The sequence below is a fragment of the Symphalangus syndactylus genome, chromosome 7, assembly GCF_028878055.3.
Source record: "Symphalangus syndactylus isolate Jambi chromosome 7, NHGRI_mSymSyn1-v2.1_pri, whole genome shotgun sequence".
In the NCBI taxonomy this organism is placed as follows: Eukaryota; Metazoa; Chordata; class Mammalia; order Primates; family Hylobatidae; genus Symphalangus; species Symphalangus syndactylus.
The window spans coordinates 12,570,156-12,842,954 of record NC_072429.2 but is presented as its reverse complement, the minus strand read 5'-3'; the positions used below and the strand labels follow the sequence as shown (position 1 = coordinate 12,842,954).

Below are 272,799 nucleotides of genomic sequence, written 5' to 3'. Positions count from 1 at the left end.
TATCATGCACACCGATAGACAAGTTAGGAAATTTTTGAAGGTGATTTTTACAATATCAATGCAGTCCATGTTGTCTTTGGAATGTACTGGCCCCAGTAAGGTGCAGTTATGCCCAGGGCAGCCTCCAGGTTAGGAATGGCCAGCTAGTCTGTGGTTTAAAGACCCTTGCCTTGGCAGCCATCTTTGTGCCCTTTTGTGCTTGGAGTGCCAAGTGTGTTCTGATTTTCAGCGGCCAAAACAACCAGATATTATCTGAAACCCAATAGTGGTTTTCTCAGCTATGGGAACATGATGAAGACCAAATAGACCACACTCTGGTGTTGTGGATGCCATCTATTGGCTTTCCACCACCCTGGTCTTTCTGTAATTAATTTTTGGCTCCCAGAAATGAAGGCTCCATAACGGAGCTGGAAAGCTCTTTCCAGGGCACAAAGGAGCTGCCGAGCTGAGACCTTTCTCTTGACATCTGAACATCAGAACCTAATCGAGGATGAGGACCATTACTTGGACCTGTTTTTCTAAGGTGACTCAGCCTGACAAGGCGCTAAATAACATCCAAATATTATCCCACACAGAGAGAAAGAAAGAAAAATAAAATCAGGCTACTTCATCATTTGTCTCTCGTGAATGCATCTTATGAATATTTTCCTTTAAAAGACTAATCTGCTGAGGACTTGGAAGAACGTATTTGTGTGCATTCATTAAGTCTCCAACTTAGAGGCACATTCTGGGACTAATTATTTTTTAACTAATTAATCAGCATGTTTCATTCATAAATTGGGATTTATCAGTATAGCACATGAAAGGAGAGAACATATTATTATTTTAATTTGGTTAATATGCAAAAACGTGCTGTGTTTGTAATGACCTGCTTTCACTGAATAGACACAGCCTGGAAATAGTAGCAGCTTCCTCTAATGAGGGTTCTGGCTCCTGGCCCCAGCTGCTCGGCACTAGAAACTCAGTTTGCTCCCTGACCCATCAGCATTTGTGCTTCTCCGGTGAGGAGGCAGGAGTGATTTCCTCACAAGGAGAAAAACCAAAGGCCTTGTGTTTGTTCTGCTGATAGAACCAGTTACACCCGCTTTGTTAGTGGGAAGAAAAAGCATGGGGGTAGGGGCGGAAAGTGGTGGTTGGAAGGGGTTATCACACACACACACACACACACACACACACACACACACACACACACACGCGCGCGCGCTCCCAGAGGCCCAACTCCATCAATAAGAGATTCCACCATAATCTAGTGATTCTTGTATCTTACTCTATTGCGCCCATCATCCATGTGCAGCTTGTCTACCATGCAAATAAGTCCTCTGTTCTGAAGTCCCTTGATAAAGGGATTTATTTACCAGCCTAAACTGGTTATCCCATTTGCTCCTGCAAATGTGTGGTTCCTCCTTGCCTCTGAGCTGTCACACACGCTGGTTTAGAGCCACTGAGCCAGGGCCTCAGGTTCACCCAGCCTGTCAGGAGCCTGGGTTATCTCCCAGACCCCTGCAAACATTCGGCCCATCTTTGAACCTGAATCATCTTGCCCCTCTGGCTGACAGCATTGCTCTGGCCTCACCTAGAAGGGCAACGTGGGGCAGGAGTCGCCACTGGCCTGTCTGTGACACACTGGAGCAGGGTCCAGCTGTATTTTTTCTGTCCAGCCCTGGTGCCAGCCTGCTGAGGTCTCCACCCAGACACATCCTGATGTGGCACATTCTAGAGCCAGGCGCTGCTTTTGTGTTTTAAAGGAGGACATTTCCTCTTCTGTTTTTTTTGTTTTGTTTTGTTTTGCTTTTTTCACTGTAGAAGCTCTTTTTACATTCTGAAAGAAATACACAGGCTCATTGTAGAATATTTTGAAAAAGCAGAAAACTATCCATTAAAATTAAATCTATAATCCCACTAGCAAGAGATTACCCGCATGCACACTGACATTTGGGGTGTTTGCTTCTGGCCCCTTGTGCCTGCGGCAGAACAGGTCTTCTCCAAGAGGGAGAGTGACCTGGGCTTCCTCTATTTGTGAAGCTCTGAGTGTGAAGCAATACTAAAACAGAATGAAAACCATTGTGCTGTATTTTAAATGTGTATACTCTTGAGATGTTGTGCACAGATATACTCTTGCCATTTATCATGTGACTCTTAAAACAGTATATCTGTGACTGTGTGTAACAGTGTTTAGAGTATTCCTGTGATTATTGTATAACTGCATTTACAGGTCACATCCAAAGTCTCAATTAGTGAACATAAGTCCTGGTCAAATGGCTCTCCTGGATCCCTTCCCATAACCCCATGGGCATTTGTACTTATATCACATTGGAGATCATACTGTGTTCATATTTTTATATTTTGACTTAATACTATTTTGTTAACCTTTTTACAAGTTAATGAAAATTCTTCCACAGCAAGCTTTTAGTGGGTAACCAGCATTCTACTATGTAAATGTACTACCTAAGCTTTCACCCATTATTGAACATTTCAAATGGCTCAATTTTTTCACCATTATAAATAATACTGCATTGAACATCTTTCTGTGACAATCTTTGCAACTATCTGGGGTTATTTCATTGGGATGGAGTCCTAAAAGGAAAACTAATAGGCCACAGGGTAGGAACATCTGAGAGTATCTTGTTTCATGCTGCTTGATTTGTTTCCAAATAGGTGGTACTGATTTATCCTGAAAGTTAGAACATTTTCACTATTTTATTTAGTCTTTAATTGCACAAGTAATTCACAGGAATACACTCTCCTTGTACAAAATTTAAGAAAGTAAGGCCTAAGTCTCTTTTAACCACCCCCTCCAATCCCTGAGGTAGCCACAGTTTTCAGCTTAACAAAAGTCCTCTAACAATGCATTTATTTAGTTATCTGTGTTCTTATATAAAATTTCATTATCTATAAAGTATTAAAAACTTGCATACTTCCATAACCGTAGGAAACAGTATATTTGTGCTTGAATTTTTTACATAAATGGTGTCATAATGCATAGGTATTATGTGACTTGTTTATTGCCTTCAGCTGTCTGCCTTGGAGCTCTTCCTTTGTATATATAAATCTACCTCATGCTGTCTAACTTTCCATATGTTTCCATGGGCTACATATAGCCTACATATTTGGATCCTCCCAATTTTTTCATGTTTACAAATAGTGATGCAATATATACACTTTTACACAAGGGATTTGAACAAGATTTTTCTCTACTTGAAAGCAAATGGTAGAATTTCTGGGTCATGGGATATGCACACTTTTAATTTTAATAGATGCCAAATTAGGCTGGGCATGGTGGCTCCCACTTGTAATCCCAGCACTTTGGGAGGCCGAGGCGGGCAGATCACTTCAGGTCAGGAGTTCGAGACCAGCCTGGCCAACGTGGTAAAACCCCGTCTCTACTAAAAATACAAAAATTAGCCAGGCATGGTGGTGTGTGCCTGTAATCCCAGATGCTCAGGAGGCTGAGGCAGGAAGATCGCTTGAACCCAGGAGGAGGAGATTGCAGTGAGCCGAGATCACGCCACTGCACTCCAGCCTGGGCAACAGAGCGAAATTCTATCTCAAAAAAAAAAAAAAAAAAAAAAAAAAAATGAGTCCAAATTATAGATGACATTTTAAATTACTTTTATTAGGAATATTCTAGAATGCTATGGATTTGAGCTTAATTATCAAGGATGTAGTTCTAAAGTGTTCTGTTATGTAGGATGTCACCCAAAGGTCTTTTCATGTCTTCATTCATTCCCTCCATCTCCATCTGCTCTGGGCTCAGGGTGGCCACTTACCTGCAGTACACAGTCAATGAATGTGGGTTAGGCACTTTCCCCTTCACCCAGCCCCACCCTTTCCGAGCCCCAACCTGACACCTGGTTCCCTTCAGCACCTGCCAAGACCCTGCTCATCTTTCCAGATAGAGCTCACATGTCCCCTCTTCTTGGAAGCCCTCCCTAGAGTGCAGGCTGTATAAAGCAACCTCTCTTCAGTGTCCCCATGGCACCCTTATTTATTGGCTTGTCATGCTTATTGCAATTTGGAATTTAGTCATCTCTACCCTGTTAAAATGGACAGTCTTGGGCTTTCAATGGTGCAGCATTTGGGTGTCAACTGATAAATATGGACCACTGACTGAATGACAAACGTGCTCGAATGGCAGTCTGTCAGTTTCCAAAGAGAAGGGACCAAGCACATGCAGCTTTTTTCATAGACAGCTTCACAGAAAAAAGGCTGCAAAAACATTAGATGGCTAATAATTGACCCTTCATGGTGACCATGATCTTAATAAAAATGATAAACAGTTGGTGAGTAAAGTAAATCACGAACTCTTACACGTACAAAAATTCAGAACCACATTCTCCTCTCTGGAAAGTGTTTATACCACTTCTTGCTTCAATATTTCTTCATGAAATCTAGAAGCTTTTTATGCAATTTATTTTTTAAAATGCATCCCAGGGAATGATAAACGGCAGCAAGAAAGCCACTCAAATACTTGGAATATGGTGATTGTATTGTCATAAATCTCTGGGTAGAATCTCAGCTATGAAAAGAAATGCATGAAAACAAGACTGGAAATAAATATATCAAAATGTTAATAATGGTTGCTCCAATGGGGTTGGGATGCTGTGTAAATTTCTTTTCTTCTTCTTCTTTTTTTAAAACTTTTCTGATTATTTTACCATGAATGTAAATTCAGTTTTTATTAATTTTCTATTTTTTTGGAGACAGAGTCTCACTGTGACACTCAGGCTGGGGTGCAGGGGTACGATCACGGCTCACTGCAGCCTCGACCTCCAGGGTGCAAATGATCCTCCCACTTCAGCAACCTGAGTAGCTAGAACTACAGGCACACCACCATGCCCAGCTAATTTTTGTATTTTTTGTAGAGACTGGGTTTTGCTGTGTTGCCCAATCTGGTCTTGAACTCCTGGGCTCAAGCAGTTCACCTGCCTTGGCCTCCCAAAGTGCTAGGATTTATAGGCTCGAGCCACCGTGTCCAGCCATAAATAGAAATAATCAAAAAATTTTTCAGCAATTTATCAAGCTTCTAAGGAGAAAATTTTAAATACTCTGTGATTTGCATACATATGACAGGATAAAATAACTGCAAGAGAACTAGTCAAAAATATCACCTCTCAGATTAGATAGTCACTCATTCAGGACTGTATTGAGGGAAGGGGATATACTGCTAAACAAGTCAAGTACTCTTCTCACCCTCAGGAAGCTCATAATTTAGTAAAAGCCACAAACTCAAGTATCAACAGGGGCCAGGCAGCAAGGGGAAAGCAGTGAAATCCACCAACAGGCTCATGCCCAATATTTCCTAATATTTGCAGGTCCAGGGAAAGAATATAAATGGAAGCCCACTCAACATAATCTAAATACTTACAAGCTCTAAATCAAGTTATCAAATTTATTTATTTATTTTTTTTAATATGGAGTTTCCCTCTTCTTGCCCAGGCTGGAGTGCAATGGTGCAATCTCGGCTCACTGCAACCTCTGTCTCCCGGGTTCAAGCAATTCTTCCCCCTCAGCCTCCCAAGTAGCTGGGATTACAGGCATGCACCACCATGCCCAGCTAATTTTGTATTTTTAGTAGAGACAGGGTTTCTCTATGTTGGTCAGGCTGGTCTCAAACTCCCGACCTCAGGTGATCTGCCCACCTCGGCCTCTCAAAGTACTGAGATTACAGGCGTGAGCCACTGTGCCCAGCCAAATCTCTTATCTTGACAAATATACCTTTATAACCACCTGGAAGGCCAGGTTCAAATTTAAAATTCTCTCTTGCCTGAAGATGATGACTTAGGAAAAACTGGTCCCCAGTCCAGAGTCCTCCCTCTTCAACATCTGCTCTTCTTCTCTTCTCATATCTGACTCCATTTCATACAGCAAGGGGCTTTGGGCAGGTGGGTGGACACTCTGGCCTGCACATACAAGCATCATCCTCTTCCTCACCAAATAATAATATTAAATAAAACAGCTTTTCATTGCCACCCCTTGGGTCCCAGGGTGTGCACCCTGGCAGTGCTGGGTGAATTAACCAAGAAAAGAGGTCTCTGCTGGCTCCAGAAGCAGGCTCGGGTAATTTGGGCTGGGCATTCAGGGTCTCTTGGTACCTGCAGTATGATCTAGAAGAGGCAATGCAGGCATCTATTGGCTCCTCAGACTTCTTACAGCATGGAGAAGGGCCAGGGTGGACGCTCTAAAGCAGGCCAAGGCAGGGGCCCCACTTCTCACCAAAGACTGAGTACAGACCATGGTGAATTGGACAGCAAATGCCCCATCTTACAATGGCAGCAGCTGCTCAACGCCAGCCCCAAATTATCATACGTAGGAACATGCATCCAGATGGCCACATCTTATACTTTTTGAAGAAAAGACACAAATCTGGGTTTTCTTATGAAATTTCATAATTTTTACATGTTAGCAGATAATAAGAATAAAAACGGAAATTACTCTGCAGGCCAAACTAAAAATATCTGTGAACCAGCTGCCTGTGACTTCTATGGAAGGAAAGCAAACCAAACTTCTGTTTACATGTTGCTTGACCACCATTTAGTTTTGAAAATTCTATTCTCCAACTCATTAATGTCACTTGAGCCCATAAGGGAATGATGATGTCTCCATGGCTGTGTATATGTTTGAATTTCATGCATATCTTGTTCCCCAGCAGAAATCCAATTTACCTGGCACCTTCCAGTACTGATATATGTCCCCATAAGCCATCAGAAAAGACCTGATGTATGGATCTACACATTTTTCTTCCCTGATGCCGACTTTGATCATGCTCTCCCCTCTGACCTTCCATCTTAACCTGGGCACAAAGCTCTCACTGCACTGCTCGTATCTCTTTACATGGCTGCTTAAATGCCATTATCTCCTTACATGGCTGTTACTTTGAAAATTATCTCCATGTCCCCAGGGCCTACCACAGAGCCTGTCATGTGGTAGACACCTAGTACATTTTGTTTGTTCTGGAACTGAATTCATTGGTGTTTTGTTCTCCACGATGACCCACATCTCCCCAGTCACAAATGAATAATAATTATAGCTGATAGTTCTTGGACATTTGCTATAGGCTAGGTGCTATGCTAAGAGCTTTATACATATTACCTCGTATAATCCTTTCAACTAACTGCTCAAAAAATGTTATCCTCATTTTCCAGATGCTGAATCTGAGGTTCAGAAAGACAAAAAGACCTGCTCACAAGTCTCTCGGCTGGCAAATGGGCGAGGTGGGACTTGAGCCAATCCTGCCTGCTCTGAAAGGTCTGTGTTCTTAACCAGGAAGTCGGTGCTTCCCTAAATGTCCTTGAGCTCTTTTGGATAGTACACAGAGGAACTGTCTCTTATTTTGATTTCTAGACATTTGTTCCACTCAATATGCATTTATTTCAGTATGTATTAGGAAAAATAAATAACAGTAACTTCTTATGGCATATCATATTGATTTTTCATTTACATTGGTAATACAGAATTTTCCTTTTAACTTATTTACTTAAGTTCTAAAATATTGAGTCCATTTATAAGCAATGTTGAATGAATAATAAATATGATATGTAGTACAATAATACAATAAAAATTATGTATCAAGTATATACAAAGGACTAGGATTTGAAAAATACTGCCTCAGAAACCACCATATACGGGTTTAAAAGAAACACACACACAATGAAACTAATATTTAAACTCTCACCACTCTCACTTGCAACTTGCATTTCCAAGTTTGTAGAACGTTGCTTCAAAAAAAATATTCCAGACCCTGCCTAATGAAGACTCCAAGCAGTCTCTAAATTTCTAACTTTGAAGCGTGTTTATTTCTTTTTCCTGTTTCTATTTTTGGAACTTAAATGGCTGAATGGATTTTTAAAAATTGCCTCTAAATAAAAAATGAGCCAGGGGCCTGGATCTCTCTTCTGTCTCATTTGAACTCTGTGCAAATGGTGAATTACAACACCCCTGGACATAGTGGTCTCTAACTACCAAGCTGCCAGGCTTTTAAATAACAGCAGCACAGAATTGTGGCCATAATGCTACCTATTTCCTTTGATAAATTATTTATGCATTTATTATATTTTACATGGGCTGCTGAACCTGAAGGTACTTCTTTGGGGGCCAGGTCATTTCAAGAATCCCATTATTGAGAATCAACTCAACAACATTAGAAACTAGCACATCCAATTGTATGTGATATTACTCATTAATATTACATCATTACTGCCTCAGCAGTTGTTTTGGGTGGTGATAACTTTATGTGTGTGTGTGTTTGTGTGCATGCACTATCCAAAGGCTTCAAGGCAATCCACTTCATTAAGAAGCTGTTTAACATTGAGGATACATCAATAAAAACTAGCTTAATGCAGTCGTGGAACTGTACCTAGGATGACTCGGCCAAATGAAGCTATTACCCGTATAATGTGTTTTACACAAGATGGAAATGGTTTACTAAGTTTATAAAATCACTCTCCAGGATTTACAGTGACTGATTTGCTGTAAGATCAGCAGTGTGGTAGAAGTTTTATGCTAACAGTAACTTCACATATGCTCTTAGGAAATTGCTATATTTTCCTCCAAAACAACACAAAACAGCAATGAAATAGAGAGTACTGTTTGTAAAATGTTCCAAAGCATGCTTGTAGTTCAACCTAACATTTAGTATTTGGACTTTGTTTGTGACTTGCATAGAAGAAACAAATTAATTAATTCAGCCTTAATTCAACAAACACTCATTAAAGGCCTACTATGTGCTGGACACAATGCTGGGCCCAGGGAACACCAAAGAGAAAAGAAGAGTCCCTGATCCGGAGGAGCAACTCCAGTAGGTAGGATCTAAATGGTCAATTCCATAATTGTCAATTATGCAGCTAAGTGCCCATTCCAACTAGGAGAAGACACTCACTTCTGTTCCAAGGGCAGAGAAGGCCATGCATGCTTAAGTAGGAGATCCCTGGGCAAACAAGGCAGGCGAGACCTACGGTAATTTTATGGTGGGCATGTGAGACACTTGTTGATTCCTCCAGAGCCTTTCCCTGCTCCTTTGCTAGCTGAGTCCTGATTTTGTTTATGTTTCAGGTTGAGCTCCTTTGGTCTCAGGGAAGGGGGGTCCATGTCTGATCTAGATCAAGGACTGTGACCCAGCTCTGACCGAAAAGATGTAATAGGGAGTGAGCAAGTGGAAAAGGCCTTTCCTATCTATCTGATCAGAGGAATGTTCATGATGAGAAACTCTAGGCTCTTTGCAGCCCTTTCCCTCTAGCTTCTGAATGCCTGCGTGATGACAGGGACTGTGGCAGATTTCTTAAGACCTTGGAGGGAAGACCAAAAACGTCTAGAGATTCCAACCCAGATCCCTGACATCACTAGCCTTCCAGCACCAGCAACCACCCACCTCCAGCCTTCTTGATGTGTGAGAGAAGTAACCTCCAATTGTTTAATGCACTGTGTTACTTGCTGCAAATAACATTCATGACTTATTGCAAGTTTGTGGAAACACAAGTTTTTCAGGGTGCTTGAAGCAATGCTCTTAAAGGGTTGCAAGGGATGATGCTGAGATGTCAAGCAGGTGCCAGGCTGTTGAGGGCCCTGATGCCACATTAAAGGAGTTTAGCAGTGCTTTCCAGGCAATGGGTCCTTTCCCAGTGGGATACATGAGATGATGGAGGCAGCACACATATAAGGCAATGCATAATCTTGAATCACACAACCAGACATTTAGCTCTGTTCGCATTCTCTTTCAGTCCTTCTAATTACGTAAAGAAGATCTTTCAAAATTGGCCTAGGTGGCTCACGTCTGTAATCCCAACACTTTGGGACGCCAAGGTGGAAGGATCACTTGAGCCCAGGAGTTCGAGACCAGCCTGGGCAATATGGTGAGACCCTGCCTCTACAAAAAATTAAAAAAATTATTAGCCGGGCATGATGATGCACACCTGTGGTCCCAGCTACTCAGGAGGTTGAGGTGAGAGGATGGCTTGAGCCCAGGAAGGGGAGGCTGCAGTGAGACAAGGTGAGAGAGCCATTGTACTCTAGGTGACAGAGAGAGACCCTGTCTGTTAAAAAAAAAGGAAAAAAAAATTGGCTTAGGAAGTCTTTACTCTCTCTAACCTTATTCATCTTCCTTTTCAACAATGATAAAGAATTTTGATAATTACCTTTTGGTTATAGCAAGTGGTACTTGTTTTTCATTTTGGCTGGTGAATCAAGTTTCCTTGAATGTATACTTATTTAAATTTTTTTTAAAGTAAGTCAACTTACTGAAAAATATTAATAGGTGATAGTGCAGGAGCTACACATACATGGCAAAAACTGCAACGCTGTAATGAAAAACACTGAAGTTTGAAAAATACAGTTGAGTACATCAGGGAGCCACTCAAAGTGTTTAAGCAATGGAGTAATGTAATTAGACTCCCCATTTACAAAGATTTAGTGGACAAGGCCAGGCATTAAGCCTGAAAATGACTTTTGAAAAAAAAACAAACAAATTTCAGATGAGAAATGATCAGACTGGAAGCAAGGCAGGAGATAGGGAGACAAGGAGATGCTAAGGAGAGAAAAGGAGGAAAACTTAGGGACCAAGAATAAAAGGATGGAGAGGGAGAGGGAGGAGTTCAGGATGATTCCAAAGTGTGGCTTAGGTAACCGAAAGAATGAATCACGGCACCATTAAACGAGCTAGAGAAAATGGGAGGAGGACTAGGGCTGGAGGCAGGGTGATGGGCGCAGTTGGCCACATTGAATTGACAGCCTCTCATTAAACCCAGATGGTGCTGTAGACCACTGGTTCTCAAAGTGTGCTCACCAAACCATCAGCATAGCCTGGCAAATTGCTAGAAATGTAAATTCTTGGCACCACCCATACTTATTGAATGAGAAATTCTAGTCTGGTTTAACTAGTTCTCTAGGTGATTCTGATGCATGATAAAATTCAAGGACCACTGGGCAGGAGACAGAATTCTGAGTCAAGATACCTGGACAAGAAAATTTGGATTATTTTAGACAAGGCCTTTCCTTGGGCCTCAGTTTCCTCAGTTGCAAAATGAAGGATTGACTAGGCTATAAGATCTCCAGTAAGTCACCAAACCTCACTGGGTCTCAGTACTTCACCCCTAAATTACCATCTCCCCCTTCTTCTTTAGTAATAGAACCCCAATTTTTAACCAAGTACTTGGGAGTCCAGAATAAAGACCATATTTTCCAATCTCTTTAGCCACCAGGTATGTGACTAAGTTATGAACAATGTGCAGAGAATGGAAGTAATGTGTGTGTCATCTGAAAAGTTTCCTCAAAGAGAAGAGTTCTGTCCTTTTTCATCTTTTCTCTCTCCTTTGGTCTGGAATGCAGACATGATGGCTGGAGCTTGATCAGCCATCTTGTATCATGAGGGAGAAATCACACTTGGAGGAGAGAAGAGCAATGAGTTAGAAGGAAGCTGGATTTCTGATGACTCATTGAAACCACGCACTAGCTCTATGTTAACTCTTCTAAACTTCTTTTATGTGAGAAAGGAAGTATTTTATTCTAGCCATTTTTATTTTTGACTTTCTCTGCTCCTACATTATTACTAGAAAATCCCTTGTACCTTATACTTTTATTAAAAAATACTATGAGAAAGCCAAATCAGAATATTTGGGGGCAGGGCCTAGGAATCTGCACTTGATGACCTCCCTTGGGAACTGATGAACTCTAAAGTTTGAGGTTGGGTGCCTAGGAATTAACTCATATTATTGTTTTATAGTAATATATATATACTCCAAGAACAAGGGAGTAAGAAATTTGGATATTAAAAAGATTATTTTGTTTTTTGTTTTTACACATATTGATGACTTTCTTTGCATTTTTTTTGCTTAAGGGTTCGGAATTGAAACTCTTTGTAGTTCAAATTCTGCCCATAAGGAAATCATCAGACAAATTGGACCAGTGCCTGTGAGCTTATGGCCATGTTGGGGCTAGAATTTTGATCCCTGACTCCCAGCCCTCCGACCTCTGGACCCTGCAGCTTCCCTGCAACCTCTAAAAAGTTACTTTTTTCCCAGCATTGCAGGTGAAAATCCTCCAGCCTAGCCACAAAGTGTTACAGGGCAGCTGTTCAGCAGCATGGCCAGTTTTGATAGATGAAGCGAAGTGTGTCCAATCAAAACAGCAAAGGGTAATCTAGGTCAGCCGCCTGGCCACACAGGTGACTGGAGCCACAGAAGAATCCAACTCATCCCAAAGTGATGCATGGCACAATTTGGAAGGTCAATCCCCTGTTATAGCTCACCTAAATCTTTGCCAGGATATGACAATTTCAAGTGAAGCATATCTGTGTCCTGGACCTTTCCAAACTATTTATTCAATAACAATGCACTGGAGGGATTGGCTTCATCACTCACTATCAAAATGGCTTGTTAACTATCCACTCTACGTTAATGATAATACCGCAAATGGGAAGGCAGGAAGAAAATCATGTTTAAAACGCAGAGGGCTTGAACAGGTTGCAAAACAACCAATAAAAGAAGAAAACATGACCCAGCATTAGTTAAAAAAAAAAAAAATTGGTTCTTTCTAAATAAACATGCATACTTTCCAATACTGAAAGAGAGTGAAGATCAGAAGTGGGGTTTAATGAAACCTGCTTTCACGACTTGGTTTTGTTTCTATCAAGCTTGCCTTATGGTAGTGAGCTTCCAGGCACTCTTGGAGAAGAGGATATTCCAAAGGTAATTTCACTTTTCTTTCTTCCCCTACCTTCACAGTCCCTGCCTTTGAATATTATTATTATTATTTTTTAGTTTCATTAAAACATATATTCCACCACTACATCAGAATGCTTATTAACGTTGCCAGGCAAAGTAACTGCTGGGTATTAATCTCTTGGAGGCCTGGACCATATACTTGTCCAGACTTGTCTTCTCGCTACAGCTCACTAACCAAAACCAATACCAAGGACACAGTGTCCTTCAATTCAATTACAGAAAGTTCCTAGGCTGCTAACTCTAAAAGAATCAAGTGCTTTAAATATTTCTGCAGGCAATAAGCATGGCTCATGTAATGAGCTTTTTTTGTATGTGTGTCATATTTGTATAATGTGCCCCTGTGTCTTAGAAAAAAGAACTGAAACAGGGCCGCTGCCTTGTACAACTCCATTGGATGCATTCACATACTAGTCTGTGGTGCCTTATGAAGTTGCACAGTGCACAACCAGGGCAGCCTTGGGTAGTGGTCCTGATTGTTGGTCATTAGACAGGCCTCTGGGGAGCTCAGGTGTGGCCTATTGGGAGAAGGCTGACAATGTATGCTTCAAGGAAAGTGGTGGGAGACATTAGAGCTGGATTGGGGCAGAGTTCACCTTGTGTGATTATGGAGTGAGATTTATACTGCTTGCCGAGCTTTAAAAGAGGCTGGTGAAGGAGATATTAATGCCCTGCTTCCTGGAAGGCTTTAGGTTCTGGGTGTGGTTGACCTCAAACCCCAGAGGGGGCTGGGCAGTAGCTAGCAGGTTACAGGCATTCCCCAGCCTACAACTTCTCTGAAGGTGTGTTAGCCCTCATCATACTAGACAGGGATGGAGCTTTTTAATATATATATATTTTTAACTAGTAGCACCTTAATGTTTGGGCAGAACTTGCTTTCCCTATAACCCAAAAACTTTCTGGTGAGCACACTTCATGAAAAAGGCTCTCTTCTGCCAGCAGAGCGCTCAAGCCACCACTCACCTACATCTGTAGATCCTTTTGGAGATCCTAAATGGAGGTGCTGAATTGTTGTCATGGTTACCATGGGACGTTTCTGAGGCCAGAATGTTTTCAAGGAGCGCAGCCCTGGGCTCTGGGTATCCTGGGTTCCTGAGTAGGCAACTGATGCAAAAAAAAAAAAAAAAAAAAAGAAAATAATAGATTTTCCCCTTCCTTCTTCCATACTTCTAGTCCCTAAGCAAGAGTCTGATGTCTTAGTGATCATCCTGGCTCCAAAACATCCCAATTTACTGCCCACACCTGACTTAGCCTTAAAAGATTAGCCTGACTTGGCAGCACCTGACTGTGGCCCTGGGCGTCTCCACCTTTTATCAACCAAGACAAGTTCCTGGATTCCCTTGTGCACGCAGCTGCTTCTAGGCAGAAGACACTTGTGAAGGAATTCCCTGCATTTAATGTGTTACAAAGGAAGTGACATTTTTTATCACCTCTGATATGGTTTGACTCTGTGTCCCCACCCAAATCTTATCTCAAATTGTAATCCCTATGTGTAGACGGAGGTGATTGGATCAAGGGGGCAGTTTCCCCATGCTGTTCTCCTGATAGTGAGTTCTCATGAGATCTGATGGTTTTTTAAGTGTTTGACAGTTCTTCTTTCACTCTGGTCTCTCCTGCCGCCTTGTGAAGAAAGTGCTTGCTTCCCCTTCGCCTTCCGGCATGACTGTAAGTTTCCTGAGGCTTCCCCAGTCATGTGGAACTGTGAGTCAATTAAACCTCTTTCCTTTATAAATTACCCAGTCTTGGGCATTTGTTTATAGCAGTGTGAAAATGGACTAATAAAACTTTTTAGGAGTCCAGCACTTCACATGTATCCCATGTAATTTACAAACTTAGCAAGAGAGGAAATATCATTCACATTTTATCTAGGAGGAACCAAGGGCTTATAGAGGTGATGCCCAGGTCTGCACAGCTAGGAAGCAGCAGAGCTGGGATTCAAATTCAGGGCTGTTTGGTTCCAAAGGTGCTCTTTTTTCCAAGTCACGGCTGCCATTTTAGCCACTGATAATTAGTAGCTCTGAGGGACCCTAAACCATCTTCTGGGCATGGAACATTCATTTGTTCATTCAATAAATGTATTTTGAGTCTGCTCTGTGCCAGACCCTCTTCTGGCCACTGGGGACATAAAGATAAATCAGACACAACCTCTGCCCCTAAGAAACTAACCCACTGACAACCAGCAGTAATTAAGAGAGGAATCTACAAGACATTAGAGAGAGGACCAGTCAAGGAAACCATTCTGCTGGAAAAGACACCTGACGGAACCAGCTAAGTTTCCAGGCATGTCCAGTTGTAGGGAATAAACAGCAGGTAAGACCCAATCTCTACGCTCAAAGAATTCATAGTAGAGTTACAGAGGCAAGACTCATGCTCATGGCACAATGAAAGAGAATAAAATCACCGATTGAAGGCCCTCAGGTGTTATACACGGAAGTGATGGAGGATTGACAGACTGAGGCAGAAGTTGAGACCATTAGAGGAAGGCTATGGAAATGAAATGGAAGCCACCTTTGTTCACACTATTCTTCATTAATCTTGGTATCTTTTTTTTCCCTCTAGTTTTGCCAGTTACTTCTGGCTCTACCCTGATTTCTTTGTTCATTTTTCTTCCTGCTAAAGGAAAATACTCACTTATTTAACATCTTTAAAGCTGTGCTGAGAGCAAAGCATTATCCTAAGCCCTGACGGTGGTCATAGCGTTGGGAATGTACAAAGATAAACAAGACATTAAAGCCCTTGAGTAGCAAACTAATAACGAAAAGTCTGATGTGTGAGCTCCAAACCAAATGGCAAAAGGAAGGAAATAATTAATTCAGACTTGGAAACAGAAGTGAGGGGTGGGGGGTGGGTGATGGGTGGAAGAGGTGGCGGTGGGTTGGGGGGCTGTCACTCAGGGAAGACTTCATTGTTGCTTGTTTGTTCATTCACGTTTTCAGGATTCATTCACTGATGTCTCCTATCTACAATGTCTGCTCCTGAAAGAGCCCACTGTCCAGCACAGGTCTAGAAGACATAAACCATCACAATATAGTATGAGAAACAAGCACGAGATGTACACAGGGCCGTGGACGCTTATAAGAAAGAATTCAGAAGATACTGTTGGTGGCTTTTGAACTGATTCCTAAAAATCAATAGGAATTTACCAAAGGAGAAGAGTGGAAAGGACATGTAAAAAGGCATTGAGAGTGTGTTTGGAGGGGGATGAGGCACTAAGATATACCACCCATTAGGTAGAAAGGCTTGAATACCAGACCAACAAGTTTGGCCTTTATCTTCGAAATAATGGGCAACCATAGAAGAAATCGGAGCATGTGAGGGTGAAGATAAAATTTTAGTTTTGGAATTTTCCCTCTGGTATTGCGTGTAAGGTGTACTAGATCGGGATGATACGGGGGCTTAGCCACAGACGCCTCAGCTGCATCTCTGTGCCTGGGAGACTGCACCAGATGCGAGTCTAGCAAAATGGGAGAGTGGGAGGTGCGGGTGAGTGAATGGAAGATTAGGGGAGAGTCCCTCCTGAGCTCTACATTCTGGGCAAGGGCAAACGCAGTTCTAGGCACCGCACAGCTGCTGGGAAGACCCTCCTCCCCTTCCAGATCCCTCTGGGGCGGAGCTCGGGCCAGAGCACGTGATGCTTGGAGCACCACCTTTACTGTGGGCACTCTTCTCATTCATCCGCGGTTTCACGGGCCGCCACTTCGATCTCCAACACCTTGACCGTATGCTTTCGTGAGCGAGGAATCCGTTCTCCTTGACACGTCCCTATTGCTCCTCCTGCAAAGCCCAGTTAGGGAAGAGAAATATCAAAGGAGTCCTTTGCCCACACAAAAGATGGCGACCTGCTGCGCTCACTCTGGGTGGGGGAAGCCGGTTCCAGGCGCCCGGCCTCACTAGGCGGGGCGCAGACGGAAGAGGCGTCTCTGGAGGTAACTTTTCGACCTTCCTGGGAGTAGCGCTGAAGCGAGGGGGCGTGGTCTCGTCTGAGTTCTAACAGATGATTGGTCTTCCGGCAGATAGGTGGGGCATGAGTGCTACCCCACCCCTCCCTCTTCGAACCGGAAGTGTCTCTGGGTCTTTCCAGCTGGTTGTCATTTCACTCGGCTCGGTCCTGAGGAGAAGGACTCAGCCGCGGCTGCGGGACCCGGGCACCGGGAGGCGGTGGCGGCGGCGGCGGCGGCGGCAGCAGCGGCGACAGCAGAGGAGGAAGAGGAGGAAGAAGGAAAGCAAAAGAAGAACCAGGAGGAGTCCTCAACAACGACAGCGGGGACTGCGGGACCAGGGTAAAGCGGCGACGGCGGCGACGGCCCAGCAACCGTGAGGAGAAACAAAAGCCTTCTAAATTATAGTTTAAAAAAAAATTCTGGGGGAAAAGAGAGAGAAAGCCGAGGGGGGAGGCCCTTCTCCTTTAAAATAACTACGGTAGTGGGTTTTTCCTTCTTTTCGTCTTTTTTCCCTCTCTGCGGAGAATCGAACTGAGGGAACTGAACAAACCGCCCCTGGGTCCCATGAGGGAAAAAAACCCCGGAGCCGCAGAGAGGGGAAGAGGCAGAAACCGCAGGACCTTCCAGGTCGCCCCCTCGGTCCCTGCACCCCCGGGCCGCCCGCTCACCCTCGTCGAGTCTCGCTAATCCCTCCTGATCGCGACCCCCCCAAGAGGGAGAAACGGGTGTTTCCAACCCCTTTCATGGGGGAGAGGAAGCCGCGGGGAGCCCAGGAACAGCGACCGCAGCAAGATCTGCACCCGGAGCCTCAGGAACAGCCCCAGAGGCCAAAACTGCACCCTGCGAAAGAGCAGAAAACAGGACCAGGAACAGCAGAAACCTCCCTGCAATCATCTTTCCATTAGTCAATGCTGATTTCCTCTCCCGAAACCAGGAATTCACTTCCCACCCCAGATAACCTAATATAATCTATATATATAAATATATAATATATAATGTTCTTAAATTATTCCTGATTTTTTTTAACCAAGCTGCCAAGAAAAGAACGTATTCCCCTCTTAGCCCTATTCTAATTTTTATGTGAGTGAATCTAAACTGCTGAGGAAAACCATATGTGATTGTTAAATTATATATATCTATATTTTTATTCCGCGCAAGGCTTATTCTTCTACATCCATAGATGCTTGAGAAGCTCTGTTTTTGTCATTCATGTACATTTTCCTTTGGAAAAAGAAAGCGCCTATTTTACTAACCAAAGACTTGATTTTTACCCTCTTCATTTTTATTCCCTCCTAAAAATAAGCCCAATTGGATCCATGTCAATGTTTTAAGAGATTTTTTTAAGAGTTGTTTTTTTCTTTCAGAGACCAGAATTCCAAATCAGAACAATTTAAGGTGATAAGCTGCGATCTTTGAGCTAGCTATAAATAAGACATTTCAAGCAAGCAAGCAAACAACTTAAATTTGGGGTAGAGGAAAAAAAGGCGTGAGACATCAGGTTGTCATTTTTTATTGTGAGATTCTGCTCCTAAAAATAATAAATGGGGGATTACGGGTTTGGAGTGCTAGTGCAAAGCAATACTGGGAATAAATCTGCTTTTCCAGTCAGATTCCATCCACATCTGCAGCCTCCACACCATCACCAAAATGCCACCCCCAGCCCTGCTGCTTTTATAAATAATAACACAGCTGCCAATGGCAGCAGTGCTGGGTCAGCTTGGCTTTTTCCTGCTCCAGCTACCCATAACATTCAGGATGAGATCTTGGGGTCAGAAAAAGCAAAAAGTCAGCAACAGGAACAGCAAGACCCCTTAGAAAAGCAGCAGCTTTCCCCAAGTCCAGGTCAGGAAGCTGGAATACTGCCTGAAACAGAGAAGGCAAAATCAGAAGAAAATCAAGGGGACAACTCTTCGGAAAATGGCAATGGGAAGGAGAAAATAAGAATCGAATCTCCAGTGTTGACAGGGTTTGATTATCAAGAAGCCACTGGGCTAGGTACTTCAACCCAACCCTTGACATCTAGTGCATCGTCTCTTACTGGTTTCAGTAACTGGTCAGCAGCGATAGCGCCTTCCTCCTCTACAATAATCAATGAAGATGCAAGTTTCTTTCACCAGGGAGGGGTCCCTGCTGCTTCGGCTAATAACGGTGCTCTGTTGTTTCAAAATTTTCCCCATCATGTCAGCCCTGGCTTTGGAGGCAGCTTCTCTCCTCAGATCGGGCCTCTCTCACAGCACCACCCACATCACCCTCATTTCCAGCATCATCACAGCCAGCATCAGCAGCAAAGGAGGTCTCCTGCCAGTCCCCATCCCCCACCCTTCACACATAGAAATGCTGCTTTTAACCAGCTGCCTCATTTGGCGAATAATCTTAACAAACCGCCCTCTCCGTGGAGCAGCTACCAGAGTCCGTCACCAACACCCTCCTCTTCCTGGAGCCCGGGCGGTGGTGGATATGGTGGCTGGGGAGGTTCCCAAGGCCGAGATCACCGCAGAGGGCTGAATGGTGGAATAACGCCCCTGAACTCCATCTCGCCTTTGAAGAAAAATTTTGCAAGCAATCATATTCAGCTCCAGAAGTATGCTCGCCCCAGCTCTGCCTTTGCACCTAAATCCTGGATGGAAGATAGCTTGAACAGGGCTGACAACATTTTTCCTTTTCCGGTAAGATTATGTTCCACTAATAGATTAGGATGAATAAGGAAATAGCATGGTGTAATATCTATGTAACTAGAGTTTGAAGAGCCCGTATTCACATCAGAGCTTTTCTTAGATAGAAAATGAATCAATAACCAGACTTTATTTTAGCAGGAGTGTAATTGGAACAAAATATTCAGCTGTTTCTTTGGCAGTTTTCTAAATTGTAGCCTTAATCTTGTCATAGATAATTATGAATACCTGGTAGCTGGTGATGTAGTAATTATTAACTATAATACCTTTCTTGCCTGACGTGAGAATCAGGGTCAGTTTTTTCCCTACTTATTTAGATGAGAATAAATAATATATAGATATAAATATATTTCATTGCAGAAACTAATGAATGTTTTCTGAAGTAACTATATAACTAAACAAATTTCTTTTGACACTATAAGGTAGTGATTCACTGAAAACCAGCTATTGAATTACAGTTTTCTCAGTGGTTGGTTACATTTTAAACCTGGAAACTCTCTGAACCTTGTAGGCCTGAACAGCCTGAATTGATGGATTTGGCAATTCCTCTTAAACCTCTGCAAATTTTGGCCTACCTTTCATCAGTAAGGAGTATCTAGTGAGAGAAATGATCTAAATGTTTTCTTCATCCCCATTTATTTTTGAACACTGTGAAACTGTTCATCTCAGAGTGACTCTTTATGCCTTTCACCCATTTGTTTATTTTCCAATGTTAACATTGGAGGTGTAGATAATTAAACCATTCCTAAAAATAGATCCAGGCAAAGATCATTTGTCTTTCTTGCTACCAGAATATCTTTATTCTGGCAAGAGTCATTGATGTGTTTGAATTAATGAGCAGCAGGTTAGGTTGATATGAACTAGATAAAGGGAATTTCATAGGTGGTTGAACGTCAGATGCTCCACTAAATGTGTATACTTTGAGGGTATGATTATATGTGTTTAGGAAATTTATAAGGGGTAAGAATCTAGCATTCAATCTAGTTTTCCCAACAACCTCACAAGGTGAGTTCTGTTATTATCCCCATTTTACAGATGCAGAAATTGAATGTGAGAAATATATAATAACTTAGCCAAGGGTACACAGCTGGTCAAGAGTACAAATTCTAAGTTAAACAAAAAAACCCAAGGATTGAAAATATGTATACATACATGTGTGCACATACACATGTGCTACAGCTAGAGGGTTACTTTAGAAATATTTCTGCAAAGGCTAAAACAGATTTTAGAATCATTGCACTGTTCCCAAATACGATATTAGCCCCAGCAGAATTATTTGTTTTAATTAGTAATTGACTGAAAGGGAGGGGAAGTTTGCTAAGAGAACCCTATGTCATTCTTTCCCTAAGGATTCAGGTGCAGTGCATCTTAAAATATGTGGGTATATTTAGTTTTCAACTTCTAAAAATGATTTTTTTTTTTTTTTTTTTTGGCCTATCAAAAAGCTGTTGGCATTTGCTTTAAAGGGTTTCGGTTGTTAAAACCAAAGACCAATTACTGTGCTTTAGTGGTCAAGTAAAACGGCTGTTTAAGACATTGACAATCCCATGAAGTCTATTTTTAAAAAGTTGCCTTTGATATTCCTTTGAACATAAATTTAAAGAAAATTTAATGCAAAGATAAGTTTTATGAATTATTCTTATATTGCTAATTTAAAAAAATGTAAGTTAACATTCAGTACATTTTAACTGGATTAAGATTTGGCTCAGAACTAAATACACCTTTTTTTCTTATTTTGCTGCTATATGCTGACACAGTGAATTTATGTGGCCTCACGGTTTGGTTCCCGTTCTCAGCTTACTGACTTTTGTTAAGATTGCTTTAGGAAAAATGAAAAGTTCAGACAATGAATAAAATATACATATATGCACATTAATATTTTTTTCCTATTGGGCTAATAGAGTGTGTGTTATGTGTGAAATCTTTTTGAACAGTTTCTTTGGAGATTAAGTTGATTTATGAAATAATAGTTAGACTAAGATTGATACTAAAATATATTGTTAGAAACCAACTCTTCCCTTAGAACTGCTGTCTTTTATATTGATGATGGGAAAAGGATGGGTCAGTGTACCTGACTTTCAAATATGGTAAGATTCAAAAGTAAACTGTTAATTCTGCTCCCCATCCCCACCATTTGTAGCTCTGTGTGTGTGTATGTGTGTGTGAGAGAGAGAGAGCGCACGCACACATATATGAGGAGAGAGAGCTAGCAGTGGGGTGATTTGAAAGTCACAAGAGAATAAATTATTTGAAAAAAATCTCTATGACAAGAAACTCCTAATTGGGTTTTGAAAAAGTCTAAAGAAGTAAACTGACCACTGTGATTCTTACTTAAATGGATACAGTTCTTTTTGCTTTTTAAAAAACAATAATTCTTGTGAATTAGTTATTTTTGAGAAAAAGTATCATTTTAAGTTGGTATAAGTAACTTGGTTAAATTTATAACCTGCAGGCACGTGTCTGTAATCCCAGCTACTTGGGAGGCTGAGGCAGGAGGATTGCATGAGCCCAGGAGTTTGGGACCAACCTGGGCAACACAGTGAGACCCCAGTCTCAAAAAAAATAATTTATAACTTAAACACTATTAATTTTAGGAAAGAAATTTTATAGATATTAGCACTTCAATTTAATTACTATTAAAAAGAATTCCTTTCTTCTGCAATATTTCTCATAGGGGAAAAAAAAGAATAAAAAGAATTCCTTAGGTGTGATAGAGAGATCTTGAAACTTACCACAGACATTAAGGATAGTGCTTACATGGGTACATTATAATAATGGTATTCAATCAAAGGCCAGCACGTTATTGTTGTATTGAAAGGAAATAATTTACCTGAAGTGTAACTGATACTAGGCAATGTTTATTTTAATTTGAAACGAACCAGAATGATTTTTACATTTGTTTACTGCAGGTTTGGGTACATATAATGAATTAAAATTAATAACCTTTTAAATTCATAATCCTCCCCCCCAATAACTGATAGGGGAAGACATTTTATTTGGAGGATTTTTGTATATTAAAAGGTGTTTCTAAGTTATTTTTGCTTAGCTTAAAGCTTCATTACATGAATTCAGAGGGCATCACTCAAATCCTGATTTTGTTTGTTTGTTTTGAGACAGGATCTCGCTTTGTCACTCAGGCTGGAGTGCAGTGGTATAATCACAGCTCACTGCATCCTTAACCTCCCTGGGCTCAAGAGATCCTCCCGCCTCAGCTTCCCCAGTAGCTGGGACTACAGGCACACGCTACTATGCCCAGCTAATTTTTGTATTTTTTTGTAGAGACAGTGTTTCACCATGTTGTCCAGGCTGGTTTCAAACTCCTGGGCTCAAGCAATCCACTCGCAGTGCTGAGATTGCAGGTGTGAGCCACCGTGCCTGACTGAAATCCTGTTTTTAGACACAGATAAAGTAATATGCATATAATAATAGCTAACATGCGGCCGGGTGTGGTAGCTCACGCCTGTAATCCCAGCACTTTGGGAGGCTGAGGTGGGCGGATCACTTGAGGTCAAGAGTTCAAGACCAGCTTGGCCAACATGGTGAAACCCTGTCTCTACGAAAAATACAAAAATTAGCTGGGCGTGGTGGTGGGTGCCTGTAATCCCAGCTACTCCGGAGGCTGAGGCAGGAGAATTGTTTGATCCCAGGAGGCGGAGGTTGCAGTGAGCTGAGATCATGCCACTGCACCCTAACCTGGGGGACAGAGTGAGACTCCGACTCAAAAAAAAAAAAAAAACTAACATGCCTCCTGTGTTCTAAATGTTTTACATGTATTGATTCATTTAATTCACTCAACAATCCTATGAAGCAGAAATTATTATTACATTTAGTCACAGACAAGATTTGGCTCTTAATCATTATACTACAGTGCCTCTTCACATAATGATAATATGGCAGGGGGATAGTGGGTGCAGGTGGGGCCGGAAGGGAGAGTGCCTCCCAGACGCATGTAAGATGAGAGGAAAAATTTTAGTGATACATGATGATCAAAGGCTGATTGTAGATAGAGTATTGAAAGGGGAAAATAATTGAGTATACTCGTTTATCAACTTTAAATGTTAAACTTAGATAATATTTTGGTCAATGATTTGTTTTAAATTTTGAGCACGTTATATACCAGGCACTGGGCTAGGTGCTTTCAAATATGTTATTTCACTTCCTATGTAGGATTCCTCAGCCCTGTGACATTTGGTTTTATTGTCCCAATTTCAAAATGAAGGTCCATATTCATGTGACTACAGGCATGATTTGACCCTTACAGTAAGGAAAAAATAAATCCTGTCTTACCAAACATATCTTAGAATGCTGACATCCAAAGCAGATAATATATTGGGGTACCTGCCAATAATTATATTTGAGTATAGCATTTCTTTGGAGGGGTGCCTGGATCTTCTGTCTTTACAGGAAAGTAAAGGAGAATTACTTAGTGTATGTGCTGACACCCTCTTAACTACAGCTCAATTATGTTGCTGCTTTCATTAGCTAAGAGTCAGGTAGGAAGGAAAAAGACAACATCTGTATGTCACAAAGACTATCCTAAAACTTGTTTGATAGGGAAACAAGTGTCTGGATCCTCAAAATTATATACTGCATGTTATATTTGCAAACAGAACACTGCTGCGGTGCTTCAGTTCTGAAAGTCATGGTGGATTATTAAAATTGTCTAATAGGCAACCTCATTACATTTTCTTGTTTCTTAATACAGTATCGTTCCAAGAGGGATCTTTGCATAGGAAACATTTTCTTTGACTTAGAAGGGGAGAAACCAGTTTTTTAACTGTAAATTATGAGTCGGATGGTTCTAGATCTAGCAGAACTGACATATTGGAAAAGTCTTCCTCTTTGTAGAAGGCTTTTTAACTAGGTTAGATAGCTTTTCTGATGAAATTAAAACTAATTCCAGGGTAGAGTTTTTTTCTTTTTCTTTTTCTATCTTCAGAGAAGCCATGGAATATGATCAGCACATTGTTCCAACACCTTTCAGGAAAAACCTGTTTATCGCAAGCCTAATAAATGTGGTTGTTGCTGGTTACAACTAGAAAGATGCTACTTAGCTCATGAGTTTAAGTTTTTGAAAGTCATCCTGTTGGTGTTCATAAGAAAGAAATGGGGAACCTAGTTTTTAAATTAACATGTGCCTAGGTTTGAATTTGACAGTCTCAGTTTATTTTCCTTATGACTTTTTCTCTATTTTGCTAGGAGGAAAATAAGCTTGATAATTCACTGTCATATTTTTTTCAGCGCTGTATTGTACCTCAGTTTTTGGTCTCATTATTCACACAAGATAATGTGAATAATGTGTTTCTCTTTAAGGCAGAGAGCCTATAATGTGAGCATTTTAACTTTTTGTGACAAGATTCATTTTATTTTATGTTTAATTGTTCAAAGTTGCCTTACAGAAATTAAAAGTATGTTTTACCATGATAAATTTAGAGCAATATATTTTTTAAAATTCAAATTTATTGGAGATTCCCATCCATTTTTTTCTCATCTCATTTTATCTTATTGAAACGGAATGAGTTCCACCTTTAAGTTTGCAAAAAATACTTAGTAGATGCAAGATAAAGGTGTTGATACTATTTTCAATCAATTTCTGAAGGTGAAAAGTGAATAATTATTGAGAAAGGCTATTTTGTGAGCCCGAAAATGTAGAGTGAAGCATAGGCTATGGACTCAGACTTAAGTTTGACTCTGAATTTGAATATAATTATTTACTATATGAAGCTGTTGGAAAAATAAATAAAATGCATATATAAAGCTTTAAAAATTTTGTCTCTAAACTCTAATGAGCAGTGTGACCTTGAGCAAATCTTTTAAATTCCAGGAGAAAATACTGTATCAAGAAAATAATACCTGGCCGGGCATGGTGGCTCACACCTGTGATTCTAGCACTTTGGGAGGCCGAGGTGGGCGGATCACTTGAGCCCAGGAATTTGAGACCAGGCCTGGGCAACATGGTCAGACCCCGTCTCTAGAAAAAATACAAAACACTTTTTCAAAAATATGATAATACCTAACAGTGAAGGGTAATGTGAGGCACCTTATGTATGTGGCCATATTAGGTTGATTAACTTTTTAAATTTAAAATATGGCTTTCTAATATTGAATAAAGTTATGAAATTAGTTACAAATATAGCTCGTGTTACTGTGAAATATTTTAGTCATGCTTATCTTGCTGTATATGCTTTATTGAATAAGCTATAGATGCAACCCCAGACAGATAAAATATTTAGCAGAATTATCAATTTTCTTGAAGAGAAGTTTTCTAATTAAATATAAGCTTAAACTTTCATTAGCATTGACAGCCTGTTTCTTTCAGTATTTTGAAAGATTTTGGCCACAGTTGTTTTATTAAGAACTTTAGAACATGTGATTGCTTTTGCATACATTAAAGGAGACTACATTTTAATGGAGAATTTATGATTTTTCAGTAAGAGATATGAAAGGGTGCCATAGATTTAAATTGAGAATAGTTTGGCTTGTATCCTGGAATCAAGAGTTTTTAAAAAATATTTTAATGTATTTAGCACACATTTATTGGAGCACCTACTATGTTATGAACTAAGCACAGGACTGTCATAAAAAATGAATCAGTAACATGGTTTGTAATATATTTTTGACCTGTGCTAATCTTTGAGTAAGACTGAACATGTATTTTTTTCTCTTAAATATTATAAACAAATTATCAACTAGCCCAATAGTTTCATTTCATTTTAATCTATAAGTTGTTTAATCATTAAGGCAAACTAACAGATTCAATTTTAGCTATAACAAAAAATTGTACAAATGGCATTTCCAAACATTTTTATTAACGTAGTCATTAATGTGTTTATAAATATATGCTTATATTTGGAAATTTTAAATTTTTAGAAAATTATTTTTAATTTTTTTGGAAAAATATTTGGAAAAAGTAATTATCAATTATAAATACACACTAATATAAGTTACCTGTATGTTTATATATAACATGTGCTTATTTACATTCTATGACAAAATGGTACCACAAAAGGCAAACTTTAACTTGGATAGCAGAATTCTGGTCCCGTTACATGCCAAAGAAAAACTCCATCAGCTACCTATAGGTGCTCATTCATGTTTACAAATGGAATTATTCAAGTTCAAAGCTTTAAGCTGTACAAGCACATTTTATATTGTAGGGTATTTTGGTTGGGCAATTTCTATTTGCTGAAGATTTATCAGATATATTCCAATCAGTTTTTGGTAGACCAAAACTAAGTTATAATTAGTTCCTCAGTATTATATATTTTAAATCTATATTTATTTTAAAATACCATGTAACAATTTAAATAATAATTCTTCCAGGTATTCTTGAGGAATGCATCTAGTCAATAGGATCATGGTAATTAGTCAGTAAAATAGTTGCTGCCATTTTATTGTCTATGAGACCTTAAAAAAATAAAACTCAATGTAAGAACGTGACTCAGAATGTTCATATACTCTGAAAAAATGTTATTAGAAAACTATCTTGGTTAATGGAAGTCAGATCTGGGTTCCAGATATGGCTCGGCCATTCATTGGCTATGTGACCTAGGCAAGCTACAGCACCTTCTGGGTCCTTTATTTTCTCATTTCTTTTGTCTGGTATTTTTGAGGATAAAATGAGATATGTCTAATATTTGACTCCTAGAATATTCTGTTGTTTTAAGAAAGCAAGTCATCAAACAGAAATATTAAGTCAAAGTTTTATTCAAAGTATAGCACAATTTCTTAAAATCTGAAAACCCATGTATAACTGGTGTGTGATAATTTGAACTTAATTTTATTTTTCGAGACAAGGTCTCATTCTGTCGCCCAGACTAGAGCGCATTAGCGTGATCTTGGTTCACAGCAACCACCACCTCCCGGGTTTAAGCAATTCTCGTGCCTCAGCCTCTCCAGCAGCTGGGACTACAGGCATGTGCCACCAGGTCCATCTAATTTTTGTACTTTTTAGTTCACCATGTTGGCCAGGCTGGTCTCGAATTCTTGACCTCAGGTGATCCGCTCGCTTTGGCCTCTGGAAGTGCTGGGATTATAGGCGTGAGCCACCGCACCTGGCCTGAACTTAATTTTAAATAAATAAAATACAATTCCTAAAGTCACTATACTTAAATAATGGTGGGACTGAGGTAGATGACACACTGATTTTCTTGAACACTGCTGAAAGTGACCAACTGGTGATATTTTTTTTCTCTGTTTGTAAAGCACCCCCTGACCCATGTCTTCTTAAATTTTTATTATGGAAAAATTTAAATATATTCCATGGTAGACAGAATAGTGTAGTGAACTCCCATGTACATGTCACCTGGCTTCAACAATTATCAGCTCCTGGACAATCCTGTTTCATCTATACCCTTAACCCTCTCTCTCCCCATTTGTATTATTTTGAAGCAATTGCTTCATATGATATTATTTCATCTGTAAATGGTTCAGTATGTGTCTCTAGAAGGAGTCTTTAAGAGAAAACATTAAAATTTTTTTCTAGTTGTTTTTTTAAAGAAGGGTAGTGAGAAACTGAAGCAAGGCCCACATTTCTGTTGTACCTGCTCAGCCTGTTTCACTGCTCAACCTGCTGCCAATAGTGGTGGACCACTATTGGCTTCATCTTCTCTTTCTGTAACATAGAAAAATAAGAGATCCAGTTAAAGCACCCAAACACCAGCTATGATTTGAAATTTGGGAGGAGAGTATACTGTTTTCCTCCCTTCATCCTATCCTTTCTGTAGGTTCACACTTCTGTGGACTTGTGGGCAAGACCTCTGAAAGGAAAGATGAGCGAGAGAACAGGACAGGACTGAGCTTTTATGGTTGTTGTCTTTTTTTTTTTTCCTGTTTTTTAAGAGGAATGTAGAGGTTTGGGGTCCCTTGCAGACTTTTAGACTGCATCAACTTTTTAAATTTCTTGCTTGCTTTCAGTGCACAAATGTTTGATGCTTTTGAAGGGCCACGGGCTGAGGATGCTTAACTATGGCAAACGTGATCCTTCTGCTCCTGAAGTGCACTGGCCGGTGACATCCTCTTTGTGCTTGAGTGTTGAGGAGTGCCTTCTGCCCAGGAGATTCTGGAGAACTATGGATGGGGGTTGGGGGGTGTTGTGAGAGTCTGGAAATGTGGAGGCTGGGCACAGGCTGCTTTTTGAGATCACTGTCAAGGCTCACAAAAGAGAAGAGATGCCGAGGGTTACAAGACATAAGCTTCAGTTTAGGAATAAAGGTTGTGCATTGGCCAGGCGTGGTGGCCCATGCGTGTAATCCCAGCACTTCGAGAGGCCGAGGTGGGCGGATCACCTGAGGTCGGGAGTTCGAGACCAGCCTGACCAACATGGAGAAACCCCATCTCTACTAAAAATACAAAATTAGCCTGGTGCGGTGGCAGGCGCCTGTAGTCCCAGCTACTCGGGAGGCTGAGGCAGAAGAATCACTTGAACCCAGGAGGCAGAGGTTGCAGTGAGCCAAGATCGCGCCATTGCACTCCAGCCTGGACAACAACAGCGGAACTCTGTCTCAAAAAGAAAAAAAAAGTTGTGTATTAGGGTGGACCCCTCTCCCTGCTGACTCTGGACCCTGCTCAGACCTAGCAGACAAGGAGAACAGGAACTCTAACAGCCAGTCGAGGTCTAAATGACTTCATTCCTCAAGGCTGAGTGTTAGTATTGTTTACCTGCTTTCCTTGAACTAATGACTTCTTGCCCTGAATAGCTTATTAGGGAGAAGTCTTATACTGATAGTTTCGGGGTCTTAGGTTTGAACTTATTTTGATTATCTCTATGAAAACAGGTTATAGAAAATGGCACAGAATCACTGACTTATTCAGATACAACTGATATCTAATTTAAAATGTGAGTTTCATGCTTTTTTTCATTGCACCATAGAAGGGGCAGAGAAATGTTTATTGAATGAGTTCACTAACTGCCATGCTTTGTGCTCCTGCTGCCCATATACCTTATCTCATTGGCTTTTCACCACAGATTTATAAGGGAGGTGCTATTATCCTCGTTTTGCTGATGAAATTAAGGTTCAGTGATATTGCAGCCTCAAGATCACTTGCTTAGTATGTTTGATACTTAGTATCACAAGTATCAAAGCTTGTGATAGATTTTAATTATTTCTCTCTGCTAGGCAAGATTGGTATGAACAAATTGTCAAGAAGAAGAAAAGGTCTATCGATTCAGGAACTGACTGACTAATCAAGCCTAGAATAGTCATTTGGTTTTTTAATACAAATAAGTGATGACAAGAAATGTTTATCATTTTAAGGATTTATAATTCTCAAAATGAATGTGATTTATTTAGTAAAGGTGCAATAAAAATTGTTCTCAGAGGCTTTCTGGAGAGATCTTATTTGTCAATTCACATGGCAACCAAATGGAGCTGTTGATCCAAGATAATACACCGAAGACATTCATTCATTTAGTTGTAGATCATAATTCTATTAGGGAACATGTGGTAACCTAAGATCTGTTAGACTCTACCTTCATTACAGGAGCCATAATGAAAAAGTACTGATTGAAGAGGGAACTTGCTAAGAAATATGAGATGCTGTTAAATGTGGTCCCTCCTGCTTCAGGTAATTACCGCTTTAACTTTAATCTCTGATGCTCGTTGTCTTCATTCAGGCCACGTATATATAGGGAAGGATTTCATACCTTGCAGGTAACAATAGAGCAAAAATTCTAGGCCCAAACAAAACTTCACTTAAAACACTTTTCCTGAGCATCTGCTCTGAAGTCAGACTCGACCACTTACTGTGTGACTTTGTAGGGCAATTAGTTAACTTCTCCTAGCTTCATTTGCCTACGATGGGGAAAATAAATGACAGTACTGACTTCATATGATGGTTGTGAGGAACTAATATATGTAATTGTTATGTAATTCATGTAAGATGCACAACACAGAGCCAGGAGGAACATGTTAGCCACTATCTATATCGGTGGCGATGGCTTTACGGCATGCTACAAGCTGTGGATATGGAAATGAGTGAAGCTCATGGCGCATGGTGATAGTGATAAGCTCTGTCATACAGAGCTTATCACTATCTTGTGGGATGTCAGAGTGCTAGGGAGACATAAGGGAAAAGGGATTTGCTGCCTGTGTAGGGATGTGAGGGTCATTTGGAAGTGGAATCTTGAAAGTTGACTGGATAGTCCACTCTTGATGATCTGTGAATTTACATATTATTTAATTCAAGAGGAATATTTACATTTTGGCAAATCTTGAATTAAAACTCCTATAGTTACCTTTGATTAATCATGGGCTCTACTGGCATCTTAAAATTTCTATTTATTTTGGCAGCTGACACACTGGCGTACACTTTCCTTTCAAACCAAAATATTTTCCCTTCCCTTCTTTACCAGGGAAAGTTTAAGCCAGAAAGAGAAACTTCTGTAGCCTGGTACAGATATGTAGCAGTCTGAGAAGTGATGATCACAGTAATATATGTTTTTATAGAAATAGAATGAGTTAAGGGATAGCTGAATTTTGGCTTTGGTTCTTAATAATGTGGTTACATTCAATTAATTACATTTTGTGTTTTAGACTTAGTCTAGTAATGCCAAAACACACTAGCTCAAGTATAAAAAGAAGCAATAATAGAGTGGTGGTGGTGGTGGTGGTGGGTAGCATGGGTTATATTTAGATGAGAACATTTAAGCTCAGTACAGTTATTGCCTGTGAGCACATAACCTAAATGTGAACATCCCAGCATCCAAGACAAAAATGTAACATGATGGGTGATGTAGATCTCATTCTCTAATGAAAATAAGCATACTTTTAAACAAGAGTGAAATATTTTTGAGAGAAATTTGCCTTGCAGGTTTCTAATCATGGGGCATTGACAGACAATTTTTCCGTTGCTGACAAATTTTACAAGAAAATTCGTAGATGTTTAACAAACAGCAGTTACTAATATTTTCTGCTTATTAAAGTCTGAGATCATGCTGTTAAGCCATAATTCTATAAAAGCAAGTCCAAAGGGACCAGTATATACTATGTATTTTCTGATGATGTGACTTGATAAATAGGTTGAATCTGAAGGAATGAGTAATTAGCATATCCTTTGTTTAGACTGTTTATCTTGGCTTATAGGGCATTTGACCAGTTGTGAGAGAGAGAAGACATGTCAGTAGTAAATACCTGAAGGGCAAATATTCCATGTCGCTGAATGAAAAAAAAAAAAAAGCTATCTGCTTAAGATATGGGGTATATGGATGCCAGAGATAATATTTTATTGTGAAAATTCAAGCACCAAATTTGTACTTTGTTTGTTCTTAATGGTGAGCCACTCACCTCTTGATGCTTTTTCTCAAGGAATTTTGTTTTGGTGAAATTGAACTTTATTTTAATCTTTCCAAAGGTATGGACCTTAGAACTTGAAAGACAGAGCTGTTTCAGGTGTTGAGAGCAAAGCCCTTCTCTTCATAAGGAAATCTTACAGTAGTTCCTGTAGAATATTTAAGCTGGACTGCATCATAGCTGGCCAACTAGGATAAAAGCTATAAAGCACACTCCTAAGGATCTAATGAAGTTAACCTGTTGAATGGATTTGCTTAACTCAGTGGTTCTCAAAGAGTAATCCCTGGTGTCATTTGGAAACTTGTCAGAGATGGGAATTCTTGGACCTGACCAATGCTGAATGAGACTGTGGAGATGGACCCAGTAATCCGTATTTTAACAAGAACCCCAGGTGATTCTGATGTACTCTCAAGTATGAGAAACGCTGGCTTAGATCAGCCATCTGGATGTTAAAAAAAAAATGGCCACAAATGATTATTTTGGTCTGTGGCATAATTACAATTTAGTTGTTTTTCCTGATAGGAACAGACCAGCAGGTTCACGTGCTGCTTGTGGCAGCTTCTGGAATGTTATGAAAAGCCTTGTCATTAGCTATATACTGATGTAGGTCTTCCCATTTTGCCCTGGCAGGCAGTATTATTCAGGTGTATACTAAAAACAAGGGTCCTCTCTGAAACATTCCTTTTGTTTTGTCAGAAGCTTATTTTTATCAAATTTGATTTTCATAGTGATATCATAAGGTCTTTTAGAAATTGTCCTGTGAAGTAGAGATGACAGAAACTGAAACTAACCAGTTACTGACATGCAACTTAGTATATTACATATGATAATTAAGACTACAAAATATGATGAGGTTTAAGCATTGTGATAAAGTTTGCTTTACTTAGCCTTGAAAATCATTGGTGATCTTTTATTTTCCTTCATGATTACTAAGCTCACATGTTCTAGAGTCAGAAGGTCTGGGTTCACATTCTGCCTCCACTTACCTAACATTGATGGAATTATTTAAATACTCGAAGCTTCAGTTTCTTCATCTGTGAAATGGGATAATAACTGAACATATCTAATTGTATCAGGGTTTTGTGAAGAATAAATGAGCTTATGAATGTAACCCATAATGTTAGCTGCTGATAGTAATCCTATTAGTACTGTTACTACCACCAGTATTCCTGTGGTTAGTAGATAACCCAGAGATGCATTTATGATGGGTCTCTAATTTGTGTGCCACTCTGTCATCTCAGTGGGGAGAAGGAAGATAAGATTTCTCTTTCTCTTCTTATGGTTTTAGTACCTCTGATATATATCATTTGTATAGATAAAATATAAAAGGTAATATTTGTATAAGTAAAATATAAGTAATATTTGAGTGCCTACTGTTTGCCAGGCACTAGCCAGCATATTCATACCCTCAGAACCCTTAGAGTGCCTCCTTTATTCAAATGTATGTCTTAATTAGTATGGTTCTTTGCCATGATCATTACCCTACCCAAGGAAGGATCACTTGGTTTATAGTAAGACTTGGGTTTGAATCCTGACTATGCCACTAAACTATGCAGTAACCAATCTGTGTAGTAAATTGTGTAAGTTTTCTTTAGTCTCAGTTTTTATTATTAAAATAGGAATAATAGGCTGGGTGTAGTAGCTCATGCCTATAGTCCCAGCTACTTGGGAGGCTGAGGCCAGAGGATCACTGGAGCCCAGGAGTTTGATGCTGTGGTGAGCTGTGATTGTGCCACTGCACTCCAACTTGGGCAACAGAGTGAGACCCTGTCTCAAAAAAGAAAAAAAAAAAAAAAAGGAATAATAAAATGTAACTTAGAAGATTTGAGGATTAATTAAGACAGTGTTAATCAAGTACCTAGAATAATATCAGGTGCTTAGTAGATGCTCAATAAAGGGTGGCTCTGCTTTTCTAATTTCTCCCTTTAGGGTGCCAAGAGAAACTGGCAGTGGGGTTGAAAGCAAATTGAGTTGTCAGTATCTTTTGTTTTATGAGAGATTGTTTAATCATCTATCTGAAACCAGCACACTTCACTCTTCTTTCCCCCAGCAAATTTTTTAAGTAGATTTTTTTTGAAAGAAGCTTATTTTATGTTTTGTGTAGCATAATTAAAATGCCATGATTGTCTTTTTTTTTTTGAGACGGAGTCTTGCTCTGTTGCCAGGCTGGAGTGCAATGGTACGATCTCAGCTCACTGCAACCTCCGCCTCCCAGGTTCAAACGATTCTCCTGCCTCAGCCTCCCAAGTAGCTGGGGTTACAGGCACCTGCCACCACACCCAGCTAATTTTTGTATTTTTTCACCATGTTGTGGGCAGGCTGGTCTTGAACTCCTGACCTCGTGATCTGCCCGCCTCGGCCTCCCAAAGTGCTGGGATTACAGGTGTGAGCCACTGCGCCCAGCTGTGATTGTCCTTTTAAGATTCTAAATGATCATTTTCTTACTAACTGATCACTGACCCTTGCCTTTTTATGGGCAAAAGTGATGGACTTTGATTAATAAATTCTCATCCTTATTTTTGGTTCCTGCCATAATTGTCATAATTTAAACTGTAAATCTTGAAAGAGCAAGGTATGTTAGAATATCAAAAAGCTAGAATACAAATGTATTTTGGAGTTAGGACAGGGACATCAGAGATCCAATCAAACCATTCCTTTTATGGACCAGGAAAGAGGTATAAAGGACGAAAGTGCCCAAGCTCATATAATACAACAGGCAGAGTTGAAGCTTCCTAGTGTCCAATGCCCATTCCACTCATTTATGCTAATGTTCATGTTTTGGTCATTAGCTCAAGTTCAATCAAGAAGAGCATCACCTAACAAAGTTTCTATTTTACAGTTAGTTTAATCTTTGGGAAATGGATCCTAGAAAATAGGTCAGTGGTTATATTTGATCCAATTAACCATTTAAAAAGGCAAAATTGAAGAATGAAATATGGAAATCAAAGCACTCTTATTCTTTTGATTTGACTCTTTCGTTGTTGCATAGGAAAACCAGCATTGTTTGTACTGTTCTTATACTTTGGGTTTGTTTGTCTATCTGTGTCCCGTTTATCTATTTCCTAATGGTACAGACACATTTTAGGATTTTTTAAAATTAGATGTTAAAAATGGACAGAAAAGATCAGTGAGGGGGTAAATCAAGAATGTCAATCTTAAAACCTGCTCTGAGAACAGAATGCTTACTTGACAAAATATGTGGCTTTTGATCTCTTTGAATTACCAAAGCATCATAAACAAAATGTTTGTAGTAAGTATACTTGCTAATAAGTTTGGGTTGTGGGGAAGAATACATATTAGACTAGGTTTGGCAAGAATGTAGTACTCGTGCCATTGGACCTTATACGTTGCAGCAGTCTGTGGAGGCAGTTTCCTTCTGAGTCCCTGTAGAGCCTGAGAATCCTTCTCAAAACACCTTGCATCTAATAGTACCAATTGAACAAACTTTGTGTATTTGTATTTACTTGTCATCCTTGTATTAAATTGTAACAAATTATAGGAAAAAATTAGTATCATTACTAAAAATTAGTGTAAAAAGGGTGGAGAATTTCTTTTCATTTCATAAAACATTACTGAAAATTTAAAATTTAATTTAGGATTTTAGCTTTAATGTATTTTACCAGTTAGAAGTCAGCAAAAATCTTTATGTTTCCCACAATATGCTTGGGCTGCCCATGGGGCAGGGTAGTGGGAGGAAGGTATGGAATAGTTTACTAAATTCCATTCATAATACCACATTTAAAAACCTATAGGCTGCCAGGTGCGGTGGCTTACACCTGTAATCCCAGCACTTTAGGAGGCCAAGGCAGGCGGATCACAAGGTCAAGAGATCGAGACCATCCTGGCCAACATAGTGAAACCCCATCTATACTAAAAATAGAAAAATTAATGGGGTGTGATGGCACGCACCTTTAGTCCCAGCTACTCAGGAGGCTGAGGCAGGAGAATCACTTAAACCCGGGAGGCAGAGGTTGCATTGAGCCTAGATCACGCCACTGCACTCTAGCCTGGCAACAGAGCGAGACTCCGTCTCAAAACAACAACAAAACCTATAGGTAAAAAAACAAAAACAAAAGCTAATAGGTAAAAAGGAGGCTTCTTGACTTACTGGAAATAGTTCTTATAAAACAAACCAAACAAAAACAGTCTATGTTATATTTTTTATCAATTGCTTCTTTTCAGTGCCCTTGTCATTCAGTGACTGCAAAATGCATGTTCCAAAAATTGGTAAGGTTGCTTACTCTGTTAGTTGCATGAAAAACAACACTAAACTTAATTCCTCCCCTCCCCCAAAAGCAAACATACAGCTCTTTAGAGGGAAAGGGGGAAATATAAAGACAAATCTTAAGGAAGTAGCAGAGAATAAATATTTTAAATGTTTAAAAATTACATGAAGGAATACATCCATTCATTGATTTAGCAAACATTTGCATGCTTTCTACCTGCCAAGACCTATGTGAGGCAGAGTAATACAGAAATACAGGACAGTGCTTCTTAACCTGTTTTACATCATGATACACATAGAAAATGATAATTTTTAAACAGAGCTCATCTGCCAGGAAGCTCCTGCCACCTCAGGCCCTTCTGGACAGTCTTGTGGGCTTAGGACATGACTGACTTGGTACACCATCACCCTGTTGTGGTAGGCATACTGGAAATATTTGATGTGAGACATAGTTCCTGCTCTTGGGAAGCTTACAGTCAGAGGACACAGCCAAGTGAACAGGCACCAGGAATTATTGCGTCCAAGACTGGTTTCTATTAGAGATGGAAATGGATGGCCCTTTTAAAGGTGTGGTTCATTGCTGAAATAGAACATATCCAGCAACTATAGAATGAGATAGTGTAATTTTATATTAACTTCTAAACCTCAAATTATGCCTCAAGTCTACTTGGCTTCTGAAAGAATATGCAGGTTTTGACTTAATTTAGTGCTTGAGATGAGGAAGTGTAGACACAGAACAGCTTCTCTCTTGGGAATACTAACCCTTAGTCTGGTCCTGGCCATGTGTACTCCTGCCTCTCTGTAGATAGATCTTGTTCAGGAGATGAGGATAATGACGAAAGAATCGGTGGAAGAGGTGGGGCAAAGATGTTCTGGAGGGAGTCATACCAGTTTAGAGCAGGATAGAATGGTAAGGCACCTGCTCACTCTTCCCCATCCTCATCCTCACCCTAACCTTCCCACCCCTGGGGGAAAACTTGAAATACTGTCTCTCACTTGTAATGTTGGATTCTACCTAAATATACTGTCCCTGGACTCCTCAAGTTGCAGTGGCGTTATAAAACCACTCAGCGCACATTACTGAATATCTGTATGATGAGATGGGGTCAGGAGGAGTGGTCCCTATTTCAGGGAAGCAGAATAATCGTGTGGCGTAAGATGTGTTATAAAAGCACAGAAGAGAAGTGTTAGGTCCATCCAAAAAAATAAAAATAAAAATGCTCTCAAGTGGAGGACATCCTCCGTCAGCTTAGAGGTTCTAGAAGTTAGCTAGGAAAGTAGAAAAATAAAGGGGATACAATTAGGAGGTGATTTTTAAAAAAATAAAGTCAAAGCTTTGAATTTAAATAGTAATGTAAAAGGAAATATAATTGAATAGAAGTTTTAGAATTCTGCTTGCAGATTCCTTTGGGATCCCCTTTTTCTTTAATATTCTTGCAGTGGCCTTTGTGTGTTTATGTACAGTATCCTTAAGGTGGGTCAGAGCACGTGTTATTGCTTTGTCTCAGTTTAATTTTAAAATGTTTTCGTCTCCTACTTTTAATGTATCAAGCTAAACCTTCATTTTAGTTGTCTCTAGTACTCTTCATCCTGAGGAATGTCAGAGCACTTGGGATGTTGTATATTTTAGGATTCCATACCCACTCTTGAAATGCACTTGGTTAAGCCAGGGGTTTAGGTCAGCAATGTATCCCACACTCTTCCTTCTCTTTAATTTTAATGGCAACAAAATCAAGCCTAATTTTGCAAGTTGAGAGTAAATAAGAATTGAGATTTTATTTTGTTTTGTTTTGCTTTCTCATCTAGATTCTAACTCTTATTCTAACTCTGATCCTTTTATCCTTTATTTACCAGAAGTAATGACTGGGTTGTTTGGAGACCTAATAACATGTTGCATTGGGGGCAGGGAGGGACAGAACATGCTTCAGCAGTTCTCTATTGCTATTCTCATCCTTCTCCTTAGAGAAAACCTCGTGACAGTAATGAGAGCAGCTTCTGTGCTTCATTATTCCAGATTTATTTTTATGTTGGGGGAAGGGAGAGTCTACCAAATTTTTTTTTTTTTTACATGTTTTTTGGAAGGAAGGAGATTTTTTTTCAACTTTCTATATAGATTATTAGTTTTAAAAACAAATCTTTAGAGAAGGCAAATCATTAACAGTCAAGAACAACTTTGATAATATATAGAGATGAATAAATCAATATTTTTATTTTCTTAAAATAAGTATATAATTTATCTTGGCTGGATCTGGTGGCTCATGCCTGTAATCCCAGCACTTTGGGAGGCTAGGCAGGTGGATCCTTTGAGGTCGGGAGTTCAAGACCAGCCTGGCCAACATAGTGAAACCCCATCTCTACTAAAAATACAAAAAATTAGCCGGGCGTGGTGGCGGGTGCCTATAATCCCAGCTACTCTGGAGGCTGAGGCACAACAATCACTTGAACCTGGGAGGCAGAGGTTGTAGTGAGCTGAGATGACACCACTGTACTCCAGCCTGGAACAGTGTAAGACTGTCTCAAAAAAAAAAAAAAAAAAGATTTCTCTTATTTTTTTTTTTTTTGTATACTTTACCATTTAATAGTCTTACAATCATTCGATGACTATTTTTAAACTTTGCCTTATAAGAAAATATAGCTATTTTGAATAGCACATACAGGTACCAGTCTACCAGATAACTAATGGGACAAGTTTGGAAAGCTTTGCCACGTTTTTGCAATCTTAAGTGATGGGAAAGAATATTTTTTTTTACACTTATGTAATGTTCTTAACTAATACAGAAATTAGTTTTAATGGTTTTGGCTTTCTGAATAAATGTGATGCTTCTGTTGAAATTATTGTTAGAAATCAAATCACTCTTTGCTGAGCGCTGTGTACTTACTTTTGTGGTTTTTGATGTTTGGTGTTAATAATAATATTTAGTAATAATGTGCCTTATATAGAGAGTAAAATTGCTACTTTGTGATCTGTGTCCCTTCTAATGAAACTTACTGTCTTCTTTTGTATTTAAATGCTATTTTAAAAAGTGGTTTGTGGCTGTTTGTGTCTACAGGATCGCCCCAGGACATTCGACATGCACTCACTGGAGAGTTCACTCATTGACATAATGAGAGCTGAAAATGATACTATTAAAGGTAAGTTTAGAAATACACCCAATTGATTTTAGACAATAGTTTTAAATGTGTATTAACTATTTAATCTGATACACAGTATGGCAAATATTATGGAGTCACTTTGTATGCAGTAAGTTCTATCAATTTTACACATACACCTCTTTGTTAAAAAATCCAACATATTTGATGAACCTCTACAGTGGAGCCATCGTGATACCAGTTAAGAGTACGACAAGAGTACTAATTGCCAAGAGTGGGCAATTAGCTCAAAGACACCAACCACATACCTTATTATTATTTTTTTTATATCTCAGGCAATAACTTCTCAGTGCCTCAATTGTTTATGTCTACCTACTTATGACAGTGATTATGTCCCAGGAAGAGTTCACATGTTGGTAGAATTTTTGCCTAGTTTCATGTTTTAAAAAATAACCAATAGTTTCAAAGTTAAAATGAAGTTTCATAGTTCTCAGAATTTTTTTTCTATGTATTATGTTAAAAAAAAAAGTACTGTTTCTACATGGATTCTGGTCTCATGTTACTGAAAAGTTGTGTTATCTTGAATAAGACATTCTGTTTGACTAGGCCTCAGTTTCTTCACCTTTATAAAGACGTAGAATTACCTGGGGTGCTTTAAAAATAAAATGTAGATGTCTGGACCCCATTCCATACAGGGGGTGTGGGCTTGCATGTTTTTTTTGTTTTTGTTTTTTTTTTTGAGACGGAGTCTGGCTCTGCCGCCCAGGCTGGAGTGCAGTGACGCGATCTCGGCTCACTGCAAGCTCCGCCTCCCGGGTTCACGCCATTCTCCTGCCTCAGCCTCCTGAGTAGCTGGGACTACAGGTGCCCATCACCACGCCCGGCTCATTTTTTGTATTTTTAGTAGAGACGGGGTTCACCGTGTTAGCCAGGATGGTCTCAATCTCCTGACCTCATGATCTGCCCGCCTCGGCCTCCCAAAGTTATTTTTTAATATCTCAGGTGATGCTACCATGTAGCCAAGAATGAAAATTGCAAGACTAGATATTTCCTAAGGGCCTTTCCTCTGATTTTGGGAAAAGTATCTCACAAAATAAAACATTTTTCTGGATAAAAATATCAGTTTATTAGAAAGCAGGTTTTTTGTTTTTTGTTCTTTTTTTAAGAAACTTAGAATGTTTGGTATATTTGGTCATCCCACTTAAGTTGTTGGCTCCTTCGTTCATTCATTCATTCAGTGATTCAATGTTTATGACACTGCTTTGTGCCAGACATAGAGCTTTGCACTGAGGTCAAAGGTAACAAGGCAGCCTGTTGTTTCAACTGGTGACCTGCTTAGCCTAGTTTCCCTTTGAGTCTGGCTTATCATGTTACTGATGCAGAAAAACATTTTATGTATTTTTCAGTAGACCAATAGTGATAATTTTTTTTAATGAGGAAAGCTTTTAGGTTTCTGGAGAGAGGGGAAAAAAAATAATGTGTAAAAAATAGGCATCCATCTGATGTGACATTTGAAATAAGAATATTTGGAAGGTCTTTACTGAATTTCTCATGGAATTCTGGTGGATGACTCTAGTGTAGATGCATGCTATATAGCTGTGGAAAGATGATCTCCCACTCAGAATTGGCTTTATTTTTGCTACTTTTTAGCACTCTGACTTTGGGTAGTCTTCAGCCTCTTGGACCCTTTGTTTTCTCTTCAGAAAAATGAAGAGTCTAAGGTGCCATTTCTAGCAACAGAAAAATTGTACACTCTTAAAAAATAGCTAAAGGAAAAATATGAATAAGGTCTGTGGGTTGTACCAATGTCAATTTCCTGGTTTTGTATTATAGTTATGTAAAATGTTGCCATTTGAGAACACTGGATAAAGGGTACATGAGGCTTTCTCTGTACTACTTTTGCAACTTGCTGTGAATCTATAATTAGCACTTTGGGAGGTAAAGGAGGGAGAATCACTTGAGCCCAGGAGTTCGAGACCAGCCTGGGCAACATGGCAAGACCCTGTCTCTATATAATAAAGTAATTTGAAAAAGAAAAAAAACACAGTGAGACCCTGTCTTTATATAATAAAATAATTTTTTTTTTTTTTTTCTTTTTAAAGTTAAGGTCTGGTGCGGTGGCTCACACTTATAATCCCAGCACTTTGGGAGGCCAGGGTAGAGGATGGCTGGAGCCCAGGAGTTCAAGACCAGTCTGGGCAAGATGGTGAGACCTGGTCTCTACAAACATTAAAAAAAAAAAAATTAGCCAGGCATAGCAACCCACACCTATGTTCCCAGTTACACGGGATGCTGAGGCAGGAGGATCACTTGGGCCCGGAAAGTTGAGGCTGCAGTGAGCTGTGTTCCTGCTCTTTAAGACTGTCTCAAAAAAAAAAAAAAAAAAGTATGGAAAAAGTAGTTAAAGAACATTTGTATGTTCTTAATGTGTTTAATTCTTTCAGCACATTTTAAAAGAGCTTCCCATACACTAGGTACTACAGATAATAAGTAATTAGAAATCATTTTCTAAGTGCCTATGGTCTTTATCACAGAAAGCATAGGTTACAAACAGCAGTGGATAGAAACAACTTGTTATGTGACATTTTAAGAAGCAAGCCTCTAACTAATACTTAGGTTAGATAAAAGAGTTGGCACACATTATTCTCTTTTTTTTTTTTTTTTTTTTTTTGAGACAGTCTTGCTCTGTTGCACAGGCTGGAGTGCAGTGGCGCGATCTCAGCTCACTGCAACCTTTGCCTCCTGGGTTCAAGCAATTCTCCTGTCTCAGCCTCCCAAGTAGCTGGGACTACAGGCGCCTGCCACCACGCCTGGCTAATTTTTGTATTTTTAGTAGAGATGGGGTTTCACCTTGTTGGTTGGGCTGGTCTTGAACTCCTAACTTCAGGTGATCCACCCACCTTGGCCTCCCAAAGTGCTGGGATTACAGGCGTGAGCCACTGCACCTGGCCAGCTCACAGTATTCTGATACGATTAACAATAGAATTTCCTTGGCCATCAGTTTTAGCCAGGATATCTCTATCAGATTTTTTTCTTCTAGTTTGCTCAACGGGTAATTGTTTAAAGTTCTGCCTTTATTCTGTATTATCTTTTTAAGTTCTCCTTACCAATTTTTACTAAATTAAGTTTCTTTAAGCTGATATTATAGGGATAATCAAAAGTTAGGTCTGATGACAGAATAAATTCAGTCTGATTGATCTAATCTGGGAACATACAGATTTTGTAAAATAGTGATTTATAGACTGCAATGTGACGGAATAGAAAGACAGTGGGTTTTGGAATCAGATCTGGTTAAACTGCCACTCTGTCACTACAGTCTGTGGTGGCTGTGAGGATGACATAATATGATGCAGCTATAGATTTCAGCATATTGCCTAGTTCATAGAAGACACTAAAAAAATTACATGTATTATTACTAAACATGTAAGTCTGCTTTCATGCTCATCAAAAAAGCCAGTTTCAGTTTAAGTTTAGGTGCCAATCTGGCTTGAGTATATTACAGGAAGCTTGTGTGTTTTTTCCTACAAAGAGCAGTAAAGAATTCACAGCTGAGTGCATGGATCTAAAATGCCAGATTATAGTTACGCTTGTTTTCTTTTTCAAACAAGATCATGACCTTTGTATCATTGTAGCCTATCACTGCCAAGACATTGTTTTTGCTCAGGGTAACATTTTATTTCTTGTCAAACTATCTTCTGATTTAGATAGTTATTTTAGGAATACTATGCTTGATTTTAACAGTGGTTCATTCTATTGTGAAATTTTGTTTAAAGGTAATAAAGATAATAAAATTTGAATAACTTAAAAAAAACACATTGTCATTTTGAAATAGGTATCTAACACCTACCAATTCATTTTGAAAATAAATAAATAAAATACTCTTCCAGTGCTCTGCTTCCTTAGAAACAGAAAATAGAAAATTGACATTAGCCAGGTGTGGTAGCTCACACCTGTAACCCTAGCACTTTGGGAGGCCGAGGTGGGTGGATCACCTGAGGTCAGGAGTTCGAGACCAGCCTGGCCAACATGGTGAAACTCCATCTCTACTAAAAATAGAAAAATTATCTGGGCGTGGTAGTGTGCACCTGTAGTCCCAGCTACTCCAGAGGCTGAGGCAGGAGAATTGCTTGAACCTGGCAGGCCGAGGTTGCAATGAGCCGAGATCCGGCCACTGCACTCCAGCCTGGGCGACAGAAGGGAGAGACTTCGTCACAAAAAGAAAAGAAAAAAAAAGAAAATTCGTGTTAATTCTGAGATTAGCAGAGAACAGTATACCTCTCAGAAAAAAAAAAATTAAAAGATTTGATTGTTTTAAAGACTTTACAATTCAAAAACAACTTTAATAATCTTAAAAATAATTTCATAAAAAATTATGAATGACCTCATTTATTTTTCTCTTTCATTTCTGGTTCCTCATAGATATGCAGTTTGTATGTGTTTAATAAGGCCCAAAATTGCTACAGGAACTACAAGTTGAATCTATTGGTGTGGCTATTATTAACTTAAATTTTCAAAAGAGCTAGAAAACCTAATTTGTATTTTTCATTTTGGAACAAAAAAATCTCCCTTACTGTAATGCGGTTAAAAAACTTTATTTTTGCTATCAACAAAATGCTTAATAGTCCTAGGAACCTTCAAGTACAGTTTTTGAATTTCTTTATGAATGTGTTATTGATTCCAACTGGTTTGTTAGAAAACTTATGTTTTTTTAACAAAAATGTTCAAAGGAATACATAGCTTTCATAATTTGTATTAGGTTTTTTTATAACTTATTTTTAATTGCTTTTCTAAGAATTTTGAGGCTACTATGATTTTTTCTATGTACAGGGATTTAGCTCTTTGTGCGGTGGGGAAAGGGTTCTCCTCATTCCTTATCTCCCTCTCCTTTCTCTGGTCAGCTGGCAAGTCTGGATGTTATTTTTATCCGCGAAATTGTGTATTGCCTTCTCCATAACCAACACCGGTGACAATCCTCAGAAGCTCTTCCCCAGAGACCAAATTCATTTTCTTTGCTGCACACTCAGTCTCATAAGCTTAGAGCCTAAGCTACAGGCTGATTTTGAATTTTGATCTCCCAGGTGGCAGCTTGTGCATTGCTACAATATTATTAGGCTTATCAAGTTTTTCTTCACCTGGACAGAAAAATATTTTATTGCTGTAGATGCCTAGATGATTATTTGGGGAATATTGTATCTTATTGTTATTCGTGTTTTTTCTCACTTATGAAATTGGTACTTGTTACTTAGAAATGGAGCAGCATGAAATAGATTAAAACCACATGCGAGTACATCTGTTTTCAGCCTTCTGAAGCATAGGTTGGACACAGTGAAAGAAAGATTCATGAGGCAGTGTTATATTCAGTGTATAGAGAGACCTCTGAAAATTAGGAAGCTTTTTTTTCTTTTCTGTATGTGAAGGGAATAAAGAGACAAAAATAGTGCTTAAAAATTAGACGTCAGACAGAATATAACAATCCACAGTTTCACGATGTGGTTGAGTATTTTAAATCCAATATATGAAAACAATATAATATTCAATTTGCTTCATTTCACTAGAAAGCCAAAACGAGACAGCAAAATTATTGAGAGAACAAAGGCAATCTACAGACTGTCAAAACATTATAGTTGTTCTTCAGATATTCAATTATGACTTAGATATCATATTATTCCTTTGAATAGTGTGAAAATGGAGTCTTTTTCTCTTCATATTGTTGTAGAATGTATCTTGCTTTCAGCTTTTGAAAGGAAGGCTCAACATATCCACCACAATTCCTCTGAGTTTCAGGCATTTCAAGTACTTAATTTGAATGTAAGCAATAATGATTGCATTCAAAAATGCAAGTTGTTTAAAGTGCCAGTCTTTTACATATCCCCATGGTGCCCAGGAAACCTATTGCATATGTAGAGTAAGTAGTGGAAGCACGTTATACATCACTGCCTCACGTGTTTCATGCATTGCTTTATTTTAAGAGCTATGGATCTACTCCAAAAATGCTATTTATTTAATTCCTGACTGCCAAAGGTGTTGTGACCTTGCATTTTAAAACACTTTCATATTTTTTCTTACTTTATCTACATATTAAATTTAGAGACCCTTCCCTGACTATTTTTCATTGCTGTAAATTTGTTTGAAACAAATGCTTAAATGAGTGGGTAAGTGATGATTCCATCTGTGCTTCTTTTCTTTGTTGCTAAGCAAAAGAATTTATAATAGCCTTTCTAGAAGAAAATCATGAAACTCAAGTTGAAAGTTTAGTACATAAAGCTTGTTTCATCAGTTTTATAAAAGTTTTTTTATATCATTGTAAGAGAGTGGCTGTGGGGATTATTTAAATTCTGTATCTTTACAGTTGGGATAGAATTAATTTAGTGCTACTTAAAAATATGTGATAAATAATAGGAAACCTTAACTCTTCTTTTGATACACCATTTTACTAATATTCCTGTATTCCAAATTGCAGTCACTTAGTTGACTTAGAGAACACATGTTGCATACTGGTAGAGAGGCATTAGAACAAGTATTTTATACAGATACTGACTCTATGCAGGCTGAAATAGCTCTAGAAACCTGCTATGAGAGTTGCTAAATTTTGTCACTTATTTATTTCATATGTTATAAATTGCAAGTAATTTGGGAATAAGTAAATTTTTTTCAAAATGAAAAGAAGTCCTACTAAAATAGGTTCTGTTGCTTTAATATTAGAATGATTTATTTCAGGTAGGAATGGTGGGGAGGGTATATAATTTCTTACAGTATTTAATCTTTTTCTATTTAAATTGGTTTGCCTGTGGCAAAATAATAGCAGATTACTGGTACCCTAACCTCCAACCTTTTTAAAGGATTAGATGGACATTTTCCTTTAAGGGACATTTAATGGGGCATGATTCAAAGTACCATAAAGAAGAAATGGATAGGCTGGGCGTGGCGGCTCACGCCTGTAATCCCAGGGCTTTGGGAGGCCAAGGTGGGTAGATCACCAGGAGTTCAAGACCAGTCTGGCCAACATGGTGAAACCCGTCTCTACTAAAAATGTAAAATTAGCTGGGCCTGGTAGCGGGCGCCTGTAATCCCAGCTACTTGGGAGGCCGAGGCAGGAGAACCGCTTGAACCTGGCAGGCGGAGGTTGCAGTGAGCCAAGATCAAGCCATTGCACTCCAACCTGGGCGATAAGACTGAAACTCCATCTCAAAGAAATAAAAAAGAAGAAGAAATGGATAACGCAAACCAGTTAATTTTACTCGGATTTATAATCAAATTTCTTCCTCCAAGTAAATTATTAGTATGTGGTATCAAATATGTCTGGCGAATTGAGGGATCTTTAAAATATCATTAAGTCTTTAGGACTCATAGTCGGCCGGCAGCTGCCTGCTTGTCTGGCTGAAGCCTTCCTGAACTAGGCTGGCTCTTTCTTGCTCGGTTTGGATGATACCAAGTAATTCAAAGTAGCGTAACAGGGAAGTGACTTAAGTCTCCTAGGAATTAGAAAGTTGCCTTACTTCTCAAAGCCTCATAAGTAATGGAGGACGTTAAATAGCAAAGAGTATAATTTAAACTGGGCTACAATTAAATGTGTGTGTGGCTATGTAGGAATGAAGCGTGTTTCTTCTCCTCCTGTACTCTCCCTCTCTTGGCTGCGGAAATGGAACATCCTGAACAGTCTTTCTCTTGCCTTGGCTTAGCTGTGCTGTAGGATGGGACCTGGGCTTCTGTGTTGAGGTAACTTCTATTGTGAGGAAGAAGAGGGCGAAATTGTGTGGCATGATTTTTTTGTATGAAAAGTGAAAGGTCTATTCTTAATTTTGAACAACTGCCTGCTTTCTGATTTACTTTTGATCCGGATTTGTTGGATTCCTCACTGTACTGTGTAGGTTGAGCTTACAAAGGTGTGGATTTTGAGCAGTGTGATTACCCCCTTTCAGATTTCGGGTTGCTGTTGTTTTTGTCTTTGGGTTTTTATAAGGGGAGGAGGGGAAGGGGAAATGCCTAGGAAAGAAAATCATGTGATGTATGTGAATGCTGACATCGTCATAGGATCGGACTGAAGTCTTCCTCCCTCTAGCCTCTGAATGGAAACCAACTCAGTTCAAACTAAATGCATCTTGTGCATGGGCCAGATCCTCATCTGCCCCGTTTACCTACATAACACATACTAGTCTATCGAAAATAGTGATCCTCTGCCCTCTACCTGCCACACATTCGTGATTGAATATTTAACCCTTGTTTTTATTTGGTCTGAAAATCAAATAAGCAGTTGCCACAAAGGGGGAATTTGTCTTATGTCATCCATGATGTGGGTCCGTAATTACTTAAGCAGCCCCTTTATCTTAATCCTGAACATTGAACACAAGGAATCCTATTTTGAGGCCGTGAAAATTGGTTATCGTTTTATTCTGTTACCTGAGTGAGAGGTGAGGGTAACGGTGGGTGAGTGGATGGGGGAAGTATTATAATAGTAAACTTTTAATGTTATTAGAAGGTTAAACATACATTTAAAAGATTTTTTTAACCCATTAACATTATTTTTTCTTTTCAGTGGTAGTAAAGTTCTCTTATTCTATGGTTGTTATGACTTAATATTGTTCGACATACATTCAGGGCAGGGATTTAACTATGTGTGGTAGATAAAAACTTGGAGATAAATAAGAAAACAAGCAACAATCAGGTAACAAATTAACAAGTACTTTAATGTTTTACTTTGTCATGTTAAGTTTTGTGTACAATTTAAGCTTATGTTTTACCATCTGGACAGGCAAAAATAGTAATCTCCACTCAGAAATGAAATCAGAATGACAATTAAGTAGTAAGATTTTCAGACTTTGTCCACAGTTTGTCAATGATAAATATTAGGGACCTTCCTACTGTAAAAAAGAGAAGGGAGCCCACAATATTTATGGGGATACATGTCATTCATGTGCTACATCTAAATTAATAGAGTGTCTTGTGCACCTTTAATAGTGTCACTTGGTTTTTCTATGTTTTCCTTCTATAATAAAATTCTATAGAGATGACTTTTGCTGTCTCATTTCCTGACAGCTACAAAAACAGCCCAAATATCTGCTTAATAAAAAAGCCCTTTGTTGTCTATGAAGGTCTTAAGGCTTTCCTTGATCCTGTTATATAATCCATGACGATGTTATTTGCTGACTTTGGGGGAGGGGAAGAAATGCCGCCTGATTCATGGTTGTCATAAAAATACAAGATTCTCTGCATTTAGTTTAGCAACAGGAACGAGGGAACAGTTCACAATTGTGCCACAGAATTATTACTTGTCAAAACTCCTGCATGGACTTTCTACCTGAATATTGTATGAAGTCGATGCATTTATCAACTGTATGTGCCTGGATTGTGAATTTCTTGTTTTTCCCCCTCACATTACCATTATCCTTACTACCAAAACTAAAAAGGGGGAGAGAGAAAACTCTCTGAAATTGTTCTTGCTTAGCCCTGTACAATTAGCCATACAATTTGTAAAAGGAATACTTTTTAAGAAGGTTTAAACTAGTTACTACTTTTCAAATCAGACGTTGAGATGGTCAGGCTGCCTCTGGGCTTCATTATTTTATCTAATTGACTGATTCTGAATTCAGTCCTACACCAGTGCACTCAGTTCTAAAAGCAAGGCTTTGTTTTATTCTGGGTATTACCTGGTAACCAGTCAATTAAGAACATTAGTAGAACTCTGAAGGGAAAGCAGTTCCATAATCTCTTTGGAATCCAGTTGGGTTGATGCCAGTTGCTGTATATTGGAAAAGAGAAGGAGGAATCAACCAATTAGAGCCCCCTTTTAGTGCTTGAGAAACCAGCAATAAAAAGCAAGTCTTAATTCTGAAGAGCAGCCGTGATTAATTCAAATATAAATAACTTTAAAAAATCTAACTTCTGCTGGCTATAATATTCCAAATAATAAATGTCTGGCATGGTTGACTAGAGGTATTTAAACCAGCTACCTGATTTCTTTATTGTAATGATCAGAAGTTGTTAGCATATAACAGACTTTTCCAAATGTTATGAAATAAAAGGAGAAGTGTTTAGGGTTGTGTTCAAACCTGGTTTGGCCACTAGTCGTGCCTTAGATTGGTCACTTCTCTCTAGACCTCAATTTCCTCACCTGTAAACGGAGGGGTTGAACTTAATGATCTTTACGTTACCATCAGCAATTCAGTCTTACATTACAAAACTGAAGGTACAGTTTTACATTTTAAAACTGAAGGTTTTTATGGTGTAATGACTGAAAGTAGCCCATGAATATCATGTGAGTCTGGGTGTGGCAGTATTTCATATGGAGTAATTTGCATAAGGGATATAATCAGAAATCAGATTTAGTCAGTTGAGTGAAGCTTTGGGTCTAAACTACAACTTTTCTTTTTGAGATAGGCCTAAAAATATTATGTTTAGAAAACCGTTGTTTAAACTTGGCCTCGTGAAATGTTTTTGTTCTCCATTTGTGAACCATGGGCCTCTTCAGCCATGGGAATTATTTGATAGAGCCTGTGAACCCATTAGTGATCAGGCATTCCAGTTAGATGATAGATGTCACTTGTGTATGCATGATTATCTTCCAAAAGCATGTGGATGCTGATGTAATGCAATTAAAATACATTTAAAGGTGTTGCTGAATTCATAGTAGCCTTCTGATATTAAGATTTTTTTTTTTGTTTTTGTTCTGTTTTACTTGTAGCATTCATTAGGGTAGAGACGGGGTAGGAGTCTTCAGTTATTATTATGGAGGAAAGCCTCTCTGAAATATTTTGATCAAAGTAGGTCTTAATAGTTATTATAATAGATTATGAAATACTGCTCTAGAGAACTTCCCTAACTTTTCTGCTTTATACTCCTGCCATTAGAATGCTCCTTTTTACAAAAAAGAACATAACATAAAAAAGGAATTTAACAGAGGAAATGGTGAGGAGGAGGACAGGGAGGCGTGAGGAGGCTACTGACGCTCTCCTAAATTGTCCTCTCCACCAAGTAGCATTTTGGAGCTTCCTGACATCTGAAGCCATCTTTATTCCTTTGTGGCAGGGTTAAGAATATGGGCTGCTGAGGCTACATCCTGCATGATGCCAGGGAGTAGAGGGAGCCATCTGACGAGATGGGTGTGCTCCGTGTTGTATAACATGGCAGTTCTTGTTAGGAGGGGGAGGCAGGTGCTACTAAAACCTCTTTAAGCCACGTGGTTTGGAAGCGTCTTATATTTTAGCTTCTGCTTATACTCCACCTCCACAAATATTTGAACATATTCGATGTGCCAGGTAGATTGAAGGATAGTTTTGATACTGTGCTGCATTTTTCCTTTTCAAGCTAGTCCTGGACATTCTGTAGGGGAAGCAGCATTAACCAGTTTCAAGTGAAAGGGTGCCTACCTCTGATACCATTTCTCTTTTATTCAGTGCCCCTTCTGAGAATTATTTCTAACCCAGATCCTTACAGTAACCTTTTATGTATATTTTGTGGTCTTCATTTTACAGCTGAAAAAAATTGGAGATCCCAAAGATGCAACAGCTTCTGTAAAGTCACTCAGATTCCTGGTACCTACAAGGGTCAATATAGGAGGCACACACAGCTTCTGGCTCCTGGTTCAATGGCCTGAGTATTTATTGTGTAGCCTCTGAGAAGGAAACAAACATAAGAATATGTGAACATTTTTGTCTAGTATGCTTTGACAGAGGGTAGGCATTCAATTTTTTTTTTCTCTTTTTCTTTCTTTCTTTTTTGAGACAGGGTCTAGCTCTGTTGTCCATCCTGGAGTGCAGTGGCACAATCTTGGCTCACTGCAGCCTCCGCCTCCTGAGCTCAAACGCTCCTCCCACTTCAGCCTCCCAAGTAGCTGGAACTACAGGTGCCTGCCAGTGCACCTGGCTAGTTTTTGTATTTTTTGCAGAAATGGGACTTTGCCCTGTTGCCTAAGCTGGTCTCAAACTCCTGGGCTCAAGCAATTCACCCACCTTGGCCTCCCAAAGTGCTGGGATTACAGACATGAGCCATCATGTCCGGCCAAGATTTCTTAATTTCAATTTGGGAGATGGTACAAAATTTAAAAGTCTGTATTTTATCATAATCTATGAAAGATTCAGGCCTCACAGTTGGCTGGTTTCATACTGAAGTGTGCCTTATTGGGAGTGGAAACTTTCCAAGTTGACTTCTTCTCTTCCCTGATTCTGATTCACCAGATTTGCCATGGGACTTAAGCATGTGCATTCTTCATGTGATTCAGATACACCTCCTTCGCTTCCCACCCCCCACTTTTGCGCTGCTTTGGATGTATACGTAAAGTCCAGAGCTGTCTGAGGCCATTCATACAACAAATACACATCAGGCATCTACTGTGCACCAGGTACTATGGTTGTTGGGATATATCAGGGACTAACTAAAAACAAAGGTTCCTGGCTTCACGCAGCTTATTTTCCAAATAATTACCAGACATCTTTGAATATCCTGTTTATTATTTAATTTAGAAGATTAATAAGAGGAAAAGTAAGAACCCAGAGTATTGATAGGAGAAAATAGGCAGTGGGCCTTCTGAGAAATAACAAAAGGTGAAATTCTTATATCAGATATAAAATGCAAGTCCATTTTTCATTAAGGTTCAGGAAAGTTGTCAGAATTCATGTTAAGTAAGTGACTAGAGTTTATCAATGATAGATAGGTCTGTATGCAGAAAGCCAACTAGTGACTTTGCAGATTGCCTTTTGGGGTTTGGACTTCAGTAAACAGTTTTAATGCAGCTTTTTATCAGTATAGTAGCATTCCATTTTATAAAATAATGGTTATAAATAAGAAACTCAGTCTTAATTCTTTTTAGTTTCTGTAGTCAGAGAAAAGTCTAATTAGATCTCTTGTGGCTTCTCTCTCTTATCTCTAAAGTTCTCAATCATTTGCACTGACTTAGCTTGTGGTCCTTAGAGATTTCATAAGTTTATCTTGGTGTTTTTTTATGTTCATGTCAGTACAGAGAGCCATTTGTCAAAATTATTTTCACCTTGGGGCCATTTCTTTGTGTTTATTCACTAGTTCTTTTAATATATGTCTCTTGTAACGCATGCTTCTTTTAATCAAACTTTTTGCGCAGTAGGAGAATTTTAATTTACTGCCTTGGCTTTTTTTCTGGATTGCTTTAATTTTTTCTGCTACTTGGTCTGTTTTTCCACTTTTCTTCCCGTTATATTTTTTTCACCTTTTTTTTTCCAACTGACTTTGGCTGGCTTAGCTTGGACAAAAACTACACCTAGTTTTGCCGAGTTTTTTAGAGCTTAAAAAATTGCCATTAATCTCTGGTATCATAACATCCTCTTAAGGCAAGTTATCTTGTTGCTCTGTCCTCTAAATGTAGCATCTAGAGTCAGAAGGCTTCTGGCAAGGATAAAAATAGCCTTCCTGCGTGCTGGTTTGTTGTTAGCTTTACTGGCAGTAGGAAATCTTTTGAATTCCTTAATTGGGTCAGCTTCTTACTAGTTTCTCTCTAGACATTCCCTTCCGCCTGAAATTCTTAGATGCTTTTAGATCTTGCAGCTTCGCACCTGCCCCGAGTTGTAGTCAAAGCAGTGCTTCCTTTTTATGAAACCTTCCTCCATCTGTAGAAACATATTCCATTGACCTCACCCATCTTACAGGTAAGTGTTATTTTCTTTTGCCACTACTACAATCTGTTTTTCAATCATCATATCACAATTGAAACATTAAATTTGGGGTTTTGGTTCAAAATGAAGATCTTCTCTGGTTTTATTGAAAAGAAAAATTTTAGGTTGAATTTTTGAAGTTTTCATTTAAATTATTATGTATCTTTGCCAGTTTGGCTTTGATAAAAGGGGTTAGGTTTTGTTCTTTTCTCTCTCTTCCTGAGAAGACTTATATCCCTGTTTTTAACCAAGGACACTAGCAAATTCTCGTTTTTCTGAAGCTGAAATATCCCCCAGATTTGCCACTCCCTTCTCCAAGGTTCCAGTTCAGAACTTTTTGGCCAAAAGAAATCCTACTTGTCCCTTCTCTTACAAGTGGAAAATTGTTGGTTATCTTCGGCTTATTACTGGGGAAGGGAAAAGAATTAATTTGGTTAAGTACCTAGTGCATATTGAGGGACTTTTTTTTGGCATTCTGCAAACATTATCTCAAGACTGTCTCACAACAGCTTTGTGAATTGATGGAATTATCTCTGTTTTCCTGAGGTTCAGCAAAGCTAAATAACTTGACCTAGGTCACAAGATGATACCAGCTTGATTCTACCCATTACACTGCATCTTCCATGGCAGAGAGACCATCAATTGCTAACTTTGCTTCATTCATTTTCCACAGTTGTTTATTGAGCACCTTTCTCTGCTCCAGGCTCTGGGATATCAGACCCAGAATCCATAAAGATCTCATTGCCCTACAGCAAGAGATTAAAACAAGTAATGTAAATATGGTATAATAAGTGTAAAGAATACTGGAAGGAGTACAGAGGGTTATCTGAATCAAGGCAAGGATGATGTGGGGCAGGGAAGGCTTCTCATAAGATGTGAGGCCTAACAGGGCAACTGCCGGGACAAAAGTGTGGAGGCTTGAGTGGTAAGACATTGAGGGGTGGAGAGAGTGAGGAGGGCATTCTAGGTAGAGGGAGTTACCCAGAAGTTGAAGTTATGGGCCAGCAGTTCTGAAAGGCTGGAGTGCCTGATGTGGGAAGGGAAATGGCAATGTGGAGAGTTAGGAAAGCCATTAATTCAGAGATTTTTGTAAGTACTGCCTTTTGAGCTGAAAGCCAAATCTGTAGCAGAGAAGGGTTTTGTTTAGCCTAAACTCCGTGTGTTTAGTGACTTTTAAGTGGCTCTTTGGGAGGGGACAAGACTTCAGCTGATACCTGTCTCAGCCAGTTCCTTCTCTGTGATTTTGCGTGGGAATGTCTTCGTTGGAAGTTGGTTGTAGCACAGATAGATAAGGGGGTAGAATAAGCTTCCTGATTTTGATTTGGGGAGTTATTTTTGTGTCAATAGACTAAATTATTAAAAATTAAATTTATACCATTAAATTATAGAACATATGGAATGCTGTTTTGTTCATATTGCTATGTCTTCTGCATTTGTGTAAGTATAAAGTTGGCATTCAAAACCAGTGGATTTATTACACATTTCTTGAGCTTTGCTGTCCGACGTCCAGGTCCCCACAGCGCCATCTTGCTGCAAGTCTCAAGTGGAGTTTGTAAAAGCAGAAGATGTGCAGGGGTAGGAGGACTACCTCCTTTAAAATATTACTTACGACAGTATAGTTTTGATTTACTTAGATGTGAGCTAAACAAAATTAGCAGGAGCAGAGGTAGGAGCAGCACTTCTAGTTAGGTAATCAACAACAACAAATGTACGTGTATGTATATATTTGTGTGTATTAGAAACTTTTAATGGTGCTCACTGAAGACTCCTCTGCAAACACCCTGCTTTTCTTTGGAGTATCCACGTTTTTATAGGGTGAATCAACCAAAAGTTGATCCTTAAAAATTTTATGCTACTTGTCACTTTAGAGTTATTCCTTATTATCATTCCTTGGCCTGCACCATGTTGTCAACATTGTTGGCATGACTGTGAAAAAGAAAAGCTTATAGATAGTGTGAAATCTAATTGCGCTGCAGATACATTTGATACTTTTTGGTGTTTGTGTGTTTGAAATGGCAGCATTTATTTTTATTATTTCCTGTTGAATTATCGGTAGTAGTAATATCTGGATCATTCTTTAGAAAATAACTTATTTTACCTAATTAATGAAAGTAATACTTACATATACTGCTAATGTAAAGGAGGATTTCCTCTAGTCTTTTCTCCTTTTATTTTTTGACTTGGTTACTTTAGTTAGTGTCTTAAAAGGATATGATAGTACATACTGTTCTTTTTAGCACCTCCTGCCCCCACCTATTCTAAGTCAGTCTGTTGGTAAATATTGGTTCTTCCAACTGGCAAATGCTTAGCATGGAATTGCCTAGTTGACGTATGGATCTTTTCTAGGTTGTAGGATTTGGTAGTGTAGATCCCCAGAGTCACACTGTATCTGTTGCCTATATTTGGCTAGGTTGAGTCATGTCACCAAATATAGCCTATGCCTTTGGCATGATGTATGCCAGGCTTCTGGTTCCAAATTCTGCAGCTGGCCTCCAGAGACTACTACTTTTCCTGTCATAATGTTCCTTAAGATGAGGGCTGCTGACCAGGCAGTATTTTTTATATTTATAACACAATCAATACCAAGAGCCTTCAAAGATTGAATTTTGCCCATCAAATAGGTTCACATGCCGAAATCCTAATGCCTTCCTTCTCCTTTGAGAAATTAAATTCTGAATGTGCCCAAACCTGGATACTGATTAAAGATAGATGAGTTCTTGGCTGGGCGCCGTGGCTCATGCCTGTAATCCCAGCACTTTGGGAGGCCGAGGCGGGCGGATCACGAGGTCAGGAGATCGAGACCACGGTGAAACCCCGTCTCTACTAAAAATACAAAAAAAATTAGCCGGGCGTGGTGGCGGGCGCCTGTAGTCCCAGCTACTCGGAGAGGCTGAGGCAGGAGAATGGCGTGAACCCGGGAGGTGGAGCTTGCAGTGAGCTGAGATTGCGCCACTGCACTCCTGCCTGGGCGACAGAGCCAGACTCCATCTCAAAAAAAAAAAAGAAAACAAATCAATGTCACTTAATGTCACTGCCTGTATGTTAAAATTTAAGTAGAAAGAATAGCTGATTGTTTAACAGAATGTCACAGGTGTGTTTGCTACTAGAGACTGCAATTGATTCTAACCTGACAACAGGAATTATATCACAAGGCTGAATCAAAAAAATTAAAAACAAGTATCACTTTCAGAGTTCAATTGTGAACTTTGCCAGTGATTCTTCAGTGTTGCATTGTGTCTTAGCTGGAGGGTAGAATGACTGTAACTTATAAGGCCAAGGGACAGGGAAAGCGTTAAGGGTCACCTAGTTTGGTTGCAGGAGGTCTCTTCAGGAGATATGGGCTGAGTTAATCTCATAATAGAGTTAAGAGACCGTTTTGTTACCGTCAAGTTGAAATTTTCTCTTTAAAAGGTACCCAAAATATGAGTTTGTGATAAAGTGGAACTTCATTTGTGAAACTTCATTGTGAAACCAGCCTGTTAATAATTGTCTTTTGGATTCTCATTGTTCATTATCCTCCCTTAGGGCTGGGTGAGGTGGCTCATTCCTGTAAACCTGGCACTTGAAGAGGCTGAGGTGGGAGGATTGCTTGAGCCCAAGAGTTCAAGACCAGCCTGGGTAACATAGGGAGACCCCCATCGCTACAAAAAATAAAAAATTAGCTAGGCATGGTGGCATGCATCGGTAGTCCCAGTCACTTGGGAGACTTGAGGTGGTAGGATCACTTAAGCCTGGGAGGTCGAGGCTGGAGCTGAGATAGCACCACACTGCACTCCAGCCTGGGCGACAGAGTGAGACCCTGTCTCAAAAATAATAATAATAATAATAATCCTTCCTTGGCATCAAGTAAGAGGCATTATGGTTCATATAGAACAGCCTTGGTTTCTATTGCAATGTTAGTATTAAATAATTGGAATATCTTCTTGGAGATAATAAGACATTTCCTCTTAATATTTCAACTAATGTTATCAAATATTTTTGTCTCTATATTGATTTAGTCATTCTTCTGAAAATGTTTTATGATAAACGAAAGTGTGTGATAGCTCTTATTCATTTACTAGAGAGTTTTAGAAGTATAAAATCTCTATATATGTTCCATTACAGAAAATCAGCTGCTACTTTTAGTCGTGATTCAGAAACAGTACTCTGTTCCCACCTCCCAGGTTTTTTTTTTTTTTGAGACAGAATTTTGTGCTTGTCTCCCAGGCTGGAGAGCAGTGGCGAGATCTCAGCTCACTGCAACCCCCACCTCCCGGATTCAAGCAATTCTCCTGCCTCAGCCTCCCCAGTAGCTTGGTTGATTACAAGTGTGCACCACCACGCCTGGCTAATTTTTGTATTTTTAGTAGAGATGGGGTTTCACCACATTGACCAGGCTGGTCTTGAACTCCTGACTTCAGGCAATCTGCCCGCCTCGGCCTCTCAAAGTGCTGGGATTACAGGCATGAGCCACCGCACCTGGCCCTCCATCCCCCAAGTTTTTAACAGGGTCATGTTCTTGCTCCTAGCATCTCAAGTCTATCCTTTTAAAAATATATGCTTGTGACAGGCCATAGATCCAGGCTTTAGTTAAAAAGCAGCCTAGATAGAATTCAGTAGATTTGGGTGCTTGGCTATGTACATTAGCATTAAAGAATGAAACCAATTTTTAGGAAGAAATTGAAATATCAAAATTTATTTTTACCTTTTTTTCTTCCATCTCCATTCCTACCTCCACTCCCCCCTACATAGGACTAAGCTGAAATTTAAATGGAATGATTACCAACTTAGTTTCTTTTAAATCCTTTCATTTGGTTTTAAAATTGTAGGAAAATTGGCGTCCAGGCGCAGTGGCTCACTCCTGTAATCCTAGCACTTTGGGAGGCCGAGACGGGTGGATCACAAGGTCAGGAGATGGAGACCATCCTGGCTAACCTGGTGAAACCCCGTCTCTACTAAAAATACAAAAAAATTAGCCAGGCGTGGTAGTGGGCGCCTGTAGTCCCAGCTACACGGGAGACTGAGGCAGGAGAATGGTGTGAACCTGGGAGGCGGAGCTTGCAGTGACCTGAGATCACGCCACTGCACTCCAGCCTGGGAGACAGAGCGAGACTCCGTCTCCAAAAAAAAAAAAAAAAAAATTATAGGAAAATTATAAAGTTCAGAGTTTATCCAGACTTCAAGTTTTGGATATGGATTAATTAAAGCTGTTGGCAATAGAAAATAGTTTCCTCTTTTCATGACATGAGTTCATTACTATGGAGACTGTTTCAAAGAAGCAGCATTTGAAAACATTGAAGACCTTAAGTTCCTTTCTAAAGAGTTGTTGATATGTAGCTGTTGGATTGATGGGACCCCGTGTTAGCTCTGGTTCCCAGAATATTTCGTGGAACTAGGTAGAGTCCTTGCTGGCATCCTGGAAGGCCTGCCCCAGCCGCAAGCCATCGGAGAACCTCTGTTTATCTGTTTTTCCTTAGTCTTTGAGATTCATGGTTCTGTGGGGTCAGAGTTCAGACTGCTGTTTCCTAAAGGAATGTTTGTAGTTCTGAGTCACTTTAAAAGTCCTGTTCTAAATCCTGATTTATAGAAGGTGGAACTATAGTAGAGAACTAACAACTAGGTCCCCTTATCCATTTCTTAGATGAGGAAGACCTGTTGAGGGTTCTTCGGTCATTCTTCTCAAGGTGGGTGCAGATGGCATGTGGGGTTTGGAGACGTAAAAGTGTTGCATGATGATTCTTATTTTATAACTTACAGTATAGAACTAGGTCCATATGTGTACTCAGTAAGGATTTGTAGTGTAGATAACTCAACTTACATGTAAAACTCTTCCAAAACAGAAATGTAATTCCTTCAACATAGAGAAATCCCAGTGCCATTCCCCCCGTGTATTTGTAGCTACCAATTTGGAAGACAGTTCATCCAACAAAAATTTTAGTACCTTCACAAATTCTTTGTTGAGGGGTATCTTGGGTGCCCATTTTAGTTTCAAAAGTAGATTTTAACAACTTCAAAATTCAGAGGAAAGTAACCCAGCATTTAGTGAGTGCCTACTGTGACCTGGGCTTTTGATATTTTTCATCATATGTAAGTTTAGTGAATCGCTTCTCGGCCTTTTGGCTAAGATCAAGTGTAAGTTTAGTGAAATGTTCTTCTTCCCTCTGAGAATATTCCCCAAACCTGAAATTAAACCCATTAGCCTGTCTGTACATGTAGCCATAAGCCTGGCACTTTTCTTATGAGTCACATAGGAAAATATTACTGCCAATTACATAGTTTCAAAAGTAACAAAACACCACACAAATGAAGAAAAATTTTCACATTTATTGGGGCAGAAGTGTGAAGATTGTCATAATGAGTTGCTATTACATAATGGTATAAAGAAAATTGCCTTGGATGGGGATTTGCAAATTAGAAGGACCTAGTTAAATATGAGAGATATTTTCTTTTCCTACTTTCAAACTTTTCCTTTTTGAATATTGATGAACATGCTGATTGATATATCCTCTGATTCAAATACCTTGCCTATTTGAAAGCAAGTCAATTCAGCTCTGTTATTGAATAAGTTTAAACCCTCTATGAAAAAAGTAAATTTAGTAACGGCCTTCTTTTACCTTCAGGTCGTCTAAACTATTCATATCCAGGATCCGATAGCTCTCTGCTTATTAATGGTAAGTGATAATTGATTTACCCTAGTGAAGTGCACAAAACTGATATAGTAGTTGTGCTTCAGCAGTGGAGAAATGACATTAGTTTGTTCTGTAATGATAACTGTAAGTTGCTATTAAACTATCAGCTAGTTTACGAATGATTCTTTTAGCTCACAATTGTGGCAGAAACTTTTCTTTTTAATATGAGGGCCAACTGATTCCCTGTCCTGAACTTGGTGACAATGAGAATGAAAATCCCATAATGATACCTAAAGATTGGCTTTATCTAATATTAGCTTCTGTAAAGTGACCTTTGAAATGTCAACATAAAAGCCATTTCCACGTGGCTGGAAAAATGTTCCAAGAGGAAAGAATAAGCAGAGATCTAAAACCAGAAAAAGGCAGCCTAAAACCACAGTGCTTGACATTGCATAGGACAAGGTCATTTGCTGTTTGCTGTCTAACAAAAACAAGAAACATGAAGTTTTATTGGCTTTCCAGTGTCTTCATTAGATTCTCCTTTCCTGTGCTAATATTCTGTTGAGTTCTCTTTTTATGTGCATAGTGAAGCAAGCTAAGTTTCACCAGGAGGAGGGAATATCCACTCACAAGAATTTTAGTGTCTGTCTTTTTAGTATCATGGTCTAAAACAACTGGGTGAAATACAGAGGTCTTGTTTACTTCTTTTCTACTAATTTGCTATGGAATGTGGATTTCAAATTTCTGTGTGTAGAAAATGTCTTCCATTTGTCAAAGCTCATTTTAAGTCCCATGACCTCTAAGAAGTGTTATGGACTAAATAGCTATATTCTCATAATTCCCAAAACAAATAAAAATAAAAATTCTTCCATTCCTTGATTTTAGTATGTTGTAAATGAGGAGTTAAAAATTATTTTTATAACTGGATCTCCTTTTGAAATCAATATGTCGTAGGATTGTTGAGCCAGGAGAAGTTAGCAGGAGATTTGACTTTTGAGAATTGCTGGGTACATCAGATCTTCTAGAGACTAAATAGTTTATAAAATCTTACTTGGTCATCAGAAGTAGGTCTTTTCATGCTACAGTGCGAGAAATAATACCATAATGTAATATTCTAGCATAAATGTGTTAGGTCAAAAACCAAACCCAGTGGCGACAGTGGCATCAGGATAAGGAGAACATAAGGGATATATATATACATGCAGAAGAGTTTACCTTTTCCTTTGGAACTAGTTCAAGTCAGTTGCAAGTACTGGAAATTGCAGTGAACCAAGATTGGAGATGTTACTGTGTCATCTTAGGCAAAGTGATCAACTCTTCTTTGTCCCAGTTTCCTTAGGAAGGTGTTCCTGTTGGATTAGTTGCCTCTGGGGCCCATCTTGTTGAGGGTTGTCCAGAAAAATAAGCTCTCTCTAGTGGGTTTTCCTTAAAGCTAAATTCACTTAACTAGGAAAAAAAGTCACCTGTAATCCCAGCACTTTGGGAGGCTGAAGCAGGAGGATTCCTTGAGCCCAGGAATTCAAGACCAGCCTGGGCAACACGGCCAAACCTTGTCTCTACAAAAGATTTTTAAAAACTAGCCAGGTGTGTGGCACATGCTTGTAGTTCCAACTACTTGGGAGGCTGAGGTGGAAGGATTGCTTGGGCCGGGGAGGTCAAGGGTGCAGTGAGCCATGATTGCACGACTGCACTCCAGCCACGGTAACAGAGTGACACCCTGTCTCAAAAAAAGAAAAAAAGTATACTATTATGAGATTGCCTTTCCTTTTTTCTTCATTACTATCTTTTCTTTCATAAATAGATTATTTTTAATGATCTTACTTGTCAATAAAAAAATAAAAGTAACTTTTTCCCAAAATATTTGTTTTCAAATTTTACTGGTGCATGAACTCTAAGAGAAGACTAGATAGTTTTTAATGTTGTATACATGGAAATTTTGTTTATTTTAAAGGCATACTGACTTGGGTTAACATTGCTTCAAACTGAAAGACATGAAGATAAAGGACAAAGAGAGATATCTTTCTTTTAAGAAACATCTCTTGCTGCCTCCTCCAGCAAGACCCAGGAGTGTGGGGTTTACAGTTGCCGTGGTCTCAGGTCTAGTACTGAGCTTCATGGGGCCCCAAAACTTGATTTTGTCAGATTTGATGAAGGATTAGTTTTTTAGTAACCAACCAACTAGGACCAGATGCCAATTTATTCATTTATAATGAAGCATAAAACTTCCAGGTAGACCAGATGCCGGAGGTGACTACTCAACTGACCTATTCTCTCTCCAGTAGCAATGTCCAGATTAGAGCAGAAGATTGCTTGAAAGTCATGAAATTAAAACTAGGTAGGGAGGAGAGGTGTTGAGACAATTTTTTAGTGACCTTGATCAAGATATGCACATTGCCCATTCTGTCAGTCATGTTTGTGAAATATCTTCTAGAGTGGATCACATCTGTAGACAAATTAACCTCACTCATGTATTCATTCTCAGTAGCTTTGCTCTCACTTTAGCTCAGGTTTTGGGGGTACCTGTATTGCAAATCTGGCATAATGAATTGTGCTTAGTGAAGATTAATTAAAGAATTACAACCACTACCCATCACATAGGGTTGTGGTGAAGATTCAATGTGTGTAAATTACTTAGCATAGCACCTGGCACGTAGTAAGTCAAAATAAGAGAATTAGAATAAGTAATATTTTTGGTTAGGAATTAATCTCATTCATGTATTGATTCTTAATAGCTGAAAATATATAAGGAAAAAGATACAGAACAAAGGATTAATATGAGTTTGTAAAAATTGTTGAAAGTCGAACATGCTTTCGTTGTCTGTCATTAAGGTAGATAATCTAAAACTATGCACTTTCAAATGCATTCCCTTCATGTCTTGTGTCCATGCAGCCTTTTCTTAAAACTGAAAATAAAAGCCTAATATATTATGTCACTTTATAATCATTGTTTAATTTTAAGACTGAAAGGTGCTGTAAAGAGCTATTCTTCCTTGTCCACCGTAATCTATTCAGGCTTTTAAAAACCTTTAATAAGGTGATTATATAGCCACTCTGCTTTGTTTCAGTGTAACTTTCAGAGCTTTTTCTTCCAAGTTATCTGTTGAAAGCCGTTTCTTGTTTTGTTTCGATAAAAATGTAGAGCAGCTCTTTATTCTTTCTCACATGAACATTTGAATTTTGACTCTCTGATTTTTATTCTATGCTTTATTTTGAAATTTTTAAGCAACCTCAAAGCTTTTAGAAAGAGGTTTAAATCCTCAGTAAATAAAAAGAAAATCCCCTCTCCAGCCTCTTATTGGAAAAATCATAACGATAATTAAAAGAAAAAAAGTCAGAGTCACCAACCAGTTTTCAGTGGTTTATATTGGACTAATGTTGTAATTTGCCTTTACAAAGATACATAGGTTGTATTCATCCATGGATCAAATTATTTTTTTGCCCTGCTCGATCATCAATTTCCTACAGTTTCATACAATGACCTTCATATACTACTCATGTTAAAAGGCAGTGCCAATATAATTCAACAATGATTGGTAATTGTGTTAAGAATGTTACAGTTCACACTCTAGGGAATTTTTCAATTTATTGCTGTGTTAATAGTTGTAGAGATTTTTTTGAGGGGCAATCTTGGGGACAGAGATTCTTGGATTTTCAATGTATTTTTAAAACCAAACTCTCTAAAGCTACTTTTTGGGTGCTGTATTAGTTTGCTAGGGCTGCTATAATAAGTACCACTGACTACTGGCTTAAACAGAAATTTACTTCCTCAAGTTCTGGAGGCTAGAAGTACAAAAGCAAGGTGTCATCAGGGTTCATTTCTTTTGAGGCATCTCTCTATGGCTTATAGATAGCTGTGTCGCCACATGGTTTTCCCTCTGTGCATGTCTGTGTCCTAAACTCTTCTTATAAAGACATCAGTCATACTGGATTAGGGACCACCCAAGTGACCTCATTTAACCTTAATTACCTTTTTAAAGACCCTGTCTCCAAATATAGTCACATTCTGAGGTACTGGAGGTTAGGACTTCAACATATGAATTTGGGCAGGAGGGTGGGGGTAGGGGGTGGCCACATAATTCAGCCCATAATAGATGCCTTTTACTAGTAAATTTCATGTAGTAGGGATATAGTTAGAATGTCCATTTTATGGTTATGAGAAGCAAGCCTAAAACTTAGTTTCCCAGTTAAGTGAGAAGAAGTGCTAAACATAGGCCAGTTACCTCAAATTCCTCTGGAGTATCTTGGCTTAGCTCTGAGATAGACATTGGATTAAAAGATTAATTTTCCTCTTACCCAGCTTGAAACTTTATTTTACCTAAGAAACCACCACCACCTCTGTATAAAAATGCTTGTGCATTATACTTTTTTTTTTTTCTCTAACCTTTCATTCCACTGCTTTAGCCCTCGGGATTAGCTACTTCAAAAATGAACCTTGTGGCAGGAGAAAGTTATAGAGCAAAAAAAACCTGTTAAGTTTTAACAACTCATATATATATTTTCTTTCCTTTGAGGAAGAGATTAGTAAGAGATCTATTAAGGGTAGCACAGAACAACATTTCTTTCCTTTTTTTTTTTTTTTTTTTGAGATGAAGTCTGTTCTGTCATCCAGGCTGGAGTGCAGTGGCTCCATCTCGGCTTACTGTAGCCTCCACCTCCCGGGTTCAAGCAACTGTCCTGCCTCACCCTCCCAAGTAGCTGAGATTACGGGCACCTGCCACCATGCCCAGCTAATTTTTGTATTTTTAGTAGAGATGGGGTTTTACCATGTTGGCCAGGCTGGTCTCGAACTCCTGACCTCAAGTGATTGGCCTGCCTCGGCCTCCCAAAGTGCTGGGATTACAGGCGTGAGTCACCGCACCCGGCCCAACATCTCTTAATTATAGTTTTTTGGAATGAAAAGAGGAAGATTGTTTGCTTGGGAGGGAGAAGAAATCTATCAAAAAGGAAGGTGTAATTTACTCAAGAGAAATGTAGATGATGATCACTTACTGAAAATGTATGTAATATGGTTCTAGTTGCTACAATAATAAGCATGTTGAAAGATCCCTTCGTTGAAAAGATATGAAAACAAATTGTAAACTCTAAAGTGCGCTACAACTGTTAACCTTAAAATGCTAATGAAAAGCTTAGAATAATTGTTGAAGATCATACTAAGAATATATGCATATGAATTTACTTTTGGGAAAGGGAGGAGATTATTTATTGAGTATGTGACTGACCATTACATATACACATTGTGTTTTTCATTATTCTCTCATTTGCTTCCCATTTTTATAAATAAAGAAACTGAGGGTTAGGGACATAAGGAAACTAGAGTTGCATTCTCTGCTCTTTTCTAAGGTAGACCTTACAAATAATAGTGTTTTTATCATATCTTAGGAACATTCTTTGAATGTTGTTGTACCAACAAGCTAATATAAAGATAAGCCAATGTGATAGGAATTTCTAACTATAAAGCAAATGTAAATTAATTTTGTGGCAGTGAGCCTATTAAATTAGGGATTAATTTATGAAATCATTTAAAATGTTTCTTTGCATCTTTGTTGAATTGTATGCTTTGATCTTTGTATTGATTGTGTCTGCTTTTTGGTTCTACCATCTTTATTCTTTTGTTCACAGATTAATTCCTTTTAGCTTCAAGCCTTTGATTTGTATCTTTTCAACTGATTTACTGATTTGGCTAATTTCCACACTCCTCTCCCCATATATTTTCTTTTAGTCCTCCTGGAAAAGTCAGGTTGTTTTGTTTTGCTTTGTATTGTTTTGAGACGGAATCTCGCTCTGTTGCCCAGGCTGGAGTGCAGTGGTGCAATCTCAGCTCATGGCAACCCTTACCTCCTGGGTTGAAGCAATTCTCCTGCCTTAGCCTACCAAGTAGCTGCGATTACAGGCATGTGCCACCACACCCAGCTAATTTTTATATTTTTAGTATAGACGGGGTTTTACCATATTGGCCAGGCTGGTCTCGAACTCCTGACCTCAAATGATCCGCCCACCTCGACCTCCCAAAGTGCTGGGGTTATAGGTGTGAGCCACCATGCCTAGCCAAAAGAAGTCAGTTATTTGATAACATCTTATCATCTGAGCTACACCCCCCCTTTTTTTTCCAAATAGAATTGCTATTTGTCTTCTCACCATGGGGCAGAGAGACGTGCACAGTTGGAGAGCCTAAGGTAGATCAGCGTAACCCGAATAGGATCCGTTTCTTCATTGTCCGCTAAAACATAGTAATATCTTATCCTTCATGGCCTAAAGTCCTATTCGTGACAGAATTGATTAGGTGCTGTCATGTAGGAAAGTATGCTTTTGTATGAAAGTAATAATGTCATTTGTTCATTTTTAATATTAGTACCAAGGGGAAAACCAAAAAGGGTTCATTAACAAATATAGCAATATAGCATATGCAATAATAATAAATTCAAATGGTACAGAAAGGGATAAAACAAGAAGTGAATGCCTTCTTTCCTCTTTCTAGAAGTTTCTCTCTCTAAAGGTTCTTGTGGTTGTTTCTAGAAAAAATATTTCATGGCCGGGTACAATGGCTCATGCCTACAATCCTAGCACTTGGGGAGGCCCAGGTGGATGGATTTCTTGAGCCCAGGAGTTTAGACCAGCCTGGGCAACATGGCAAAACCCCATCTCTATAAAAATAAAAATAAAATAAAAAGTAAAAAGATTTTATGCATAGTCCCACATATCTATTTACATTTTCTTTATTTTTAAATGTACACAATAAGGATTCTACAATACACACTTAGACACTGCATGCAGGCCAGCATCTTAGAGAGCTTTAGGTACATGAACGTGAGCCACATTTAAAAATGCCACATGCTCAGTTAATAGGGTTGCTCCTTTGAAATACGTACATACATATGTACATACATACATACATACATACATACATAAAAATGCCACATACTAGGTGTTTCTTCTTTTGAATGTGTGGGTACTTTGTTTCTTTTTGATTATTAAAAATGTTGCAACAAATAAGAAAAAAGTACTTTTTATGGGATAAATAATATTTTATTTGTATAATAAAATGTGTGGGGAGGGAGAAAGTCAGGGGAGCCCTGACAAGTCTTTCTGTACCTACTTCGTAAGTCTGGCTAACAGATTAATGGAATATTTTGCTAGAGGGAATTTGATTCTGCATATAGGGCTAATAACAAGGAAAGGAAGCATTTGTAAGCAATCCTGTAAAGACGTTTTAGAAATAAAGTATATCAATAGATCTAATAGCAGGTAACCAGAAGTTATAAAAATTTATGGCCATGATATTTTGAGCCTTTTTTTTTTTTAACATTCTTGAATCCTGTTAGTTCTGAACATTAAATTATTGAGGACTTTATAAATTAAAACTAGGCTGGGCATGGTGGCTCACGCCTGTAATCCTAGCACTTTGGGAGGCTGAAGTGGGCAGATTGCCTGAGCTCAGGGGTTTGAGACCAGCCTGTTCAACAGGGTGAAACCATGTCTCTAATAAAATACAAAAAACATAAATAAAAAGCTGGATGTGGTGGCATATGTCTATAGTCCCAGCGAGACTGAGGCAAGAAGAATTACTTGAATCTGGGAGGCAGAGGTTGCAGTGAGCCGAGATCGCGCCACCGCACTCCAGCCTGGGCGAGACTCCATCTCCAAAAATAAAAATAAAATAAATCAAAACTAAGAACTAATAAAAGTGGATAAACATATAAATAGTATTCATTTAAACTTTGGTGGGGACTAGGAGATTTTTATTCAGTGGTAATAGCATGCATCTAAAAAATCTTTTAAGAGTCTACTTTTTGGTAACTGGAGGAAAATTCTGAGCAGGGTTAGTTTTGCTGACTTAGAACTTTTCCAAAATGTAGATTTCTTTGAACATAATTAAAGTCATTTTTTAACTTACACTTCCTTGGATATTTGAGAAACATCAAATAACAACCAACACTTGCTAGTCATGAGATTGGAAATCTGTCTGACATTTTCCTGAGGAAAGCAGAGAGGTTCTATGTTGCAAGAATTTCATCATAAAGTGTGTGCCAATATAATTTGAAATAAGTGAGGAAAAGTGCTTAGTACATCTTTTTTGTGTAAGATAAAGTGGCATTATTTAGCATTCTATTAATGTCTGGGTTCCGGTTACATAGATCTGTTCAATTTGTAGAAAATTCATTGAACTTATGGTTTATTTTTGTGTATATGTCATAGGTCAAAATTTACATGAAAAATAATGTATAAGTATTACAATAAGTGGAAATAAAAATTACACATTCTCGTTTTGCATGTTCCAGAATGTCATTGTTTTTATTTCTTCAATATTAATTTACATTAATTTCCTGATTTGATTGGACAACTTTTATAGTTGTAAACATTGTTCACTTATAACCTATTTTCCCTTAATATGAGAAAATATCTACATAGCTTTCAGAATTTAATCTCAGAATTTAACCATGAATTATTTTATATTGACCAGTTTAATTTTATAGTATACAATCAAAGTTTGAGAGTGTACATTTGAAGATTTCGAGAGTATTTGATTGTAACTTTTGATCCACAGCCCTTACTATTCCGGAAATTATTTATTTTTGATATAATGGAAGCCATGAGAGTTTTCATGTTAATTTTGTAGCTATATTATAAAAGCTTATTCTTTTCAAATATCTGTTTTCTCAGAAATCCAAGCAGCATCAGTCAACTTTTTAAGATTGACAGCACTAAGATTTTCAAATCGTTACTTTGTTTCCCCAGACTCCCTAATCTTTGAAGCAGTTGTATGAATAGAATGTTCTTCAACCAGCGTCTGCTTTTGTGATGCTATTTGTCTTTCTAACCTCTGTCAGATTAAGTCAGAAAATACCTACCCCTCCCCAACCCCCTAAACTTAAGATCTATTAAAGTGAAAGCACAACTGCTTGAGGGAGATTGTATGTTGTGTGAATCCATTTGCTCAAATACTTTGGTGAAATCCAGGGCTATCTAAGTGTGGCAGAAATGTATTTTGGTTTGAGATATAATTTCACTTTGGAAGATACTCACATAATATTTCTGAGTTATAATTATTTAGCATTTATCTAGAAGAATAAGAATAAAAACCTTGACCAGTTTGTGAGTTTGTGTAGTGATTTCTTAAAGGAGCTATACCTTCTAACTCAAAAACCTATCCCAGGCTGTAACCCTGGGACTTTGGGAGGCTGAGGTGGGCAGATCACTTGAGATCAGGAGTTCGAGACCAATCTGGTCAACATAGTGAAACCCCATCTCTGCCAAAAAAAAAAATACAAATTTAGCTGGGCGTGGTGGCACACCCCTGTGGTCCCAGGTACTGGAGAGGCTGAGGCATGAGAATCGCTTGAACCCGGGAGGCGGAGGCCACAGTGAGCTGAGATCGCACCACTCCAGCCTGGGTGACAGAGCTAGATTCTGTCTCCAAAAAGAAAAAACCCGTCCCAGTTTGCTGTTGAAACCTCATCCCCAGCCAAGTCCCCACTTGTTCTACATGCGTCTGTTCTGGCCACCTTTCCCTGAATGCTACACCAGCACCCCTGCCTGTAACGCTGTTGAGCCTGGAATGCCCTTCCTCTGTTTTTCCTTTAAGGGCCACCTCAAATTCCCTACCCCCACCCCCAACTTTTTCGTCAGAGTCAGTTCTTCCTCCTCTATTCCTGTTACACCTATCACGTAACTAGTATAACAATAGGCATGCTACACTGTTGTTTGTTTATGTGGCCTTCTGGCATTAAAAGCTGCTAGTTCCTGGAGGTCAGGCACATGCACTATTTACTATTTATCCACAAGATCGGGCATTCAAGAAATGTTCGTTGGATAGAATTGAGGTGTTTGGACAGGCTGGGCTTATAAGTGCCAATTTGTTTCAGGGAAGACATTTTCTCAAAGGTTTTCTGATTTAAAGTTTATACTGTCATTTCCTGAGTATTCCAGTGGATTATTAATTACCTTTACTTTGCCCCTTGGCTACAACCTACTTGGCAATAAAAATACCAAGTCTTTTACTTTTCAACATTTAGGACTCGGTAGAAGACTTGATTAGGCATAGGGAACTGTTGGCTAAAAGGAAGTTGATGAATTGCTTGAAGATTTCATTTGTTACGATTTTCTCTTATAAGGAATTAACCGAGGAATACTGTAAAGTTGTTATTTATCTTCTGGTGGTGAAAAAGTCATGAATTAAATATTGGTACATCTACTAAATTGCTAGTTAGCAGGGAATTCTGAGAGAAAACGTTATTAATATGGTAATAGTTGGTTTTGATTATGTTGTATACTGCCTTAGTTTCATAATAGTTTGAACCTTGGGCAACAATTACAGCAAAAAGCTTCCCCTAAAACAAATAAGATTCAATAAAGTTTTACAGTGTCCTTGAAGAAATTTTACAAATGCTCAAAATTGACCTCTTACCATCCCATTCCTTGTTTTTTTAGACATTTACCAGGAAATGAAGAATATAGTCACAGTTTTTCATTTTCAAAAGCTGGTAGATGAAATCACAGTTGATTCTTTTGACAATGTTTGAAAGGTTGTTTTGTTTTTTTGTTTTTGTTTTTTTCTCATTTGACATGCAGCAAGGACATATGGGCGAAGGAGAGGTAACATTGTTTTTAACTTTTAAATGTATCACTTGTATTTGGAGACGACCCAAGCTTGTTTAATTTCTAACCTTTGTGGGGAAGGGGAGAGGGGAAATGAAGCATAGCTTTGATCCTTACATAATTTTTGTGTTACAGTTAACATTTTAGACATACTTTGAAGGAGTTAAGGGGCTGTAAAGAAATTTATCAGAATGGTGGGATTTGGATTTGAATCAAAATGATTTCCCTGTGTTAAATGAGAAACTCAACTCATTTATATCTAAAGATGTGCTTTTTTTCCTTTCTGAAAGGAATTTCTTAGAAAAAAAGAATCTTTAAAAAGAAAAATATGGTCACACTAGTCCCAAAATACCTCATTATCTTGGAGGTTTAATTATACTTAAATGCCTTATGTCAACTTTTTTTTTTCTTTTTTACTAAGTAAACAATACATGTGGTTTAAAATGAGATGAGCTAAATAAATGACTAATCCTATAAATTTCAAACATTTGGGGGAAAAGCTCTAGAAATTTTAGGTAATTCTAAAGAATCATTTCCTAGAGGTACCTGAATAACTTATTCTTGGCACCTATATTTTGCCTTTTTACGAGAAAGTAAGACAGTTAAATAGCTTAGATTTAAAGGATAAGTGATTTTTTAAGATCATTCATGAAATAACCTCCGGTTTTATAATCAGTTTGTGTCTTCACTTGACATATGCTATTATAGGATAAATTTATAAAAAATATACTGTTATTATTTGTGTTTAGTAATAGAAACTGAAGACAAGTGTGGCAAAACCTGGAATGTTTCTATGAAAGTTAAGAGCACTTGAGATACGTTTCTAGAGGATCCATTAACCAATTCCTCATGTAGTACCTAGAAGTAAATTGGCAGCCAGAAAAGTGATAAAACAGTGCTTGGGAGATTTTGCAGCTATTTGTAGCTCTGTGTTTTCCTTATGATTTAAAAGTTTATATTTCGCTGTCAGGTAAATATGGAAAGGCTGTTACACATATTGGCATCTCTGGTGTTTCCTGCAGATATATTCTGGATAATAAGATTTTCAAACAGTAAATTTAATGACTAGTTTTTAGAAATAGATAATACCCTTAGCAAGCTGATAATTACCCAGCTAATAATAAATATATCTTTAGCATGCCTAATAATCTTAAATTTCATAAGACTACACAATGAAGTTGGAATATAACATTAAGTGGGTTTTGATTATATCCCATTAGTTAAGGTAAATAAAAATGAATGGTCACTTTAAAAATCTACTTGTTACGTTAGCCAGATGTCATGGCATGTGTCTGTAGCCCCAGCTACTTGGGAGGCTGAGGTGGGAGGATCACTTGAGCACAAGAGTTTGAGGCTGCAGTGAGCTATGATTATGCCACTGTACTCCAGCCTGGGTAAAAGAGCGAGATGCTGTCTCAAAAAAAAAAAAAAAAAAAAATCTACTTGTTCATTTTAAGCACATTCTTAGAGGAAATTGTGCAGGCTATATTGTTTGATTTTTTAAAGAAATGTAAGTGATTCAATGTCTTATAGCCAAATTTAATACTTAGTGTACATGTCTAGGTTGCCAATAGCCATGGCGCCCTGCCAAGGGAGTACAGTCTGCTGCCGACTGCCTGCTAAAGTGTGCTCTCTCCTCCTGTACTTCAGTTCACCTCACTGAAGTTTCTGGATCCCAGTGGGATACTTGAGTCGCTCTCTATTAATATTTAACCATGTGCTTTCTCTCTGACTCAGTTGAGACTTTAAGTTGGTGGGAATTCAAGAGTATAGCTCAGTGTTTCTATTATTCAGTGAGAAAAATAAAAGCAGCAGTTTTATTGAATCTGCTATTTCCTTGTTTCTTTGCATGATAATCAGTGGCAAGGAATATTTTCTGTTACCGTTTTTTCCCTGCTTTCTATTCCAGGTCAGTCTTCACTGTTTCCAATGGAAGATGGATTCTTGGATGATGGCCGTGGGGATCAGCCTCTTCATAGTGGCCTGGGTTCACCTCACTGCTTCAGTCACCAGAATGGGGAAAGAGTGGAACGATATTCTCGCAAGGTGTTTGTAGGTGGATTGCCTCCAGACATTGATGAAGGTATATTTAGAACTGTTTATAGCATGGTGCCCAGATGGTGGTGGCACATAGTAGGAAACTCATAGATAGTGTTACAATAACAGTCTTATCTGGCTCCAATAGTCAGCCCTGCTTGCATTATTCTCTTGTCCTATCCTCCTATCATGGCATATAAGATTAATTCATAGAAGGGAGGGGAGCAGAGCTGTGCAAACCAACTAGAGCAAGGGATTGGACTATATGAAAAGGAGTAAGCATCACTGGGAAAGCTTCCAAGGCACTCGATTGTTGTGGGCATACATGGGTACTAACTGCGTTTTTGTCTGTGTATGCTACTTTAGATAAATTCAATGATGTATTTTCCTTTTTTTCCCCACCTTTTATGAGTGCTCCACAAATGTATAGTTCATCGTTTAAAATCTTAGACTAAGCATGAACTTTTGAAAAATATAGCCTACAGTTGTACTACAAGAAGGATAATCTTATTTAAGGTGGTAAACAAGATGGAAGGTCCCTGCTTACATAGAGTTTACATTTTATTGGGGGAAGGCCCATAAACAGTGTATAAATATGCAAGAAAATACTGGAGAGCAAGTATTGAAAAGCACACAGCAGGATGATGTAAAATAGTGACACAGGGAGTTTCTTTTTAATTAGATGGATAAGAAAAGCCTCTTTGAGGAAGTGATATTTAAGCTGAGATCTGAATAAGGAGCCAGCCATGCAAAGACTTAGAGGGACTTGTTCAGGAATATGCTATTCATCCATGGGTCTGAGTGACCCCAATAAAAATCAAAGTAGCAGACCTTATAGCATATTCTTCGTTGCTTTCCTAATTTCTTTTGTCTTCGTTTCCTGAGTGAAAATGGAAATACACTAAATCACATTATGGAGAATAGAATAGATTTCTTTATACATGTGTAAGATCTAATAAATAATAAGGTTTAATATCTTCACATTTAGATTGGGATCAAATTTATCAAGTCACTTCGTTTTCTTTAAGATGATTTATCTTTTGGAAGGTTGAGACAGAAATGGTTCTAAAAAGTCAAAGATTGAAATAAACATAGAGGTTTTTGCTTTTTCTTTTTGTCTACAATAAAATGTCTTGGTGGAAGCTATGCTGAAATTTCAGGGTTGTCTGAATCAATCTCCATCCTGCCCTCAGCATAGCTTGAAGAATATTGTGTTCTGAAGAATTGTGTACTAAAAATTACAAGGTTTATGTGGGAAAACAAGATTAAAGACAAATCATTTAAAAGCTAATGAACTTTGTACCTGAAGCACTAACAAGAAGAGAATTAGTACCTTGGAGATAACTTGGACAATTCAGGCAAGTAGCTCAGCATGCTTGGGGCTGCTTCAGGGAATATTGAAAATGTACAAAACCAATAAAGCAGAAATGCTGGCTTGCAAGCATGGAGACAATGCAGATGGAAACAGACCTTTGAACACCTGAGGAAGCGCAAACTAAACTGTCAGGAGATAAGAGCCCTGCAAGGTTAGGGGCATAGCTCTCTGACAAGAGAATTCTGGTTGCTGCACTTACTTTTAATTTTCTTATAATAGAGCTGGGAGGGTTTGTACCTGTACATCAGACAAGTGGGGGGCTTTTTCCTTTCCTGATGAAGTTTGTAATTCTTTCCTCCCTATACTAGCTCACCTTACCTAGGAAAAATCATTTATGAACCAGTACAACTTCCATGTTATACTGACATTGTTCCCTGTTTACTAGACTCACACAAACTAAACTTACTCTGCTCACGCTACGTATTCCAAACTGGAATATCACCATAATGGTGCAATACCATCCTGTCCTGCCATGCGCCTGTTAATCTTTTTTCCTGCCAAGATGAGGGCTCACTGTGATACCTACGAGAATAGGTATCATAGCAGAGCAGACTATATTGTTTTCACAGTCTGGGGAAGATGAAAACAGCTCTACCAGACTGGAATTTAGACATACTCCTCATCTTTCTTTTCTGTTCCTTTACCCTGCCCTATTATCAGGTCTTATCTACACATGCTTACCTACTCTTTCTAGAAGTCTCTTTGAAATGTATTTTTCCATAATCTCATTAGTGTCCAAATATATAATGTAGCATAATTTGTATCATTTAAATTAATAGCAAAATATGGTCAGGCCTGCCTTGTCTATCATTTTTTCCCATTCATCCCTTTTTCCTCTCCCTCTAAGGCTGAGATACTGCTGTCAAGGAAGTGGACTGGTGACAGGGAAGAAGTCTCACGTGGAGGGGATGTGTATACATGTATGTAGAGGGGGCTTGCTCAGAGGCCTGAGCCGCATCACATATGGTATCCAAGAAATAAGGGCAAGAAGACCCAAGGCACAAAGGTAGAAGGTAGAGGAGGCTATAGAGGAAAGATTGGTTACATTGAGCAAATTAATAAATGTCTTTACAGGTATTGGGAACTAGATTTCTCCCTGCAAAAAGAGAATATAAAGATAGAAAGGCGGAAGGCTAGAAAAAGCCATGAGATGTTGGAGTCATATTGAAAATATCAATATGAACTCATTAGTTTTTGTAAGTACATACACAGATACAGAAATAGTTATAAATTTGTGTTTGGGCGTGTATTTATTTATTTCCTAGCTTCCTTCACTGTGAAGACTTAGAAATAATGAATACTCACTAGCAGTGAGCATATAGAGCACCTGTATCTTAGTTTCTAAATATCTTTTGCCACTAAAATGATAAATACATCTTGAAAAAAAATGACTGATTCTTGGGCTGGGACAGGGAAAGAATAAGATGAGCCTGGAGTATCTTCTTAGGCCAGAAAGCATGAAAGTGCTTAAGAATGGAGGCAAGAAGTGCAAAGGACATAGGAGCCTCCCACACCTATGGGACAAGCAGGACAAAAATTGTCCCAAATCAGGGACAATTTTTGGGACAAATTGAACATCAAAATAAATGAGTGAATTGGATCACAACCCATTGAATAAAATAGATCCAAACTGATATCAATAAATGAATAAATCAATGGGACAGATGGAAAACTCTTCCCTACTGCACAATACTGACTAATATATGTAGAGGAATGATGGAAACAGATAATCATTATTTGGCAACCATTATTGTGGTAGTTAATACAGGCAGGAGTCTTTAATGGATGCCAAGGCTCATGAAGGAACAGGATATTGGTGAGCAACACAATATACTCTTGTAAAACACTAATTGAATACAAAAGGAGAAAAGGTTTCCTTGTGGTAGGGAAACCAGGCGATCAAGATTACCATGCCCTCCAGGTGTGGTGGTATGCACCTGTAATCCCAGCTACTTGGGAAGCTGAGGCAGCAGGATCACTGAAGTTCAAGACCACCCTGGGCAACATAGTGAGCCCTTATCTTGGGGGGAAAAAAGATTAACATGCGCATGGTAGGAAAGGATGGCATTGCACCATTATGGTGATATTCCAGTTTGGAATACATAGCATGATTCTGATCATAGGAGGCAGAGCACAGACCCAGGTTGAGGGTCACTATCTTAAGTCTGTTCAGGTTGCTATAAAAAATAACGTAGACTTGGTGGCTTATAAACAACTGAAATTTATTTCTCACCATTCTGGAGGCTGGGAATTCCAAGATCAAGGTGCCAGCAAATTCAGTGTCTGCTGAGGGCCTGCTTCCTAATAGATAATAATCTTCTCATTGTACACTCACATGGCAGAAGGAGTGAAGGGTCTCTCCAGAGCCTCTTTTATAAGGGCACTAATCCCATTGAAAGGATTCTACCCCCATGACCTAATCACCTACCAAAGGCCCCAGCTGCAAATACCCTCACATTGGGGAATAGGTTTCAACATACGAATTTTGAAGGAACATAAACATTTAGACCATAGCAGTCATTCTATAGAACGAATATGGAGGACAAGAAAGAACATGGAGCTGTTCCAAGTTGAAAAAAGACTGATGCTCTGAGGATATGATAATTAAGTGCAACCTGTGTTCTGGATAGCACTGTGGATCAGAAAGGATTTTGAGATGTAAATGAAGTCTGTGAATCGCATAGTAGTGTTATATCAAAATTGGTGTATAAGGGAGTGACCTTGCTTTGAGCAGATACCAATAGTTATGTTTGGGATTACAGGGCACAGTTTCAGAAAAAGATGCTGGCTGGCTGGCTTGGTTGGATGGCTAGATTGATCTGTGCATATGTACAGATAGAGGGAGAAAGAGGAAGAGAGAAGAGGGTGAAGGCAGATGTGCAAATTATTAACAGTTGGGGAATCTAGATGAAGGGGATAAAGGAGTTCTTTTTACTGTTCTTGTAAATAGTAGATTTGAAACTTAAAAACTTTCAAAAAATGATCATAAAAATATTTAAATCTACTGTTTTCCTTTGTTGTTTATTAGATGAGATCACAGCTAGTTTTCGTCGCTTTGGCCCTTTGATTGTGGATTGGCCTCATAAAGCTGAGAGCAAATCCTATTTTCCTCCTAAAGGTAATTCTCAAGATTCATTATACTTATGTAATTTATTCTTATATTGTTTAATGTGTAGCCTTTTCATAAATGTTCACCTTCACTGTAAAATGTTGCATTGTTAAACTTGCATTTTCCCAAATGCTCTTTAAAATTTCAACCTAATATTCTTTTAATTCAAATTTAATTTTACTCTAAAAGATGTTTCAAGATGCTACCAAAATGAACTGTATGTTGATGTTATTGGACTTTTGGTATAAATATTGTTTTAATTTTTTTTCCTATTTCTTTTTCCTTTCTGTAGTTTTAGTGCATGATTCCTTTCCCCTGAAGAATTACCAAAAAATAGGAAAACATATAAGCCTTCTTTCCCCCTTTTTTCCAGGCTATGCGTTCCTGCTGTTTCAAGATGAAAGCTCTGTGCAGGCTCTCATTGATGCATGCATTGAAGAAGATGGAAAACTCTACCTTTGTGTATCAAGTCCCACTATCAAGGATAAGCCAGTAAGTGTAGTTTAGCATAAAATAGCTTCTTGTTTTTGCCTCCATTCATCTGTTATGTTTGAAAAACCCATAGACAACTTGATGTGTTTGGGGTACTTAATTGACACGTTTGTAAGCAGACTAAGTAAAGTCTTGTTGTGAAGTTCTTAACATTAACATTCTGTGTATTTGCACATATCAGTTTGACATCGAATTTTTGGTTAGTTGAAATATAATTGGTAAATCTTTATTTTTAAAAGATTTCACAGCTGGGCATGGTGGCTCACACCTGTAATCCCAGCACTTTGGGAGGCCGAAGCAGGTGGATCACATGAGGTCAGGAGTTCGAGACCAGCCTGGCCAACATGGTGAAATGCAGTCTCTACTGAAAATACAAAAATTAGCCAGGTGTGGTGGCGCACACCTGTAGTCCCAGCTACTTGGGAGACTGAAGCACAACAATCACCTGAACCCAGGAGGCGGAGGTTGCAGTGAGCAGAGGTTGCACCACTACACTCCAGCCTGGGTGAAGAGTGAGACTCTGTCTCAAAAAAAATAAATAAAATAAAAAACCAGACTTCATTTGATAATGCATTTAATAAAATAGCTGAATTGACTCTGAATAACAGAACTCAAATCACAAATACTATATGTACGTCTTTCTAGCTTTTTCCTCACTTTAATGAAGATTTTACCCAATATTATCCTTAACTTTATGTATGGTACTCTCCAAAGTAGAGTGAATCGTGTGTATACATGTACAGGTACACTGCATACTGTTTTTTCTTTCTGGAAAAGTTTATCATAAAATGTAGTCTTTAGGAAGAGGAGCAGCTGGCATGTTTTGATGACTCTGGCAAAGCAGCAGTTTATTATCACTCAGCCAGCACCCAGTGAATGATGATAGTGCAGAATGGAGTTGTCAGTGGACCCCGCTTAAGCAAATAACATCTGTGGAGCTTCTCCTGAAGTCTTGTGGTTGTCTAGGTCAGAAACTTTCGAAGAGTTCCTGTGGTCTGGACTCTTTCTGCTTGACTCGTTTATGTTCCCTGCCAATCCCCAACCGTATTTGAATTTGGGACCTCTGACATAGGACTCTGTTGGTGTGGGTATTTGGGAATACACTGCTGTCAATCCATAGCGTTTGGTGTGGGCATTTGTGATAGTTAGAAAATGTGAACAGTTTTAAATGAGGTACATGATTCTTGATTGACCGATCTAATGGATACACTGAAGTATTTGTGATAAAAAAAAACTATTGCAAATATCATCGGTATTTTTACTTTGAAGACCATTTTGAAATAATGCATCAGATTTGATAGTATCAGGAGTAGTTTGCATTTCCTAGACATACACTGATTGGACACACAATTCTTGTTTACTTAGTATTGTATGTTGATTGGCATTGGATACCATGCTAAAAATTTAAATTATGTAGATATTGAAGCATTGGACAGACTAAAGGCCCAAATAAGCTGAAAAACAGTGAATTAACTTACAAATAATTATAGACATGTTAAGTAATTTGGCTTATAATAGAGAATGAAATTGAACTTCCCACCTTGGTTTAGTTTACTTCTAAAAATGAAATGATGGGTTGGGATACACTGTTTTTAAATCTTCTAGTTTCTCAGCGTTATTGACTTGTAATGATAGGATTATTGCTTTTAAAAATACTTCGTAATAATTTGTAACTTTTTTGCCCATGAATTGTCTGTATTGAGAATGAGACATTTTGGTTTGTACATTCCCTAGGTCCAGATTCGGCCTTGGAATCTCAGTGACAGTGACTTTGTGATGGATGGTTCACAGCCACTTGACCCACGAAAAACTATATTTGTTGGTGGTGTTCCTCGACCATTACGAGCTGGTATGATTAAACAAACAACAAACTCTCTATCCTATAGCACAAGAAATATAAAGATCTTCAGGATAAATTTTTCCTAAGAATTGGAGTTAATATCCAAGAGTGAGAGTTCTAAAATCAAAATATCTGGGTTTGAATTCATGTGTTCTAATAGTTCAGTGACCTTGGACAAATTCCATGACGTTTCTAATTCCCAGTTTCCCCATCTGTCAAGTAGGGATGAAAAGTGTTTCATCCCTAGGATGAAATAACCCTAGGAAAAGTATTTCCTAGTGTTATTTTGAGGGTTGAATTAGATGACCAGTGCAAAGTACTTAGTCTAGTGTTGCATAATGCTAGTTATTACTCTCATCATTGTCCGAAAAGAAAATAAGTCCTTCAAGGACAGATTCTGTATTGAAATTGTCAGTATTTGTTTCCCACATCCTCATTTGCTCAACAGCCACTGACTGAGCTCTGGGATATAATAGACTTCTCAGCAATGCATCATATTTTTAGGGAAGTACTTACAGAACAAATTAAATTCCTAACTTCAAGTAATTTGAGGTTTAATAATATAAACGAGATATAAAGACACAACATGAACAGGAATGTAGCTGCACGATTTTAACACTTCATAAAGAAGAAAATGCAGTCATTATTTCAAGGTTTTTTTAATGAAAAATTGGGGAAAGGGTTTTGAGGGAAATAAGCCAGGAGGGCCCACAAAGAGTCTACCAGTTAGTTTTCTAGTGTTCAAGTAATTATTACATTAATCAGTACATTATTAACTGGTAAATCTATGGCAGCAACATGGCACAGAGCAGGCAAACATGGGAGTACTATCACTTAGTGACCTATGACCTTGGACAGATGGATCACCCTTTCAGCACCTCAATTTCCTCGGGAAATTACTACCTACTTCATAGAGTTGTGAGAAGAATAAAGAGAACATACTAGAAAACACCTAGCAACCCCTTGCCCACAATTAAAAGATTAAGGCTTAACACAATGGATGACTGGTAGTAGTAATGTTTCATTTTAATAATTATTATAATTATTATAATGATGTGAGCTCAGAGTACAGATGAATTGCTTTTGATGAAACCGTTGGTGAGCCAGATGAATTTTCCTGATTTTAAATATCCTCTTTGTTCCTTTCTTAATTAGTGGAGCTTGCGATGATAATGGATCGGCTATACGGAGGTGTGTGTTACGCTGGGATTGATACTGACCCTGAGCTAAAATACCCAAAAGGAGCTGGGAGAGTTGCATTCTCTAATCAACAGAGTTACATAGCTGCTATCAGTGCCCGCTTTGTTCAGCTGCAGCATGGAGAGATAGATAAACGGGTAAGCCTTACACTACATTTTGGAAAATTTTAGAAATGGTCCTCTAAATGTGTGATTACCAATATTAGAATGGGAGGATTTTATGACAATAAAGTGACAGCTGACAATTTTGCCTATAGAGTTAATTATGCTGTATAATACATGAAAGAATTTCCTGTGAATTTCTTTTATCTTTCAGTTTTTTGAGTAGCCTAATCAGAACACTACAATTTACTTGAGTTAATTTAATCTTCTCTAAACTGTAACTTCCATTCAATCTCAATCCATCCATCCATTCATTCACTTAGTTTGTAAGTCATTCAATAAATATTTACTGAATCCTTTGTACTGTGTTATATCAAGTATACAAACGGGAATGCCCTTGAGGTTTCCTGCCTTTTTTTTTGTTTGTTTTTTAATCCCGGGACATAGCGAAGACCTCAGCAAGCCCTATTTCTCAATGAACTGCACTCGTAGATTTCTTTTTTTTTCTTTTTCCACAGCCACTGCCTCTCACCAATTTATTCCTTAGCTTGGTGTTTCATGCATTCAACAAACGTTTTAGTGCTTAGGGCAAGAAGTTCCTGTCCTCATGAGTTTATTTCCTAGCAGATAGAACTGTATCACTTGCCAGTACTACTCAAAGTGTGGCCTGTGGACTGACCACCAGTCTGTAAACTTAGTTTGTAGTGAGATAGGAATTTAGACCAGAACGTGTAATCAACTACATTACTGGGCACAATGTTTGGTCCAGCTGGCGATTTTTTTTTTCATAGAAAGCCTTTGTTGATGAGGGAAGCAATATATTGATTTATATTTTGGGGTCACCTTTTTATTTCATGGCACACTGGCACTTTCATGCATGCTGACTTTGTTTTTTTTTTTTTCTTTCTTTTTTTTTATTATTATACTTTAGGTTTTAGGGTACATGTGCACAATGTGCAGGTTTGTTACATATGTATCCATGTGCCATGTTGATTTCCTGCACCCATTAACTCGTCATTTAGCATTAGGTATATCTCCTAATGCTGTCCCTCCCCCCTCCCCCAACCCCACAACAGTCCCCGGAGTGTGATGTTCCCCTTCCTGTGTCCATGAGTTCTCATTGTTCAATTCCCACCTATGAGTGAGAACACATGCATGCTGACTTTGATATCCATCACTCTGAGGCATTGTGCTAAAATAGATTGATTTTATCATGTTGTTCTCAATTCAAGATGTAAAAATGATCAAGTCAGTAGCAGTTTCTGCTTTTTATGTTTCATGTCATGTACAGTCTATTTCATTGGCAGTAAAAAAATTTAAGATAGTGGTGGTCAGCCTACAAACTGTGAATATATTAAAGAGAAAAGTACCTATTCTATTACAAGCGTGGGGGAGGGACAAGATTAGTATGTTAACATGCCTACTTTGTTTGTTTGTTTGAGATGGAGTCTCACTCCGTCACCCAGGCTGGAGTGCAGTGGTACAGTCTCAGCTCACTCCAACCTCTGCCTCCAGGGTTCAGGTGATTCTCCTGCCTTAGCCTCCCGAGTAGGTGGGATTACAGTCATACGCCACCATGCCCAGCAAATGTTTGTATTTTTAGTAGAGACAGGGTTTCACTGTGTTGGTCAGGCCGGTTTCAAACTCCTGACCTCAAGGGATCCACCTGCCTCGGTCGGCCTCCCAAAGTGCTGGGATTACAGGCATGAGCCACCCACCATGCCCGGCCTACTTGGTTTTTTATGCACACTAAAAAATACCTACATCTCACTGCCTCATTCCAACATAAGTTTCAGAGCTGTGGGATTGGTCATTAGAAATTCCGACTGAATTTGTGTTCCTCTGCAATGAAATCCTTTGCCCAGTGTTCTTGTCACTCTGTAGACATTATGGAGCAGCCTAGAGGCCAGAAGCCCAGTGCTCTCCTTATGCCTGCTCTTCCTGGACTTTGTGACACTCTTCTTCTCCTTTTGTACTTTTATTTTTTTAGTTAAAAAAATTTTTTTAGAGGGAGGGTCTCACTCTGTCACCCAGGCTGGAGCACAGAATCACAATCATGACTCACTGCATGTTCTTCTCCTTTTGTTCATGGCTAATCTTGGTCGGGATTCCTTGTCAGAGTTGGATGGCACCAGTGGTGGTGACAGCCTGCTGTAAGGGAGTTTCAGCCATGAATCTCTCCAGACTAAAAATAACCAGCTCTTTTCTAGCTGATGAATTAATAACCAGGTGACTGTTAATGCTTGAAAGGTTCACATGACAGGTTGGCCGATAGAGCGCTGGAACAGGCCCAGTTTTAGAAATTCACCTCTGACTTTTAGACTCAGGCGAACCATTCTTACTGAGAAAGAACAAAGCAGGGTTTTAGACTGTGAATCCTATGGCTGCATATTTTTTTTTTTTAACAGAGTTCCAGGTTTGTGATTATAACCCAACATGTGTACACTATAAATAGAAACCACGAGCCAGGCTTTACGACAGCTCAGAATCTTGTGACGCAGTAGTCAGGCATCTTCCCACCAACTTGAATATTGAAGTGCAGTTGTGTGGAACTTGGATCCTCTTAGTTGATTTTGTTTAAATTATGATTCCACATATGACAAAAATCCAGATCCTCTAATTAAAATGAGGGTTTGTGTCTATGAAAAATCTCCTGTGGGTTTAATCTCATAACATTCTAGTCTAAACAGTTGGCTTCACTTCATGATGTCTGCTGAAATCCTTTTTCCTTTGAAGGATGTTTATTTAATAAGAAAAAAATGTAAAATGATAGATAATAAAAGCCTTACTAGGTTCTTAAAAGATGAACTATCCGTATTTCAGTAAATGAATAATTGGTCCTTCCTCTTTGGGCACCTTGGAACAGATTCATTCAGATAGTGGGTGGAAATGTACATGTATGGTAAGCATTGCTGGCCTAGTCACTGAAAAATGTAAACTCTTATTTTTGATTGCAGGTGGAAGTTAAGCCATATGTCTTGGATGATCAGCTGTGTGATGAATGTCAGGGGGCCCGTTGTGGGGGGAAATTTGCTCCATTTTTCTGTGCTAATGTTACCTGTCTGCAGTATTACTGTGAATATTGCTGGGCTGCTATCCATTCTCGCGCTGGCAGGGAATTCCACAAGCCCCTGGTGAAGGAAGGCGGTGACCGCCCTCGGCATATTTCATTCCGCTGGAACTAAAGGATAACTACAGTGCTCATTTTCAGGCCTCAGAATAAGTGCACTCTTCTGTTAATTCTGACCCCTTCCTCAACCTCTTCACTCTGGCATGTCCTTTTGTAGCAGTCTGTAACTTAACTATAGTATAATGAAAAGAATGACCTATAATATAGGTGTTTTGTAGATTCTTGTGTCACTGCAAACAATATGAACTCCTTTTTCGTATTGCCATCGGGTTGCATGGAAGTTTTATTCTCTTGTTTTGCTGGAAACCAAGAGGATCCAAACTTCCTGCAACATTTTCTTAGAGGAGAGAGAGAAATATTAAAAGAGAAATGAAACAATAGAGTATTTTGGGTTTTTAATTAAATTATTGTTAATAATATAACATATAAGAATACTTTTATTAAAATAACCATGCAACAATAACACTATCGGTCTATCTGACAGTTTTTCCCCCAGGGAAGTGCTTTTGCCTTTTCCTTTCTATTTTTTTTCATCTTTTTTGTCTCTTTTTTCCATCCCTTTTTAATTTTTTTAACAGCAATGGAGGAAGTTAACAATTTTTAATGCAAAGAGCATGTTAGAGCAAAAAATGCATAAGCAAGATTGAGCAGCATTATAATTAATTTTCAGGGTTTTGAGGCTGAACATAATTTCATTATCCCTCAAAAATTTACTACCACATCAGAAAAAAATAAAAAAAAAATAGTAAAGTAGGCAGAGCTAGGTTTATTTTCTCTTAAACAATTTTTAAAATTCAGAATGTAAAAATTGGGTAGATTTACTACTGAGGGGAGTGCACTTACTTATTTAACTGACTTATCTGGTCAAAGCCCCAGGAAACCTACCAAAGCTAGAATTAATGACAACTGGTGGGAAACCTAGCATTTCCTCTCCTGAAGAACAAATGTATAAATTTTATTTTTGATGTTTATATATAAACTCTATATCCTAATTTACTAATACTCATCAGGTGTCAGCCTTTGCTCTCCATTTTGACGTTAAAAAACAACAACAGATCTAGAGATACCTCAAGGATATCATTTTTGATTTTGTGTTACAGTACACTTGTAGCCAAAACTGGAAGACAAAACCAATATAGAATTTGGCTGCTGATTGGCTTACTTTTAGATTTAAAGTTACTTTGGGTATCCTGTAATTTAGTTGTAACATAGAAAATGAAAAAAAAAAAGTTAAAGTTAAGTAGTTGCAAAGTGTTTTGCACTGTTGAACTAAGTAACTGTGTAAATCTGTGCAAAGGTACGTATGTTTATCTTACTCTTCCTATAAACTAAAATAACATTACAGTTTCAGAATTTAGCATGGGACATAGTCAGTGTTTGAAGTGCCAACTTCATGAAGTAATGCATGCTTTATTATAAATAAAATTCTAGCTTTGAAAGGCGTTATGTGTTGAACAGTATGCTTCAGGGGTAAATTTAAAATAGTCTCTTGAAGCCCTAGTCATGGAAGTAACTTTTATTTTAATTGACATTCTCTTATTAAATGCCCTATCCATCATTAAAAGGATTATTATCAGTGGGCAAAACATGAAATAATATGATCGAATGGCAATCTTGCTAGTTGCGCTACCTAACAGTACCATCTTGGATCCTTCAAAACCAAAGACTTGCCCCAGCACTGCTGTGGAACCACCTGGCTTATGACCCCTATGGATGATCTTTAGGAAAAGCAGCCCTTTACTTTTAATACAGGCTTTAATGAACTATACCTGTTAAGTTCCAAAGGTCAAAATGGAGGCATTTGCTGTCTAATGTTCAAACATAGAAAGGGAGCTGCTTTTAAAGAATTCCCTGCAAATACTGAAAGCAGTCATGCGAATGGAGGGTGCTCTTGTGTAGCTGGTCAGGGACTTTTTTTTCTTTTCTCCTGAACTACGTGATTCTAATTGGAATGTTCATTTGCCTCTTTTTACTCTTTTAAATGCTTGTAGGTGGCTTGGGGTGTGCTATCGTGCTGTTCCTACTCAGTAAACTGGTGTGATGAGTTAACAAGAAATAACACTGTTTGAGAACTAGCTTTGAATAATAATTTTTCCCTTTGTACATGACCTGCTGAATTTCGGTACAGTGTTTTTGTAGCTAACTTATTTTGTCATGCACATAATGTATATTTGTTATGCACTACTTTTGTATATCTTGTTTTTCCAACAGTGAACATTTTTAGGCACACTTTTCACTGACGGGATATCTCTTTATGCAATACCTCAATTTTTCATATTGCAAAGAGTAGCTTTTTGTACTTTTATTACTGAGAGATCTTCATATACTTCATTTTTTAATATAAATAATTTTAATAAATTTTATTTTCTTATATTCTGCTTTTTATACATTTCAGTGCTCTGCATACATTTTAAATTATGAATGTCGTGCACTGGCAATGCTATTTTAGAGTCTGCAGAGAAGAGAAAGCATGTTGCTTAAACATCCTTCCCCAGCACCAGCTATTGGTGTACCTATAATTTAAGAAATAGTCTATGGAAAGTCACAAATTAATGAAAAAAAATTCGCATGAAAATGACAGATAACACTGTAGTTCCTAAAAAAAAAAAATTAAATGCATAAGCATAAGGTAGAAATTTAAAGTAACAAAATTGTCTACAGCTTCTTACTAAGTTTTTAAAATTATTCATAAAATGCAGACATTTTTGGTGAATGTTTAGCCATTTTTAATATTAATAAATTGATGTTAAGTGTTTGATTCAGAGATGTCTGCTCTTTTATATATAAGGAAAAGAAAATAGCCTGCCTTGGGACAGGTGTGTAATGTTAGTATGCATGACTAATGTAAGAAATTGTTATTCTACTAATATTTACTTGTGATCGTGTGACAAGTGTGTTTACAGATTATTTGGTTACACTTCAATTTACAGGGCATAAACAATGATTATCTATTACTCTGAACTTTATTGATTACATGTTCTTCAGATTACATGGGATTGTAGTTGGGAGTTACCATGTAACTCAAACATAATTAACATGTAATTAGTTTACAGATTTTAGGGCATCACTTCAATTCACCAAGCATGTAGTTCTAGCGCACTAGCATGGCACCAGCCATGTACTTACAATGTAGTTACAGAGTAATTACATGGTTATTTTTGCAATGTAAAATAAAGTGTTTCTGATTATTTTCTATGTAAAGGAACCCTCTCCTTTCCCCTTCTGGTCCCCGCGCTTTGGTATAATATATATACTTCTCCATACACAGACCTCTGCAGAATGCAAAATAAAACTTGCAGTGAATGAATTTAGCATTTTATGAGAGTGCTGTTGGAAAGACTTGATAATTCACCCCTTTTGTTTTGAAGAGTTGAATCTTCTGTTAAAAGGTGATTTAAAACTTGAATGTGATGAATTGTGGCAAGTTAACTTCAAGTTATGTGCAATACTTATTTCAAACTTTTGAAAGATCTTTGCAGTGTAATTCTTTGTTTTTAATTGCAGACATTTAAAAATGTCATTTTCTACTGTTAAGAGTAATCCTCTTTCTTGCTGGTGTTTCTAAAGAAAAGAATCAGAAATCAATCTTTCTACTAATGTAAATTTAAGATTATTTTTAAAAATGGAATAAAAGAGGTTTTGGTCATTTGCTTTATTTTATTATTTTAAAGCTACTGTGATTGATAGCATTGTAAGAATCGGGACAATATTGTATTCAACTGTTTTATTTTTTATATTTTTAAAATTTAAAGTATAATTAGTTTTTATAATTTTCATCAGATTTTTGTTATATTTTTTGGAAGTGAAACTTTTAGCAAGTGGGTGTCTAGTTTTTACTAATCCCTAATTTTTTTTCCAGTGTATTGCTCATATTATCAGAAGGAAAAGTTATTTAAGTATGTCAGTTAATTGTACTACTTGGCTGAATTTCCATATAGTTTTTACTGTGTATGGGGAGGTTGTAGTATTTATTATAGCATTTTAAATAAGGGTAATTCATTTTTTATTAAAGTCATTTTCACGTTAAGTTCCTATTTTTGTATGTTCTACTCTTAAGTTATATAACACAGTTCCTTTTTTAAAAGAGTTCATTTGTTGAAGTGCTAGTGGAAAATTAATGTTATTAAATAGTTTGCAAATGACTATTTATACCAGTATGCATATAATTTTTAAATATTTGTAATGTGAGATGTTGAATGAATAAAACTTTTAACTCAGATTTCTTTTAATATACTTATTTCTTTTTAACACAAGTAGATGATGCTTTCTTGATTGGGAATATAACAATTTAAAGTATTAGGAATATACTGTTGAGCTAATGCAGCACAAACCAGTATGAAAAAATCTTCAGTCATATAAGTACTGTGGCCAGTGTGCATTCTTATGTAAGCCTATAAGCGTCGGTGGGTGGTTGTGTCTTTGGCCTGTACTGTTAGTTCATCTGCTGCCTGCCCTGCAGAGTTCTTTTTATTTGTAGCCTTCGATATGTATACGGGGAGTAAGCCCAGGATCTAAGCATTCAGTTATCAGTTGAAGGCCAAATGCCCAACAAAAGTGAAACACCTAATGTTTAGTTAATAATGAAAGTCCGTGTCTGGGAGGTTCAGTTTTGAGTCTTTGTCAATGAATAGTCTTGATTTGTGGCCAGACTACCAAAGGGCTTGAAAACAAGTCTCTTTTGACTTCCAATTCCCAGTTCCTCCACAGACCTTAATGTCATAGGATACGGTATGTGGGATTATAATCTCTATGTCATGTCAATTGAAAATATCTTTGATTTGACCCATTAATCATGTGGACTACCAAGTACTGTAATGTGTTAGTATTTATATTTTAAACTGCATTCTCAAACTTTTAACATAAGGATTTATTGTAACAAAATATAACACTGAGAATATCCTGTTTTGTCAAATTTAATATCTGTTCTTTCTTGAGTATAGTATTTTCAAGACTAGAAGAGGTTCTTGTCCTGAGAGAAATGGACTATGAGATCTTTGGCTTCTAAATTGTCTTTCCCAACATGCAGCTCTTCTAACTATAGAGATTACTGAGGGTAAGGGCAGGCTGGACAGCTTCCCCTTTCTCTTATCTGGCAATTCCCAAACCTTATGTTGAGCATTCAATGAAGGGACTTGAGGAAACCCCAGGGATGGGACACTGGAGATGTGGGTGGCATTTGGTTATCAAGTCTATAAATATTCCTAGGCATTCTGGGATGGTTTCACTATTTTAAGAAAAAAAAAGATAGCCCAAGCATATTTAGTTTATTTTAGGAAATGTTTATTTCAGGTAAGTGAGATATCAATGATACGTGATATAACAACTCTATCTTGAAATTATATAGGTGCATTGCTTTGGGTGTTTTAAATCACAGAATGGTGCGTCTGGAAAGGGCGTAAGAGGCTTCCTGGGCTATATTTCTGTATTCACTGATTGCCTAAACCTACCCAACAAGGAAAATTCTTTTTATTTTTATCTTTTGTTTTTACTATCTAACCAGATGAATAAACAGTGGAAATTCTCTACCACATTCTTAACAATCAAGTTATTTCATAACCCCTTTTGGTAACGGGTTTGTGTCCACAGCTAGGTCAGAAAGTAAGTAATTTTTCTAGGGATTTTTTTTTTTTTTTAAAGTTTGGGAAATAGTTTGATCAAAAGTCATGGGGAAAGTAATCTCTGATTTTAAGAATTGAAGAATACTGACGGTGTCAATGAAGTGAGTTAGAAATTTTTAAGGAGTAATTATTTTCTGAAATGTGTATAACCAAATAATAAGACAAAACTCTTAATATTTCAGACTGTGATCTTCAGAGGACTAGGATAGTCCTTTCCACAAGAAAAAGACAAAAAAATACAAAGTTTTACCATTAAATACACTTAGAAAATGGGTCACCTTGTTTCTTGCAAAGTCAAAATAATGCACATTTGCACATTAGCTTATTAAGACTTTGAGAAGTTCTACAATGAAGAAATCGTTTTTTTTTTTTTTTTTTTTTTTTTGAGGTGGAGTTTTGCTCTTGTTGCCCAGGCTGGAGTGAGTGCAATGGTGCGATCTCAGCTCACCGCAACCTCTGCCTCCCGGGTTCAAGCCATTCTCCTGCCTCAGCCTCCAAAGTAGCTGGGATTACAGGCATGCGCCACCATGCCCAACTAATTTTGTATTTTTAGTAGAGACGGGGTTTCTCCATGTTGGTCAGGCTGGTCTCGAACTCCTGACCTCAGGTGATCCACCCGCCTTGGCCTCCCAAAGTGCTGGGATTACAGGCGTGAGCCACTGCGCCCATCCAGAAATCTATTTACTTTGTTGAAAGTGTCCCCCTCACTCCAATTTCTCTGACTACAGATTCTGTTTACAGGTAACACATGGAACATACTTTGGGATATACCACTGTAACATTTTGGTATGTTTCAAGAAGCTTTGAAACCCCACTTTGTTTTTTGGCATCCATACATGTGTGCTGCTGGAAGGGTGCTTGGCCCTGCCACTTGTGAGCCACTTTCAGAGCTGTTTTCATTGCCCACACCTACTTTACTGGAGTTCTAGGTACTTACCTAGCTTCTAACCCCTGTCCTAGTTCCAATGCATCCTCTTAATTCGTCCTCCCTCTACTCCCATCCCAGAAGAAAGAAAAAGAGAAGTTACTTTGCACAATAAAGCTATTTTGATTATGCTTTTCACTGGTTCAGACCAGCCCTTGTTTCTCACGAGTGCCTCAGATGCCACTTCAGACAAGCAGCTTGTGCTTTGAATCTGCCATTCTATGATATGCTGTCTCCCTGTCTCATCATTCCTATATCCTCCTTCAAAATTTTCTTTTGCAAACTTCCCTCAGCACCCGCTGATTCTCTTGAGAATAGGGGCCACTGGCTTTGAATAAATTCTAAGAATTTAGGAAATGAACATTGGCGCCCCACCAGGAGCTCTTATCTTGCAATACCAATTCAGTCGTCCTCATTAGAGAACATTTTACTTTGCCGTGCCTTGAGTCTTCTCAGGATATTTTGAGTTACCATCTTTCTCTAGTCAAGTTGGGTGTCATTGTTGGCTGTCTGGAAAAAGTGTCTTATTGTGATTCAGCGTGGTGACCAGAGTTGGGAAAGTACACATTGTCTCAGGAAGTTAGAAATGAACAGCAGCATCCCAAATCAGAATGTGAGCGAACCTCCAGCCTTTAGTATTGCGTGTAATTTGATTCAGTGTCAGGGAAAAACTGCCTGTGGGTAGCTGGGCTGGAGGTGGTGAATCAGTGCATGCAAATGCCAGCAGCTAAGCTTGAGCTTTCTTTATCCTTTTCATCGGAGTTCTATTTCAGGAAGCCCGGCTTTGATACCATAAAAATGTCAATGTGATCAAGCAAATGTCACCATTTTAAAGAGATTATTTTCAACTCTTCTCCCACCTCCCTGTGAGACCTAGGAGTGACTTCCCAGAACCCACCAAAGGCAATAGGGCATTTTAAACTCGTGAAATAAGTTACCCAGGAAGAGAACCGGGAGGGGTGGTGGTAAAATAATTATGTGAAGCTGTAAAGAATGTTTTAGCTAGGATCCAGGAAAGACCAGGCGCTTCCTTATTTGGAGGAATGAAGGTGATACAGGAGCTAAAAGGAAATTATTTAGGCGGTTAGCGAGGGTAAGAGAGTCCTCAGTAAGGCTTCCTTTTTAACAAAAAGCAGCCCCAAAATCATTTCTTTTCTAACAAAGAGCAGCCTGTAAAATCGAGCTGCAGACATAAATAAGCAAGCTGGAAGCCTGCATAGGTAAATGCCGGCAGCTGTGCCAACAGGAAAAAGCTAGCTGGGGGCCAGGCATGTTCAACATGGAGGCTCCCTCTTCCTTTTCTTTGTCGCTATGTGTGCAGTAGAAAGGCAGGCAACATGGCGTTGGCCAGGTAGAGACCCCATCTGCATAATAAAACATTAGGGTGGGATGGCCAGCTGCTTTGTGCGTGATGCAAGTGTCACACCTGGTCCGACCAATCTCTCTGGCCCTACGTGAATCAGACACGCCTCCTCAAGCTCATCTATAAAACCCCATGCATTTCATTATGGAGCCGGAAGTCCCACTGAGGAGCCCATCTCTCTCGTAAGAGAGAGAGCCATTCTCTTTCTTTTGCCTATTGAACCTCCACTGTTAAACTCACTTCTTGTATGTCCGCGTTGTTGATTTCCCGTGGCGTGAGATGATGAACCTCGGGTACTTACCCCAGATCACGACGCCGCTTCAAAGGCACAATTCCCCTTTCATGTTTGAGGGAAAAGTGCTGTGGGCCCTTGCGTGTTTGGTGACAGAAGGTTTGATTTCAACAGCATGCTGGGTGGGGTGGGGTGGGGTGGGGTGGCGTGGGGGTGGGGTGGGGTGAGGGTGGGGTGGGGTGAGGGTGGGGTGGGGTGGGATGGGGTGAGGGTGGGGTGGGGTGGGGTGGGAATGTGGAATAGTCACATCCATCAGATGACTCGCAGCACTCCTGACTGCAATGACGGAATGATTTGGTTCAGAAGAAACTAGTAAATGCTGATCACCTGTTATATATCAGGCCCTTACATACATTAGCAAGGATAACACTTCCATGAGGTATTGAACAGATCATAGAACAGTCTCATGGAGAAGGTGGGTGATTTGGCCAAGGCTGGGATGTGCCTAGGTCCCAATTCTCATCTACTAATCTCAAATCTTCTCCTTTAAACCTTCTTGCCGCTGGATTAGCAATTAACAGGATCAGGGCTTTTTATTTAAGTTGGGTTTTATTTCTAAAACAAAAGTTTCATTCCTAAACCTACTCTGGGTGTAAGTGTCATATTTGAAACTATAGAGATAGGATGATAAAACAAAAGTTGTAAGATGGCTGGGCATGGTGGCTCACGCCTGTTATCCCAGCACTCCCGGAGGACTAGGCTGAGGATCAGTTGAACCCAGGAGTTCAAGACCAGCCTGGGCAACATGGCAAAACCCCGTCTCTACAAAAAAAAAAAAAAAAAACAAAAACTTAGCTGGGCATGGTGGTGTGTGCCTGTAGTTCCAGCTGCTGTGGGGGAAGGGGGCTGCTGAGATGGAGGATTGCTTGAGCCCAGCAGGTGGAGGCTGCAGTGAGCCACGATCACACCATGGCACTCCAGCCTGAGCAACAGAGTGAGACCGTCTTGGGGGATAAAACAAAAAAACACCACAAAATAAAAACCAAAAAAAAAAAACTCAAAGTTGTACAATGGCTGGGAACAATGGCTCATGCCTGTAATCCCAGCACTTTGGAAGGTGGGAGAATCACTTGAGGCCAGGAGTTCAAGGAGTTTGGGCAGCATGGCAAGACCCTGTCTCTAATTTTAAAAATAAAAAATAAAAATAAACTTTGTAAGAGCAAATGATTGTGAGTCCTAAAATGTGGCCACTTCCTCTCTTAAAAACTGACTCTCAGCTAAGAGAGGTGCTCGATGTCATGTAATTAGTAGGGAGGCAGATAAGGAGGCCAGAGGGAAGTCCATGAGCTCTGTCAAGCTCAGGTGGCTCAGGGCTACCTCTGCAGTTCTTGTCTGCCTTACTGGCCCATGAGTATGGCTCAGAGGCCAGAACTGGGTATACATTTAGGAGTAAATGACATTTCTATTCACTCTGAGGAAGTACAGTATAGACTTCTTAGTACATATTCTTTCTCTTTGATCCAACCACCAAGAGAGACGCATCAGTTTGGGGCAGGAAACAAAGAAAAAGGAGGGCCCTTTTATCTAGTATTGTAAACCCAAGAATTCCAGAAACACAATTTTAGGAGTGAGAATAATAATAATAAGGCCGGGGGCGGTGGCTCACGCCTGTAATCCCAGCACTTTGAGAGGCCAAGGTGGGCAGATCATGAGGTCAGGAGTTCGAGACCAGCCTGATGAACATGGTGCAACCCCGTGTCTACTAAAAATGCAAAAATTAGCCAGGCGTGGTGGTGCACGCCTGTAATCCCAGCTACTCAGGAGGCTGAGGCAGGAGAATCTCTTGAACCCAGGAGGTGGAGTTTACAGTGAGCCGAGATGGCACCACTGCACTCCAGTCTGGGTGACGGAGCAAGGCTCCATCTCAAAACAATAATAATAATAACTACAACATTGGTGGAGTGCTTTCCAAGTGCTATAGGCGTTTGATACAGGGGCCTCCCTTCTACCTCCCACAATCCTATGTCATAGATACTGTCATTATACAGTATCTCACTTTAAGGTGACCAAGCTTCAAAAACGTTAACTAATCTGCAAAGCCAGGATGCGAGTCTAGGCACACAGGTCCTGCCTGTTTCACCGCACCCCTTAGAAACGTCCAACCGAAGGAGAAATTTTATTAAAATTCCATTTATTCCCCTGCATTGGTTAAAAACTCACCAATGAATAGTGTGACAGCTAATCTGTGTTGTAGTTATGCCATCCCCAAATTATCAAGGGACTAAGATGTGGCCCAACTAACCAAAATCACATGGGTTCCGAGGAAGTCTATCCAGCTTGCTAAATAATGAACAGATAGATAGGTAGGTGGATGGAGGGATATATATATATATATATATATATAGTTTTTTTTTTTTTTTGAGACAGGGTTTCACTTTGTCACCCAGACTGGAGTGCAGTGGTACCATCATGGCTCACTGCAGCTTTGACCTCCTGGGCTTAAGTGATCCTCCCACCTTAGCTTCCTGAGTAGCTGGGACCACAGATGAGCATCACCACACCCAGCTAATTTTTTATTTCTTGTAGACACAGGGTCTCTATATGTGTATCTATATATCTATGTGTATATATAGAGATATGTATATCTCTATATATCTCAGGTATCTGTTCTTTAGATGCAAAGAAAAATCCCACCAAGAAGAAAGGGTTTTACTTTTTTCTATAGAACTATAATTGACCAACATGCTCTATATAGAAAATCAAGCCTCCTCTCATGCATCTGATCCTTTGATATCTGCACGGTCTATGTAATCTCACAAAAATAGTCCTGAAATCCAAAGGAATGGGGGAGAGACTTACGGATGTGTCCTCGTGAATTTTAAAACAGCACTTGAACGTTTTGCTTTTGGATTCGGATGTCAGAAGCATCAAAATAGATTTCTACAGAGAATTTATATTCCTGATTTTTTATATATATGTGTGTGTATATATATACACATATGTGTATATATGTAAAGAGAGGCAGTGTCTGCCATTTTTAGAGCAGCAGAGCTTTGAATTACACATGGCTTTGATCCTTGCCGCAGCCTAAACAGCTGTTCTTGAGCAGATGTGATGCTGTAGAGCCTGGAAGAATCAACTTAGAATCTCTGAACCCAGATTTGCAGCAAAACGCCCTTCTGAGGGAGACGTTAAGACCATGGTCAAATACAGTCATCAGCAACTTCCTTTTTCTTTGCCTCTTCCCAAAGTTCAATTCCTACAAAGACCAAACATGAAATTCTAAAGCTGGAGAGGATGCAACCTGGGAAATCAGATTTAGTCTCATAAGTGTTGTACTTAGGATCAGTAGCCCTCCATAACGGGTGTCGGAGGGTGAGGAGGAGGAGTTTAAGGGGGAGAGTAGGGAGAATGAGGAGATCAAGAAGAGAGAGGAGTAGAATTTAACTATTGCATGCAATTTTGTGTCCAGAAGGCAACAGCACCCTCTACACACACGGCCCATAACTAGGGATCTAAGGCCTTTCACACTCCTGATTGCACCCTCATCGTTCTCCCCAGGGTGGGGCAATTTTTCATTAATACAGTTATCACCCATAATGGGGAAAAACTGGAATTTCTTCTTGGCTTTGCTTATACACATTTTGTAATATTCTTTCCTTTGAATTCTACATGGAGAGTGGAGCTCCATAATGGTTGGAAGTCGGGGTCTATCATCTGATTCTGGTAGCACGTAGCACTGTGTTTAGCACAGAGTAAGCACTCAGTAAGTGTTAACTCATTATTAGCATCATCATTGTTGTTTGCTGCTGTTATCTATCCGCTTACGAAGTGCCAGTCCCAGTGCTGAGTTGAGGGCAGAGGTGGGTGGCAGGGTCACTGCCAAGTGCAGGGCTAGGAACCCTGGGATGCCCCTCTCCCACGTTCCTTTCCTCCTGTGGATTCTCTGGCTACCAGCCCATCCAGCCTACAACAGTTGCCATGGTGACCGAGAACGCTCTGCGACTCCAGGCCCTGCTGCTACCGCAGTGCCCAGCTCTCGCTGTCTCCCTCTTTCCATCTTAGGAACTGGAGGATTCCTCCCATGTCTGGGAGTCATGAGCGGCAGCAGAGGGGGTTGAATGTGTGCTACCAAACTGGACATAAACTCCAGAGGGGCTGTGTCCTGGGACTGGTTTTCTGGAAACTTTGGATAAGCCCCAAATCTTTCCCTTTAGGGAAAGAATCAGGAGGTGGGAAGAGTTGGAAATTAGGCCCTGTGTCCTTCAGCGACAGCTCAATGACACTGCCTTTGAGGAAACAGAATTTTTAGTTCTGCAATTATTTCCCCTTTGTCCTTATAAAGTGCAAAAGGTGGGTGAAGCGAGCCCAGACACCATGTGGGATAGTAGACCTGACTTGCACCTGGGAGCCGGGCATAGCTGGGCTCAAACGCCAAAGACAGGAAGCACTGCGGTTAGGGACTTGGCTTTGGGGTGACACCAATGGGGTTTCTATCCTTGGACTACCGCTGACGGACCAAGTGACCTTGACCACATTAGGTAACCTCTAAGAATCGGCTTTCTCATGCACTAGAAGGGCAAATAATATCTTCATCACTGGTTTGAGGTTAGGATTCAACAAGGTATTCATGAAAAATGTGCTTCAGTCATAATCATTAGGGGCCCCCAGTATCGTTAACATTATTGCCCCAGATCTGACCATTGTTGGCCCCAGCTACCTAAGGAAAGTCCCCTCACCTCTCAGAGAGATGGAGACATGGCCTCCAGCCTCCACCCCGCAGCTAGGGTGGAACAGAAACCTGACCGCCTCTGCCCCTGCCTTGCAAAACACCCCAGCTGGGGCTCATTGCCCTGGAAATAAAATCCGCCCCAAGGCCTTGCAAGATCTGGCCCTGGCTCCCAACCTGCCCTTCTATTTCTCCTTCTTGATGGTGGGCTGCTACCACTCTGCCTGGACCACCGTTCTGGTAACGCAGGTCTCCTTCCCTGGTGCACCGCCTTCTCACCTGCCTCCTAGGAAAGTCTCTGCCTGCTCCTGCCCTGCCCCCTTCCTTGCTTCGACCCAGCTCCACGTGGAGCTGGCTCCTCACTTCTCCTTCTACAGTCAGCTGGCACATCACCATCACCTCCTCCCTCTGAGAGGACTTCCTGGGTCTCTCTGAAGCCCTCCTGGCCATCACTTTTTACTTGTTATCAGAAGCACTCCTGACTCAGCACTGAATAGGATGCATAATTGTCACTGCCTATCGTTTGTTTACCTTTCTTGGGGGAGGAGACAAATATTCTCTTGCCTGTGTCCTCAGGGCCCATCATGTGCCTTGCTCCTGGTAAGCACTTACTAAATGTTTGCTGAATGAGTGAGTAACAGGATCCCTATGTGAGCTCTCTTTCTTAGACCTGCTTTCAAAATTGCCATTAAGAGGAGGGCTGTGCTTCAGGAGTAGAGGCCCACAGCTTATGGGGCCCCAAGGCTGGATGTTTCAAAAGGAAAGTGGAGATCAGAATGCCTGATAAAGGTAGCTTGGAGCACTCAGAGAAGTACAGGCAAAGAGTTCACCTGGGGATCTTGTCAAAACACAGGTTCGGAGTCAGTAGCACTGGGGGCCTGAGACTACATCTCTAACAAGCTGTCCAGCGGGCTCCATGCTACTGCTTCTCCATAGAAGTTAGTTCTTGAGAAAGCCGTGAACTTTCAGACCTCGGAGTAACGCGGTCAGAATGAGTACAGAGGCCGGGAGAGCAGAGCCTGGGTGGGTTGTGGGTGGGCCTCCTGCCTGACCCAGGCCCTAGGGGCAGGGAGGACAAAAGCAAAGGAAGGGCTGGCTCCTCTCTATGCCTGAGCAGACCAGCCAGCTGAGGCTGGAATCTGTTTTCTAGAATTTGCCTTAGTCCCAGGGAAAGAATTCCATCCGGGAGTTAGCTCATTCATTCATCTATTTATTTCTTCAGCAAATATTTGTTGTTATTAGGCCCTGAGGATGCTGTGGGGACAAGACAGGCAAAGGCTCTGTCCTCTTGGCATTTATGTTCTGGAGACAAAGGCCTGGATTTGAGCCCTGGGATGTGTGTGTGTGTGTGTGTGTGTGTTGCTGTGTCGGATTTGGGTGAGTCACTTCAGCTTCAGCAATGGAGCCTTAGTGAAATGTGATGGGCGTTATTGGGAAGATCTCGGGAAAGAATGCCTTGAAAAGATAAGGCATTACTGTTATGCATAGAACCACTAATCTGAATTTCTAACTTTATAACTGTTACCCGAAGTTGTTGATCTGCAAAAGAACATTGCATCAGGGAGTTTCTTTATTCATTCAGTCATTCATCCAACAAGTATTTGCACTGTCCCAGGCTCTGGGGACGTTGTGGGGACAAATCCAGCAAAGTCCCTGTTCCCTTGGCATTTATGTCCTGGGAAAGGGAACTCATCAGACGGTCACCAAGTAAACATGTACATAAGTAGGAAAATATTAGTGCTATGCCTTGAGGAAATTAAACCAGCTAATACAGTGCAGACTAGGAAGGAGTGGGGCTATGTTAACTGGGCGATTAGAGAAGGCCTCCTTGACAGGTGAGATTTAAACAGATCTGAATAATGAGAAAACACAAGCCATGCTGAAGTGTGAGGAGAAAGTATTCTGGACAGAGGAAATAGCACGTGCAAGTGTCCTGGGGCAAGACTGAGCTTGATAAATGTGCAAGGAAGAGCAGTGTGGCCAGGCACAGTGAGCCAGGGGGCGTACCAGGTCCTGAGCTCAGAGAGGTGGAGGGGCTGCACAAGACAAGACCTTGTTAGCCAGCCCAGTAGAGACTTTAGATTTTATTTTTAATTACACGGAGGGAGGGTCAGTGAAGAGTAGCTGCAGGGGAGGGATGGGACTGATTTGCGATCACCAGGACAACTGTGGGAAGAATAGATTGTAAAGGAGCCCGAGTGGGGCAGGAGAGGCCCTTAGGAGGGGGTAGCAGTGGCGCTGGTGTCGCTGGTGTCAGTGCAGGATGGCAGCAGAACCGGGCCACGTTAGCTCTTCGTGTCAGAGAGAACGTGGGCAGTGAGGAAGACACGTGCGCGTGACTTGAGAGTTGGCAAAGTCCCACATGCCCTACTATTTTGGGAGGAAACACAATTGACAACGCATTACTAATCTCCTTCCCTTGGAACACTTCAGCAGAGGCAAAACCTTCATGAAGTCAGAAGGAAACAAGGTCAGTTCTAATCCTGCCTAGACACACAGAACCTTCAAAAGGAAGGTATCGATTACAAAGGGAGACTGTTACCCCAATCCCCTCCCTGTTCTCTGAAGTCTCATTGAAATTCTTTGCTTATCTGAAAGGGTATGAGATCCTGCTTCAACAAGTAAGGAGTGGTATTAATACTTAGTTGCATGACACAGACTCTAATTCTGATCAAGCGTTGCTCTAATTTGGCGGCAGCGGGAAGGGCGGTTCTGGAAGGAAAATGAGATAGAAGTGATGATGCAGGCAATTTAATTAATTTAGAGACTGGGCGCAAAACCCAGGTGTGTGTCTGTGTTGGTTTAATGGTGTGGAGGCAGCAGGGGGAGGGACGAAACACTCGGTTTCCCTGCTACCAGGTCTAGAGAATTGTATCTCAGTTCCCTGTAGGGGTGGAGCCCTCCCATTCCTTCAGGGTTGGGCCAGGTCCCCTGGGCCCAGAGTCCTTTCATTCACAAAGGACTGAAAATGGAGACAGCTGACATTATCTGAAGGTTAAACAATAGCCATAGAGCTCCACTGCCTGGTATCATAGCACTGAGCCCTGAACACCTTTCAACTTGGTACCATTATCACACCCTCTGCGGTAACCCACAAAGAATCCAATCTTCCCCTAATTCTCAACAAGAGCACAAGGATGTTACATTGTACTTTGAGGGTTAATAGCATTTGTTTATTTAACATACACATTTAAAATATATCAATTTCTGCTTTTTTTTTTTTTTTTTTTTTTTGAGAAGGAGTCTTGCTCTGCCGCCCAGGCTGGAGTGCAGTGGCACCATCTCGGCTAACTGCAACCTCTGCCTCCCAGGTTCAAGCGATTCTCCCGCCCCAGCCTCCTGAACAAGTGGGATTACAGGCGTGTGCCACCACACCTGGCTAATTTTTATATTTTTAGTTGAGACGGAGTTTCGCCATGTTGGCCAGGCTGGTCTCGAACTCTTGACCTCAGGTGATCCGCGCGCCTCGGCCTCCCAGAGTGCTGGAATTTAGAGGCGTGAGCCACTGCACCCGGCCCACAATTGCTTTATTATAAAAAAGGAAATCTCTCTTCCCCTCAACCCATGGAATTGGCCTGGGGTCTCTTTCCTTCACAGAGCAGTCCTGGGGTTGGCATTTTGAAAGTTGGCGGACTTAGGAGCAAGGTGTGTTTCAGCTCCCCACTCACCCGGAATCACAATGGAAGCTGCCAGAAGCTGTGGCAGAACCAGCGGAGGGTGGAGGAACAGCATTTCAGGCAGATGAGGCGGGGAGGCCCTTTCCTGACAGCCATCCCCGAGGTGTCCCTCAGGGGAACATATGTCCCAGACCTGCCGCTGGCCAAATGGAATTCATGACTAGGAATATGCACCGTTTGGTTAACTCGGCTCCCGCAGCTGTTTGATGAGGGGTGGGGAAGGAGGAGCCAGTCATCTCTTTTGTGGGCTGAAATTCCATCTCACATCATGGATCCTGGGCTCCCGGGCTGCGCATCCCCAAGCCCGCCTGCTTCTCTCTGCTTGCGCCGCGGCTCACAGGGGTTGGAGACGCACCTTCTCCAAGTGCCATTTTCAAAAAGCTCAGGCAGGGAGTCGTGTTTTGAATTGAGGCTACTCACTTCACTTCTTGGTAATAATAAAAATTGAGGGAGGCGGTGTCGGGGGAAAAAAAGGGTTTCCTTCTTAAAGGGGAAGGGGGGAAAGAATGGGACGACTTTATCTGAGAGCTGTGACTGCCACCTGGTGGACAATGTCAGCTGAGCAAGACAAAGCCTCCCTCCTTCCAATCACCCGCTCCTGCATTCTTCACTCTTCTGGTCGACTGGCTCCCTCCAGGAGAAGCTCTGTGGAGGGGAAGAGAGAAACAACTACAACACACACAGTGTGATGAATGCTGCGATAGGCGCGGTCTCGAATAGGGACTCAGGGTGTGGGAGCCACAGCCACACAGCCTGGGTATGAGTCCCTGCCCCGGGACTTCCCTGCCGTAACTTTGGCTGAGCGACTTAATCTCTCCTGTGCCTCCTCCTTCTTATCTGTAAAACGAGGCTCACGGCCCCTACCTCACAGAATGGCAGTTCCTGTCTCCTAGGTCGTTAAGGATGGAATGACGCACTCCGTGTACATACCGAGCGCGGGTCTGGCTCAGAGGCAGGGCTCAGCAATTGGCTGGTAGCATGGAGGGAAGCCTGCAGCCACGGGAACCTCTGGATGGTGTCAGGTGCTCTGCGGCCCCGGGGGCGGGGGAAGGACTAGTGAGCAGAAACTCCTCCCCGCCTCATCAGGTGAGGGAGACAGGCATGAACACTTGAATGAAGAACAGAAAAGGCACGTGCCTGCCCCCATGGTCTCCTTGGGGAGGTTGACTTGTACACAGGTGATTATCATCCGTAATAAGCATATTCTGGGATGGGATTCAGTGCCATAGGAGCTACCCTACCTCGGGAGTGGGCAGACTTTAGGGAAACAGTGGAGGTGGCGCACCCTGGTACTGAGGGTTGGCCCCTTGCTGCAGGTGAAGGAGATGCTGGAGATGATGTCTTAAGTGTCGAGATGAGCCACAGTCCTCTCCCCCTCTTACCAGAACACTTGAGTCCCGAGGCTGCTGGTGGTGGTGGTGGTGGTCGGGGGGGCGGATGCTGATATGAGGCTGAGGTGGGGAAGGGTGACAATAAACACGTAAACAGTAAACAGGAGAATTTCAGAGCATGGTAGAGACAATGTATGAGGGAGGGCGCGAAGACAGATCTGCTTTGGAGAGAGGGGTCCAGGATGGCAGCTCCCAGGAGGGGCCTTTAGGCTGAGATCTGCACTGTGAGAAGGTGTGAGCTGGGTGCACCCTCACCTGTCAGGCTCTCGCGTCATCCTGCTGGGCATCCTGTTAGCAGCCCCGCATGCTGACTCTTGTGGAGAACAGGGAAGGCTCCAGGTGACTGGGATGGTGAGACAGCTCTGATTGTTCCACATGGACAGGCCAAAACAGGGTTTTAAGGTACAGTAGCCTCAGTCTCCTCTGTTCCCTATATCTCCTCCTTCCCTGTTCTTCTGTCTGAGGGGAGGGAGTTAGTATCAGATTTGATGTCTTTCCTACCAAAATAAACACTAGATTAAAATATATATATTTTATATTTATGTAAATATATATTCAAAGGGACTGGAGAGCTACTGAGGTGGTAAGACCTTGAGGCGGGTTGTGCACAAGTCTAGGTAGAAGACAAGCACCAAGGTGATGCAATATTCAGCATGACTTCTCCTCCAGACACTGGCTGACAGTGAGTGACAGCCTAGAGGCTAAGACGCTGAGCTGTAGGTGGCCTCATGGGGTGTAAGGGACAAAAGTAAGACTAGGGCCAGAAAGGGCCCTGATAAACACCCTGGACTTTAAATTGGGGCATTTAAGAGCTAAAGTCTAGAGAGTAAGACCAAACAAGATATACACTAGCCTTCGTAAAGACTGAACCCAGCTATAAATCAGCTTGATCCCAGATAAGGAATTAAGATGAACTTCCTCTACCTCAACTGCCCACCAGAAACGAAAGTAAATTCTCTCTGGAGAATGATAACATCATCTAGAGTTTCAAATAATCTTTACAATTTTTATTACACACCATCTGGTATTTGATTTTAAAAATTTTTCCAGCACACCAGAATTCAAAATCCAATGACTAAAAAATAAGAGAAACAAATGGCTTCAGTTACCATAATGGTATTTTTAAATTTTCAATAGTTTTTTGCGGAACAGGTGGTGTTTGGTTACATGGATAAGTGCTTTCGTGGTGATTTCTGAGATTTTGGTGCATCCATCACCCAAGCAGCGTACACTGTTGCTGTTACACCCGAGCAGCGTAGTAGACTACCCAATGTGTAGTATTTTATCCCTTACCCTCACTCCCACCCTTTCCGGAGTCCCCAAAGTGCACTGTATCATTCTCATGCCTCCATCCTCATAGCTTAGCTCCAATTTATAAGTGAGAACATACAATGTTTGGTTTTCCATTCCTGAGTTACTTCACATAGAATGGTCTCCAACTCCATCCAGGTTGCTGTGAATGCCATTATTTTATTCCTTTTTATGGCTGAGTAGTATTCCATGGTGTGTGTGTGTGTGTGTGTGTGTGTATACACACATTTTCTTTATCCACTCGTTGCTGAATCGACATTTGGACTGGTTCCATATGTTTGCAATTGCAAATTGTACGGCTATAAACATGCATGTGCAAGTGTCTTTTTTTTTTTTTTTTTTTTAATAAAATGACTTCTTTTCCTTTGGGAAAATACACAGTAGTGGGATTGCTGGATCAAATGGTAGATCTACTTTTGGTTCTTTAAGAAATCTCCACACTGTTTTCCATAGTGGTTGTACTAGTTTATATTCCCAACAGCAATGTAAAAGGATTCCCTTTTCACCACATCCACAGCAACATTATTTATTTTTTAATTATGGCCATCCTTGCAGGAGTGAGGTGGCATCGCATTGTGGTTTTGATTTGCAGTTCCCTGATCATTAGTGATGTTGAGCATTTTTTCATGTTTGTTGGCCATTTGTATATGTTCTTTTGAGAAATTTTTCTTCATGTCCTTAGCCCACTTTTTGATCGGATTATTTGTTTTTTCTTGCTGATTTGAGTTTCTTGTAGATTCCAGATATTAGTCCTTTGCTGGAAGTATAGATTGTAAAGATTTTCTCCCACTCTGTGGGTTGTCTGTTTACTCTGCTGATTCTTTCTTTTTAGTTTAATTAAGTACCATCTATTTATCTTTGTTGCATTTGTTTCAGGGTTCTTGGTCATGAAGTCTTTGCTTAAGCCAAAGTCTAGAATGGTTTTTCCAATGTCATCTTGTAGAATATTTATGGTTTCAGGTCTTAGATTTAAGTCCTTGATCCACTTTGAGTTGATTTTTGTATAAGGTGAGAGATGAGGATCTAATTTCATTCTTCTACCTGTGGCTTGCCAATTATCCCAGCACCATTTGTTGAATAGGATGTCCTTTCCCCACTTTATGTTTTTGTTTGCTTTGTCAAAGATCAGCTGGCTGTATTGAACTTTATTTCTGAGTTCTCTATTCTGTTCTTTTGGTCTATGTGCCTATTTTTATACCAGTACCATGCTGTTTTGGTGACTATATGCTTACAGTATAGCTTGAAGTCGGATAATGTGATGCCTCCAGATTTTTTTTTTTTTTTTGCTTAGTCTTGTTTTGGCTATGTGAACTCTTTTTTATTTTGTCCCATAAGAATTTTAGGATTGCTTTTTATAGTTCTGTGAAGAATGATGATGGTAATTTGATGGGAATTGCATTGAATTTGGCAGTATGGTCATTTTCACAATATTGATTCTACTCATCCACAAGCATGTGATGTTTCCATTTGTTTGTGCCATCTATGATTTCTTTCAGCAGCAATTTGTAGTTTTCCTTGTACAGGTCTTTCGCCTCCTTGGTTAGGTGTTAGATGTATTCCTAAGTATTTTTTTATTATTATTATTTGCAGCGATTGTAAAAGGGGTTGAGCTCTTGTTCTGATTCTCAGCTTGATCGCTGTTGAGGTACAGCGGTGCTATTAATTTGTGTACCTTGGTTTTGTATCCTGAAACTTTACTGAATTCATTTATCAGATCTAGGTGCTTGTTGGATGAGTCTTTAGGGTTTTCTAGGTATATGATCATTGGCAAACAGTGACAATTTGATTTCTTCTTTACCAATGTGGATGCCCTTTATTTCTCTTGTCTGATTGCTCTGGCTAGGACTTTCAGTACTATGTTGAATACAAGTGGTGAAAGTGGGCATCCTTGTCTTGTTCCAGGTCTTAGGGGGAATGCTTTCAACTTTCCCCCATTCAGTATAATGTTGGCTGTAAGTTTGTCATAGATGGCTTTTATTACCTTAAGGTATGTCCCTTCTATGTCGATTTTGCTGAGGGTTTTAATCATAAAGTGATGCTGGATTTTGTCAAATGCTTTTTCTGTGTCTATTGAGATGATTGTGTGATTTTTATTTTTATTTCTGTTTATGTGGTGCATCACATTTATTGACTTGGTTTGTTAAACTATCCCTGCATCCCTGGTATGAAACCCACTTGATCATGGTGGATTATCTTGTTGATATGTTGTTGGATTCTGTTAGCTAGTATTTTGTTGAGGATTTTTGCATCTATGTTTATCAGGAATGTTGGTCTGCAGTTTTCTTATTATGTCCTTTCCTGGTTTTGGTGTTAGGGTAATACTGGCCTCATAGAATGACTTAGGGAGCATTCCCTCTTTCTCTATGTTTTGGAATAGTGTCAATAGTATTGGTACCAATTCTTTGAATGTCTGATAGAATTCAGCTGTGAAACTATCTGCTCCTGGACTTGTTGTTGGCCATTTTAGAATTACCATTTCAATTTTTCTGCTTGTTATTGGGGGTCTATTCAGTTTTTTTTTTAATTTTTTTTATTTTAGACAGTGTCGTTCTGTCCCCCGGGCTGGAGTGCAGTGGTGCCATCTTGGCTCACTGCAACCTCCGCCTCCCAGGTTCAAGTGATTCTCCTGCCTCAGCCTCCCAAGTAGCTAGGATTACATGCACCTGCCACCATGCCTGGCTAATTTTTGTATTTTTAGTAGAGACAGGGTTTTGCCATGTTGGCCAGGCTGGTGGTGAACTCCTGACCTCAGGTGATCCGCCCGCCTTGGCCTCTCAAAGTGCAGGGATTACAGGCGTGAGCCAGTGCGCCTGGCCTGTTGAGACTTTTCATTTCCTCCTGGTTTAATCTGGTAGGGTTGTATATTCCAGGAATTTCTCCATCTCCTCTAGGTTTTCTAGTTTGTACACGTAACGGTGTTCATAGTAGCCTTGAATGATCTTTTATATTTCTGTGGTATAGGTTGTAATATCTTCCGTTTCTTTTCTAATTGAACTTATTTGGATCTTCTCTCTTCTTGGTTAATGTCACTAATGGTCTATCAATTTTATCTTTTCAAAGAACCAGCTTTTTGTTTCATTTATCTTTTGTATTTTTTTGTTTTGTTTCAATTTCACGTAGTTGTGCTCTAATTTTTGTTATTTCTTTTCTTCCGCTGGGTTTGGGTTTAGTTTGTTCTTGTTTCTATAGTTCCTTGAGGTGACCTTAGATTGTCTATTTGTGGTCTTTCAGACTTTTTGACGTAGGCATTTAATGCTATGAACTTTCCTCTTAGCACCACTTTTGCTGTAATCCCAGATGATTTCATAGGTTGTGTCACTATTGTCATTCATTGCAAAAAAAGGTTTAATTTCTATCTTCATTTGATTGTTGACTCAATGATCATTCAGGAGCAGATTATTTAATTTCCATGTATTTGCATGGTTTTGAGGGTTCCTTTTGGAGTTTCTAATTTTATTTCACTGTAGTCTGAGAGAGTACTTGATATAATTTTGATTTTCTTAAATTTATTGGGACTTGTTTTGTGGCCAATCATATTGTCTATTTTGAAGAATGTTCCATGTGTTGACGAATATAATGTATATTCTGCAGCTGTTGGGAAGAATATTCTGTATCTGTTAAGTCCATTTGTTCTAGGGTATAGTTTAAGTCTGCAGTTTGTTGACTTTTTGTCTTGATGACGTGTCTAGTGTTGTCAGTCGAGTATTCAAGTCCCCCACTATTGTTGTGTTGCCATCTGTCTCACTTCTTAGGTCTAGTAATAATTGTTTATAAATTTGGGAGCTCCAGTGTTAGGTGCACGTATATCTAGAATTCTGACATTTTCCTTTTGGACTAGTCTTTTTATTATTATATAATGTCCCTCTTTGTCTTTTTTAACTGTTTAAAAGTCTGTTTTGTCTAATATAAGAATAACTACTCCTGCTCACTTTTGGTGTCCATTTGCATGGAATATCTTTTTCCACTCCTTTACCTTAAGTTTATGTGAGTCCTTATGTATTAGGTGAGTCTGTTGAAGACAGTAGATACTTGGTTGGTGAATTCTTACCCATTCTGCCATTCTGTACCTTTTAGTGGAGCATTTAGGCCATTTACATTCAATGTTAATATTGGGGTGTGAGGTACTATTCTATTCATTATGCTAGTTGTTGCCTGAATACCTTGGTTTTTCTTTGTGTTATTGTTTATAGGCCCTGTGAGATTTATGCTTAAGGAGGTTCTATTTTGGCATATTTTGAGGTTTTGTTTCAAGATTTAGAACTCCTTTTTGTATTTCTTGTACTGCTGGCTTGGTAGTGGCAACTTCTCTTTGTATGTTTGTCTGAAAAATACTTTTCCTTCATTTATGAAGCTTAGTTTTGCCGGATACAAAATTCTTGGCTGATATTTGTTTCATTTAAAGAGGCTAAAGGTAGGAAGGACTCCAATCCCTTCTAGCTTGTAGGGTTTCTGCTGAGAAATCTGCTATTAATCTGATAGGTTTCCATTTGTAGGTTACCTGATGCTTTTTGCCTCACAGCACTTAAGATTATTTCCTTCATGGTGACTTTAGATAACCTGATGATTATGTGCCTAGGTGATCTTTTTGCGATGAATTTCTCAGGTGTTCTTTGAGCTCCTTGTATTTGGATGTCTAGATCCCTGGCAAGGCCAGGGAAGTTTTCCTTGATTATTTCCTCAAGGAAGTTTTCCAAACTTTTAGATTTCTCTTCTTCCTCAGGAACACCAATTATTCTTAGACTTGGTCATTTAACATCAGCTCAAACTTCTTGGAGGCTTTGTCCATTTTTAAAAAATTCTTTTTTCATTGTTTTTGTCAGATTGGGTTAATTTGAAAGCTCTATCTTCGAGTTCTGAAGTTCTTTCTCCTACTTATTTGATTCTATTGTTGAGACTTTCTAGTGGATTTTGCATTTCTTTGTCTTTCATTTCCAGAAATTGTGATTGTTTTTTGTTTATGTTGTTTCTCTGGAGATTTTTATCCATATCTTGCATTATTTAAATAATTTTTTAAAGTTAGTTTTCACCTTTCTTTGGTGCCTCCTTGAGTAGCTCAGTAATTGACCTTCTGAATTCTTTTTCTGGCAATTCAGAGATTTCTTCTCGGTTTGGATCCATTGCTGGTGAGTTAGTGTGATCTTTGGGGGGCACTAAAAAATTCTGTTTTGTCATATGACCAGAATTGTTTTTCTGGTTCCTTCTTACTTGGGTAGACTATGTCAGAGGACAGATATGGGGCTCAAGGGCTGCTGTTCAGATTCTTTGGTCCCATGGACCCTTAATGTGGTATTCTCTTCTCTCCCCTAGGGATGGGGCTTTCTGAGAGCCACACTGCAGTAAATGTTTTTGCTCTTCTGGGTCTAGCCACCCAGCTAAGCTACTAGGCTCAGTGTCTGCAAAGAGTCCTGTGATGTGATCCATCTTCAAGTCTCTCAGCTGTGGATACCAGCTCCTGCTCTGGTGAGGGTCCTTGGTGAGGATCCTTAGCTGTAGTTTTGTTTAGTGTGCTAGCTTTCTTGAATGCTGGTTGCATTAGCAGTGAAGTTGTCATATGGACAGACTCAAGACTTCTGGTTATCCAGGATGTTGCAGATAGTGGAATTAGCTGTTGTCTTTTCCCTTCCTGGTTATCCAGGATGTTGCAGACAGTGGAATTAGCCGTTGTCTTCTCCCTTCTTGGAGAAGGGTTTTTATGAGTTGCCATGACAGCATGAGTTGGTTAGCCACCAGCCAGGAGGTGGCACTTTCAAGACAGCATCAGCTGTAGTAGTATGGGGAGAATACAAGCTTGACCTCAAGTCACCTGGATAAGTATTTGGGTTTCTCAGGCGATGGGCAGGGTCGAAGAGATCCCACAAGTTAAGGTCTTTTGTCTTTGGCTACCAGGGTGAGAAGAGAAAAACAATCAGACAAGGGCAGGGCTGGTGTGTCTGAGCTTAAAGCTCTTCTTGGGCAGGGGCTTGCTGTGGCTGCTGTTGGGATTGAGTGTAGGTCTCAGGCCAATGGAGTTATGTTCCCAGGGGGATTATGGCTACCTCTGCTGCATCATACAGGTTGCCAGGGAAGTCAGGGAAAGCTGGCCGTGACAGGCCTCAGCTCCCACGCAGCCAGCAAGGCCAGTCTCACTCCCTCCATGCCCCACCAACAACACACAAAGTTTATATCCAGGCATCCAGTGAGCAAGGCTGAGATCTTGCCCCAGACTACAAGCCTCTCCACTAAGAAAACAAGCAGGGCTTTGAGGCTTCACCCTTCTCTGCTTGCTGCAGCTTCTGTGCTCATATCTGCACTTCCCATTCGCCCTCTTCCTCCCCCCTTGATTCTGCCCTGGAAAATTCATGCTTGGTTGAAATTATTACAAAGTTCAGCTGGAAGTTTCCTTCTCCCTATGGTCCTTCCCCAATTCCACTGGCAGCCCTCCCCATACACCCCGTGAGAGAAAGTCAGAAATGGCTTCCCAGGGAACTAGGAGTACCTTGAGGGTTCTTTCCGCTGCTGCTTCTACTTTTATATTTTGCTCAGCTCCCTAAATTCATTCCAGCTCTAGGTAAAGTTATATCCTTTTCCTGCGATCTGGATTTTCAGGTTTCCCAGTGAGGATGTGTGTTTGGAGGTGGACTTTCCCCCTCTCACACGTTGGGCACTCACAGTTTTTCGGCTGTCCCACAGAGTTTGCAGCAGCAAGCTGCTTCTTTTGAAGGGTCTGTGAATTCTCTGTTTTCCTGGTATGTTCCTGCAGTAGTTCTTGGAGCAAAAATTCATGATGTGAGTCTCCACATGGTGCTCTGTTCATCTGAGTGGGAGCTGCAAGTTAGTCCTGCCTCCTACTTGCCATTTTTTCCCCAGTAGGTCTTATTCTATGTGTTCTATAATAGTATTGACATTAACTCTGATCAACATATTCTAGAAAATATTCTGAAGGAATTCTGAATAACAAAACTTAGCAAAATGGAAATGGAAATTCCCGCAGTGGAAAATATAACTGAAATTAAGAACTTAGGCTAGGCGTGGTGGCTCACATCTGTAATCCCAGCACTTTGGGAGGCAAAAGCAGGAGACTACTTGAGCCTAGGAGTTCAAACCTGGCAACAAAGTGAAACCCTGTTTCTACAAAAAATCAAAAATTAAGCCAGGTATGGTGGCACGTGGCCATGGTCCCACTACACAGGAGGCAGGGGTTGGAGGGTTACTTGAGCCCAGGAGTTCGAGGCTGCAGTGAGCCATGATCATGTCAGCCTAGGCAACAGAGCAAGACCCTGTCTCAAAAACAAAACAAAACAAAACTACTTAATAGAGGGTTTAATAGCAGATTAGATAGTGCTGAAGAGAGGATTAGTGAACTGGTATATAAATCAGTAGAAAATAATCAGACAGAAGCATTAAGAGAAAGAAGTGTGGAAACTATAGAAGTGCAGAAGAGATCTATGGAGCAGAGTAAAAAGATTTAACGTATGTGTAGTGGAGTCTCAGAAAAGAAGACAAAGAATGGAACAGAGGCAATAGCCAAAGAAATAATGGCCTAGAATTTACCAAAGCTGACAAGTGCTATCAAGTTGCACATTCAAGAAGCACCAAAAAGCCCAAACAGAGTAGAGACAAAAACCCCACACTAGTCACTTCATGGTGAAACTGTTGAAAAGCAATGAAAAAAGAAAATCTGAAAAACGTGCAGAGGAAAAAAGACACATTACTTTGTAAAGGGCAGTAATATGACTAATAGCTGACTTCTCAAAAGCAACACCAGAAACAAGAAGACAATAGAATATCTTCAAAGTGCTGAAAGAAAATAGTTGGCAACATGAATTCAATACCCAGCAGAAACATATATATAAATACAGTTTAAAATGAATGAAATGAAAAAAAAAAGAACAGCAATGGAAAGAGTAAATATATTAGTAGACCTAAATGAAGCCTGGCTGTATAAAACAATAGTAATACTGATGTCTCCTGATGCTTAGAATATACTATAAAATTACCAAAAACTCTATATGTGCTTACATAAAACATAGGGAGGAAGAAAAGTTGAGAGTCAAGTCACCAAAATGGCAGAGTAGAAGCAATCTGGCCTCCCTCTCCCCCACAGAAAACTAAAACCAATATCAGTGCAAAGTTTATCACCAGCAATATTCTAGAACTCAAGTATGAAGCAGAAATGATCCCCAAGGCCTCAGAGAAGTGAAAAAACCTCCAACTGGAGGGTAAGAGAAATGGACTTCCTTATCCTTGATGATCGTGCCCCAAGCTGCCAGTCACCACGCAGAAAATTGCCCTTAGAATCATTTTTGCTGTTTTCTTTCAGAATTTCTTCAGAATATTTTGTAGAATATGTTGATCAGAGTTATTGTCAATATTCTTATAGGACACATAGAAAAAGACCTACTGGGGAAAAATGGCAGATAGAAGGCAGGACTAATTTGCAGCTCCCACTCAGATGAACAGAACAGCATGTGGAGACTCACATCATGAACTTTTGCTCCACTGGTGACAGTGAGGTGGATGCCAGCTTTCACATTATCCTGGGTTCCTACATCAACCCATAGGAAGTGTTGTGAGTGCCCGAAGGGACTAAAACCCCTGAGGGCAGCTTGAGACTAAGAGGGGAGGATGGCAGTTCAGTGGCTCTCCAGCAGCACCACGCTATGGGAGGCATGCTCTACAGGTCCCTGGGCATGACCCCCTACCAGCCTTCCCACATGGCTAGGGTGTTTCATTTGGGACCCCACCACCCTCCATCCAAGTCTGGCAGCACTACTAACGTTTGTGAAAGTGAGGCAAACCTGGGCTTAAAGGGCCATCTAGTGTGGAAAAGGAGGCAGTGTCCTAGTGGAAATGGGATTCAACAGGTGGACTGCAAAGAATCTCTAAGCAAACATACCCTAGAAAGACAAAAACAAGCTGGATGTGAAGACTGGAAAATATAACCTTTCATGCAAAGATATGGACACACATCCACGAGAAACAACAGCAAACAGGGAACCATGACCTTCTCAAATAGACAAAGCAAAGTGCTAGTTACCAGCCCTAACGAGACAGTGATGTGTGTTTCTGTGAGGTGTTTCTTTTTTCCTAGTGAGATTAACATTTAAGCTAGTAGACTTGGAGTAAAGCAGATTACCCTCCATAATATGTGTGAGCCTCATCCAATCATCTGAAGGCCTGTGTATTAGTCCATTCTCACACTGCTCATAAAGACATATCCAAAACTGGGTAATTTATAAAAGAAAGAGGTTTAATCGACTCACCATTTGGCACGGCTGGAGAGGCCTCAGGAAACTTACAATCATGGTGGAAGTGGAAGCAAACATGTCCTTCTTCATATGACAGCAGCAAAGAGAAGTGCTGAGCAAAAGGGGGAAAAACTTCTGGTAAAACCATCAGATCTTGTGAGAACTCACTATCATGAGAAAAGCAGCATGGCGATCACTGCCCCCACAATGCAATTACTTCCCATTGGTTCTCTCCCACAACATGTGGGGATCATGGGAACTACAATGCAAGATGAGACTGGGTGCAGACACAGCCAAACCATATCAGCCTGGAAGAAAAAGACTGGGCTCACTTGAAGAGGGGGGAATTCTGCCAGCAGAGGACCTTTAGACTGGAACTGCAGCATCAACAACTCTTCCCTAGATCTCTTAGCTTGCTGGTGTACCTTGTAGTTTTTCTCTCTCTCTCACACCACAGTCTTTTGTTTCTGCTTGTCTGGAAAGCCCTAATACACATATCCATGAGAATAGCTAACATGAAGATGACAATGCCAAGTGCAGGTGAACAAGTGGAGCAAGTGGAACCCTCACACTTGGTTGGAGGAGTGTACATTGGTACAACCATTTTGGATACCTGTTTGTCGGCAGCACCTAAAGCTGAACGTATGAACACCCTAAGCAACTCCACACTAACATATATAGCCTATAACCTGTTTCCACAAAGGGTATGTATGAGATTCTTCTTAGTCACACTAATAATGAACCAAATTGGAAACAACTAAATGTCCATCAATAAGTGGAAAGGATAAAAAAAATGGTGACATATTCAAATGATACGCAAACTTCTACAGTTGTTAACTAACCAGGTTCATTCTACCCTCAGGCAGCAAGCCGATCACTGAGGTGATGGGTTTTGCAAGGGAGAAAAGATTTTATTCACAAGGCTGCTGTGTGAGAAGACGGGAGAACAAACCTGAAATCCACCTCCCCAAATATAGGGCTTGAGGGTATTTAAGGAATAGAAAGCAGGGTAGTTTAAAGTGTGGGGAAAGATGATTGGTAGGGAGGAAAGGTGAGGTAATTGGGGTTTCTGTGCAAGTGTAATCAAGCTACATCGTTCTTCACACGTGTGCAGAAAATGGCTGCATTGGCATGATCTGAGGGTGAGGTTTTTGGGCCTCTGACTTCAAAAGGTCATTCTCTGGGCATCCATGCAGGCCCAATTGAAGGGTTGGTGGTCTTAACCAACTGGAAATGACCAAGAGCTGCCTTCCAGTTCCTGAAAAACCTTTAAGCACCCATTACTATAGTGACCAACATCCAGAGACATAATCTATAAGGAAGCTTGTGGGAGTTTAGTTATGTATTGTTTGGCTACATGACTTGCTAGCGGGATTTTTTTTTTCTTTTTCACCCATGGACTTAGGTCATAGTTAGCATTAGTTTTTTTTTTTGTTGTTGTTTTTTTTTGAGACGGAGTCTTGCTCTGTCACTCAGGCTGGAGTGCAGTGGTGCGATATTGGCTCACTGCAACTTCTGCCTCCTGGGTTTAAGCAATTCCCCCACCTTGGCCTTCCAAGTAGCTCGGATTACAGGTGCCCACCACCACGCCGGCTAATTTTTGTATTTTTAGTAGAGACGGGGTTTCACCATGTTGGCCAGGCTGATCTTCAACTCCTGACCTCAAGTGATCTGCCTGCCTCGTTTTAAGAACAACCAGAAGTAAGCAATGTAAAGCAAGCAAGGCAGGTTAAGCTTGGTGAGTTTACTCAGGTTAGCTCTCGGTTTCACAATAACATGTATGTCACTGATACAACTTGAGTGAAAGAAATAAATTAGGGCCGGGCGCGGTGGCTCACGCCTGTAATCCCAGCACTTTGGGAGGCTAAGGCAGGCAGATCACAAGGTCAGGAGATCGAGACCATCCTTATAATGGTGAAACCCTGCCTCTACTAAAAAATACAAAAAATTAGCTGGGCGAGGTGGCGGGCGCCTATAGTCCCAGCTACTCGGGAGGCTGAAGCAGGAGAATGGTATGAACTTGGGAGGCGGAGCTTGCAGTGAGCCAATATTGTGCCACTGTACTCCAGCCTGGCTGACAGCATGAGATTCCGTCTCAAAAAAAAAAAAAAAAAAAAAAAAAAAGAAGTAAATTAAATGAAAAAACCTAACTGATGACTTTTTTTTTTTTTTTTTTGGAGAAAGGGTCTTGCTCCATTGCCCAGGGGGAGTGCAGTGGTGTGATCAGGGCTCATTGCAGCCTTGACTTCCAGAGCTGAAGCGATCCTCCCTCCTCAGCCTCCCAAAGTGCTGGTATTACAGGCACCTGGCCATTGATGACATCTGAAATCAAAAAAACAGGAAAAGGATGGTGATTGGGTGCTGACATGAGGTGCTTCCTCAGTGCACCATTTCTTAACCTTGGTGGATCTTACACAAGTATATTCACTGTGTAAAAATTCAGCCATCTACATAGTGATGATTTGTGCAGGTTTCTGCATATAATTTAATAACAAGTGTTTAAGAAAGTATGTCTTTGTCAATGCCTATTACTTTGGGGAAGTAACTTCACATTTTGGAGCCCCAGTTCCTCTGCCATAAAATGCTACATGAATTTAAAGAGATGGTCAGGTTGGGCGTGGTGGCTCATGCCTCTAATCTCAGCATTTTGGGAGACCAAGGCTGGCAGATTGCTTGAGCCCAGGAGGTCAAGACCAGCTTGACCAACAAAGCAAAACCTTATTTCTACTAAAAATGCAAAAATTAGCCAGGCCAAAAATTAGCTGGGCATGGTGGTGCACGCCTGCCTTCTCCGGAGGTTGAGGCAGGTTAATCGCTTAAACCTGGGAGGCAGAAATTGCAGTGAGCTGAGATTGCATCACTGGACTCCAGCCCTGGCGAAAGAGCAAGACTCTGACAAAGGAAAAAAAAAAAAGCAAAAGCGTTAGTGGGAAACCTATTTGTAAAGTTTAAATGTAAAGAAATTATAATGTGTACCTCATAGGTTACGCCCTGAATGGACAACTATCTCTCACTGTGTGCCAGATGCTGAATATATGCCTTATTTTGATTTATCCTCACAACTCAGTTCTCCTGAGTTTACATTTGAAGACACTGGGGGCTCAGTGAGGGAAAGGGGCTGGGCGTGGTGGCTCATGCCTGTAATCCCAGCACTTTGGGAGGCTGGCGGATCACCTGAGGTTAGGAGTTCAAGACCAGCCTGGCCAACATAGTGAAACCTGGTCTCTAATAAAAATACAAAAATAAGCGCGGCGTGGTGGCGCGTCCTTGTAATCCCAGCTACTCGGGAGGCTGAGGCAGAAGAATCGCTTGAACCTGGGTCGTGGAGGTTACAGTGAGCCGAGATCACACCATTGCACTCCAGCCTGAGTGACATCAAAAAAAAAAAAAGAAAGAAAGAGAGAGAGAGGGGAAAAAGGTCTTGCCCAAATAACCCAGCTGGCCAGTGCCTAACCAGGTTAGGCCTCAGACCCCTGTCCCCCCAGCCCTGTGTCTCTTGGGGATCACAGCTCCATCACCAACACCTGCCAGGCCAAGGGCATACTGGAACCTTCCGGCAGCCAAGGGCTCTGTGTTCTCCCCCAGGCTCCCAGCGTCACGTGGCTGATGCTCCAGGCTGCTCAAGTCCCGTGTGGGTTCCTCACTCTGAAATCCTCTGGCACCCAAGCATGGGGGCGTCTCCCTAGTAGTGACCTGATCCCTTTCTCCCACCCTCTTCTTGGAGTAGCTCATTTCCTCTGAGGTGTCTGTACTTCGTCACCGTCCCCAACCCAGCACCCGCCCTCTTCCCACTTCCCTCCATCTCCCCTGGGCCTCTCACCTCCCAGCAGCGTGCCCTTCCCCTACTCCTGCAGCCCACACAGCAACCGGCTCCCTCGCTCTTTAAGCCCAGCTTTCTCCCTCCAGTCCCCCAGCAGTGGTCTGGCCCTAACTTCCCGGCCCCACGCTGCATGGTGGTCCCCGCCACCCCCACGTGGTGATCCAGCCTTAACCCCTTCACCCCATCTCTACTGGGTGGTCCTGCCCTAACCCCACCACCCCCATCCCTGCGGGGTGGTCCGGCCGTAACCCCCTCCCCCCATCCCCACGCAGTGGTCTGGCCCTAACCCGGTCACCGCATCACTAGGGGGTGGTCCGGCCCTAAACTCGTCCCCCTCATCGCGGCGCCATGGTCCGGCCCTAACCCTTTGTCCCCCCCAGCCCCAAGGAGTGGTCTGGTCCTAACCCCCTCCCCCACCTTCACGCGGTGGTCCGGCCCTAACTCTCTCCCCCCAGTCCCCGCAGGGTGGTCTGGCCCTAACCGCTCCCCGCACCCCTCGCCTGCACAATGGGTCGTCTGGCGCCTGTAGCATCGTGTTTGCTGAGGGCCCGGCAGCCGTTGACTGAGGCTGCGATGGCGGCGGCAGGCCGGGGTCGGGAGCAGGACTCGGCGCGCTTCGTCTATGTGATGCGCTTCGGCTCGCATCAGTGCGGTGGCGTCCTGCAGTTGGGCGGCCGCGGAGCTCAAGGCCTTTGGGGTCAGAGGCCTGGGGCTGGCTGTCGCCAGGAGAAGCCGAGGGAAGCAACGGCGGTGGCGGGCATCCAGGGTGGCAGCGAGCTGCCCCCCGGTTCCCAGCCCAGGGTGCCCACGATCCCTGGTGTGAAGGCTGCGACCTCTGCCACTTCCCAGCTGCTGGCGTCGAGAGTTCAGAGCGGCACCAGACTGTCGGCGCGTGCAGGTGGTGGTGCGGGGCGGGACCGGGCGCGGTGGGGCGGGACGGGGCCCGAGCGGGCTCAGCTGCTGGGCGCCATCTTGCGGCACGCGGGAGGCTGGGCGCGGCTTTCCTGTCAGGCCGTGTTGCGAGCACGCGCAGGGGCGAAGGAGAAGCCCAGTAATTCCCTTCAGAGGGCCAGCTGTGGCCGGCACGGGCACCTGACATAAGAGGAGAGGTTGTTGAATGGAGCCTTTACGGCCCGCTCACGGAGGCTTTTGGCCGGCGTGTTTCCGTTCCAGTCGAGTGAGATTGTTTGACTTCCCAAACCCCCTCACCTGGAGGACCGACTTCCGGATGCCGTTGAGTCATCCTGGCTAAAAACAGCATGAGCTTTACGTTTAAATCAGGAAATGTCTTAAATTCAAAAATTATCCTCCCATAGGTTTTGCATATGTCTTGATCAATTTATTCCTAAATATTTAATCTTCTTTGATGTTGTAAATGGGGTTTCTTTTTACGAAATGCCCTCTAAATGCTGTGTATAGGAAGCCAATTTATTTTTTTTGAGACAGGGTCTTGCTGTGTCACTCAGGCTGGACTGTGGTGGTCCAATCACAGGCTCACTGCAGCCTTGGCCTTAGCCTCCCAAGTAGCTGGGACCACAGGTGGGCACCTCCACGCCCAGCTACTTTTTTTTTTTTTTTAATCTTTTGTAGACATGGGGGGGGGGTCTCCCTGTGTTACCCAAGCTGGTCTCGAACTCCTGGGCCCAACTGATCCTCTTGCCTCAGCCTCCCAGCCCTGGGATTACATGCATGAGCCACTGGGCCAGGCCTTTCTTGGTTTTTCTTTTTCTTTTCTTTTTTTTTTTTTTTTGAGACAGAGTCTTGCCCTGTTGCCCAGGCTAGAGTGCAATGACGTGATCTTGGCTCACTGCAACCTCCGCTCCCCTGGTTCAAGCAATTGTCCTGCCTCAGCCTCCCAAATAGCTGGGATTACAGGCACCTACCACCATGCCCAGCTAATTTTTTTCTATTTTTAGTAGGGATGGGGTTTCACCATGTTGACCAGGCTGATCTTGAACTCTTGACCTCAGGTGATCCACCCGCCTCAGCCTCCCAAAGTGTTGGGATTACAGGTGTGAGCCACCGCGCCAGGCCCTCTCTTGGTTTTTCTAAGTCAACGTTACTGAGGATTAATTTACATATGTTTTGAAGAGGTTTCACAGATTTATACACACCCTAGTAATTGCCACCATAATTGAGATATAGAACATTTCCATCACCTGTACTTACTGAATAACAGCTTTATTAAACTATAGTTCACAGTGCATACAGTTCACCCATTTTGCATGCATAGTTCACATATGCATGGTTGTGCAACCATCACCACTATTTTAGAATATTTTTAACCCCAAGAGAACCCTTGTATCCATTAAACATTGCCCACTATTCTCCCTGTTTGCCCTCCTTTACACATAAGCCCAGCCCTAACCAAGTACTAATCTGTTTTCTGTCTCCATAGATTTAACCATTTTGGACATTTTGTATATGTTGAATCATAGAGTATGTGGGCTTTTGTGACTGGCTTCTTTCACTTAGCCTATTGGTTTTTGCATGCTAATTTTAGATCCTATTAACTCACTGGATAATTAGTTTTATCCTTGATTCTCATGATTTTCCAGGTATCAATATATATTATTTGTAAAGAGATATAATTTTGTTTCTTTTTCACCCCTTCTTTGCCTGCAATAGATTTATTTTGTCTAATTGCATTTGCTAATACCTCAAGGGCAATGTTGAATAGCATTGGAGATAGCAGGCACCTTACTTGTTCCTGACCATAGGGGAAATGCCTGTAGTGTTTCCCCATTAAATCAGGTACTGGCTATATGACTAAGGATTATATATTTCAAATATTACAAAGTATCCCTCAATACTTATTTTTACAGTGTTTGTTTTTTTTATCATGAATGGGTGTTGATTTTTGTCAGAGGGTTTCTCACGTCTATGGAGATACTCTTTTTCTTTAGATTTGTTTATTAATATGGAATGTAATATAAATGGATTTCCAATTATTGTACCAACCTTGCATTCCTGAAGTAAATTCTACTTGGTTTTGGTGTGTTATTTTCCTAATATAGTGTTGGACTCTGCTAATAATGTGTTTATAATTTTTGTATCAGTATTCAGGAGAGATAGTGATCTTTAGTTTTTCTTTGTACTCCTTTATCTGGTTTAGATATCAGAGCTGTGTTTACTTCATAAAAGGAATTAGGAATTTTTCCTTTTCTATGCTCTTGGATAATTTATCGAATGTTGAGATTATCTTGTCTTTGAAGCTTAGGTAGAATTCTTCTGTAACTATTAGGACCTAGTGTTTTTTGTGGGATAATTCCTTAATAACTTTCTCTATATTTTCTATGGAGATTGATCTTTGTAGGCTTCCTAACTCTAATATGTCAATTTTAGTGATCTGTATTTCCTTAAGGAATTATCTGTTTCATCTGGGTTTCCAAATTCGTTTGCATAGATGTCTGCAAAGTAGTGTCTTATGATGTTTAAACATTTTCTTGCCTTTTAATGGTTATTTCCCTCTTGTCATTTCTTTTCCTATATATATGTGCACTCTCTCTTTTTCTTGATCAAGTTAGCCAACATTTTGTCTATTTTGTTAATTTTTTTTTTTTTTATTAAACTAAGATTTTGGCCCGGTACGGTGCCTCACACCTCTTAAGTTTACCACTTTGGGAGTCTGAGATGGGAGGATTGCTTAAGGCCAGCAGTTCAAGGCTGCAGTGAGCTAGATATGGCCTTCAGCCTGGAGAGACAGAGTGAGAACCTGTCTCTAAAAAAGAAAAATCAAGGTTTTGATTTATTCATTAGATATTTTGCTTCTCTAGTCTCTTCCTCATTAATTTCTGCTTTTAATATTATTATTTCTTGTGCTTTCTTTTGGTTTACTTTGTTCTTCTTATACTTTTTTTGTGAGCAGAGAATTTAATTCATTTATTTTTATTCTTGTTAGTAAGTGTTTAGTGCAGTGAATTTTCTTCTAACCATTACTTTAAATATGTCTCATAGATTCCAATATGTAGTGTTTTCGTTGTCACTATTTTTAAAAGAAATTCTGTAATTTTTAACTCTTTTCCACAGAGTTGCTTAGTAGGTTTAAGTTTTAATTTTTCAGAGCGTCTCTGATTTTTATTTTTAATTTTTGCTAGTAAACTCTAGGTTTATTGTGATCAGAGAGTATTGTTTGTGATGCCTTCATTTTATGGATGTTACTGGTATTTACTTTGTGACCTAATTTATCATCCTTTTTGTTCTTTTCACCTCAGAAACCATGCCATTGGGAGACTGCTCCTTTAAATCATGCTTGCCCCTTTAAACTGAGTCTGTCCATTGTATTGCATGCTTGGCATTCTGTGTTGTGTCTGTCTCTTTAAATTTCTTCCCTATAGTCTGTACTCTGATTTGCCTAGTTATTTTTTTTTTACTATTTTCAGATTTAGAATGCATTTAATCTTAACGTTGGTCACGTCAGCTCTTTTGAGGCATTTTTGTAGTGTTTGTAGTTTCTCTTCCGTGCTGGCCAGAGCCCCTGTAGGTCTAGGGCATATGGGATCATAGAGCAGCAATTTAATGTTTTTTTCTCATTTTACTTGCAGTTGTTTTGCAGCTTCAGCATCCTTTGTCTTAACGTGATGCTGAGGGTGTGGTTTTTTGCTTGCTATTGTCTTAAGCTACCCAGAAGCCCTGCATTAAAAGATTTTGAATAAGAAAAGTGATAGGAGCCAGGCACGGTGGCTCACGCCTATAATCCCAACACTTTGGGAGGCCAAGGTGGGCAGATCACGAGATCAGGAGTTTGAGACCAGCCTGGCCAACATGGTGAAACCCCATCTCTGCCAAAAATACAAAAATTAGCCGGGTGTGGTGGTGCGCACCTGCTGTAATCCCAGCTACTGGGGAGGCTGAGGCAGGAGAATGGCTTGAACCCAGGAGGCGGAGGTTGCAGTGAGCTGAGACCGTGCCACTGCACTCCAGCCTGGGTGACAAGCAAGACTTTGTCTCAAAAAAAAAAAAAAAAAGAGAAAAGAAAAGTGATAGGGTCAGATTTATTGACCGTGCTGTACAGGGGAGATTGACTTCGTGGCAGGTTAGACTGAAAAAAAGATCTCAAGTTGAAAAATATATAAATATTTTGTTTGCTATTCTTTCAAAACCAAATTTACTTTGATAATTTATTAAGTTGTTGCAAAAGTAATTGTGGTTTTGGACCTTGAGTTTTAAGTCATTATAACTAGACTCAGGTACATCTTTATTAATCAAAATAGGAACCATTACAATAAACACATTTTTGCCAACAAGAAATAAGTTTGTTTATTCCTGTAATATAAAAGTCCACGCTTTGGGATTTAATGAACACTTGGGAAGCATTTTCTGTGTTCTGCTGGTTGTGGAAGTGTTTTCCCTGCAAAAAGTTGTCCATATGCCTGAAGAAGTGGTAGTTGGTTGGCAAGAGGTCAAGTGAATAAGGTGGATGAGGCAAAACTTTGTTGCCCAATTTGTGTAACTTTTGAAGCGTTGGTTGTGCAGTGCGTGGTCTGTCGTTGTGGAGAATTCGGCCCTTACTGTTGACCAATGCCGGCTGCAGGTGTTGCAGTTTTCGGTGCATCTCATCGATTTGCTGAGCATACTTCTCAGATGTAATGGTTCGCTGGGATTCAGAAAACTATAGTGGATCTGACTGGCAGCAGACCACCAAAAAGTGACCATGACCTTTTTTTGGTGCAAGTTTGGCTTTGGGAAGTGTTATGGAGCTGCTTCTCGGTCTGAAGAGTTGCTGATTTGCCTGCTCCTTCCTCTGGATCTGATCGTGTTACCCCTGCCACAAAGGAATTGGGGGGTGGGAGAGATTGGAGGCCAGAGAACAGTTACAAGACAGTTACAGTAGTCCAGTGGAAAGAGTGAAGGCCTGAACTAAGGCACTGGCAGTGGAAGCAGAATGGACAGGATCACATAGCTTACTGAAAGAGAGAAGGAAGAATTGCGGCCAAGTCTGAAGTCTCTGTGCTGGGCAACTGGATGGATAATGGAGCCACTAACGTTAGTGACCACCCTGCTGTGCTTGCGAAGCCAAGGTTATAGTCAAGGGAAGGGGGTCCTGGGGTAGACTTATGTTTAAACCAAGCCAGAAAGTGCTTAAGTGCTTAGGTTTTACTCAGTCTTGGGTGTACTTAATGTTTGTTTTTGTTTTTGTTTTGAGACAGTGTCTCGCACTGTCGCCCAGCATGGAGTGCAGTGGTGCGATCTTGGCTCACTGCAACCTCTGCCTCCCAGGTTCAAGTGATTCTCCTGCCTCAGCCTCCCAAGTAGCTGGGACCACAGGTGTGTGCCACCACGCCTGGCTGATTTTGTATTTTTAGTAGAGATGGGATTTCACCATGTTGGCCAGGCTGGTCTTGAACTCCTGACCTCAGGTGATCCACCTACCTTGGCCTCCCAAAGTGCTGGGATTACAGGCATGAACCACCACACCCAGCCCTCAAGGGACTTATTAATTAATGAATAATGGAAATATAAACTAGTAGATATGAGTGTTGTAAGAGTGAGCTGGGAATAGCTTTGATAGTCAAGTTCAAGGAAAGAGGCATAGATGCAGAAAATCAGGGGACATGAATAGAGGAGTCACTAGTGGGACAGTAGAGGTTATCAAGAACATTGGCTTTGAAGTCAGAAAGACATAATCCTTGGTTCTGTCATTCATCAGCAGGATAATATTGGCCAAGTTAGTTAACCACTATTATTCTCAGTGTCCTTATCTGTAAAATGGGGGTAATGGTTCCTACCTTAAAGGGTTGCTGTGAAGGTTAAATGAAGTAATACATGCAGAATGCCTAGCACAGTGTTTGGCACAGAATAAATGCCCAGTAAATGCTGGCACATTGAACAGAGATGGCTTGAAGGGAAGATGGTGATTAGCATGTCTAGCACACAGTGGACATGTAGTATTTATTGAATGAATGAAAAGTAAGTTTTGGACCACATTATGGAATACCTTGGAGACTGTCATTTTTATAGTCACTGAAGATTTTTGAATGGTGGGGTGGAGTAAAGTTATCAGAGACAGGTGCACTTCTAGAAGATAAACTTGTACGCTGTTTGGAAATGTACTGAAGTTTAGAGATTCAGGAGCAGGCAAATCAACAACTCTTCTAACATTCCAAGTAAGACTAATAAATCAGGCCAGTTCCCTGTCCTTACAGAACTTGAAAGCTACATTTATGATTTATATGTAGTGGAAGATGATGAATGCTATTGTGGAAGTACAAATGAATGCTTTGGAAGTGGTGAATAATTTGGGGAATGAGAGAATCAGGGAAGGCTTTATGGTAGTGGAAGCTCCATGAGATTTACACATGGGGCTGAGATAGGAGAATTATATGGGGAAAACATGTGAACAAAGCACCGAATATGAATCAGTGATGGACAGTGATTAGGAAGAATGACTGGGTCAGAGTGGGTGGAAAGAGGACTAGAGAAAGATTTGAAACATAAGTCAGGACGAAATCCATGAAATACACTGGAGCTAGTCTCAGTACAATACACAGAATGAGCAGAAGAAATATGTCTTTTTTCTTTTTCACATCTTCTGTACTTATATTTTAGATCCCCAAGTAATTACGGGTAGACTTGATGACTCCTGTGTTTTCTCAAGGAGTATAGGTCTGTGTTGGTAAGACTTACAAACACGAAACATTGGGGAATGATGCAAATATAGTATTCCAAAGGTTGTAGGCATTTAGAGGGAAGGATAAATATGGGTTTATGAAGAGCAGAGTTTCCCAAACTTAAATTATTTTCCTATGCTATATCTGCATATCATCTGTACTATTATTTACTTAATATATTTATTTAAATAGGCACATTTTCCCTTTTAACTAAATTTCTTTTTAGAACACTTTAAATCATTACTTCAGTGGAAAACCGTACCATTTGCTATAAATAGAAATTAATTAGAAACAAATATAATAAAGGCAAAACAATATTATTAAATTCTAGCTAAGTAGGTTGTCTGCTGAGAGTTGTCTGTGGTCATGAAGGGAGACGACCAAGTCTTAGAGAAGTCTTAATAACATACTGGTACCAAACTTAGACTTTCTCCCAAATATAATCAGAATATTGAAAAAAACTGGAGAGAGAATGAGTTTCTCACCATATGAGTTAATATTCGTTAGTGCTATGTCTGTATGTCTGTGACCTGCTCCAGTCAGTGGCATGTTTCTCACAAATTGCAAAATGCCATTTTAGACCATATTCTAGTTTATTCAACAAATGGAATACTTATTGTATAGCTAATATCTATAGAATTGGATACTGGATCTCTAGTGAAGAATAAAACACACTCCTCACGTAAACAGTGTGATAAATCCTATGATACCTGAGCAGAGGGTGCTTTGCAGATCAGAGAAGGCTCCCTGGAAAGCTAAGTATTGAAAGAGTAGAAGAAAGTGAGATATAGAGCGGTGGTAGGGCAGGAACAAGGTGGGGAAGGGTTGAGGTGAGGGAATATTCTAGACAAAATGAGAGCCAATATAAAGGCTTTCAGGGAACACATGCTCATTATTTTATAATTTTGTCTTTGGAAAAACAAACCCTTGGGTTTTCTTCTAACAGTTAACATTTGGGAAGGCAGCATGGTTTAGTGAGTATTCAGAAAGCCCGTTCACTCTGGATAACCCTTATTAGTACTATTATGTGTGTGGTGGTGTGAGTGGAAAGATGACTAAGACACACATGGCCATTGCCCTCCAGGAGGTCAGAGCCTAGCGGAGGAAACACATGATAAAAAGGTGGGCTGAGTGCTATGAAGAAGGTATTCTCGGAGCCATGCTGTGTGTTGAGCTGCATGTATTTGAGGGAAGGCTGTGGAGAAGAGATATGTGTGAGCTGAGTCTTGAAGAACAGGCAGAAATTTGCCTGGGAGGGTGTGTGTGTGAGGTACCACAAGGTATTGTGTAGTTGGAAGTGTAATGTCTGTCTGGAGTTGCACTGAGAAGAATGGAGACTGTAGAGATACACTGAGGCAAGATGTGTTATCTGGTATTTGTTCATTCTGTTGTTGGTCTTTTGGGGACTAGCCTTACAAACCAGAAAAGGAAGACTGAACTAGCTGGATGATTTTCTGGGTACTTGCCAGATTATGTCTAGTTTTCTTGGTTGTTTTCAACATGTTATTAGTGAACTGGTAAACCAGTATTACCTGGTGATCAGAAATATACCAACAAGTATAAAAATCACCAAGGAGACCTCAAGAAACATTTATATGGTCCCTATTTTCAGATAGTAAATCCTTACATATGTTGACCTTTTCACTTTCTTCTTAAAAATTAGGTTTAATCCAGAAGGATGCAGCTAAAAAGTATGATTTTCCCATACCATTGAATGAAGCTTCCAAAATAATGAAGAAAAAGAAAAAGGTACATTGCTGTAAAGGAGAATGAGCAATATTTGAATTTTAGATCATCCTCTCTAAATAAAAATGTGTAAAGATATTCAAGACAGTGAAGATAGTACCATCTTTTGAATAATTTAATTTTCTGAAATGAGAAATAGAAGTAATTCAGAAGAAATGGAACTGGGTTTGGAAATATTTATTAACCATAAAGAATTGTCCTTCCAGTGTTATACCAGTGAAGGTATAAAACACATTTTAATCAAAATGTAACCCCACTGGAGGATTTTTCAAAGCATGATATATGTTCCACAGAATATAATAAACTGTGATAGATAATGTAGTATAAGAAGAAAATCACAGATTTCATAGAAAAGAATAATGTATCTATACTGGTCTTTTTAAAGACAAGGAATATGTAATAGGTTTCTAGCAGGCAGTCTGAGAAGGATGATCCACTGCTGCTGAACTGTTCTCGCTGCTAGTTGTCCAAATGTCATGGTAACTTGAGTGTTTTGAACATATTCAAGATCGGATGCTCTGTAAGTCTTTGATTGCTACTGTATGTTTATATTTCACAGCATCGTTTATATTCAGTTTAAAGAAATTATTGGTTGATAGTGACACATAACATTGTGTTGTTTCTGAGCTTTTAGTTTGTTTGATATCCGTGTATGGTATAAAATAGCATTAGAGGTTAATAACTCTTGCACCAAATATATTTTGAATGAGCACCTAATTTTCCCACTGTACTGAGATGTTTCTTCTGAGCACCAGTTCCTTTTAGGTGAGGAGAAAAGAGCAATAACTAATACTTGCTTTTAATTACTGTGTGCCAGATAACTAGGGTAAGTGCTTTACATATGTATTAAATATTTTTTTCCTTAATTCTTATAATCCAGTGTATGAAGTTATTCCTAGATGAGATTAAAATACCCCCCCCCAGGCAACTGGAAAATGGCAAAGCCAGAATTTGAGCCTAGATCTATTTGTTTGATTCTATAATCCTTGTTCTTCTATTCCAGTATATTTATGTTCTCTAGTACTGTTGCTTTGGTATGTCCTAGGAGAAATACTTAATTCTTAACTGGAATAAAATACGTTTAAAAAATAAAATCATTGCCCAATGGTTTAATCATTGGAATATAAATTCACAATTTTTTAAAATTAGCTTTCAGAATGGAATGTGTTAGAATCGATTAGGTAGGACTTTATAGTCATTGCCCTTGAAAGGCAACTTCATCCAGGACAGTTAATTTAAATACTACAGGGAGGAAATTCTAGGAATTTTGACAAAGAGAACAGATATTTCAGTGATCGTGGGTAAACAATTACACTTAGGTTTTAGTTCTCTAAATGCTAATATAGCCTTATAATGATGATATCAATTGACATGCAACACAGTTGAGTCATTCCCAGTTGCCTCCATGAAAATATATTCCTACTTTTCTGCTCAGCATTCCTTTACTGTGCTTATCTTTTTAAGGTTTTAGTGTGGAATAGAGTATACAAAGTCATTTCAAGAATGCTTGAAGAAAATGAAAAATATAGACACAGGCTGAAATGCCAAAGGTTATCTAGTGAAAGTAAGTTAACACAATTTTTATTGTATTAAAGAAAGTGGCTTCTGTAACAGTTTAATTATCCTGGGATTGCATGAGATCAGTAATTGTCACATTCAATATACAGAACTATAGAAATGAGGCTACCATATTATCACTATTCATCATAATTAGAAGTACAGAGCACCTGCAAACAGCGCAGAGAGCACAGGTATAGGAGTGAGTGGAGGAATGTAGATGGTGCGTGTTGACTGGAATTTACTGAGCAAAGGGAACATACTTTTCTGTTAAATGTGAATCTTAATGCCAATTAAAAAATACAAATTACGAAACTCATCGGTATTGATGAAGAAAAACATTTTAACTGCAATATAAAATTATACATTGTGTCACTTCATGTAGTCATTTCCTCTCCATGGAAGCTACATTCCTACTTAATGCATTTAACAAAATCTGCCCTTGAGTTATAGCCTTGATGTCATTATTTCATTCCTGGAAAACAACTCATGAATTAAACTGTGCTCTAAAGCTGCATCACTATTGAGTTGATATTGTGGTCAGAGTGAAATTAGATGTAGTCTGGTGTGTTTATTAAAATAATTTGTAGTTCTGGATTTTCAAAAAATGAAGTTGGATAAAATTTATGTAAGTAATAATGCAATATGAATTGATAAATCACAAGTTATTTTCTTTCCTTAGCATGCATTTCTTTCCTTAACATGTCTTTCTTTCCTGCGCATGCTATCATGAATGTTTCTGTGAGTTCTTAGTATGGTCATTCTATGGCAACTTCTATTACATAGTCAGTAAAATTGCAGTATTTAATTTCGTGAAGAATATTTTCATAGATAATCATGAAAACAGAATGCCATTTTTCAAGCAGTGGAAACTTATGATTCATATAATATTGCATCAGTGGTAGCATGAATTGTTTGCAATAATGGCATATTAGTGATAATGTGTTTCACTTTTCTTATCCATTTAAGAAGGAGAATGAGGTGGGAGGTGGATAGGAAAAAGAAGTCAGAGGTATCTTAAATGAAAAGGATGTTTGAATAGGCAGAGCAGTGTACAAAAAGCCTGGACATACTTCTGAGTGCTAATTCAGATCACTGCATAACTTTGAACTTATTGGGTTCTTTTCTGCCTCAGCAAGAGGCCTTCACAAATGTAATCTTGTAAGGATTATTTAACAACTTATAATATGATGTGTTTTCCATAAATAGCCTCTTGTAAACCAGTTCATTATTTTACATTACAGTGTTAAAACTAGATTACAGAACTTCTTTATAAAACTAATAATTATGTTTAAAAATGTATTATAACTTGTATTCCATAATATGTATTTATTAATAGGAAAACCAGTGCTAGAGGCCAACTTAAATTTTCCTTAATTTTTATATTGTTTGCAGGCTCAAATTGCACAAGATGAATCTTCTTATCTTCTGGTAAGAGTCGATTTAGGTAATATAGAGAGTATAGATTTTTTTCCCTTCCCTTCTGTATCCTCTCTTCTCCAAACATTAGTGTATAACCAATCATTGCTAATTCCAGCCTATTTCCTTTCTTAAATACAATGTTTGGCACATAGTAGGCACTCATTATAATACTTATTGACCTTTAAAACTTCATTTGGGCCCCATGTCCATCATGCTATTAGAAATTCTCTCTCTGTGCTCCATGTTTTTCCTCTTTCTTCTTTTTCGTTCTTTTTTTCTATCATACCCTCTGAGGTACAATATACTACATTATTCTGAGGGCAGAATCTTCTTTTCGTTTATACCTCTACTTAGTCCTCTTTTCCTTTGAATATACTGTCATATTTAATGCTATCTTACTACTGCTCCTTTTTATGTCTTAGTGTCCTGCAGGCTGTGTTACGGCCCTTGTCTTGCCTCACTTACCATATTTACCTTTGCTACCACCTAATAACAAATGCTGTCCTAGGAGTGATTGTTGGTCCCATTCTCTCTTTACATATTCACTCTGAGATGACTCACAGATTTTTATAGCTTCAACTACTCTTCCTGGGTATATTACCCTTAAATCTCCATCCTACCCTTGACCTCTGGTCGTGTACCTCTGGTTTTCTTTAGGCTGTTCTACTTATTTTTTTTTTGTCACCTCTACTGAAATCTACATACAGTTATCCTTTTTTTTTTTTTTTTTTTTTGAGATGGAGTTTCACTCTTGTTGCCCAGGCTGGAGTGAAATGGCACGATCTCAGCTCACCGCAACCTCCGCCTCCCAGGTTCAAGCAATTCTCCTGCCTCAGCCTCCCTAGTAGCTGGGATTATAGGCATGTGCCACCACACCCGGCTAATTTTGTATTTTTAGTAGAGACGGGTTTTCTCCATGTTGGTCAGGCTGGTCTCGAACTCCTGACCTCAGGTGATCCGCCCACCTTGGCCTTCCTTAGTGCTAGGATTACAGGAGTGATCCACCGCGCCCAGCCTTTTTTTTTTTTTTTTTTTTTAAAGAGACAGGGTTTTACTCTGTACCCAGCCTGGAGTATAGTGACTCAATCGTAGCCCACTGCTGCCTCTAACTCCTCCCACGTCAGCATTCCCTCCCAAGTAGATAGGACTACAAGTACGCACCACCATGCCTGGCTAGTTAAATTTTTGTTTTGTATAGGTGGGGGTCTAGCTATGTTGGTCTTGAACTACTTGAACTACCCAGGTTGGTCTTGAACTTCTGGCCTCAAGTGATCCTACTGCCTCAGCTTTCCAAAGTGTTGGAATTGCAGGCATGAGTCACTGTGTCCAGCCAAGAGTATATTTTAGACATGAACATGAGCAAATTCATGGAGTCAAGAAAACCTTTAGGGAGTGTACACTTTGATTAAAAATTGTTTAACACAATAACCTAAGAAAGGTATAAAAGTATATTGAGATAGTATTTCAAAGAGTCTAAGCTGAATTTTGGGCTGAGGATTTGTACTTCATTCAGTAGGGAATGAAAAAATTGAACATTTTCTTAATCTTTTATTCTAAATGATTTCAAATGTACAGAAAGATTATTAGGCTAATACAAAGCACTCCAGTATATTGTTTACTAAGATTCGCTGCTTTTTAACGTCTTGCCACATTTGCTTGCTCATTCTTCTTCTCTCTCTGTGTATAAATACTTCAGTGTATATAACCTAAGAGCAACGATATCTTTTGTATAACCACACTACAGTTATCAAATTCAGGAAATCGAACATCAATATCAAACATAATTTATAGCCTACATTTCACTTTTTTCCCTATTGCCCCAATAGTGTTTTTAATAGGAATTTTTTAAAAAATGTGGTACTAGATATACAGTTCAGGATCATGTATTGTATTTAGTTGTCGTGTCTCTTTGGTCTTCCTTAATCTGTAGCAGTTTGTCAGGCTTTCTTTGTCTTTTTTGATACTGATATTTTTGAAGAATACAGGCCCGTCATTTTTCAGGCTATTTCTCAAGACTTGCTGATGCCTACTTATGATTTGATTCATGTTATGCATTTTTTGGCTGGCACATTGTATATGTAATATAACTTCCCAAAGGATTGCATCTTGAGTTATGTGATCTTCACTGATCCCTTATTGATGATGTTAACTTTGAGCTGTTGGTTAAGTTGTTATCCATTTATAGTTACTATTTTTTCTTTTGTAATTAGTAAGTATTTCATAGGAAGATAGTAAGAGTATGCAAATATCTTGTTTCTTTATGAATATATAGAACATTTTAAAGCAGTGGAGCTATCAGATTTGCATTTTAGAAAATATGATGCCATTTGTGGAAAGATTTGGAATGGAGGTGAAATAGGAGGTGAAAAAGAAAATCTGGGGATTGTAATAGCATCCAAGTGAAAAGTAAAATGCACTCAAATGAGGGTTGCAGAGGGTGCAGAGAGGAGATAGATGATGAGGTATGGGGATAAGATGATACTGAGTTTTGAGAGTGAATAAGAAATAAGGAAGTCAGGAGAAAGGACTCATTTTATGAAGGTACTGAGTTTTACTTTTGGCATGTTGAATTTTAGGTAATAGTGAGGTACTCAGGAAAAAATGCTAAGCAAGTTATTGGAAGTGTTGTACGGGAGGTAGTGTGATATCTGTAGTGCATAAAGGTCATATGTAGTTCTAACAGTAGATGTAGATGAAGACTTTAACGTGAAGATGGAGAGAGAGGAGAGGACTGAGTACAGAGTATCAGGCAATGCCGAGGACAAAGGAATTTTCAGTTTTGGAGTCAGGGATTATAGGGACTTAATCAGGAGTAATGAGAGAGATGATTGTGGGGCTGAGGAGGGAGACAAATGAAATTCTCAGGAGATCAAGGGATTGGGAGTTCAAAGGAGGGCAGAGACCTTGCTTAGTGAGAGTATAGGGGTATAAAAAGTAGGAGCATAAAAATATGTCATCTAGGAACATTTGAAAAGTTCCAGCTCCTAGAGGTAAAGCACAAGTTCCAGTGATGACAGTGTCTAGGCAATGGCCTTGGTTGTGAGTAAGTGGCTTGGAGGTGAAAGCCTGTGACACAATGTTTCTGTGACACATTTCTTGCAAATGGGACTGTTGAAGTCACCAAGGTTATTGGCAGGAGTTGGAGTTGAAAAGAAAAATATGAGTTACATATTGAGTCTGTTGGAAACTTTTTATGTTCAACTAGAGAAAGTAAAAGTCATTAAAACAATAAGTACAGGGGGTTTCTAACTGTTGCTTTATAGCCTTAGAAATGCTAAAAATTTTCAGTGACTACTGATGGTGATATTTTATATTAACAAGAATTCAGTTTTGTCATTTTTAAATTTAGGATTAACCTATCTTTGGATGTTTCCCAAAGAAGATTATGAAGAATCTAAAGATGAACATTAAATGAATCATAATTATTTGTTAATTTTGATGTGTTTTATTAGAATTGGGACTTTAGTAGTCGAATAGAAAAACTACCTTCTTTATAAATTAATAGTATTTCTTTGCTACTTAATAATACCTTTAGTTAAATATTGTTACCATATGCATGCAAGTGTTATTTTCAGAATTAATACTTATTCTACATACTTTTAAATTAACCTTATACATAAAATTTAATTAGCATACCAATGCAATTGCATGAATTTTATAATTACCAGCTTTTCCATTTTATTAATGAGTCTACAACTGCTGCTTTGTTCATCTCTTCTTTTAGATGTAACTTTTAAATTAAACTTGGATTCACTTAAATTATTTTTGGCTTCCTCTAAACTTCTCAATTATTTTATGGAAAAAACCTTAGAATTTACATAGCAACGATTATTTTGGGTGTTAAAACTAAGCTAATGATTATTTAAGCCATCTTTTCATCCTAAAGAAAATTAGTAAATGTATGCATTTATAATATGGATATATTATAATGGACTATATTATAATATGGAGTATTTTAGGACAATTTTTGGGCAAAGATCAGAGGAGATGCCCTTTACCTTGCCAGGCCCCTAAGTAATACATTATTTTTAAGTCAATGAATGAGAGGATTAGAATTCTGAAAATCATTTAGAAGTATTGTTTTATGAGTCATTTTTTACTACTCAACGTTAAGTAGTAATCAACTTTTACCTCCTCCAGTTTTTCTGCTTTTTTGCTGGTACGATCTCTCTCTCTAAATTGAATCAAAGACCTAGGTGGAACTGGAAACTTAGGAGGGAAAGACAAAATGAGGCTTGTTCATGATCAAATTCTGTGTACTCTAGTTGCTTCTTTCCCTTGGAGTGGCAGGTACTTTTATATCCAGGATGATTACAGTGATGACATCCATTCTTTTTGGGGGGCACTGAGAGGGTGGGCTTCCTAATTATTTTACAAAGGTATTACCAAGTGTTAATATACAAAATTCTCATGAAATAGCACAAGTTGTAAGGACTGTAAAGTAATTCATAGTTTTGTTTTTTTCTTCTAATAGTTATAACTTAATTACTTCGGGAGACTACGACGGTGTAGAATTTGTGGTAACATGATCTTCTAGTGACTTTATCAAATCCACCTGTTTCCAGATGGAAGGACACAGTGCCTGGGGAAATGGCCTAGGTTTTTTTTGCCATGTGGGCTCTCAAGTTTCCCTGCATGGAGGGTCACACAACTTCTTTATATTATGCTGGGTAAATTTCAGGCTGCTAAATCCTTAGGTGAAGCTTCAAATTTTAGCTTATGCAATTGAAGTCCATTGCAAAATGAGACATATTTACACTATTTATACTGTAATTTATGCTGTATAAAGTTTTGTAGTGAATGTGAATGAAGATTTTAGGTTTGCTTCAATGTATGTTTATATTTATGTGACTTATACAACTTGGCATAGTAGTCTGTTTTAATTTATTAGGTATATCAATATTTGTTAGATTTAAAATAAGAGTCTAATGCTGGATACAAACTCAGTTTATTTCACTGCTCTAGAACCATGGAGGAATGAAGACTCCCACTGAAATGAATGTTCTAAATATTTGTTCTAAATCTTTTAATTTTTGTTTAATAATTTCTGGTGAATATGTGTTCAATCTGTTATGTTAAATAGAATATAATAAACATAAGACTTTACTGATACATCAGTGAACATAAGCTGCAATACTGTAACTTATTTCTGTTCTATAATTTCAGTAGGGGCTAATGACCCACCCCTGCTACATTAAAGACTTCAGACTGCATTGTGGTCCTGCCTCCTCTTCATCTCCAGCCCAAAGTGTCATTTGTCTAGTTTCATGAGTAGAAACATTCACTCACCAAATCTATATCTGACTCTTTCCTCTGTGTAGATGAAAGGCATTTTATTTTAGCCCAATAGTCTAATATTTGCAACTTATGTTTTGGGTTCTGCAGTGGTTGTTTCATGCTTAGTTGTGCAGGGAAGGAAGGGAAGAGATCTAGTGGTTTTAATGAAAAATTTTGGTGAGTACAGAATAGAGAAGAAGCGTCAATACTTCAAAATATCATTAAGCCATTTATTCCAGGTCACCTGAAAGGTTTCAGGTAAACTTTCATGAGAAAACAAACAAACAGTGGAATCTTTAAGCATAGGAACTAATTAAATTCAGGGTATTTTTACATCCAATATAAGCTGAGGAAATGTTAAAATTTGGGAAAAGTCTTGGGTAATCTGAGAATCTTATGGGAGTAAACTTATAAAATAGTGAAATAATGGTCTTGAGTTTAGGAGTGGGTCTGTGGGAGTCGGGTGGCTGGACAGCCTGGGAGTAGAAGGGGAACAGCACTAGTGCAGCATTTTATTTTAGGGAGAATGCCGAGTTAGGTGGTGGTATGCTACTGCAGTAGTATTCCAGTTCCTGAGTCATGGACTGTACCTATGGCAGCCATGAAAATGTGCTGCTTGGATTTCCCACCACAGGAGCATAATTGACTGATAGCCCAGCTGTGCTGTATTGTGAATTCTGCTACATTTGTATGAAGCCATTCTTCCCAAGTTGCTCCCAAGCCAATGATTAAGCATGGTAAGGATTTTAAGGCAGGTATGTTTCTGCAAGACAGGCCTCAAAGGTTCTCCATTGGTCTTCCTGAAAAATTCTTAGAACTGCACCAGAGATAGCCTGAGACTCTCACAATGGGCCCACTGGGTTTAGAAACCTACCCAATAGCCATCTCCCCAGGCCCTGGGTGTATAATTGGAATTGATATACCTGGCAGTTGGAGTAACTCTTACATTGGATGCTTGTCTGGTGGAGTAAGAGTTATCACAGTGAGGAGGGACAAGCCTAAAACTGCCTCCTTTCTCCCAGCCAAGATAATAATAAAACAAGATCACATTCTGCGGAATGGGAGGAGGGTGACAGATTATTGCTACCATTAAAGACCCAAAGGACACAGAGTTAACTGAACACAGCTGCTTTGCTAGGCAGGTACCATTGTTAGAGCAGGAGCATGGTATATAGCAATTGATGTGGCAAATGGATTCTTTTCCATTTGAATCAGAAAAGGTCACACAATTGTATTCACATGGGGCAGACAGTATTAAGGTTTTGCCTCAGGGCTATGTTAACTCTCCTACCCTTTTTTTTTTTTTTTTTTTTGAGACAGAGTCTCGCTCTGATGCTGAGGCTGGAGTGCAGTGATGCGATCTCAGCTCACTGGAACCTCCGCCCCCTAGGTTCAAGTGATTCTCCTGCCTCAGCCTCCCGAGTAGCTGGGACTACAGGTGTGTGCCACCACACTCGGCTAATTTTTTTGTATTTTTAGTAGAGATGGGGTTTCACCATATTAGCCAGGCTGGTCTCGAGCTCAGGTGGTCCTCCCACCTTGGCCTCCCAAAGTGCTGGGGATACAGACGTGAGCCACTGCGCCCAGCCCTCTCCTACCTTTCATAATAATGTAGTCTAAAGAGATCTGTACTGCTTGTTCATCCCACGGAATTTCACACTGATCATTACATTAATAACTTTATGCTGATCAGCAGAACAAGCAACAGGTGGCTCGCATACTGGAGGCCTTGGTAAAAGATGTGTATGCTGCCGAGAGTGGAAGATAAATGCTACAAAGATTCAGGGACCTGCCTGGATTTTCAGTGAAGATTTTAGGAGTCCAATGTGGAAAGCTTGAGTGATATTTTTAGGGGTCCAATGACCATGGGTATGCTAGGATATCCCCTCCAGAGTGAAAATCACTGCTCACATCTTGAATCCCTCACCGCAAAAACTGAAGCACATGCATGGTGGGCCTCTTTGTATTTCTAGAAGTAATATATTGCTCATCTAGGAATATTGATCTGGCCCATATATTAGGTGACACAGAAGGTTGTTAACTTTGAATGAGACACAGTGCAGAAAGGGCTCTGCAGTAGTTTCAGGCTGTGGTGTAAGCAGTCCTGCTGCTGGAGTCATATGATCTGGAAGACCTTATGATGTTAGAGATGTCAGTAGTGAGGAAAGATGTAGTGTGTTGCTTATGGAAAGCCTAACACGGGCCCTGTAATGGGATTATGGATCAGGGTCATGCTGTCCACAGCATAGATTTAAATGCCTTTTGAAAAACAGCTTCTGGGCTGGGTGCAGTGGCTCACGCCTGTAATCCCAGCACTTTGGGAGGCCAAGGCGGGCAGATCATGAGGTCAGGAGATCGAGACCATCTTGGCTAACACGGTGAAACCCTGTCTCTACTAAAAATACAAGAAATTAGCCAGGCTTGGTGGTGGGCGCCTGTAAGTCCCAGCTACTCGGGAGGCTGAGGCAGGAGAATGGCGTGAACCCGGGAGGCGGAGCTTGCAGTGAGCCGAGATCGTGCCACTGCACTCTAGCCTGGGTGACTCCATCTCAAAAAAAAAAAAAACAACTTCTGACGTGATTTGGGGTTCTAGTAGAGACAGATTGCTTGGCCCTGAGGCACCAGATGACTGGATCTGGGACTTCACTTTATAAATAGGATTCTATCAGACTTATCAAGTAAAAAAAATTGAGTACTAGCAGTAGACCATCATAAAAATGGAAATAGTGCATCTGGACTGAAGACTGAGCAGGACCAGAGAGCGCAAGCAAGTTACATGAGCAGGCAGTCTAATCCTCATATCATCCACTTCGGTTGCACTAGCTAGAAATGCCCACTAGAAAGCCTCCAGTGTCCTGGAGATTGCAGTGAGCCGAGATTGCACACTGTACTCCAGCCTGGGTGACAGAGTAAGACTCTATCTTAAAAGAAAAAAAATAATCCTCCAGTGTCCTGGAGAGATACTGGAATTAAGAAAACAGAATGATGGCCAGATGATTTTGCCATCCTTCATCAGTGGCCACCAAGGAACTCTCGTTTTTCTGTTTTCAATTTCTTTCATTTCTATTTACTATTTCCTTTCTTGTGTTTGCTTTGGTTTTATTTTGCTCTTCTTTTTTATATTCTTTAAAAGAATGCTTACACTATTAATTTGAGACTTTACATCTTTTCTACTATATGCGTTTGGTGTTACAAGTTTTTCTGTCAACACTGGTTTAGCTGTATCCCACAGATTTTGATATATTGTGTTTTCTCCTTTTTCCTCCTGATCAAATAGCTCAGATTCAAAGTGTTTTAATTTTTGTTTACTTAAATGTATTTTTTGATTTTCCTTGAGATTTCCTTTGACTTGTAGATTATGTAGAAATATGTTGTTTACTTTCTAATTGTTGAGATTTTCCTGTTATTCTTTATTGATTTCTAGAATGATTCCATTGTGGTCAGAGAACACACACTGTATGATTTCAGTTCCTTTACATTTGTTGAGGCTTGTTTGATGGCCAATGATGTGACTTATCTTGGTATAGGTTTCATGGGCACTTGAAAAGAATATATATTCTACTGTTGATAAGTGCTCAACAAATGTCTATTAGATTCTCTTGGTTGATGCTGAGTTCTTCTGTATCCTTGATGATTTTCTGTCTAGTTATTCTATCAGTTGTTAAAAGAGGTGTGTTGATGTCTCCAGTTGTATGTTTTTCTATTCTTTAGGTTCTCACAGTTTTTACTTCACATATTTTGCAGCTTTATTATTTGGTGCATACATATTTAGGACTGCTAAGTCTTCTTGGTAATTGATCCTTTATCATTATATAATGCCCTTTTTTGTCTGGTAATTTTCTTTGTTCTTAAGTCTATTTTATCTGATAATAATATAAATATTCCTGCTTCCATTTTATTATATCTTTTTCCATTCTTTTACTTTCAACCTGCCTATATATCATTATACTTGAAATGAGTTTTTTATAGATAACATATAGCTGGGTCATGTTTTTTTAATCTACTCTGACGATGTCTGTCTTTTATTGGTATGCATATATTTAGATCATTTACATTTAATGTAGTTAATATTAGTACTTAAGTTTTCCGTTGTATTTTAGTTTTTTTCTGTTATTTTTGGTCTGCGTTTTTCTGTTTTCTTTTTCCTGCCTTCTGGCTAGTGGGGTGAACGTCTGGGCTTTCTAATTTGCCTTTTCTGGCATCACTCCACTGTGGGTGTTGGGACACATCAGCATAGCCTTGTGAGTGTGAAAGCCTGGGTTTCCTACTTAGCCGTTACCGCTGTTAATGTGGTTGGGGCCCCAGTTTTTTCTGTGGTATTTGGCTAGTTGAGTGGTTATCATTGTAAAGTTTTCTGTCTTGCTCAGCTATTCCTTTCCTGGTTTTTCAGGTAGAGAGAGCTGGTTTTTGTTGGGCCTTTTTTGTCTATGCCTTTTGGTATTTCCAGGGTCCTGGCTTTTTAAGCTTCAAGTCTGGAATATATGAAACAAAAAGAAAGCCTAAGAACTCACTCCTGTGTTGTTCCTTGGGCCTTGAGGTTCTTAACTGGTCTGTTCTCTACAGCTTTCAGAGTGTTCTTATGTTTGTTTTATATATAATGTTCCAAGTTTTTAGTTTTTAATACTTGGAGACAGGAATAGGGAAAAGTGTGTCTGCTCCATTTCCCTGGAAGCATAAGTTTAAGCTGATATTTTATAAAGGAAATGTGCAAATGCAGTTCAGTAAAGAAAGGGTAGTCTTTTCAATAAATGGTGTTGGAACAATTGGATATCCATGTGCAAAAAAGTAAATGTTTTCCTAAACCTCACTTTTTTTTTTTTTTTTTGAGACAGGGTCTCACTCTGGCCTAGCCTGGAGTGCAGTGGCATGATCATGGCTCACTGCAACCTCGACCTCCCAGGCTCAAGCAATCCTTCTACTTCAGCCTGCTGAGTAGCTGGGACTATAGGCATGTGCCACCATGCTCAGCCAATTTTTGTATTATTTTTATTTTTGTGTTTTTTTGTAGAGAGAAGGTTTCACCATGCTACCCAGGCTGGTCTTGAACTCCTGGGTTCAAGCAGTTGCCTGGCTTGACCTCCTAAAAGGCTGGGATTACAGGTGTGAGCCACTGTGGCCAGCTCTCATATCTTATATAAAAGAAATATTCAAAATGGATCATAGATCTAAGGAGGAACAAATGCAAATTCCCTAATTTGCATTGTTAGGGAAATGCAAATTAAAACCATGATGAAATAACACTACGGATGAAATAAAAAAATACTGACTATAACAAAAGTTGGTGAGGATACAGAGCAGCTGGAGCTGTCATACATTGCTGGTGGGAATGTAAAATGCTGCAGCCACTTTGAGAAATAGTTTAGCAATTTTTGAAAAAATGAAACATTCAACTACTATACAACCCAGCAATTGGGCATTTATCCCAGAGAAATGAATTTATGTTCACACAAAAATCTGTACACGAATATTTATAGCAGTGTTATTTGTAGTAGACAAAAATGGAAAACAACCCAGATGTCCTTTAATGGATGAATGATGAAACAAACTGTGGTGTCTCCATACCATGGAATACTACTCATCAATAAAAAAAGAAACAAACCATTGATACATGCAACGCACTTTAATCTCCAGAGAATGATGCAGAGTGAGAAAGCCAATCCAAAAAGGTTATATACTATATGATTCAATTTACGTAACGTTCTTGAAATGGCAAAATTATAGAAATGTAGAACAGATCAGTGGTTGCCAGGGGTTAAAGAGAGGGTTGGGAATGGAGAGAAGGGCATGTGGCTATGTAAGTGCAACATGAGAGATCCTTGGTCTGTGTCTTGCACATATCAGTCACAATATCCTGTATGTGATTTTGCACTATAGTATTGCAAGTGACATCTTGCAAAATCACATCTGGGATATTCACTGGGAGAAACTGAGTAAAGGGTGCACAGGATCTCTCTATTATTTCTTATAATTGCTTGTGAATCTACAGTTATCTCAAAAAAATTAAAAACTGTATCCTAATTCTTAGGCTAAGTTATTGCTTATTATAATAATATAAAGATTCCTTTAAAATATCAATTGATCATATTTCTGTGGGTTTATTTCTGGATGCTGTAATACTGTTCCTTTGATCTAGGTATCCTTTCTCCAATACCACACTGTCTTGAGGCAATAGTAATTTTGGGGGTAGTTTGGCCTATGCTTGGCTATAGTAATTTTAGAAACTAAGTATCGTGTCTTACAGCTTAAGGTGTTTCCTCAAAATTGTTTTGGCTATTCCAGTTTTTTTGCCTTTCTATATAAATTTCAGAATTAGCTTGTTGATTTCTGCAAGAAACACTCAGGATTTTTATTTAATTGCACTGAATCTATGGATCAGTTTGGGAAAAATTGTCATTGTAACAATGTTGAATCTTTTGATTCCTGAACATGGGATATGTCTTCATTTATTTAGGTCTTTTTATATTTTGTTAGGTTTTGAATGTGTTTTGTGGTCTCACTCTACAGATCTTGCACATAGTTTGTAAGATGTACACCAAATATTTTGTGATTTTTGGTTCTATTCTGAATGGCACTTTTAACTTGAATTTTCCACTGTTAATTGCTGGTATACAGAATTTTTTGGGATTTCTACAATCATTTCATCTATAAATGAGACTTTTATTTCTTCCTTCCAACCTGTAAATACCTTTTACTTATTTTCTTTGCTTTATTGCACTGGCTAAGATTTCCAGAATGTCAGGTGCCATGTTGGTCTTTCTCTGACTTTAATGTGTTCTTATTGGACCTCATTGTTCTAGGAATCTGATGAAGTTTAGTGAATTTTTTTTAATAACTGGGAATAGCCTAGTTTGATTATAGGTGACTCCATTAGCCTCAGTATTTACTGTATGCCATATTAGGAACATTTCCTCCCTCTCTCTCTCCTTCCCTCCCTCTCTTTCTCTTTCCTCTCCTGTCCTCTTTCTTTCATTTCTTTCTCTTTTTTCTTTTTTCATTTTTTTGTTTTCTCTCTTTTTTTATTTTCTCTATCTTTCTTTTCTTTCTTTCTTTCAAGACAGGGTCTTGCTGTGTTGCCTAGGCTGGACATGAACGAGATATTTCCTTTCTGAACCACTTGTCTCCATCCCCAACCCTCTCCTTAACCCCTGGCAACCACTCATCTGTTCTACATTTCTATAATTTTGCCATTTTAAGAATGCTATATCAATGGAATCAAACACTATATAACCTTTTGGGATTGCCTTTCTCACTCTGCATAATTCTCTGGACATTCAGGTGTGTTGGATGTATCAATGGTTTATTTCTTTTTATTGATGAGTAGTATTCCATGCTATGGAGATACCACAGTTTGTTTCATCATTCATCCATTAAAGGACATCTAGGTTGTTTTCCATTGTTGTCTACTACAAATAACGCTGTTATAAATATTTGTGTACAGATTTTTGTGTGAATATTTTTCTTTTCTTTTAAAAAATTTCTATGAAATTGAATCTTCCAGAGATCAAGAGGCAGAGACCAACTTAAAACTGAAATTACCTCAACTCAACAAAAGGCAATGCCAAGTAGTTACAAACATGTACTACCCACTCCTGCCTGAAGATGGGAGTCTTCAGTTATGTAATGGTCTATGGCACAGCTTGTGGAGGAGGAGTGACATCCATGCACAAGGCTCCTACTTACGTGAGTCAGGTTCAAGTGAGACACTTACCCATTCATTCCTTCATTCGTGTAATATTTATTGAGTCTATATTCTGTACCAAATTCTTTTCTAGGTACTGGGGGAGCAAAAGTGAGCAAAACATACAAAAATCCATCTTTAAGGAAAGACAAGTGATAAAATAACTAAAGTATACAGTATGTTTAAAAAAATAAGTGCTATGGAGAACTAAAGCAATAAATGAGAGAAAGAGATGAGGGTGTCAGGGGAGTCAATGTTAAGTAGAATGGCAAAGGAAGGCCTCACATAGAAAGTGATATTTACATAAAAACCAGAAGTAAGCAAACCAGACATGCAAATAGTTGGGGTCAAGGCCAGGGTCCTGAGGCTGAAGAACAGGAAAAAAGAAAAAGAAGAAGGAAAAGGAGAAGGGGAAAGGGAAGGGGAGGAGGAAGAAGGAAGAGGAAAAAGGAAGAAGAAAAAGGAAGAGGAAGAAGGAAGAAGAAGGAGGAAGGAGGAAGAAGGAAGAAGAAGAGGAAGAAGAGGAAAAGGAAGAAAAGAAGAGGAAGAGGAAGAAGAGGAAGAGGAGGAAGAGGAAGAAGAAAGAGGAAGGAGAAGGAGGAAGAAGAGAAGAGGAGAAAGAAGAAGAGAAGGAGAAGGAGAAGAAAAGAGAGGAAGAGGAGGAAGAGGAAGAGGAGGAAGAGGAAGAAGAAGAGGAGGAAGAAGAGGAAGAGGAAGAAAAGAAAAAGAAGGAAAAAGAAGACAGAAAGAAGAAGAAAGTAGTCCCATGGAGTGAGAAGGAGAGGGAAGATGGGAGCGTGAGTAACAGAAATTGGATTATGTTGGGCTACTTAGAGGACTTTCCCTCTCGAGTTAGATGTAAAAACTATTGGAGAGTTTTGAGCAGTGAATTTACATGAACCAATTAACATGTAACTACTTTGGCGACTGTTTTGAGAATGGACTGAAAGGAGGCAAGGGCCATCTTGTATGAATCAGTGAGGGATGATTGTTTTCCCCTTATTCTTTAATATAAATATAAAAAATCAAGCATACCTTCTCTACAAAGAGAAACTTTTCATGAGGAATTTGCAAATACTACATGTTGTTTTCTTTGGTGGAGATGTATGGTCCATCTTTTGGGAGGGTACGCTCATGTCCCTGTTGCACCTGGTTTAAGAGCGATAACTATTTGCATTCTGCAAATCCTCTCTGGTATATCAGAGACTTTCAGGCTCATAAAAGGAATTTTCCGTGGGCTCTTTCATTACCTCCAAACTTATACTCAGATATTTGGTTTTATCATATTGGCTTACTAGTATGCGATAAACTCACTGTTTTTTAAAAATTTGTATTTTCTAGAACTCAGTGGATTTTTTTCTGGCAGAAAATTATTCATGTTTTTCCCATATTTAAAAATAAACAGCAGTGGCATGGTGGCTCATGCCTATAATCCCAGCACTTTGGGAGGCCGAAGCGGGTGGATCACTTGAGGTCAGGAGCTTGAGACCAGCCTGGGCAACATGGTGAAACCCTGTCTCTACTAAAAATACAAAAATTAGCCGGGTGTGGCGGCACACGCCTGTAGTCCCAGCTACTTGGGAGGCTGAGGTGGAAGAATTGCTTGAACCCTGGAGGCAGAGGTTGCAGTGAGCCAAGGTCACACCACTGCACTCCAGCCTGGGTGACAGAGTGAGACTGTCTCAAAAAAAAAAACATGTATTTGAGGACATGAACAAAAAAGTATTTTAAAAATAATGGAAATCACCCATAACATCATCCAGAAAAAAATCCAATAAACAGTTTTGTATTTTTTTAATCTTTATTTTTTCTCAAGGTTGAGATTATATAATGTCTATACAACTTTGATTCCTCTTTTTACTCGAAATTATGTCATAATCATTTCCCATATTATTCCATATTCTATGCCATCATTTTTAATGACTGCATAATATTTCATCATATGCAGTGAACCAAGATTTACCCATCCACCTCTGCTTGCTGATATTTAGGTTGTAAAAACTCAGTCCTCATTCTCATTAAGTCACAATTACACAACTAATTACGTAGTTTTATGTATCATGGTATTTCAACAATGAACAGGGTGCTGAGGAATTGGACAGAGTCCAGGGCCTCAGGGGGCTTCTCTGAGGAAGTAATATTTAAATGGCTCTCAAGGATCACAAGGAATTAATTAAAGGAGTGGGAAGAGCGCTCCCTGGAGAGGAAACACGAAAGGAAGCATCAGGGGAGAGTCATGGGCTGGGAGGGAGTGGGTGTTTGGGAGGCCAGGCTGTAGGATTGGTGGGGAGGAAAGCACGGCCGTTAGATCAGGAGACAGAGCAGAGTAGGGTGGAGTTGTGGAGACAGAGGGGTGGACTGATTTGAGTGATATCTGGGAGGGAGAATTGCCAGGACTTGGTGATTGGATGTAGGAGGAAGAAGGAGTTGGCAGGAATTCTTCTCAGGTATCTGGCTGGAACAATGAATGGGTGGATGATGGGACAGATTCCTGAAGGAGGCACGGCAGGAAGAGCAGCAGGTTGGAGGGCAGAGGCTGCCTCAGTCTGTTCCGGCCACTTTCGCAAAGCATCATTGATGGGGTGGCTGATAAACAGCATGAATGTATTTTTCACAGCTCTGGAGGTTAGAAGTCAGAGACCAGGGTGCCAGCATGGTCAGGTTCTGGTGCACTCCCTCTTCCAGGTTCCAGATGGCTGATTTCTCCTTGTCACGTGGGGGAAAAAAGAGGTAGACAGCTCTCTGGGTCTCTTTTATAAGGACACTAGTCCCATTCCTGAGGGCTCCACCTCCTAATACCATCACTTTGGGGGTAGATTTCAACATAGGAATTTCAGGGGGACCCAAACATTTAGTTCATAATAGAGACCATGAATTCAGTTTTGGACATGCTGAGATTCAGGTGTCTTGAAACATCAAGTGAAGATATCAAGGAAATAGTTGCATATATGGGTCTGGAGTCCTAAAGAAATCTCTGTGCTGAAGGTATACATTTAGGAGCTATCTGTATAGTGATGGGATTTGCAGTCGGTGGTGTGAGTGCTGAGCAAGAGAGTGTGGCATGAGGACAGCCAGGACAGAGCCTGCAGTGGATGCTGAGCAGCCCGGACAGATCTCCCATTGGGACTGAAAGACTTTTTTCCCTCGGCTGCTAGCTGACAACCCTTAGCTATTAGCCCTCTCTGGGAATCGGCCTTAGCTGAAGACAGCCACATTGCCCAGGGTTATGCCTATTTGGGGAAGAGGGCCCACCTGCAATCTCAACGTGGGGTGGCTATAAGAAGGGCCATCCCAGCTTCATAGCTACTTGTGGGGTCAGCTGAGGAGCTCATTGAGGCTGTATCACAACCTACCATCTTCCTCTGACCAACCCTGTTTCCTTTTCTTCCCTTCTTCATGCTGGAACCACACCCTAATAAACATCCTGTATTCAGAGCTTCCCAGAGCTGGCTTTTTGGGGAACCTGTCCTGTAACTGAAAACTTTCCATTCAAATGTGGTTTGTTTTACAGCACAAACTAGGAAGTGTTTTCTTAGAAGAGACAGATGAATGGATTATTTAACAGGAAAATAGTCTCTAAGAATGCTCTTTAAAGACATAAATTTCTAGGCAAAATTCAGAAACTTTTTCAAAAAGCCCTTGTTTCTTTCTAAATGGATTCCTAGACCTCAGTTGGAAGGGTTCTTTGTAAGTCATCCTGCTTGCATTAAGTTAATGTCAAAGTATCACCCCTAGGGCTTGTCTCCTTTATTTGGAGAATCTCCATCTTCATCTATTTCTAGCCAGCTGGAGGAGAAATTTTGACTGTCCTTTCTGCCACTTCCTTTCTGCCTCTCTATTGTCCTTTTTCCCTTGAAATCAAAAGTAGGCAATGTCTCCTTTTATAAGAAAAAAGAGAATCTCATGCTTTTCATAGCTTTCTGACTGTGGTTATTTGAAATTTAAATATAGAGCTCCTAGTAATAGTCTTAGTATAGCTTTCTTTTGTGCTTGTGTCTGTGAGATTCTTAGATTTCTAAAAACCTTATATTCTTATCAGACCATTACATTTTGAAAAACATTCTTAAACTGACAACAGGATTTATAATGAGACATTTAAAGTGCTTTTATCATCACATCTTTCATTGGCGGTATGCTTATACACAGAAAAAGAACACTAAACGTAGGATGTAATGAAAACCTATCACATAACATCACAAATCCTTTGAAACCTATGTATGTAAAATAATTATTTTCAGATAAAGCATCATTTGAGGCCTTCTGGAAAGAGAAACTTACATTGTATCAATTTTTCTCTTACTTCCAATTCTGATGAAAGTGTCTCAGGAAGTGGAAATAAAACAGGGAAAAGTATGTATCAGTGAAAATAAAGACGAGTTAATCTAAGATTTGACTGATAAAGGTGGGAGAAAGGAGAAGCAGGAAAAGGAGAAGGCGAAGAAACGTGTGCTGATGATCTCATTTTACACGAAGGAAGATCTAAAGTGTGTTCTATTCCCAAGGCTAAGAGATAAGTGTTGTTTCAAATGTTTTTGACTTATTAAGAAATAACTACAGATGTAATTTTAACAAAGCACCTTCCAAATTACTGGGAGAAAAAAAGTGTGTATAGAAAACAATGAAGGAATCTATATAGATTCAATGCCATCCCCATCAAGCTACCAATGACTTTCTTCACAGAATTGGAAAAAACTACTTTAAAGTTCATATGGAACCAAAAAAGAGCCTGCATTGCCAAGTCAATCCTAAGCCAAAAGACCAAAGCTGGAGGCATCACGCTACCTGACTTCAAACTATACTACAAGGCTACAGTAACCAAAACAGCATGGTACTGGTACCACAACAGAGACATAGATCAATGGAACAGAACAGAGCCCTCAGAAATAATGCCACATATCTACAACTATCTGATCTTTGACAAACCTGAGAAAAACAAGAAATGGGGAAAGGATTCCCTATTTAATAAATGGTGCTGGGAAAACTGGCTAGCCATATGTAGAAAGCTGCAACTGGATCCCTTCCTTACACCTTATACAAAAATTAATTCAAGATAGATTAAAGACTTAAATGTTAGACCTAAAACCATTAAAACCCTAGAAGAAAACCTAGGTAGTACCATTCAGGACATAGGCATGGGCAAGGACTTCATGTCTAAAACACCAAAAGCAATGGCAACAAAAGCAAAAATTGACAAATGAGATCTAATTAAACTAAAGAGCTTCTGCACAGCAAAAGAAACTACCATCAGAGTGAACAGGCAACCTACAGAATGGGAGAAAATTTTTGCAACCTACTCATCTGACGAAGGGCTAATATCCAGAATCTACAATGAACTCAAACAAATTTACAAGAAAAAAACAAACAACCCCATTAAAAAGTGGGCAAAGGACATGAACAGACACTTCTCAAAAGAAGATATTTATGCAGCCAAAAAACACATGAAAAAATGCTCATCATCAGTGGCCATCAGAGAAATGCAAATCAAAACCACAATGAGATACCATCTCACACCAGTTAGAATGGCCATCATTAAAAAGTCAGGAAACAACAGGTGCTGGAGAGGATGTGGAGAAATAGGAACACTTTTACACTGTTGGTGGGACTGTAAACTAGTTCAGCCATTGTGGAAGTCAGTGTGGCGATTCCTCAGGGGTCCAGAACTAGAAATACCATTTGACCCAGCCATCCCATTACTGGGTATATACCCAAAGGATTATAAATCATGCTGCTGTAAAGACACATGCACGCATATGTTCATTGCAGCGCTATTCACAATAGCAAAGAGTTGGAACCAAACCAAATGTCCAACAACGATAGACTGGATTAAGAAAATGTGGCACATATACACCATGGAATACTATGCAGCCATAAAAAATGATGAGTTCATGTCCTTTGTAGGGACATGGATGAAACTGGAAAACATCATTCTCAGTAAACTATCACAAGGACAAAAAACCAAACACCACATGTTCTCACTCATAGGTGGGAATTGAACAATGAGAACTCATGGACACAGGAAGGGGAACATCACACTGCAGGGACTGTTGTGGGGTGGGGGGAGGGGGGAGGGACAGCATTAGGAGATACACCTAATGCTAAATGACGAGTTAATGGGTGCAGCAAAACAACATGGCACATGGATACATACGTAACAAACCTGCACATTGTGCACATGTACCCTAAAACCTAAAGTATAATAAAAAAAAAAACCTAAAGCAGAAAAAAAAGAAAACAATGAAGGAAATGAAGAAAATAGCAAAGAATCAGAAAGAATTATGACAAGTACATGACAATACATGTTGTCATAAGAATTACTTTTTTTTACATGTATTTTTTAGAGATGTGGTCTTGCTATTTTGCCCAGGCTGGATTCGAACTCCTGGGTTCAAGCTGTCCTCCTGCCTCAGCCTCCTGAGTAGCTATAGACAGTGCTACCATGCCTGGCTAAGAGTTAATTTTAAGGGGTTAAATCCTTATATTGAAAAGGTTATCTATAATGTACAATGACCTAGTGAAGAAACAAGTCCAACTTGTTTCTTCAAAGCTGAGAAGAACAAATAGAAACCATAAAAAGGGCTTGCAGTTGTATTTTAGATAAAGAAGAATTCAAATCATGTAATGCTAAATAGGACTAATAGCTCATTTTACACTTACAAAAGTAAAATTCACAAGAAGATGTGACATCATGAAACAGTGTGCCAAATATCATAGCTTTAATGCAAGGAGAAATTTCATAACAGTCATGTAAGATAGAAACACCCCTCTCTCATTTCTTGACAGATCAAGCAAGTAAAAAAATAAATGAGGGCAGAGAAGATTTAAATGGCATAACTAACAGACATGATGTAGTAGTTATGTATACAAATCTGTATTTATAAATAATATGGCTTCTTTCTTTATGTCCAGAGAATTTTAACAGAAATAGTTCATATGTTAGGCCATTGTGAAAATGTAATACATTCCCCAAAGCAGAAAAGACCACAGTTTTGGACTACACATAATAAAACCAGAAAGTAGTCTCAAAAGATACACATTATAGCAACAATGAAAACCAAGCATTTGGAAATTAAAACAAACCAAAACCATCTTACTGAACAAGTCGTGAATCAAAAAGAGAAGCAAATCTTCAGTTATATGTGAAAAATTATAATGGAAAAACAACAAACATCAGAGATAAAGTAATGGCATTAACTTCTTTCATGATTAAATAGGAAGAAGGCAATTCAATAAAGTAGATATTTGTCCCAGGAAGTTCAAAAGACAAACTTAAGGAAATTAGACAGTATAAAATAATTTTTTAAAAGTATAAATTAATAGAAAATGAAAACAGTACCACCAATTAATGCAAGACTGATTCTTTAAAAAGGTTACGTAATAATAGAATAATAACACTAAATATTTGTTTTGGACATACATGTATTGTTTTAAGTGCTTTTTAGATGAGTATGAACTCATCTAATCCTTATAATGGTATTAGTAGTATCTTTACTTTTATTGGTATTAGTAGTATCCAATATGGTATTAGTAGTATCTTTACTTTTCAGTGGGGAAATTGAGGCCCAGAGAAGTTAAATAACTGACCCAAGATCATAAATCTAGCCAGTGGCGGAGCTGGAATTTGACGCCGACAGTCTGGTTCCAGAGACTGTGTCCTTAATTCCCATACTGTACTCACAATTATTAAGGAAGATGCTTACAAACTCATGGAAACAATGTCAAATTAAAAATCGTAAGTGAAAACAATGTGTATGATACTATAGTAAAAACATGGATGATTTAAAATATTCTTTATAAGTTACTTATAGTGAAAGCCATCTGGCAACATCAGATAATGTTCAAATGAATAATTATTTCTGTGTTTCATCCACGTCAGTGCCAATGCATAGCCTTAAGGATGTATTATTAGGCCAAGGGTAAGGTTATAAAGTTTGCACTTCTCGGCATGGCGCTGTGATAGGTATCTGTTGATTGTAGTTCTCAACACTCCTTTCTGCTTTTTAGAAATGCTTCCTTCCTTCCAATAAATGCTTTTGCCCAGTTCAACCATGGGGTTTGCATTGGGGTTGTCATCTTATAAGTCTCCTTTCCCTTGTCAGATGTGAGCACTGGACTCTACTTGGGCCAATCAGAGCCTTTCTTCAGAAGTTTTGAACTTAGGACTGGAGAGAGCAAATCTCATGTTCTTCTTTGGTGTGGTGGAGAAGCTTATCTTAGCAGTACTTCTGCTGAAAACAAATAAAATTTTGGTCAAAATAAAAAATAGGTGTTTGAAACAATAAGCTACCACTATACACATATTAGAACAGCTAAAACCTAAAACACTGATACTAATGTGGGGCAACAGAAACTCTCATTCATCGCTGGTGGGAATACAAAATGGTATGAACACTTTGGAAGACAGTTTGGCAGTCTCTTACACAACTAAACATACTCTTAGCATACAATGCGGCAGTTGTCCTCTCTGGTACTTACCCAAATTAGTTGAAAAATTATTTTCAAATAAAAACCTGCACAAATATTTAAAGTAGCTTTATTCATAATTCCCCAAATTTGGAAGCAACCAAGATGTCTTCAAGAGATGAACGGATAAACAAAATATAGTGCATCCAGACAATGGAACAGTATTCAGTGGTAAAAATAAATGAGTTATCAAGTCATGAAAAGACCTGGAGAAGCCGCAAATGCGTACTACTAAACAAAATAACTGATCTTAAAAGGCAATATACTGTATGATTCCAATTAGATGACATTCTTGAAAAAGGCAAAATTATAATCAGTAGTTCTCAAGGGTTCGGAAGGAGAGAGGGAGGAATAGGTGGAACATGCAGGATTTTTAGGGCAGTGAAACTCTTCTGTATGATACTGTAACAGTGGATACGTCCTACATGCATTTGCCAAAATTCATGGAATGCGTGATCCAAAGTGAGCCCTGATGTAAACTATGAACTTCGGTTAATAAAAGTGTATCAAAATTGTGTCATCAATTGTAAAACGTGCCACACTAATACCAGATGTTAGTAATAGGGGAAACTGTGTGTGTTTGTAAGGAAAAGGGGGTGGTGATGGCAGAAGAGAGGGTGTATGGAAACTGTAGTTTCCACTCAATGTTTCTGTAAACTTAAAACTGCTCCCAAAAGTAAAATATGTTAATTACAAACAGAAAGAAGAAACAAAGCAGCTGTTTGAAGGAAAGGGACCGATGCAGCATAGACTCAGGAGCTAAGATTCTGGAGAGATTGGCGGTAAGCCTCAAATTCTCCACTATTTTCTCCCTTCACACTGCTGATAGAAACTGAGCAGAAAGTGGTGATCTGGAGCTTTCAGCAGTTTTCTGGGATAGGGGAGATGAACACTGAGGTTCAGTGCTACCATGTTATCCAGGACAGGAAGGGAGAAGATCCCAGAGAAAAGGGAACTGCTGAGAACAAGCCCAACCTTCTCTAACATGTTCCTCTTCAAGATGTTTTCTGATTCTTAATCTGTACATGACTGATGACCCAAATAGAAAGTGAATGTGAAGAGGCTAAGAAACTTAAGCAGAACCTTTGAAGCCTCATAACACCACAGAGAGGCAACTGGAGGCCAGGGCCTGGCATGGGGGACGTGTCCTGGTAAATGCCCTAGACTTTCATTTGAGACCCTGGAGGGGCTGTTCAAACTAAAAATAGATCAGGCCTTACAAAATCTCAAACCTGGGGCCTCTACTTATTCCCTTATTGGAGCAGGGCGAATATGCCCCTGCCTGCCAGAATAAAAGTAATTTTTCTTTGTAGGAAGCTAACAGTATCTAGAGTCTGTATAATTTTTTTTGTACACAATGTAAAATGTTAAAAAAAATGGGTATGTCAGAGTCAAATTACTAAAATATAAGGGAGAGAAAAAAAGATAGACTCAGATCCACATGTGATCCAGATACAAGAAATATCAAACCTGGACTTTGAAATATTTGTGAATAATATAATCAAGAAGATAGATGACAAGATGCTAAATTTCATCAAAGTCCTGAACGCTACAGAGAGAACTATAAAGAATATCTAGATATTTTAAAAAAATAACAAAAATGTACAACTTAATAGGTGATTTAACAGCAAATTGGACAAAGTACACAGAAAAAACTTACTGTAAAGATTAGACAAGCAGATTAGTACAGTGGAAAATAGGTCAAATAGAAAATATCTAGATTAAAACATGGAGAGGGAAAAAATGGACAATACAGAAAATGCCATAAGACACACTGGGACAAGGCCTGATGTATTTGTAATTAGCATCCCAGAAAAAGAGGAGAAAGGAGATGAGGCCAATAAATTCCTGAAGAAAGAAAGACAGATAATTTGTCAAACCTGACAAAAGACATTAAACCACTGATTCAAGAAGTACTATGAACCCTAATCAAGATGAATTCAGGTAAAACCACACTTTGATACATAACAAAACTGCTGAAAATGAAAGCCAAGAGAAAACAATAAAGGGACCCAGAGTAAAAACAAACAAACATTATCTTCAAAGGAGTAACCATAAGATGGATACTACGTTTTAAGAGAAATAAAAACTGAAATGGCATCTTTAAAATGCTAAAAAAAGAAAACTGTCAACATAGGATTTTGTATCCAACAAAAATATTGTTTAAAAATGAAGGACAATGCCAGACAAAAAGTGAGAGTTTGTTGTGAATGAAGCTGCAATAAAATAAATACTAAAAGCTATTCTTTTTGTTTGTTTTTTGAGACAGTCTTGCTCTGTCACCCAGGTTGGAGTGAAATGGTGCAATCTTGGCTCACTGCAACCTCCACCTCTAGGGTTCAAGAGATTCTCCTGCCTCAGCCTCCCAAGTAGCTGGGATTACAGGTATGCATCAACACACCTGGCTAATTTTTGTATTTTTTTTAGAGACAGGGTTTCGCCATGTTGGCCAGGCTGGTCTTGAACTCCCGGTCTCAAGTGGTCCGCCTAACTCAGCCTCCCAAAGTGCTGGGATTGATTACAGGAGTGAGCCACCGTGCCTGGCCAAGAGCTATTCTTTAGGCAGAATAACATAATCCTAGATGGAAGCCTGGTAATGTACAGAGCAATACAGACTAATGCAAAGGATAAACATTTAGGTAAATCTACATTAATGTTATTAAAACTTTATTATAATAATAGGATGTGGTGGGTTTTATATATATGTATAATTAAAATTTATGACAATAAGAGCACAAAGGTAGGAGAGTGTGAATATAGCTAAATTGTTCTAAGGCCTTGCTTGTCTGATAAGTAAAAATATTAATTTACATTAGAATATAATAAACCAAAGATGTGCATTACAATCTCTAGAGTAATGGCTGAAGTAATAAAAAAGAAAGAAGTAAAAGCAAATGTGGTAAAAATGTAACAAAAATATTTAATCCAAAAGAAGGTAAAAAGGAAGAAAGAAAAATATACAGATGAAAAAGTAGAAAATAAGATGGTAGATTAAACCCAAATGTATTAATTATTATATAATGTAAATGGACCACATAATTCAATCAAAAGATAAAGATTTTCCGACTGGATAAAGTCCAATTTTATGCTGCTTTCAAGGAGAAGATCTCACACATAGGGATGTGGAGAGATAAAAGATGAAGTTAAAGGATGAAAAACTATTTACCATACAAACATTAACCAAAAGAAAGCTGACACAGCTATATTAATACCACATAAAATAGACTTTTAAGACAAAAAGCAGTTGTAGAGATAGAGGGACATTTCATCATGTTAAAAAGGGTTTATCCACCAGAAGTAATTCTAAATTTGTACCTGCTTAATTATGTAGCCTCAAGTATACAAAGCAAAAGCTAACATAAATAAAAGGATAAATTAGTTCACAGTTATAGTGGGAGATTTTAACACGTTTACTGTAGTTACTGACGGAACAAACAGACAAAAAAATCCATTAGTGAGCAGAATATTTGAACGGTATGATAAACAAATCTGACCACATTCACCTTTATTCATCTCTCCATCCCCAAATAAAAGAATGTATATTCTTTTGAAGTCCACATGAAACATTTAGCAAAATTGGTCATATACTGAACTATAAAGTCAGTCTTAAAAAATTTCAAAGGAATTATACCTTAAGTATAAATACATTCTCTGATCACAGTTCAATAAGTTATTGATTAACAACAAAAGGCATATCTAGAAAACTCTGAAATGTTTGGAAATTAAACATTATACTTCAGAGAAAAGAATCTCTGTGGCCACTAGGATTGTCTTGGCTATATGGGTTCTTTTTTGGTTCCACATAAATTTTAAAGTAGTTTTTTCTAATTCTGTGAAGAATATCAATGGTAGTTTGATGGGAATAGCATTGAATCTATAAATTACTTTGGACAGTATGACCATTTTCATGATAATGATTCTTCCTAGCCAAGAGGATGCAATGTTTTTCCATTTGTTTGTGTCTTCTCTTAGTTTCTTTAGCAGTGGTTTGTAGTTCTCCTTGAAGAGGTCTTTCACATTCCTTGTTAGCTGTATTCTGGGTATTTTATTTTCTTTGTAGCAATTGTGAATGGATGTTTATTCATGATTTCGCTCTCTGCTTGTCTATTGCTGGTGTATGGGAATGCTTGTGATTTTTGCACATTGATTTTTGTATCCTGAGATTTTGCTGAAGTTGCTTATCAGCTTAGGGAGCTTTTGGGCTGAGACAATGGGGTTCTCTAGATATAGGATCATGTCTTCTGCAAACAAAGACAATTTGACTTCCTCTCTTCCTATTTGAATACTCTTTTTTTTTCTTTCACTGGCCTAACTACCCTGGCCAGAACTTCCAATACTATGTTGAATAGGAGTGGTGAGGGGGTATGCTTTTCTTGTGCTGGTTTTCAATGGGAATGCTTCCAGCCTTTGCCCATTCAGTATGATATTGGCTATGGGTTTGTCATACATGCATCTTATTATTTTGAGATATGTTCCACCAATACATAGTTTATCAAGAGTTTGTAACATGAAGGAATGTTGAATTTTATTGAAGGCCTTTTCTGTATATATTGAGATAATCATGTGTTTTTTGGTCATTAGTTCTGTTTATGTGATGAATTATGTTTCTTGATTTGTGTGTGTTGAACCAGCCTTGCATCCCAGGGAGGAAGCCAACTTGATCATGGTGGGTAAGCTTTTTGATGTGCTGCTGGATTCAGTTTGCTAGTATTTTATCGAGGATTTCTCACTGATGGTCATCAGAGATATTGGCTTGAAGTTTCCTTTTTTTGTTGTATCTCTGCCAGATTTTGGTATCAGGATGATTCTGGCCTCATAAAATGAGTTAGGGAGAAGTCTCTCCTTTTCGATTTTTTGGAATAGTTTCAGAAGGAATGGTACCAGCTCCTCTTTGTACCTCTGGTAGAATTTGGCTGTGAATCTGTCTGGTCCTGGGCCTTTTTTGGTTGGTAGGCTATTTATTAGTGCCTCAATTTCAGAACTTGTTATTGGTCTATTCAAGGATTCGACTTCTTCCTAGTTTAGTCTTGGGAGGGTGTATGTGTCCAGGAATTTATCCATTCCTTCTAGATGTTCTAGTTTATTTGCAGAGAGGTATGCTATAGTATTCTCTGTGGTTTTTTGTATATCTATGGGGTCAGTGGTGATATCCCCTTTATCATTTTTTATTGTGTCTATTTGATTCTTTCTTTTCTTATTAGTCTAGCTAGCAGTCTATCTATTTTATTATTTTTTTCAAAAAACAAGCTCCTAGATTCACTGATTTTTTGGAAAGATTTTTTGTGTCTGTGTCTCACTTCCGCTCGGATCATAGCTGTTTCTTGTCTTCTGCTAGCTTTTGGATTTGTTTGCTCTTGCTTCTCTAGTTCTTTGAGTTGTGCTGTTAGGGTGTCAATTTGAGATCTTCATAACTTTCTGATGTGGGCATTTAGTGTTATAAATTTCCCCCTTAACACTGCTTTAGCTGCATCCTAGAGATTTTGGTATGTTGTCTCTTTGTTCTCATTGATTTCAAAGAACTTCTTGATTTCTGCTTTAATTTCATTATTTACCCAGGAGTCATTCAGGAGCAGGTTTTTCAATATCCATGTAGTTGTGTGGTTTTGAGTGAGTTTCTTAATCTTGAGTTCTAATTTGATTGCACTGTGGTCTGAGTAACTGCTTGTTATGATTTCAGTTCTTTTACATTTGCTGAGGAGTGTTTTACTTCCAAGTAAGTGCCATGTGGCCCTGAGAAGAATGTATATTCTGTTGTTTTGGGGTGGAGAGTTCTGTAGATATCTATTAGGTTTACTTGATCAAGAGCTGAGTTGAAGTCCTGAATATCCTTGTTAATTTTTTGTCTCAATTATCTAATAGTGACAGTGGGGTGTTAAAGTCCCCCATTATTACTGTGTGGGAGTCTAAGTCTCTAAGTTTCTAAGAACTTGTTTTATGAATCTGGGTTCTCCTGCATTGGGTGTTTATGTATTTAGGATAGTTAGCTCTTCTTGTTGAATTGATCCCTTTACCATTAGGTAATGCCCTTCTTTGTCTTTTTTGATCTTTGTTGGTTTAAAGTCTGTTTTGTCAGAAACTAGGATTGCAACTTCTGCATTTTCCTGCTTTTCATTCACTTGGTAAATTTCTTTCCATCCCTTTATTTTGAGCCTATGTGTGTCTTTGCACATGAGATGGGCCTCCTGAATACAGCACACCGATGGGTCTTGACTCTTTGTTCAGTTTGCCAGGCTGTGTCTTTTAATTAGGGCATTTAACCCATTTACATTTAAGGTTAATATTGTTATGTGTGAATTTGATCCTGTCATCATGATACTAGTAGTTATTTTGCACACTAGTTGATGCAGTTTCTTCACTGTGCCATTGGCCTTTGTATTTCAGTGTGTTTTTGCAGTGGCAGGTACCATTTTTTCCTTTCCGTATGTAGTGCTTCCTTCAGGAGCTCTTGCAAGGCAGGCCTAGTGGTGACAAATTCACTCAGCATTTGCTTATCTAAAAAGTATTTTATTTCTCCTTTGTTTATGAAGCTTAGTTTGGCTAGATATGAAATTTGGGTTGAAAATTTTTTTCTTTAAGAATGTTGAATATCGGCCCTCATTCTTTTCTGTCTTGTAGGGTTTCTTCTGAGAGGTCTGTTGTTGTTAGTCTGATGGCCTTCCCTTTGTAGGTGACCTGGCCTTTCTCTCTTGCTGCCCTTAACATTTTTTCCTGCATTTCAACCTTGGAGAATCTGATATATTATGTATCTTGGGGTTGATCTTCTCATGGAGTATCCTACTGGGGTTCTCTGTATTTCCTGAATTTGAATGTTGGCCTGTCTTGCTAGGTTGGGGAAGTTTTCCTGGATGATATCATGAAGTGTGTTTTCCAACTTGGTTCCATTCTCTGCGTCTCTTTCAGGTACTCCTATCAGTCATAGATTTGGTCTTTTTACATAGTCCCATAGTTGTCGGAGGTTTTGTTCATTCCTTTTCATTCTTTTTTCTCTAATCTTGTCTGCCTGCCTTAATTCAGCAGAATAGTTTTCAATATCTGACATTCTTTCTTCCACTTGATTGATTCAGCTTTTGATACTTGTGTTTGCATCACAAAGTTCTTGTGCTGTGCTTTTCAGCTCCATCAGGTCATTTATGTTCCTCTCTGAACTGGCTATTCTAGTTAGCAGCTCCTGTAACCTTTTATCATGGGTTTTACCTTCTTTGCATTGGGTTAAAACATGTTCCTTTACCTCAGCAAAGTTTGTTATTACCCACCATCTGAAGCCTACTTCTGTCAGTTCATCCATCTCATCCTCCATCTGGTTCTGTGCCCTTGCTGGAGAGATGTCACAATCATTTGGAGGAGAATTATCTGGCCTTTTCATTTTCAGTGTTTTTACGTTGATTCTTTCTCACCTTCATGAGTTTGTCTAGTTTCGATCTTTGAGGCTGCTGCCTTTGGATGAGATTTTTGTGGGGATGGTTTTTGTTGATGCTGTTGTTGTTGCTTTCTGTTTGTTTTTCTTTCAGTAGTCAGGTCCCTTTTCTGTAGGGCTGCTGCAGTTTGCCGGGGGTTCACTTCAGGCCCTATTCATCTGGGTATCTTCCACACCTGGAGATGTCACCCGAGGTGGCTGGAGAACAGCAAAGATGGGTGCTTGCGTTTTCTCTGGGATCTCTGACCTTGAGAGGCACCAACCGGATGCCAGTAGAAATGCTCCTGTATAGGGTGTCTGGCAACCCCTGTTATGGGATATCACCCAGTTAGGGGGATGGGAACCAGGACCCATTTAACGAAGCACTTTGGCTGTCCCTTGGTGGAGGGATAGTGCTGCATTAGGGGAGAAACCCACTCATTTCAGCTGCCTGGATTCCTCAGAACTAGCAGGAGGAAAGATTAAGTCTGCTGGTCCATGGAGACCATGGCCAACTCTCCTTCTAGAGGCTCATGCCCAGGGAAATCAGAGCTCTGTCCCTAAAACCCTGGCTAGAGTTGCTGGAGTTCCTGCAGGGAGGCTCCGCCCAGTGAGGAGGAATGTGTCAGTGTCCAGCCTAAGGAGGCAGTCTGGCCGTGGTCTGCAACAGCCAGTGTGCTGTGCTGTGGGGAATACTTCTTGGGACCAAGCCACCCAGTATCCTCAGCTCCAGTAGGGAAAAATCACTGGAGCTATAGTGATGGCTGCCGCCCTTCTCCCCAGCCCTGGGAGTTCAGTGTCTTAGGCAGCTAGCAGCTGCAGTAATGGCTGCCGACCCTTCCCCCCTGGGACTTGGTAGTCTTAGGTAGATTCCAGCTGAGTGGCTGTTGAGAATCTGTACAGCTCTGTGGTTGGGACCCAAGGCCCTGGTGGCATGGGCTCTCAAGTGGGATCTTCTGATTTGGGGATGTACAGATCTGTGGAAAAAGCAGTTTCCCAGGCTGGGTAGCATGCTCACTCACCACCTCCCTTGGCTGGGGGTGAGGACTCCTCTTGCCCTGTGTGGCTCTCAGGTGGGCCAACACACCACCTTGCTTTTCATTTTTATCTGTGGGTCATGCCAACCACCTAGTCAGTCCTGATGAAAGAATACGGATACCTTGCTTGCCAGTGCAGGATTCTCATGCTGTTTTGGTTCTTCTCAGTGTGATCCTCCGACCACTGCTAGTCAGCCTTCTTGGCCCTGCCCACCTTCCTTTAAAAAAAAAAAAAAATTTGTTTCTTCCATTTAATCATGCTCCATTTCCTTCCCTGTGAAAATGAGCTCTTGGGAAGGAATCTAATAGATTCATTCACAAAAAGGCTGATTGAATTAATTATGTGATCTCCAGGACCGTAATGCTAATGATTTTGAACATCCTTTAATGTGCTTATTTGCTATCTATTCATACTCTTTGATGAAGTATCCAGCCAAGATTTTTGCCCACTTTTTGTTTGTTTTTTTTTTGTCAAATTATGAGAATTCTTTATGTATTCTGAATACAAGTCTGTTGTCAGGTACATTTGCAAATATTTTCTCCAAGTCTATAGCTTGTCTTTTTATTTTTTCTTAACAGTGTCTTTGGCAAAACAAAAATCTTAAAGTTTGATGGACCCCAATTTGTCAATCTTATCTTTTATAGATTTTGCATTTGGTGTCAAGTGTATGAACTATTTGCCTAACCCTAGGACATGAAGTATTTTTTCCTATGATTTATTCTAAACATTTTACAGTTTCATATTTCACTTTTAGATGTGTAGTCTATATTTATATAAGATATGAGGTTTAGGTCAAAGCTCATTATTCAACATCATTTTAAAAAGATCATCTTTTCTCCACTGAATTGCATTTGCACTATTGTCAAAAATCCATTGGCCATATTTGTGTGGGTCTATTTTTGTGCTCTCTCATCTCTCCTATTAATCTATATATCTACCCATTGCCATTACAGTGCTGTATAAAATATTATAGCTTTATAGTAAGTCTTAAAATTGGATAGTGTGATTCTTTCAATTTTATTTACTTTTAAAAAATAATTGTTTTGGTTATTATAGTTATTTTGCCTTTCTATATATATTCTGGAATAACCTTATCCTCGAAAATTTCTGCCAGAGGTTAGAATTGAAAATTAACCCATAGATCAATTTTTATGGATTCAACATCATTACCATGTTGAATGTCCAATTAGTGAACTTGGTATTCTTCAGTTACTTAGGCCTTTAAGATATTTCATAAGCATTTTGTAATTTTCACTATACAGATCCTGTATGTATTTTGCTAGATTTATGCCAAGGTTTTTTATTTTGGGGAACTATTGTAAATGGTATTGTAAAAAACATTTTGATTTCTAATTATTCATTTCTGATAAATAGAAATATGATTGATTAATTTGTGCACATTCATATATTCATGAATGTTAAACCCACATACTAAATTGTTTGAAGGTATTTAAAAAATAGATCTCTTGTTTTTTTTTAATGCAAGCAATTATGTTCTCTACAAATAAAGATAGTTTTATTTCTTCCTCTCCAATCTGTATGCCTCTTATTAATTTTTCTTGCTTCATTGCACTGGCTAGTACACTTCTAAGTAAGAGTGGTGAGAGTGTTGCTTTGTTTCAGATATTAGGAGGAAGGCATTTTGTCTTTTACCATTAAGAATAACATAATGCTAATTTTAAAATTTTTTGCAGAAATGGGGGTCTAACTATATTGCTTAGGCTGGTTTCAAACTCCTGGCCTCAAGCAATCCTCCCACCTCTGCCTCCCAAAGTGCTGTGATTACAGGCATGAGCCATTATACTTGGCCAAGTTTTATTTTATTTTTAAGATGTCCTTTATCAAGCTTAGTTTCATTTTGTTCCAAGTTTGCTGAGAGTTTTTATTGTGAATGGACATAAATTTTATTAAATGTTTTTCTCTTCATCAATTTTACTCCTAGGTTAAAGCCCATGGTGTATTATTCTTTTTGTCTGTTGCTGGATTTGATTTTCTAATATTTTGTTGAAAAGTTTTGCACCTATATTCATGAAGCATATTGGCCTGTATTTTTCTCGTCTTGTACTGTCTTTGGTTTTGGTATGAGAGTAATGCTGTCCTCATAGAATAAATTGGGAACTGCTTATCTCTTTTTCTGTTTTCTAGAAGAGATTGTATAGAATTTTTTTTTTAAATATGTTTTCCCACAGTGAAACTGTCTGGTTTGAAGATTCCTTTTTGGGGGAAAATTACTACAAATTCAATTCCCTTAATAGTTGGGATTATCATTCAGATTATCATTTCATCTTCAGTAAGTTTTGCTAGTCTACAGTTTTTGAGAAATTGGCCTGTTTAATCTACTTTATCAAATTTATGTACATAGCATTGTTTGTAGTAGTCTCTTATTATCCTTTTAATGTTTTCATGCTCTGTAGTGTTAGTGCCTCTTTCATTCACGAGATTAGTAATTTGTGTGTTCTGTCTTTTTGTCAGTCTTTCTAGAGGTGTATCAAAGTTACTAATTTTTAAATTTAAATTTTAATTCTTTTGAAACAGTTTTGCTCTGTCACCTAGGCTGGAGTGCAGTAGCTCTATCATAGCTCACTGCAGCCTCGACTTCTCTGGCTTGAGTGATTCTCCCACTTCAGCCTCCTGAGTAGCTGGGACTACAAGTATGTGCTGCCATGCCTAACTAATTTTTAAATTTTTTGTAGAGATGGGGTCTCACTATGGTGCCCAGGCTCATCTAGAACTCCTGGGCTCAAGTGATCCTCCTGCCTTGGCCTTCCAAGGTTCTGGGATTATAGACATGAGCCACTCTGCCCAGCCAAATTTACTGATCTTTTTAAAGAACCAACTTTTGCCTTTGTTGATTTGCTCCATTGTTTTTCTGTTTTCAATTATATTGATTTCTGTTGTTTATTATCTCTTTCCTTCTATTTGCTTTGGGTTTATTTTGCTCTTCTTATTTTGGGTGAAAGGTTAGATTATTTATTTGAAATCTTTCTTCTTTTATAATACACACATTTAATGCTGCAAATTTATCTCTCATTACTACTAAAGCTGCAATCCCCAAATTTTGATATCTTGTATTCTCATTTTTGTTCCATTCAAAATATTTTCTCATTTTTCTTGAGACTTTCTTTTTGATATATGAATTGTTTCGAACAATGTTGTTTAACTTCTGTTTGGAGACTTTCCTGTTACTATTCTGTCATTGATTTTTGGTCTAATTCCATTATAGTCAGAGAACAGTTTTTTTGTATTATCTCAATTTTAAATTTTTTTTCAGGTTTGTTTTATAACTCAGGATATGATCTATCTTGGTATGTGTTTAATGTGCACTAAAAATAAATGTTTATTCTCCTGTTTTGGGTGAATTATTCTGTAAATGTCAGTTAGATCCAGTTAATTGATGATGTTCTGTTCTCCTATAGCAGTGGTTCTCAACTGAGAATGATTTTCCCCCACAGCCCCCAGGGGACATTTGTCAATATCTGGAGACATTTTTGATAATCACAGCTTAGGAGGGGATGCTGCTGGCATCTGGTAGGTAGAAACCAGAGATGCTGCTAAGCATTCTACAATACACAGAACAGCCTTACCCCACAACTCTCACCATAATTATCCGGTCCAAAATGTTAATATTCCTGAATTTTCTGTTTGCCTTATCAGTCAATTAAAGAGAGAGAAGTACTGAAGTTTCCAACTATAATTGTGGTTTTGTCTATTTCTCTTTTTAGTTCTGTCAGGTTTTGGTCTATGCGTTTTGAAGCTTTGTTATTAGGTTGATACGCATTTAGGATTGTTATATGTTCTTAGTGAATTGACCTTTTATCATGTATAATGTCCCTCTTTATTTCTCTCTTCTTTGCTCTGGATAGTTTGTTTGACATTAATATAGCTACTCCAGCTTTCTTTTGGTTAGTGTTACATTAGTGTATCTTGTTTCATCCTTTTACTGTTTTTTTGTTTGTTGTTGTTGTCAAATGATCCTTCATTTAAATATTTTCCTTTGTAGTTGTTAACTAGCTGGACATTCCACTATGCCATTGTTGATGACATCTATGATGCCACGAGGGGGGTAGCCATCAATAGTGCAGTCTACCAGTTGGTGGGCAGTCTCCAGGAGCTCTTTAAGGGTTCCAGAGAGTTCTCTAGCTAAATATCAGTGCTGCATTGGGAAATGCTGACAATTGCAACAAAAATGATATTTCCACTCTGCTTACTGTTTTTTTGCTGTTTTCTGTCAGAGCGATTCTTGGAGAACTTTGATGATAGTGCAGAGGCAGAATGTACCACCTCAATCTGGGCCTGCATGTTCTGAATGGTTCATTTCACTGTAATCCTTAGGATCTTCCAGTCACTAGCTTTCTTGGCAATGTCATCACCAACATTTATTTGGAGACAGGTCCATGGAGTTGATCTCAGGGGTCAGGGCAGGCATGACATTGACTTCCCCACCAGTGTACCTCAGGTATACAACTTTGATCTTGGTGTGCTTGAACCTGGATGGCATGGAAGAGGCAGCTGGTGTTATGTGAAATCAGGTGCTGCATGACAGAAGAAGGTTGCACTTTGTTTTCCTTTGAGCTGAAAGCCCAGAGTCCATACTTTTACTTTAAATCTACTTATATTTTTATATTTGAAGTGAATTTCTTGTTGGCAGCATATATTTGGTTTGTGTTTTTTCTCCATTTTGACAAACTTTTTAATTAGTTTGTTTAGCCCACTTACATTTAATGTAATTACTGGTATGTTTGAAGTCTACTGTTTCATCATTTGTTTTCTTCTGCCCCTAATTTTTTTTGTTCCTCTCCTTTTCCTTTTCTGCCTTCTTTTGGAACTTTTTTTGTATCCCACTTGATCTATTGCATTTTGACTATATCTCTTTGTATACTTTTGGTTTCCATAGAGATAACAATAGAAAAATTTAACTTTGCCTACTTTTGCCACTTCAAGTAGAATATAGAAACATTCCCACCATATTGGTCCCTTTAGCCTCAATTCTTTGTATTGCAGTTGTCTTATATATTACTCTATATACATTGAATACCTCATCAGAAGATGTTATAATTTTTGTTTTCAACTGCAAACATATTTTAAAGAACTCCAGGCCAAGCATAGGTGGCTCATGCCTATAATCCCAGTGCTTTGGGAGGCCAAGGCAGAAGGATCACTTGAGGCCAGAAGTTTGAAGCTGCAGTGATCTATAATAGGATTGTGCCATTGCACTCCAGTGGGGGTGACAGAACGAGACCCTGTCTCTTAAAAAAAAGATCATTACACAGCAGAAAAATAGTCTATTATACTATAATAGTCTATTGTATTAAGAACCCCTCACAGTAGAGTAACTATAATTTATAAAAATCTATTGTATATTTCAAAATAGCTGGAAGAAGAAAAAATGGGACCTCGCCACCCAGGAGAAAACTTCCCATATCACTTCAGCCCTCTATTTCTTCCTGCAGCTTCTCTCCTGGCCTCACATATCAGGAGACCTGAATTTCCCACTGCCTTGAGACAGGCTTGGACCTTACTAAACTCACTGCTGGCTTGAAATTATTTTTTTAAATTTTGCTTTTGCTTTTAATTAACGCATAATAATTGTACATATGTATGGAGGATGGTGTAGTGTTTTGATACATGTATACATTCTTTTTTTTTTTTTTTTTTTGAGATGGAGCCTCGCTCTGTTACCCAGGCTAGAGTGCAGTAGCATGATCTCTGCTCCCTGCAATCTCCACTTCCCAGGTCCAAGTGAGTCTCCTGACTCAGCCTTCTGAGTAGCTGGGATTATAGGCACCCGCCTCTAAGCCTGGCTAATTTTTGTATTTTTAGTAGAGACAGGGTTTCACCATGTTGACCGGGCTGGTCTTGAATTCCTGACCTCAGGTGATCCGCCCGCCTCAGCCTCCCAAAGTGCTGGGATTACAGGTGTGAACTACCGTGCCTGGCTGGTACATGTATACATTCTATAGTGACAAAATCAGGGTATTTCGCATGTCCATCTCATTTATTAATCATCTCTTTGTATGAGAACATTCAAAATTCTTTTAGCTGTTTTAAAATATACAATACAATATTGTTAACCACAGTTACCCTACTGTGCAGTGTAACAGCAGAATTTTTTTTTATTTAAAAATATTTATTGAACACCTCCTCTTTACCTGGCAATAGGTGACATGCTGGATATACACGGTGAACAACACAGGCACAGTCCTCACTTTATTGGGTTCTCACTAACCAAAGAAGTTTTATAGATGGAAAGGATTTACAGCTATAATGTTATATAAGTTATTTAACCCCTTTGAGTGTCAGTTGTCTCTTCTATAAAATGGGGTTAGTAATATTTTCCTTCCAGTATCATTATGTTCCCATCTTGTTCATAATACATATCCCTGGTTATCTGCCATATAGCAGGTACTCTATGTTTATTACAGAACTAATGAATACATCAAAAATGAATATATAGGTCACTTAAGCAATAGGTCCACATTATATAGTAGGTAGCCGAGATTATGGACAATATTTTCTTCCCCTTTTTAAAAGTCACTGTCACAGATGACAACAATAAATGTGACAACTCATATTTGTTTACTCTCACTTTTTTTCCTTGCTAATTTTTAAAGATAATATGTTCTTCGTAGGGACATGGATGAAGCTGGAAATCATCATTCTCAGCAAATTATCGCAAGGACGAAAAACCAAACACCTCATGTTCTCACTCATAGGTGGGAATTGAACAATGAGAACACTTGGACACAGGAAGGGGAACATCACACACCGTGGCCTGTCGTGGAGTGGGGGAGGGGGGAGGGATAGCATTAGGAGGTATACCTAATGTAAATGACGAGTTAATGGGTGCAGCACACCAACGTGGCACATTATACATATGTAACAAACCTGCACATTGTGCACATGTACCCTAGAATTTAAAGTATAATAATAATAATAATAAAAGAAATGAGCCAGGCACAGAAAGACAAATATCACGTAGTCTCACTTACAGGTGGGAACTAAAAAAGTTGAACTTAGAAGTAGAGAAGAGATGGTGGTTACCAGAGACTGGGAGTAGGCGGAAGACATTGGTCAAAGGATACAAAATTTTGATTATATAGAGGGAATAAGGTAACAGTAGAATTTATTTTTCCTGTCTAACAGTAACTTTGTACCCCTGGACCAATCTCTCCCCCTTCTTCCCCACTCCCTACTATCTCCAGCCACGCTAAGCACTATTCTACTCTCTACTACTGTGAGATTAACTTTTTGGTTTTTTTTTTTTTTAAGTTTTCACATTAGTGAGATCATGCAGTATTTGTCCTTCTGTGCCTGGCTTATTTCATTTTACAGAATGTCCAGGTTCATCCATGTAGCCACAAATGACAGAATTTATTTTTTGTGGCTGAATAGTATTCCATTGTATATATATACGTATATATATACGTATATATATACATATATACGTATATATATACGTATATATATACGTATATATACGTATATATATACGTATATATATACGTATATATACGTATATATATACGTATATATATACGTATATATACGTATATATATACGTATATATATACGTATATATATACGTATATATATACGTATATATATACGTATATATACGTATATATATACGTATATATATCACCTTTTCTTTATCCATTTATTTGTCAAATGCACACTTGGGTTGAGTCCATATCTTGGCTATTGTGAATAGTGCTGTCATAAACATGAGAGTACAAATATCTCTTTGACATACTGATTTCCCTTTCTTTAGATGAACATCCAGTAGTGGAATTGCTGTAGCATATGGTAGTTCTATTTTTAAATTTGGAGGAACCTCCACACTGTTCTTCATACTGGCTGTACTAATTGACATTCGCACTAACAGTGTATAGTAGTTCCCCTTTCTTCACGTTCATGATGGCATTTGTTATTTTTGTCTTTTAATGATAGCCATTGTAACTAGGGCGAGGTGATATCTCATTGTAGTTTTGATTTGCATTTCCCTGATGATTAGGGACATTGAGCCCTTTTTCATATACATGTTAGCAATTTGTATGTCTTCTTTAGAGAAATGTCTATTCAGATCTTTTGCCATTTTTTTTTTTTTTTTTTTTGAGACAGAGTCTCGCTCTGTTGCCCAGGCTGGAGTGCAGTGGCATGATCTCAGCTCACTGCAACCTCTGCCTCACAGGTTCAAGTGATTCTCCTGCCTCAGCCTTCCGAGTAGCTAGGATTACAGGCATGCGCCACCACGCCTGGCTAATTTTTGTATTTTTAGTAGAGACGGGGTTTCACCATGTTGGTCAGGCTGGTCTCGAACTCCTGACCTTGTGATCCACCTGCCTCGGCCTCTGAAAGTGCTGGGATTACAGGTATGAGCCACTGCTCCCAGCTGCCAATTTTTAAATCAGAATTTTTTTTTTTGGCTGTTGTTTGAGTTTCTTATATATTCTGGGTATTAACCCCTGGTCAGATGCATAGTTTGCAGATATTTTCTTCCATTTTGTAGGTTGTCTCTTTAGTCTGTTAATTATTTCCTTTGCTGTGCAGAAGCTTGGCTTGAAATTATTAAAAGTGTGATTTCTATGTGTGAATCAATCACAAGTCATGTCAAAGGGAATTTCTTTTTCCTCAGGAGGAAAAAGATTAAACGCGAGTGTTCACAATTGACTCCACGTGGTTATCCACATTATGTTGTCACAATGATTGCACCTGAAAACTCATCTAGGTCTTTGGAAAGAAGAGAGTGGAGGACTAACATTTACTGGGACACTCCCATATCATATATCTGCCTACTTCTATTAATATAGCCCTGTACAGCTCAGATGTGCTAGCCTTTGTTGTCTCAGAAAATCTCTCTCTCTCTGTCTCTCCACACACGCCCCCCCACACGTTTCATTACTGAACAATATATATAATACTTAAGTTTTCTCCTGACCTTTTAGCTAGTAGAGTGTATGCTCAGCACATGAGCACTAACTAGGGTGACCTAACAATTTATCACATAAACTAGAATACTTTTGAAAGCAAAAGGGGACCCTATTACAAATGACCAGACAGCTGGGCCTCATGAAGTGCATAATAAGCAGCACTGCAGCTGGGAATGAACAACCATCAGTGACTTGAACCACAGCTTAGTGAAAACAGTGGTAACAGCCTTGACCTCAGAGGATTTGAAGAGAATCTATGAGCAATCCCCAGGGATGAAATAATTCAGCCATTCAGAACCTTGTCCATAAGTAATAAGGGGTTTCCCTGAGCACAATCTCTTCTCATATTTACAATCACTCTGCAAGAGAGGTATTATTATTCTTACACCAGAGATAAGGAAATGGAGGTTTAAAGAATGAATGCAAAGTGTCCAAAATCCATACAGTCAGAATTTGGTAGAGCAGACACTAGGACTTTGCCCTCTGTGATTCCAGGCACCAACTTGGAAGCCATGTAATGTCCTGGGATGGATACAAATTTTGGTGGCCACCGATCAGGGTTCAAATTCCAGCTCTGGTTACCTTGGCTGACCTGTATGATCACAGTGCAATGTTGAGTGTAGTAGCTAATGTGAATACAGTGCTTGCCATAGTCCCTGCTCTGTACTACATACATTCCCTATGCTATCCCATTTCATGCTTCGTACTAACCCCATCATGTGTGTACTATTAGAAACCCCATTTTGCAAATGAGGGAGATAGTCTGAAAGAGGCTGGAAAAGTGCCCACTGCATGAAAGATACACAGTAAGTATATTTCCCTTCTGTCCTGACCACAGGGTCAGAGCACAGTAGAGGTCTTGAACCATTCTGTGTTTTATGATATTGTTCTGGAAGGTCTTAGGAGGCGATCCCTTCTCCTAATGAATGTGCCTGCTTTTCCAGTTTTTCCAAAGGCTCAAAGATTACTTGTTATATGGTGCATATTAATTTTTTTTTTGATGTGGCCAAAATCCCTCCCACTTTCTTGAAATCATTTTGTCCCATGCAGTGGTTGTGGCCATGCATAAGAAACAGCAGGTGGTGCCAGATGACAGATGGTGTGGGAGCGCGTTCCCCGGTAGGAGGGGGCGCGAGCGAGCAAGCAGGCAGGCAGCTGCCAGTAGCTCTTCCCTGCTCGCTCACGCCTGCTCTCAGAAGCTCCGATCCAGACACACGCGAGGCGCTGTCCTTTCAGCACCACAAGCTCGGGCTGAGGAGGGAGGACTCCTGGCCCTCCTCCTCCTCTTCAAATTGGCTTGAATCTGCTCTGACCCCCCACGAGTGCAGCACAGTAAGTAGGCATTTGTTTTTGCTATAACCACTCCCCAATATCTTCCAACCCCTTTCACCCCCACAACAACCCTGTTTTGTCTAAACGTTCCATCAGCAGGATTGAAAGAAGAAATTCAGTTGTGTTGAGCTTCTGGGGGTGGGAGGGGAGCACCATTTGACTTCTAAGGGATCTGGAGATGAATAAATGTGATTTGTTTATTTAGTTGGCAATCCTGCAATATGGGGGCTGCTAACTTTCCATGGAACCAAAAAAAAAAATGGCCCTTCGCTATTGAGGAAATGGAGGCATTCCATGGCTGAATAACAGGATCAGGTTCAAGCTAGCCTTTTTTTGTTTGTTTTTATTTTAGGAAATTGCACCTCATGTACAATCCACATATGATGTAACAGGGTACACATTGAGACACTGAATGTATTTATTGTGTTTTAGGGTATTGCTGACGGAAAACCAACATAATAGAATAGCAACCAGAGTGGTGTGGTGAAATTTATCATACTGCGGGCGGGGGGGTGGTATAATAGGACTTCATTTTGCACTAAGTATAATCTTTTTACTGGCATTGTGTGAGCACTTTAGCTCTAGGGTCTTGGGCATTTGTTTTACACTTATATTTTTTGTGTGTAGGTTTAGGATTTTCCTTGAATTCCTTAAATTTGAGTGCTGTTGAACCCCATGGGAAGGTGGCATATTTTGATGATTAAAGAAGTTTTGTCGTACAATGGGAATCATGTCAGGAAATCTAGTGGAAGATCAATGACTGATCACTAGATTGAAAGCCACTTGAGTGGAGCTGTTGAGGACAGTGCTATTTTCTCTGTCGTCAGCCCTCTCTTTCTGCCTCACCTCCTGCTGTAACCAGAATCCCACTGCTTGCCTTAGGTCTGGGAAGAAAGGCGTAAGGATGGTGAAGCTGAACAGTAACCCCAGCGAGAAGGGAACCAAGCCGCCTTCAGTTGAGGATGGCTTCCAGACCGTCCCTCTCATCACTCCTTTGGAGGTTAATCACTTACAGCTGCCTGCTCCAGAAAAGGTAAAGCAGGTCCTCTTGCTCTCATCAGCCCCCAGGCTCCCCCCATCTCAGGAAATAAAGCAGCAAAAAATTCCACCCCCAAATCCTTTCATTCCCTTATCTGCCAAATGTGCTCCCTTTCTTGTAAAATGTAGTTACTCCTTCCAGAGCCAAGACATCTCTAGTGTTATTTCAGATTTATGGTAAGTGTTTATTCATTTTTTGTTCATATCTGCATAAATGGGCAAGCAAATTGATCTTTCCTTGTTAAAGTTTTCTTACAGCTGGTGAATACTAATAAGCTTCTAGATGGTGACAGAAAATTCATCTTGATTATTTTGGGAAGGTCTTTCAAAAATTGACAGGTATAGATTTGAGGACAGAGGATTGGATTCACTCCAACAAGCATTCAGTTTGTACCTGCTAAGGCCCTGTCCCTATACTGGGAGTTGGTTATAAAAAGACAAAATTACAAAATCCTTTTCTAGTATGACAGATTAATCTAATTCATCCTGGTAAATGTTACACCTGAGCATTACAAAGATCGTGAGGGTGCACAGGTGGAAACAACTAAATTCTGTTGGGGTGGAGAGGGTTTGGGAATGGGACTGAGAGGACAGGTTAGGCAAACTGCAGAGGAGAGCATTTGAATTGGGCTTTTAAAGGTGAGTAAAAACCCTTCCTGGCAGACCATGGAGTGGGGAAGGGAAGGCATTTTTAAGGCAAAGGGCACACATATGCAAAGCATGGAGAGCTTTAGGGGAGCAGCATGACTGCAGGAGAGTGTCTTTTGGGGAGGCGTGGCTGGAAATGAGTGACTGGCTGATGGCACATCTCCTGACATGGGAGTAGTCCATGAAGAATGGAGGTGGGCATTCACACAAAGGTGGGGTGGGGGTTATGGACACAGAAAGGAGAAATAGTATCATTTCAGGTCCACCTGAGACAACCTGGGGTTTTATTATGTGAGCTTTTGTACACGGTAAGGGAGAGACTTGGAGGCCAATGATGGAGTTCCCTGGCTGAAGAGCGAACAATGGATCATTCCATCTATTTGATTTCCCATTGGCATCTGCAGGAGGGCATTGTGTGTCTTAACCAATTGGCTTCAACCAGCCAACAGAAGAGGAGCCAAAGCTAGATAAAGGGGCTGCTGATTGGCCAGGGGTTGAATCATTTGTTTTGAAAGTGCAGAGATTGTCAATAGGAGAACGTGCAGGGGTGGGGTGGCAGACAGAGAGAATTCTTAAGAGCCATCCTAAGGAACTGGTAAAGGCTTTAAAGATAAATTCTGAACAGGCAACTAACACTAAAGAGATGAGAAGGGGCAGTATTAATAGAGTATGTGCTACATGTATATCGGAGCTTCTTGGTTTTGAACTGCATATTAGAATCACCTGGGGAGATTTTGAAACTCCTGCTTTCTAGGCCATGACCCAGAACAATTGTATCAGAGTCTCTGAGAGTGAGACCCAGGTATTAATATGAATGAAATCTCCCAGGTGGCTCCTGCATGCAGCCAAGTTGAGGACCATTGTTTTAGGTGTGCATTAACCCTGGGAGTCAGGGATTACTCATTCATATTTATAGATGAAAATTTGGTGAGTTATCCAAGCTCACAGAAGAAGTAAGTAGAAATGTTGGAGCTTGAACCCAGATATAAGTAGAAGTTGGGTAGGAGAAGGGAGGGATATTCTCTTGGGGCTTTGTGAGGCCAACAGCTATAGCCTTGTAGATCTGTATGTCTTTAAGAGGTGTGAAAAGAAAAGGGATTGTGGTGAGGTCATCTCTCCCCTAGCCTTCTACATGCCTGCAGGTCATCTAGAGATTATCATGGTCTCTGTCTCCCCTTACTCTCCCACCCACCTCCTAGGGCTTTATTCTTTCCTTGAGAGAGGAGGCAGGTCTGATAACCAGAGTATCCAGTCCAGGTATACCAGAAGCTGTCCTAAAGCCTGAAGGATGATGCATTATCTCTCATAGTGGGCCTGCATGCGTGCAGCCTGAAGCCAATTATCCTGAAAGATCCAGGGGACCCAGTTTAACACTCTGATTGTCATCACACAGTCTTTCACCAGAGCAGCCTCAGTTTCCTGTTCTGTGATATGGGGAGGATCACACCTACCTCACAATGGTCAGAACAAAGTTAGATGTGGCATCATATGTAAAGTGCCTGGTAAAAAAAAAAAACTACAAGAGAATAGCATCACCATTTTTCAGGTGCTTCCTAAATTCTAAGCTATATGTGCGCATGCACGTGCACACACACACACACATACACACAATCACTCACACATGCATGCAATTTTCTTTCTTCTCAGGAGTTAATAGGCCCCAGTGAGGGAGTCACTACGTTGGTCTGAATTTTACAGAAGCTCAGACATAGAGTGGTAAAGTAGCTCCCCACAGCAAATAGCTGGGAAAGCATCCTGGATGTAAAGCCCAGGCAGTGCTGTTCCAGAACCTTCCACCTCAGCAGGAATGAAGAGTGAGCCAGCCTGGGAGTCCCCAGGTGTGGTCTGTGGCTTGAACTCAGCCACTGACCCACAGTGCACTCCATTCCCCTCTCTTAGGTCTGTCTTCTCTGAGTGGGGAATTGTATTATCAGTTTTCTGTGCTAATATTTAGATTTTAGAATCTTTACAAGAGTAATTACATTTTTTCCCCAACATGAGAACAGATGTGTTAAAAGTAAATTTTGCTCAAGAAGCCAAAGGTCCTCTAAATGCTTAGAATAGTGTCCAGATGACCAGCAAGGACTCTGAAGCCACCTCTTTAGGTGGGTTCAAATCCCACTCCAACTCTTACCAGCCTGCTTTGGCTAAGAACTTGGAGGATAGTTTCTTAAGTTGCCTCAGCATCAGTCTTCTAGTGTGTAGAATGGGGACGCTAATTTTGGGACTCACCTCACAGGACTTTTGTAGAGGAGGCAGAGTGAGCCCTGACACAGCTGTCAGCTGTCAGCCCTTTGGTTAGGCTCCAGTCAGATGGTGAGTATTTGAAGCTAAGATGGTTATCAGAAAGAAGGATATTTGACCCCAATGTCAGATCATGGCTTTTCTTTTTGAAAATGTAAAATAGGGAGTATGCTTGTAATACTGAAAATCAGTATTCTAAGTATCCTTTGTAGCATGAAATATGAATTTCAAGAGAACAGCTTCTGGAGGCTAGCTGGAGTCCTCCTGTGGAACGTGTCTGAAGACTTGTTCCAGGCTAGGGAGGGGACTATGCAGGGCATTCAGGTTATTTCAGTTAATCTTCCCAGCAGCCTTGTGAGGCGGATCTCAGTGCACCCATTTCACTGATGAGGAAACTGGGGCTCAGGACAATATAATGGCCCACCTAAACTTTACACATGAAGAGTGGAAGGGCTAGGGTTGGAACCTCAGTGTACTTGATGTTCCAACTTTTTTTTCTGCATTGCACTGCTTTCAGTAAGAAGTCTCTCATTCTGGGAGAGTGCTTCCTCAAACTCTGGGCTTCCTCATCTGTGGCTGCCCCTTAAGCCCTCCCCCTGGCAGGCTCCTGGACCTGGAAGGGACCTGGACTGGTCCCCCAGACAGAACACCAGAGGCCCTAGTGCTCTCTCCCTGCCTGGTGCTGGAGAGACTGGTGTCTGCCTCAGGGACGAGCACCAGGCTCCTGAGTTGCCTCCTGCCTCTTCTCTCTTTCATGCAACTCACTGTCCCCAAGCCTCCACACTGCCCCCAAGCCTCCCCAGGGCTGTGCCTTGGTCCTTCTCCCATGGAAACCTTCTGCATCTCCTCACCCCACAACATCCCATCCCTGAATCTTGACCTTGCCACTCCAGCTCTTTCACCATCTGGCCTGCTGGCCTCCCTTCCTTTCACTCCCACGTTGTGCCTCGAATATCAGCGTGCCAGACCTACCTGCAGCAGCGGTGCTCCACGGGGGCGGTTCTGTCTCCCTGGGGGGCAGTTAGCAATGTCTGGAGACATTTTTCATTGTCACAACTAGAGGGAGGATTCTACTGGCATTTTATGGGTGGAGGCCAGGAACGGTGCTAAATATCCAATGTACAGGACACCCAAGTCCCCCAGTCCTGCCCCTGGGAAGAATTTTCCTGCCCCAAATGTCAACAGCGCCAAGGTTGGGAAACCCTGCCCTAGAGTCTTGCACACTCCCCAGGATGTTCCATGCCTTCACCTCCATGAACATGCCATTCCTTCTGCCCAGAATGCCCTTCTGGCTCCTTTGCTTGTATGATGTCAGTATTAATCTTTCTAAACCCAGTTGAGACAGACCTCTCCTGAATGCCTTCCTCAACCACTGATACGTATAGCTGTAGTTGTACCTATTCATTCATTCATTGTCCATCTATCTATCCATCCACCAATCCATCCATCCATCTACCCATCCGTTCATCATCCACCCATCCATCCATCCAGCAAGTCTTGTAGGGTACCCTTTGTGAGCCAGGCACTGTGCTAGGCCATAGATACACAGCAATGAAAAGACAGCATTGGCCACTGCTTTCATGGAGCTTCCAGTCCGATGAGAAAGAGAGACTTCAAACAATCCATCATACACATAAAAGCATATAGATGCAAATTGTGAGAAGGGCTATTAAGGAAAGAACAAGGTGTTGTAATGTAAGGAGAGATAAGACATATAGGGGACCTAATTATAATGACAGGGTGGTCAGGCAGCAGGCCTAACTGAGCCCTGAGGAGGTTGGAGGAACGATCAGGGGGCCACATTGGCTGGTGATGTCAAATGGTGGGGAGAGACTTAAGAGATGAGGTGGGGTGGGCACCAGTTTATGTGGGTCCTGGTTTGTTTGTTTTTTTCGAAAGGTATTTAAAGCAGGATAGTCACAGGATCAGAGTTTGATTTTGGAAGATTGCCCTCGTTGCTGTGAGCCACCCTAGGGACAAGGGACAGGCTCAGTCTCATGCCTGGTCTTCTGACCTCCTCTACTTCTTTCTGTCCAATCAGTCCTCCATGCAGCACCAGATTAGTGTCCCCCAAAACAGGGGTGACTGGGTTGCCTGAAGCACCCCCAATATGGGAGTAGAAGAAAGGAATGGGAGGTCTGACACCAGTTAGAAGGCCACTGCTACATTCAGGGAAGAGAGGGTAGTGGGGCAGTGGGGTGGGGAGGCTAGTGGTATTTAGATGTGGTACCAGGTTGATTGGGAGGAGAATTTGCTTTCTCTGCTCCATTGCCCACTAGACCTGCGGCCCCAGCTAGACCTGAGGCTGTGTCATCTCAGTAGCCTTAGGCCTGGCATGCAGTGGGCAGTGGAAATTACTGGCTGATCCCCTCTCTTGCCTAGCTTAAAACTGGACTCAATTTCTCTGCTTGGTAGCTGAGGAAATAGACTCAAATCTAGGTGGCTTTCTCCAGGCCATGGGAGCAAGCTCCTGAGAAGCTGGAACATTAGTTTGCAGACATCAAATTTCAGGACATGCCTTTGGTGCTTTGCTGCCTTTGGTTCATCTAAGTAGCCACAATAACCCAGGTGTCCCCACAACCCCTGTGACGTTGCTACCATGATACCCATTGTACAGGTGCAGAAACAGGCTCAGACAGGTGGAAGGCTGTCCTAGGGTGCACCAAAGGAAAACAATGCAGCCAAGATCTGCATGCAGGTGTGCTGGGAAGGGTGGCAGGTCTGCAGAAAGCAAACCATAGACAGGCACAACCCACCTTGGCAGAGCCACAGGGGAACCGTAATTGGCAAGTCTGATGCTGCGCTCTGGGCAAATGCTTCTTTTCTTTCTATTGATTATTAAGTCTTTATGCATCTTGGAGGAGGTCACTTACCTGCTTGCAGGAGGAGAGGAACACAGATATTTAGAAACTAATGACTAATGTATGGCATGCTTTAAATTTTGCACAGTAAGCCACATGCACTTCATAGTCCTAGAGACCTGGGTTCAAATCGCAGCTAAGCTATTTACTTACTGTGTAGCTTTAGGCACATTGCTTAGCATCTCTGGGCTTTGAGTTTGTTCAGCCCTAAAACAGGCAATAATATCTACCTCAGAGGGTGTCGGTGAGGGAAACAGTGTGACAGTTGTCTAATGGGCCCAGCTTAGTGCAAGGCATACTGAGGGAGAGCACAGATAGAGTTTCCTTTCTTTCACTGGACATCCAGAATATGTCTCTTGAAGATGATAGGTTTAGAAGAAGACTGCAGAATTGGAGCATGCTGAGAAGGATGGGGTTTCACAGGTGGGTGTGGGATGGTGTGGGGCCTGATGATGCTCTGCAGGGGAGGCCTGAAAGGGGACCTATGGCTGTCACTGAGGCCTGTGTGCCTTCTGGGCCTCTCCCTGGGCTTTCCGCGGGGTTTCTTTTTCTCTCCAAGACACAAGATATGAGAAATGTAGGCTTTCCCCAGGGAACAACAGAAATGCACATCCCTGCAGGCTCCAGGCCCTAGAGCCCCCTGGTTCTTCAGAGAATCTCAAGAGATGAATTATAAATCATCTCAAATTGGGACAACATCTCTGACTAGGCAGATCCAGCAAATAGGTAATGATCAATAAACATAAAAAAATGCCGTATAATTTAAAAACACAATTTTAAACCAAATATACTTTTTTACCTACCAAATTGGCACACACAAAAAAAGGATATTTCCTCATGTTGACAACACTGGGGCAAACTTGTCCTCAGTTCGCTCTTGTTGGTTATGTAATGTGATGCAGTGTTTTTCAGAGGGCATTTTGACATTGTCTGTACAATGTAAACTGTGGATAGCATTTGACTGGTATGCTTTTCACTGGTAGGAAGTTACCCTATGGGTATATATTTCAAGTATGCAAAGGCCACTATATATTGGAAAGAACTGGGAACAACGTGGACTGTTCCCTGAGAAGGGCCTGGTTAACTGAGCTCTGGCGCATGCATGCGGAATCCTAAGCAGAGGTTTTGAGAATGAGGCTGATCTGCATGCGCCAGCGTGGAAAGATATAACAGACACGCTGCTTCGTCCAAGCAGCTTTAAAGAGAATGGTGTGGAGTGATCCCATGTGGGGAAACACATACAGTGTGAGCATGTTTTATTCTTGTAATTCATAAGATAGTTTTGGAAGGACACACAGAGAACTGTTAAATGTTTGGGAAATGGGAATTGGGGTAGGTGTGTTCCATTTGAAGAATTTTATTCTATACTTTTCATCTTTTTTTGTTTTTGCCATAAGAATGCATCACATTTTATTCATCTGTTTTTAGAGACAGGGTCTCTCTCTGTCGTCCTGAAGCTGGAGTGTAGTGGTGTGATTGTACATAGCTCCCCGCAGTCGCAAACTCCTGGGCTCAAGCAATCCTCCTGCCTCAGTCCCCTAAGTAGCTGGGACTACAGGCACATGCTACCACACCCAGGCTGATTTTTAAAGACATTTAATAGACGGGGCCTTGTTGCCCAGGCTAGTCTCAAACTTCTGGCCTCAACTGATCCTCCTGCCTTGGCCTCCCAAAGTGCTGGGATTACAGATGTGAGCCACTACACCTGGCCTCAGATTTTCTATTAAAAAAAAATCACCCCCATTTCACAGATGGTGAATGGTCTCAGGGAATGGATGTAACTTGTTCACTTTGACACACAGGGAGATCACTGTGAAGCCAGTGTCTTTGTCTGTACAGGTAGGTGTCAGAGTAGCACAGTTTAAATTCAAATCCTAACTCCACCTACTTGCACTGTGACCCTGAGCAAGTTTATTAACCACTCTGACCCTCTGTTTCCTCATGACACTAGTATCTTTCTCTAAGGATTGTTGTAAAGATAAAATGAGGAAAATACATAGCAAATGTTTATCATAGTGCCTAGTACATAGTAGATGCTTCATGCAACAGTGTAATTATTATTGTTGTTGTTCTTAACATTCTCTATTTAGTCCCAGAATCAGGTTCCCTGTTTCTGGAGGTCACAGGGCTACCCCAGGCAGCAAGGAGAAGTGAACAGTGACATGGCCTGGGCCTCTGGACTGTGGAAGACCCAGGTGGCAGAGCTATGGGCTCCACTGTAATGATTCCAGCCTAGGCAGCTTGCTTCTGTTCAGAGCAGGAGCTGGAAGTCCCCCGTAGAGGATCCCGTGGAGAGTACCTCATCTTGCCCCGTGCTATGCATTGCCATAGAAGTGGGGAGTTGGCTGGGCATGGTGGCTCATGCCTGTAATCCCAGCACTTTGGGAGGCTGAGGTGGGTGGATCACAAGGTTGGGGGATCGAGACCATCCTGGCTAACACAGTGAAACCCCATCTCTACTAAAAAAAATACAAAAAATTAGCCGGGCGTGGTGGCAGGTGCCTATAGTCCCAGCTACTCGGGAGGCTGAGGCAGGAGAATGGTGTGAACCTGGGAGGTGGAGCTTGCAGGCTTGCAGTGAGCGGAGATATTGGGCCACTGCACTCCAGCCTGGGCAGCAGAGTGAGACTCTGTCTCAAAAAAAAAAAAAAAAAAAAAAAGAAGTGGGGAGTTATAGACTTATTGAGGCAGATAGTTCATTTGAGACCAACTTTTATACTGCCTCTGAGAAAGCAAAGCAAGGCCCAGCAAGAAAAACAAAGTTTATTCCATGGAAAGAGCTCCGGACTGAGAGTTGGCATTCATACTAGAGACCTGCTTCCAACTCAGTCTTACTATGTGACCTGTGGCAAATCCCTTTCCCGCTCTGTGCCTCAGTCTCCCTATTTGTGAATTGATGAGGTTGGACAACACTGCCACTAAAGTCTTTTGAGCACTGACATTTTACCCTGTGTTCAGGGCCCAATACCAACCTTCAAGGGCCCAGGAAAAAACTCGAATCCAAAGAGGGAGTGTGGAGTGAGGAGCGAGAGGTGCAAATGGGGGAAGTTCCCAACTAAGGATGCGGGCCCCATCTGGGCAACTTCACCCTCTCTCTTTAGAAATGGGATTTATTTGTTCACTGATTCATTCCACAGTTTTTATGGCCTCCCTATTATGTCTTGGTTCCCCAGGATCAGAGTTCAAGTGTTCGGTGGCACTTGGAACTGAGCTTAGGTTCAAGTCTGGGCTCTGCCTCCTAGTGGCCATGTGAAGTTATGAAGTCATTTCTGCTCTCTGGGACTCAGGGTCCTTATCTGTAAAATGGGAATAATTACCTTTACCTCATAGAATGATTGAGAAGATTTGCTGAAATATAGGATGTAGTTTGGCACACTGCCAGGCATGTAGTGGGTACGTTTACAAAAAACCCAAAACCATGATCAATAGGAAAGACTATGATATTCTTGAGTTTGAATCTAACTCAACCCGAGGCCAGTCATTTGATCACAGGCAAGCGACTGAACTCTCAGAGGCCAAATTTCCTCATCTGAAAAATGGGAATAATAATAATGATTTTGAAGGAGAGAACTGAGGCTTGGAGAGAATGCTGTCAGGAGAATTACGAGAATTGAAAGAGTCCACATCAGCAGGGCACCCGGCACTGTGCCTGGCTCACAGTGGGGACCCAGTGCCAGCCGTTCATTGTCCTGGCTCTGAACCTGTCTCTTTGCTCCAGGGATGATGGGTATAGCTTAGATCTATTTTTGGACTATGCAAGTCCAGCTCATAAAAATACAATCTTGCTCCTTGTCAGCACTTCTGCACTTTTATTTATTGTTCCTGCCAATCCTGGGACCTCTCCATGTGGGAACCTCTTCATTATTGATAATCCTGGGAAGTAGTATTTTAAATTTTTATGATCTGTACTTTGCACCGTCTGAACCACCATGTATTATCTGGCCTTGCCAGTGAAATGGGAATTATATCCAGACAAGGGGTCCTTTAGGGATGAATAATTTATCCCGTTTTCACAATGCCAATTATATTAAATTATGTTCTTCATATTAGCAGCTGACAGGACAATGGGGATCCAATGTGTAAATATGGAAAGAAAACAAAGTTATTGCTTTGCCCAAATCCACAATCGTATTTGAAAACCTAGAGTTTCATTTTTCCAAATATCTATAAAACCCCACTTTTAAGAATAAAAAGAGTAGGAGGAATTTTGCCCCTCCCCTCTCTACTTGTCTTCTCTCGTTTCTGCTGATAGACAAGGCGCTCAGGGCTCTGTTTTGCTCCATTTTCTTTTAACTGAGGGAAAAAGAAGAATGTCTAGAAGAGAGGCTTTCTTTGCAAATTTATTTTTCTCCTCTCTTGCTCTTTGCCTATGCAAGCTGATTCCTCCAGGGTACAATTAATAACGATTGGCTAACATTTCTTATTGCTTTCCCTTTCAGAGTACTAAAAAAAAAAGAACTGTGACTTTATCGTTTATGGAAGGGAAATGTTTCTGGCTCTACTCCACAGGAACAAAACACGAAGCTTTATGAAAGGCCTCTAGCTGGCTGGTTGTAGTGACTTTGTAGGGTTGTATTTTCCCTGCTCTCTGCCGGTCCCCATGCAGTGTACCTTCACTGTGGCCAGAGGCCTCTCTTGTGCCTGAAATGCATATCTGCAAGGCTATTTTCTCATTTATAATCATTCCTTAGCTCTTCACTGCCCTCACATTAATCTTCAAGGTGCCTAGCCTGGCATTCAGAGCCTGTGTGTGCCTCTCTAGCTTCCTCCCTGTCACCTACTCACCTCACCCATCCTGTTCCCTGGCCACTTAAAACTGCTTCTCTGTAGTTGCCTCAGGTGCTGGCCTCCCAGATGTCTTCTGAAGGTTTACTGGTATTGTCTCTCCCTTGATCTAGAGGGATCTTTCCCCTGGGTTTGGAAACAAGGAAGCTGGCCAGGGCAAAGGTCCAAAGAGAGATGACCATGTCCTGTAGTGGGGTAGAGGCCGTGCAACTGGATGAGTGGGTTGATTTAAGGGAAATTTTTGAGGAAGCTGGAGCTGGAATGGGTGGAATAATGGAAGGAATTTTGAGACTAAAGGGAAGGGAGGAATCATGAGAGATTCTGTGTTTGATTTGACATAAAGTGTTTTGGACAATGCTGCTGTTGTCTTCTAAGTTGGGGATTACATGGCATGAAGATGTTGAGAGTGAGGTGGCTGGGGCAGGACGGTCAAGGGCGAATGTCCAGTGGGGTCATCTGAGTGTTGAGTGATATCTGAGTGGAAGTACGTATTTGGGAGTCATGAGGATAAACAATGAACTTGATTAGCCAGGTGTGGTGGCACATGCCTGTAGTCCAAGCTACTCAGGAGGCTGAGACAGGAGAATTTCTTGAACCCAAAAGGTAGAGGTTGCAGTGAGCTGAGATCATGCCACTGTACTCCAGCCTGGGCAGCAGAGCAAGACTCTGTAAAAAACAAACAAACAAACAAACAAACAAACAAAAAACAATGAACTTGGAAGTGATGGGAGTGAGAACATGCAGAGGGGGCTGGTAGTGGAAAGAAGGGTGGTCATGAGCTGACTTTGAGAAATCCCAACACTGAGAGATCAGCAGAAAGAGGAGGAGCCTGGAGTGGAGACTGAGGAGGGCCACTGGGTGAGCCAGCAACAGAACCAAGAGAGAGGCTGCCATGGGCCCAAGGGCGGAGAACCTTTCAAGGAGGAGAGAGAGAACAAGCTTGTCAAAAATGACTGAGAGGTCAAAGAAGATGAAGGCAGAGCACTGTCCATTTGTTCCAGGCAAACAAGCCAAGACCTTTTGAAATGGAGATGGAGTTCCAAAGAGCTAACACTTCCTCGGGTAAAGACAAAATATTGTGTAGCAGCCTGAGTTGCTTTTGGAGAAAATGTGGCTTAGCTAAAGAAAAGAGCAGATGACTGAGGACTCACATGGTGTCAGGTACCCGCCTGTCTCTTGGCCTGTATTTGAACTTTGTGGTTTGAGGAGTGAGGACCTGAAGCTAAAGGGACTGTTTTCATTAGAAAGTCACTCAGAGCCTAAGTAGCATTTCATAAGGGTTCAGAGCAAAGCAGGACATGGATTTGAAGAGAGGGTTATGGCCCCAACTCTGCCTTACTTCACTACCCTCTAACCCCATGACTGCAAATGGTGAGTGGTATATTTTTATGTAAATATATTATACATATAAATTATTATATGTATACCTGAAGTTGATGTAAATGACATCACGCAGTATATAAAAACCTCTTGGTGTCTAATTTCTTTTGTTCACTGTAATGTCTATGAAATTCATCAGTGTATATGTAGTATAGCGGTGAGGCATTCCATTTTCTGAGTAAACCACAATTTATCCATTCTCCTATTAGTGTACATTTGAGATGTTCCCAGTTTGGGGCTATCAGGAAAAAAGCTGCTATGAATGTATCTTTTGGTGGACCCATTATGTTTTTGAGCTGACTTTTTGCTTACACCTAAGAAATCTATTGATTTTGGTTTACTTATTTAGTATTTGGCTACCTTACTAAATCCTAATTACTTTTCAGTTCATTTTCTTGGGTTTTCTTGGAAGATGTGTATCAGATAGAAAGCTTTTAGTTTCAAGTAACAGAAAACCCAGCCAAAATTGGATTAAGGCTGAAAGAGTAGGTATTTGCTCCTATAACTGTGGATCCCAGAGTAGGTCTAACTTCAGGCAAGGTGCAATCCCAGGGTAGGATGTCATCTGGACCCAGCTCCATTTCTCTGGGTTCCTCTTGGCTGTGCCCTTCTTTGTGTGCTGGCTTTGTTCTTCTCCTGATTCCCATAAGGTGGCAACAATTCCAGGACTAAAGTCTTCACCATACCATCCGGAGGAAGAATCACTCATGAAGACCTATAAGGCTTCTTTCATCAAGACACTAGTCAATACTACCTCATAGCTCATTGGTCCAAATTGGGTAACATGCCCATGTCCGAGTCAATCAAATTGTGTGATCAATAGGATGGTATGCCCTGATTGGCTCGACTTCACTAGGGACCATCACTGTCACTAAGGAAGTGGTCAATCCCACTGAACCACATGGCTGCCACACAGTGAGGCAGGGGTGGGTTCCCAAAAGGAATATCATAGAGCTTTTGGTTGAAGAAGGAGATGGATGCTAGAGAAGCAACCTCAAAATATTTATTATTATGAGAATAAAAATGATATTGCCTGTAATGATTATTCATGGTCTTGTTCTGACAGTAATATTTTTCATTTCTGTCTCCTGCCTCAACATGTTGGTTAGAATATGGGGTCTTTCAAGTTTACACAGAATGGAAATGGTTTTCAGCTTTTTCAAAAGCTCTGGGAAGGATGTTTATAGAGAGGGAGTGAGAAAGACTAAGAAGCAAGTACTTCTTGATATTTTTTTAAAAAAATTTACTAGTCTCTGAGTTTGCATCCAACATTTGATGTGAAGATTCTCAAGACCAGTCGGAGGACTGTGGATCTAGAAAGGGAGGGATTAAGCCAAGAGATGATTGAAATAGACTTGGCAATGTGGGAAGGTGGACTAGTTTTCAATTGCTGTGTGACAAATTACCAAAAATTAAGTGGCTTAAAACCCACAAACTTATTATTTCACAGTTTTCGTAGGTCAGAAGTCCAGCCATAGGCTAGCTGGCTTCTCTGCACAGGGTCTCATGAGCCTGAAATCAAGGTGTTGGCCAGGCTGCATTCCCACTGACACTTGGGATCTTCTTTCAAGCTCATTGAGGCTGTCGACAGCTTTCAGTTCCTTGTGGTTGGAGGACTGAGGTCCTGGTTTTCTTGTTGGCTCTTGGTTGAGGGTTGCCCTCAGGTACTAGCTGCATGGCTGTCTTTCAGCATGTCAGTTTAATTCTTCAAAGTCAGTGGAGAATCTCTTTCCAGTCTGTTACCCTGGAGTTTTACATAGCACAATGTAATTATGGGAGGGGCTAGCCCATCATAACCACAGGTCCAGCCCACATTCTAAAGGGAGGAAATTATACAGCACATGAACACCATGGGGCAGGAATCTTTGGAGCCAAATTAGAATGCTGCCTACTACAAAAAGCAATTATTACCCCAAGACTTGTGGCTCATGCTGACCAATAAATACGTGTATTATATATATTAATAGATATGTTATATGTATATATTACACACACAAACACACATATATATACACACACATGCATGGGGAGATAAAATTAAAATTGTAAATCCAAGTTTGTGAATATTTCTATAGTCGTGGATTAAGAGAAATAATCAGACATCTAAATTTTCTGTACCACTTCATAATCTGACAGTTGATCTAGTGATGTCTAAAATATTTCTAATAACTGGAATTTGTAGAATATCCTTTCAGTTCACAAAGCACCTGCATGTATGTTCTTTCATTTGGTCCATCCCAGAATGCTGTGAACTAGCCTAGGAGCTTTACCATTTGCTCTTTTGTTTACATTGGCTTCCGACTCTCGCATTCGCATTGCAGTTCACATGCCAGCAAAGTGAGTCCTTGTAGATCACATGCTATTTCACACTTTTGTTTCTTTGGCTCTGTGGTTCACTTTGCAGAGACTGTCTTCCCTTGTTTTGTCCACTCAGGAAACTTCTATTCATCTTCCAAAACTCTTTTTTTTCTTTTTTTGAGACGGAGTGTCGCTCTGTCACCAGGCTGGAGTGCAGTGGCACAATCTCGGCTCACTGCAACCTCTATTTCCTGGGTTCAAGCGATTCTCCTGCCTCAGCCTCCTGAGTAGCTGAGATTACAGGTACGTGCCACCATGCCTAGCTAATTTTTTAAATTTTTAGTAGAGATGGGGTTTCACTATGTTGGCCAGGGTGGTCTTGATCTCTTGACCCCATAATCCACCAGCCTCGGCTTCCCAAAGTGCTGGGATTACAGGCGGGAGCCACTGCGCCCAGCTCCCAAACTTTTTTTTTTTAGGCAGGGAAGCTGGGGGCATTCTTGAATGCCCATGTTCCTGAGAAGTCCTTGTGTTGCTCCTGATAGTCTAGGTAGGGTGACCCTGAAGCCTGACAGGTGCAAGGCTCCACTCTACAGCTGCCTCAGATATCTATGGAAGAAAATGTGATAGCACCCAGATGTTGTTGGATTAATGTTCTGAATGTCTAACTTGCATCAACTCATTTATGCCTCCCAACAATCCAATGAGGTGGTTATGGTGATTTCCCCATTTTATAGATAAGAAAATCAAGACACAGAAGGGCTTCATCAACTCACTCAAGGTCACTAGCTAGTAAGTGCTGGAGCCAGGATTTGAACTCAGCCCACACTTGTACACTCCCCTACAATATTGACAATATTGGTATCTGCTTTATAGTGTAGAATTAAGTGAGGTAAGGCATGTCAAATGCTCAATGCCTTCTATGTAGTAAATGCACAAAGTATGAGAATTATTTTTCTTATCTGTGGTACAAGAGCTTCTGTTTTCCTATTCTTTGGCCTAGGGGGTAGGAAGAAAATAAAAATAACAGAGCATCCTTCTGCCCCACCCCCTGTAAGCTCTCATCCATGTTTGGCTGTGTCGCTTCCCTGTTTAAGGAAGCCAGGGGCTCTCTTTTTGTTGTTTGGAGGAACAGACTGCAAAGAGGGTGGGATACAACAGCAGAATTTCCATCCGGAAATGGGTTCTAGAGGTAAGAGAGGGTGGGGTGCTGATGGGCTGGGGTCCAGGGCCTCCTTAACCCCCATAAGTCCAGCCATAGATTAGCTGGGTTTAGGTACCACCTGGTAGATATTCCATGTATGGTAGTGCTGTCCCTATCCCTTCCTTTTTGAGCTGCATTGAGTCCATGGCATGCCTCACAGATGTTAAAGGACATTCTTCATAGAAGAATTCTTGCTCTAGTTAATATGCTTGACTGTTGTCTCCAGGGAAAGTTGGTGGGCATTTTCAGTGAAAATTCTGTTAATTTGAGCCATAATGGGAAGTAGGAGTGATCATGGTTAGAAGATTACTTCATTTTAGCTGTGTGACCCTGGACAAGTGACTTAGCATCTCTGAGCTTGAGTTTCTTTGTTAGGAGAATGGAAATAGTAGTGATAGGTAGGTAAGGCATATGAAGTGCTTGATCTAGTTCTGGCACATAATAAATGGTTCAAAAATATTGCTCATTATCATCTCACTTAACTCTCAAAGCAACCTTACGAAATAGGGATATGATTAGAATTATTTGTCTCTATTTTACAGATGAGACCCTGAGGCTTAGACAGCTTCTGTGTTCCTCATGGCACTGCAGCACTTGGCAATAGTTATTGATTATCTGTCAGGTTTCTTTTTCTTTCACTTTGCCTGCACAGTGGGATGGAGTTACATAAATGTCTTGTCAGGTTGACATTATATCTTGATAGGATGTTAACCACCTCTGCAAAAATATTCAGACTTTAGAAAAATAAGACGATACAACAGATTCAACAGAACTTTATATTTTTCTTCTCACAAGTCCCCAAATCAAATTGGAATTAAGTGTGTGTGCAAAGGCTTAGAAACAGAATCTTCATCATAACTTTCTATTTTATTTTATTTTATTTATTTACATATTTATTTATTTATTTAATTTTTGTGGGTACATGGTAGGTATATATATTTTCAGGCTGCAGGAGATATTTTGATACAGGCATGCAATGTGAAGTACATCATGGAGAATGGGGTATTTATCCCCTCCATCCCCTCCATTTATCCTTTGAGTTGCAAACAATCCCATAACTTGTTTATATAACCAAAACTGTGGAGGCAACCTAAACGTATAACAATTAAAGTTTTATTAGATCAGTTGCGGTACACACATGCAGTGAAATGTTATACTATGGCAAAAGGCAAAATAAAATCATATATTTGTTTACATTGGAAAATTGGAGAATAATATAGCGTTGTGTGATAAAAGCAGGTTATAAACTATAAAGTATGAATTCATCTCATAAAATATATGTTTTCACAAATAGTAAATATATAACAATATGTACATATATAAGTCTGTATAAATATCTAAAAAGGGTAATCAAAATTGTTACCTAGGGTTGTCTCTGTTGGAATGGGGAAATATTATGAGTAATTTGAATTTTCTCTTATGTGTGTTTGAAGGGGGGTTCTTTATTTTTTTGATCTTTATGTCATGTGTAATAAATTCTGGTTACTAAAATAAAAGGAAGGAAAATGTTTCAAGTCTCCATGCATGCTAACACACTGGTTGAATCTTTCAGGTGATTGTGAAGACAAGAACGGAGTATCAGCCGGAACAGAAGAACAAAGGGAAGTTCCGGGTGCCGAAAATCGCTGAATTTACGGTCAGTTTCTTGATGGTGTAATAGAAAGAGTAAAGGAGAGGTTGGCTCCAGCCAGCTCAGCACATCTCGTGCTTGGAGCAAGTACTGCTGTGGGTGGGGAAATGACGCAGGCTATTTCTGGAGAATTTCTTGAAGCCGTACAGTCTGGCCACTGAGTTTAATCTAATAACAAGAACTCTGCCTCTGAGGTCTATCATATTCTCTTGTACTCTGGAATGTTCTGATAAATCTCATAATTGATAAATGCCTCCTCTATTCCTTCTCCTTTCTCCTGTTCCCTTCTTCCTGCTTTTTCATCACAATCTCCAGGAAATGTGATGGAAATGCAGTAAGTGACTCACATTTAAGTCCTTCGTTGCAACAAACATGAGAAAAACAAAGGCAGTGGGGAAGAAAAGCTGGCTTCTTGGTGGTGAAACCCTAATGGTTGGCTTCCTATTTCTTGGTGGAGGGGCCGCGAGGAGCACTGGGGAATATGTTGCTAGCTCTGATGAATTGCATCAAGGAGCCACAAAGCATTCTCTGTGAGGGTGAAAGAGGAACCCCAGGGAATGCCCCGAGGAAGTCACTTAGGAGCTGAGGTGGGTGGGGAAGCGGGTATGAAAAAAGTACAAGGTGCTGGCAGCTGAAGAGAGTGCAGTTTGTGCAAAGGCCCTGAGGCGGGAAGGAGGCTAGCCCCAAACTTGAATAGAAACAGAAATAGAAACCCTGAATAGAAATAAGGACAGTGAGGGCCGGGCACGGTGGCTTACGCCTGTAATCCCAGCACTTTGGGAGGCTGAGTCAGGCGGATCACGAGGTCAGGAGATCGAGACCATCCTGGCTAACACAGTGAAACCCCATCTCTACTAAAAATACAAAAAATTAGCTGGGCGTAGCGGCAGGTGCCTGTAATCCCAGCTACTCGGGAGGCTGAGGCAGGAGAATGACATGAACCAGGGAGGCGGAGCTTGCAGTGAGCCAAGATCGCACCACTGCACTCCAGCCTAGATGACAGAGCGAGACTCCGTCTCAAAAAAGAAAAGAAAAAAAAAAAAAGAAATAAGGACAGTGAGGCCAGGCTCTAGGAGGGTGCGGGGAGCAGACACAGATGAGGCAGAAGTGGGCGGAGGGCAGACAGTTACAAGCATTGAAGGCTGTATGAAGGCATTTAGGGTTTAATACTAAAAGCAACAGGAAGCCTTTGAAGGACTTCAGGAAGAGAAGGGACATGACTAAATTTGCGTTTTAGAAAAAGTATGCTGGCTTTTAAATGGCTAATGGAGTGTGGTGGATGAAAGGGGATTGGGGGGCATTATTAGGCTACTGCAGTCATTCAAGTGAAAAAACACACAAAAAACGGTGGCAGATCAGATAAGGGTGGCCAGTGGGTGGAGAGATGCAGGCAGATCTAAAGTATTTAGGAGGCAAACAATCAGCCCTGGAGGCAGTAGAACAAGTGGTCCTGTGGATGGACGATGCAGCAGCCTGGCTGGGCTTGAGCCTTGGTTCCACCTTGTCCTAGCTGTGTGACCACAAGCGAGTCACCAAGCCTTACTTATCAAATGGAGATAATAGTAGGGTTGCTATGACAATGAAGTACAAAGTACATGCAAAGCACTTGGATCTGTACAAGATAAGTGCGCAATAGTAGCCTTTTTATGTCAACCGTGACTGGGAGCTTTGAAAGTGAACATGACTCGTGGTTGGTTATCTGGGAATTGAAGTGTATGCGGGGAGAAACATGTGGGTTTGTTTGTCTTTGACTATTTTTCTCCCTGCTAAATCAATACTGAAGCAGCTGAGTATGTGGCCCAGGGGAGGAGTGTGGTCCCTCTGTGTGCATCCCCTGGAATGTGGAACTTCCCTAGATGCCACCCTCCTCTTGAAGAGCAGTGGCTGGTCTTACTTTTTTATTGTACTTTCAGTGTCTGCCACAGAGCACAGGCCCAGTGAAAGTGGACCAAGACCCAGCTGCGTACAAGTACTTGCAGGAATAAGCAGGTACCTGCATGAATGAGCACAGAGCTTACAGGAGAGGCCTGGGGTATCTTGGTGCACCAGGCCATGGGGTCAAGTTGACCTGCCTTCCTGGCAAGAGATCACAAGAAATATTCCCAGGTTCACATGTAAGAATGTTTACTGCAGTACTATCTATAAAATTAAAGTATTGGAAACTAGACTTTCAACAACTTTCTTGTGATTTCATAAATGAGAACACATCCATATGATGAACTACTTTACAGTTTCTTCAGAATTACCTTTTTTTCCTCAGAGAGTAGTTTTCTCTAAATTGTTTATGAGATACTTTCATCTAATTTTTACTTCTCTATGCTTTCCAAATTTTATGCAATGTGCACTTAATTATTTCAATAATCAGACAAAAATGAGAATTATTTTTTAAATGTGCTTTTTAAAAAAAAACAGAGTGTTAAGAGTTTTTAATGAAATTATCCTTTATCCAGCAGTCATTTGAAATGATGGCTATGAAGTGCAATAATTTGGGCAAATACTTAAAGAGAGAATGTTGAGTGAGTAAAGTAGAGATTAAGATTGTATGCTTTCTAGGATTGGAGCTATGAAAAATTACAAATACAGAGGAACAACAATATGGAAATAAATGTATTAATATTAAAATGCTGTTGATGGCTGTGTTATTAGCAGTGATGTAGGGCTATTTTTTTTTTGTCTTCTTTGACAACTTTTGGTGATGTGGCTATTTTTTCATATCTACGTGAGAGATTGATATAATCCCCTATGGCTCCGAGAGGTGATATAACACGTTTACCCACCAGCAAGTGGCAGAGCCAGAATGCAGAGCCAGGGCCTGGCAGCCTCTCTGCTCAGCCATGATGCCTGCAGTAGGTAACTGCTGGGTAGAACAGAGTCAGCTAAGAGAAAAAGGGGTGCTGGGTCAGGGACCAGGGCCTGTAGAAGTTCTCCATCCCCGAGCAGTTTGACTCAGTTAGTCCTGGGGGTCAGGAAAGAAGGGCTTTGTGGTTCAGGGGCAGCCCTCTGTCAGCCCTGTCAGGCATGGGCAGAGGGGGACCTGCACTTGAAACAAAATGGGAGGAATGGAGCAGATTCTCTTGTGCTTATGTAAAGCTGCAAGCATTAATTAGCCTGGTTTTTCACTTTCTTAAAGAGAGCTCCTTCTGAGCCCCGTGAAGGATGCACCTGCAGGTGCAGAGGTGGATGCAGGGAGGCTAGGGAGGAGGTGTGGAGGTAATTAAGAAGAGTCCGAAGGTCTGAGCTGAGTCAGCTGGCTGGAGCTCATGATCCAGGGAGGAGCTGTTATGGAGGTGGAATTTACAGGACTTGCTCCTGGTTGGAGGAAGGGCACTGGGGGACTCTTTGGTGTTTGGCTTGTCTACCTGCCACTGAGGTAGGGAGCTGGGGGGATGCTCTGAGTGTGAGGTGCCTGGAGACCATGGGTGGGGAGAGGAAGGACAGGTGGTCTGGCCACCCTTGGAACTAACAGGTTTGGAGCTCAGGATGGAGATTTCCACTGGAGAACTAGGGCTAGAGTCAGGGAATTTCCAGGTAGAGAGCTTAGTGCTATTACACAGGCACTGGGTCACCCTGCAGATATATTGCCAGAGGCTGAGGGAAACTTGGGAACTGCAAAGGTGCACCCCCTCTCATTCCAATCCCTTCATGGATCTGGGACAGCTTGTGATTTGAATTTCAAAATTAACCTGGGGAAAGCAGTTCATGGCAATTATACTGTGAGAGAGAAAAGAAGGGAGCAGGGTGGGGAGAGATGAATAGAGAAAGATGAGCTGAAAGAATTGCCTGGAATTTTTGTCATTTCTGAAACTAAGGAGGCCCTGCAGTCCTTATAAAGGGCCACAGACTTGAAATATTTTCATCAGGGTTATGTGAGAAAATGGGAACATGCAGAGAAAAAAACGCTCCTTCTTTCTTAATCTGAGAGCAAGAGGTTCTCTAAAACTGATTTTGCTATGGATGGTGCTGGCACTGTGGTGGGTGTTTGTGTCATGGGATCCTGGTGATGTGGAAGGTGCTGGTGTCATGTTGGGGGTGCTGGTGTCATGGTGATCCTGGTGCTGTGGAAGGTGCTGGTGCTACATAGGGTGCTGGTGTCCTGGTGATCCTGGTGGTGTGGAAGGTGCTGGTGCTATATAGGTTCTGGTGTCCTGGTGATCCTGGTGCTATGGAAGGTGCTGGTGCTGTGGAAGGTGCTGGTGTCATGGTGATCCTGGTGCTATGGAAGGTGCTGGTGCTGTGGAAGGTGCTGGTGTCATGGGGATCCCGGTGCTGTGGAAGGTGCTGGTACTATGGAGGGTGCTGGTGTCTTGGTGATCCTGGTGCTATGGAGAGTGCTGGTGTCATGGTGATCCTGGTGCTGTGGAAGGTGCTGGTGTCATGGTGATCCTGGTGCTATGGAGGGGGCTGGTGCTGTGGAAGGTGTTGGTGCCATGGAGGTGCTATGGAGGGTGCTGGCATCATGGTGACCCTGGTGCTGTGGAGGGTGCTGGTGCCAAGGAGAGTGCTGGTGCTCTAAAGGTTACTGGTGCTCTGAAGGTTGTTGGTGCTATGGAAGATGCTGGTGCTGAGGAGGGTACTGAGGCTCTGGGAGGTGCTTATGCATCTAGCTATGCTGCCAGGCCTGGTTGTTTCCAGGCTCGTCTGTGAGTTGGAGCTGAGTTTGGATTTGGAAGTCATTGGTGCTAAGCTGTGGAGAGGCACAGCTGTCCTCCGGGGTACACCTGGGCTTGAGGCTAGGCTCGCCTGGGCATCTTAGATCTTGGCTTTGCCATATCTTAGCTTCATGACCTTGGGAAAAATCTCTTCACTCCCAAGCTCCCAATTTTTCATTAATAAAATCAGACAATAATAATGAATAGTCTGTCTTTAGTGCACTCTAGGTGCTTAATTATCGTTTTCTTTTCTTCCTATTCATATCATTTTTCTTCCTCTTGTGTTCTTAGCTTCCTGTCTAATTAGCTGGATTTTGTTTGTTGGTTGGGCTCTAGGCATCTCTTTGCAGGCTTTTCTCCCTGGGAATGTGACTGGGAGAACCTGAAGGAACATTTCAAGGGGTAGCCAGTTCATTGTCAGGATTCATGGGTGGTCTCTGGCTTCCCACAGTAATTCCTGGAGGCACATGTTTGCTTGTTGGTAAGGGTAGGCCATGTTTTTTTTTTTTTTGAGGCAAGGTCTTACTTTGTCACCAAGACTGGAGTGCACTGGCATGATCATGGCTCACTGCAGCCTTGACCTCCCAGGCTCAAGTGATCCTCCCACCTTAGCGTCCTGAACAGCTGGGACTATAGGCACATGCCACCATGCTCGGCTAATTTAAAAAGGTTTTTCTTTTTTTGGTAGAGATAGGGTCTCACTTTGTTGCTCAGGCTGGTCTTGAACTCCTGGCCTCAAGCGATCCTCCTGCCTCGGCCTCCCAAAGTTCTGGGATTACAGGTGTAAGCCATCACGCCCAGTCTGGTCATTTTTTTCGTAGGCTATTTTTTAGTACTTCAGTTATAAGATGAATAATAATAATGTCTTAAATATGCGTTTATATCTACTTTTCAGCCTAACAACAATCTTGGGAAGTAGGTACTTTTATTATCCCCATTTTACAAATGAGGAAACTGATGCTCAGAGAAGTGAGGTGATTTTCCCAAGGTCACATAGCCAGGAAATGTCAGAACAAAGCAAGAACCTGGCTTCATGGCTCCATATCCCATTCTCTCTGCCACAACTTGATGTCACCCTGCCATTGTCCTGGCCAAGCTGTGACCTTCCTGCCTTCTTTCCATCCTTCTTGGTCTCCTTCCCGTTTCTTCTTTGTCATTATTAATATTGGTTCTGGCCTGGGCTCAATGCCTGTTGCTGGGAGATACAAAAATGGATAAAACAAAACCCCTGCCCTGAAGGAGCTAACAAATGTGTGGATCAGACAAGAAACATTCTGTGCAGCTTCTCAGCTGTGCTCTTCCTGGAGTCAGCAACTCTGGGACCCCTTCCTGATCCTCTAGCTGGACTTGGGGCCTCCTCTGGGCTCTGTAGGCTCATGAGGCCTCCTTTCCCACTGTCCTCTGCCTGGCCTATCCCGCACCTGCAGCCCCCTCTAGCTTCTGATCCCTGGAGGGCAGGGAGGTGTCTGGTGCATCTCTGTGTTTCCAGTTCCCAGCACTGGCCTGATATGGAGCGGGCTTTGGGTGTGTTGCATTGTGGGCCCTGTCTCTTGAGATGGTCTCAGGAGCATCCCTGACCCCACACCCTGATCCAGCATTCAGAGAATCTGCCTCATTAGGCTCTGGCCATGGCCAGCTCAGACTGGAGGGTGTGCAGGCACTTGGGAAGGATCCTGGGAATGCCTGCAGTCCAGACCTAGAGCACATCCAGTGGGGAGAAGCTGCAGTGGGAGGGGCACCTTAGCCCAAAGGGACCAGAGCTCACCATTCTCTCGTTAAAATGAGGTGGGACCAAGAACTGGAAATGAGAGGGTCAGTCCTTTTTAAACAACCAGTGGCTCATGCCTGTTATCCCAGCATTTTGGGAAGCCGAGGTGGGTGGATCACAAGGTCAGGAGATGGAGACCATCCTGGCCAACATGGTGAAACACCGTCTCTACTAAAATACAAAAATTAGCCTGGTGTGGTGGCACGCACCTATAGGTCCCAGCTACTTGGGAGGCTGAGGCAGGAGAATTGCTTGAACCCAAGAGGTAGGGCTTGCAGTGAGCTGAGATTGCATCACTGCACTCCAGCCTGACGACAGCAAGACTCAGTAACAACAATAACAGCAACAACAACAACAACAACAACAACAAAAAGAACCAGTGTCAGTGGGCTATTATTAAAACAAACAGCAACAAGTAAAACAAAAATAAAACCCCGGTTGAAGTTTCAGGCTAACATTAGAAGGTGTGGATTTTTTTCTGTTTCATCCATTCACCGATCCATTCCACTCTTTGGGCTCCTGCCTGTGACTAGAACTTTATGTGCACTACCCCGCTGAATGGTCCCAGCACGCCAGGGTGGTGGGATTGTTACCCCACTTGCACATGAGGAACACAGGCTCAGAGAGGCAGAGTGAGCCATCTGAGGTCCACACCCTGGAGGCTGTGCAGCTGGGCCACCTGCCCGGGTAGACAGGGTCAGGGAAGGTTGCTCAAAGGAGGCTGCAGTTAAGTGGAAGGGGATCCCTGGCTACACAGGAATGGCTCCTAAGGATGCTGCTGAGCTCACTTACCTGCCAGTGGCTCCTTCTCCTTTCCTTTTATAATCTAGGGCCAAGAAATGGGGGCCTTGGCTCGCTGTCTCAAGCCTCAATCCTGCTCACGTTCCCTCCAACACTAACAGGAGAAGAAGCAGGGAGAAACACAGAAACCAGCCTCCTCAGTGTTGGCCACTGCATCTAGCAGCCATAGAGCCAGGCCCCTCTCCCTCTGGAAGTCTCTAGTGACTGTCCTTTCTTCTCTGTTCTCACTCCAACGCTGTAGTTCAACCCACATCACCACCTGTCCCAGCCTTCTTCCTGATCCCTGGCCCCTTTCCTCAGCAGCCCCAGTCCTTTCTCCTCCCCTTCTAGAGCACATGCCCCACAATGGCATTCCTGTGCCTCCATTGCTCACCTGCCTCTCCCATAGGTGCATTCACCTCCCGGAAGCACTGGCCCTTCCCTCATGATCCTGTCCATTTGATGCCTCCCTGCCGTTGTCTGTGTCGTCCTTTCTAGCTGGATTGTCTTTCCTGCCTGCCACAGGGCCATCTCCCTATTTATCCCTCAACACCAAATGCACATGGCCTGGGCCTGTGCAGTCTTGCTTGCACTGACATGCAAAGCCTGTCCTTTCTCCTTTGGGTTCATGCACGTCCTATAGGACCCTCCATTCTAGTACCAATTAAACAGAGTTGGCATCAGTGAGTTACCTACTAGGTCTCCTGCTGACTGAACCAGGAGCTCTTTGAGGCAGGAATGGTGTCTTTTTTGTCTCTGTACCCTAAGAAGCTAGCCAGCACCTGGCTGGGTGAAGCACTTAAAAATGCCCTTAATAAATGAATAAGGCTGGGTGTGGTGGGTCACACTTGTAATCCTAGCACTTTGGGAGGCCGAGGTGGGAGGATTGCTTGAGCCCAGGAGTTTGAGACCAGCCTGGGCAACATGGCAAAACCCCATCTCTACAAAAAATGCAAAAAATTATCTGGAAGTGGTGACACATGCCTGTGGTCCTAGCTGCTCAGGAGACTGAGGCAGGAGGATCATCTGAGCCTGGGAGGTTGAGGCTGCAGTGAGCCGGATTATGCCACTGCACTCCAACCTGGGTAACAGAGTGAGATCCTGTCTCAAATGAATGAATGAATTAATTAATAAGGAGGTGAATGAGCAAACAAAACAAATCCTTATGGCTGACCAAGAAACTCCACATCGATCACATCAACAGCTCTGGTTGCCTCATTTCCAGTATCTTTATTTAAAATCAGGGCTCTATCTTTTCTTCTGAACTCTTGCTGATAACACATCCTCATAACTCTCTTTCTGATGCCACATTCCTAAGAAGTTAGACAACATTTCTAGCTTCGCCATTTGCTTCTACCAATTTTTCATCAAAATTCCAGGGCCTTCATTTCATGGGATTCTAATATTTGCTGACAGCAGCAAATGGAGATAAGCAATTTTACTTTATTATCTGTTGTCTTGGTTTTTATTGCTCTCTCTTTCTTTTTAATTTTGAGGAAAATTTTTAGGCAAGTTATTAAAAACACTGCCTGCTGGGTTAGGAGCAGAGTCATTATTTGGCATGGAAAGAATTTGCACATGAGGACTTGGTGGAGAAAGGCTGCCAGAGTGTTTCATGTTTATTATTTCACTTCTGGCCAGGGTTTTATTGAAAGTCAGACTGAAGATGCTGGCCTATGCTTTTGTCCAGGTGCTTTCTCCTGGCTTTGTGAGTGTACTGTTAGAATGAACTTCAAAAATATATGCTGTTATTAATTGATAGTTGCAAAGCAATTGTGGCTTAATTTTTTAACGAAATGTTCCTCTGAGAGAGAAAGCACACATGGTGCTGCCTTAGGAGGAATGTGCATAGGGTTTGATGAGAGACAGGGTGATTCAATGACTACTCCATCGCAAAAGGATGGGCTTTTATTACCGGCTTTACATTCTCATTGATCCAAACAAACACTGGTAAGTAAATGCTGCAATAAAGCAAGTCACTTGTTAATAAACATAGCGTAGAAGAAGACTTCCAGGGTTTAGTGAGCACTCTTGTTTCTTATGGGACTCCTGCAGGGGTGGGCTGGAGTAACTCACACCCACTCCTGAGAGCTGGTTCTTCCAAGTTTGCAAGCCAGTTGTGAAACTGTTGGAAGCTTGAAATCAATCATGGTGGGAGTATTTACACCATGGAAATCAGCAAAGGCTACAAATCTCCTCCTCTCCCCCCAAGAGCTGGTTTCTCAGCACACCACTGTGGAAAGGCAATACGGAAGACATACGTGGGTTAGGGGTTTGATCCCATGGGTTTGTGAACTAGAACATGTCATTTCAGCTCTCTGAACCTGTGTTTCCCAATCTGCAAAATGGGTGGCTGATGGCTCCATCATAGACCTAGTGCAAGGCCTAAGTGAGGCAATGTAAGCTAACACAGTTGTTCCACTGTGGCTCGATAAACATGAGCTTCCTCTTGTAGCTGCATGATAATTTCATTTCTGGGGAGGGAGGTCTCTTGCTAGGTGGATGCTGCCACCTAGCTTGGGTCTCCAGTGGGAAGCTATGCCTGGTACCTGTGGGCCTCCATCCCAGGGGACGCTGCCATAGCTCAGTTGCTCCTTTTGGCTTACCCTTTCCACTGTGCCAGCTCCCAGCTCTCCATCTCTGTCCCACCCCTTCATGCAATATGACAAAAACCAGGTTAGGTCATCAGATCACTCTCTTGCTTGAGAAATCTGCGATGCCTCCCTGCTTTCTAGGGGCTGCAGTGTGATGTCCTTAGCCCGGCACTGCAGGCTCTTCCAAAGGTGGGCCTTGCTGCTGGTTCCTGTCCCTCTGCCACTGCCTTCCTACACTCCCAATGTTCTGGGGCTCTCACAGCACTGCTAAACTGCCATGCCTTTTCACACTTCCAGCATTGCCCACACAGTGTCCTCTGCCTCCATTGCTGTCCATGTTTTCTGCTTGGAGACCCCGCTTAGAGCTCATCTCCCCTGGAACCGGTCCTTGACTCCCCACTTTCACACCTGGAAGTCCTAGGGTCCTAGCATTACAACTTTTCCTTCTCTTCCTGCGCCTCACTGCCGAGATGGCACGTCGGTTTTCCTAGAGTTCTGCTACCTGGCTGGATTGCTGAAGGTGCCACTGAAGAGAGGGCTTCCTAAAGGTTTCTCAAATCCTTGATTGGAGTAATAAAAGGAAGATACTCACAGAAAGTAAAACAACATTTTAAAAATAAATTAGTTGCTGTAATAAATAATAACAACTTTATTTTATTAAACTTCTATTATGTGCCAGATAGCCTGTGAGTCATTTCCCATTTTATCTTTATTGTAACTCATGAAAGAGGCATATTTTTAATATACGGATGAGAAAGCTGGGGATCAGCATGATTGATTAAGCCACTCGGGGTCACACAGCCAATAAGGGGGCAGAGTTGGGATTTTCTGACCCAGAGGGGTATGTGCACCGACGTGTGGTTATGTGTATGTGTGTGCATGCATACACATGTATTCTTTTATCTATACTATCTTCCAAATTGGGAAACCCTGCACATTTGGGGAAACGGCTAAATTAAGCTAAACTGAAATGTGGTTGCAAGAATACTAAAATTTTGCTGCAGATCCCTGTTATTTGCCGAGTGTTAGGTTAATTTTGTGTTGGCTCTCTTGTCCTCTTTTTTCTCTTTAAATACACTGTTTGGCCGAGTCCTGAAAGCATTGATCCAAAAGGGAAAAAGAGAAGCGACAATTTCCCAAGAAAGAGATGCCATTTTCCCCAGGGTCTGTCATGCCACCTGCTCCACAATCCCAGTCACAAGGTGGGAGAGCTCATCTCCTGGCTTCGTCACTCTCTGGGCCTCTGCTCCTGCAATGCATGATTATATTAAATGTGATTCTTAAAAAATTGATGATGTTTAAGCTCCTGGAACTGTCAGAAGAAGGCCCTAATAAGATGACTCTGTGCAGCTTTTCATGTTGCCACTAGGTTCTATAATTATAAGAAAATGAGTTGTTATAGCAACTGCCATGTAGGCCTCGCTTCCTCCTGGGGATGCTGAGCTCTCAGCTCTGTGGTCCAAGTAACTGGGAGGGAATTTGGTTCTTTAAGGGGTTTCAACCCTCCCTTGGGTGATCATCATTCATTCATTCTAATTCTTGACAACTTGGACCCAGTTTTACTTTGCAATCTGATAGACCTGGTTTGAATGTTAGTTCTATAACTCACTGGACTGTGTGACCTTGGGCAAGTCACCTCACCTCCATCAGCCTCAGCTTTTACTTCTGTAAAATGGGGATGCCAGTGCCCATCACTTGAGAGAGCCATTGTGATGATGGTGCTTGGGATGTGGCTAGCACAGCTCCTGGCATGCAGTAGCCCCTAAAATAGATGGGACACATTCCCCTTAACTTCTTTCACTGGGAGCAAATGAAAAATGAAATTGCTACAAGTAGAGAGGGTAGGTGTTTTCATAGTCTTTAAAAAAGTATTGTCATTAATTTGGCTACTGTAGCATCTGTGGCTTGAAAACCAGGCTACTAAACAGAAATTTGAGGCTGAATCATGTACAAGATATGAGACAGAGAAAAAAAGAGAGATGAAGAGAGAAAAAAAGCTAAATACAAATGAATATTTAGCTAATGAAACTGACTTGAATGAAAACTCCTCCAACTTTATTTTATATTGCATTTCTCTGAGGCTAAGAAAAAAAATTTCTAATTTCTAAAAGAATCTCCAAACTGAGTCAGAAAACCTGGTTTCCGGTCTCAATCTTTGGGTCTCAGTTTTCCCATCTGTAAAATGAGGAAGTTGGGTGAGTTCATCCCCAAGGGGCCTGGAACAATTGTTCTTAGTCAGAGGTAATTTTGTTTCTCAGGGAACACTTGGCAATATCTGGAAACAGTTTTGGTGGTCACAGCTGGGAGTGGGGATGCTATTGGTCTCTAGTGGGTAGAGGCCAGGGATGCAGCTAAACATCCTATGATGCATAGGACAGCTCCTTACAGCAAAGCATTGTCCAGCCCCAAATGCTGAGAAGCCTCGCTCTAGGAGTTAGCAGCATTATTCGCTGGGTCTAAAACCATAGTCACGCCACCAAGGATAAGTCAGATTTGTTCGCTATTTCAGTGTCTTATCCTAGCAATCTCCCAGAGATTTAAAGCCTTAGAAAAATTAGAAAAGGTAAAGACAGAAAGACTTCTCAAGGTTGTAGGAAGCTTAATAAAAAAATGAGATGGCCGCAGGAAGTGCGATACTGCACAACCCTAAACAGACCCAATATGATTGTTTTGTGTACAAAGCAAAATATACTCAATGCAATTTTAGGTCTATAAATAGCTTTATTGCTTTTTGTATAGAGGAGGATAAAAATAAATCTTGCAGATATTTCAACTGCCCTTCTCATTTCCAGCTCCTGTCTTCGGTTTTGACATGTCAAGCCATAGTCAGAGTGTGTCTCTTCTGAAACTCACAGGCAATCACTTCCTTTCCCTGCTTCAAACCATTCTGGGGCTTCCCTTGGTCATTAGGGTAAAATCTGAACTCCTTCGCCTGCTATACTTGGTCTCTCGAGCCTGTCTCTTGCTCATCTCTTCAGCCTCCTCTCAACAAGCTAAATTACCTGTGGAATTCTCAACACACTGGACCCGATTTCATCTTTACTCCTCCGCTTAGCTGTTCTTTCTACTCCGAATGCTTTTCTCTCCCCACAGTCTGGTGGCCACCTGTTCATCTCATAAAACTGGCTGGGACATCACCTCCTTTCCTAGTAGCCCCACCTCTCTTCCTCATTTTCAGAAAGGACTGACCATTTCCTTTGTGGGACCTTAATCACTGGGCAGAATTGGTCATCTTTCCCTCCTTCTTGCAGTTATTTCCTTTCCTGCGTTTTTCCGGTCCTGGGCTCTTGAGGACAGAAACTGCCCTGATTCAGTTGTATAGCCCCTTATGCCTATACATTCTGGGGCCTTGAATACAGTAGGTGGTCAGTAACCTTTGTTTTAAAATAAGAATAACATATAAATGCACAACATTCCAACAGTACAGAAAGGCATTCACTGAGAAATTAAAGCCTCCCTTTCCCTCCTTCATAGTTCTCACAAAAAATATCTGTTGTCTACATCTCTGCTATCCAAATTGGAAGCCCCTAGCCACCTGTGGCTATATACATCTAAACTGGTCAAAACAAAATGCAATTTAAAGTTTAATTTCTGTCACACTAGCCACATCTCAAGTACTTAGTAGCCATGTGAGCCTAGTGACTACCATATTGGACAGCTCAAATTTAGAGAACATTTCCATCATTGCAGAAAGTTCTGTTAGTCCAAGAGCAGCTTCCTATGTTCCTATGATCTCATCCAGGGACATTTCCTAAAGGTCTTATATGTACAGTACATGCACACACACACACCACACACACACACACACACACACTTAAACTTGATTTCCTCATTCATCTTCTCAAATGTAACCATCGTATACACATTCTCTTGTACCTTGCTTCTTTCTCTTAATAATATATCTCAGAGATCTTTCCACATCAGCACACTGAGATCCTTTTTGTTCTTGTTAATGGTTGTAGACAGAGGATGTTTCATCATCTTTCTCAATTAGTCCACGATTGTTCTAGCTTTCAGCCTTCTGCTGCTGAAATCAAACTGCAGTGAACCTCCCTCCAGTGAACTACACGCACTACTACAGTTTGAATGTTTGTGTTTTCCCACAAATTCCTATGTTGAAATCCTAACCCCCAAGCTGATATTAGGTATTAGGAGGTGGGGCCTTTGGGAAGTGATTAGATCACAGGGGTGGAGCTCTCATGAATGGGCTTGGTGTCTTTATAACAGAGGCCCCAAGAAGCTTGATCTACTCTTCCACCATGTGAGGACACTGATAGAAGGCACCATCTATGAACCAGAAAATGGACCCATCCCAGATACCAAATCTCCTGGTGCCTTCATTTTAGGTCTCTCAACTTTCAGAACTGTGAGAAATAAATGTCTGTTGTTTCTAAGCTATCCAGTCTATGGTATTTTGTAATAGCAGTCCAAATGGACTATAAGACACGCACACACACACATGCACACGCACACCCCTTTCATATGTTCTGCAAGTGTAAGTGGAGGGCGTAAGCCAGGCACGCACCACCACACCTGGCTAATTTATATATAAAGTCTTCAATCTTAAAAACCTTTCCAGAGGGTATATACATCTTCCATTTTAATTAATAAATTTTGCTGAATTACCTTCCAAATATGTTCCCCCACAGGGCCTAAGCGTGAGCTGCTCCTCCCCGTGTGCTGGCACCAGGTTTTAACCAACTCTAAGTCCTACCCATCTGATAGGTAGGAAATGGCCCCTCCTCTTGAAGTCTCCATGTCTTTCTCTCTCTCACTCTTTTTTTTTTTTTTAGATGGAGTCTCGCTCTGTTGCCCAGGCTGGAGTACAGTGGTGCAATCTCAGCTCACTGCAATCTCTGCCTCCCAGGCTCAAGCGATTCCTGCCTCAGCTTCCTGAGTAGCTGGGATTGCAGACACCTGCCACCACGCCTGGCTAATTTTTGTATTTTTAGTAGAGACTGGGTTTCACCATGTTGGCCAGGCTGGTCTCGAACTCCTGACCTCGTGATCAGCCCACCTCAACCTCCCAAAGTGCTGGGATTACAGGCGTGAGCCACCATGCCCAGCCACGCGCGTCTTTCATTATCAGTGAGTTTGAGCTTCTTTTTGGGTTCTTATTGCCTGTTTGATCATTGGTTCTTTTCTGGAAAAATTCTTATCTGGCTGGACCGTTTGTTCCTTCCTCCTGATTTGTGTTGCTACCTCCCAAAGCCACAGACTTAGTTTTTCTCCTTTGTTTGGTATCTCCTAAGTCCTTTGCCTTCTGGCTTTGTTTATGGTGTAACTGCTTTTTTCATTCTACAATATTTCTAACTTTTGCTTGAACTCAAATTAATCATGGACTCCACAAGGCATGAGGGAAAATATTGATACATTTGACTTTAAAAATTAAGGCCATCTCCCAACCTAAATTTATGTTTTCTTCTGGTGCTTTTATGATTGTGTTTTATATGTTACAATTTTGATTCATCTGGAATTTGTCTCTGTGTGAAGAGTGAGCTGGGAATCCAAGTTTATTTCTTTTTGAATGGCAGTTTGTCAGGTGTTCTAAGATCATTTATTAATCTTTTCCCTCTCTGACTTGACATACAACCTTTAAAAAAGATACTGCATTTCCGTATGGGTTTCAGTCTACTTCTGTTCTCTCTTTTCTTCTATTGATCTGACAGTTTTTTGTTATTGTATACCAAACTCTCTCAATTACAGCTTTGTTATACATGTTTATATCTGTGTAAATTATTCTTCTCTCATTCCTTTCACTCCTTACCCATTCTTGCATTTTGCTTTTGCAGGTAAATGTATATATTTATATATGTTATATATATAATGTTATATATAACCCTATATATAAATTAACCTTATTATATATAACCATATATATGTGGATATTTTACTACTGTTACTGTTTACTTGGATTACATAAATTTACAGATTTCAATTTGAGGAGATGCTACATCTTTAAAATTTTGAGATTTTCTTTCCTTTCTTCCCTCCCTCCCTCCCTCCTTCCCTCTCTCTCTCTCTCTTTCTTTTTCTTTTTTTTTTTTTTTGAGACAGTCTTGTTCTGTCGTCCAGGCTGGAGTGCAGTGGTGTGATCTCAGCTCACTGCAACCTCCACCTCTCGGGTTCAAGTGATTGTTGTGCCTCAGCCTCCTGAGTAGCTGGGATTACAGGCACGCACCACCACACCTGGCTAATTTTTGTATTTTTTAGTAAAGATGCGGTTTTACCATATTGGCCAGGCTGGTCTTAAATTCCTGACATCCGGTGATCCACCCGCCTTGGTCCCGCAAAGTGTTAGGATTACAGATGTGAGCCACCATGCCTGGCCTAAAATATTGAGATTTTCTATCTAGAAACAAGATCGCATCTGTTGATGACTTTCATCACTTTCAGTTGAGCTTTAAGATAATTTTTGCAGTTCTTGTTAAATTTATTCCAAAGTATTTTACCTATTTTTTTTTTGTTGTTGTTGTTGATATTGTAAAAGGAATCTTTTCTTTCATTATTTTTTAACTGGGTATTATTTACACTTAATAAAAATGCTTTTGAATTTTGTATATTTATTTGCCACCAGACAGTTACCAACTTCTCTTATTATTTCTAATACTTTGTTTAAAATTTTGATTCTTTGTATTTACAAAGAATAAACAATTGTTCCATCTGCCCATAGTTCTAATATTGCTTCTCTTTTTCTGATATTTAGTTTTCTTATGTTATTTCCTGTGTGCAATTTTTAGACTCCTAATGTCATTTTCCTGTCTAATTGCAGTGGTCAGTACTTTCAGATTTGCTATTTCTAGTGTTTTAGCATTTACATTTTGATGTTTTTTTCCCCCCAAATGCCCTTTCTGCATTTATGGACATGGTGATATGGTTTGTCTTCTTTGACTCGGCATTATGGTAAATTATACTAATATATTTTCAGATATTAAGCCATTCTTACATGTCCTCATTTGGTCATGGTGTACCATGGAGTTCTGTTTGCTAACACATTACTGTATTTAAAATTTTTGCTTTATTAATATTGTGAGGTTGTGTTGAGTTTTACTTTTTGTGCTGTCTTCATCAGGTCTGGTATTAATGTCATTCTGCCTCTGTAAAAAGAATGTACAAGCATTTTTTAAAAAAGAATGTGCAGGCAGATCATGAGGTCAGGAGATCGAGACCATCCTGGCTAACACAGTGAAACCCCGTCTCTACTAAAAATACAAAAAATTAGCCGGGTGTGGTGGCGGGCACCTGTAGTCCCAGTTACTTGGGAGGCTGAGGCAGGAGAATGGTGTGAACCCGGGAGGCAGAGCTTGCAGTAAGCCGAGATCGCACCACTGCACTCCAGCCTGAGCAACAGTGAAACTCTGACTCAAAAAAAAAAAAAAAAGAAAGAAAGAAAGAAAGAAAATGTACATGCATTTTTCTTTCTCCACGTCCTGGAAAATTTGACAGTAGAGAAATAATCTATTTATTTATATATTTTTTAAAAACAGAATTAACCCACAAAATCATCTTAACATTTGGAAGGATGTGGGTAGTTTTCAGTAAATATATGAAGAATTAATATACAAATAAATTTCATTTGTGCCCGACCACCTGTCTGAAGCTTTGAAAGATTACATTTAGAAATGCACCCATTGCCATTCTCTTAATTGTAACTCCCTTCAGCAATTTTTTCGAGTGGCTCCATTCAGTCAATAAGTGTTTACAGAGTAGCTTCCATGTCCCGAGCCTTGGGGTAGATGGTATGGATGATTCATCGAAGTAGAAGACGTGGCCTACAATTTAATGTTCCCAGGGTACTGACATACAGCTGAAGCTTCCATTTATGTGAATTTGATTCTAAAGCAATATCATTTATCATTGAATATTAATGGAGCAGTATTTGCAGATTACCCTTTAGGCTTACATTAGTCATCCTTGGATTTAGAGTTCAGTAGCTCACTCCAGGCTGCACACACTGAGCCAACACATTGTCTTTCCTTCTTGCATGTGAGTCTGGCTTCCCTCTCTGTTGCAGGTCTGCAGAGTAGAGCACACTGATTGCTCTGTGAGGTGTGGCTCTGCCACTGGCTCCCTGTGTGACTCATTTCTCTTCCATGAATTTGGGTCTTTCACCTGTGAGATGGAGACACCGATCTTATTTTGTCATACTTAGATAATATATGTAAAGCATCAGAACACAGTTGGCACCCAGAAAATCTGCATTTACCTCATTTTGGTATCTCCCAAAATACCTAGCTGAGTACTGGGCTATGAAGTACTATGGGGTATGGGACACTTGTTCAAGTCTAGATTATTTTTAGAGCCCTTGACTGGTCTTCCTACTTCCAAAATCCACTGCTCCCCATTAATTTCCATCCAAGCTGCCAAAGTGATTTTAAAAACTCCAGTGGAACCATGTCCATGAATGCTGGATATGAAAGACCCACTGGCTGTCTAGTGCCCCCTGTAAACTCTTCAGTCTGAACCTTATGCTCCTTTCTCAGGCTTCCTCTGCTTACCATCCAAGACTTGCGTTTCACCATCATGGGCCACCCCAACGTCCACACCCTGGGGCAGGCTGTTCTCTCCACCTGGATCCCCCTTTTACTGTCTCCTTCTAGGCTGGCCTAGGAGCCCCACTCCCCAGTGCCATCTCCATCACATTGCTTCTCACCTTGCCTTCTATGAGTCTTTCCTGAGAGCAGACACCACATATATGTCATCCCTGCATCCCATGTGCCTGGCCCAGGGCCAGCAAAGGGCTAGGCATTCAGCTTGTATCTATTGTCCAGTGAACAATTAGGCTTTGGCTTACATGGTAAAATATGAATGAGATTTTCTCCATTTTAGTTCTCTGGGGATCCCTGGGGGAAATTGTTCTTTATAACAGAAATGAGGCCAGGAAAATCAATTGTGTTTCTCGGCTGCAGGAGATGAGGGAACAGCATAACTTTCCTGAATATCCCAGGGCATGGCACTATAACAGAGTGGCAAGAGGTGGACTGTGCTGGAGGCCCCTTTCATTCTTACATGCGTTTCAAGCCAAGCTCAGGCGAGAACTCACCATTCAGCTGCCCACTGCTCATGAAATTCAGGAGCTGGCATGCTTGCAAAGCTTCCTTGCAAAGCTCCTTTCTTCTTTTTAGGTAATAATGAGCTGGTTGGGCAGCTGCTTGGTTGCCGATGACTTTGTAGTTAAACACCCACACTGCAAGATGCTGCCTTCAGTAAATGGAGGGAGAACAAAATACCACAAAAAAGACAGGAGAACGAACACTGATACAGCATCTTCTGGGTTCTAGGCACAGTGACTGCTGCATTTGTCTACTTCCTTGACCTGCATAGGTGCCCTGTGATGGGGACATTATTGTAATCACTCCCTTTGTACAGAAGATAGAGAATGAGAGAGAAGGGACTTGTCCAAGGCCACATGGGTTAGATAGGGGCCATTTGTGCATCTTCTGAGCAATCAGTTTGTTTTTATATTCTGGACTCTATGAATGTTATCACTGACCCGTTTCCTGTCATTGGTCAGGTTTCTGGAAAACCTTGAGCTATATGTCTTGCCCACCTGCTGCAAGTAGGGACACTGTTACCATTCCTGCCTCCAACTTATGGCCATCCTTTTTCCTTCCATTTCCTCCATTACTATTTTTCTCATCTATAAAATGGGAATAACAGTAATTATACTGAACACAACATTGTTGTGGAGAAACTAAGCAAAGTGCGCAGGGCAGAATTGGGCACAGTGTGAACACTCAACGTGGAGCCTGTGAGTTGCCGGAAGTCATTTCTGGAAAAAGATGGAAGTGTAATAAAGAGAAGATGAATGAAACAAGTTAGGTGGCATTTTTTACTTAGCATAGGTTTATCAAGCACCTACTGTAACCAAGCCCTGGCCAGATTCAGGGGCTACTGAGAAGAGTCCTCGGGGCCTTGGGCCTCTCAAGGAGCAAGCAGTTCAGTCAAAACCCAGGTCTGCCACAGGTGAAGGTCAAACTGGCTTTCTCAGCTGGCTTGATGCGAGTTCCTTCCATGGAGCCTGTAGTGAAGAGCATTCCACGCTCTCTGCATCTCCTGTCCTGCTTTATTTTCTGTGTCCAGGAAGCAGCCCAGATCTGAAGCTCACCTCCAGCCATGTGGTTTGTCCATAACCCCTCAAAGAAGAGCTTTGCGTAAAGGAAGACACCCCTGGGCAGACGCCCCACCCTAGGTTGTGAGGCCTCACTCATCCTGCCAGGGCTACGGGGTCACAGTTGAATAAGCATACAAACAGGGGACCCAAATTGCAGCTGCAGCAGGCAGGTCGGCCGAGGGAAGATAATTTCATTAGGTTCCAGGCTCTTGCTCTAATGTTCTATGGCGATGTCTCTGTGGCCTTGCAGGCTGGCTGTGCGTGCACTCCTGTGTCTACTGGATAATTTTCTTGTCTTTGTACAGTCAGAATGGTGGATAAGGATGTGCACGTCCATCTTTTTTGGAGCCAGGAAGAGTGGGTAAAATGCAAGAGTCTGATTTCTGCCCTGATCAAACCATGGGAAAGTTAATTAAGGCTGTGACTCACCAGACCATCTTGATGAAATTAAGCAGTCCAGCCAGGCATCCGGCTATTTTAGTGGCAGGGAGTCAAATGGTTGGCTCTATTGGTGACTCCATAGGTGTGTATTTAAATAATAATGACAGTAATAATAGCTAACATTTATGGGAGCTTTACATCCAGCATCTTTGGAAGTCCACCCAATGTACCTAGTAGGTAGGTGTTATGATTCAGTTAAAGAGATGCAGATAAGGAGACTGAGGCTCAGAGAGGTGGCATCGTGTACTGAAGGTAACACAGCCAGGAAATTGTGGAGCAGAGATTAAATCCTAGTTTGATGGTAAGGCCTGTTCTCCTTTTCCCGCCTCACACTGGTTCTCTTTTAGGCTTCTGCACCCCAGTCTCTGAATAGCCAAAGCTAAACTGCTATATCATCTGTATCCTGAACGCTTGCTAGCCCTTCATTTTCTTAATAACAAATTAAAATTATCATCATGGCAGCAGTAAATAAGCTTCATGACCTCACTGCTCCAAGCCCATTTGCCTGCATTTTGGGACAAACTTGTAGCTACAATCATTGCCTGTGGAAACAGCAAGACTGTGCGATGACATCTTAATTTCCTGAGTTTCACTTTGTACAAAATGACCCTGGTAAGACTTGTGAGGGTTTTCTTGTTTGGATCATTTTTCCCAAACGCTAGTGATTGACAAGTTCGTGGATGAAAGCTCCACATCCCAGGCTAGAGGAAGGCCTAGGTGTACTGAACAAATGTCAGAAAGAAGAGATTCGACCTGGCCTGGCTGTGCGAGGCTAGGAAGTCCTGTCACCTTGCCACAGTCAGATGGGGATTAATGACATCTTTGTCAAACCGCTGTTGTTATTTTGGACTTAAACTAAGGCAATGCACACAAAGCCCAGCTCCTGGCTTATAGGGATGCTCAATGAATATTAGGTCCTTCTCCTCTACATTCTCAAATCCCCCCTTTGTGGTAGGTGGTGGCCTGTACGTATTTGGAGATTTTTGTGGACACATGTTTCAGACCCATTTAACCGCCTGCCCTGCCCTGTAAAGTAACTGGCCACAGGAGCCCATGGTGCCAGCTGGGAGCCAGCTCCCGGCTCAGCCCCAGACAAGTCACACTCCTGGCCTCACCCTGGGCCTTGTTGAACAGATTGGGGTGATTGCTGGCTAACAGACCCCGGGCCAATCACTTTCTGGAAACTTATTTCCTCTAAAATAGGGATAAAAAGCCCAGCCAGACAGAGTTGTTGAAAGGCTTAATGCAAGTAACAAAAGAAAGTAATGAAAGCACCATCCCCAATTTAAAAACTGGGAAACTTCATGTAATTTCACGATCTCTGCATTTCTTGAAAAATCAGATCAGCCATATTAGAATCTCATTCCCGTCCTTGACAATGAGTGTCTGGAGCTGTGCAGCTGCTGTCCCCTGTCAATGAGGCAGGTTCCCTCTAGGTCCTGAGCATGCCACACCAGCCTTTTTCACTCATTGGTGATGTGTGCCTGCTCCCTGCTTGCACAGAGAAGGTCACAGGCCAGGTTGGCTCCTTTCCTCTCAACAGGTCGGTGAGATCTAGGTAAACAGGTTTCCATCTATGACGCACTTGCTTTTGCTTTGTTGCCTTATAAAGGCACAACCTTGTGAGTTAAGGCCTCAGCTTCTCCATCCTATAAGAGGTTCACTGTCAAAGGTCTTAGTATTCTCTGGCCCATATTGAATGATGACTTGAACTTTGAAAATGAAAAACATTTCGGGATTCCAGAGATTTATCTCCTACATCGGCAGGGCCGTCGGACCCTCGCTTTTCTTCCTAACCATTATACCACAGCACATTAATTTGGGAAATGAATTACTACTTTGGAATGTTCCAGTTCAAACTGTGCTTTTTCTCTTTCAAGGATTCCACAAATATTAATGAGTTTCTGGCTCTACACCCAGGAATCACACTTCTATACCTCTCCTTCTTCCCATGGGGAGCTTTCCTCTCTGGGTTCTGAAAGAGACTCCTGAATTATTGCTCATATAAAGTTTGAGGCCACAGATGTTTCGTTTTCCTTTTACTTTCAAAAGGCAATTTACTTAGTGAGATTCATTGGGGCCCTAGAGAATGGGCTTCTTTAATGGGTTTTTGGGGGGCTTCCATGGGGAGCTGACCAAACATTATGATAATGCAATCTTTTTGGTTTGAGGATGGAGGGAACCTGTGTATTCCATGCTGCAACAATCATATGGCCACTCCAGAGGCTGTGGAGTGAGTAGACGGTGCACATGGCCTTTGGGGTCACACCTGAATTCAAATCCTGGCTACTCCATTCATTAATTGAGTTTCCTTATAGTCAGGTGACTTAACTACTCTGGGTTTCATTTTCTTCATGTATAAAATGGGAAAAATGACAGGATCTACCTTATAGAGTTGGTTTTAAAAATTATTAGTAAGAAATGAGGCTGAGCATGGTGGCTCATGCTTGTAATCCCAGCACTTTGGGAGGCTGAGGTAGGAGGGTTACTTGAAACCAAGAGTTTGAGACCAGCCTGGGAAACACAGTGAGACTCCATTTCTACAAAAAAATAGTAATAAAAAAATAGCTGGGCATAGTGGTGCACGCCTGCAAGTCCTCCTACTTACAGGAGGCTGAGGTGGGAGGATCACTTGATCCTGGGAGGCTGAGGCTGCAGTAAGCCAAGATCGCACCACTGCACTCCAGACTGGGTAACAGAGGGAGACCCTGTCTCAAAAAAAAAAAAAAAAAAAAAAATTGTTAACAAGAAATGAAGTTAAAATAACTACATCATGTTTAATAAATTCTAATATGCATCTTAAGCCTTTCCAATGAAATCATCTTGGATATGAGAGCGCAGCCCACAGACAAAGCCAACTCCTTCTTTAGGGATTGACCCCAATTGAGGGATTAGACAGAACAATGGGCAGTAAACAGGCCCTCCACAGATGTTACCTCTCAAACCTGTCTTGCCATTTTAGGGCTGTCATTTCTATCCAAGAGAGGATCTTTACAGGAATTCTGATATATTGACTTAGATGCCATTTACTGAACACATACTGTTTCAGACCGAAGCCAGACAGGTGAGCTCCATAATCTCATTCCACCTTTCAGCGTTTTGGGGTGTGAGAGGGCATTCTAGTTCCTGTTTTATGAATGAAGAAACTGAGGCTTAGAGATATCACAAAACTTGTTCAAAGTCGCACAGGTGGTAATAGTGGGAAAAGCTGCAGGCGGAGAGTCCATCTGCCCCCAGAGGCTATACTGGCTCCAGACCAGCTCTGGCCAGTAGTGAAGGCTGTCTTCAGCCTCATTCCAGTATTTCACAACACCCCAAGGAAACGATTCCTTTTCTTCTTATTAGGCCAAATAGACCAACAGAAATATCATGATCACCCTGGTTATCTCCTATTCTCAGATATGTGCATGAGTCTGATAAATCCAAAACAGGAGAATGAATTCATTCATATTGAATAAATGCAGTCTGTTTGGCATGAAAAAAACTCATTTGAAACATGGGAACTATGGGACCGGGAGAGGAACAAGACTTTAGATCCTACGGCATGTTCCTTCTCCCAGATCCTTGGTCTTTGGGCACCTGCTCTATGCCAGGCGCTGGTCTTGGCATTTCCACACAATGATTTCATTTCCTCCTTACATCAGTGCTTCAAGGTGGCTATTAGGATCCTCATTTCCAGATAAGACAGCTGAGCCCAGGAAATGTAATAAGAGACCCAGAAAGTGATGGGTGGGAATCTAAGCGTGCATGTTTCTGGCTTCAGGCCAAAGCTGAGGTCAAGACCTGGTTTTTCTCTTTATCAGGACAGAACAGATGGATGCAAAGGTGAAGTCACAGTGAAACATACTTCCTGACCTGGGAACATGTGGGCTTTAAGGGCAGACTTGGCTTCTAGGTATTATTTAAAGGGGAAATTGGCGAGCCCCTTGAAGGGGCTGAGTGGATGTGGGGTCAGCCATGACCCCCATCTGCATACTGATACTGACAGGGATCAGAAAGGGGCTTTGGATTCTGGAATCCCACCACTCTTGCCTTCTAAGGCTCACTGACAAGGAGGTCTGTCTATAAGGACAAGCCCCAAATGGCAAAGAACTGCTGTACTCACCTGGCAAGCATCCGTAACTCTGAAGGGCAGCACCTCCACTAAGCAAAGCTGGGGTTGAGGCTCAGGATGGGGTCCTCAATGAATTTGCAGATTCCTGTCCTGTTGTGCCCACCCTCACCCCAAAGAGGGGTCTCATCCTGCAGTGCAAGGAGGCATTCCAAAGTGTACGCCACCACCAGAGGAAAACCCATGAGGTGAAAGGTAGGAGAGGGTGTATTTTTTTTCCATGTCTAGTGTCAGGCTCACTGAAAGATAGTTGAAGTCAGGATGCCACAGGGAAGGAGAGGAAGAGGGTCTTATTCTTCCTGCACAGAGGAGCCTGGCCCAAAAAAGATACCCCAGGCTTCTCTGTGCAGGAAGAATGAGACCCTTACCCTCATCCTGACCCATGAGGAAAGAAGGAAAGGAAGAGTTCGTGAGGATTTTGTTGTTTGCATGTTTCAGACAGTTCTTGCTTGATTTGTTGCCCAGGCTGGGGTGCCCGACTCACTGTAGCCTCAAACTCCCTGGGCTCAAGTGATCCTCCCAGCTCAGCCTCCTGAGTAGCTGGGACTGCAGGCATGCACCACCACCCCCAGCTAATTTTTACTTTTTTCTTTTTTGTAGAGATGGGATTTTGCTATGTTGCCCAGGCTGGTCTTGAACTCCTGGCCTCAAGTAATACTCCTGCCTCGACCTCCCAAAGTGCTGGGATTATAGGCATGAGCCACCATACCCGGCCAGGATGAGATGTTAGTGGGGCCTGGGCTCTGGGAGGCAGGAAGAGAAAGGCAAAAGGCTGGAACCTGGTGCCTGCCTTTTAAGGCACAGGGTCCCTGGTAAAGCATAGCTCGTTACCAGTTCGACCCTGAAAAATAAGACACGGAATGCCTTCTCCTGCCTTCACATTGAGCACAGGGGCAGCTGTGTTGACGGTCCCCAAGACCATCCCCAGGTTCAACAATTCACCAGGAGGACTCACAGCACTGAGCATATGGCTGTATGCATGGCTGTGATCTCTTACAGCAAAGGGATACACAGCAAAATCAGCAAAACAAAAGAAAAAAAGAGCATGAGGCAAAGTCGAGGGGAAACCGGGCACAACCTTCCAAGAATCGTCTCCCAGTGGAGTCATGGAGGATGCACTTCATTCCCGCAGCAGTTTCAGAGGCGCGTGGGAAATGTCCGCCAGGGAAGCTCGTTAGAGACTGTCTCCAGGGTTTTCACTGGGGGCTGGTCACATAGGCACTGTTTGCTTAGCACCCACCCAAGTTTCAGACTCCAGGTGTTCAACCTAAGCCATATTGTAAGTACAAGTTAGGCAGGGTGAGCCACTCCTATCAGTTCTGGGGATGGTGGGAACACTCTTAAAATCCAGCTTCCCAGACACCAGCAAAGAGGCCAGTCTTGCATGCAGACCTTGCCAAGGGCACCAATCTCAGGCTGGCTGTGTGAACTGTTTTGTGTGAAAACGCCCTCCAAGACTCCTCCCAGGTAGAGTGTGTCTGTGTGTCTGTGTGTGTTTGTTTAGGGCAGTGGAGTGGGGAGGTAGAAGACAGGGTAGAGATTCCTTCCTCCTCATGGACAAGGTAGCAAATTGAGCACAGGGGCAGAAATGCCATCTTCCCCAACATGGCTGACTTATGTCCAGAGGAGATACTGCTGGGTATGCTAGACTGTGGTATTAGCAGGCATTATTCTTATCCTTGCAAGAATTACAGGGAGACATGGAGTAGTTTATCTGGCAGGGGAACCCCCACTGGCATGCCTAGCAGTGCCACACATTGAAATTTGGGGATGATTTTTAATTTTCCAAACCAACTTTGCTGATCTGATTCTTTTCTTCTTCCTTCCCCTTCTTCTTCCTCTTTTTTTTTTTTCCGTCAACTTTTCTGCCAAGAAAGGGGATTAAGGAATGGAAGTAGCTTAATGGAACAAGCTATTTGGGCTGCCGGGCTCATGTCTCCATGGAGATGGTAATGCAGGCTGTGTCTAGACAGACGGTTGGCAGGGATGCAGCGAGACAGTTGTGCGCCTCTGACTGGAGCCGGGATCTGCACGGATGGCCCTCTGGGCTGAGGGGGATGGTCTGGCCCTGCTCTGGGGCCTGTCTCTTGGGGTTGGATGGAGCAAATAGATGTGAGTTCTTCTTCCGAGTTCACCTGTGTGCCCTTTGTGCAGGCCCAGGCCAGGAGCTGGGCAGGCGGCCACCGAGGCACAGGCCCTACTCTTGAGGGGCTCATGGACTGCTGGGGCAGGCTGATGTGTTACGTGGCTGTGATAGCACATGTGATGTATGGCCGCAGCTGGAACTGATGGCCTTGGGAGCCTGGGGGGGCCTTGCTCACAGAGGAAGTCTGGGAAGGTTTCCTGGTGTGTGTGTGGAGCACCCTCTAAGTGGGAGGCCGTGGAAGGCATGCCAGTAGCAGACAGCCTCGAACTTTCAGGAACTAGGACAGTCCTGTGTGTGTGTGTCTGAGGCAGGAACAATTAGTGAAGTGGGACAGGTAAGCAGGGACCAGATGATGGAAATAGCACAGTGCCAAGGAAATAACACGTGTTTTGGATCCAGGAAAACCTGGCTTCTAGGTCTTGCTTTACTACTAATTGGCTGGATAATCCATTATTTAATCCACAATTTACCCAACATCTGCAAGCCTCAGTTTTGCCATCTGAAAACCAGGAATATCAACAGTCCTCACTTTATGGAATCCTGGGTAGGATTTAGTGAGATGATACTTGTCAAGTGCTGAGTAGCTGACGATTTAAGGATGTGAGTTTCTTGCCCTCCTTTATTCAGAAGCCAGACAAAGGATTTTGAACATTGTCTTGCTCCAATGACAGCCTCCAGGCTACTTGCATTCAAACCTCCTGGATTTGTATGGCAAATGCTGATTTCTGGGTGTTATGGTAGAACAAGGGGATCAGAATCTATGTGTACTCAGGACTCTGCATCTTACCACCCTCCTTAGATGGTTCTGATGCTTAGTCAAGTCATAGACCTGCTGTGCCAGGAGATGGGAAGTCAGGGGAGGGCTTTCAGCCCCACCATGCAATGTTCAGAAGAGTAATTTAAGAAGATAGCTTTGGTGGCCAACAGGGAGAATGGTTAGGGTTGGGGAGGCAGGAAGGGTCAAAGAGGAAATGATCCATGTCAAAGGTGCTGTCCCATTAATATGAATCATCAGCAAAACCCTTAAAGGGTGGGGCCCTCAGGCCCTGGGGAAGGTCAAACACAGAGGGTATGGCCCTGCCCTTGAGGGGCTGTCAGTTGGCTGGGGAGGATGGATCACAGATGTAATACAGTGTAATACCCAGGCAACACAGACTAATACTCAATGGCTTCGTGCTGAGGGGATAGCCAAACCAAATTCATAAATGATGCATAATTATAAAGATAACAACAATGACAACAAGAAGCATTAATTTGTCACTTTAGCATTTACATGGCACTCTTTCCTCTTGCATTTTATCATCTTGATTGTACCTCATGACAGTTTTTCGTACATTAGCGCACTGATTTAGAGCCATTGTGTAGGTGGTGAGGTCAAGGCTTGTCTTGATTCTGAGGTGGCCCAGACTTGGCACGTGAGGATGCTCTATGTGATTATATAAAGTTGGAGGGGCCACAGTGTGTAAAATGGGATGGAACAGAAGGAATCAAGATTTAAGCTGGGATCCATGTAGATGGGAACAAGAAGCAAGCCTATAAAAACATATGGGAGATTGATGGCAGGATTATAATAGGTATTTTTCCTTTTGGATTTTCAATATTGTTCTTATAATAATGGTGCAATATATTTTTAATAAAAATGAACTGTAATGTCATTGTAGGTTTATAGGCAGTCTAACATATGGTTAGCCAGCTGGGCTTCTGAGTGAGACAGGTCTGAGTTATAATCCTCACCCTGCCCCTCACATATGTAAGGTCTTTCCATCGCTCTCTGATACAACATTGTACAATGGGTGCATTGATAGCACCCACTTCATGGAGTTGCAGGGGCATGAAGTATTGAAATGTATGTAAGCATTCCATGTATGCTAATTAACTAAAGGCTTCCCGGGAAAGGCTGAGCATCTACTAGGATAGGCTAGGCCTATTCTGAGGGCTTTTAGGCACTACCATGCCCCGCCATCCAACAGCTATTGTGAGGCAGTTATCAGTGTCACCTACCTTTCAGAGAAGTAAGCTGAGGGTTCCAAAGGGTAAGCAACTTTCCCAGCTTCATTGGTGAGCAGGTGGCGAGCTGTGCTTTCAGTCTAGACCTTCTGGCTTCGAAGGCTCTGCTTCATTCACTACTTAGTACTAGGGGAAGGGCTAAAAAAACCCCAGGTGTCATCTGGGCAGACTTTACAGAGGTTGCAACCCCTTTGAACTTTCTGCTCAAGCCCTATTGTCAGGATCTTTGGGGCTCAGCCAGGAACAAGGTGCCAGGAGGCCTAATTCTGTCTCTGGAGGTTCCAGCTGCCACATACAGAAGGCAAATGTCTGTTTGGCAGCCCTGTTTTTATTTCCCCACAAAGTTTAATTTCCCTGATGTGAGTGGTTCTATTGCTTTGAGGTTTCCAGGGTTTGCATTCTTCATAAAAAAGACTGGTTTATTGTGCACTGTGGTGCTAAGATGTGGCAGTACCTGAGTGTTAATGAAGTTCATGTTTTCTGACTTGATGAGCGTCCTAGATCAGCATCCTGGCTTGACAGTGGAAGGGTTTTTGGTTTTCTCCACTGTCTTCCTAATTCCTGAGGTTTCTACCTGGGTGGTGACATATCTTCCTAGAATAAGTTTATAGTATGCATTGTGCATGGTATCTTGCTTCATTGCACTATTACAAGCAAATGTGGCTGCAGGACAGGAAAATATGTATCACAATGCCAGTTAAGGTATGGTTAGGGTTGAGGGCTTTAGAATGAGATACTCCAGAGTTCTAAGCAGGCTGTACTCCTTCAGTAACCGTGTAGCCTCAGACAATTTACTAAACCTCTCTGTGCTTTAGTTTCTACAGCTGTAAAATGGGGGTAATAATTCAGCTTCCAGGGCTATCATGAGGTTTAAAAGAGATCACACATAAAAATCACTCGCCAAATGCCTCACTCATTATTGAATAGTCAGTAAGTGATTGTTATTATCAGGTAAGCCCATAGGCTGGGCCAATAATACCAGGCAATTTATAGGCACCATCTCATTTAATCTTCACAGCAATCCTATGTGGTGGGATTGATTTTTTTGGTCCCCATTTAACAGATGAAGAAAAAGGGGCTCAGAGAGATGAAGCATCTTACCCAAGGTCACACAGCTCGTCAGAAGCAGAAGCGAGATTGACCCCTGTCACGATGTGGTCATAGTTACTGCAGAGAACTGCCTAAATACTTTCCAGAATGCAGGGTCCAGCTCTCCCAGCTGTCAGAGAGAAGCTTCTCGTCTTTGAGGGGCACAGCAGGTAGACAAAGAGGCCACTTCAGGGTCAACTAAGAATTCTTCTAGCATCAGAAAAACTATACTTCAGATGACCATATGCAGTGATTTCATCCAACTGGGTTCTTCCCTTCCCTTCAGTCACTATGCCAAGCTATAGAACAGTTAAGACAGGTCCTGAAAACTCACTGCAGCCAGTGCTTTGTACCAAAAATGAGGATAAGGTGTGGGCTAGGGAATGAATTAGCCTCTCCCTATCCCATGCCAGGTCGTGAGTTGGAAGTTGGGAATAAGATTTGGTCCCTGTCCACATGACACACACAGTGAACAATTGTAATCCCGTAGGCTGAGTGCTAAGTGGTAGATGGATGCACAAAGTGTAGTGAGAGCACAAATAGGCAAAGGAAGGCTTCTCAGAGGAGGTGACACGGTGAGTTGGGCTTTGAAGCCTGACTAGGAGTTCACTAAGGGGAGAAAGGCTGAAAAGATATGCAAGAGCAGTTCATATGGCAGTCTTCCTGAGTGGTTGGCGCTTTTGAGGTCCATGCTGAGGAGCATGGCAGACAATATGGGGGAATAGAGGAGCCCACATTTGTAGCACGGATACCAGGCACTGCGGGAGGGCGCTGTATTCATTTCCTGGAGCTGCCAAAACAAATAACCATAAACTGTGTGGCTGAATGCAACAGAAACGTGTTCTTTCACAGTTCAGGATGTCAGACATCCACTGCTGAGGTGTTGGCAGGGCCACATTTCCTCTGAAGTCTCCAGGGAAGAATCTCTCCATTCCTCTTCGGGCTTGTGGTGAGCGCAGGTGTTCCCAGCCCTGTGAATGCATCACTCCAATCCCGCCTCCCGTTTCATGTGGCTTCTCTTCTCTCTGTGGGTCTGTCTCCCTCTGCATGTCTCTAATAAGGGCACTGCTTGAATTCAGGGCCTGCCTGAATAATCCAGGATAATTTCATCTCAAGATTCTTAACTAAATTACATCTGCAAAGACCCCTTTTCTAAATAAGATCACATTGACAGGTTCTGGAGATTTGGACTTGGGCATGTATTTCAGGGGCCACCACTCAACCCACTTTCAGGTCCCACATGCATTATCCCATGTAACCCTCAGAACTCCGAGAGGCAGATGTTGTTACAATTCCCCTTTGACAGAAAAGGAAACTCAAAAGATTAAAGGTAGACTTTATGCAAGCAGGGACTCCCCTGTCCTCTTTGTATGCCCAATGTGTGCAATTATCTCTGACACACTGTAGGTGCTCAGTTAATAATTAGTGAATAAAATATCTCAGCCCAAGCTTTATGAGGAGCATAGCATAGGCTAAGAGCCCAGGCCACGCTACATAGAGCTAGATGCCTGGCTGGATTACTTAATGAGCTGTGTGACCTTGAGAAAATTATGCAACCTCTCTGTGCCTTAGTCTGCTCATCTGAAAAATGAAGATATAATAGCACCTACCTCATAGGGCTGTTGTAAGGTTTGCAAGAGCAAATCCATGCACAGTGCTGAGAACAGTGCCTGACACAATCAGTGCCTAGTAAATGGAAGTGGGAAGTATTACCCCACACTGCGTCCCAAGCGGGGCGGCAGACAGGTGAGGTTAATTAAAGTGCCCTAGGAGAAGTGTCTTGAAGAGCTGTGATCAGACAGGGTAGCAGCTCAACATTGCCTGAGGACTTTTGGGGAAGACTTTAGGGAGGAGGAGATAGTTGAGCTGAGTCTAGGGTGAGCAGGGACTTGACAGGCTGAGGAGTGGGAACTGGCATTCTAGGCAGAGACCAGCAGCTGCAAGATCATGGGGGTGGGGAAAACTGGGGTGCCTGGAGCTTGGAGGGCCAGGGTTGGGGCTGAAAAGGGAATGGAGGTTAAATCTGAAAATGCCTTGTCTGCTCTGCCAAGGAGATGAGCCCTTATCCTATAGGTGTGGTGGCTCGTTCATCAGGGAGGCAGTGTGACCAAGTTGGCTTGTTGGAGAGTCTAGGGCAGACTGGAAGCCTAGAGGCTGGAGGCCCAGGGGCAGTGAGGCTGCTGCACCCAGGGGAGAGGTGATGGTGGTCTGGCCAGGGGGCTTATGATGAATATGGGGGCAGGGGGAGATAAATAAGCTGTGTCATTGGCAGAAGCTGCCAGAGCTGGTGTCTGCCTGGGCATGGCTCTGGGGGAGAAGTGGAGGCAGGGGTGGCTGCAGAGTCAGACCCCAGATGCAGTGGGCAGCGCTGCCTCCTGCCACAGCTGAGACTGGTCATGGGCATGGTGAGGTCAAGGTGCCCATGAGACAACTTGGTGCCTTTTCTCGACTTACCTCTTACCAACTGGGGAACCTTGGGCAAGTCACTTCACCTCTCAGAGCCTCACTTTCTCCATCAGCAAAATGGGAATAATAATTCTACTTCATATGATTGTGATGATAGTGTATACTACGTTCCCAATAACTCTTAGCATCTGTTATTATTGTTACGACTCCTGCCACTGTGATTAGATGGAGGGAGAGTCGTGGGGCAGTGGTCGCTGTGACTGTAGTCATCTTTGCCAGAGTCACCAACTCTGTGCTCTATTTTGAATTCTTCCTCTCTTGTCTCTTGGATCTCACAAGCCTGAAGAGGAATCTTGGGTGCATCTTCGTGGATGCCAACCCAAACTCTGATTCTCTTCAAGGTTAAAGTGCTTTTGTTGGGCACATGTGTGGGGTGGTGGGGTTGAGGAGAGGAAAGAGAACAGGAGGAGACATGCAGGTGCTTCCGTGCACCACTACACCTGCACATGGCACGGTTTGGGCCAGGGTGCATGTCTGCCTGCTTGTGGATGTCTGGGGGGAGGCTGTGTGTGTGCATGTGTGTATGTCTGTGTGTGTGTGTGTCTTTCTCAGTGTGTGTGTCTGTGTGTGTGTGTGTCTGTGTCTCTGTGTATGTCTCTGTGTCTGTGTGTGTGTAACTGTGTCTCCCTGTGTGTGTGTCTCTGTGTGTTTCTCAGTGTGTGTGTCTCTCTGTGTGTGTCTGTCTCTCTCTGTGTGTAACTGTGTGTGTCTCTTTGTGTCTCTGTGTGTGTCTCTCTCGTGTGTGTTTGTGTCTCTGTGTGTGTACCTTTCTCTCTCAGTGTGTGTGTCTGTGTGTGTGTAACTGTATGTGTGAGTGTGTCTCTCTGTGTGTGTCTGTGTGTGTATGACTGTGTTTGTGTGTCTATGTGTCTGTCTCTCTCTCTCTCTGTCTCTCTGGTCTTAATTCAACTCAACACTGCAGGTCAGGAAATGTTTCTGATCCCCACTTTGTATGAGTCACTGCTGGGCACAGAGAAAAGGGTGCGACTCGCTTGCTGCCCAAGGCCTTCCCACAGAAGGTGGCTGGGAGGCGAGAGGGATGATGGGGATGCAGTGTGCTCCTATGGAGGAGGAACTGAACCAGGCCCCAGCTACAGAGTGGGGATGGATTGGGGGTTCAGGGCTGGATCTGAATGCTGAGGAGATGTTCTCCTTGCTGAGGAAGGGCACACAGGGGCTCCAGGCCTGGCCCAAGGCCCAGAAAAGCAACTGCAGGAGCTGTCAGGGTGCCGGGGCTGGAGGGGGACAGTGTGAGCCAGTGGGGAGAGGTACATGAGACTGGAGGGTGGTTGAGGGGGTACAGGCTGAGCGAAGATGTTACCCTGACAGCACCAGGGCTGCCTCTGTGGGGAGCTACGCTCTTGGGCAGGACAAGGGTGATATTGGCCTCCAAAGCCCTAGGGGGCTGGCCCCTGCCTTCCTTCCAGCCTCACCTCAATGCTTTCTCCTCCTTGTCCCCTTTGTCACAGCCAGACTGCTTCTTCCAGGCCCTCTGTAACCTCGAGCTCCTCTTCCTTATAGGATCTCTGGGCAGCCTAGAATGCTGCAATGCTCTGGCCCGGGATTGCCTGGATCCCAGTCCCCTCTCACTTCCAGGACCACCTCGTCAAAGGGCCCCCTTCGTGTGCTCTGTTCAGACCACATTCAGTGCTTGGTTAGTGGTTATTTCCTTGGTGATTTGCTCACTGAATGTCTGACTCTCTCCCTCCTGTGAACTCCTTGAGGCAATGACTGCACAGCATCCGGCTCACAGTAGGCCCTTTAATAGACTCGCACTGAGCGGACGATGAGTGGCTGAGTGAGTGGATGAGGGGAGACGGGTGCAGAGAGTGTGATTCCGTGGTAAGGACTGTGCCTCTAATGAAACCCTCCAATCTAGCGCTGGAGAACTAGCGAGCGGTTTATTGCGAGGCTCAGGTTGTTAAATTCAAGAGGTGAAACCAAGGGTTTTAGAACGTCTCTGAGGATGGAGGTTATATAAACCGAGTCAATAAATATTCATGTGGAGTCCTGCTTTCATGTTCAGAGGTGCTTTGTGGGGAAGTGGGAGTTTCTCTCCCCAGCCCTCTTAGGCTCACCCGGCATGGCGGGAGCTTTGTTGCACGGATCAGGCACGTGGGCCCATGAATTTCACAAATCCACCAGAAAGGGAGGCCAGGGAGGCCGGGTCCAGCAGAATGCCTCGCAGAACTGAAACCTGCCTGTAGGAAATCTTGCCCTGGAACCAAACCAGGACTCTCCAGCTCCCACCCCACCCCAGCAACCACTGACAACTCCGTCATCCAGAATCCAGAAAGCTCACCGGTGGAACTCGCTGGCCTGAGCCGGCCCTTCCTCCTCTTGTCTCGCAGTGTTGTGCTCACCTCCTATGCCATCTTAGGCCATTGACCCCACCCCACTGCCCCGGCTGGCCTCAGCACCTGGGGCATGCCCTACTACATCGGCCTTCCCACTGGCCCCCTTGCCTTCAGCCATCCCCCTGCAAACATGCCTCCTGTTGCCCCCAGAGACATCACTCCAAAACATAATTCTCACCCTGTCGCTTCCCTGCTTAGAACTGTCACTGGCTCCCTGTTGTCCTTGAGATCAAGTCCAAGTGTAATCTGTTCTCTGCCCCCTGCCCAGGCCCCCAGGCTTCCCCATCACTCATACCCCTTGGGCCAACCATGCCAAGGCCTGTGATGCCTCCAGAACAGCCCGTGTGCTCTCCATGTTCTGTCCAGGGCTGATGCCATTTCCTCTGCTCAGAGCCTTCTTCCCCTCAACCCTAATGTTCTTCCATGAAGTCACTTCTGATGTCACATCCCCCGGGAGGACTTCCGTGATGCCCCTGCCCCCAAGTTGGTTAAGTCCAGCAGCCCCCTGTGCTGCTGGCCTCAGTCATGGTGTCACCTCTGCATTGCAAGTGTCTGCACCCGTCAGTCCATCTCTCCCTCTCCCTGTAGACTGTGAGGCCTCAGGAGAGAGAGAGCCTGTGCCTGATTCACCACAATGTACTGTCTGACCTCCCCAGACTCTTAGGGAATGACTGGCCTTCAGTTGCAGAAGTTACCAAATTCAGGACAGGGAGGCAAACTCTCCTTCAGCTAAAACAGCCTCCATTGAGCCTAATTCTGGGGTCATGGAGCATGTGGTGAGGCCTGGCGGAAGTTAGCCCTGCTTGGGCAGAATCCCATGGCCTGGGCTGTACCCGTAGCAACCAGTCAGCATTAGACCCTTGACTCTGACAGTCAGAGAGGACACCCCGGCAACTGTCAGCACAAAGGACTGCTTGCATGTGGGGACCACCTGGGGGCTTCGCAACACACTGAGGCCTGGACTGCACCCCCAGAGATTCTGGTGTAGTTGGTTTGAGATAGGGCTAGAGCACCAGGATCATTGGAAATGTTTGAATCCCAATGTTTTTTTTGAGATGGAGTTTCACTCTTGTCGCCCAGGCTGGAGTGCAATGGCACCATCTCAGCTCACTGCAACCTCCGCCTCCCAGGTTCAAACGATTCTCCTGCCTCAGCCTCCCTAGTAGCTGGGATTACAGGCATGTGCCACCACGCCCGACTAACTTTGTATTTTTAGTAGAGACGGGGTTTCTCCATGTTGGTCAGGCTGGTCTCAAACTCCTGACCTCAGGTGATCCACCCACCTCAGCCTCCTAAAGTGCTGGGATTACAGGTGTGAGCCACCGATCCTGGCTATCCCAGGGGATTCTAACATGTGCAGCTGCTTGAGAACCACTCACAGGTAGTCCTACTAGAGCAGCGCTTCTCTTCCTGGTTACACATGGTAATTACCTGGACAGCCTTGTCCTGGACCCATGGAATTAGAATCCATGGGGGTGGTGACAACCTAGGCATCAGCATTGCCGAGCTCCTCAGCTGCTTCTAATGTGAAGCAGGGTTTGAAACCACTACCTCAAAGGGACCTCCCTCCCTCCCTTTTCTTTTTCCAGAAGCATTTGCTAGAGGCCTGCTCTGTGCTCTGTGCTCTCTAGCCCTGGTGGCACTTTGGTGAATCAGCCCCTGCAGTTCCTATTTGGGATTTCTTAACTCAGCGGACGTTAGCAGGGGAAGAGCCCACCCTGTAAGGGGAACCTGTCCCACAGGCGGGCTTGCTGGGTCCTGCACCAGCTCCTAGTGCCCCTTTACTAAACTGCTGCTGACCAGGGGCTGCATCCAGCCCTGTCTGGGCATGTCCATACCCGTGTTGGGAGGTCGTGCCCGGCTCCTGAGTCTCCCAAGAGGCCTGGGACTCTGCCTAGGCAAGGTTTGGGGTTGCACATGGTCAGTGGGATGGGAAGCTTTCCAGCAGCTCCCTCAGACCCTGCATCAGGCTGGAGGCAATGGCAGGCTGGGGCTGAGGCTCTGAACTCCCTCCTGTGCACGCACGAGCTCTGCAGCTGCACTGTAGTCCGTGAATGAGCCTGCGACTATAGGCAACGCTCTTGGCTGGGCCCAGGTGTGTTCTCTTTGAGGGGAGGGGATGCCAGCAGGATTTTAATGTCCCTTTAATAGAAAGGGTCACCACTTAGGAAATTGGCTGTCTGTCCCCACAGCAGAGCTGCAGGTGCCAGGATGCTGTCTGAACTCTGGGCATTTATTTTAAAAAACTAAGAGAAAACTCATGTAACATAAACATAACAACTTTAAAGTGAGCAGTGTGGTGGCATTTAGTGCATTCATAATGCTGTGCAACCATCACCTCTGTCTAGTTTCAAAATGTTTTCATCACCCCAAAAGGAAACCCTATACCCCTTATCAGTCATTCCCAATTCCCCCAGACCCCCTAGTCCTAGCAGGCTCCAGTCTGCACCTGCTTCTGTGCATTTCCCCATTCTTGGTGTCTCATCAGATGGAATCACATGACATGTGGCCATTGGCATCTGGGTTCTTTGGCTCAGCATCATGTTTTGAAGGGCCGTCTGCATCTGCAGCTGGTCCTTCATTCCCTTTCGTGGCTGAATAACATTCCCCTGCATGGATAGACCACAATTTGTTTATTCATTCATCAGCAGATGGAAATTTGGGCTGTTTCTACCTTTTGGCTATTGGAAAATCTGGGCATTTAAAATTTTTTTATATCTGTACTCCAAACACATGCTGATCACGTGTTCCTATGTCCTCAGCATTTGTGAGTCATGGTCTTGGGTGGCCCCCTTTCCCGTACTATTCAAATAGGAGTTTCCTAGGGTGCATATGTGTCTTCAGGGTATCTCTTGCTTTAAGTCCAACTTCTCTTGATTTCTCCACCTCGGCTCCACCTCTTGCCCATGTGATACTGGACTGAACTCTGCACCATCTCACCCCATACTGTTATCACTCCAATCCAGGGCAGGAAGCTGATAAGCATGCAACAGGCTTCAACTTCTGGCTTGGGGTAATGGAGAGAATGGACAGCACATGGTGTCAACAGTAGCTTAAAACTGAATGTTACACAGTACTGTCCTAAAACTTCATATACACACTCATTAGGAATTGCTCATGGACAGTGTCTGCCCAAGAGATTTGGACAGAATCCTCCCTATATCCATCTTCCTCTTTTCCTTTTCAAATCCCTCCCAACCAGTATTTAAAACGGCCAACAGACAACTCCATATTTTTGGAGCAGTGTAGGCTCCTGTCTCTTCCTTTCCTTATAAACATGCCCAGGGGTGGGAAAGAGATGGCATGGGCACTCCCAAAGTTAATTTTATTCTTTCTCTGAATCAAAAGGAACCTTTCCTCCATGAGAAGAATCTTGCCATATTTCTAGGCCAACTGACTGAAAGGGACACCAGCTTTAAAAAATAACACACACACACACACATTCTGCTTGTAATATTAGATGCCCCGGTATCATGGGGACTTCCCTGCCCCCTTGTACATAGCTGGTGGAGTGGGGTCAGTGCAAGCCTAGAGGTGCCTCTGAAATTAAGCAATTACTGGTTTCAGATGAATCCTGATGGTGCCCCCACTTTGTTTTGTGTTGTATTATTTTTTCTAAAGGTTGCTTTCAGATAGTGGATAGGAACTGGGTTATATTTAGGCTGGAGACCACTGCATGCTTTCGAGCAGAAAAGGGCCATGCTTTGTTTTATTTATTTATTTATTTATTTATTTATTTATTTATTTATTTAGATGGGGTCTCACTCTGTCGCCCAGGCTGGAGTGCAGTGGCACAATCTCAGCTCACTGCAGCCTCCTCCTCCCAGGTTCAAGCAATTCTCCTGCCTCAGCCTCCCCAGTAGCTGGGATCACAGGTGCCTGCCACCACCCTTGGCTATTTTTTTTTTTTTTTTTTTTTTTTTGTATTTTTAGTAGAGACGGGGTTTCGCCATGTTGGGCAGGCTGGTCACGAACTCCTGACCTCAAGTGATCTTCCTACCTTGGCCTCCCAAAGTGCTGAGATCACAGGTGTGAGCCACTGCACCTGGCCCCCGCTTTGTTTTAGATTTTACAAAGCTCTCTCTGGTGGCTATGTGATGAATACACCCTAGAGGACAAGGAAGTTGTCACTAGTTAGAAGACTGTTAGATGCTGCAGGTGAGAGATGATGATGGCTTCCACCTGGTTGGACACGATTGAGGTGGTAAGAAGTGGTCAGATTATGGGTGTATTTGAAGGCAGAAATGATAGTTTCTTCTGGTAGATTGGATGTGGTGTGTGAGAAAAAGGGAGTCATGGATGACTTCAGGATATTTGGCCTGAGTGACTGCAAATGTGAAATTGACATATTCTGAGATGAAGAGGAATGCAGGTGGAGCAGGTTTGAGTGGGGAGGAGAGCGGGGATCTGGTTTGGGAATGTGTTGAAAGTGTCTATTAGATGTCCAAGCAGAGGCGAAAGAAGCAGTTGATGTCCGAGGTTGGAATGCACCAGTGGTGGGGCGGGGTGGGGATGGAAAGCAGGAAGCACTGAAAGTGTTGGCTTAATGATCAACTGCCCCACATCCCACATAGTTATCAGGAAAAGGAAAATGAAGGGGAAATCACATGTTAAATCAGAAAGGAGTGGTCGGGCGCAGTGGCTCATGCCTGTAATCCCAGTACTTTGGGAGACCGAAGCAGGTGGATCACCTGAGGTCAGGAGTTCAAGACCAGCCTGGCCAACATGGTGAAACCCTGTCTTTACTAAAAAATACAAAAATTAGCTGGGTGTGGTGGTGAGTGCCTGTAATCCCAGCTACTCAGAAGGCTGAGGCAGGGAGAAGCGCTTGAACCCGGGAGGCGAAGGTTACAGTGAGCTGAGATGGCGCCATTGCACTCCAGCTCTCCAGCCTGGGTGACAGAGTGAGACTCCATCTCACAAAAACAAACAAACAAACAAAACAAAACAAAAAAAATGGAGCTTCAGTGATTAGACTAACTTGCCTAAGACTGCAAGTTAGTAACAAAGCCAAGACACAACCAGTTCCTTGGACCTGTCCCCCTTTCTAGCATACCATGCTGCCTGCCAGTTCTAGGCTCTGAAGGCTGCATGCGGGGACTGAAGGTGGGCAGACTGAGGCTGGATGACTCTCAATTTTGTGTTCCTCCAGGTCACCATCCTTGTCAGCCTGGCCCTAGCTTTCCTTGCGTGCATCGTGTTCCTGGTGGTTTACAAAGCCTTCACCTATGATCACAGCTGCCCAGAGGGATTCGTCTATAAGGTAAGAGGTGGTCGAGTAGCCCCAGGTCACTATCAAGTTCAGTTAGAGGGTTGATCAATGTCTTCTCTTCACTGATGTCCAAATTCTGGGTATGACGACCTCCCTACTGACTGTTTAAAATGGAATATGTGTTTGGCAAGGGGTTTCCAAGTTTTCGTGAGGGACTCAGTCTCCAGTCAGCAGCAGAGTTCCTCCCCCAAGATGGTGCTCTCCAGGGCCAGGAGGTGGTCCAGCTTCGACAGCACATCAGCAATGAGGGAAGTAGCTCACTACCTCTTGACATGGACTGTTCCATTTTGGGAAAGCTCAGCTTGGTGCGAGTCTTCCTGGCTCAAGGGCTGTTTGCTTACCCTTGCAGTGGCCCTCCAGAGGTGTGAAGGCAGGGCTGGTGCCTCTGAGGTTCTTTGAAGCTCTGTCTCCAAGTCTCCCCTTGACCCACGCTCTGATTAAACTCCTTCTCTGAAAGAACGGAACCTGCTGCATGACCTCTGGGAGTCTTCTTGCCCCTCTGAACCTCGTTTTCTCACCTGCAGGGGGCTGATAATGCCTGCTCCCAGGATTTTTGGGGGGGCTTAAGGAGATAATTTAAGTAAAATCAGTTAACAAAGGGCCTATTGGATAATGAGCTCTCAACAAATGTTAGTTGCAATAAAGACAGAGTCTGTTTCAGAGTGAACACAGCTGATACTATTAATATTTATAATTACCATTTGCTGAGTATCTCTAATACATCAGACCCTTTGCTAGACGTTTCCTTAAACATTATCTCAACTGAGCTGTACAACCATTCTGAGAAATAGGGTTTCTTTGGCTCCTATTTTACATGTAAGGAATTAAACGTAGAGAGTGTTTAGTTAAGAGGGTTTTCCAAGACATCACAATAATTATGTTTTGATGTGGGGAGATCAAATAGGAAGTGTGCCAGCCTGAAAATGTGTATCCTTCGGTTCTGCACTGCCTAGATTACACTCCAGTCTGACCGCCTCTAGCTAGGTGACTCACCTATCGCCTGGTTGCATCTCTGGGCCACTGCTCACAGCCAGTGACTGTTTATTTCCTCCATTATTTACTGGCATCTCTTTCCTCTTATATCAAAAGTCTTGGCTTCTAACAACATTCATGTAATGATGTATTTGCCTTATCCTACAATATGTATAGAACAGTCACAAAATATCACCAATGTTACTACTAAGAGATAATGAACCTGGAGACTACTGAATGAACTTGGAGGTTTCTCTGCAACTCCGTGTGTCTTTAGAATACACTCCACCAAGGGTGTAATCTGACTTCCTAGACTTCCATGGAGGGGGTTCAGATCTGGCTTCCTAGACTACACTCCAAGTGGTCAGAAGCTGAGGTTCTGAGACCATCCTGACCAACGTGGAGAAACCTCGTCTCTACTAAAAATACAAAATTAGCCAGGCATGGTGGTGCATGCCTGTAATCCCAGCTACTTGGGAGGCTGAGGCAGGAGAATCACTCGAACCTGGGAAGTGGAGGTTGCGGTGAGCCAAGGTCACGCCATTGCACTCCAGCCTGGGGGGACAGAGTGAGACTCCGTCTCAAAAAAAAAAAAAAAGAAGCTGAGGTTCTGGAAGACTCAAAACAATGGGAACAGTAGCGGACAGTTGAATAAACTGTGACGTCCACACAGTGGACGTCACTAAAACTGGGAAAATAAGGAAGGAAGGCCTCCATACCGGGACAGAGAATGCGCTTTAAGATAGTAAGGATGAATGAGGGAAGGAAGGTTCTGCCTGTGTGTGGGCAAAGGGGAGGTGAGTGCTATTTGCTTATTGTTTTGGAAAGAAATTCAGGAAGGATAAATTTTAAAAATTAATAAAAATGGTTCATCAGGAGGAAGGGATGGACACAAAGCTTCTTCGGATCTATCTTCTTAAATATTTGTCCTTGAAATATGTAAATGTTTGACATATTTAAAAATAAATAAATGAGAAAAAACAAGAGGTTCATTGTTTAGAGAACTTAGCTCTATATCAAGTTAAGGACATAAACGTGCAAAGAAAATAAATATTTCAGCCGGTTGTAGATGACAGCGTGTTCACCTTACACCCTTGGTGGAGTGTATTCTAAGGACACACGGAGCTGCAGAGAAACCTCCAGGTTCGTCCAGTAGTCCCCAGGTTCATTACCTCTTAGAAGTAATATTGGTGCTATTTTGTGACTGTTCTATATTGATTGTAGGATAATGCAAATACATCATTACATGAACGTTGTTAGGAACGAAGACTTTTTTTTTTTTTTTTTTTTGCGATGGAGTCTCGCTCTGTCGCCCAGGCTGGAGTGCAGTGGTGTCATCTCGGCTCACTGCAACCTCTGTCTCCTGGGTTCAAGTGATTCTCCTGCCTCAGCCTCCTGAGTAGCTGGGGTTACAGGCATGCACCACCACGCCCAGCTAATTTTTGTATTTTTAGTAGAGATGGGGTTTCACTCTGTTGGTCAGGCTGGTGTTGAACTCCTGACCTCGTGATCTGCCCGCCTTGGCCTCCCAAAGTGCTGGGATTACAGGCGTGAGCCACCTTACCCAGCAAGACTTTTGATATAAGAGAAAAGAGATACAAGTATAAAATAGAGGAAATAAATAGTCATTGGCTGTGAACAACAGCCCAGAGAGGCAACCAGGGGACAGGTGAATCAGCCAGATAGAGGGAATCTGTGGGGGTCTCTACAGCATCCACTGCAGCCAGACAGTCAGTACGCAGAGAAGGCTGGCCTTGAATCAGTGTCAGTATGAGGTTCAGGTTGTCTGGCTTCTTCTAAGTGGAGCTTTGGTGTTTGTGCTGGTGCTGGTGTTGGGAAGGCTGCTGCATGCCAGGCCCAGGTCAGGAGCTGGCACCTGCCTTCTGGCTGATAGCCCGATGCAGCTGTGCTCCAGTCAGGGTGGCTGTGTTGCTGGGCAGGTTGGGAGCCGTTTGCTGAATGACCCCTGACTCTGTCTCTTTCTTCCCCAGCACAAACGCTGTATCCCAGCCTCCCTGGATGCTTACTACTCCTCCCAGGACCCCAATTCCAGAAGCCGCTTCTACACAGTCATCAGCCACTACAGCGTGGCCAAGCAGAGCACTGCCCGGGCCATCGGGCCGTGGCTGTCGGCAGCCGCTGTCATCCACGAGCCCAAGCCGCCCAAGACCCAGGGCCACTAGAGGCCTGCCCCAGCCAGAATGGGGGGCGGGGTGGAGAGGAGGACCCCCATTGGCTAAGCCAAGCTCCAGTTACAAGACAACACTGTACTCCTGGGATATGGGGGCGGGGGCGGGGCAGGGCAGGGTGGGGGGAGGAACGCACCACAAACATGGTGTGTGCTGGAGTTGTCTGAACCGAGATTTCTTTTTGTTCCTTGGTATTGTTGATTCGTCCCCGAGTCAGGCTCATGTACAAAGGCATGTTTCGTGTTGATTGTTCCCATGTAAGATATTTTTAAAGCCACTGCTTATTCTTTGTTAGGAAAATGTAATAGCAGAAAAGGAAAGAAACAAAGAACATGAACAAAAAGCATTAAACTGGCTCCATTGGAAGACGTTGAAGGGCGGTGAAGAGCACAGACTCTGTGGGCTTCTTAGATAAGCAAACGTAGCTTCAGTGGGGGCTCCAGGGGTGCAGAATATGTGAGTGACACAGACCGGAACTATTCCGTTAGCCTGTGGTCTGCAGGGTAGGCACGCGGGAAGTGAGGAATGGCCGAGCTGGAGAGAAGAACTGATTTTGGCATTTCTAAGCCCAGAATGCATGTAACCCATAGTGAAATGTACTGGCCTTTGGTGCATTTTGCAAGACGAGCACAAACTTTCTGGGCCTCCGTACTAAGACCTGGGTAGACCCACATGGCCTGGGCTCTGAATCCCCACCCTGCGACGGTGGGTTCTGCATCAGCAAACGCTGAGGAGTGGGCAGATTTTCTTTGTCTTTTGCTTGCATTTTCTAGATCCACACCTGGATACTGCCCATGTTGACGAGACAGCAGCAGGCAGAGAGGGAGGGAAGGAAAGTGCGGCTGCAAGAAGGAAGGCACGGGACAGGCGTGTGACACTAGGCCACAAGTGATAAGCACAGGCACCTGACTTTCAAGTTTTTGTTTGTTATTTCCCAAAGTGCTGATAACAATAACAACAACAATAGGATTCCAACCAGGTGCCTCAAGTGACAGCCAGGAAGAGATCTGAAGATTGGGGCCACCACAATGCCAAATCATTTCTAAAGGAAGCTGAAAAATGGGACTGTCTTTTGCCCACTTCGTTGTGTTAAAAGGGACATTTGTCCAAACTCCCCAACCGAGTTCTAGAAGCTCCTGATAAGGAGGCAGCATCCAGCCTTGACTAGGCCTCCCAGTTCCCTGGAACTGTATCAGGCATTCCACTGCCTCTCACAAACGTTTCAGGGAGGCCAGTTCTGCAGGGTGTCAGCTCCAGGACCCACAGGGCCAGAACCAGTTGGGAGAATTGGTCATTTGAGATGTGGTACTGCTTCCTCACAAGTCTTCGACAGGCCATGTAAAGGGTATTTTTTTGTGGCTTGCTGTGTTGCTGAAATCATCATATGCAACAGCTGGGTAATAAGACTAGCATAGCTCAAACTATCCTGCCAAACGCTCTCATCTGATTTTTCCTCCCTTCTCCCCCAACCTCCAATCACCCTGAGTCACCTGTAAATTCATTTGTCATTCAAAGCGGAATAACAAATTGTCCCTAGCAAAACCGCTGAGCGCTTTATAATTTTGTGGTGTATTTTTGTCAGTAGGTAGCAGAGGCTGAAGTATTTTTTGGTGTAATTCTTGAAATTTTCTGACAGGAAACAAATAAAGATAGATGTGTCTGAGAGTCTTGATCTTCCTTTGCAATGTTCTTTATCTCCCACTCAGTGAGCCTGATGGGGAAGATGCTGGGGGTGGGGGTCCCAGAGGGCAGGGTGAGCCCTACAGTGTCCTTTGGGCTGGGGCTAGAATTGGACTGTAGGAGAATGTCCATCCTCAGGCAACTGGGGCCTGAGATGGTGTTACGGTCCTAAGGAAGGACCAAGAGGTGTACCTGGCTGCTTATCTGCCAGCTCAATGTCCTTCATGCAGCGGATGCCTACTGGGCAGCTGCTAGGGCCAGGCTGTGCTGGGCATGGGGGATACAGCAACGGATGACACAGAATCACTGCCCTGAAGTCTGGTGATGGAGTCGGATATGAAAATACAGGTGTGATGATGCCTTTAACTTAATGCAACTGGTGGTTAGCTGCAACTAGGAGGAAGATGTTGAGGACCCCTTTTAAAATTGCTAATTTAGGGCTTAGCATGACCTTGGCAGGTAGGGGTCATTGACCCCATTAGACAGATGAAGACATGGAGGCTCAGAGGGGAAAAAGAGACTGTACTAGGGCTGTAACAGAGCAGTGGGGGTCCAATCCCAGGCTTGTGGGACTCCTTTGCACCCCTACCCTACTTCTGTTCCATGTCAGACCCTGAGCAACACTGTCTAGTTACTTTTCCAGAAAGTCAAGTTGCAGCTATAAGAGTGAACGAGCTGATTCTCAGCCAGAACTCAGTATCAATGGTGAGTGTGAAGAAAAGCCAGCACTTAAATGCCCTGTGCTCCATGCCAGGCAATAAATGCCTTATGTATCTTAGTTCCTACAACCCTCCTACCAGGTCTGTGAAGTAGGTGCTCCCACCTCCAGCACCACTACCATCTACTTTGTCATCATCATCCCCGTTTGGAGACAAAGAACTGGAGGAACAGAGAGGTGAAGCAGCTTGCTCGAGGTCACGCAGTCAGTGAGCAGCAGAGCTGTGATTGAAGCCCACACCTTTTTGGTACCAGGGTCTTAAGCACTGTGCCATGCAGCAGTGACCGTGCATCTCTGCATCTTGCTTTGTAGGTTATAGTTTGTGCTCATACATCTTCTCTAATGTGGATGGCAGGCCATCTGAGGAAGAGACCAGGGTTGACTTTGGGCAGAGTTGGAAGCTGAGGCTCCAAGTGGGTTGCTGTGCTAGGGGTTGGGGCTGAACATGCACGGTGGGTGGGAGAGAGAAGGGAGACGACACAGCACCTCCTGGCTGGGGCTGCACAGGCTGCTGAGCACAGGGCCTCAGACAACCCTACCCACTCCCATACAGCCTCGGGTTTCCAGCCCGGCTTTGGGAGATGGTGAGTGGGAGAGTGCAGGGATCGGAGCTGGCATCCCACCCACAAAGCCTGGCTGATCCACAAAGCCAGCACAGAAACACCCAACATGTCTTTCAATTACACAGAATCAGTGAAAGGCTTAATGAACACATGTACAAACACTCTGTCATAAGTGGATTTGCCACTCCAGTGCCTCAAAAAGTAAGAAAGCTATCACTTCTCTGGAATGAACAGGCTACAGGTGTATGAGTAGAAATGAGGGAGAATGGGTGGGCCAGGAGATGGGTGCAGATATTTCTGTTTTAGGAGTGACTCTGGGGCCAAGAGCTATCCTTATCAGAATAGACAATGATGCCTAACTCTTCCTGTGAATGTATCCAGGGAGTGTGGCATCAGTTAGAAGAGTTTAACCAAAGGGGGTTTGGTCAGGGACATCTCCTCTGCATTTTGCAGGATGGGGTGTTACAGAGTCCTGCTGGTTGATGGAGGGTCAGGGGAGCCAGATAATGATCCTAAAAACAGCATCTTGGTTTGTAGATCAAGCTCTATTTGTGTGTTTTGCATGCTTTTTAATCTATTCGTCAACATTGGGAACCTCCCCAGAGATCCCCCCCAGATAAGACAGGATGAAGGCTGTGCAGAGAGGGTGGCTGGGCTGGGCCTGCATGTGGCAAGAAGTTCTGAGGCAGGAGGGCATGTCTGTGTGGGTATCAGACTGGGTTCTGGGAGGACCTGGGCTTGGAACTGCGCCTTGAAGGACGGGCTGCACTATGACAGGAAGAAATCGGGAGGATGGAGGAGAGACAACACACAGCCGTTCTCCCAGGTAATGGGAACAGCATCATAAAGGTTTGGAGGAGGGAAAGCCCAGGGCTTCTGCTCATAAGGCTGCTGCGGTGCCTCCCCCAAGACAGTGCCAGAGGCAAAGATTCAGGTCCATACCCCTGGGCTCACAGTCCAGGCTGGGGGAGAGGAGGAGCGAGATGAAAGAGCAGCCCATGACTGCATACTGGGGAGAAGCAGTGATGGTGCCCGGAGTCATCCCAGCGGTCGATCGGATCAGAAGGTATTTAGGGAGATACAATTTTTTTCTGGAAAACTGAAAGGCCACCTGTCAGAACTGCTGTTGGTCAATTTATCTTCCCTCAACTCCTGCAATGTGCTCTAATCCAAATGGGGAGTCATGTGGAAGAAGAAGAAATTGATCCCCAATAATTTTTCCAAGAAGCACACAATACCATGTCTTTAAAAAATAGCACTCCTGAACAGTGGAGAGAAAAGGACTGGTTTCCACGGCAACGTCAATGCTGTTTCCCATAGATCAGACTCAGTCTAACACAGCAGGCTGTTTATCTGAGTCTGTCCTTTAGTCAGAAATGATCTGTTTCTGGAAACACAGATCTATAGTTCAATTAGTCAAAGTAGCCCCCAAAGATGGTTGTGCCTCTCTCTCTGGACACTCTCCACTCCTCTCTCTCCTTGCTGTCTCCTCTCTTTCTCTTAATCTTTCTCTGCCTCACTATCTCTTTCCGAGGGAATGTTGTCTAGTGGCTGTGGACTGAGCTTACGTAATTTATTTTTCAATTGCAGGCCCTTGGTTTGGGCCAGGTGTTGGGGATGTGGCACGCGGGAGGAGAGCAGGCGGCCCTGGGACCGGGTGCGACTCCTGCACCTGCCTCTGCCAGTTCCTTTCCTCTCTTCACACCGCAGGTTCCTCATCTTTAAAATGGGAATAAGAATTGTTCCTACCTGATTTTGTGAGAATTCTATGACATAGTGTTTAAATATTTACCTATAGCAGGAACTCGACAAATTGTAGCTACTGTGGATCAATCTCTCTGCCTCAGTTTCCTTATTTATAAATTGGAATTACTTGTAAATACCGCCCTCCCCCCCAACAACAGGGTTGCTGTGGGTTAAAATAAGGCAATGGCCTTGAAGTGACTACAACAGAGAAATAGATTACCTCCTGCCTGCCCTCAGGACGCTCCCAGGCCCTGTCCCTTTCCTCGCAGGGTGGCCTCATGTCATCTACCACATGTGCCCCAACTCAAAGTCACAGCTGCCCCATTTTCTTCATGTCTACTCACAGTTTTTAATTGCTACATTTAGTTACACAAATACATCACGTTAAAAAAAATTTCATTTTGTTTTAAGTTCTGGGGTCCATGTACAGGATGTGCAGGCTTGTTAAATAGGTAAATGTGTGTTGTGGTGATTTGCTGCACCTGTTAACCCATCACTTAGGTATTAAGCCCAGCAAGCATTAACTATTTATCCTGATGCTCTCCCTCCCCCCACCCCACCCACCCCCCGACAGGCCCCAGTGTGTGTTGTTTCCCTCCCTGTGTCCACGTGGTTCTCGTTGTGCAGCTCCCACTTATAAGTAAGAACATGCTGTGTTTGGTTTTCTGTTCCTGTGTTAGTTTGCCGAGGCTAATGGCTTCCAGCTCCATTCATGTCCCTGCAAAGGACATGATCTCATTCGTTTTTATGGCTGCATAGTATTCCATGGTGTATATGTATCACATTTTCTGTACCCAGTCTATCACTGATGGGCACAAATACATCATTTTTAAAGATTACAAATAAAGTGTTGCTTTGAGGTCTCTGTCACATTTTCCAAAACCATTTTGATTAAATTATTTACATGCACTTCAAAACAAGCAAAAAATAAATAAATAAAATAAAACAAGATTTACAGACTTTATTCAAATCTCACTGGTCTTTCCACTAAAATCCTTTCTCTGTTTCAGGATCTGATCCAAGCCTTTGGATTGCATTTAGTTGTCTCCTCAGTCCTTTCAGATTTGTGACAATTCCTGCTTTACCTAGTCTTTCACAACCTTAACACTTTGGATGTGCTGATCAGGTACTTTGTAGCCTATCTCACAATTTTGTCTGACATTTTTCCATGATCACACTGAAGATATGGATTTTGGAGTAAGAATTGCACAGAGGTGCCCTTCTTAGAGCATCATATCAGGAGTACAAGATATTGATGTGTCTTATTTCTGGCAAAGTTAACCTTGACCCCTTGGTTTAGGTGGTATTTGCCAGGTTTCTCTACTACAAGTTATATTTTTTTCTTTGTAATTAGTAAAAATTTGAGGGAAGTTCCTTTGAGGACAATGCGAATATTCTATTCTTTCACACATTAATTTTAGTGTTCATCAATGGATCTTACCTGCAGCAATTACTATTAGGGTATTCTCATAGCAATTTTATACTTCCCCCATTTCTTGTACATTTATTAACTGGAATTCCTCTATAAGGAAGAGTTTTCCCATCTCCACATTTATTTATTCAATCATTTATTTATATTAGTGTAGACTCATAAATATTTATTTATTCTTTGGATTAAAATCTAATATGATTTTTATTTTGTTGCTCAAATTGTTTCTGATTTTGTCATTGAGTGCTCTTTCAGGTTAGCTCATGTGTCTTTTTGACGCATCCCTGTTTTTTTAACAGTTCCTAATTTTCTGGCACCACAAGATACTCCAGGCTCATCTTATATTTCCCCTTTTTCAGTCCTGGAATTGACTGTGTCCCCAGGGAGCCCTGGTTCCTTTGATGAGGGAATGACTTTAGAAACCCAGTTCTGGATGTTAGCTGTGCTGACTGCTGCAGGGTGTCATTGCTTCCACGCTTTCTTGGTATACAGAGCTAGGAAGTTATGGATGTATACTAGCCTGTGTATACATCTGTCTATTTGTCTGTCTGCTATCTATCTATCTATCATCTATCTATCTATCTAATCTATCTATCATCTATCTATCTATCTATCTATCATCTATCTATCTATCTAATCTATCATCTCACACAAACATGAGTTTTTTTTTTTTTTTTATTATACTTTAGGGTTTTAGGGTACATGTGCACAATGTGCAGGTTTGTTACATATGTATCCATGTGCCACGTTGGTTTGCTGCACCCATTAACTCGTCATTTAGCATTAGGTGTATCTCCTAATGCTGTCCCTCCCCCCTCCCCCCACCCCACAACAGTCCCCGGAGTGTGATGTTCCCCTTCCTGTGTCCATGAGTTCTCATTGTTCAATTCCCACCTATGAGTGAGAACATGCGGTGTTTGTTTTTTTGTCCTTGCGATAGTTTACTGAGAATGATGTTTTCCAGTTTCATCCATGTCCCTACAAAGGACACGAACTCATCATTTTTTATGGCTGCATAGTATTCCATGGTGTATATGTGCCACATTTTCTTTTTTTTTTTTTTTTTTTTTTTTTTTTTTTGAGACGGAGTCTCGCTCTGTCGCCCAGGCTGGAGTGCAGTGGCGCAATCTCGGCTCACTGCAAGCTCCGCCTCCCGGGTTCACGCCATTCTCCTGCCTCAGCCTCTCCGAGTAGCTGGGACTACAGGCGCCCGCCACCACGCCCGGCTAATTTTTTTTTGTATTTTTAGTAGAGACGGGGTCTCACTGTGGTCTCGATCTCCTGACCTCGTGATCCGCCCGCCTCGGCCTCCCAAAGTGCTGGGATTACAAGCGTGAGCCACCGCGCCCGGCCTTATGTGCCACATTTTCTTAATCCAGTCTATCGTTGTTGGACATTTGGGTTGGTTCCAACTCTTTGCTATTGTGAATAGTGCCGCAATAAACATACGTGTGCATGTGTCTTTATAGCAGCATGATTTATAGTCCTTTGGGTATATACCCAGTAATGGGATGGCTGGGTCAAATGGTATTTCTAGTTGGAGATCCCTGAGGATTCGCCACACTGACTTCCACAATGGTTGAACTAGTTTACAGTCCCACCAACAGTGTAAAAGTGTTCCTATTTCTCCACATCCTCTCCAGCACCTGTTGTTTCCAGATTTTTTAATGATGGCCATTCTAACTGGTGTGAGATGGTATCTCACTGTGGTTTTGATTTGCATTTCTCTGATGGCCAGTGATGATGAGCATTTCTTCATGTGTTTTTTGGCTGCATAAATGTCTTCTTTTGAGAAGTGTCTGTTCATGTCCTCTGCCCACTTTTTGATGGGGTTGTTTGTTTTTTTCTTGTAAATTTGTTTGAGTTCATTGTAGATTCTGGATATTAGCCCTTTGTCAGATGAGTAGGTTGCAAAAATTTTCTCCCATTCTGTAGGTTGCCTGTTCACTCTGATGATAGTTTCTTTTGCTGTGCAGAAGCTCTTTAGTTTAATGAGATCCCATTTGTCGATTTTGGCTTTTGTTGCCATTGCTTTTGGTGTTTTAGACATGAAGTCCTTGCCCACGCCTATGTCCTGAATGGTATTGCCTAGGTTTTCTTGTAGGATTTTAATGGTTTTAGGTCTAACGTATAAGTCTTTAATCCATCTTGAATTAATTTTTGTATAAGGTGTAAGGAAGGGATCCAGTTTCAGCTTTCTACATATGGCTAGCCAGTTTTCCCAGCACCATTTATTAAATAGGGAATCCTTTCCCCATTTCTTGTTTTTGTCAGGTTTGTCAAAGATCAGATAGTTGTAGCTATGCGGCATCATTTCTGAGGGCTCTGTTCTGTTCCATTGATCTATGTCTCTGTTGTGGTACCAGTACCATGCTGTTTTGGCTACTGTAGCCTTGTAGTATAGTTTAAAGTCAGGTAGCGTGATGCCTCCAGCTTTGTTGTTTTGGCTTAGGATTGACTTGGCGATGCGGGCTCTTTTTTGGTTCCATATGAACTTTAAAGTAGTTTTTTCCAGTTCTGTGAAGAAAGTCACTGGTAGCTTGATGGGGATGGCATTCAATCTATAAATTACCTTGGGCAGTATGGCCATTTTCACGATATTGATTCTTCCAACCCATGAGCATGGAATGTTCTTCCATTTGTTTGTATCCTGTTTTATTTCATTGAGCAGTGGTTTGTAGTTCTCCTTGAAGAGGTCCTTCACATCCCTTGTAAGTTGGATTCCTAGGTATTTTATTCTCTTTGAAGCAATTGTGAATGGGAGTTCACTCATGATTTGGCTCTCTGTTTGTCTGTTATTGGTGTACAAGAATGCTTGTGATTTTTGTACATTAATTTTGTATCCTGAGACTTTGCTGAAGTTGCTAATCAGCTTAAGGAGATTTTGGGCTGAGACAATGGGGTTTTCTAGATATACAATCATATCATCTGCAAACAGGGACAATTTGACTTCCTCTTTTCCTAATTGAATACCCTTTATTTCCTTCTCCTGCCTGATTGCTCTGGCCAGAACTTCCAGCACTATGTTGAATAGGAGCGGTGAGAGAGGGCATCCCTGCCTTGTGCCAGTTTTCAGAGGGAATGCTTCCAGTTTTTGCCCATTCAGTATGATATTGGCTGTGGGTTTGTCGTAGATAGCTCTTATTATTTTGAGATACGTCCCATCAATACCTAATTTATTGAGAGTTTTTAGCATGAAGGGTTGTTGAATTTTGTCAAAGGCCTTTTCTGCATCTATTGAGATAATCATGTGGTTTTTGTCTTTGGTTCTGTTTATATGCTGGATTACATTTATTGATTTGCATATGTTGAACCAGCCTTGCATCCCAGGGATGAAGCCCACTTGATCATGGTGGATAAGCTTTTTGATGTGCTGCTGGATTCGGTTTGCCAGTATTTTATTGAGGATTTTTGCATCAATGTTCATCAAGGATATTGGTCTGAAATTCTCTTTTTTGGTTATGTCTCTGCCAGGTTTTGGTATCAGGACGATGTTGGCTTCGTAAAATGTGTTAGGGAGGATTCCCTCTTTTTCTATCGATTGGAATAGTTTCAGAAGGGATGGTACCAGTTCCTCCTTGTACCTCTGGTAGAATTCAGCTGTGAATCCATCAGGTCCTGGACTCTTTTTGGTTGGTAAGCTATTGATTATTGCCACAATTTCAGAACCTGTTATTGGTCTATTCAGAGATTCAACTACTTCCTGGTCTAGTCTAGGGAGGGTGTATTTGTCGAGGAATTTATCCATTTCTTCTAGATTTTCTTGTTTATTTGCATAGAGGTGTTTGTAGTATTCTCTGATGGTAGATTGTATTTCTGTGGGATCGGTGGTGATATCCCCTTTTTCATTTTTTATTGCATCTATTTGATTCTTCTCTCTTTTCTTCTTTATTAGTCTTGCTAGCGGTCCATCAATTTTGTTGATCTTTTCAAAAAACCAGCTCCTGGATTCATTAATTTTTTGAAGGGTTTTTTGTGTCTCTATTTCCTTCAGTTCTGCTCTGATTTTAGTTATTTCTAGCCTTCTGCTAGCTTCTGAATGTGTTTGCTCTCGCTTTTCTAGTTCTTTTAATTGTGATGTTAGGGTGTCAATTTTGGATCTTTCCTGCTTTCTCTTGTGGGCATTTAGTGCTATAAATTTCCCTCTACACACTGCTTTGAACGTGTCCCAGAGATTCTGGTATGTTGTGTCTTTGTTCTCATTGGTTTCAAAGAACATCTTTATTTCTGCCTTCATTTCATTATGTACCCAATAGTCATTCAGGAGCAGGTTGTTCAGTTTCCATGTAGTTGAGCGGTTTTGAGTGAGTTTCTTAATCCTGAGTTCTAGTTTGATTGCACTGTGGTCTGAGAGACAGTTTGTTATAATTTCTGTTCTTTTACATTTGCTGAGGAGAGCTTTACTTCCAACTATGTGGTCAATTTTGGAATAGGTGTGGTGTGGTGCTGAAAAAAATGTATATTCTGTTGACTTGGGGTGGAGAGTTCTGTAGATGTCTATTAGGTCCACTTTATGTAGAGCTGAGTTCAATTCCTGGATATCCTTGTTAACTTTCTGTCTCGTTGATCTGTCTAATGCTGACAGTGGGGTGTTAAAATCTCCCATTATTATTGTATGGGAGTTTAAGTCCCTTTGTAGGTCACTGAGGACTTGCTTTATGAATCTGGGTGCTCCTGTGTTGGGTGCATATATATTTAGGATAGTTAGCTCTTCTTGTTGAATTGATCCCTTTACCATTATGTAATGGCCTTCTTTGTCTCTTTTGATCTTTGTTGGTTTAAAGTCTATTTTATCAGAGATCAGAGACTAGGATTGCAACCCCTGCCTTTTTTTATTTTCCAGTTGCTTGATAGATCTTCCTCCATCCCTTTATTTTGAGTCTATGTGTGTCTCTGCACATGAGATGGGTTTCCTGAATACAGCACACTGATGGGTCCTGACTCCTTATCCAGTTTGCCAGTCTGTGTCTTTTGATTGGAGCATTTAGCCCATTTACATTTAACGTGAATATTGTTATGTGTGAATCTGATCCTGTCATTATGATGTTAGTTGGTTATTTTGCTCATTAGATGCTATAGTTTCTTCCTAGCCTTGATGGTCTTTACAGTTTGGCATGTTTTTGCAGTGGCTGGTACCGGTTGTTCCTTTCCATGTTTAGTGCTTCCTTCAGGAGCTCTTTTAGGGCAGGCCTGGTGGTGACAAAATCACTCAGCGTTTGCTTGTCTGTAAAGTATTTTATTTCTCCTTCACTTATGAAGCTTAGTTTGGCGGGATAGGAAATTCTGGGTTGAAAATTCTTTTCTTTAAGAATGTTGAATATCGGCCCCCACTCTCTTCTGGTTTGTAGAGTTTCTGCTGAGAGATCAGCTGTTAGTCTGATGGGCTTCCCTTTGTGGGTAACCCGACCTTTCTCTCTGGCTGCCCTTAACATTTTTTCCTTCATTTCAACTTTGGTGAATCTGACAATTATGTGTCTTGGAGTTGCCCTTCTCGAGGAGTATCTTTGTGGCGTTCTCTGTATTTCCTGAATCTGAATGCTGGCCTGCCTTGCTAGATTGGGGAAGTTCTCCTGGATAATATCTTGCAGAGTGTTTTCCAACTTGGTTCCATTCTCCCCATCATTTTCAGGTACACCAATCAGACGTAGGTTTGGTCTTTTCACATAGTCCCAAATTTCTTGGAGGCTTTGTTCATTTCTTTTTATTCTTTTTTCTCTAAACTTTCCTTCTCTCTTCATTTCATTCATTTCATCTTCCATCAGCAATACCCTTTCTTCCAGTTGATCGCATCTGCTACTGAGGCTTCTGCAATCTTCGCGTAGTTCTCGAAACTTGGCTTTCAGCTCCATCAGCTCCTTGAAGCCCTTCTCTCCATTGGTTATTCTAGTTATCCATTCTTCTAATTTTTTTTCAAAGTTTTTAACTTCTTTGCTATTGTTTTGAATTTCCTCTCGTAGCTCAGAGTAGTTTGATCGTCTGAAGCCTTCTTCTCTCAACTCATCAAAGTCATCCTCCATCCAGCTTTGTTCCGTTGCTGGTGAGGAACTGCGTTCCTTTGGAGGAGGAGAGGTGCTCTGTTTTTTAGAGTTTCCAGTTTTTTTGGTCTGTTTTTTCCCCATCTTTGTGGTCTTATCTACTTTTTGTCTTTGATGATGGTGATGTACAGACGGATTTTTGGTGTGGATGTCCTTTCTGTTTGTTAGTTTTCCTTCTACCAGACAGGACCCTCAGCTGCAGGTCTGTTGGAGTTTACTAGAGGTCCACTCCAGACCCTGTTTGGCTGGGTGTCAGCAGCGGTGGCTGCAGAACAGCGGATTTTCGTGAGACCACAAATTCAGCTGTCTGATAGTTCCTCTGAAAGTTTTGTCTCAGAGGAGTACCCGGTTGAATGAGGTGTCAGTCTGTCCCTACTGGGGGGTGCCTCCCAGTTAGGCTGCTCAGGGTTGAGGGACCCACTTTAGGAGGCAGTCTGTCCGTTCTCAGATCTCCAGCTGCGTGCTGGGAGAACCACTACTATCTTCAAAGCTGTCAGTCAGACAGGGACATTTAAGTCTGTGGAGGTTCTTGCTGGGTTTTTGTTTGTCTGTGTCCTGCCCCCAGAGGTGGAGCCTACAGAGGCAGGCAGGCCTCCTTGAGCTGTGGTGGGCTCCACCCAGTTCGAGCTTCCTGGCTGCTTTGTTTACCTAAGCAATCCTGGGCAATGGCGGGCGCCCCTCCCCCAGCCTCGCTGCCGCCTTGCAGCTTGATCTCAGACTGCTGTGCTAGCAATCAGCGAGACTCCGTGGGCTTAGGACCCTCCGAGCCAGGTGCGGGACACAATCTCCTAGTGTGCCGTTTTCCAGGCCCGTTGGAAAAGCGCAGTATTAGGATGGGACTGACCCGATATTCCAGGTGCCGTCTGTTTCCCCTTTCTTTGACTAGGAAAGGGAACTCCCTGACCCCTTGCGCTTCCCGAGTGAGGCAATGCCTCGCCCTGCTTCGGCTCGCGCACGGTGCGCTTCACCGACTGACTGTCCTGCACCCACTGTTAAGCACTCCCTAGTGAGATGAAACCGGTACCTCAAGCAGAAATGCAGAAATCACCCGTCTTCTGTGTCGCTGGGGCTGGGAGCTGGAGACCGGAGCTGTTCCTATTCGGCCATCTTGGTTCCACCAGCAATGAGTATTTTAATCCCTCTTACTCCAATGCAAAACCATAGGGTTTTTTCTAGGATTCCCTCTTCACTTGCTTGTAATTTCTTTCTCTGACAGTGGGAAATATGTTTCTATTATTTACAGTATATTTACTTATTCATTCATCTCTAGTGTACATGTGAAGTCACTTCAGATACATGTTTTTTGGCATTTAGAACTTCTGACATTGCCAGAGACATTTTCTGAGTCACTAACATTGTGTTTGAGAGTACAGCATCTTTGTGTTTAATTGTAAGGACTCATATATAAGCCACTTCATGTTTTCTGAAGGCTAACATTTTTGCGGGGGGCAATGTGTTGTATTATATTTAAGCTGAGTTTCCCAAGGCCTCATCACTTAGAGTAACAATGAGGACTTATTAACAATAATCTCTTAAACGTCATAGATAGCTACTCCCATCTGCTCATGCAGGATCCTGACCCCCTTGTAAAGATCTCACTCATCAGCCCACTACAGATATTTCTGGGAGCTCCCAGGTGGACTCTCGCATGTGCCCAAGAACAGGTGTGTACCTGCTGGACTTGGCTGCTCCTCTGAGCTCCATGGATGCCCAGATGTTCTCAGGCTCTGATGGACAGCTCCACAGATGCCCTGGAGTTCTTGCAGTTTCCAGTTGCCTCAGGATCCAGTGCAGTAAGTGAAGATGGCATTCTTATTTTATTTATTATATTTTTAGAGACAGGATCTTACTCTGTCACCCAGGCTGGAATGCAGTGGCATGATTTTAGCTCATTGCAGCCTTGAACTTCTGGGCTCAGGAGATGCTTCCACCTTGGCCAGAGGTATTCTTTTTCTTTTGAACTTCATTCCATTATCAGGGGCCCACTGCAGGATTGCTTTTGCTTCCAGTATCCTACAGAGTTTTAACCAAAATGGTTCTTTGTTCTTTCTGTTTTATCCACAGCACCCTTACCTTTGCGCTACTCCACGTGGGACCCATGCATGACTCCACGGGGGCTGCACTGAAGACAAATCTGAGTAATGGTTGTCATACTTGACACACACTATACCTGTTCCTATCTATACCCATGGCAGGCTCTGCAAATCAGTCACATCACTCTTTCCCACTGAGCCCTGTTGCAGCCAAGTAATCTTTCCCTGCACAGCTCTCTGTGCTCCCTCTGCTACTCAATTTGATGCTGACAGTGACAGAGATTTCTGGCTCTCTAGAGTGTTTCATGACCCCTATTCATAGCATGGAGTTGTTTCCAGGAAGGCCATGACTGGTGGGGGATTTTCTTTCTTGGCCCCTCTTGCTTCAAACTTGGTGACATACTAGGAATCACCACTCAAATGTGAGTAGAAGTGTTGTATGTCACTTCTAGGATGTCATTTTTAAGCAAGTGGTAGGTGCTTCTGTAGTATCTCTTCTACACCAACCCTCCCTACCCTGTAATATCTGGAAGCTGAGGCCTCTCTGGCCTCAGGGGATGATGGAGCTACAGGCTGGAAGGAGCCTGGATCCCTGAATCTCTGGGTGGATGAGAGCCACATGAAGCTGCCCACGTTGGGCTGTTGCCTGAGTAAAATATAACTTTTACAGTATTATTAGTGAAATTTTGGGGTTTGTTACAGTGGAATTGCCCTGCCCCATACACAAATGAAACCCATTTTCCCTCTGGACACCATACCTGGCTTAAGATCGGTTATAACTATGGCTGGGCTCATGATGCTCAACCTGGCTCTCCCATAGGTGAGCTCTCTCCAGGAAGTGCCTTGGCCTCCAAGCTTTCTCATCCATCAAATGTGTTCCAGTTCATACTTCAGGACTCAGTTCAAGCATCACTTTTTCCAGGAAGTCTTCCCTGATCTTCCCTAACTAGGTAGTATCCTCCACTGTAGTTTCCTCGAATCCTGTATATCCCTCTTTCGCAGAATTACCACAACCTATTTTTATCTTCTGATTACTTGTCTGTGAATTGCTGGATGGATGTTTGAATCAATAGATGAAGAAATGATCTCTATGCCAATAACTCCAAAACATCTATCTCCAGCTCTGATCTTTCTGTTGAGGTTCATACCCATAGACACCTCTTCCTGCTGGCTATTTCTAATTGAATATCATTTCAGGAACTTCAAACTCAACATGTCCCCCAAAACCTTTGTCCTATCTCCCCCAAATATGCTCCATTTCCTGTGTTCCTTAAATTGGATGATGACTTCACCAACCACTTGGGTTTCCAGACAGGAAACCTGAGTGTCATGATTATTTCATTGAATACATGAAGAAATGGATAATCAGAGAAGTTACGTGCAGGGAGTGGTGAAACTGATTTGCAGCCCAGTGCCAGGCAAATGCCCCTGCACCTTGGCATGTGGCCCCTTTGTGCCCCTCTGCCCTCCTCCAGCCTCCTCGCAGCCCTCTCCCAGTTTCAGTCTCCTGCAGGACTACAGCATCACTGACATCTCCACCGGCTGGCTTTCCCCCCTGCCACTTTAAATAAACACATCTGATTAGGAGGATGTGCCTTCCAATGTTGGTAATTTATTCCCTTCCATGCAAATTGTCCAACCTAATTAAAAAGAAAAAAAAAACACAATTTAGACCAGTGAGCTCTTGAGAGAGAAAATGAAGATGCTATCAGCAAATTGGTAGCATGTAGAGGATCCCGGGCCTCGAGTCAGACAGATACTGGGTCTGAATCCAGCTCCACTGCTCTCTGGCTGTGAGACCATGGGCAGGTCATATCACCCCTCCAGCTTCACTTTCTTCATCTGCAAAATGAGGATAAGAATCCCAAGATGCTTCCTTGCAACCCTCTGAAAGGACCAACCCTGTGGATACCTTGATCTTCACAGGGTAGCTGTGAAGATCATTTGAGAAAAGATCCAGGTGTTTTTGAAACTCTAAGATGCAGTAGAAGTAGAGGAATAATATTCCTTTACATTTGATTGCGCAAAAACAAACAAGTGTCCCAAGTATCCTCCTGAGGACATGAGAGTATGTGGTCACCCTGCTAGAAACTCAAGGGGTCGTGATGTGACTCAGGGATGTCTAAATCTGTTATGGGTTGATTGTGTCCCCCACAAAAGATATACTCCAGCCTTCACCACTCAGTTCCTCAAAATGTGACTTTATTTGGAGGTAGGGTCTTCACAGAAATACTCAAGTTCAAATGAGGCCACTGGGGAGGGCTCTGATCCACTCTGATGGGTGTTCTTATGAAACGGGGAAATTGGATGCAGAGACAAAGACACAGGGTAGATGCCGCGTGAAGACAGAGGTTTAGGGTGATGCATCTGCAAGCCAGGGCCCCAAAAACCACCAGAAGCTTGGCAGGGTGGGGGAGGAGAGGCATGGAACAGATTCTTCTTTGCAGCCCTCAGGAAGAACCAACCCTGCCGACACCTTCATTTCATACTTCCAGCCTCCAGAACTGCGAGACAATTAGTTTCTGGCTGAAATACATTTTAAGCTACCATTTGTGGTGCTTTTTATACAGACTCCAAACCCTGTACTCTTCCTTCCTTCCTTCCTTCCTTCCTTCCTTCCTTCCTTCCTTCCTTCCTTCCTTCCTTCCTTCTTCTTTCCTTCTTTCCTTCCCCTCTCTTTCTGTCTTTCTTTCTTCTTTCTTTTTTTCTGGGGCCTTGCTCTGTCATCCAGGCTGGAGTGCAGTGGTGCCATCTCAGCTCACTGCAGCCTCCAACCCCCAGGTTCCAGCAGTTCTCCTGATTCAGCCTCCTGGGTAGCTGGGATTAAAGATGCATACCACCACGCCCAGCTAATTTTTGTATTTTTAGTAGGGATAGAGTTTCACCATGTTGTCCAGGCTGGTCTCAAACTCCTGACCTCAGATGGTCCTCCCACCTTGGACTCCCAAAGTGCTGGGATTACAGGTGTAAGCCACCACACCCGGCCTGTGCCATTTCTCTAATGATGACTGTTTACTGTGTAGTCATTATAAGAAAATAAATACAAAGTTTAGCGGATCTATTCAATTCAGCATCAACCGACCTCCAGCCACATGCAGGGCCTCTAGGAATGGAGAAGCCAGCCATGACCAAAATGCAGACCCCCACCTTCAAGGCAATAGTGACAGATGCCAAACACAGTCCAAAAATGGCATCCTTTCATTCTTATAAATGTCTCTCAGTCATTCAGGCAGTGCCCATACTGCCTGGATCAGCTGGTGGGGACATAAAAGATGGGAGGGCATGGCCCTGCCCTTAGGAAGCTCCCAAGTGAACACTGGTGTGGCTGGACATACGGTTACAAAAAGCTTGGAGAGGACTGTATTAAGGAAGTATACCACGGCCTCTAATGCTGGGGGTTTCGCAGTGTGGTGACAGAGAGGACAGTCCACAGACAATAATAACATCATCATGCTCACGGTCACACCCACAACAGCAACCCAACCGTTAGCCAGCCAGGAGCAAAACAAGAGGAGAGAAACTTTGTTTGGACTCGATGAGCTGGAAAACAACCTCTCTTTCTTACGTATTTGCTGGTAGCTCTCAAACTCCTGTTTTGTAATCAAGAGAGTGAGATAAAATAGCATCAGCAATTTGAGCTGGAAATCAGCAAAGGTAGTTGCCATTTAATTGCATTTGGAATGAAAAACAGAGGAACGTCTTTTAAAGTCATTATTGTATTTTTTCCAGCGTGAGAAGTGGTGCTTTTAATTAGTTGTTCTTTCACCCTTTTCTCAGTAACCCAGATGAAAGCTGGTCAAGCTGGGCTCAAGCCAACCCGAAATTCACTTCCATCCTCTGCCACATTCCTTAAGTAAGCGGAGGGGGCGGCTGCTGGTGTATATAGGCGCCTTCTCATTGGAGAGAGCGCTGCCCTCCAAGTGAAGAAGGCAAAGAGGCTTCAGATTCTGCATCGCTGAAAAGCAACAAGCAGTACTTTTTGCTTGGGCTTTGGCCTGCAATCCCTTCCTGCAGCTGTGGGAAGAAAGCTTCTTTCAGCTGAGGCCTGGAAAATATGTACAGCTGAGAAGCACACCATGTGATTCTGGGATGCCCTGAAATGCCTATCTTTCATCCGGGCCCATCAGACAGCTTTATTGTGGCTAATCGAACTCTTTGCAAATGAATTTCCTTTCCTGAAAGCTTTATTACACACCCCTCCTCCCACTCAATGAGATGGTGAGAATTCATTTCGCCAGATTTCCTCCTGAGAAAAGCACTGTATTTATTTGGAAGAAATGCTTTGAGAAGCCAGTTGGATGAAGGGAGATAAGCTCAGGCAGTGGTCTTAAAAAATTTTACTCAAAGTCCCCCTAAAACAACAATAATTTTAAAAACTACATTTTCCCTTAACACGTTTTTAGGATGATATGTAAAGTTTTTAAATCACACATTTAAACAGTTGTAAACGACATAACTTACGATTTATTGCATTTAAGTGTGGGCTTTAAACATACTTTCTTTGAAACCCCGAAGCAGCACATTTAGCTCTCTCAATTTCAAAAAATGTCTGCCATGTAGCACAAATGGCAAGGCTGTGTATTTAAACCATCAGCCAAATCAAACCATCTGCTGGAAAACATCTGACCTCATTGCCGGGTTCAAATACATTCGACCTTGAGACAAGTATCCCATTTCCAAATTCTAAGTTGGACAAACAGACGGACAGACAGAGATAGATAGATGGTTGAATAAAGTTGGCCAGGAGCCCCGCAAGCAGTTTGCTTCAGTATTCCTCACTCACTGATTTTGCTTTGTAGTGGAGCTGTCCGTTCTCAAATCTTTCCTCCTTTTTGGGCCTGGAGACATTGCCCCCTGTGCCAAAGCACTGTCATAATAATGAGAAGCAGTTCTCACTTTTGCTAAGTGGGGACGGGTGACTGGGAAGCAGGGGCGGGGTGAGAAAGAAGTGCAGGCAGGCCTTGGTAATGGCCAGAGGCCCTGTGTTGGAAGCCAGGCTTTTGGAAGCTGAAGATCTGAAAACTGATTCCCTAAAACAAACCTAAGTCTCTGTGTGCCATCCTGGGGTCTGCTCCACCTATTTGATGATTCTCAGATACATAAGTGGAAAGGGGAATGAGGAAAGCTTGCTAAGAGGTTCACAGATTCATCGAGAGGGCTGGAACTCACCCCCAGGCTCAGCTTCCTGAGCCCAAATCCATGCTGCAGAGGGGCCTGCTAAGGAGGCCAGTGTTCCCTGCAACAGCTGCAGGGTGAAAGAACAGAGAAACAGCACGAAAATAGCCTCATCTCTCTCAGCCCAGATGATTCCCCTCTGGTATTAAATAGGTCAAGCCTTTTTAGAGTTAATAAAACAATACAGTGGCGTGGATATTAAAATATTCTACATTTATAGGTCTTCATTGTCCCAATAAATTATCATCTAAATTAAGACTGGTCTTTTCTCTCTAAACTCCGTTTGGTGTCTTGGTAGTAGTTTGGGATTATTCGGAGCACACAGAGAAAAAAAAAAATCTACTGTATTATCAACTTTTTAAGAAGACGAGCGACGTCTTTGTGACTTCGGAGGTACCTGTCAAGCTTCTATCATCCTTCTCCAGAATATTGCAAAAGCTTCCCAGCCAGTCACCCGCCTGGCTGGGCACTTTTTTTTCAAGTCTGTCTTCCTAGGAGGGCACCAGAGTGATCTTCCTTTTTAAAAATCTTAGAAAATTGTTGGTGGGAGTATAGAATGACACAGCTATTTTGGAAAACGTTTCTGGAAGTTTGTACCTATATATATGAACCAAACATATTCCTACCCTATGACCAAGCATTTGCACTCCCAAGAAATAGGAAAGCACGGCCAGGCGGGGTGGGTCACGCCTGTAATCCCAGCACTTTGGGAGGCCAAAGCGGGTGGATCACGAGATCAGGAGATAGAGACCATCCTGGCTAACACGATGAAACCCCGTCTCTACTAAAAATACAAAAAAAAATTATCTGGGCGTGGTGGTGGGCACCTGTAGTCCCAGCTACTCGGGAGGCTGAGGCAGGAGAATGACGTGAACCCCAGAGGCGGAGCTTGCAGTGAACCGAGATCGCACAACTGCACTCCAGCCTGGGAGAGCAAGACTCCGTCTCAAAAAAAAAAAAAAAAAAAAAAAAAAAAAAATAGGAAAGCTCGTGTCTGCACAAAGACTTGTATAAGAATATCCATAGCAGTGTTTCCACATTAGCCAAAACAGTGGAAGCAGCCCAGGCATCCATCAGTGGGAGGATGGGTAAAGGAAGTGTGATACATCCATATAATGGAATAGTACTCAGCAACAGAAGGAACGAGCCCCTGATTATGTAATACCGTGGATGATTCACAAACACATTCTGCTGAGTGAGAGAATCCTTACTCCGAAGAATACATACTGTCTCATTCCATTTACGTGAAGTTTTTTAACAGCCAAACTAGTCTTGAATGATAGGAATTAGGACAATGGCTGCCTCTGACGGTGGATGGGTGAGAGGAATTAACTGGGAAGGTTCTAGGGTGATGGAAATGTTCTGTATCTTGAGAGGTGTTTGTGTTTTACAGGGATATCATTTGTCAAAGACTTGTGCATTTCACTGTCTTAAATTTCACCTCAAACTACAAAAGGCACTGTAAACAAATATTGAACACTGGTTAATGGGATGCATGCTGAAATGTTCAAAAGGAAGCGTGTCAATGCCTGCAACTCACCGTGAAATGCATAAAAATGACAAGGGAGAAATGGGTGGAGGGGATGGATAGATGGAAAGATACGTGATAAAGGAAATGCAGCCGAATCTTAATGATATGTCGGTGGTGGGTGCATGGCTGTGCATAGCACTACTCTTTTAAAGCAGGCCTGTCTTAATTTTTTTAAAAAAATATTTTGAAAAATGTCAATAGCTTTTAGAATACAAGCGGTTTTTGATTACCTGGATGAGCTGTATAGTGGTTTGAGCCTGATTTTTTTTTTTTTTTTTTTTTTTTTTTTGAGATGGAGTTTCACTCTTGTTGCCCAGGCTGGAGTGCAGTGGCGGGATCTCGGCTCACTGCAACCTCCACCTCCCGGATTCAAGCGATTCTCCTGCCTCAGCCTCCCAAGTAGCAGGTATTACAGGCATGTGCCACCACGCCCGGCTAATTTTGTATTTTTAGTAGAGACAGGGTTTCTCCATGTTGGTCCAGGCTAGTCTTGAACTCCTGACCGCAGGTGATCCACCTGCGTCAGCCTCCCAAAGTGCTGGAATCACAGGCGTGACCCACCGCACCCGGCCAAGCCTGAGATTTTAGTGCACCCATCACCCAAGTAGGTTACATTGTACCCAATATGTAGATATTTAGTTTTTATCCTTCACCTTTCTTTCTTTTTTTTTTTTTGAGACAGACTCTCGCTCTGTCCCCAGGCTGGAGTGCAGTGGCGCGATCTCAGCTCACTGCAAGCTCCGCTTCCCAGGTTCACGCCATTCTCCTGCCTCAGCATCCCGAGTAGCTGGGACTACAGGTGCCCGCCACCACTCCTCCTGAGTCTCCAAAGTCCGTTATACCACTCTGTATGCTTCTGTGTACCCATGGCTTAGCTTCCGTTTATAAGTGAGAACATACTGCATTTAGTTTTCCATTCCTGAGTTACTTCACTTAGAATAATGGCCTCCAGCTCCGCCCAAGTTGCTGCAAAAGACATTATTTTGTTTTTATGGCTGAGTAGTATTCTGTGGTGTATGTATCTCACATTTTCTTTATCCACTCATTGGTTGATGGGCACTGAGGTTGCTTCCATGTCTTTGCGATTGTGAATTGTGCTGCAATAAACATATGTGTGCAGGTGTCTTTTTGATACAGTGACTAACTTTTCTTTGGGTAGATACCCAGTAGTGAGATTGCTGCAGGGAATGGTAGATCTACTTTTAGTTCGTTAAGAAATCTCCGTACTGTTTCCATAGAGGTTTTACTAATTTACATTCCCACCAGCAGTGTACAAGCATTCCATTTTCACTACATCCATACCAACATCTATTGTGTTTTGACTTTTTTAGTAATGGCTATTCTTGCTGAGTAAGGTGGTATCTCATTGTGGTTTTGATATTCATTTCCTTAATCATTAGTGATGTTGGGCATTTTCTCATACGTTTGTTGGCCATTTGTATATCTTCTTTTGAGAAATGTCTACTCATGTCATTTGCCCACTTTTTGATGGGATTATTGTTTTTTTCTTGCTGATTTATTTGAGTTCCTGGTAGATTCTGGATATTAGTCCTTTGTCAGATGCACAGTTTGCCAATAGTTTCTTCCATTCTGTAGGCTGTTTTACTCTGATGATATTTCTTTTGCTGTACAGAAGTATTTTAGTTTGATTAGGCCCTATTTATTTATTTTTGTTTTTGTTGCATCTGTTTTTGTGGTTTTAGTCATAAATTCTTTGCCTAGGCTAATGTCCAGAAGAGTTTTTCCTTGGTTACCCTCTAGAATTTGTATGGTTTCAGCTCTTATATTTAAGCCTTTGATCCATCTTGAGTTGATTTTTGTATAAGGTGAGAGATGAGGATCCCACTTTATTCTTCTACACGGGGCTATCTAGTTTTCCCAGCACCATTTATTAAATAGTGTCTTTTCCCCAATTTATGTTTTCATTTGCTTTGATAAAGATCAGTTGGCTGTAAGTATTTGGCTTTATTTCTTGGTTGTCTATTCTGTTCTGTTGGTCTATGTGCTGACTTTTATACCAGCACCATGCTGTTTGGTAACTACAGCCTTGTGGTATAATTTGAAGTTGGGTAATGTGATGCCTCCAGATTTGTTCTTCTTTTCTTAGGATTGCTCTGGCTATTTAGCCCTTTTTTGGGGTCCATATGAATTTTAGGATTTTTTCCTAATTACGTGAAAAATGATGCTGGTATTTGAAAGGAATTGCATTGAATCTGTAGATTGCTTTGGGTAGTATGGTCATTTTCATGACATTGATTCTTCAGTCCAAGAGCCTGGGGTGTGTTTCTATTTGTTTGTGTCGTCTATGATTTCTTTCAGCAGTGTCTTGTAGTTCTCCTCATAGAGATCTTTCACTCCCTGGTGAAGTATATTTCAAGGTATTTTTTTTTTTGCATCTGTTGAAAGGAGATTAAGTTTTTGATTTGATCCTCAGCTTGGTTATTGTTGGTATATAGAAGTGCTACTAATTTATGCACATTGATTTTGTAACTTAAGACTTTACTGAATTTGTTTATCAAATCTGAGAGTCTTTAGGGGGACTCTCAGGGTTTTCTATGCATACAATCATATCATTGGCGAACAGCAATAGTTCGACTTCCTCTTTTCCAATTTGGATGCCTTTTATTTCCTTCTCTTGCCTGATTGTGCTGGGCAGGACTTCCAGTACTATGTTGAATAGAAGTGGCAAAAATGGGGTCTTTGTTTTGTTCCAGTTCCCAGGGAGAATGCTTTCAACTTTTCCCCATGCAGCATGATGTTGGCTGTGAGTTTGCCACATATGGCTTTTATTATTTTGAGGTATGTCCCTTCCATGCCTAGTTTGTTTGGTCCATCTTAAACGCCACTTGATAGCACTATGAGTTTAGCATTACGCCTGCTGTGAGCTACTTATCAGGCATTTTGCTCACTGGGTTTTCATACTAATCTTATGAGGCGTGCATCATCCTGGGTTACAGATGAGAAAACACTTGTTCAGAGAGGCTCAAGTAACATGTGCAAGTTCACATCATTGTTTAGACTTAAGTCTGGATTAGAAACCAGGAATCCCACCTCTGACATACAACTTTGATAATCTCACCAAGATCAAAGGCTGCCCTTTTAGAAGTCAGTAGTTATTTAAAATCTTGGGAAGTAAGTTTGAAGAAACCATCAAGTGTCGGCTATTCTTTAGCAATAGACGTGACAGAGGCTGGTTGACTTTGGCGCTGTACATTTGACTCTCTTACACGGCCCCAACTGTTTTTTGATTTTGAGCGTTTTGATTTTGAGACAAAGACTGTTATGGGTTGAATCCTCCCCAAATTCGTATGGTGAAGGCCTAACCCCTAGTGAATGTGACCTTATTTGGAGATAGGAACTGTAAAAATGATGAAGTCAAGGGTGGGCCCTAATCCAATTTGAACACAGAGATAGACACACACATAGGGAGAATACCACATAGACATGAGGGCAGAGATGGGGTGATGTATCTACAAGTCAAGAAATTCGGAAGATTGATGGCAAGCCGGTAGAAGCTAGAGGAGATGCATAGAGCAGATTCTTTCTCAGCCAACAGAAGAAGCCAATCCCATTAACATCTTGATCATGAACTTCTAGGCTCCAGAATGTCAGAGAATCCATTTCTGTTGTATAAGCCATCTAGTGTGTGGCACTTTGTTAAGGCAGCCTTAGGAAATCATGCAACACCCATGTAATTCTTAGTCCTAGGACATTTTATGCTGTGATTTGTTTTAACACCCATCTCCCATCCACACACACACACTTAAGTATGTTTAGCTGATTTCTTCAATATGACATGCCTTGGAAATATGTCCCCAGAGAAACGTGACTTTGATAGCATAATGAAGGCCAGAAGAAGACAGGACTTAATTCATACAAATCTATTTTCCAGGTGACCTTTCAGGAATTATCTATATGTCATGTACTGCCGTAGAGATGCTGGGAGTGAAAGTGAGACTGTTCAGTAAAACCATTACGTTTTCACTGAGTTATGCTAACATCACTACGTCTATGGAAAAAGTAGCTCACGTTCATTTAAAAGAGTGAAGACTCAAGGTGAATAGCATTTTTCCCACTTAAAGGGAAAGAATAGGGCACCTTCTCTTCCTCTGTCTCTCTTCCTTCGTTTTCTCCCTCACCTGAGCTCCTATAACATGTCCTATAGCATGTGTGCTAGCTGCTAGTGACAATGTGTGGCAGACATGGTTCAGAATAGATTCGTGCATGTCTTCCATGGGGTAGAAGTGTTGCAGAAAGCAGTGGCTGAGCTTTGGACTACATTTCCCACCTTTTCCTAGATGGGCTCATATGACGGAATTCTGGGCAATGGAGTGTAGGAGGGAATGTAGGCCATTTTCCCAGCAGCCTCATTCTTCATGATAAATCAGAAAACTTGGTCCATTTATCTGCAGATACCTCACTTTGTTGTGACATGTTTTTGGTTGTGGTGACCAGAAACCTTTTAGTAGGTTAAAAAGAAGCAAAATAAAAAGGCTATCAGGGAGAGAAATGAGGGCACTTGTTAGAACACTAGCTTTTAAAGGTACCCCTGAGATAGGGAGATGCTCTTAGAAGGTTGGGGAAAAAGCATTAAGGAATATTGAGTCACACAAAGAAAAGGTTATTCTTCTCCTAAATCTTTATACATCTGGATACGCTAAAGAGATGGTCTCAATTTAGATCTACTTTTATTAGTACATTTCTCTGTGTCTCCATCTTCAATGCGTAATGGTACCTAGCTAATATTTACATTGTTTTAGTTATATTTACTTTTGTCATTACTTGTAGGTATAGCAAATGCTACTAATTTTCTGTTTACAGACTTGATATGCAGTTTCTTCTTTAAATAAAAAGTTTCAAGCAAACATATCTGTTCGATTTAAAGAAGAGTATTAAGTAAATGGTTGGTGCAGTGCAGTGCAAGGATATGGCTAAGATAGGGGTAGTATTCAAATGCCCAAGTATTACCTTTTGGAAAGGTGGTTGAGAAACACAGGTCAGGAAGATGCTGCACTGTTTCTAGGAGCAGGGCCTTAGGGACCAGAGAATGGAAAGAGAGCTCATGAAACCCTGGAATTCTGTTCTATCTCTGTTTCTCTTCACACACCTACTGTATTTTGGTGTTTCTCTGCAGACCAGCTTTATCACAGTAGAAAATGGTCATCAATAGCTCCCAAATTTTATAGCCACTTGGGGCATGATTGATTTAATTGCTCTCATTCTCAATTTCACATTCCATAGAAATGGGGTCCTCGTCCCAGTGGGGTCAGGGGCCCATCTGTGCACAGTCACTTATATCCATGAAGGCAAGAAGACATTGGAGGCACATGACTGTCTGTGCTACAGTCACGTGCTTAGGACCAGGAGTAAGTTTGGAGAGGAACAGAGATCCTGACAAGCCAGAGAGAAAAAAGTGGATGATTTTGACATTAAAACAGAAGACTCTCTCTTAATAAAAAAAAACCATCAGGAATGTTAATCGATAAATGACAGACTGAGTAAAGGTATTTGCAATATCTCGTATCAACAAATTACTGATACCTCTGATATATACAAAACCCCTACAAATCAGTTCAAAAGAAAAGAATTCAATAAGAAATTAGGCAAAGAAGATGGACCGTTCCTTCACTGAAAGGAAAATCCAATTGGCTAAACAATAGTGAAGAGAGGCCCAAACTCACTAGTAATGAGGGAAACAAAAATGCAAACAGCAATGAGATAATCCATTTATATCTGTGAGTTTGACAAACATTAGCAGGTGAATAACGCCAAGTGCTGGTGGGGATGTGGGGAGACCAGAGCTCTCCTACCCTGAAGCTGGAATAGAATTGGGCAGAGTCTTTCTTTTCTTCTATTATTTTTTAGATTTTTCTTTATATATATATATATTTATTATACTTTAAGTTCTAGGGTACATGTGCAAAACATGCAGGTTTTTTACATATGTATACATGTGCCATGTTGGTGTGCTGCACCCATTAACTCATCATTTACATTAGGTATATCTCCTAATGCTATCCCTTCTAGAAGGTGACCTGTAACACTTAGCAAAATTAAGCACACCTGTGCCCTATGTCCCAGTTAGCACATTCCTAGGTATACAATCCAGATCAATTGTTTCCAATGTCTGCAAAGGAAGATGTACTAGGATAGGTGTTGCTAGGCTCTGTGTGGAAGTGGAGGAAAGCATTGAAGTCAACCCGGGGGTCTGTCATTAGGGGCAAGGACAAGTACAATGTGGTGGATACACACTGTGTGGGATACCATGCAAAAGCCAGAAACCACAAATTAGGTGTACACACAGCTGCATGGAAAGGTCTCCATGCAACAAAACTGGGAAGCAAGTAGGAAATCCAGCGAAATTAACCCCATGGCACAATGTATCTAAATTAAATGCATCACACACAAAGCAACGTTACCTATTTCATTAGAATCAATGCATATTTAAAGCTGTGTATGAGACATAGTAGGCTGGGTACTAAGAGAGTTCAGTCTAATAAAGAATCAGGGAAGGCTGGGTGTGGTGGCTCACACCTGTCATCCCAGCAATTTGGGAGGCTGAGGCGGGCGGATCACCTGAGTTCAGAAGTTTGAGACCAGCCTGGCCAACAGAGTGAAACTCTGTCTTTACTAAAAATACAAAAATTAGCTGGGTGTGGTGGCAGGCGCCTATAGCCCCAACTACTTTGGAGGCTGAGGCAGAAGAGTTGCTTAAACCCAGGAGGTGGAGGTTGCAGTGAGCTGAGATTGCACCACTGCACTCCAGCATGGGCAACAGAGCGAGATTCCATCTCAAAAAAAAAAAAAAAAAAAAAGAAAAGAAAAGAATCAGGGAGGAAGGAGAGAAATTTAAAATAAAGAAACAGGGCGTCTAGGCAGACACTTGGAAGATGTCTGACCACAAGTCTAGGTAGTAGAGACAGGAGTGGACTGGGACACAGAACCCCAGTTAAGGGCTACTAGAAAAGTCTGGGTGAAAAAAAGATAAGTGGCTTACGTCTGTAATCCCAGCACTTTGGGAGGCTGAGGTGGGCAGATCGCTTGAGCTCAGGAGTTCGAGACCAGCCTGGGCAACATGGTGAGATCCTGTATCTACGAAAAATACACAAAAAATTAGCCAAGTATGGTGGGGTCAAGCGTGGTGGGGTCTGCCTGTATTCTCTGCTACTCAGGAGGCTGAGGTGGGAGGGGAGGATCGCATGAGCCTGGGAGGCGGAGGTTGCAGTGAGCCCAGATCACACCACTGCACTCCAGCCTGGGCGACAGAGTGAGACGGGTCTCAAAACAAACAAAAAAAAAAAAAAAAAAAGGAAAAAGAAAAAAGATAAGACTTGAGCTAAGCCTAGAAATAACATGATTCCTACAGATTTAAGGGACACGTGGGAGGAGGCAGAAATTATGGGACGAGTGATGGATTGAATGTGGAAGGTGAAGGAGAGGGATGCATCTAGAAGACTTCTTGTGTTTCTGCACACCTAAGTGGACTGTGCTGGCATTACTAGGACAGAGAACCCACGAGGAGCACCAGATTTGGTGTGAAAATAATGAGCTTCCTTTGGATTGTCCATACAGGATAAAATTATTGGTGTGTCCATGATGAAGTGTGTGAATGTTTTACTGCAAATAAACATTTGGGCAACACACTTGAGCAGATTCCCAAATATTCCACATGCTGCCACACTAAATTAGCCTTTACAAAATGGCTAGGCTGACTTAATGAAATGAATTTCTAGACCCAAGAAGAAAGCAAATAATATTTATATCTCAGTGAAGGTCAGAATTTGGGCTGACCCAGACGGAATAAAAGGTTTTCATTTGAAGTTTGAACTGAAATACGGCAGTTTATTTTTAAATCTCTAAGTTATAAACTGGGATTTGTGCAAACAATTTGATTCCCTGTGGACTCCAAATCGTGATGAATATCAATACTTTAGGGCTTTCATAATACAATGCCAGAGTTTATTGAGGAAAATAAATACTCATGACAGAGACAAAGATTTCATTTCCCAAACTCTCAATTCACATAGCAGTTGGCCACTGCAAGGACCAAGGGCTGGGAAAGTATCTATTTGACCTACACAAAGGCTCAGAGAGGAGTAAGACTCATCTTTAGATGTTATACTGAACTCCACACGGTCTCACTAGAGGTTTCAGCAGAAGAGTGAAAATGAGATGAAAGATGGGGCAGGGCACTGAACTCACTGCCAAAAAGCCTGGGTTCCAGTTCTGCCACAGACTCGTTGGGGGGACTTGGGTGAGTCACCTCTGTGTACCTCCCTTGGCTTCTTCTGTTGCTTCACTGATAAAATAAGCCTGTCCAATGATAGGGTCTCTGAGTTCTTTCCCTATTTGATTCCAATACTCTGCTCTGTCCCAACCCTCTCTTTCTACAACGATGTTCTAAAACAAACAGGCTCACTTATGTTCTGTTCTTTACCAAAGATGTTCCCTCTCCTGATCGCTATGGACCCCTCATCATTACGTCCTTCATCTTTTCCTCTTTAAATAAACTCTTTAAATAAAATGAAACTTTTTACTTAAACAGTTTTAAGTAAAACTCTCTGGTCCATTTTTAAAAAGTGTGAAGTAAATGGTAGTAGATATGCTCAATGATACGGCTGAGATAACAGTAGCGTTAGAAGGCACTGATGTTACCTTTTGGTCTGGTAGTTGGGAAACAGATCAGGAAGATGCCGGGCTGTCCCAAGGAGTCTTACTTGCAATCTGCAGGCAGCAAGTACAGGGCTGGGCCTCACTTTCTAAGTGAAGGAAGTGGTGCTCAGAAAGAAAGCAATTCCCAAGACTGCACAGGTAAAAATTAGTGTGACCAGCTGTCTCAGCTTGCCTGGGACTGTCCCAGTTTGAACACTGGAAGAACCACATCCCATGAAACCCTTCCCACAGTCTGGGACCATTGGGCATCTTAGGAAGGTGCAGCAGGGACTTTACAGTCCTTGAGTAAAGATCATTGATTCATAAGAATTGGCAGGAAGGTGGCAGCTGTTTGGATTCAGCAACAAATCCCACCAGGTACTGTTTTTTTTTTTTTTTTGAGATGGAGTCTCGCTCTTTTGCCCAGGCTGGAGTGCAGTGGTGCTATCTCGGCTGACTGCAGGCTCCACCTTCTGGGGTCACGCCATTCTCCTGCCTCAGCCTCCCGAGTAGCTGGGACTACAGGCTCCCGCCACCATGCCTGGCTAATTTTTTTGTATTTTTAGCAGAGATGGGGTTTCACCATGTTAGCCAGGATGGTCTCGATCTCCTGACCTCGTGATCCGCCTACCTCGGCCTCCCAAAGTGCTGGGATTACAGGCGTGAGCCACCACGCCCGGCCTTTCACTTTCATTTTTCTAATGAGGAAATGGAAGCTTGGATAGGTGAATTTGCTTTCCTAGTGTCTTTTAGCTAGGACATAGGATGTGAAAGGAGGTGACTGTGTCCATGGCCAGAAAGTTTGCAAAACCAGAACTCAGCCCAGGTTTCCTGATTTACCATCCAAAGAGGTGGCCTCAGGCAGGTGGTGTTACATTTTAATTTTGCCAGCCTCCCAAGTAACTGGGACTACAGGCACCTGCCACCACACCCAGCTAATTTTTTGCATTTTTAATAGAGACAGGGTTTCACCGTGTTAGCCAGGATGGTCTCGATCTCCTGACCTCGTGATCCACCCGCCTTGGCCTCCCAAAGTGCTGGGATTACGGGCGTGAGCCACCGCGCCTGGCCACCAGGTACTGTTTTGAGAAGGCCTTAAAGGCGAATGCTTGTGCTTAGAATATGTCAAAAGCAGCTCTCATAGGTCTTTAACTTTTCTTACGGGCCAGCATCAGGGCTGTATCTTTTGGCCTACAGATTCCTGCTAATTTGGGTCAAAAACATCTCTGATATTAGACACACATGTCATAGGTTGAATTGTGTCCCCCCAACCCCGGCAAAAAAGATTTGCAGAGGTTCTAATCCCTGGCACCTGTGAATATCATCTTATTTGGCAAGAGAGCCTTTACACATGATCAAGTTAAAATGAAGTCATTAGGATGGCCCTAATCCAAAAGGGCTGGTGTCCTTATAAGAAGGGGAAAATGCCATGGGAAGCCACAGATCCAGGAGGGGAGAACTCCATGTGAGAATTGGGGGCGAGGATTGAAGTGTGGCAGCTGCAAGCCACTGAACGACAAAGATTGTTAGCAAGTAGCCAGGAGCTGGAAGAGGCCAGGAAGAAACTTTCTCTGCAGGTTTCAGAAGGATTTCCCTACAGCCCTGCAGGCACCTTGATTTCCGTCTTCTAGCCTCTAGTGCTGTGAGGCGATACGTTCTTGTTTTAAGCCACCCAGTTTGATGTGCTCTGTCACAGCAGCCTTAGAAACCCATGCGGTACTCAACTGAACAGCTGCATGGAAGAGTGGTATTTCTAACACACCACATCTGACTATGTCACTCCCCAAAGCAGAACCTCTTGTGGCTCCTACTGCATATGGGATAAAGCTCGAATACCTTTTCTCTCCAGCATTCTCTCCTGCCTTGTTTTCTATGTGAACTGTGCTCCAGCCACACTTATCTTCTTTCTCCTCTTTGAGCTGGCCAAGTGGGTTCCCAGCTTATGGGGGGTCTTGGAAGACTTCCTTTCAGGAAGCCTTGAGCTGAGTTTTCATGCACTGCCCTGGGGTCCCTGTGCCTGCCATTGACAACCTTCAAAACTCTCTGTCCCTAGCTGGCTTCTCCTCACCCTCAAGGAATTAGTTCAGATGTCACCTCTAAAGGGTCTTTGCTGTGCACGCCATCCAGGCCACTCTTCCTGGGTCACTCACCGCCCTGCCACCCTGTTTTATTTCTATCATGGCAATTATTGCTAGCACATGTCATCTATCACGTTCGTTTATTTGTCTATATGCCTATTGCTTGTCTTCCTCACTAGGATATAAGGTGCACGAAGGCAAGAATCTTGTCTGTTTGGGTTATTCCGATGTCTCCCGTGATCAGAACTGGGTCTGGCAGCCAGGAGAGCCTAACGCAGGTATGCCAAATAAATGAATAATCACACATAACAGAGCATTGTGCTAGGCCTGGTTTAAGCGCTTTAAATATGCTAAAGTTTTTCTAAATCTTTTTTGCAATTGCATGAGAAACACAGAGAGGTTTAGTGACTTGGTCAAGGTCACACAGCTGCTAATTGAGAGCCAGCACTGCTAACTGCCAAGCCACCATGCCATGCTACCTCTTGGTGGAAGGAAAGAAAGCCGTTGCAGTTGTTGCGTCCTCTCAGAATTTTTGCCAACTCTTTTCACGTGCTTACCCGGGGCTCCCTCCAGCTGCTGGGTGTACCTCAGCCACAGCCTCCTCCCACTGCCTCCCAGGTATTATTATTGCTTATCTAGGTTTCCATCTCTCTTACAATACTCCTTGATACCTGCTGCTGTCTGCTTTTCCTGTCCTCCATGGGGTGTGTCTGCAAAGTCCTATCAATGATCACTTCCCAACTTGCCTCTGTATTTCCCATCCTCCCAGGTCCTGGCTGTGCCAAGTTCTCTCTTGCCTCCGGGCTGTTGCACATACATTGCCTTTTCCTGGAATGCTTTTCCCCTCTCCTCCTCCTGGTTCAGCCCCCTTGCCATTTGAGGTACATTGCCTCCTCCAGGAAGGGTCTCTGGGTTGCCTGGTTGAGTTGAGTGCCCTTGCCACGGGTGCTCATAGCCTGTTAATAGTTCTCCCATCACGGCAGCCGTGGGAGTGGGGGCCACTGTCTGTTTACCCAGCTGCCTCCCACACTATGCTACAGCCACATGGGGATTGCAATCACTTCTTGGTTATCTCTCTATCTCCCACATTTGGGACTTAGAAGAGAGTGGATGCTGAGTAAGGGCTAGGTATATAATACCACATCTTTTTATTTTTATTTTTTAGATGGAGTCTCGCTCCGTCTCCAGGCTGGAGTGCAGTGGCACAATCTCGGCTCACTGCAACCTCTACCTCCCAGGTTCAAGTGATTCTCCTGAGTAGCTGGGACTACAGGTGCGTGCCACCACGCCCAGCTAATTTTTGTATTTTTTAGTAGAGACGAGGTTTCATCATGTTGGCCAGGATGGTCTCGATCTCTTGACTTTGTGATCTGCCTGCCTCAGCCTCCCAAAGTGCTGGGATTACAGGTGTGAGCCACTGTGCCCGGCCAATGGCACATCTTTTCATTTTTACTCTTGGCCAACATCTATTGGGTATCTACAGTGTGCCAGGTATCATTCTCATGCTTTCTATGTGTGAACTCACTAATCTGTTAAACAACCCAATAAGGCAGGTGCTATTATTATTCTCAATTTACAGATTCAGAAACCAAGGCATGATGGGGGGTCATGCCACTTGCTCAAGGACACTCAATAAGAAGCAGAGTTGACTTTCAAACCCTGACAGTTGGGCTCCAGCGCCCACTCTCTCAGCTACTAAACTATATCTGCAAAGGTATAACAAGCTCTCTGAGGGCCAGCCTCAAGCCCCCTGCCCCTGTGGGGCAGAGGCAGCCCTCTGGCTGTGTTGGCTATTTCCACTTTGGGGTGAAGACAGGACAGTGGGATGGAGATCATCCCACCCACATCCCTGGCCTGTGCCCTCCAAACTCCTGCTGTAGTTCTGCCAAGAGGGTAGGTGTGAGGGTAAGGCTCCTTCTCAGCTCACATCTATGCTTTTAAAAAGCACTACCTCTCAGGATGCTTGGGGAGGAGGATGTGCACCCTGTCTTGCATCTAGCTGTCCCAAATTTGCTAAATCCCAAAATCTCATCAAAAATAACTATTCATTTATTATTTACCCATCCATCCATCTTCCATTCATCAATTCATCATCTATCCATCCATCCACTCATTATCCATTCATTCACCCATCATCCACCCATCCATCCATCCATCCATTATCCATCCATCCATCATCCATCCATTCACCCATCATCCACCCACCCATCCATCCATTCATTATCCATCCATTCATCATACATACATCCATTATCCATCCATACATACATCCATTCATCATTCATCCATCCATTAATCATCCATCAATCATCCATCAATCCACCATCCATCCATCCACCCATCCATCCATCAATCCATTCATTATCCATCCATCCATCCATCCATTCCTCATACATCCATCAATATCCATCCATCCATCCATTAATCATCCATCAATCCATCATCCATCCATCCATCCATTAATCATCTATCAAGCCATCATCCATCCATCCATTCATCCATTCATCATCCATTTTCCATCCATCAATCCATCCATTCATCATCCATCCATCCATCCATTCATCATCCTCCCATCCATCCATCCATCCCTCCAGCCATCCATCCATCTCTTATTTATTAAGCCCTCATTCTGTACCAACCATTATTCAGAGGATTTCACGGTCCTCATCTCACCTAATCCTCATAGCAACCATTCAGGTATTGTTAACTCCGTTTGCAGGTACAGAAATGGGGGCTTAGGGGCTGAGCACCTTGCCCATGGTAGCAGGGCTGGAGTTCCAAACCAGGTCTGCCTGGCATTAGAACCTCCAGTGAACAGGCTACTGAGAAAAAGAATGAACTAACCAGTTACTGAGACTGGTTGTTGAGAAGGGGATGCCTGGAGAGGCAGCACCACCCTATGCAGCTACTCATTTGCTCAGCTGGGATGATTCCCAGTCATTCATTCATTCATCACACATCAAGGAGAATCTAGAGTGTTTTAAGAACTCCGCTAAGATGTGTTTGCCGGGAGGGTTATAAGATACTGACCATGAAGTTCCCTGAATGGAGTGACCCAGAGGATATCTCTGAAAGGCCTTACACCCCCTCTGCAGAGTTCTGGCAAACTATCTCCAGCTTTGCCTAAGCATTCTCTTCTATCTGGAATGTTCTCCTCTTCCCTCTCTGCCTTCCCCCAGCCTATTGAGCCTCTTATAATTTCAGTTACTTAATTTGCTCACACGCTTATGCAGGCCTTTGTTCAATACATGTTTATTGAGCACCTATGTTGTGTCAATCACTCATTCAGGTTTTGAGGATACAGTGATGAATAAGGCAGGCAGGGTCTCTGCCCCAGGGAGCTCACATTCTAGTGAAGGAGATGGGAAACACACAAACAAGATTAGGAAATGGACCAACTACAGTCCTAGGAAGTAATGGAGATGGGGAGAAGGGGCTTTACTTTTGGAGGAGGTGTGAGAGGGTGATTGGAGATGAAAGGGGAGGAGCTGGCCATTTGAAAAACCAAGGGCAGAGTGTCTTCAAGAGATGGAACAGCAGGCTTGGAGGCTCTCAAAAGCAAGGAGCTGGGAGAGCTGTGGTAGCTGCAGGATGTAGAATTGTTGACCCCCACCCTAAAGAGAATTAATCAGCTTTCCATCTGTGTTTCTGCAGCATTGTGCTTCCTTCTGCTTCAGCTCCCACCATATGGTTATTATGGGTTGTTATGGATTCATGTCTTTGTGTCCCCCATGGAACTTGGAGTGCTTCTAGGTCAGGGACCATCTGCAATGTGTGGCTAATAACAGTGAAAGCCTTACAAACCTTATAAGGTAGTTGGGAAGATTAAAGGTGATAATCTAGGAAAGACCTTTAGTACAATTTCTGAAACCGTAAATGCTCCATAAAGTCTAGTAATTGTTATTGATAGTGACCTACTGCCCACTCAGCCCAGGGGCCAACACATAGAAAGGATTGAGTCCTGTTTCCAGTGCACAGGAAGGAGGGAAACAGGTGAGCTCATCCAAGAGCAAGGCCATCAGGACTGTCGATGGGTCACCACCAACTGGCTGGGGGTTGTGCTTCCAGAAAAGAGCACCTGCTATGGCTCCCAGGCCACAGACAGTGCAAGAAACATGGCCTCATTTTCTAGAACTTACATGACTTCTATTTCTAGCCTCCACGTTAGGGTGGTGGACACAAGCAAATATTCCCCTACTTTCTCCTAGGGTGACATCTGAGATCTAGAGGTCTCAAATATTATACACACATTGAGGATCTGGCTTCTCCGGTTTTTGGTAACATCCATTCAAGACTCAGGATTCTAGTCCACTGGTTGGTTATCTGTCAACGTGGGCCATTTGTTCATTCAATAAAAACTCATTGATCACATCTGAAGCATCAAGCACTGTCCTAGACGTTCGAGATACAGACATAAGAGAAACAGATAAAATCATGCTCTTGGAGCTACATTCTAATAGGGGTGAAGGTGGAGGATAGAAAATAATCCAGTAAACATCTGTCAGGTGATAAGAGTTATGGCGATCAGAGCGTGGAGAGTGAATGAGTGGGGGCGATGATGGACAGGACACGAAGGTGGTGTTTAGGCCAAGACCTGAAAGAATTGAAGGAGTGAGTCCTGGTTCTGCCTAGGAGCATTCCAGGGCATGTGCAAAGGCCCCAGTGTGAGCTCCGTATGTTGGAGGGACAGCCTGGAGGGCGGAGTGGCTGGAACTGAGTGAGCAAGGGGGAGACAAGGCCTGAGGGGTGGGCAGGTAGGGCCTTGTAGGTCACAGAGGGGATTAGCCTTTTGGGCTCAGTGAGACCAGGTGGTACTGGGGGATTCTGAGCAGAGGAGGAGTGACAGGACCTAACCTATGTTTTGAAAGGATCACTCTGGCTGCTGTGGGAAGAAACAGCTGTAACAGGGTGAGGGTGGGAGTGCTGCTGTGGCAATTCAGGGGAGAGGTGGTGGCTAGGTCCAGGGTATGAAGATGGGGAGAAACATGAAAGTAGAAAAAGCAACACTAGTGGGGCATCTCCCCTGTACTTAGGTTTTGAAGGGCCAGCCCAGTATCTGCTCATTCTTCAGAGAGAATGGGTCAAGGCTGCCCTATCAGATGTGCAGGCTCTGCTGGGTGCTGGCTGGGTGCTTGGATGTCGTTTCATTGTTTCTGCAGCCCCTGGCCACCAGCACATCTGTGTGAGCCTGTCTGGGGCCTTGTTTCCAAGACATACCATGCATTTTGGCTTTTGTGGTTTCTTTCACCCTCCTTGTACTCCTGTGAGGTCTCTGCCCTGGGATCCCAAAAACCTCTTGAAGATATTTATCCCTTCCTGGGGCTGCCTGGAGCCAGAGATCAATGCACTTTCTCTAAGACTCTCCTGAAGTATCTTGATTCTCCTCTGATACCTTCTTGCTCTAAGTCTGGAGAAACCTGCTCAGACTTGAGGGGTGGCAAGCTATGAAGGAGGGGAAGGCCTTGTTTGTACAGCCTCATGTTTTCTCCTAAATGTTTTGTGTGCTGTAAGGGGTTTCCCTTCGCTAAGAATTTAGGTTTTTCCCTTTTCTCTGCTTTAAGCTCCAGAACAGTCCTGAGGGGGAGGGGTAAGGGAGGAGAGAGAGCAGAGAAAGTAACATGGGTGTAGAATACCAGTTGTAATTTGCAAAGATTATCCTACCCCCAAAGCAAAAGGAGCAGTTTGTTTTGGATCCAAAACACAAAAATATGCATTTCAAAAACAGCTTTATTGGGGTGTTCTTGATAAAGAATTGCACATAATTAATGTGTATGATTTCATGAGTTTGGACATATTCAAACACCTGTGATACCATCCCCACAATCAAGGTGACTGACATAGTCAGCCTTCCCCCTGAAGTTTTCATGTGTAGCTTTGTTTTTGTTTGCTTTTCTTGCTTTGTGGTAAGAACACTTCACATGAGATCTACCCTCTTCACAAATTCGGAAGGGTCCAATACCATATTGCTAACTAGAGGCTCGACATTGCCCAGCAGAACTCTAGAACTTGTTCATGTCGCATAACTGAACCTCTTTACCCATTGAACAACTCTCCATTTTCCTCTCCCCCAACCCCTGGCAACCACTATGGTATTCTCCACTTCCATGAGTTTGTCTCTTTTAGATGTAGATATAAGTGGAATTACAAAGCATTGGTCCTTCCATGTCTGGCTTATTTCACTGAACATAATGTCCTCCAGATTCATCCATGTTGTTGCAAAGGGCAGGATTTCCTTCCTTTTCATGGCTGCGTAATAGTTCACGGTGTGTTTATACCACATCCTTCTTATCATTCCTCAAATGCTCATGCTGCTCATTTCTGCCTCAAGGACTTTGTCCTTGTCATTCCCTTTATCAAGCATGTGGCCCCAGCTGGGTGCAAATGGAGTCTTCCTAGTGCCTAGGTGGGGAGAGGGATGGCTTTGATGAGCAAGCAGCCTGTCTTCTCCATGGTGGCTCTGTGCCAGCTCACCTTCATGACATCCACCCTTTGTCAACTGAGCTCACCTTCATGACATCCACCCTTTGTCAACTGAGCCCACCTTCATGACATCCACCCTTTGTCAACTGAGCCCACCTTCATGACATCCACCCTTTGTCAACTGAGCCCACCTTCATGACATCCACCCTTTGTCAACTGAGCCCACCTTCATGACATCCACCCTTTGTCAACTGAGCCCACCTTCATGACATCCACCCTTTGTCAACTGGTGCAGAAAGGTTCCACCTTTCTGCACCAGTTACAACATGATTTGTCAGTCTTCTCAACATATTTTGATGAAATAAACATTAGGTATCATGCGCTATACTTGGAAACGAAGATACAGATAAAAAGTTGTCATTAGAGTGAAAAAGATTACACTCATCCATCTACTGCATTTTGCAAACATTTATTGAGTCCCCATATTGTGCTCAATGGTCATAGCCCCTGCCACATGAAAAGCCCACGTGAGCCGTATTTCATGATGGATGTGATAGGCTTGGTCTTCACTTACTAGTGTGATCCTGTGTGAATAATTTCACCTCTGACTCTCAGTTTTCTCATCTGTAAAATGGGAATGGTGATAAATTATGATTTAACAATCTTGCACAGAAGGTGCTTGGAGGAATAGCCCTTTCTTGGGTTTTAATATCTGAGCTCTTTTTTTCTCTCCCTACTCCACCTCCCTGCTCCCGGCCGCCTTTTTTTTTTTTTTTTTTTTTTACAGAGACAGGTCTCACTCTGCGGTTCAGGCTGAAGTGCAGTTGCACAATCATAGGCCGCTGTAATTTTGAATTTCTGGGCTCAAGTGAACTTCCTACCTCAGTCTCCCAAGTAGCTGTTATTAAAGCCATGTGTCAATGCAAGTGGCTAATTTTTAAATTATTTCAGGAATGAGATCTCACTATGTTGCCCAGGATGGTTTCAAACTCTTGGCCTCAAGCAATGCTCCCACCTTAGCCTCCCAAGTTGCTGGGATTACAGGCGTGAGCCACTGGGGACAGCTTTCTCTTCCCTTTTAAGAGCTCAGACTATCTGTTCAGAAATTCTCACTTTTGAAGCCAAGGTTTGCCAACAATTGGTGCCAAAAAAAAAAAAAGAGAGAAAGTAGGTCAGAGTTTAGGCCTCCACAATCTCACTTTACATGAACAAAAAGGAAAATAGTGCCTGAATCCAGGAATGGGGAAGGATTAAAAAAAATTTATTGTGAACATAATTAGCATGGAAGAAAAAGGGCCACTTGTTCTCCTTACTATTGACATTTAGACAAGACTGAGCTTGGCAATGAGAAAGGAAGAATTCTATAGAGGCCGAGCTCTGGGGCAGCCAGGTTTTGTCTTCCACTACTTTCCTCTCTTCCCTTTCTTCCAGTACTTGTCCCCTTGAGTTTTCTGGGAGGTAGGTAGCATAATGTAAGGCATATGGGTTTTGATGTTTGAAGGAACCAGATTTGATCTGGGAGGTAGGTGGTATAGTGTAAGGAATTTGGGTTTTGATGTCTGAAGGAGCCGGATTTGATTCCTGGTTCTCCGCTTTCCTACATGTGAAAACTTGGATAGATTTTTCAACTTCACTGAATCTCAGTTTCTTCGTCTATAAAATGGAGGTAGGAATGCCCAACTCATGGACTGAGCGAGGCAGTGGGTGAGAACCGCCTGGCACATAGTAGGTATCCACGTGTGATTGTTTCCTCCCCTCCTGCTTTCCCTTGGGAATCTAGGCCTGTGCTAGTATCATACAATTAAGGTTTTCATTTAAATTTTTCTTAGGTCTTCTTTTTCCTAATTTCATTCTCACCTTGACTCCAGAAGCTCATTCCTGCCTCCTCATTTCCAGGTCTCCTTAGCTTCCCTCCCAGGCCCTAGTTCAGGACACTCCACCCCTCTCCTGCCCTACTCCCACCCTGATCTCCTGCCTGCATTCTCTTGCCCTCTCTCCTCCCCACTGCCCCAAAGTGATCTTCCCAGCTGTAAATCTGACCTCACCACACTCCTGCTCAGAAGCTCTCAGAACTTCCCGCTGCTCTTGAGATGAGGGCCACTCATCCTGACCTTGCATTTCAGGGCCAGCCCTCACTCAGCAGATTCCCAGTAAACCCTATGCTCTAGCCATAAGGAATGATGTGTCCAATTGCAAGTACATCTCCTTGTTTGACCCCCTGACTCTTTATATGCACAACGTCCTCCTCCACCTGGCTAACTCCTACTCATCCCTCAAAGCCCAACTCAAGTCTCTCTCGAGGGAAGCCTTCTTGGCCACCGCTGAAACAGAGTTCCTCCCTTGTCTTGTTTTGTCTCTATTTTTTCTTATTCAGCTGCTCTCATGGCATTAATCTTACTGAATCCATATTGCCTGTGTGCTTGTCGGTTGTTCTATACCATACAGAGGTTCTCTGGGTGCAGAGGCTGTACCTTGTTATAATTTATTTATAAATTCATTCTACAGGCATGTATTCAGGTCTCTTTTGCCAGGCCCCTGGCTGGCACTGGCAACTCAGTGGAGAACAAGTCAGACAAGGTCTCTGCTTGGAAGGGACTCACACTCTAGCAGGACAGTACAGATAGGCAAACAAATAGATGAATGACAAACTATCCATTGGTGATGAGTGCTAAAGAAAGAAGGAAATCAGCAGCGACAGAGCGCTGGGGGTGTGTGCTGGATGCATGTGGGGTGGTCTGAGGAAGTCTCTCTGTATCTGTCATAGAAGACACTAGAATGCCTGTTGACAGAAAGGAGGAGGGGAAGGACTGATGGGTGTACTTCCTTTCTTTGATGCATATGACCTCGTGACTGGTAGCAAGGTCTTAAGTGAATGCCCCTGGGTTTATGTTTTCCAGAATGGCCTTTCTCAGATTGGATTCAAGTCTTAACAAAGCTGACAAATGCTTATCTTTCTCATCACAACCACTGCGATTACCCTGCGGGTGGAGAGACCTGGTGAGTAGGTGCCAGAGGGGAGCAAATGTGGGTTCAATATCAAGGGAAGCTCCGGAACAATGAGTGCCATGTGACATCCTCATAATAACAGTAATTATGTCAAAAATAACCCTCGCCTTCCCTTTTGCTGCTTTACCTTTTGCCGTTTCTAAAGCATATTAGTAGCCAATGCCGTATTTGAGTCTCTGCAGCACTGTGAGATCACGAGCCCTGTCTGTAGGAAAGGCAACTGGAACCCACGGAGTGCAGCGGCTTTCCGGGGTCACACAGCTGAACCCAATGTCTAACCCCAGGTTCTCATTCCTAAATCTAGGTTCCAGAAAGGGCTGTCTTGCGAAGTAGTAAGCTTTATCGGCAGATCGGCGAGGACAGGCTGAGCATCTCGCCTCTCCCGCAAGGAGACAGAGGAAACTGAGGCATGGGAGGGAGGATGTGGGGCTCTGCTGTCCCCTCTCAGGTTCTGGACTCCTCATTGTAAGACCGTGGGAACGAGACATTTTTAGGCGCATGGGAGGCCTTTCATTTCTTCACTTCCTTGACATCAGCAAGAAAGCTCCACCTTCTTCTCAGTGAGAGCTCTGCAAGCCTGCTTGCCAGGTTCAAAGGTGTGTGAAAGTTGGCCCATGCTTTGCTGCGTGAACTTTAAAATCTAATATGCTGAGCCTCACATGAGTGCCCGAGCCTTTCCTCCACAGTCTGTCATCCCTACACTGATAAGACCTAGGACAAAGGGCTATAAAAGATGATGGAGTTTTCTGGCCAGGCGCGGTAGCTCACGCCTGTAATCCCAGCCCTTTGGGAGTCCGAGGAGGGCGGATCACAAGGTCAAGAGATCGAGACCATCCTGCCAACATGGTGAAACCCCGTCTCTACTAAAAATACAAAAGTTAGCTGGGCGTGGTGGCAGGCGCCTGTAGTCCCAGCTACTCAGGAGGCTGAGGCAGGAGAATTGCTTGAACCCAGGAGGCAGAGTTTGCAGTGAGCCAAGATTGCGCCACTGCACTCCAGCCTGGTGACAGAGCGAGACTCGTTCTCAAACAAACAAACAAACAAGATGATGGGGTTTTTGATAACCATTTGAAAGGTCACTATTTGGTTTCGAGGCTCAGACGGCCACCCCTAGCGGGGGTCTCCTGGGTGGGGAAGTGAAGTTGGAATTGGCCAAACAGCGTGTTCCAGGAAGGTGTTCGTGGCAGCACTCTGCATTGGAAGTGCTTTCTTGTACCATGGGCCTTTGTGACACCTCAGGGAGGGGAGCACCAGAGCACCTGGAGATGACGCTAAGGTGCCTCATTCTCTCCAGGGCCTTTGGCCTTGCTCAGCTCTGGAGGCCTCAGCACGGAAATGGGTCCTCGGATGGAGAGCAGGCTGAGGAGTTGGCTCCCCACAGCAAAACAGGGCCATCGGCTTCTGGAAGCCCCTGGAGGCTCCGAGCCCCTGGAGTGCAGGCAGGAGGGTGTTCAGAAGGTATGGCATCGCCAAAAACCAGTGCCTTTGACTTCAGAGCTGGCATTCGGTTCCTGCCACAGTCAACACTTGCCTTTCTGGGAGTTCCCGAGGTTGGAGGTAAGAATAGGGTCTGCTCTCGAAGTTCCTCTTAGCAGTGGCTTTGAGGTCAGACAGAGCAGGTTTGGGTCCTGGCTTTGTGGCTTACTCACTGCGGGACCTTGGACATAACCCTCTGTCCTTTGCACTTCAATTCCCTCATCTGTCACTGGACCCGATATTCCTACATGAGGATTTATATGTGTAAGACACTTAGAGGAAGAGCTTGGTGTGTGATAGTGGCTACCTATCTTGTTATGATTGCTGTTATTGTTATCGAGGCAAGCATCATGCTCTCGGCAAAGGCTAGGAACCATTAGGCTAAAATTCTTTCTTGAAGAAGTAATGGGCTGGGTGCGGTGGTTCACGCCTGTAATTCCAGCACTTTGGGAGGCCGAGACGGGTGGATCACCTGAGGTCAGGAGTTCGAGACCAGCCTAGCCAACATGGTGAAACCCTGTGTCTACTAAAAATACAAAAATTAGCCAGGTATGGTGGTGTATGCCTGTAATCCCAGCTACTCGGGAGGCTGAGGCAGGAGAATCGCTGGAACCCTGGAGGTGGAGATTGCAGTGAGCCGAGATGGTACCAAGCACTACAGCCTGGGCAACAGAGTGAGACTCTGTCTCAAGAAAAAAAAAAGAGAGAGAAGAAATAACGGCAATGGCTTTCAGCGATCACAGTGTCAGTATCTAGGCTTCTGGTGAGGGATGCAATAACCTGTGAACAGCTTTCTGGGTAGAGGAGCAGCCTCTTGAGTTTGGCCTTACTTGGAGCCCATGGAAACAAATAATAAACCCTTTATAATAAATAATAGTAAACAAAATGAAGGCTAATATTTTTTGAAAGTTTAATATGCACCAGGCACTGTGCTAAGTGCTTCCTAATTACTAATTCTGTTAATCTTTTGAACGCCAGTGTACATATGTTCTTATTAACTCTGTTTTACAGAGGAGGAAGTGGAGGCATGGTGAGGTGAAGTGATGTGCTCTAGGATGCTGTTTAGTCACCTGTTGCTGTGTATTAAATTTACAGCAACTTAGCAACTTACACCAACAAACACTTATTATCTCATGTTTCTGTGGGTCAGGAATTGGAGAATGGAACCGCTGGGTGGCTCTGGGCCGGGGGCTGTCATGAGGCTGTCGTCAGGATGTTGGCTGGTGCCGCAGGCATCTGGAGGCTTGGTGGAGCTGAAGAACTGCGTCCAGGATGGTTCACTCACACGGCTGCTGACAAGAGGCCTCAGGGCTTTGCTCTCTGTCAATGGGACCCTCTCCTTGGGCTTGCTTGAGCATCCTCATGACATGGCAGCTGTCTTTCCCCAGAGTGAGTGATCCAAGACAGACGGCAAAGTCAAAGCTTCTGACCTAGTCTTGGGAGTCATGTGCC

General features: G+C 41.7%; 3 protein-coding genes and 2 long non-coding RNA genes across 16 annotated transcripts; 3 read left to right on the top strand and 2 right to left on the bottom strand.

Moving 5' to 3' along the window:
• Positions 1-17,053: 17,053 nt before the first annotated feature.
• On the top strand, positions 17,054-87,245 carry CPEB4 (cytoplasmic polyadenylation element binding protein 4). 4 transcript variants are annotated; one of them, XM_055285213.2, is made up of 10 exons: positions 17,054-19,314; positions 38,886-38,967; positions 59,141-59,191; positions 69,716-69,739; positions 71,652-71,825; positions 76,183-76,272; positions 76,637-76,755; positions 78,490-78,604; positions 79,751-79,932; positions 82,854-87,245. In XM_055285213.2, exons 1-10 carry the CDS (start codon positions 18,190-18,192, stop codon positions 83,079-83,081), a joined length of 2,190 nt encoding a protein of 729 aa, XP_055141188.1. In that variant the 5' UTR covers positions 17,054-18,189; the 3' UTR covers positions 83,082-87,245. The 4 variants fall into 4 exon arrangements, with proteins under 4 accessions (XP_055141188.1, XP_055141191.1, XP_055141190.1 ...); XM_055285216.2 differs by lacking the exon at positions 59,141-59,191; XM_055285215.2 differs by lacking the exon at positions 69,716-69,739.
• Positions 87,246-108,105: 20,860 nt separating this feature from the next.
• Positions 108,106-111,605, bottom strand: LOC129485673 (uncharacterized). Its single transcript, XR_008658761.1, has 4 exons — positions 111,515-111,605; positions 111,050-111,148; positions 108,748-109,016; positions 108,106-108,151 (listed from the first exon to the last, which is right to left on the bottom strand). It is a non-coding gene; the product is annotated as an uncharacterized lncRNA (long non-coding RNA).
• A 4,185-nt stretch (positions 111,606-115,790) lies between these two features.
• Positions 115,791-164,257, top strand: C7H5orf47 (chromosome 7 C5orf47 homolog). 6 transcript variants are annotated; one of them, XM_055284742.2, is made up of 5 exons: positions 115,791-116,217; positions 124,593-124,678; positions 126,140-126,239; positions 127,628-127,663; positions 164,130-164,257. In XM_055284742.2, exons 1-4 carry the CDS (start codon positions 115,827-115,829, stop codon positions 127,645-127,647), a joined length of 597 nt encoding a protein of 198 aa, XP_055140717.1. In that variant the 5' UTR covers positions 115,791-115,826; the 3' UTR covers positions 127,648-127,663; positions 164,130-164,257. The 6 variants fall into 6 exon arrangements, with proteins under 6 accessions (XP_055140717.1, XP_055140716.1, XP_055140718.1 ...); XM_055284741.2 differs by lacking the exon at positions 164,130-164,257 and adding an exon at positions 132,129-132,867; XM_055284743.2 differs by lacking the exon at positions 164,130-164,257 and adding an exon at positions 132,620-132,705.
• Positions 164,258-167,591: 3,334 nt separating this feature from the next.
• Positions 167,592-230,470, top strand: NSG2 (neuronal vesicle trafficking associated 2). 2 transcript variants are annotated; one of them, XM_055285212.2, is made up of 5 exons: positions 167,592-167,762; positions 168,645-168,795; positions 185,773-185,856; positions 225,525-225,635; positions 228,608-230,470. In XM_055285212.2, the coding sequence occupies exons 2-5, from the start codon at positions 168,667-168,669 to the stop codon at positions 228,797-228,799; spliced, it is 516 nt and encodes a 171-aa protein (XP_055141187.1). In that variant the 5' UTR covers positions 167,592-167,762; positions 168,645-168,666; the 3' UTR covers positions 228,800-230,470. The 2 variants fall into 2 exon arrangements, with proteins under 2 accessions (XP_055141187.1, XP_063498710.1); XM_063642640.1 differs by lacking the exons at positions 167,592-167,762; positions 168,645-168,795 and adding an exon at positions 187,764-187,839.
• On the bottom strand, positions 202,657-221,409 carry LOC129485995 (uncharacterized). Of its 3 annotated transcripts, XR_008658821.2 has the most exons (4): positions 220,668-221,409; positions 219,449-219,644; positions 203,545-203,753; positions 202,657-202,738 (listed from the first exon to the last, which is right to left on the bottom strand). It is a non-coding gene; the product is annotated as an uncharacterized lncRNA (long non-coding RNA). The 3 variants fall into 3 exon arrangements; XR_008658822.2 differs by lacking the exon at positions 219,449-219,644 and having other exon boundaries at positions 220,668-221,403; XR_010121670.1 differs by lacking the exons at positions 219,449-219,644; positions 220,668-221,409 and adding an exon at positions 214,455-214,571.
• Positions 230,471-272,799: the final 42,329 nt, after the last annotated feature.

Coding starts and splice junctions, on each gene's coding strand:
- CPEB4 (XM_055285213.2), top strand. CDS start 18,190: ATGGGGGATTACGGGTTTGGAGTGCTAGTGCAAAGCAATACTGGGAAT. Junction 59,192..69,715: donor TAGCTCTCTGCTTATTAATG/GTAAGTGATAAT, acceptor TTTGACATGCAG/CAAGGACATATGGGCGAAGG. Junction 76,273..76,636: donor ATCCTATTTTCCTCCTAAAG/GTAATTCTCAAG, acceptor CCTTTTTTCCAG/GCTATGCGTTCCTGCTGTTT.
- C7H5orf47 (XM_055284740.2), top strand. CDS start 115,827: ATGGGTCGTCTGGCGCCTGTAGCATCGTGTTTGCTGAGGGCCCGGCAG. Junction 116,218..124,592: donor CAGACTGTCGGCGCGTGCAG/GTGGTGGTGCGG, acceptor CTTAAAAATTAG/GTTTAATCCAGAAGGATGCA. Junction 124,679..127,627: donor TAATGAAGAAAAAGAAAAAG/GTACATTGCTGT, acceptor TATTGTTTGCAG/GCTCAAATTGCACAAGATGA.
- NSG2 (XM_055285212.2), top strand. CDS start 168,667: ATGGTGAAGCTGAACAGTAACCCCAGCGAGAAGGGAACCAAGCCGCCT. Junction 185,857..225,524: donor CGAAAATCGCTGAATTTACG/GTCAGTTTCTTG, acceptor GTGTTCCTCCAG/GTCACCATCCTTGTCAGCCT. Junction 225,636..228,607: donor CAGAGGGATTCGTCTATAAG/GTAAGAGGTGGT, acceptor TTTCTTCCCCAG/CACAAACGCTGTATCCCAGC.